Below are 288,358 nucleotides of genomic sequence, written 5' to 3'. Positions count from 1 at the left end.
GGTTCCCCATTCCCCCTCCTCTCTCCCCCCCCCCCCCCCCATTGAGGGTTCCCCATTCCCCCTCCTCTCTCCCCCCCCCCCATTGAGGGTTCCCCATTCCCCCTCCTCTCTCCCCCACCCCCCCCATTGAGGGTTCCCCATTCCCCTCCTCTCTCCCCCCCCCCATTGAGGGTTCCCCATTCCCCTCCTCTCTCTCCTCCCCCCCCCCCATTGAGGGTTCCCCATTCCCCCTCCTCTCTCTCCTCCCCCCCCCCATTGAGGGTTCCCCATTCCCCCTCCTCTCTTCCCCCCCCCCCCCCATTGAGGGTTCCCCATTCCCCCTCCTCTCTCCCCCACCCCCCCCATTGAGGGTTCCCCATTCCCCCTCCTCTCTCTCCCCCCCCCCCCCCATTGAGGGTTCCCCATTCCCCCTCCTCTCTCCCCCCCCCCCATTGAGGGTTCCCCATTCCCCCTCCTCTCTCCCCCCCCCCCCCCCATTGAGGGTTCCCCATTCCCCCTCCTCTCTCTCCTCTCCCCCCCCATTGAGGGTTCCCCATTCCCCCTCCTCTCTCTCCCCCCCCCCCCCATTGAGGGTTCTCCATTCCCCCTCCTCTCTCCCCCCCCCCCCCCCCCCCCCCATTGAGGGTTCCCCATTCCCCCTCCTCTCTCCCCCCCCCCCCCCATTGAGGGTTCCCCATTCCCCCTCCTCTCTCCCCCCCCCCCCCATTGAGGGTTCCCCATTCCCCCTCCTCTCTCTCCCCCCCCCCATTGAGGGTTCCCCATTCCCCCTCCTCTCTCCCCCCCCCCCCCCCATTGAGGGTTCCCCATTCCCCTCCTCTCTCCCCCCCCCCCCCCCCCATTGAGGGTTCCCCATTCCCCTCCTCTCTCCCTCCCCCCCCCCCATTGAGGGTTCCCCATTCCCCCTCCTCTCTCTCCTCCCCCCCCCCATTGAGGGTTCCCCATTCCCCCTCCTCTCTTTCCCCCCCCCCATTGAGGGTTCCCCATTCCCCCTCCTCTCTCTCCCCCACCCCCCCATTGAGGGTTCCCCATTCCCCCTCCTCTCTCTCCCCCCCCCCCCTCCCCATTGAGGGTTCCCCATTCCCCCTCCTCTCTCTCCCCCCCCCCCATTGAGGGTTCCCCATTCCCCCTCCTCTCCCCCCCCCCCCATTGAGGGTTCCCCATTCCCCCTCCTCTCCCCCCCCCCCCCCCCATTGAGGGTTCCCCATTCCCCCTCCTCTCCCCCCCCCCCCCCATTGAGGGTTCCCCATTCCACCTCCTCTCCCCCCCCCCCCCCATTGAGGGTTCCCCATTCCCCCTCCTCTCTCCCCCCCCCCCCCCCCCATTGAGGGTTCCCCATTCCCCCTCCTCTCTCCCCCCCCCATTGAGGGTTCCCCATTCCCCCTCCTCTCTCCCCCCCCCATTGAGGGTTCCCCATTCCCCCTCCTCTCTCTCCCCCCCCCCCATTGAGGGTTCCCCATTCCCCCTCCTCTCTCCCCCCCCCCCCCCCCATTGAGGGTTCCCCATTCCCCCTCCTCTCTCCCCCCCCCCCATTGAGGGTTCCCCATTCCCCCTCCTCTCTCTCCTCCCCCCCCCCAATGAGGGTTCCCCATTCCCCCTCCTCTCTTTCCCCCCCCCCATTGAGGGTTCCCCATTCCCCCTCCTCTCTCCCCCCATTGAGGGTTCCCCATTCCCCCTCCTCTCCCCCCCCCCCCCCCCCATTGAGGGTTCCCCATTCCCCCTCCTCTCTCTCCCCCCCATTGAGGGTTCCCCATTCCCCCTCCTCTCTCCCCCCCCCCCCCCCCCCCCATTGAGGGTTCCCCATTCCCCCTCCTCTCTCCCCCCCCCCCCATTGAGGGTTCCCCATTCCCCCTCCTCTCTCCCCCCCCCCATTGAGGGTTCCCCATTCCCCCTCCTCTCTCCCCCCCCCCATTGAGGGTTCCCCATTCCCCCTCCTCTCTTCCCCCCCCCCCATTGAGGGTTCCCCATTCCCCCTCCTCTCTCTCCTCCCCCCCCCCCATTGAGGGTTCCCCATTCCCCCTCCTCTCTCTCCTCCCCCCCCCATTGAGGGTTCCCCATTCCCCCTCCTCTCTCTCCTCCCCCCCCCATTGAGGGTTCCCCATTCCCCCTCCTCTCTTTCCCCCCCCCCATTGAGTGTTCCCCATTCCCCCTCCTCTCTTTCCCCCACCCCCCCCATTGAGGGTTCCCCATTCCCCCTCCTCTCTTTCCCCACCCCCCCCATTGAGGGTTCCCCATTCCCCCTCCTCTCCCCCCCCCCCCCATTGAGGGTTCCCCATTCCCCCTCCTCTCTCTCCCCCCCATTGAGGGTTCCCCATTCCCCCTCCTCTCTCCCCCCCCCCCCCCATTGAGGGTTCCCCATTCCCCCTCCTCTCTCCCCCCCCCCCCCATTGAGGGTTCCCCATTCCCCCTCCTCTCTCCCCCCCCCCCCCCCATTGAGGGTTCCCCATTCCCCCTCCTCTCTCCCCCCCCCCCCCCATTGAGGGTTCCCCATTCCCCCTCCTCTCTCCCCCCCCCCCCCCCCCCATTGAGGGTTCCCCATTCCCCCTCCTCTCCCCCCCCCCCCCCCATTGAGGGTTCCCCATTCCCCCTCCTCTCCCCCCCCCCCCCCCATTGAGGGTTCCCCATTCCCCCTCCTCTCTCTCCCCCCCCACCCCCCCATTGAGGGTTCCCCATTCCCCCTCCTCTCTCTCCCCCCCCACCCCCCCCATTGAGGGTTCCCCATTCCCCCTCCTCTCTCCCCCCCCCCCCATTGAGGGTTCCCCATTCCCCCTCCTCTCTCTCCCCCCCCCCCCATTGAGGGTTCCCCATTCCCCCTCCTCTCTCTCCTCCCCCCCCCCCATTGAGGGTTCCCCATTCCCCCTCCTCTCTCTCCCCCCCCCCCCCCATTGAGGGTTCCCCATTCCCCCTCCTCTCTCCCCCCATTGAGGGTTCCCCATTCCCCCTCCTCTCTCTCCTCCCCCCCCCCATTGAGGGTTCCCCATTCCCCCTCCTCTCTCCCCCCCCCCCATTGAGGGTTCCCCATTCCCCCTCCTCTCTCCCCCCCCCCCCATTGAGGGTTCCCCATTCCCCCTCCTCTCTCTCCTCCCCCCCCCCATTGAGGGTTCCCCATTCCCCTCCTCTCTTTCCCCCCCCCCATTGAGGGTTCCCCATTCCCCCTCCTCTCTCCCCCCACCCCCCCCATTGAGGGTTCCCCATTCCCCCTCCTCTCTCCCCCCCCCCCCCCCCCCATTGAGGGTTCTCCATTCCCCCTCCTCTCTCTCCCCCCCCCCCCCCATTGAGGGTTCCCCATTCCCCCTCCTCTCTCCCCCCCCCCCCCCCCCCATTGAGGGTTCCCCATTCCCCCTCCTCTCTCCCCCCCCCCCCCCCCATTGAGGGTTCCCCATTCCCCCTCCTCTCTCCCCCCCCCCATTGAGGGTTCCCCATTCCCCCTCCTCTCTCCCCCCCCCCCCCCATTGAGGGTTCCCCATTCCCCCTCCTCTCTCCCCCCCACCCATTGAGGGTTCCCCATTCCCCCTCCTCTCTCTCCTCCCCCCCCCCCCATTGAGGGTTCCCCATTCCCCCTCCTCTCTTTCCCCCCCCCCCATTGAGGGTTCCCCATTCCCCCTCCTCTCTCCCCCCACCCCCCCCATTGAGGGTTCCCCATTCCCCCTCCTCTCTCTCTCCCCCCCCCCCATTGAGGGTTCCCCATTCCCCCTCCTCTCTCTCTCCCCCCCCCCCATTGAGGGTTCCCCATTCCCCCTCCTCTCTCCCCCCCCCCCATTGAGGGTTCCCCATTCCCCCTCCTCTCTCCCCCCCCCCCCCCATTGAGGGTTCCCCATTCCCCCTCCTCTCTCCCCCCCCCCCCATTGAGGGTTCCCCATTCCCCCTCCTCTCTCCCCCCCCCCCCCCATTGAGGGTTCCCCATTCCCCCTCCTCTCTCTCCTCCCCCCCCCCATTGAGGGTTCCCCATTCCCCCTCCTCTCTCTCCCCCCCCCCCCCATTGAGGGTTCTCCATTCCCCCTCCTCTCTCCCCCCCCCCCCCCCCCCCCCATTGAGGGTTCCCCATTCCCCCTCCTCTCTCCCCCCCCCCCCCCCCATTGAGGGTTCCCCATTCCCCCTCCTCTCTCTCCCCCCCCCCCATTGAGGGTTCCCCATTCCCCCTCCTCTCTCCCCCCCCCCCCCCCCATTGAGGGTTCCCCATTCCCCCTCCTCTCTCCCCCCCCCCATTGAGGGTTCCCCATTCCCCCTCCTCTCTCCCCCCCCCCCCCCATTGAGGGTTCCCCATTCCCCCTCCTCTCTCCCCCCCCCCCCCCCATTGAGGGTTCCCCATTCCCCCTCCTCTCTCTCCTCCCCCCCCCCCATTGAGGGTTCCCCATTCCCCCTCCTCTCTTTCCCCCCCCCCCATTGAGGGTTCCCCATTCCCCCTCCTCTCTCCCCCCACCCCCCCCATTGAGGGTTCCCCATTCCCCCTCCTCTCCGCCCCCCCCCCCCATTGAGGGTTCCCCATTCCCCCTCCTCTCCCCCCCCCCCCCCCCATTGAGGGTTCCCCATTCCCCCTCCTCTCTCCCCCCCCCCCCATTGAGGGTTCCCCATTCCCCCTCCTCTCCCCCCCCCCCCCCCCCCCCATTGAGGGTTCCCCATTCCCCCTCCTCTTCCCCCCCCCCCCCCCATTGAGGGTTCCCCATTCCCCCTCCTCTCTCCCCCCCCCCCCCCCCCCATTGAGGGTTCCCCATTCCCCCTCCTCTCTCCCCCCCCCCCCCCCATTGAGGGTTCCCCATTCCCCCTCCTCCCTCCCCCCCCCATTGAGGGTTCCCCATTCCCCCTCCTCTCTCCCCCCCCCATTGAGGGTTCCCCATTCCCCCTCCTCTCTCCCCCCCCCATTGAGGGTTCCCCATTCCCCCTCCTCTCTCTCCCCCCCCCCCATTGAGGGTTCCCCATTCCCCCTCCTCACTCCCCCCCCCCCCCCCCCCCATTGAGGGTTCCCCATTCCCCCTCCTCTCTCTCCCCCCCCCATTGAGGGTTCCCCATTCCCCCTCCTCTCCCCCCCCCCCCATTGAGGGTTCCCCATTCCCCCTCCTCTCTCCCCCCCCCCCATTGAGTGTTCCCCATTCCCCCTCCTCTCTCCCCCCCCCCCCATTGAGGGTTCCCCATTCCCCCTCCTCTCTCCTCCCCCCCCCCCCCCATTGAGGGTTCCCCATTCCCCCTCCTCTCTCCCCCCCCCCCATTGAGGGTTCCCCATTCCCCCTCCTCTCTCCCCCCCCCCCCCACCCATTGAGGGTTCCCCATTCCCCCTCCTCTCTCCCCCCCCCATTGAGGGTTCCCCATTCCCCCTCCTCTCTCACCCCCCCCATTGAGGGTTCCCCATTCCCCCTCCTCTCTCCCCCCCCCCATTGAGGGTTCCCCATTCCCCCTCCTCTCTCACCCCCCCCATTGAGGGTTCCCCATTCCCCCTCCTCTCTCCCCCCCCCATTGAGGGTTCCCCATTCCCCCTCCTCTCTCCCCCCCCCCCCCCCCCCATTGAGGGTTCCCCATTCCCCCTCCTCTCTCCCCCCCCCCCCCCCCCATTGAGGGTTCCCCATTCCCCCTCCTCTCTCCCCCCCCCCCCCCCCCCATTGAGGGTTCCCCATTCCCCCTCCTCTCTCCCCCCCCCCCCCCCCCCATTGAGGGTTCCCCATTCCCCCTCCTCTCTCCCCCCCCCCCCCCCCCCCCATTGAGGGTTCCCCATTCCCCCTCCTCTCTCCCCCCCCCCCCCCCCATTGAGGGTTCCCCATTCCCCCTCCTCTCTCCCCCCCCCCCCCATTGAGGGTTCCCCATTCCCCCTCCTCTCTCCCCCCCCCCCCCCCATTGAGGGTTCCCCATTCCCCCTCCTCTCTCCCCCCCCCCCCCCCCATTGAGGGTTCCCCATTCCCCCTCCTCTCTCCCCCCCCCCCATTGAGGGTTCCCCATTCCCCCTCCTCTCCCTCTCCCTCCCCCATTGAGGGTTCCCCATCCCCCATCACCACCAATGCGGGTTGCCTTATCCCCAGTGAGGAGAGGGAGGGAGGGACGGGAGCCCACCCCGGGCCCGGTACCTGGGTGCCGCCTCCCCCTCACTGAGCTGCTGCTTGTTAACCGCCGGAAGCGGGGAGTCAGGGAGACCGCCATCACTGGGACACGCCCCTCCTGACGTCACACAGCCCCGCCCACATCACCGCGCTCACGTGGTTCTCCCCTGGAACTGGGCCGGGGCCGGACATCCCTGCTCAGGAAGCAATACCCAGAGTGACCACTGGGGGCGTGCGGGGGTGAACACTGAGGGGGGGGTCAGGCTGAACACTGGGGGGGGTCAGGGTGAACACTGGGGGGGGGGTCAGGGTGAACACTGAGGGGGGGGGTCAGGGTGAACACTGAGGGGGGGGTCAGGGTGAACACTGAGGGGGGGGGGTCAGGGTGAACACTGAGGGGGGGGTCAGGCTGAACACTGGGGGGGGTCAGGGTGAACACTGAGGGGTCATGGAGAACTCTGAGGGGGGGTCAGGGTGAACTCTGGGGGGGGTCAGGGTGTACACTGAGTGGGGGTCATGGTGAACACTGGGGGGGGTCAGGGTGAACACTGAGGGGGTCAGGGTGAACACTGAGGAGGGTCATGGTGAACTCTGAGGGGGGGTCAGGGTGAACACTAAGGGAGGGTCAGAGTGAACACTGAGGGGGGGTTAGGGTGAACACTGAGGGGGGGTCAGGGTGAACACAGGTGGTTAGGGTGAACACTGAGGGGGGTCAGGGTGAACACTGAGGGGGGGTCATGGTGAACACTGGGGGGGGTCAGGGTGAACACTGAGGGGGTCAGGGTGAACACTGAGGAGGGTCATGGTGAACTCTGAGGGGGGTCAGGGTGAACTCTGGGGGGGGTCAGGGTGTACACTGAGTGGGGGTCATGGTGAACTCTGAGGGGGGGTCAGGGTGAACACTAAGGGAGGGTCAGAGTGAACACTGAGGGGGTGTTAGGGTGAACACTGAGGGGGGGTCAGGGTGAACACAGGGTGGTTAGGGTGAACACTGAGGGGGGTCAGGGTGAACACTGAGGGGAGGGGTCATGGTGAACACTGGGGGGGGTCAGGGTGAACACTGAAGGGGGTCAGGGTGAACACTGAGGAGGGTCATGGTGAACTCTGAGGGGGGTCAGGGTGAACACTGAGTGGGGGTCAGGGTGTACTCTGAGGGGGGGTCAGGGTGAACACTGGGGGGGGTTAGAGGGAACACTGAGGGGTCAGGGTGAACACTGAGGAGGGGGTCAGGCTGAACACTGGGGGGGGGTCAGGGTGAACACTGAGGGGTCATGGAGAACTCTGAGGGGGGTCAGGGTGAACTCTGGGGGGGGTCAGGGTGTACACTGAGTGGGGGTCATGGTGAACTCTGAGGGGGGTCAGGGTGAACACTGAGGGGGGTCATGGTGAACACTGGGGGGGGGTTAGAGTGAACACTGAGGGGGGGTCAGGGTGAACACTGGGGGGGGTCAGGGTGAACACTGAGGGGGGTCAGGGTGAACACTGAGGGGGGGGCATGGTGAACACTGGGGGGGTCAGGGTGAACACTGAGGGGGGTCAGGGTGAACACTGAGGAGGGTCATGGTGAACTCTGAGGGGGGTCAGGGTGAACACTGAGTGGGGGTCAGGGTGTACTCTGAGGGGGGGTCAGGGTGAACACTGGGGGGGGTTAGAGGGAACACTGAGGGGTCAGGGTGAACACTGAGGAGGGGGTCAGGCTGAACACTGGGGGGGGTCAGGGTGAACACTGAGGGGTCATGGAGAACTCTGAGGGGGGTCAGGGTGAACACTGAGTGGGGGTCAGGGTGTACTCTGAGGGGGGTCAGGGTGAACACTGAGTGGGGGTCAGGGTGTACTCTGAGGGGGGGTCAGGGTGAACACTGGGGGGGGTTAGAGGGAACACTGAGGAGTCAGGGTGAACACTGAGGAGGGGGTCAGGCTGAACACTGGGGGGGGTCAGGGTGAACACTGAGGGGTCATGGAGAACTCTGAGGGGGGGTCAGGGTGAACTCTGGGGGGGGTCAGGGTGTACACTGAGTGGGGGTCATGGTGAACTCTGAGGGGGGGTCAGGGTGAACACTAAGGGAGGGTCAGAGTGAACACTGAGGGGGGGTTAGGGTGAACACTGAGGGGGGGTCAGGGTGAACACAGGGTGGTTAGGGTGAACACTGAGGGGGGTCAGGGTGAACATTGAGGGGTCAGAGTGATCACTGTGGGTCAGATGAACACTGAGGGTGGGTCAGGGTGAACACTGAGGGGGGGGTCAGGGTGAACACTGAGGAGGGGTTAGGGTGAACACTGATGGGGGGTCAGGGGGGTGAACACTGAGGGGGGGTCAGGGTGAACACGGGGTGGTTAGGGTGAACACTGAGGGGGGGGTCAGGGTGAACATTGAGGGGTCAGAGTGATCACTGTGGGGTCAGAGTGAACACTGAGGGGTCAGAGTGAACACTGAGAGGGGGGGGTCAGGGTGAACACTGAGGGGGTGTCAGAGTGAACACTGTGGGGGGGTCAGGGTGAACACTGAGGGGTCAGAGTGAAACTGAGGGGGGGTCAGAGTGAACACTGAGGGGGGGTCAGGGTGAACACTGAGGGGTCAGAGTGAATACTGAGGGGTGGTCAGGGTGAACACTGAGGGAGGGTCAGAGTGAACAATGAGGGGGGTCAAAGTGAACACTGCGGGGGGGTTAGGGTGAACACTGAAGGGTCAGACTGAACACGGGGGTCAGAGTGAACACAGGGGGTTCAGGGTGAACACTGAGGGGAGGTCAGGGTGAACACTGAGGGGGGATTAGGGTGAACACTGAGGGGGGGGTCAGGGTGAACACTGAGGAGGGGTTAGGGTGAACACTGAGGGGGGTCAGGGTGAACACTGATGGGGGGTAGGGTGAACACTGATGGGGGGGTCAGGGTGAACACTGAGGGGGGGTCAGGGTGAACACGGGGTGGTTAGGGTGAACACTGAGGGGGGGGTCAGGGTGAACATTGAGGGGTCAGAGTGATCACTGTGGGGTCAGAGTGAACACTGAGGGGTCAGAGTGAACACTGAGAGGGGGGGGTCAGGGTGAACACTGAGGGGGTGTCAGAGTGAACACTGTGGGGGGGTCAGGGTGAACACTGAGGGGTCAGAGTGAAACTGAGGGGGGGTCAGAGTGAACACTGGGGGGTGTCAGGATGACCACTGAGTGGGGGTCAGGGTGAACACTGAGGGGGTTCAGAGTGAATACTGAGGGGGGTCAGGGTGAACACTGAGGGAGGGTCAGAGTGAACACTGAGGGAGGGTCAGAGTGAACACTGAGGGGGGTCAGGGTGAACACTGAGGGGGGGTCAGAGTGAACACTGAGGGGGGTCAGAATGAATACTGAGGAGGGTCAGGGTGAACACTGAGGGGGGTCAGAGTGAATACTGAGGGGGGTCAGAGTGAACACTGAGGAGGGTCAGGGTGAACACTGAGGGAGGGTCAGAGTGAACACTGAGGGAGGGTCAGAGTGAACACTGAGGAGGGTCAGGGTGAACACTGAGGGAGGGTCAGAGTGAACACTGAGGGAGGGTCAGAGTGAACACTGAGGGGGGGTCAGGGTGAACACTGAGGGGGGGTCAGAGTGAATACTGAGGAGGGTCAGGGTGAACACTGAGGGAGGGTCAGAGTGAACACTGAGGGAGGGTCAGAGTGAACACTGAGGGGGGGGTCAGGGTGAACACTGACGGGGGGTCAGAGTGAACACTGAGGGGGGTCAGAGTGAATACTGAGGAGGGTCAGGGTGAACATTGAGGGAGGTCAGAGTGAACACTGAGGGGGGTCAGAGTGAATACTGAGGGGGGGTCAGGGTGAACACTGTGAGGGGTCAGAGTGAACACTGAGAGGGGTCAGGGTGAACACTGAGGGGGGTCAGAGTGAATACTGAGGGGGGTCAGAGTGAACACTGAGGGGGGGTCAGAGTGAACATTGAGGGGGGTCAGGGTGAACACTGAGGGAGGTTCAGAGTGAACACTGAGGGAGGTTCAGGGTGAACACTATCTGAGGGAGGTTCAGAGTGAACACTGAGGGAGGTTCAGGGTGAACACTATGGGGAGGGTCAGAGTGAACACTGTGGAGGGGGGTCAGAGTGAACACTGAGTGGGGGTCAGGGTGAACACTGTGAGGGGTCAGAGTGAACACTGAGGGGGGTCAGGGTGAACAGTGGGGGGGTCAGGTTGAACACTGGGGGGGTCAGGGTGAACACTGGAGGGGGGTCAGAGTGAACACTGAGGGAGGTTCAGAGTGAACACTGAGGGAGGTTCAGAGTGAACACTATGGGGAGGGTCAGAGTGAACACTGTGGAGGGGGGTCAGAGTGAACACTGAGGGGGGGTCAGGGTGAACACTGTGAGGGGTTAGAGTGAACACTGAGGGGGGTCAGGGTGAACAGTGGGGGGGTCAGGTTGAACACTGGGGGGGTCAGTCAGGGTGAACACTGGAGAGGGGTCAGAGTGAACACTGAGGGGGGTTCAGGGTGGACACTGAGAGGGGTCAGAGTGAACACTGAGGGGAGGTCAGAGTGAACACTGAGGGGGGTCAGAGTGAACACTGGGGGGGGCAGGGTAGACACTGAGGGGGGTGAGAATGAAGACTTGGGGGGTCAGGGTGAACACTGTGGGGGGTCAGACTGAACACTAGGGGGGTCAGGGGTGAACACTGACGGGGGGGTCAGGGTGAACACTCGGGGGGGTCAGAGTGAACACTGTGGGGGGGTCAGGGTGAACACTGGGGGGGGGTTAGGGTGAACACTGGGGAGGTGTCAGGGTGAACACTGAGGGGGGGTCAGGGTGAACACTTGGGGGGGTCAGAGTGAACACTGCGGGGGAGGTCAGAGTGAACACTGAGGGGGGGTCAGGGTGAACACTTGGGGGGGTCAGAGTGAACACTGCGGGGGGGTCAGAGTGAACACTGCGGGGGTCAGGGTGAACACTGATTGGGAGTCCGGGTGAACACATGGCGGCTTAAGAGTGACCACGATGCGGGGAGGGTCCGAGTGACAATTTTTGGGGGTGGGGTAGGCTGGTGAGGGTGACTGGGGGTGACGTTTACCAGTGGGTTTGTCAGAATAAATAGTGATAAGGTCAGGGTGACCACGAGGGGGAAAGAATCAGTGTGACTACTGTGGTGGGGTGGGGTCAGAGAGACTGTGATGGAGAGGGTTCAAAGTGACCAGTGAGAGGGTCAGAGTGACAGGGTGGGGTCAGAGTAATCTCTGTGGGGAGGGGGGGCTCGGGGGTCAGAGTCAATAGCGATGAGGTAAGAGTGAGCAGTGGTAGGGTCAGAGTGACCAGTAAGAGAGAGTAAACACTGGGCATTTGGGGGGGGAGGCGGGGTGTGGGGGGATGTAAGTGTCATTGGTACTGGGATCAGAGACATCAGTGACAAAGTCAGTGACCATTGAGAGGGTCAAAGTGAAGAGTGATAAGGTCAGAGTGACTGATGAGAGGGTCTGAATGACCAGTAGGAGGGTCAGAGTGACCAGTAACAAAGTCAAAGTTACCTTTGAGAAGGTCAGAGTAGGGTTATAGTGACCATTTAGAAGGTCAGTGTTCATTAGAGAGGGGTCAGAATGACCTTTGGGATGGTCTGGGGTGATCAGTGGGTTTCAGGTTACTGGTAAGGCCAGGGTTTTCAGTGACATGGTTTTTCAGGGATTGGTGGTGGGTTCTCAGTAGCCATTTACGGTAAAGAAGAAGGCTGATTGGACCATGAAATCCATGCCGGCTCTCTGTAAGGCACTCAGCTCCATGCTGTAGTCCTGCACATATATATTTCTCGAATGTACCGGTTAGATTAGATTAGATTAGATTAGATTACTTTACAGTGTGGAAACAGGCCTTTCGGCCCAACAAGTCCACACCGACCCGCCGAAGCGTAACCCACCCATACCCCTACATTTATCCCTTACCTAACACTACGGGCAATTTAGTATGGCCAATTCACCTGACCTGCAAATCTTTGGACTGTGGGAGGAAACCGGAGCACCCGGAGGAAACCCATGCAGACACGGGGAGAACATGCAAACTCCACACAGTCAGTCGCCTGAGGCGGGAATTGAACCCGGGTCTCTGGCGCTGCGAGGCAGCAGTGCTAACCACTGTGCCACTGTGCCGCCCACAAGTTGATATTCTTGACTTTACACTATCCTGTCCCATTCTCTCACCAAAACTAGTACAGCATAGTGGAAAGAATTCTTACCACTGTGTCAGAATGTTCTGAATTCAAATCCCATGCCAATGAAGGAAATTTTGTGTTGCTCAAGGTGTTGATCTATGATGAGGAGGTTTGCTCAAATGGGCATAAAGAATTTGACAACGTGTATTAAAGAGGAGCAGGGGAGTTCGCCCAATATCCTGGCCAACCCGTATTACAAGAGGAATTGAATACAAAAGTAATGGGGCTTATGCTTCCGTTATACAGGACACTGGTGAGACCGCATCAGGAGTACTGTGCATAATATTGGTCAGCTTAATTAAGGAAGGGCACCAATGCATTGGACACAATTCAGACAAGCTTGACTCGACTACTACCTGGAACAGAGGAGGAATTTCCTTATGAGGAAAGGTTGAACAGATTCGGCTTGTACCATGGGAGTTGAGAAGAGTCCAAGGTGACTTGAGTAAAATTTGCAGAAATTAAGCTAATTTTTTTCTCACAGAAGGTCATGAGTATTTGAAACTCTCTCCCTGAAAAGATGATAGAAGCAGAGTTTTAAGGATGAGGTGGAGAGATTCTTGTTAAGCAAGATGGTGAAAGGTTATCGGGGTAGGTTATAATGTGGATGAGCTGTGTTCTTATTGAGTGATGGAACGAGCTCAAAAGGGTTGTGCTTTGTATTTGTATGTTTCAGTGAAATTGTTATTCCTGAGACTGGAGCTGCCAGATCTGCAGAAATGACAATGTTCAGATATGTTTCAAACCTGCTTCAACAGCTATACTGTGCTTTCACCACGACCATGTGAAATGTGACCTATTCCATGCTTACACTTGCCTGTTTACCATCTCTGTTTTATAAGCCTGTTCTTGTGAAATATGTTCAGATTGGTGACACAAAAGCAGTCTGCTCTTAATCTCCTTGATTTTTCTCTCTCCCTATGAGATGTTTCGTAAGCAGCGTATGTTTCAAACTGTGAATCAGTCACAGAACATAGAACTTCTAAATACTAAGGAATTGAAAGAATGCATGTGTTATAAATCTAATACTTATTATGTATGTGATTCATTCTTAACTCTGCTTATTAGTGACTCACTGAATCATTTTTATTTGACTATCTATGCTAAATGCACCTGTAAAGATGGCTTTGACCCTCATCTGTAAAGTCCTCCAGCCTGACAATCATCCAAGATCTTTCTCTGTTCTCATTTCTGGCCTCTTCTTTGAAATTCACCATTGACAGATGGGTATTACTGGCTGGGCTAACATTAATTGCCTTGGAGAAGGTGATGGTGAGCTACCTTAACATAGAACATAGAAGAATAGAACATAGAAGAATACAGCGCAGTACAGGCCCTTTGGCCCTCGATGTTGCGCCGATCCAAGCCCACCTAACCTACACTAGCCCACTATCCTCCATATGCCTATCCAATGCCCGTTTAAATGCCCATAAAGAGGGAGAATCCACCACTGCTACTGGCAGGGCATTCCATGAACTCACGACTCGCTGAGTAAAGAATCTACCCCTAACATCTGTCCTATACCTGCCACCCCTTAATTTAAAGTTATGCCCCCTCATAATAGCCGACTCCATACGTGGAAAAAGGTTCTCATGGTCAACCCTATCTAAACCCCTAATCATCTTGTACACCTCTATCAAGTCACCCCGAAACCTTCTTTTCTCCAATGAAAACAGCCCCAAGTGCCTCAGCCTTTCCTCATACGATCTTCCTACCATACCAGGCAACATCCTGGTAAACCTCCTCTGCACCCGTTCCAGTGCCTCCACATCCTTCCTATAGTATGGCGACCAAAACTGCACACAATACTCCAGATGCGGCCGCATCAGAGTCTTATACAACTGCAACATGACCTCAGGACTCCGGAACTCAATTCCTCTACCAATAAAAGCCAGTACGCCATATGCCTTCTTCACCGCACTATTTACCTGGGTGGCAACTTTCAGAGATCTGTGTACATGGACACCAAGATCCCTCTGCTCATCCACACTACCAAGTATCCGACCATTAGCCCAGTACCCCATCTTCTTTTTACTCTTACCAAAGTGAATCACCTCAAACTTAGCTACATTGAACTCCATTTGCCACCTTTCTGCCCAGCTCTGCAGCTTATCTATATCCCTCTGTAACCTGACACATCCTTCCTCACTGTCAACAACTCCTCCGACTTTCGTATCATCCGCAAACTTGCTCACCCAACCTTCTAGCCCCTCCTCCAGGTCATTTATAAAAATGACAAACAGCAATGGTCCCAAAACAGATCCTTGCGGAACACCACTAGTAACTGCACTCCAAGATGAACCTTTACCATCAACTACTACCCTCTATCTTCTTCCAGCCAGCCAATTCCTAATCCAAACCTCCAACTCACCCTCAATGCCATACCTCCGTATTTTTTGCAGTAGCCTACCATGGGGAATCTTATCAAACGCCTTACTAAAATCCATATACACCACATCTACCGCTTTCCCCTCGTCCACCTCCTTAGTCACCTTCTCGAAGAACTCAATAAGGTTTGTGAGGCACGACCTGCCCTTCACAAAATCTTGCTGACTATCCTTGATCACATTATTCCTGTCCAGATGTTCATAAATCCTATCCCTTACAATTCTCTCTAAGACTTTGCCCACAACAGAAGTGAGACTCACCGGCCTATAGTTACTAGGGTTATCCCTACTCCCTTTCTTGAACAAGGGAACCACATTTGCTATCCTCCAGTCTTCTGGCACTATTCCTGTAGACAACGAGGACATAAAAATCAAGGCCAATGGCTCTGCAATCTCTTCCTTTGCTTCCCAGAGAATCCTAGGATAAATGCCATCAGGCCCAGGGGACCTATCTATTTTCACCCTTTCCAGAATTTCCAACACCTCTTCCCTACATACCTCAAAGCCGTCTATTCTAATTAATTGTGACTCAGTATTCACATCGGCAACAATGTCCTGTTCCTCAGTGAATACTGACCTTCTTGAACCATTAGAGTCCTTAAGGTAGCACAATGCCATTAGGAAGAGAGTTCCAGGATTTTGATCTGGGCACGGTGAAGGACATGGTCTCACATCAGAATAAAATGTGATTTGGAGAGAACATGCAGGTGATAATGTGATGATGTATCTACCGCACTTGTTCTCCAAGGTGGTAGGTGTCTTCGATCTGGAAGGGCTGTCAGAGGAGAAATTGGTGAGCTATTGTTATGCATCTTGGAGATGGTACACACTCATGCTACTGTTCATTATGGAGTAAATGTTTGTGCATGTGATGCCAATCAAGCAGGCTGCTTTGTCCTGGATAGTGTCAATCTTCTTGAGTGTTGTTAGAGCTGCGCTCATCCAAGCAAATGGAGATTATTCTATCAGGCTCCTGACTCGGCCATGTAGATGATAAACAGGCTTTGGGAAGTCAGGGGGAGTTACTAGCTGCAGTATTCCTATCCTTTGACCTGGTCTTGTAGCCACAGTATTTATATGGTTGGTCTTGTTCAACAGTAACCCCCAGGACGTTGATACTGGGAATTCAGTGATGGTATGCAATCGAGTGTCAAAGTGCAATGGTTAGATTGTCTCTTATTGGAGATGGTCATTGCCTGGCACTTGTGTGGCATGAATGTTACTTGCCATTTCTCAGGCCAAACTTAGAAATGGTCCAGGCTTGCAGTAAATGTACATGGACTGCTTCAATATCTGAGGAGTAGCAAATGTTGCTGAATATAGTGTAGTAATCAGGGAACGTTACAAAATCTGACCTTATGATGGAGAGATCATTGGTGAAGCAGCTAAAGATGATTGGGCCTGGAGCACACACTGAGGAATGTCTATTTGTATGTCCCAATGGTAAGGTCCTGGGAAGTGTTGCTGGACAAAAAGATCGTGCAGTGCAGGTTCATTGTTCCTTGAAAGTGGAGTTCTTGAAAGGATAGTGAAGGCGGCGTTTGGTATACTTTCCTTTATTGGTCAGTGCATTGAGTACAGTTGTTGGGAGATCAACATTGCGGCTGTACAGAACATTGGTTAGGCCACTTTTGGAATATTGTGTGCAATTCTGGTCTCCCTGCTATAGCAAAAAATGTTGTGAAACTTGAAAGGATTCAGAAAAGATTTACAAGGACGTTGCCAAGATTAGAGGGTTTGAGCTATAGGGAGAGACTGAACAGGCTGGGATAAATTTTGCTGGAGCATCGGAGGCTGAGGGGTGACCGTAGAGATGTTGATAAAAATCATGAGGAGCATGGATACAGTAAATTGACAAGGTTTTTTCCCTTGGGGCGGGGGAGTCCAAATTCATGCAGATGCTGGAATCTGTCCTGAAAACAACAAATGCTGGAGATCACAATGGGTCAGACAGCATCCACAGAGAGAGAGCAAGCTAAGATGACTCTCGATGACACCTTCTAGATGGAAGTGGTCATGGGTTTGGAAGATGCTGTTGAAGGACCCTGGGTGAATTTCTGCGGTGCATCTTGTGGATAGTGCACACTGCTGCTACTGAGCGTTGGTGATGGAGGGAGTGGATGCTTGTGGATGTAATACCAACCAAATGGGCTGCTTTGTCCTGGATGGTATCAAGTTTCTTGAGTGTTATTGGAATGACACTCATCCAGGGAAGTGACATATATCCTATCACTCTCCTGACGTGTGCCTTGTAATTGGTGGACAGGCTTTGGGAAGTCAGGAGGTGAGTTACTTGCTGCAGTATTTCATGAAGAAGGGCCTGTGCCCGAAACGTCGAATCTCCTGTTCCCTGGATGCTGCCTGACCTGCTGTGCTGTTCCAGCAATAAAGTTTCAACTTTGATCTCCAGCATCTGCAGACCTCACTTTCTCCTCGCAGTATTTCATGTCTATGACTGCAAGTTCTAGAGCACAAGTCTTCAGTACTATTTCTGGAATGTTGTCAGGGCCCATAGCCTTTGTAGTATCCACTGTCTCCAACCATGTCTTGATATCTTGTGGAGTGAATTGAATTGGCTGAAGACTGGTATCTGTAAAGCTTGGGACCAATGGAAGAGGCTGAGATGGATCATCCACTCAGCACTTCTGGCTGAAGATTGTGGCAAAAGTTTCTACCTTATGTTTTGCACTGACATCTGCAGCCAGCAGATTGGTAAGGATGAGGTCAAGTATGTTTTCCCCTCTTGTTGGTTCCCTCACCACCTGCCGCAGACCCAGTCCAGCAGCTATGTCCTTTCGGACCCAACCAGCTCGATCAGTAGTACTGCTGCTGAGCCACTCTTGGTGGGAAGCATTGACATTCCCCACCCAGAGTACATTCTGTGCCCTCAGTGCTTTCTCCAAGTGTTGTTCAACATGGAGGAGTACTGATTCATTAGCTGAGGGAGGATGGTACATGGTAATCAGCAGGAGGTTTCCTTGCCCATGTTTAACCTGAAACCATGAGACTTCTTGGGATCTGGAGTCAATGTTGAGACCTTCCAGAGCAACTCTCTCCCAATTTTATACCACTGTGCCACCCCCTCTGCTGGGTCTGTCCTGCTGTTGGGACAGGATATATCCAGGGATAGTGATGGTGGTGTCTGGGACATTGTCTATAAGGTATGATTCCATGAGTATGACTGTGTCAGGCTGTTGCTGACTAGTCTGTGAGATAGTACTCTTAATATTGGCACTAGCCCCCGGATGTAGTGAGAGGGACTATGCAGGGTTGACAAGGCTGTCTCTGCCAGTGTGTTTTCCAGTGCCTAGGTCAATGCCATGTCATTCCACCTGGTTTCATTCCTTTCTTGAGGCTTTGTCGTGATTTTTGTAGCCATTTCAAAGGGCAGTTGAGAGTCAACCAAATTGCTGTGGGTCTGGACTCATATGTAGGTCAGACCAGGGGAGTACTAACTAGGGAATGATGGCAGTTTCCTTTCCTCAAGCGCATCAGAGAACCAGACAGGTTTTTCCAGGGATCAGCATTGGACACATGGCCATCATTAGATGCTTAGTTCGAGATATTGGTTTTTTGTTTCAAAACTTAGGTTCCTAGCACATTATCTGCATCTCTGGATTAACAGTCCAGAGATAACACCATGAAGCTGTCACCTCTGCCATTGCCTGGATGAATGGACTAGTTAGAGTAGATTGAGGGAGAAGTTGTTCCCATGAATAAAAGATAAAAGAATGAGAGGATGTAGATTTAAAGTGATGTGCAAATAAAGCAAGGCAGATTGAGAAAAGCCTTTTTCACCCAAAGTGTAGTTAGGGTCTGGAAAGCACTGCCTGGAAATCTGGTGGAGGCAGGTTTGATGTAAGTATTCAAGAAGACATTGGATGATTATTTGGATAGAAACGGAGTGCAAGTGTATGGGAGAAAGTAAGAGTTTGTCATTGAGTCCCTACACTGTGGAAGCAGGCCACTCAGCCCAACGAGTTCACATTAGCCCTTTGAAGAGCATTCCACCCAGAACCACCTCCTACTGTATCCCTGTAATCCTGCATTCCCCATGGCCAATCCACCTTAACCCACACACCTTTGGACTGTGGGAAGAAACCAGAGGACCCAGAGGAAACCCACACAGACACAGGGAGGATGTGCAAACTCAACACTGACAGTTGCCCAAGGGTGGAATGGAGCTCAGGCCCCTGTCACTGTGAGGCAAAGCAACAGAACCAGGACAAGCCAAATACCCCTCTTCTGCACTGTAAAACATTCTGTGATCTGTGGATGGGGTGCAGCTCCAACATAACTCCAAGAATCTTGACACCACGACAAAGCAGCTCCCTTGATTTGCACCCCATCCACCAATTTCAACATTCATTTCCCCTGTCACCGATGCATATTGGCAGGAGTGTGTATATCCATGAGTTACATTGCAATAACTCCCTAAGCTCTTTCAGTAGCACCATCTACAAAACCCATGAACTCTACCATCCAAAAGGAAAAGTAAGTTCACTATCTACAGCTTCCAGTTCAGTCACACATCATCCTGACTTTGAACAATACTGATATTCCTTCAGTGTCGCTAATTCAAAACTTTGTCACTCCCTCCCAAAGAGTAGTGGCAGAACACATTAACTGCACAAACTACAATGGCTCAAGAAAGTGGCTCACCAACACTTTCTTAAGGTAAATCGGGGATTATCAGTGAACGCTGGCTTTGTCAGGATTTGGAGATGCCGGTGTTGGACTGGGCTGTACAAAGTTAAAAATCACACAACACCAGGTTATAGTCAAATAGGTTTAATTGGAAGCACTAGCTTTTGGAGCGTCGCTCCTTCATCAGGTGATACTGGAGGACACAATTCTAAGGCACAGAATCTACAGCAAAAATTTACAGTGTGATGTAACTGAACATATTGTTCATATTGTCCAACATATTGTCTAGCTAACACCCATTGTTACAGCTAAACTGAGAATGCAACTTTTTAAAAAAAAAGGTTTTGTGATTTACACATGAAAGAAGTGAAACTATCATGGTATTCGAACAGATGAAAGACTCAACAGACAATCAAGGTATTTTTCAATGTATAATTTCAGTTACATCACACTGTAAATGTTTTGCTATAAATTCTGTGCCTTAGAATTGAGCCCTCCACTACCACCTGATGAAGGAGCGTCGCTCCGAAAGCTAGTGTGCTTCCAATTAAACTTGTTGGACTATAACCTGGTGTTGTGTGATTTTTGGCTTTGTCAGCAATGACTTTATCCTGTCATGAGCAAATAAAAGAAAAATAGTAACCAGTGATTGTGGCGTGTGTACTGGTGGGTTTTGTCTGTTTCCTCATCAGTGTCCTGTGAAGAATGAAAAATTCGGTGAGTTTTATTGTTGTTCGAATGTGATAGACTTCGTATCTGCAGTTTATGGCCTCATCTCCTTCTCTCACTTTTATTACCCAAGGGTTTATTCCACACAGACGGCAAGTTGTGACGCATTTATGAGCTCTACTTTAGATGTAAGCCAGCCAGAGAATACGGTTTCTGACAGTATTGAGGAATAGCAAGTAAATATACAGTGCTTTCTGGAGTAATCTAACTGAGAGCTTTATGGGTTAATTACAAATAGACTTCCATTTTGTTTGAGAAGTTTTCAATTTAAACTCCCTCTTACTCTCCAAGTTGCTCAGTGAGTATTTCCTGAAGGAATCTTCAAGTGACATTCCTCTGGTGTCTTTGCAGGTATTCCACGTTTGCTACAAACAGAAGGATGTGTCCTGTCTCAGCACCCCCTGCCCCCACTGATCAATGCTGGCTCCTGTTATTACAGTGCTGTGATTTTAAAATTCTCATCTTTGTGTTGAAGAGCCCCCGACAGCTGATCCATTCCCACCCCTGTTGCACCTTTAGGCCAAGGTTGTTTGGATGTCTGCAGTGCTCCAATATTTGTTTCTGGGGAGCTCCCTACTTCCTTTCCTTCATCATTGCTGACCACGTCTTTACCCTTTGTGCCTGTCCTTTTGAATTTGGTGCCCACACATTTGGTGCACAACTTTCATTGTGATTTGGAGATGCCGGCATTGGACTGGGGTGCACAAAGTTAAAAATCACACAACACCAGGTTATTGTCCAACAGGTTTATTTAGAAGCACTAGCCTTTGGAGTGCTGCTCCTTCATCAGGTGGTTGTGGAGTATCAGAACATAGGACACAGAATTTATAGCAAAAATTTACAGTGTGATGTAACTGAAATTATATATTGAAGAAGACCTGGATTGTTTGTTAAGTCTCTCATCTTTTAGAATGACCATGTTGGTTTCAGTTCTTTCATAAGTTAATTCCAGAATTTCTTCCAGAATTCCAGAAGTTACATTCTCAAGTGAACTTTCTCAATAGGTGCCATGTTGGCCCAGATTCTGCATTGAAGCTGTGAGATGCCCTGTATGAGGCTGTCTGTGCCTGCGAACAAGGATCTGTTTGAACAAACTGCCTGGCTTTCAGGACAACACCATACGTGGGCGGCACGGTGGCACAGTGGTTATCTCTGCTGCCTCACAGCGCCAGAGACCCGGGTTCAATTCCTGCCTCAGGCGACTGACTGTGTGGAGTTTGCACGTTCTCCCCGTGTCTGCGTGGGTTTCCTCCGGGTACTCCGGTTTCCTCCCACAGTCCAAAGATGTGCAGGTCAGGTGAATTGGCCATGCTATATTGCCCATAGTGTTAGGTATGGGGTAAATGTAGGGGTATGGGTGGGTTGCGCTTCGGCGGGTCGGGTGTGGACTTGTTGGGCCGAAGGGCCTGTTTCCACACTGTAATGTAATCTAATGTAATCTAATCTAATGTAATCTGCAAGACATGTCAAAGTGTTGAAACGGATACCACCGTTACATGTGGGGACACCTCCCACCATGTACGTGGCAGGTACTCATGTGACTCAGCCAACGTTGTCTATCTCATACGCTGCAGGCAAGGATGCCCTGAGGCATGGTACATTGGTGAAACGGAGCGGAGGCTACGGCAACAGATGAATGGGCACCGCACAACAATCAACAGACAGGAGTGTTCCCTCCCAGTCGAAGAACACTTCAGCAGTCCGGGACATTTGACCTTGGACCTTCAGGTGACCATCCTCCAAGGCGGATTTTCGGGTAGGCATCAACGAAAAGTGGCCGAGCAGAGGCTGATAGCCAAATTTGGTACCTATGGGGAGGGCCTCAACTGGGACCTTGGGTCCATGTCACACTACAAGTGACCCCATTGCACTATTCACATACACAGGCACTCCTCTATATATATATACACACACACACACTTTCAGACAGACACACACACACAAACACTCCTACAAATCCATACACTCACACAGACCCTTTCTCACACACAAACTCTCTCTTATACGCTCACACATACACTCCCACACTCCCTCAAGCACCCTCTCACAGACTTATATCCCTTTACACTCACATACACACTTTCTCACAGACACTCATACCCCCTCACACACACCCACCCACATGCATATACACATACATAAGTTTGTGGGGTGAATTTGTATTTCCAGAATTACATTTTATTTTGCTCTAAAACTGCATGAATCCATGTAAGATTCTGTCATCCCTGTTTTAGATTCGAATCAGTCTCTGAACATTGGGGCACAGACAGTCTCACACAGGGCACCTCATGCCTTCAATGTGTTATCTGGGCCATCATGGCACCTATTGTCATTTGAGAATGTAACTTTAAGAAAGTTCTGGGATTTACATATGAGAGAACTGAAACCAACACGATCATTGTAAAAGATGAGAGACTTAACAAACAATGCAGCTCTTTTTCAATGTATAATTTCAGTTACATCACACTGTAAACTTTTGCTATGAATTCTGTGTCCTATGATCTTATTCTCCACAACCACCTGATGAAGGAGCAGCACCCTGAAAGCCAGTGCTTCCAAATAAACCTGTTGGACTGTAAGCTGGTGTTGTGGGATTTTTAACTTTTATCGTACACTCCTTAAAACTCACTGACCCAGATTTTGGTCACCAGTCCTAGCATCTCTTTCTGTGGTTCATTTGATATCTCAACTGTGAAGCAGCTTGGGACATTTTACAATGTTAAAGGCTCTATATGAATGCAAAGTCTTCTTGTCAAATACTCTCTTCCTGACAGTACAATGGGTCTATCTCAGTAACTGAACAAGGCAGCTTACTACCACGATGGCTGGACAACAGATATTGGCAATATCAGCAACACCCAGTTTCCCAAAATCAGTTTAGATAAAATAAAAAGGGAAAGAGAGTTATTGGGTAACAGAGAGGGAGTGGATGTGTTGAATATCTGGCAAAATGATGCATAAAAACAACTATTATATTGTTCTAAATGCAATGTAGAATGAATTCAAAGAAAGAAATAGCAGGGAATATGGTTGAAAAGAAATGGGGGTGCTCTGCACATAAATTATCTGTAAATATGTGACAGAAATTAACACAGTGATGAAACTGATGGACCTGGTTGAGAATCTCAGAATTGTTGTTGTCACAAACTGTATTTTGCTACTTAACAAAAATATCACTGTTCAGCCCAGTAATACCATATTATTTCAGTTTGTGTTTTGTTCTATTATACCCTTAGTCATGTTGCTCCATGTTGTCCTTCCTGTGACCTGATAGTCAAATTGCATCAGTTGTTATGTTTGGAATATATGTAAAGGAGAAAGTATCTATTTAACTCTTCATAGTATGGATCACACACTATGTGATCACATATTGTCTTAGTCAATCCAAACATTTACCAGGTATCTTCAGGAACCATTTATATTAGTCAACTCCATTGCATCCCCTTAGAACTTACCACTCTGTGAGGAAATGGCTTTCTCTGTTCCACATTTTTCCCCTTCTTCAATGGTCTGAAGGTTTTATAACATTTTGAAGCATCCAGCTCCAAACATTCTGAAAGCTTTCACTTTCACACACTCTATGTCTGAATTGAACAATCTTAGCTCACATTATTCAACTTTCATCACAATCATAACACTTGTATTGGGAACTACTGCTCTGTAATATCAATCTTTAATGCACTGCACACAGCACTCACAGCGATCAATGATGTACATAGTACTCCAATAATGTCTAATACTGCACACAGTTCTCTAACAGTATCCAACAGACAATAGACAATAGGTGCAGGAGTAGGCCCTTCGGCCCTTCATTGTGATCATGACTGATCATCCACAATCAGTATCCTGTTCCTGCCTTATCCCCATAACCCTTGATTCCACTATCTTTAAGAGCTCTATTCATCTCTTTCTTGAAAGTGTCCAGAGACTTGGCCTCCACTGCCTTCTGGGGCAGAGCATTCCATATATCGACCCCTCTCTGGGTGAAGAACGAAGCACTCTGACAGTGTCCAATAAAGCACACTGTATTCTGATCAATGCTGCAGATCACAATGAGGACATAAGATTGACAAAAATCAGAATGGATGTTGACATTTGGTCCCTCGAGCTTGTTTCACCATTCATTCTACATGTGGCCTATTTGCTACCCCAATTCCACTTTACTGCACTCAACCCCTACTCCCTCATAATCAGGACTCTATCAAACTCAGTTTCAATCAAATCTCAATGTCAGAGCACTCATTGCTTTCTGCCAAACAGATTTCCAATGATTCATAACCCTCTGATTGATAAAATGTCTCTTCATCTCAATTTGAAATTACCATCCCCTCATTCGAAGACTGTGACCCTGTGTTTTCGATTCCCCAATCACAAGAACCATTTTCTCAACATCTACTTGTCAAACTCCATAAAAGGTGACACTTTTCAATGAGGTCACCTCTCATTCTTCTGAAGTCCAGTGAGTACAGGCCTAGTCTTTTCAATCTTTCCTCTCATCCTGGAATCTACTGTGGTAAGCATTTCTTTCTCTCTATTAATGGTATGTCCTTGTTTAATTAAGGAAACCAAAGTTGGACACAGTTATAATCTGTTGTAAGACTCCTTTAGTCTTTGATTTCTCCCTTTGGAATAAAGATTAGCATATGAATCATTTTCAATCTTGGTCAGTATTTTGATAATGGCCAAAACTGTTGACAATTGTTCAAATTACTGCACATACTATTCCAACCGGGTGCTAACTATCATCTAAAGGACTTGAAGATGTGAGGCACAAAATATATCTGCACTTGCAGAGACACAGATTAATATGGATAGTCAGCATGGATTTGATAAGAAAAGGTAACCTTTGATAAATTTGAATGGGCTTTTTGAGATAGTGCCCAGGTGTGTTAATGAGGGTCCAGATTAGAGTGGTGCTGGAAAAGCACAGCAGGTCAGGCAGCATCCGTGTTAACAAGGGTGTTACAATTGGTTGGTCTCCATGGATTTTGACAAGCCTTTTGATGAGATCATTCATGGAAGACTGGCCAAGAAAGTGAGAGCAACTGGGATCCAGGATAAACTGGCACTTTAGGTCTACAAATGGCTGAGGGGCAGCAGCAGGGAGTGATGGTGGAGGGAAGTCTCGGTGACTGGAAGTCTGTTTGCACTGGGGTTCCTCAGAACTCAATGCTGGGGCTCTTGCTATTTGTGGTGAGTTGAACTTAAATATAGAGGTATGATTGAGAAGTTTGCAAATGTCTTGAAAATTGGTAAGGAGGTTACAAAATGAGGAGGATAGCTCAAAACCGCAGGAGGATCACAAAGGAATGGTCAGTTGGTTAGAGAAGCAAATGGAATGTGTGAGGCAATGCTCTTCGGGAGGGCTAATAACATCAGGGATTACACAATCAATGATAGGATCCTGGAAAGTATTGAAGGTCAGAGGGACCTTGGTATGCATATCCACAGATTCCTGAGGTAACAGGGGAGATGGATAAGATGGTTAAGAAGGCATATGGCATACTGGCATTTATCAATCAATGCATCAAATACAAGAGCAGGCAGGTAATACTTGAACCATACAAAATGGTGGTTAGGCTATAACTAGATTATTGTGTATTGGTCTTCTTATTACAGGAAGGATGTGATTGCACGAAAGAGGGTGCAGAGATGATTTACCAGGATGCTATCTCGGCTGGAGGGTCTAAGCTATGAGGAAAAGCTTGAAAAGGTGCATTTGTGGGGAATCCTGTCTGATGTGTACAAGATTTTGAGGGGCATAGACAGGGTGATAGGAAAGCATTTTTTTACATTAGCAGTGAGGTCAATAACGAACAGGCATGGATGTAGGGTAAGAGATAGAAGCCTGAGAGGAGAGTTGAGGAAAAATCTTTCACTCAGGCATGATGGGATCCTGATACTCACTGCATGAAAGGCTGTTTGAATCCAGATTTGTTCAATATATCATTGTCTGACACTGTAATCTTTTGCTATAAATTCTGTATCTTATGATCTTATACTCTACAACCACCTGATGAAGGAGCAGTGCTCTGAAAGCTAGTGCTTCCAAATAAACCTGTTGGACTATAACCTGGTGTTGTATGATATTTACACTTTGTACACACCAGTCCAACATCGGCACCTCCACATCATGTTTAGATCTTCACTTGCCTTGGCATGGCCCATGAACTAGAAAAGGGAATTAATGTAGTCATGTCTTTGTTGACACCTGCAGACACAATGGGCCAAGTGATCTCCTTCTGTGCTGTACCTATGAACTATGAGACTCCAATAAGGAGCCAATGATCAACTCAAGGAACAGAAGGAATGTGCTCAGACATATGCTGAAAGATGGTGGTACATCTCAGATGAAACAAGTCCATGGAGGAATTTACGATCAGTGTGAGGGCATTTACTATGTTTCTCTGAGGATCCCATCAGTTGCCTTTGAAATTACAACAGACTTCACAGAGAAGTCTATTAAACTTCTGGACTGATATCACAGCCATTAAGCTTCTAAATTATTTAAAAAATAGACCCTGCAAAACTCAGCTCCGCAGCGTTGAAGGTACACTGAGTAAGTAGTTTGCAGCAGTCAGTCTCTACCTCTGGTTCCGAACCCAATATGGAGAAAGTGAGGTCTGCAGATGCTGGAAATCAGAGATGGAAATGTGTTGCTGGAAAAGCGCAGCAGGTCAGGCAGCATCCAGGGAACAGGAGAATCGATGTTTCGGGCATTAGCCCTTCTTCAGGAATGAGGAAAGTTGGTCCAGCAGGCTAAGATAAAAGATAGGGAGGAGGGGCTTGGGGGAGGGGTGTCGGAAATGTGATAGGTGGAAAGAGGTCAAGGTGAGGGTGATAGGTCAGACTGGGGTGGGGGCGGAGAGGTCGGGAAGAAGATTGCAGGTTAGGGAGGCGGTGCTGAATTTGATGGATTTGACTGAGACAGGCTGGGGGGAGGGGAAATGAGGAAACTGGTGAAATCCGAGTTCATCCCTTGTGGTTGGAGGGTTCCTAGCCAGAAGATGAGGCGTTCTTCCTCCAACCGTCGTTTCGCTGTGGTCTGACGATGGAGGAGTCCAAAGACCTGCATATCCTTGGTGGAGTGGGAGGGGGAATTGAAATGTTGAGCTACAGGGTGGTTGGGTTGGTTGGTCCGGGTGTCCCAGAGGTGTTCCCTGAAACGCTCCGCAAGTAGGCGGCCCGTCTCCCCAATATAGAGGAGGCCACATCGGGTGCAAAGGATGCAATAGATGATTTGTGTGGAGGTACAGGTGAATCTGTGGCGGATATGGAAGTTTCCTTTGGGGCCTTGGAGGGAGGTGAGGGGGGAGGTGTGGGCGCAAGTCTTGCACCTCCTGCGGTTGCAGGGGAAGGTGCCGGGAGTGGAGGTTGGGTTGGTGGGGGGTGTGGGTCTGACGAGGGAGTCACGGAGGGAGTGGTCTTTACGGAATGCTGATAGGGGAGGGGAGGGAAATATATCCTTGGTGGTGGGGTCCGTTTGGAGGTGGCGGAAATGGCGGCGGATGATGCGCTGTACATGGAGGTTAGTGGGGTGGTAGGTGAGGACCAGTGGGGTTCTGTCCTGGTGGCGGTTGGAGGGGCGGGGTTCAAGGGCGGAGGATCGGGAAGTGGAAGAGATGCGGTGGAGGGCATCGTCGACCACGTCGGGGTGGAAATTGCGGTCCTTGAAGAAGGAGGCCATCTGGGATGTGCGTTTTTGGAACTGGTCCTCCTGGGAGCAGATGCCACGGAGTCGAAGGAATTGGGAGAATGTGATGGCGTTTTTACAGGGGGCAGAATTGGAGGAGGTGTAGTCCAGGTAGCTGTGGGAGTCGGTCGGTTTGTAGGAGATGTCCGTGTTGATTCGGTCGCCTGAGATAGAAATAGAAAGGTCGAGGAAGGGGAGGGAGGAATCTGAGACTGTCCAGGTGAATTTGAGGTCGGGGTGGAAGGTGTTGGTGAAGTGGATGAACTGTTCAACCTCCTCGTGGGAGCACGAGGCGGCGCCGATACAGTCATCGATGTAGCGGAGGAAAAGGTGGGGGTTGGGGCCAGTGTAGTTGCGGAAGATGGATTGTTCCACATATCCTACGAAGAGGCAGGCATAGCTGGGGCCCATGCAGGTGCCCATGGCTACTCCTTTGGTTTGGAGGAAGTGGGAGGATTGGAAAGAGAAGTTGTTCAGGGTGAGGACCAGTTCAGTCAGTCGAAGGAGGGTGTCTGTGGAAGGGTACTGGTCGGTACGGCGGGAAAGAAAGAAGCGGAGGGCTTTGAGTCCTTCGTGATGGGGGATGGAGGTGTACAGGGACTGGATGTCCATGGTGAAAATAAGGCGTTGGGGACCGGGGAAGCGAAAATCATGGAGCAGGTGGAGGGCATGGGTGGTGTCCCGAACGTAGGTGGGGAGTTCTTGGACTAAGGGGGACAGGACGGTGTCAAGGTATGCGGAGATGAGTTCGGTGGGGCAGGAGCAGGCGGAGACAATGGGTCGGCCGGGGCAGTCAGGTTTGTGGATTTTGGGCAGGAGGTAGAAGCGGGCGGTGCGGGGTTGTGGGACTATGAGGTTGGAGGCGGTGGATGGGAGATCCCCTGAAGTGATGAGGTTATGGACTGTCTGGGAGATGATGGTTTGGTGGTGGGGGGTGGGGTCATGGTCAAGGGGGCAGTAGGAGGAGGTGTCCGCGAGCTGGCGTTTGGCCTCAGCGGTGTAGAGGTCGGTGCGCCAAACTACTACCACACCTCCCTTGTCTGCTGGTTTGATAGTGAGGTTGGGGTTGCAACGGAGGGAGTGGAGGGCTGCGCGTTCCGAGGGTGAGAGGTTGGAGTGGGTGAGAGGGGTGGGGGAGTTCAGGTGGCGGTTAATATCGCGGCGGCAGTTGGCTATGCAGAGGTCGAGGGCAGGTAGGAGGCCAGCACGGGGTGTCCAGGTGGATGGGGTGTGTTGGAGGTGGGAGAAGGGGTCGTCAGAGGGTGGGCGGGAGTCTTGGTTAAAGAAGTAGGCGCGGAGGCGAAGGCGGCGGAAGAATTGTTCGATGTCACGCCGCGTGTTGAATTCATCAATCCGGGAGCGTAGGGGAATGAAGGTGAGGCCTCCGAACCCAATATGTCAATTGTCTGAAATCTGTTGCTCTTCCAATGTAAAGAGTTGACCATGACCCTATGATGCAAACTGCCAATTGCAAGATCGAGGACCTCTGACCTTCACATTTGAGGATGCAAGGGGCATTTCCCTCACAGTTTTAAATGAAGAGGTAGTAAGGGGAGACGAACTTAGTAAATTACAATCCTCTTGGAAGTAGTGCTGAGCAAACCGATGAAGCTGGGAGCTGACAAGCCACCAGATGCTGGTGGAGTTTCTCCTGGGATCTTAAAAAAAAGTGGCGAAAGACATAGGAGTTGTATTGATGTTAATTTTCCAGAATTCCACAGTAATCCGATCCGTAGATTGCGAATATAAACTTGTCCATTCAAGAAGAAAAAGCAAGTCATCTGCCAAATAGAATATAATTTGGGAAAATGTGAAGTGGTTCACTTTGGCTGGAATTACAAAAAAGCAGAATATTGCTTAAAATAGGAGGACAACTGCAGAATTCCAAGGTGTAGACAGATAAAAGTGTTTTAGTGCATGAGTCACTAAAAGTCAATATGCAAATATGGCAAGTAATTAAGAAAGTTATTCTTTATAATGAGGTCAAGTGAACATAAAAATGAGGATAAAACCAGATCGCTGTGGATGCTGGAAATTTGAAACAAAAACAGAAAGTGCTGGAGAAACTTTCTCGTCTCTGCCAGGCCTGCGCAGAGAAACAGAGTTAATGTTTCAACTCCAATATTACTCATGAAGAAGAATCATACTGAACTAGAAACATTAACTCTGTTTCTCTCTCAGCAGATGCTGCCAGACCTGATGAGTTTCTCCAGCACTTTCTGATTTTATTACATTAAAGTAGGGATGTTGTGTTTCAGTTACATAGGGCCTTGGTGAGTCTATGAGGAGAAAGTGAGGTCTGCAGATGCTGGCGATCAGAGCTCAAAATGTGTTGGTGGAAAAGCTCAGCAGGTCAGGCAGCATCCAAGGAACAGGAGAATCGACGTTTCGGGCATAAGAAAGGCATATGCCCGAAACGTCGATTCTCCTGCTCCTTGGATGCTGCCTGACCTGCTGCGCTTTTCCAGCAACACATTTTCAGCCTTGGTGAGTCTATATCTGGTGTACCGTGGACAGTTTCAGCCTCTTTATTTAAAGACGGATGGAAATGTACAGGAGGTGGTTCAGAGAAGATTTACTGAACTGAGATCTGGAATGAACAGATTGTCTTCTGGGGAAATGTTTGACAAATTGGACTCATTTCCACTTGTGTTTAGAAGAGAGAAGGGTGACTCATTTCAAGAGTGTAAAATCCTGAATGATCTTGACAAACTCTTCATGGAACTGATGTTTCCTCTTGTGGGTCATTCTGGAACTAGGGGCACTTTTTAAAAATTTGAGGCCTTCCTTTATAAGACGTGATCATGAGAATTTTCTCTGCTGTCAGTGTTATGTGAATTTGTATCAGAAAAAGCTGCTCTATAAATGGAACACAGTTTGTTTCTTTCATTAGTTAGATCTTAATAAAGAGCACAAGAATGATGGACAAGCAAGGATGGGAGCGAACAGGCTTTTCCAGGTCTGGTGCTCTCGGTGGAAAGTTTCCTTCTTGAGTCCAGCAGAAGTTATTTTAAAACATTGCTCAGGCAAACATCATTCTTTTGATAACTGAATTCAATAGGGATTGTTTGAGAATACCTCTCGATTGCCATTTATCCAGTCTATTCATAAACCACTCAATCCCCGATATCCTTATTGTTGTGACCAGCTGTATCATGTCTCTACAATGTTGGTTGTAAAGTAGACCCACCTATTAAATTCCTGACGAATTTAACTGATTCCAGATTCCTGATGAAGGGCTGTTTCCTGAAACGTGGATTCTCCTGCTCCTCGGATGCTGCCTGACCTGCTTTTCCAGCACCACACTCTTGACTCGGATCTCCAGCATCTGCAGTCCTCACTTTCTCCCACCTGTTAAGAGGCCCATTCCAACAAATTTAAACAAAAAAAACTGGCATTATGTCACATTTTTCACAACTACCAGACATTACAAAGCCCTTAATGGCCTCATGAACACTTTTGAAGTGTAGTCATGATTGTAATGTAGGAAAAGCAGCATTCAATTTGAACACAAGAAGCTCCCACAAAAGGCGGTGTGATTAAACAAAAACAGTTAATTTGTTCTTGTGATATTGTTTGGATGGCTTTTAGGGACTGGAGTGGCCCACCTTCTCTTTCTCGAAGCAGTGGGATCCTTTACACCTGAACAGAGGAACCTTGGTTCAAACTGTCACCTAAAATGCTGTCGCACTCCCTGAAGACGGCATGGCAGTGTAAGTCCAGATTATTGTGCTCAGCCTCCTGACACGGACTTGAGTGAAGTCAGAGTGCGACCAAGTGGGCCACAGCTGATGGTTCAACCACACAACAACATGCAGTTTTAGAGATTTTCTAATGTAGGAAAGTATCTGAACGAACATGCTTCACAATAATGTAATCAGAACATAATTAATGTTGAGTCACATAAGGAAACATGAGGACAAGTTACCAAGACAGTTAATCAAAAGGGTGGATTTTAAGAAGCATCTTGAAGGAGGAGAAAGGCTCAGGGACTGAATTCCAGGACTTATGGCCCGGGGAGGCTGAAACCACTGCTGGGGGAGTGAGGAAATTGCAGCAGATGGAGGAGCACAGAGTTATCAGAGGATTTCTAGATTTAGATTTTTATTGTCATGCGTGTCAATTACAAAAGTACAGGAGTACAGTGGAAAAACATATAATGTCGCCACACAAGGTGTCATCATAGGTACAAGTATCTAGGTACAGAATCATAAAATTCCTGATGAAGGGCTTTTGCCCGAAACACCGATTCTCCTGCTCCTCGGATGCTGCCTGACCTGCTGTGCTGTTCCAGCGCCACTGTTTTTGACTCTGGCTCTCCAGTATCTGCAGTCCTCACTTTCTCACAAAATTGTAAGAACAAGATAGAAAGAAGGAACCAAGTTAAAAGTTAAACATTACAGTATTAAGTAGAAAAATAAAGAAATAAAGCTCAAAGTTAAACATTACAGTCTTTTGAACGAGCTTAGCCACATTGGAAGTGTACTTTCTACAGGGGCTTAATCTCCTCTTCTTTCCCAGCGGTGCCCACTCCGGGTCGACCACACTGCTGCTGAAGCAACCGCCACTCCCGTCAATCCACCTGGAATATTGATTCGGGCTGACCGCATCGCCGCAGCTAACTGATGCTGACTGCAGAGGGCGCTCTGCCAGTGAAGGCCACTACCATCAGCACCGCCTCGAGTCTTGCGCTGGACCATCCGATGTGGAGGATGCCTCGTTTCGGAGTCATCACCTGCCCTGGGCCCACAACCACTGCCTCCGCGCGAGCTCCCTCCACGCCGGGCTCACTCTCTCTGTGCCGGGCTCACTCTCTCTGTGCCGGGCTCACTCTCTCTGTGCCGGGCTCACTCTCTCTGTGCCGGGCTCCCTCTCTCTGTGCCGGGCTCACTCTCTCTGTGCCGGGCTCCCTCTCTCTGTGCCGGGCTCATTCCCTCTGTGCCGGGCTCACTCTCTCTGTGCCGGGCTCCCTCTGTCTGTGCCGGGCTCACTCTCTCTGTGCCGGGCTCCCTCTGTCTGTGCCGGGCTCACTCTCTCTGTGCCGGGCTCACTCTCTCTGTGCCGGGCTCACTCTCTCTGTGCCGGGCTCCCTCTCTCTGTGCCGGGCTCACTCTCTCTGTGCCGGGCTCCCTCTCTCTGTGCCGGGCTCATTCCCTCTGTGCCGGGCTCACTCTCTCTGTGCCGGGCTCCCTCTGTCTGTGCCGGGCTCACTCTCTCTGTGCCGGGCTCCCTCTGTCTGTGCCGGGCTCACTCTCTCTGTGCCAGGCTCACTCCCTCTGTGTCGGGCTCACTCTCTCTCTGTGCCGGGCTCAGTCCCTCTGTGTCGGGCTCACTCTCTCTCTGTGCCAGGCTCACTCTCTCTCTGTGCCGGGCTCAGTCCCTCTGTGTCGGGCTCACTCTCTCTCTGTGCCGGGCTCACTCCCTCTGTGTCGGGCTCACTCTCTCTCTGTGCCAGGCTCACTCCCTCTGTGCCGGGCTCACTCTCTCTGTGCCAGGCTCACTCCCTCTGTGTCGGGCTCACTCTCTCTCTGTGCCGGGCTCAGTCCCTCTGTGTCGGGCTCACTCTCTCTCTGCCGGGCTCCCTCTCTCTGTGCCGGGCTCACTCCCTCTGTGTCGGGCTCAATCTCTCCGTGTCGGGCTTACTCTCCCTGTGTCGGGCTCACTCCCTCTGTGTCGGGCTTACTCTCCCTGTGTCGGGCTCATTCCCTCTGTGTCGGGCTCACTCCCTCTGTGTCGGGCTTACTCTCCCTGTGTCGGGCTCACTCTCTCTGTGCTGGGCTCACTCTGTCTGTGCCGGGTTCACACTCTCTCTGTGCCGGGCTCACTCCCTCTGTGCCGGGCTCACTCCCTCTGTGCCGGGCTCCCTCTCTCTCTTTGCCGGGCTCCCTCTCTCTGTGCCAGGCTCACTCTCTCTCTGTGCCGGCCTCCCTCTCTCTGTGCCGGGCTCACTCTCTCCATGCCCGGCTCCCTCTTTTTGTGCCGGACTCACTCTCTCTGTGCCGGGCTCACTCTCTCCGTGCCAGGCTCCCTCTCTCTGTGCCAGGCTCACTCACTCTCTGTGCCAGCCTCCCTCTCTCTGTGCCGGGCTCACTCTCTCTCCGTGCTAGGTTCACTCTCTCTCTGTGCTGGGCACACTCTCTCCCTGTCGGGCTCACTCTCTCTGTGCCGGGCTCCCTCTCTCTGTGCCGGGCTCCCTCTCTCTGTGCCGGGCTCATTCCCTCTGTGCCGGGCTCACTCTCTCTGTGCCTGGCTCCCTTTGTCTCTGTGCCGGGCTCATTCCGTCTGTGCCGGGCTCACTCTCTCTGTGCCGGGCTCCCTCTCTCTGTGCCGGACTCCCTCTCTCTCTGTGCTGGGCTCACTCCCTCTGTGCCGGGCTCCCTCTCTCTCTGTGCCGAGCTCACTTTCTCTGTGCTGGGCTCACTCCCTCTGTGCCGGGCTCACTCCCTCTGTGCCGGGCTCCCTCTCTCTGTGCCAGGCTCCCTCTCTCTGTACCGGGCTCACTCTCTCAATGCCGGGCTCTCTCTCTCTGTGCCGGGCTCACTCCCTCTGTGCCGGGCTCCCTCTCTCTGTGCCGGCCTCCCTCTCTCTCTGTGCCGGGCTCACTCTCTCTGTGCTGGGCTCACTCTCTCTGTGCCGGGCTCACTCTCTCCGTGCCCGGCTCCCTCTTTTTGTGCCGGACTCACTCTCTCTGTGCCGGGCTCACTCTCTCTGTGCCCGGCTCCCTCTCTTTGTGCCGGGCTCACTCTCTCTGTGCCGGGCTCATTCCTTCTGTGCCGGGCTCACTCTCTCTGTGCCGGGCTCACTCTCTCTGTGCCGGGCTCACTCCCTCTGTGCCGGGCTCACTCCCTCTGTGTCGGGCTCCCTCCCTCTGTGCCGGGCACACTCCCTCTGTGCCGGGCTCCCTCCCTCTGTGCCGGGCTCCCTCTCTCCGTACCGGGCTCCCTCTCTCTGTGCCGGGCACACTCCCTCTGTGCCGGGCTCACTCCCTCTGTGCTGGGCTCCCTCCCTCTGTGTTGGGCTCGCTCCCTCTGTGCCGGGCTCATTCCCTCTGTGCCGGGCTCCCTCCCTCTGTGCCGGGCTCCCTCTCTCCGTACCGGGCTCCCTCTCTCTGTGCCGGGCACACTCCCTCTGTGTCGGGCTCCCTCCCTCTGTGCCGGGCTCACTCCCTCTGTGCCGGGCACACTCCCTCTGTGCCGGGCTCACTCCCTCTGTGCTGGGCTCCCTCCCTCTGTGTTGGGCTCACTCCCTCTGTGCTGGGCTCCCTCCCTCTGTGTTGGGCTCATTCCCTCTGTGCCGGGCTCCCTCCCTCTGTGCCGGGCTCCCTCTCTCCGTACCGGGCTCCCTCTCTCTGTGCCGGGCTCATTCCCTCTGTGCCGGGCACACTCCCTCTGTGCCGGGCTCATTCCCTCTGTGCCGGGCTCATTCCCTCTGTGCCGGGCTCACTCTCTCTGTGCCGGGCTCCCTCCCTCTGTGCCGGGCTCACTCCCTCTGTGCCGGGCTCCCTCTCTCTCCATGCCGGGCTCCCTCTCTCCGTACCGGGCTCCCTCTCTCTGTGCCGGCCTCCCTCTCTCTGTGTCGGGCTCACACCCTCTGTGCTGGGCTCATTCCCTCAGTGCTGGGCTCATTCCCTCTGTGCCGGGCTCACTCTCTCTGTGCCCGGCTCCCTCTCTTTGTGCCGGGCTCCCTCTCTCTGTGCCGGGCTCACTCTCTCCGTGCCCGGCTCCCTCTCTCTGTGCCGGGCTCCCTCTCTCTGTGCCCGGCTCCCTCTCTTTGTGCCGGGCTCCCTCTCTTTGTGCCGGGCTCCCTCTCTCTGTGCCGGGCTCACTCTCTCCGTGCCCGGCTCCCTCCCTTTGTGCCGGGCTCCCTCTCTCTGTGCCGGGCTCACTCTCTCCGTGTCAGGCTCATTCCCTCTGTGCCGGGCTCACTCTCTCTTCATGCTGGGCTCACACTCTCCAAGGTGTAGACAGATAAAAGTGTTTTCGTGCATGAGTCACTAAAAGTCAATATGCAAATATGGCAAGTAATTAAGAAAGTTATTCTTTATAATGAGGTCAAGTGAACATAAAAATGAGGATAAAACCAGATCGCTGTGGATGCTGGAAATTTGAAACAAAAACAGAAAGTGCTGGAGAAACTTTCTCGTCTCTGCCAGGCCTGCGCAGAGAAACAGAGTTAATGTTTCAACTCCAATATTACTCATGAAGAAGAATCAGACTGAACTAGAAACATTTACTCTGTTTCTCTCTCAGCAGATGCTGCCAGACCTGATGAGTTTCTCCAGCACTTTCTGATTTTATTACATTAAAGTAGGGATGTTGTGTTTCAGTTACATAGGGCCTTGGTGAGTCTATGAGGAGAAAGTGAGGTCTGCAGATGCTGGCGATCAGAGCTCAAAATGTGTTGGTGCAAAAGCTCAGCAGGTCAGACAGCATCCAAGGAACAGGAGAATCGACGTTTCGGGCATAAGAAAGGCTTATGCCCGAAACGTCGATTCTCCTGTTCCTTGGATGCTGCCTGACCTGCTGCGCTTTTCCAGCAACACATTTTCAGCCTTGGTGAGTCTATATCTGGTGTACCGTGGACAGTTTCAGCCTCTTTATTTAAAGAAGGATGTGCCGGGCTCATTCCCTCTGTGCCGGGCTCACTCCCTCTGTGCCGGGCTCATTCCCTCTGTGCCGGGCTCACTCTCTCCGTGCCGGGCTCCCTCTCTCCGTGCCGGGCTCCCTCCCACTGTGTCGGGCTCCCTCCCTCTATGCCTGGCTCCCTCTCTCTCTGTGTGCCGGGCTCACTCTCTCCGTACCGGGCTCCCTCTCTCTGTGCCGGCCTCCATCTCTCTCTGTGCCGGGCTCCCTCTCTCTGTGCCGGGCTCATTCCCTCTGTGTCGGGCTCACTCCCTCTGTGCCGGGCTCATTCCCTCTGTGCCGGGCTCACTCTCTCTGTGCCGGGCTCCCTCTCTCTGTGCCGGACTCCCTCTCTGTGCCGGGCTCACTCCCTCTGTGCCGGGCTCCCTCTCTGTGCCGGGCTCACTCTCTCTCTGTGCCGGGCTCCCTCTCTCTGTGCCGGGCTCATTCCCTCTGTGTCGGGCTCACTCCCTCTGTGCCGGGCTCACTCCCTCTGTGCCGGGCTCATTCCCTCTGTGCCGGGCTCACTCTCTCTGTGCCGGGCTCCCTCTCTCTGTGCCGGACTCCCTCTCTCTCTGTGCCGGGCTCACTCTCTCTCTGTGCCGGGCTCCCTCTCTCTGTGCCGGGCTCATTCCCTCTGTGCCGGGCTCACTCCCTCTGTGCCGGGCTCACTCCCTCTGTGCCGGGCTCCCTCTCTCTCTTTGCCGGGCTCCCTCTCTCTGTGCCAGACTCACTCTCTCTCTGTGCCGGCCTCCCTCTCTCTCTGTGCCGGGCTCACTCCCTCTGTGTCGGGCTCCCTCCCTCTGTGCCGGGCTCCCTCTCTCTCCATGCCGGGCTCCCTCTCTCCGTACCGGGCTCCCTCTCTCTGTGCCGGGTTCATTCCCTCTGTGCCGGGCTCACTCCCTCTGTGCCGGGCTCATTCCCTCTGTGCCGGGATCCCTCTCCCTCTGTGCCGGGCTCACTCTCTCTGTGCCGGGCTCCCTCTCTCTGTGCCGGGGTCACACTCTCTCTGTGCCGGGCTCACTCTCTCCCTTTCGGTCTCACTCCCTCCGTGCCGGGCTCACTGTCTCCGTGCCAGGCTCCCTCTCTCTCTGTGCCGGGCTCCCTCTCTCTCTGTGCCGGGCTTCCTCTCTCTGTGACGGGCTCATTCCGTCTGTGCCGGGCTCACTCTCTCTGTGTTGGGCTCCCTCTCTGTGTGCCGGGCTCACTCTCTCTGTGCCGGGCTCACTCTCTCTGTGCCGGGCTCACTCTCTCTGTGCCGGGCTCACTCTCTCCGTGCCGGGCTCACTCTCTCAGTGCCGGGCTCACACTCTCTGTGCTGGGCTCACTCTCTGTCCGTGCTGGGCTCCCTCTCTCTCTGTGCCGGGCTCCCTCTCTCTGTGCCGGGCTCACTCTCTCTGTGCCGGGCTCCCTCTCTCTGTGCCGGACTCCCTCTCCGTGCCGGGCTCATTCCCTCTGTGCCGGGCTCACTCTCTCTGTGCCGGGCTCCCTCTCTCTGTGCCGGACTCCCTCTCTGTGCCGGGCTCACTCCCTCTGTGCCGGGCTCCCTCTCTGTGCCGGGCTCACTCTCTCTCTGTGCCAAGCTCACTCTCTCTGTGCCGGGCTCACTCCCTCTGTGCCGGGCTCACTCTCTCTGTGCAGGGCTCACTCTCTCTGTACTAGGCTCACTCTCTCCGTGCCGGGCTCCCTCTCTCTCTGTGCCGGGCTTACTCCCTCTGTGCCGGGCTCCCTCTCTGTGCCGGGCTCACTCTCTCTCTGTGCCGAGCTCACTCTCTCTGTGCCGGGCTCACTCCCTCTGTGCCGGACTCACTCTCTCTGTACTAGGCTCACTCTCTCTGTGCCGTGCTCCCTCTCTCTCTGTACCGGGCTCACTCTCTCAATGCCGGGCTCTCTCTCTCTGTGTGCCAGGCTCACTCTCTCAATGCCGGGCTCTCTCTCTCTGTGTGCCAGGCTCAATCTCTCCGTGCCGGGCTCACTCTCTCTCTGTGCCGGCCTCCCTCTCTCTGTGCCGGGCTCATTCCCTCTGTGCCGAGCTCCCTCTCTCTGTGCCGGGCTCATTCCCTCTGTGCCGGGCTCACTCTCTCTGTGCCGGGCTCCCTCTCTCTCTGTGCCGGGTTCATTCCCTCTGTGCCGGGTTCATTCCCTCTGTGCCGTGCTCACTCTCTCTGTGCCGGGCTCCCTCTCTCTGTGCCGGACTCCCTCTCTCTGTGCCGGGCTCACTCCCTCTGTGCCGGGCTCCCTTTCTGTGCCGGGCTCACTCTCTCTCTGTGCCGGGCTCACCCTCTCTGTGCCGGGCTCACTCCCTCTGTGCCGGGCTCACTCCCTCTGTGCCGGGCTCCCTCGCTCTCTGTGCCAGGCTCACTCTCTCTCTGTGCCAGCCTCCCTCTCTCTCTGTGCCGGGCTCACTCTCTCTCTGTGCCGGGCTCCCTCACTCCGTACCGGGCTCCCTCTCTCTGTGCCGGGCTCACTCCCTCTGTGCCGGGCTCATTCCCTCTGTACCGGGCTCACTCTCTCTGTGCCAGGCTCCCTCTCTCTGTGCTGGACTCCCACTCTCTCTGTGCCGGGCTCCCTCTCTCTGTGCCGGGCTCACTCTCTCTCTGTGCCGGGCTCACTCTCTCCCTGTCGGGCTCACTCCCTCCGTGCCGGGCTCACTGTCTCCGTGCCAGGCTCCCTCTCTCTCTGTGCCGGGCTCCCTCTCTCTCTGTGCCGGGCTTCCTCTCTCTGTGGCGGGCTCACTCTCTCTATGCCGGGCTCACTCTCTCTGTGCCGGGCTCACTCTCTCTGTGCCAGGCTCCCTCTCTGTGTGCCGGGCTCACTCTCTGTGTGCCGGGCTCACTCTCTCTGTGCCGGGCTCACTCTCTCTGTGCTGGGCTCCCTCTCTCTCTGTGCCAGGCTCACTCTCTCTCCGTGCCGGGCTCACTCTCTCTGTGCCGGGCTCACGCTCTCTGTGCCGGGCTCCCTCTCTGTGTGCCGGGCTCACTCTGTGTGTCGGGCTCACTCCCTCTGTGCCGGGCTCACTCTCTCTGTGCCGGGCTCACTCCCTCTGTGCCGGGCTCCCTCTCTCTCTTTGCCGGGCTCCCTCTCTCTGTGCCAGGCTCACTCTCTGTCTGTGCCGGCCTCCCTCTCGCTCTGTGCCGGGCTCACTCTCTCTGTGCCGGGCTCACTCCCTCTGTGCCGGGCTCCCTCTCTCTCTTTGCCGGGCTCCCTCTCTCTGTGCCAGGCTCACTCTCTCTCTGTGCCGGCCTCCCTCTCGCTCTGTGCCGGGCTCACTCCCTCTGTGTGGGGCTCCCTCCCTCTGTGCCAGGCTCATTCCCTCTGTACCGGGCTCACTCTCTCTGTGCCAGGCTCCCTCTCTCTGTGCCGGGCTCCCTCTCTCTGTGCCAGGCTCCCTCTCTCTGTGCCGGACTCCCTCTCTCTCTGTGCCGGGCTCCCTCTCTCTGTGCCGGGCTCACTCTCTCTCTGTGTCGGGCTCACTGTCTCCGTGCCAGGCTCCCTCTCTCTCTGTGCCGGGCTTCCTCTCTCTGTGCCGGGCTCACTCCCTCTGTGCTGGGCTCACTCTCTCTGTGCCGGGCTCCCTCTCTGTGTGCCGGGCTCACTCTCTCTGTGGCGGGCTCACTCTCTCTGTGCCGGGCTTCCTCTCTCTGTGCCAGGCTCACTCTCTGTGTGCCGGGCTCACTCTCTGTGTGCCGGGCTCACTCTCTCTGTGCCGGGCTCCCTCTCTCTCTGTGCCAGGCTCACTCTCTCTCTGTGCCGGGTTCACTCTCTCTCTGTGCCGGGTTCACTCTCTCTCTGTGCCGGGCTTCCTCTCTCTGTGCCGGGCTCATTCTCTGTGTGCCGGGCTCACTCTCTGTGTGCCGGGCTCACTCTCTCTGTGCCGGGCTCACTCTCTCTCTGTGCCGGGCTCACTCTCTCTCCGTGCCGGGTTCACTCTCTCTCTGTGCCGGGCTCCCTCTCTGGGCTCATTCCCTCAGTGCCGGGCTCACTCTCTCTGTGCCGGGCTCCCTCTCTCTCTGTGCTAGGCTCATTCCCTCTGTGCCGGGCTCACTCCCTCTGTGCCGGGCTCCCTCTCTCTCTGTGCCGGGCTCCCTCTCTCTCTGGGCCGGGCTCACTCCCTCTGTGCCGGGCTCACTCTCTCTGTGCAGGGCTCACTCTCTCTGTGCCGGGCTCTCTCTCTCTCTGTGCCAGGCTCAATCTTTCTCTGTGCCGGCCTCATTCTCTCTCTGTGGCGGGCTCACTCTCTCTCTGTGCCGGGCTCTCTCTCTCTCTGTGCCCGGCTCACTCTCTCTGTGCCGGGCTCACTCTCTCCGTGCCCGGCTCCCTCTTTTTGTGCCGGGCTCACTCTCTCCGTGCCCGGCTCCCTCTTTTTGTGCCGGACTCACTCCCTCTGTGCCGGGCTCACTCCCTCTGTGCCGGGCTCCCTCTCACTCTGTGTCGGGCTCACTCTCTCTGTGCCGGGCTCACTCTCTCTGTGCCATCTCACTCCCTCTGTGCTGGGCTCCCTCTCGCTGTGCCGGGCTCATTCCCTCTGTGCCGGGCTCACTCTCTCTGTGCCGTCTCACTCCCTCTGTGCCGGGCTCCCTCTCGCTGTGCTGGGCTCACTCCCTCTGTGCCAGGCTCCCTCTCTCTCTGTGCCGGGCTCCCTCTCTCTCTGTGCCGGGCTTCCTCTCTCTGTGCCGGGCTCACTCCCTCTGTGCCGGGCTCACTCTCTCTGTGCCAGGCTCACTCTCTGTGTGCCGGGCTCACTCTCTCTGTTGCGGGCTCACTCTCTCTGTGCCGGGCTTCCTCTCTCTGTGCCGGGCTCACTCTCTCTGTGCCGGGCTCCCTCTCTGTGTGCCGGGCTCACTCACTGTGTGCCGGGCTCACTCTCTCTGTGCCGGGCTCCCTCTCTCTCTGTGCCAGGCTCACTCTCTCTCCGTGCCGGGTTCACTCTCTCTCTGTGCCGGGCTCCCTCTCTCTCTGTGCCGGGCTCACTCTCTCTCCGTGCCGGGTTCACTCTCTCTCTGTGCCGGGCACACTCTCTCTCTGTGCCGGGCTCACTCTCTCTCTGTGCCGAGCTCACTCTCCGGGCTCATTCCCTCTGTGCCGGGCTCACTCTCTCTGTGCCGGGCTCCCTCTCTCTCTGTGCTGGGCTCATTCCCTCTGTGCCGGGCTCACTCTCTCTGTGCCGGGGCTCCCTCTCTCTCTCTGTGCCGGGCTCCCTCTCTCTCTGTGCGGGCTCACTCCCTCTGTGCCGGGCTCCCTCTCTCTCTGGGCCGGGCTCACTCTCTCTCTGTGCCGAGCTCACTCTCTCTGTGCCGGGCTCCCTCTCTCTCTGTGCCGGGCTCCCTCTCTCTCTGTGCCGGGCTCCCTCTCTCTCTGTGCCGGGCTCCCTCTCTCTCTGTGCTGAGCTCCCTCTCTCTCTGTGCCGGGCTCCCTCTCTCTCTGTGCCGGGCTCCCTCTCTCTCTGTGCCGGGCTCACTCTCTCTCTGTGCCGGGCTCCCTCTCTCTCTGTGCCGGGCTCCCTCTCTCTCTGTGCCGGGCTCCCTCTCTCTCTGTGCCGGGCTCCCTCTCTCCCTGTGCCCGGCTCACTCTCTCTGTGCCGGGCTCCCTCTCTCTCTGTGCCGGGCTCCCTCTCTCTCTGTGCCGGGCTCCCTCTCTCTCTGTGCCGGGCTCCCTCTCTCCCTGTGCCCGGCTCACTCTCTCTGTGCCGGGCTCACTCTCTCTGTGCCGGGCTCCCTCTCTCTCTGTGCCGGGCTCCCTCTCTCTCTGTGCCGGGCTCACTCTCTCTCTGTGCCGGCCTCATTCTCCCTCTGTGCCGGGCTCCCTCTCTCTCTGGGCCGGGCTCACTCTCTCTCTGTGCCGAGCTCACTCTCTCTGTGCCGGGCTCCCTCTCTCTCTGTGCCGGGCTCCCTCTCTCTCTGTGCCGGGCTCCCTCTCTCTCTGTGCCGGGCTCCCTCTCTCTCTGTGCTGAGCTCACTCTCTCTGTGCCGGGCTCCCTCTCTCTCTGTGCCGGGCTCCCTCTCTCTCTGTGCCGGGCTCACTCTCTCTGTGCCGGGCTCCCTCTCTCTCTGTGCCGGGCTCCCTCTCTCTCTGTGCCGGGCTCCCTCTCTCTCTGTGCCGGGCTCCCTCTCTCCCTGTGCCCGGCTCACTCTCTCTGTGCCGGGCTCTCTCTCTCTCTGTGCCCGGATCACTCTCTCTGTGCCGGGCTCCCTCTCTCTCTGTGCCGGGCTCCCTCTCTCTCTGTGCCGGGCTCCCTCTCTCTCTGTGCCGGGCTCCCTCTCTCCCTGTGCCCGGCTCACTCTCTCTGTGCCGGGCTCCCTCTCTCTCTGTGCCGGGCTCCCTCTCTCTCTGGGCCGGGCTCACTCTCTCTCTGTGCCGAGCTCACTCTCTCTGTGCCGGGCTCCCTCTCTCTCTGTGCCGGGCTCCCTCTCTCTCTGTGCCGGGCTCCCTCTCTCTCTGTGCCGGGCTCCCTCTCTCTCTGTGCTGAGCTCTCTCTCTCTCTGTGCCGGGCTCCCTCTCTCTCTGTGCCGGGCTCCCTCTCTCTCTGTGCCGGGCTCACTCTCTCTGTGCCGGGCTCCCTCTCTCTCTGTGCCGGGCTCCCTCTCTCTCTGTGCCGGGCTCCCTCTCTCTCTGTGCCGGGCTCCCTCTCTCCCTGTGCCCGGCTCACTCTCTCTGTGCCGGGCTCCCTCTCTCTCTGTGCCGGGCTCCCTCTCTCTCTGTGCCGGGCTCCCTCTCTCTCTGTGCCGGGCTCCCTCTCTCCCTGTGCCCGGCTCACTCTCTCTGTGCCGGGCTCACTCTCTCTGTGCCGGGCTCCCTCTCTCTCTGTGCCGGGCTCCCTCTCTCTCTGTGCCGGGCTCACTCTCTCTCTGTGCCGGCCTCATTCTCCCTCTGTGCCGGGCTCCCTCTCTCTCTGGGCCGGGCTCACTCTCTCTCTGTGCCGAGCTCACTCTCTCTGTGCCGGGCTCCCTCTCTCTCTGTGCCGGGCTCCCTCTCTCTCTGTGCCGGGCTCCCTCTCTCTCTGTGCTGAGCTCACTCTCTCTGTGCCGGGCTCCCTCTCTCTCTGTGCCGGGCTCCCTCTCTCTCTGTGCCGGGCTCACTCTCTCTGTGCCGGGCTCCCTCTCTCTCTGTGCCGGGCTCCCTCTCTCTCTGTGCCGGGCTCCCTCTCTCTCTGTGCCGGGCTCCCTCTCTCCCTGTGCCCGGCTCACTCTCTCTGTGCCGGGCTCTCTCTCTCTCTGTGCCCGGCTCACTCTCTCTGTGCCGGGCTCCCTCTCTCTCTGTGCCGGGCTCCCTCTCTCTCTGTGCCGGGCTCCCTCTCTCTCTGTGCCGGGCTCCCTCTCTCCCTGTGCCCGGCTCACTCTCTCTGTGCCGGGCTCCCTCTCTCTCTGTGCCGGGCTCCCTCTCTCTCTGTGCCGGGCTCACTCTCTCTCTGTGCCGGGCTCACTCTCTCCCTGTGCCCGGCTCACTCTCTCTGTGCCGGGCTCTCTCTCTCTCTGTGCCCGGCTCACTCTCTCTGTGCCGGGCTCCCTCTCTCTCTGTGCCGGGCTCCCTCTCTCCCTGTGCCCGGCTCACTCTCTCTGTGCCGGGCTCCCTCTCTCTCTGTGCCGGGCTCCCTCTCTCTCTGTGCCGGGCTCACTCTCTCTCTGTGCCGGGCTCCCTCTCTCTGTGCCGGGCTCACTCTCTCTCTGTGCCGGGCTCTCTCTCTCTCTGTGCCCGGCTCACTCTCTCTGTGCCGGGCTCACTCTCTCCGTGCCCGGCTCCCTCTTTTTGTGCCGGACTCACTCTCTCTGTGCCGGGCTCACTCTCTCCGTGTCAGGCTCATTCCCTCTGTGCCAGGCTCACTCTCTCCATGCCGGACTCCCTCTCTCTTCATGCTGGGCTCACTCTCTCTGTGCCGGGCTCATTCCCTCTGTGCCGGGCTCACTCTCTCTGTGCCATCTCACTCCCTCTGTGCCGGGCTCCCTCTCGCTGTGCCGGGCTCATTCCCTCTGTGCCGGGCTCACTCTCTCTGTGCCGGGCTCACTCTCTCTGTGCCGGGCTCACACCCTCTGTGTCGGGCTCACTCTCTCTGTGCCGGGCTCACTCCCTCTGTGTCGGGCTCACTCTCTCTGTGCCGGGCTCACTCTCTCTGTGCCGGGCTCACTCTCTCTGTGCCGGGCTCCCTCTCTCTGTGCCAGGCTCAATCTCTCCGTGCCGGGTTCACTCTCTCTCTGTGCCGGCCTCATTCTCTCTCTGTGGCGGGCTCACTCTCTCCGTGCCCGGCTCCCTCTTTTTGTGCCGGGCTCACTCTCTCCGTGTCAGGCTCATTCCCTCTGTGCCGGGCTCACTCTCTCCATGCCGGACTCCCTCTCTCTTCATGCTGGGCTCACTCTCTGTGTGCCGGGCTCATTCCCTCTGTGCCGGGCTCACTCCCTCTGTGCCGGGCTCCCTCTCACTCTGTGTCGGGCTCACTCTCTCTGTGCCATCTCACTCCCTCTGTGCCGGGCTCCCTCTCGCTGTGCCGGGCTCATTCCCTCTGTGCCGTGCTCACTCTCTCTGTGCCAGGCTCACTCTCTCTGTGCCGGGCTCACTCCCTCTGTGTCGGGCTCACTCCCTCTGTGCCGGGCTCACTCTCTCTGTGCCGTCTCACTCCCTCTGTGTCGGGCTCACTCTCTCTGTGCCGGGCTCACTCTCTCTGTGCTGGGCTCCCTCCCTCTGTGTCGGGCTCACTCCCTCTGTGCCGGGCTCCCTCTCTCCGTACCGGGCTCCCTCTCTCCGTACCGGGCTCCCTCTCTCTGTGCCGGGCTCACTCTCTCTCTGCCGGGCTCACTCCCTCTGTGCCGGGCTCATTCCCTCTGTGCCGGGCTCACTCTCTCTGTGCCGGGCTCACTCTCTCTCTGCCGGGCTCACTCCCTCTGTGCCGGGCTCATTCCCTCTGTGTCGGGCTCACTCTCTCTGTGCCGGGCTCACTCTCTCTGTGCCGGGCTCACTCTCTCCGTGCCGGGCTCCCTCTCTCCGTGCCGGGCGTCCTCCCTCTGTGCCGGGCTCACTCCCTCTGTGTCGGGCTCCCTCCCTCTGTGCTGGGCTCATTCCCTCTGTGCCGGGCTCACTCTCTCTGTGCCGGACTCCCTCTCTCTCTGTGCCGGGCTCACTCTCTCTGTGCCGGGCTCCCTCTCTCTCTTTGCCGGGCTCCCTCTCTCTCTGTGCGGGGCTCACTCCCTCTGTGTCGGGCTCCCTCCCTCTGTGCCGTGCTCCCTCTCTCTCCATGCCGGGCTCCCTTTCTCCGTACCGGGCTCCCTCTCTCTGTGCCAGACTCCCTCTCTCTCTGTGCCGGGATCCCTCTCCCTCTGTGCCGGGATCCCTCTCCCTCTGTGCCATGCTCCCTCTCTCTGTGCCGGGATCCCTCTGCCTCTGTGCCGGGCTCACTTTCTCTGTGCCGGGCTCCCTCTCCCTCTGTGCCGGGCTAACTCTCTCTGTGCCGGGCTCCCTCTCCCTCTGTGCCGGGCTCACTCTCTCTCTGTGCCGGGCTCACTCTCTCCCTGTCGGGCTCAATCCCTCCGTGCCGGGCTCACTGTCTCCGTGCCAGGCTCCCTCTCTCTCTGTGCCGGGCTCCCTCTCTCTCTGTGCCGGGCTCAGTCTCTCTGTGCCGCGCTCCCTCTCTCTCTGTGCCGGTCTCACTCTCTCTGTACCGGGCTCACTCTCTCAATGCCGAGCTCTCTCTCTCTCTGTGCCAGGCTCAATCACTCCGTGCCGGGCTCACTCTCTCTGTGCCGGCCCCATTCTCTCTCTGTGCCGGGCTCACTCCCTCTGTGTCGGGCTCACTCTCTCTGTGTCGGGCTCCCTCCCTCTGTGTCGGGCTCACTCCCTCTGTGCCGGGCTCACTCCCTCTGTGTCGGGCTCACTCTCTCTGTGCCGGGCTCACTCTCTCTGTGCCGTCTCACTCCCTCTGTGTCGGGCTCACTCTCTCTGTGCCGGGCTCACTCTCTCTGTGTCGGGCTCACTCCCTCTGTGCCGGGCTCACTCCCTCTATGCCGGGCTCCCTCTCTCCGTACCGGGCTCCCTGTCTCCGTACCGGGCTCCCTCTCTCTGTGCCGGGCTCACTCTCTCTCTGCCGGGCTCACTCCCTCTGTGCCGGGCTCACTCTCTCCGTGCCGGGCTCCCTCTCTCCGTGCCGGGCGTCCTCCCTCTGTGCCGGGCTCACTCCCTCTGTGTCGGGCTCCCTCCCTCTGTGCTGGGCTCATTCCCTCTGTGCCGGGCTCACTCTCTCTGTGCCGGGCTCCCTCTCTCTGTGCCGGACTCCCTCTCTCTCTGTGCCGGGCTCACTCTCTCTGTGCCGGGCTCCCTCTCTCTCTTTGCCGGGCTCCCTCTCTCTCTGTGCCGGGCTCACTCCCTCTGTGTCGGGCTCCCTCCCTCTGTGCCGTGCTCCCTCTCTCTCCATGCCGGGCTCCCTCTCTCTGTGCCGGACTCCCTCTCTCTCTGTGCCGGGATCCCTCTCCCTCTGTGCCGGGCTCACTCTCTCTGTGCCGGGCTCCCTCTCCCTCTGTGCCGGGCTCACTCTCTCTGTGCCGGGCTCCCTCTCTCTCTGTGCCGGGCTCACTCTCTCCCTGTCGGGCTCAATCCCTCCGTGCCGGGCTCACTGTCTCCGTGCCAGGCTCCCTCTCTCTCTGTGCCGGTCTCCCTCTCTCTCTGTGCCGGGTTCCTCTCTCTGTGCCGGGCTCACTCTCTCTGTGCCGCGCTCCCTCTCTCTATGTGCCGGTCTCACTCTCTCTGTACCGGGCTCACTCTCTCAATGCCGAGCTCTCTCTCTCTCTGTGCCAGGCTCAATCACTCCGTGCCGGGCTCCCTCTCTCTGTGCCGGCCCCATTCTCTCTCTGTGCCGGGCTCACTCTCTCTCTGTGCCGGGCTCACTCTCTCTGTGCCCGGCTCCCTCTCTTTGTGCCGGGCTCCCTCTCTCTGTGCCGGGCTCACTCTCTCCGTGTCAGGCTCATTCCCACTGTGCCGGGCTCACTCTCTCCGTGCCGGGCTCACTCTCTCCGTGCCGGGCTCACTCCCTCCGTGCCGGGCTCACTCCCTCTCTGCCGGGCTCACTCTCTCTGTGCCGGGCTCACTCTCTCTCTGTGCCGGGCTCACTCTCTCTCTGTGCCTGGCTCACTCTCTCTGTGCTGGGCTCACTCTCTCTTTGTGCCGGGCTCACTCTCTCTCTGTGCTGGGCTCACTCTCTCTCTGTGCCGGGCTCACTCTCTCTGTGCCGGGCTCCCTCCCTCTGTGCCGGGCTCACTCCCTCTGTGCCGGGCTCACTCTCTCCGTGCCGGGCTCACTCTCTCCGTGCCGGGCTCACTCCCTCTGTGCCGGGCTCACTCTCTCCGTGCCGGGCTCACTCCCTCTGTGCCGGGCTCACTCTCTCTGTGCCGGGCTCAGTCCCTCTGTGCCGGGCTCACTCTCTCTGTGCCGGGCTCACTCTCTCCGTGCCGGGCTCACTCTCTCTGTGCCGGGCTCACTCTCTCTGTGCCGGGCTCACTCTCTCTGTGCCGGGCTCACTCCCTCTGTGCCGGGCTCACTCTCTCTCTGTGCCGGGCTCTCTCTCTCTGTGCCGGGCTCACTCTCTCTCTGTGCCGGGCTCACTCTCTCTGTGCCGGGCTCACTCTCTCTCTGTGCCGGGCTCTCTCTCTCTGTGCCGGGCTCACTCCCTCTGTGCCGGGCTCACTCTCTCTGTGCCGGGCTCACTCTCTCCGTGCCGGGCTCACTCCCTCTGTGCCGGGCTCACTCTCTCTGTGCCGGGCTGACTCAGTCTGTGCCGGGCTCACTCCCTCCGTGCCGGGCTCACTCCCTCTGTGCCGGGCTCACTCCCTCTGTGCCGGGCTCACTGTCTGCATTGTGCTCGCTCTCCCCAAGGAGCTGTCTTCTGCTGTCACTGCATCATGTCCTCAGGAGGCCAGGCTTGCTCCCGCTCTGCCGAGGATACCGAAAGGCGCCGCCGTCAGCTGCTGCCGAAGCAGCCAAAAGGTACAGCCAGATCCACGCCTCAGGTGTTGCAGTCTCCCGGAACCTCCATTCTTACCCGAGGCCTGAACCAGGGACTGAGCCGGCGGTGGGAACTCCTTCACTGAGGCTGGTGGGCACTCGAACCCATCTCCACTATCACTGCCTCCAGTCCACGCTGCTGCGTCTACCCATCACTGCCATGCCGTCACCGGCACCGAGCTCTTCACCAAGTGGTAAGTGAAATAAAATAAAAGATAAAAAAAGAGAGAACAGAAAGAGAAAATTAAAGGGGTGCAAAGAAAAGCAGACAGAGTGGCAGACTCCAGGCTCAGAAACCCGATTCCACCTTCATCTTCCCGGCAGCAGATTGGAGAGGTGAGGGAGAGGGAGCCCGTGGAGCACTCTGAGCAATCAGGTCCTTTCCTCAGAATGAGAACAATTTTGGAGAATTTTAAATTTGTGACATAACTTTCCCATCTCACTCACAGCTGAAACAAATGGCAGTTCAGCAAATCTAAGATGATGCTTATTCATTGTGAGAACCGTATTAAAAACAGAATATTAACCAAGACATAGAAGAGATACATTCCTAACATTGACAGTAGTTCCTGTCACTTTCTGTTAAAATAGGGATTAAAAGTTCCAAAATATGGACTTCAGTGTCTTTGTATATAAAATTACATATATATGTATCCTGTCTGTCTCCAAGTGTTGGTAATTATAATTCTTAAACTATTGATCACAAAATTTGAGTAGCCTCAAATTGACGTATTTATCCTAGTGTGTAATTATAGGACTAAATCCACATTCATATGGCTTATATTTTCATTACTTTCAGTGGAGTTTGGAGATTTGGACTGATCCAATAATACAGGGGCAACTTTATACATTTCTTCTGCCATTTCAGCTCTTTAACCTCAGTCACCACTGTGCCAAAATTAAATTGACCACCATAAATATACATTATGTACAGTTTGTGATTGACTGTAATGTAGCATTTTCTGCACCAGACTTGTAAGCCACTCTTAGACTTTTCAATTTTGTGCACTGTAAAGTCAGCTTGACAAAAGAAAACTTGTGTGGTAACCAAGACCTGGTGAGCCAAATACTCCACCTTCTTTATATGTTGAAGGAAAGACTGGAAATTGTCGAGCCCTTTCTCAAAACCTGGGCCAGCTCTCTCAGCACTGACAAGGAGGTCAAACACTGGACCAGCTGTGCTCGCTCAGTTTTCTCCAGACTCCAGCAGCAAGTGTTTGACAACAAAGATCTCCTTCCCAAGTCCTGCTTTCACAGCACTCAAAAAGAAAGTTCTTCAAAGACACTCTCATTCAAGTAAAGCATTCTACAACTCCCAGCTTCTTCTCACCTGAGTGGTACCTCAGGAGGTTCCGCAGGGTCGGAGTCAGAAAGGGGCAGCAGTTGGAGAGAAAATGACTGATAAATGAAGAAAGGCTTATATTTATATCATACTTTTCACATCCTCAAGATGGTCTCAATGCATTTTATACTCAATGGAGTAAAGTTTATATATTTTTAGAATTTGCTCAGCTTGTCCTTAGAATATTTTGCATTATTTTATACAATTTTCTTTTATGCAACTTCGGTCAGGACTAAAATATTTTTGACTGGAGGTTGGGGAGCGACCTTAAAGGGGATAGATAAGATGAATCGCTAAGGTCTTTTCCATAAGTCCATAAGATATCGGAGCATAAATTAGGCCATTCAGCCCATCAGGTCTGCTCCACCATGCAATCATAGCTGATACATTTCTCAACCCCATTCTCCTGCATTCTCCCTGTAACCCTTGATCTCGTTGATATTCAAGAACCTATCTATCTTCATCTTAAACATCTTCAATCCTGCTGTGGCAATGAATTCCATAGATTCCCCACTCTCTGGCTGTTCTAAAAGGTCTTCCCTTTATTCTAAGGCTGTGCCCTCGGGTTCTAGTCTGTCCTACCAATGGAAACATCTTCCCATCATCCTTTCTGTCCAGTCCATTCAGTATTCTGTATGTTTTAAATAGGTCTCACTCATCCTTCTAAACTCCATTGAATACAAACCCAGAGTCCTCAAATGTTCCTCATACGTTAAGCTTTTCATTCCTCAGACCATTCTCGTGAACTTCCTCTGAACACGCTCCAGAGTCAAAAGCTCTTTGCTTTTGCTCGAAACGTAGATTCTCCTGCTCCTCAGATGCTGCCTGACCGGCTGTGCTTTTCCAGTGCCACACTTTTTGACTCTGATATCCAGCATCTGCAGTCCTCACTTTCTCCTCCATGGCCAGTACATCCTTCCTGAAATATGGGGCCCAAAACTGGGCACAATATCCAAGTGTGGCCTGACCAGAGCGTTTTAGAACCTCAGAAGTACATCCCTGCTTTTACATTCAAGTCCTCTCAAAATAAATTCCATCATTGCACTTGCCTTCCTAAATACTGACTCAACCTGCAAGTTTACCTTGAGAGAATCCTGGACTAGAACTCTCAAGTCTCTTTGCATTTTTCCCCAGGTTGGGCAAGTTCAATAGTAGGGAGCATAATTTTAAGGTGAGAGGGAAAAGTTTTATAAAGGGCATGAAGGGCAATGTTTCTACACAGTGAGTGGTTTGTGTGTGGAATGAACTGCCAGAGGAAGAGGTGAATACAGGTACAGTTACAACGTTTAACAGACATTTGGATAAGTTCATGAATAGGAAAGGTTTGGAGGGATATTGGCCAAATGCATGCAAGTGGGACTAGTTTAGTCTGGGAACATGGTTGTCGTGGACGAGTTGGACCGAAGGGTCTGTTTCTATGATGCATGACTCTATGAGTACTCTTGAAACATCATCATTATTGTAATGTAGAAAACACAGCAGCCAATCTGCACACAGCAAGTTAACTCAAACAATGACAACATTTCTCCTTATCTCAGTTCTAATGAGTCATCCCTTCACGTTGAAGCTGTGCCCTCATGTCCTCGTCTGATCATCCAGCTCAGTACCCTTTTCTTGCTTTCACCCCACATCCCTCGATCCATTCATCCCTTAGATCCATTAAAATGACATCTGACTCCTTCTTGAAAACATTCAAGGTTTTGGTCTCAACCGAATTCCACAGGTTCAATACTCACCGAGTGAAGACAATCTTAAATGGCCCATCCCATATCCTTAGACAGTGATCCCAGCTCTCCCAACTCCATCATTGGGAACATCCTTTATGTATTTACACCATTACCCACGTATCTGTTAGAATATTATATATCTCTAAGAGATCCCCCTCACTCTTCTAAGGTCTCGTATCTCGATAGACATCAGTCTTGCCTTCCCAGGAATCAGACTGGTCATTCTTTATTGCACTCTCTGTGATCAAAGGCATATGTTTTATTCATCAACATTCCAAAATGTGTTGAGAAATACACACATTCATGCTCAGCTTTGGAGAAAGTTTCCCACCCAACAGGAGTATCCAGCACAGAAATCTGCCCAGCAACAGGGTAATGAGATCAATGGGCGGGCCTGAAGTGGAGTGGGCGGAGATTGAAGCGGAGCGGGCGGGGTCAGGACTGGGAGGGGGTGGAGCTATGATGCGAGCGGGCGGGGTCGGAAGTGGAAGGGGTGGCTCAGGAGCGTAGTGGGCGGGACAGAACGTGGAGAGAGCGGGATCGTGGTGGGATGGCTTCATGCAGAGTGGGCGGGGTCTGATGTGGAGGGGGCGGGGTCCGATGTGGAGGGGGCGGGGTCCGGATCAAACTGCGTTCAAGAAACAAAAGGAGCGGGAGCTGCAGTGGAGTGGGCGTGGCCATGCGTACGATGGGCGGGATCTGAATGGGGTGGGGCGGGTCTGGACACGAGTAGGCGGTGCCCTGTGTAATGGGCGGAGCCAGGAGTGGAGTGGGCGGATGGGTGCGACGGTGGCCTGAGTGGGCGTGGTTTATCATTCTCGCGGGATTATGCAGATGAGCAGCGCCATGGCTCCCAGGGCGATGGGATAGCGAGCGGGAGGAGGAGAAGGCCAAGGCCCTCAGACAGGCAGAAGATGGCGGATGCCAAGCAGAAGCGGAACGAGCAGCTGAAGCGCTGGCTTGGCTCAGAGACCGAGCTCGAGCCGCCCGTCCTCAAGAAGAAGAAAACTAAGGTCAAGTTCGACGATGGCGCCGTGTTCCTGGCCGCCTGCTCGAGCGGCGACACAGACGAAGTGAAGAAGCTTTTGGACCGCGGCTCGGACATTAACTACGCCAATGTGGATGGACTGACCGCCCTGCACCAGGTGAGAGCACGGGCCCGGCGGCAGCTGGCTCAACCAGCACTGAGAGCAGGCCCGGTGAACCAGGCCGCGGGCTTTCACCACCGCCCCATCACCTGGAGATGCCATCCCGGGACCCGAGAGTGGCCGCATCCCCCGCCCCCACCGCCTTGGACGGCTCCTCTTCCCGCCCCCCACCCCCCACCCCCCACCCCCAGCACGTTACACAACTCCCACCACCCCCACGATGATATACAGCTCACCCTACCCTGTTACACCCACCGCCCCCTTCACCCTGTTACACCCCCCGCCCCCTTCACCCTGTTACACCCCCCACCCCCTTCACCCTGTTACACCACCCCCCCACACCCCTTCACCCTGTTACACCCACCCCCCTTCACCCTGTTACACCCACCCCCCCACCCCCCCACCCCCCTTCACCCTGTTACACCCACCCCCCCTTCACCCTGTTACACCCACCCCCCCTTCACCCTGTTACACCCACCCCCCCTTCACCCTGTTACACCCACCCCCCCTTCACCCTGTTACACCCACCCCCCCTTCACCCTGTTACACCCACCCCCCCTTCACCCTGTTACACCCACCCCCCCTTCACCCTGTTACACCCACCCCCCCTTCACCCTGTTACACCCACCCCCCCTTCACCCTGTTACACCCACCCCCCCTTCACCCTGTTACACCCACCCCCCCTTCACCCTGTTACACCCACCCCCCCTTCACCCTGTTACACCCACCCCCCCTTCACCCTGTTACACCCACCCCCCCTTCACCCTGTTACACCCACCCCCCCTTCACCCTGTTACACCCACCCCCCCTTCACCCTGTTACACCCCCGCCCCCTTCACCCTGTTACACCCCCGCCCCCTTCACCCTGTTACACCCCCGCCCCCTTCACCCTGTTACACCCCCCGCCCCCTTCACCCTGTTACACCCCCCGCCCCCTTCACCCTGTTACACCCCCCGCCCCCTTCACCCTGTTACACCCCCCGCCCCCTTCACCCTGTTACACCCACCCCCCCCACCCTCTTCACCCTGTTACACCCCCCACCCCCTTCACCCTGTTACACCCGCCCCCCCACCCTCTTCACCCTGTTACACCCGCCCCCCTTCACCCTGTTACACCCACCCCCCCGCCCCCCTTCACCCTGTTACACCCACCCCCCCGCCCCCCTTCACCCTGTTACACCCACCCCCCCGCCCCCCTTCACCCTGTTACACCCACCCCCCCGCCCCCCTTCACCCTGTTACACCCACCCCCCCGCCCCCCTTCACCCTGTTACACCCACCCCCCCGCCCCCCTTCACCCTGTTACACCCACCCCCCCGCCCCCCTTCACCCTGTTACACCCACCCCCCCGCCCCCCTTCACCCTGTTACACCCCCCCCCCGCCCCCCTTCACCCTGTTACACCCCCCCCACGATGATATACAGCTCACCCTACCCTGTTACACCTCCCACCCCCTTCACCCTGTTACACCCCCCACCCCCCTTCACCCTGTTACACCCCCCACCCCCCTTCACCCTGTTACACCCCCCACCCCCCTTCACCCTGTTACACCCCCCACCCCCCTTCACCCTGTTACACCCCCCACCCCCCTTCACCCTGTTACACCCCCCACCCCCCTTCACCCTGTTACACCCCCCACCCCCCTTCACCCTGTTACACCCCCCACCCCCCTTCACCCTGTTACACCCCCCACCCCCCTTCACCCTGTTACACCCCCCACCCCCCTTCACCCTGTTACACCCCCCACCCCCCTTCACCCTGTTACACCCCCCACCCCCCTTCACCCTGTTACACCCCCCACCCCCCTTCACCCTGTTACACCCCCCACCCCCCTTCACCCTGTTACACCCCCCACCCCCCTTCACCCTGTTACACCCCCCACCCCCCTTCACCCTGTTACACCCACCCCCCACACCCCTCTTCACCCTGTTACACCCACCCCCCCACCCCTCTTCACCCTGTTACACCCACCCCCCCACCCCTCTTCACCCTGTTACACCCACCCCCCCACCCCTCTTCACCCTGTTACACCCACCCCCCCACCCCTCTTCACCCTGTTACACCCACCCCCCCACCCCCCTTCACCCTGTTACACCCACCCCCCCACCCCTCTTCACCCTGTTACACCCACCCCCCCACCCCTCTTCACCCTGTTACACCCACCCCACCACCCCTCTTCACCCTGTTACACCCACCCCACCACCCCTCTTCACCCTGTTACACCCACCCCACCACCCCTCTTCACCCTGTTACACCCACCCCACCACCCCCTCTTCACCCTGTTACACCCACCCCACCACCCCTCTTCACCCTGTTACACCCACCCCACCCCCCCTCTTCACCCTGTTACACCCACCCCCCCCCCCCTCTTCACCCTGTTACACCCACCCCCCCACCCCCCGTTACACCCACCCCCCCACCCCCCGTTACACCCACCCCCCTACCCCCCGTTACACCCACCCCCCTTCACCCTGTTACCCCACCCCCCTTCACCCTGTCCATTCTGCTGCTCCCAAAAATCTCCCCCACTCAAACACATTCAGTGGCCCTTGCCTCCCACCCCCTCTCCCCATCACACTTTGTCCCCACCACACTGTCCCCACACAAGTTGCCATCCTGCTTACCCTCCCATACTCCCCCTGCCCAATATCACCCATCACACCTCCCTCACTTGTATATGCTATCTGCCGATGTTATGCTTCTCTACTCTACTTTCACACGACCTGATATCCCCACCCTGTCCCCTTCTGGCCTCCCTTGTGTCATCCTCTTCCACCCCCTACACTCAGCACCCTCAATACCCCTTCCTCAAGCCCTACTGCACCTCAGCTCACCACTTCCATCACCTCACTACCACTTGTCTGATTCCTAATTTTCTCTTCCCTATCACCCAACTTACTTTGACCTTCTCACCATTACCTTTCTAACTGCCTCATCTCTTTACCCTCATCCATTCTTTAACTTTTCCACACAATTCCCAGACTGACTGACCCCTCCCAAAATTCCTGCTTCATGCTCACGCTGTTTCTTTTGTTCTCACCACTTGACAACTCTTTGCTTATTTTCATTCCATCTCTTCTCAGGTGGAGATTTACTGTTGTTTAGTCACTAATGGTGTGAAGTGTGGAGATGTTTAATTTGCTTTGATTGAATGATAGGATTTGGGGTGACAGTTCAGCTATGCCAGAAACAAAGCTAAATTCTTGCTGGTCACTTGACCAATGACTGGGCAGGAATGCTGTCTCTGATGACAAGATGCTATTGTTTGCCTGAGGCTGAGACTGAGGAATATGTATTGCCACTCTACACTGAGGGTGAGGGAGTTTGCAGCATTGCTGTAGACTGCCATTATGGGGATTTGGGCTTGGGTTGAGTCTCCTAAAGTACCCCTTTCTACTTTCCTGAGCTTCACAGCTGCTGTGGAAATAGGTTTTCAAAGCTGTTGCACTGAATTTGGGGTGTAAACAGAGTCTGAAAGCTGAGTTCCCAAGCTGAGTGAGAGCTCTGTTGACCACAACTCAAACCGCTTTGTTGCACCACAAGTGTAGGTTTATGAACTTTTGCACCCTTTGGTAGTTTGAATTGCTTAAGAAGTTCAGTGGTTTTCTTCCTGTATTGTGAAGGCTGTTGGAGCCCATCGATGAAGGATATTGCGTTCAGTTGTTTCACAAGTAGATTTCCACAGTTATGTTACTGTTTCTTCCATTGACAAAAGTGCAATGATTGAGTATCTTCCATCTTCTCCACATGAAATTGCACTTTCTTCATTTGCAGTGAGATTGTGTAAGGGACGTTGAGCAGTCTTCTGTGTTTCTAATGCATGCTGTCATTTCAATTTTAGATTTGTGATAAAGGCTGTCTAAGATGTTAGGTTTGCTCTTGAACAGAATTTTAATGTTACATTTCTCAGTGATACTAAAACAAGCTGAACAAATGCGAAATCCTTTACCTTGGCAGGAATTGATTGCTTAACAGCTTTCACTGAAGTATTGCAACTATGCAAAATGCAGCAATAAAGTTTTTAGCTTGTCATAACCCTGAGATCAACCCACACGTTGGAATCTTTAAATGTCTGACTGTTTTCAGATTTGTGCATATTTACCATTTGATGGCAGTTGTCATTGTGATCCCTGTGCTCAGAATTGCAGCAAGTATTGATTTTTGTGATTACACTTCAGGTATTCAGGACTTGTGTAAAGATTTGTAGCTTGGGTGCTGGTTGTCGTGGTTGTGCATATGTTCGTTGAGCTGCGAAATTGATTTGCAGACACTTTGTCCCCTGTCTGAGTGACATCTTCAGTGCTGTGAAGCTTCACAGGAGGCTCCAAAGCACTGAAAATGTCACCGAGACGGGGGACAAAATGTCTGAAAATCAACTTCCCAGCTCAGCAAATATACCCACAACCATGACACTTCAGGTAAATTGACATTGGTCATCTTACTGTTTATTGAGCAAGCATTGCCATGGCTAACCATTGTTAAAATTAATAATTTAATACAATGTTAAGGTTTGCTTCATTGATATTGACATGTTTATGCAACATAGGGTATATATACTCTTGGACTATAACCTGGTTCACTTTCTAAGTTTGCTCGCTGAGCTGGAAGGTTTATTTTCAGATGTTTCATCACCATAGTAGGCAACATCAATGAGGAGAAAGAACTGCAGATGCTGGAGATTAGAGTCGAGGGTGTGGTGCTGGAAAAGCACAGTAGGTTAAGTAACATCAAGGAGAATTGACGTTTTGGGCAAAAGCCCTTCATCATTGAGCCTCTGGTGAAGCACTGGTGTTATGTCCTTCATTCTGTTTGTCTCTTTTCTTATTTCTTAAGGTGGGTGATATCATTTCTGGTTCTTTTTCTCAGAGGATGGTAGATGGGGTCCAAATTGATGTGTTTATTGATGGCGTTCTGGTTAGAATGCCAGGCCTTTTGGAATTTCCGTGCGTGTCTCTGTTTAGCTTGAACTCAGATGGCCACGTTACCTTACATCAAAAACATCTCTGAAATGATTTCCAGATTACTCACTCCTTGGCATCATGGTAGCCCACAAATCTACCAACCCACTTAAACAGTGGCTGATGAGCCTAAAGGACCCTATTACAAACAGCCAGCAAAATGAATATCGTTTACAAAATACTTTGCAAGAACTGTAACAAACACGACATCGGACAGACAGGCAGAAAGCTAGCCACCAGCAAACATGAACACCAACTAGCTACAAAAAGACATGACCCACTATCACTAGTATCCTTACATGCAAATGAAGGGCACCATTTCAACTGGGGCAACGCAATCACCGGACAAACTAAAGAGACGTGCACAGGAATTCCTAGAGGCCTGGTATCACAACAATATCCATCAATACACACGTTGATTTGGACTCCATTTACCATCCTCTGAGAAAAAGAACCGGAAATGATATCACCCACCTTAAGAAACCAAGACACACAAACCTTCCTGAAAACTGCTATAACCTGGTGTCATATGACTTCTGACCTTATCTACCCCAGTCCAACACTGGCGCCTCCACATGAAGAATATATGGGAGCTGCAAAATCACATTGTCTGTACATCATTCTGCAGTACCTGACATTATAAGAAGGCAGATGTAGAATGAAAGTTTGTGTCACAAGACACTAGATAGAAATGTAGTCAAAAATATGTTAAATGTTTCCTTATAAAGGTAAATGAAGCTTATAGTACATGGCAGTGTGATTCATAGTATTCACTGCATGGTGCCGGTTTGATGATATCAGATGGGCGGATACATTCCACCCTGCCATGCTTTGCAGTGTGCATTCCTGAGATGACAGACAATGGAAACCATGGTTTAGGATGGATACATTCTTTAGCTGCTAGGTTTGAAATGACCTCTGTTTGAGGATGTACATTTTGTTGAAAAGTGGGAATGATATATACATGAGACGTCTGATTTACTTGTACATTATAATGTTAGTTTACTGCAAACTAGTAAGTTGAAGTCTTTTCAAATATAAGTTTTGTGACCAGATCTGTTGAATTGTTGTTTTGACTGACTATTAGCAGCAAGAAGACAGTTGAAATATAAGGCAACTTCTATATTTCACCCTGATGTGAGCTTTCTGGAAGAATGCAGTGAATCGAGTTTTGATCATCTATGTAATAAGGATGTTTTATTCAAGAGGTTTTTCCCTTGCAAATTAGGGAAATTATTTTTCTGACTCTACGAGGGTACCTTTTTAAATGGACAGAATTTCAGCACTTGGAAACATAGAAATATCCCAATGTTAATCATTGTCATGATTCTTTCCATGGATGACAGGGCTGAAGTGAAATATTAGTGCTGGCTGACAGTTGGCAAATGGCTTACAAGCCCAGCTGAGCTTTGAGGACAACAGGTGGGCAGACTGTTGGTCCGAATAATCACCCTGACTTTTAAGGCTTTCTTGCCTTCTCTCTGGCTGTTTTTGGTGAAAAGGTCATTATGCAGTTTTTTTGTGATGAATAAACATTTTGGTTGCAGCTGCACATCTGCTTCCCGTGAACTTGAGTCAATGATGCAGATCCTTGTGAAGGTTTTTAGATTCTTTGAAATTTGTGTTTTGACCCATGTGTGAATGGAAGCAATGGAATTGTTGAGTTTCTCACCTTTTGGGCAGTATATGAGCCAGGTATTCTGACACTATCTCCTGTCCATTTCAGCTGATGTGATACTGTAAATGGCTTTTCTACTTGGCATACCTGCATCTCTTGTTTGCTTTTTTGTCCTTTGATCTAAAATGTTGCTGGTATTAGTGGGTTGTCTAGTTTCAGAGAATGACTGACCGATAGGAGGAACTTACAGTTGGGTCTGAAATCCAGTTTCTTCAACTCTACTCAGGAACATATGAAATGGGCAGAAATTTTACCCTGGAGCGACGGAGGCTGAGGAGTGACCTTATACAGGCTTACAAAATCATCAGGGGCATGGATAGGGTAAATACACAAGGTCTTTTGCCAGGGTAGGGGATTCCAGAACGAGAGGGCATAGGTTTAAGGCAAGAGGGGAAAAATTTAGAAAGGATCTAAGGGGCAACATTTTCATGCAGAGGGTGGTACCTGTATGGACTGAGCTGCCAGAGGAAGTGGCTGAAGCTGGTACAATTAGAGCATTTAAAAGGCATCTGGATGGGTATGTGAATAGGAATGGCTTAGAGGGATATGGGCCAAGTGCTGGCAAATGGGGCGCGATGAGGTTAGTATGTATGGTTGGCATGGAAGAGTTGAACTGAAGCGTCTGTGTCTGCACTGTACATCTGACTCTAGATCATACATTTCTTTGAGGCTTCTCTACCATTCAATGCATTGTGGCTGGTCTGTTTGTGTTTTGAATTTCATTCTCCGTTCTGTCATCAAAAACCTTAGATTGTTGTTAGGCAAAGGAATCAATCTCTGAATATGTTTAATGACCTGACTTCTGAGGCGGAGTTCCAAAGTTGCACAATCATCAGAGAGAAAAAGTTTCTCTCGAACTGTCCGAAATAAATTGACTCTTAATTTTAAACATAGTTCCCTAGTTGTAGTCTGACCCATAAGGGAAAACATCATTTTCATGTCCATCTTATCAAGGCTATTTGGGATCTTAAACAGTCAAATCAAATCACCCCTCACTCTTTTGAACTCTGCTGGGAACAAGAAGTCTGTCCAACTTACTGTCATAGAACATAGTCATCACTGGGCTAGCTTAATCCATGTTTTTTTTACTGATTTCAGGTTTCGCAATTTGACAACATTAGCCCGGAGTTCTGATTTTATTATCCCAGTGACGTAGCGCTATCTACTCAATTTTCCCAGTGAGCACCTGTGGTTGTGTCACCCCTTATTGTCACAACTGTTCATTCCAGTTAATCTTCTCCAAACCATCTCCAGTGAAGTATGCAGTAGGTAATGTTGTGAAAACTAAGTGAGCAGCCTGAAGAGTTGTATAATCCTAAAATCATTGTCATAATTTTAGAATTAGAAAGCTGCGAAATGAGGGACATTTGCCAATCATTTTCAGCTTTGTGAGCTGTCCTCTCATTTGTACCAATTAGTATTTAATCCTTAAGGAGATATTTGATAACTGGAAAATAGGGTGAAATTCAACAAACTTAACACAAGCAAAAAGCTTTGTCATATTTGTTAGCTGCATTTGCCTGTAATGTGAAGTAGTTGTGCAGCTGCATTGGTTGACAGTAATTTCTTAGTTGAAAATGTGTTGCTGGAAAAGCGCAGCAGGTCAGGCAGCATCCAAGGAGCAGGAGAATCGGCGTTTCGGGCATGAGCCCTTCTTCAGGAATGCTGCTGCGCTTTTCCAGCAACACATTTTCAGCTCTGATCTCCAGCATCTGCAGTCCTCACTTTCCCCTCAGTAATTTCTTAGTAAAAAGAAGTGCACTTAATTTGTCGTCGTGAATGATTCTCACTTGCATTTGAGCTCTGCTTTTGCCTATTGTGTACATTAATCTATGACTGTAGGGTAGTGCAGCAGATATCAGAAGTTTAAATGGTTAGATTTGATTTCAGAATGCTGCATATGTCAATTTAAAGATGGTTTTATCTTGGGCAGAAATAATTTATTTCTGGAAATGCAGTTTCAGAATATGCAATCATAGTTTTTTAAATTCATTCGTGGGATCAGGGCATCACTGTTGGCTGGCACTTATTGCCCATTCCCAATGCCCAGAGGGTGGCTTAAGAGTCAACGACTGTACATGGCTGCAGATCTGGAGTACATTTAGGCCAGGCTGCGTAAAGGTTGTGAAATGCTTTCCCTGAAGGACATTGTCAAAAGCCTATTCAGTTTGCAATCAACAGTGGTTACCTAGTCACCATTGGGCTAACTTAATCCAGATTTTTTTCATTGAATTACGATTTCACCATTTGACAAGGTGGGCTTTGAGCCCATGTTCAAGTACATAAACCCGGAGGTCTGATTTATTCACCCAGTGACATTGCACTATTTATTCAGTTTTCCCAGTGAGCACCTGTGGTTATCTCCCCTTAATAATGAATTGTAATTGATCCTTACTATGTTCAATAGTATGGTAAGTTAAATAGTTATACAAACATAGCTCAAAGATACAAACCACTTTGACACAGTTGAAGTGGTCAGCATTGTTCATATCCCAAAGACACATTTTAAAAAGTTTGACATACTACTCGACTGATAATTGCCAACCAGAATGAGCGCTAGCCTGGTAAGCCATATGTCGCACACTGTCTTTCACCTTTTGTCCCATTCCCAGCTTAAGTTTCAAAACTGAGATATGGATAAATGGCAAAACCTACTGCATTGTATTTGAGAAATTCTGTCCCATGGAGTTAAGATAAAGGTCAGTGTTAGTCTGATTAGGAGGTGGCTAATTTTCAAAATTGTGCTCCTTCAGATTTATTTGAATGTCTGTAAGTACTCTAAGATTAATTAACTGCTTGGCTGTAATGTCTTTGGTACCACATGCTGTTAGCCTTGCACCCGAGGCTGTGCAAGTAGTGTAAACAAGAAAACTTGTATTTATACATACTGTCCGCCCTCCAATGTCATAAAGCACAGCATACTAAATTAGTCACATTTGAAATTCGGTCATGTCTGTTGACAAATATAACAGCCAATGTCAGTTTGCACAAAGCAAGATCCCAAAACTGATGGTCGGCAAAATCAGTTGATTTTATTTTAATTTTATAGTACTAGATACAGTAGTAGTACTTGGCTAATTAATATTTGTTGGATGTACAAAAGTATACTAAACTGAAAGTTAGCAGTTCAGCAGAACTTGGCAAAAAACAGACTTGTGCAAGGTTAAACTCTTATTCCAAATTGGGTTTCACTTCTGCTTACCTTGTCAGAAGGGCTTAAAAGTTATTTGAAACCCAACTTAGATTCTATCTCTGGAAGCATGCTACTTAGCTACAGTTAAAAGCAGTTCATATGTTTCTAAACATGGAAAATTGCTTTTGGTGGATGGGGGTAGCTGCAAAACATTGGACTGCAGGCAATATTGAAGAAGCATTTGCTCTCAGAAGTTAATGCTTGGAACCCTTCTCAAGCAAATTTGAACAACTTTGATTCTAATTTTTCTATTGTGCAAGATGTTACCACATACTTTCCTAAAATGTGAAGAGAGTATCCTGAGTTCATGGGAGAAGTTGTCAGCTGTGGTTCACAAAATAGTATGATCACATCTGGGTAGAAGTTTTGAGTTAACTTTCCACTTAAGGTTTGAAGCACAGGAATCCAGACTGACAGTCCAGCCCAGTACTGAAGGAGAATTGCACTGTCAATGATGCCATATTTCAAATAAGGCTTGAAACTGAATCTCATCTGACCCATCGGGTCGATGCAGAAGGTGCATACTACTATTTGAAGGAAACAAGTGCATTTTCCCCTTGTGTTGTGGACCAATATTTTATCCTTCATGATACTCATGAAAAAATAGATAATCTGGCTGTTATCAGATCATTTTGTGATTATTTTGCTGTATGTAAATTAGCTGCCAGTTTCCTACATTATTATGGTTACTGCACTTAAGTATTTCTATAGCTTCTAAGTGCTTTTAGAAGGCCTAAGGCAAGAAATATGATTTTTTAAAAAATTTGAGCATTTCTGGAGTGAATTTCTGTTTTGTTTTCCACCAAACATAATGAGAACAAGTTTGGAAAGACGACTGTATGACTAAAAACTTGGCCATTCAGCCCATCAGACCTTTGCCAGTCTCCTTGGATGACTTGATTTTGTTTGTGGATTTGTTTGGTAATGTGTGCTTCATGTTTTAAGGGTGTTCAGATAATACAAAAGAGGTAATAACCATTATGCACAGAGCACTTCTGGTTGTCACATATGCATCTTCATTCAATGGTTATCATTGAGTGTTTGCAACCCAATAGCAAACAAATGTTCATGTAAGTCTGCAAAATTCTGCACAACAGCAAGCAAGCAAAAGGTAGTTTGGTCTGATGTGTGCGCACTCTTCAGTAGTTGTTTCCGAAGTAGAGTACAATAGGCTTGAAATCTGGGATGGGACACTCTGATCTACTGGGGAGAGAGGCCATACAGGTTTCAGGTGCCATACATGAACTGAGGTTGTATTTTTGTATTTGTTGAACTTTCTTTAATTGAAATGCTGTGTTTGTTCTTTGAATTTTAATTGAATTGTGGTTGTGCAGCATTCAGAACTTGGTGAAAAATCCTAATAACTTCATATTAAGGGATCTGTGCAATGCAGTAAATTGCTTCTAAATCTTTGCAGTTGCCAATGAGAAGGAACCAACACTGCTGGTGTCAAGCGATGTCCCACCCTCCAACGCTTCTCCGGTCCATTGAAGACATTGTTGTTGCTTCCTTTTCCTTAGTAATTGGAAAAAAATTATCAATTTTGTTTCTAATTTCCACCCTGCTGTCATGGCAACCGGGAAGGTGGTTTGAAGTGTGTCTACTTCAATGCCAACGCATCTGGAATAAGGTGAGTGAACTTGCAGCATGGGTTGGTACCTGGAACTTCGATGTTGTGGCCATTTCAGAGACACGGATAGAGCAGGGTTAGGAATGGTTGTTGCAGGTTCTGAGGTTTAGGTATTTCAATAAGAACAAAGAAGATGATAAAAGAGGGAGAGGTGTGGCACTGTTAGTCAAGGACAGTATTACAGTGGCAGAAAGGATGTTTGAAGACTCATCTACTAAGGTAGTGTGGGCTGAGCTTAGAAGCAGGAAAGAAGAGGTCACCCTGTTGGGAGTTTTGTGTAGGCCTCTGAATAGTAATATAGAGGGAAAGAGGGCAAAGAAGATTCTGTATGGAAACAAGAATGACGAGGTAGTTGTTATGGGGGACTTTAACTTTCCAAATATTGATTGGAAATACGATAGTTTGAGTACTTTAGATGGGTCAGTTTTTGTCCAATGTGTGCAGGATGGTTTCCAGACAAAGTATGTAGACAGGCCAACAAGGGGTGAGGCCACACTGGATTTGGTAATGCATAATGAACCTGGCCAGGTCTTAGATTTGGAGGGAGGTGAGAACTTTGGTGATAGTGACCACAATTTGGTTATGTTGAGCTTAGCGGTGAAAAGAGGAAGGTATATACCACAGGGCAAGAGTTACAGCTGAGGGAAAGGCAATTACGATGCAATTAGCCAAGATTTAGGATACATAGGATATGGCAGAAAACTGCAGGGAATGGGCACAATTGAAATGTGGAGCTTATTCAAGGAACAGCTACTGTGTGTCCTTGATAAGTATGTATCTGTCAGGCAGGGAGGATGTGGTCGAGCAAGGGAGCCATGGTTTACTAAGGAAGTTGAATCTCTTGTTAAGAGGAAGAAGAAGGCTTATGTTAGGATGAGACGTGAAGGCTCAGAGCACTTGAGAGTTCTAAGTTAGCCAAGGAAGACCTAAAGAGAGCTAAGAAGAGTCAGGCAGGGATGTGAGAAGTTGTTTGCAGGTAGGATCAAGGAAATCCCTAAAGTTTTCTATAGGTTATTAATCAGGAATAAAGAAATTACTAGACTGAGATTAGGGCCAATCAAGGACAGTAGTGGGAAGTTGTGCATGGAGTCCAAGGAGATAGCGGAAGTGTTAAATGAATATTTTTCATTGCTGTTCACACTAGAAAAAGTGAAGGAGGTCAAGGAGAATACTGAGATACAGGCTACTAGACGAGATGAGATTAAGGTTCACAAGGGGGAGGTGTTAGCAATTATGGAAAGTGTGAAAATCGATAAATTCCCTGCACTGGGTGGGATTTATCCTAGGGTTTTCTGGGAAGCTAGGGAAGAGATTGCAGAGCCTTTGGCTTTGATCTTTGTCGATATTGTCTACAGGAATAGTGCCAAAAGACTGGAGGAGAGCAAATGTCTCCTTGTTCAAGAAGGGGAGTAGAGACAAGCCTGGTAATTAAAGACCAGTGGGCATTAGTTGGGTTGTGGGTAATGTTAGATGAGGTTATAAGAGGATTTATAATCGAGAGGCATAAGCTGATTAGCGATAGTCAACACTGTTTGTTTGTGAAGGGTAGGTTGTGCCTCTCAAAGCTGATTGAGTTCTTAGAGATGGTGACCAAATAGGTCGATGAGGGTAAAGTGATTGTATAATAGATTTCAGTAAGGAGTTTGATAAGATTCCCCATAGTAGGCTATTGCACAAAACCCGGAGACATGGGATTGAGGGTGATTTAGTGGTTTAGATCTGAAATTGGCTGGCAGAAAGAAGAGAGGGTGGTTGATGGAAAATGTTCATCATGGAAGTTCATTTACCAGTGGTGAACCACAAAGATCTGTTTTGGATCCACTGCTGTTTGTCATTTATATAAATGACCTGGATGAAGGCGTAGAAGGATCGGTGAGTAAATTTGTGGATGACACCAAGGTCAGTGGAGTTGTGGACAGTTCCAAAGGATGTTGCAGGTTACAGAGGGGCATAAGCTCTAGAGCTGGGCTGAGGGGTGGCAATTGGAGTTTGATGTGGAAAAATGGGAGGTGATTCACTTCGGAAGGTGCAACAGGCATAAAGAGTACTGAGCTAATGTCAAGATTCTTGGCAGTGTACATGAGCAGAGGGATCTTGGTGTCCATATACAGATCCCTGAAAGTTGCCAACCAGATTGATATGGTCTTAAGGCACTTGGTGTGTTCGCTTTTAGTGGTTGAGGGATCGAGTTTCGGAGCCATGAGGTCATGCTGCAGCTGTACAAAACTCTGGTACGACTGCACTTGGAGTATTGCGTGTAGTTCTCGTCACTGCATTGTAGGAAGAATGTTGAAGCTTTGGAAAGGGTTCAGAGGAGATTTACTAGGATATTGCCTAGTATGGAAGAAAGGTTTTATGAGCAAAGGTTGAGGAACATCAGTGAAAAATGTTGAGGTGACTTAACTGAGACATATAAAATAATCAGAGGGTTTGATCATTGGATAATGAGAGCCCTTTTCCTCATGGTGATGGTGAGCAGAGGGGACACAGCTTTACATTGAGGGGTGAGAGATATAGGACAGATGTCATCGGTAGTTTCTTTACTCAGAATAGTAGGGGGCGTGGACTGCCCTGCCTGCAACAGTAGTAGACTCACCACTGTTAAGGACATTTAAATAGTCAGTCGATAAACATATGGATGAAAATGGAATAGTTTAGGTTAGATGGGCTTCAAATTGGTTCCTCAGGTTGGCGCAACGTCGAGGGCTGAAGGGCCTGTACTGTGCTGTAATATTGTATGTTCACCTGGTCCTTATCTGACACCTTCCTTCCTTTCCTAACATCAGTGTTTTCATTCTGGGGATATTGATATGCATTACAAACCCTGTCAATCTCCTTAATTACCTGCCTACATCCTCACACTATTACATGTCAGGACTTTATTCCAATCTCCCAGTTTCTTTGTTGCATCTGTTCTGATATGACATTTGACATGGGGTGCTCAGAATTATCCACCTTTTTCTTCAAAAGAGGATTCTGCCTCCATGTTTGACAGGGCCATTTGCTGTGTCTGCCCCATTGCCTTTTTTTCTGCCCTCAACCCTTCTCATCCTTCCCACAACACCTGAAAGATCCTCATTGTCCTCCCTTTACACCCATCAGCATTTGCATCTCAGACATAAGCTGCCATTTCCACTGTGTCTAGCGGGATACTCCCACCAGTTATGAATTCCCCTCCGTTAGCATTTTGTAGTTGTCTTTCACTCCAGCACATCCTTGCCCACTCCTGTTCCATTCCCATCACCATGACAACTTCCCATACAATCACAGCAGTTACAACACTTGCCTGCTGACCATATCCTTCCTCAGCTTCTGAGGCTGCAGATGGTGATTTAGCTGCACTTCCCTCCATCTGATCTGTTGCCTTTGCTGCTATTACATTGGGGAAACTAAATACAGGCTGGGCAACCATTTTGTGAAACATTGATGTTTGATCTGTAAAAATTACCTTGACTTCCAGTTGCCTGTCTCTTTAACACACCACCGTATTCCCTGACCAACATTTCTGTGTCACGCCTGCTGCAGTGCTCCAGTGAGGCTGTATGAGCTGGAAGGACAGCATCTAATTTTCCTTTTTGGAGACCCTGCAGCCTTCAGGACTCAATGTCAAATCAATACTTTTGGAATCTGATCCCTTGCTCCATGTCCTTTACCAGTTCCAAATCCCAGGTCCTGTCATGACATGGGTTTCTTTCAGCCCATTTTCATCCACTCCTCCTCTCCATTATTAACTTCTCGACTTCCCTGGCTTCCTACCCACCATCTACCTCACTTTTGTTTCATGCTCTCTTTGGGCTCTGTCTCCACTTACCCACTCAATCCTTTGCCTCCCACCCTATCGTTTGCATATATAACCATCTTTTCCTTGCCACTATCTATCAATTCTGAAGTGTTATGAAATGCCAGCTTTGCTTTTTCTCTGCAGATGCTGCCACATCTGCAGAGTTTTTTTGACACTTTTTTATGGGATGTGCGGCATGCTGACAAGACCAATATTCACAGCCCAAGCCTAATTGTCCTTGAACTCAATGGTTTGTTGGGCCATTTAAGAGGCCAATTAAAAGTTACAAATAGGCCAGATTGGTAACTATGGTAAAAAGGAGATCAGTGAGCTGGATAGGTTTTTAATACCAATCAAAGGTAGTTTCAGTAATGGCATCCATGGCATCTATCGATTCAAGATTTAATAATGAAGTCTGACAAGCTGCTGTGTCGGAATTAAACTCCAGTACCCAGCGCAATAGCTTGGGCTTCTGGATTAATAATCCAGTAATGTTAGTGCAGTGCCACCATATCTCCAATTGCAAAAAACAAATATTATTTTGGGTGACTCAAAAACAGAAATTGGTGGAAAAGTTCAGCAGGTCTGGCAGTTTCTTAGCTGCCGTCAGCTCTGAGGGAGGTCACTGGACCCAAAACATTAACTCTGATTTTTCTCCACAAATGCTGTCAGACCTGCTGAGCTTTTCCAGCAATTTCTGTTTTACTTTCTGATTTCAGCATCCACAGTTTTGTTTTTATTAGTTGTTTTGGATGATTTAGTTATCCATGAACAGAAAATAAGATGGAACATCTGTTCATGGTGATAAGTTAGTTTTCCAAAATTACACATTTGAGCATTTAAGTTTTGGTCCAGAATTTTATCTGGAAGAAAATGTACCTTTCAGTTTCAACATGGAATGTGTATTTGGGTTTGTTAATTAATGATTTGTTGATTATTTGATGAATAGAGCTTGGTCTGTGTAAAAAAAAAAAAAAATAAATACAATGTCATGAACTTGCCTTTTTCAGGACACAAAAAACTGCATTCTTAATACCCATGAATCTGCATGATTACGTTTGTTATTGACTTGGTATTTTTTTAAAATGAGCAATCAACTCATCCACAAATAAAGCTGTATCTTTGCTTTACTCTTCTGCTTGTCGGATTTAGTGTAGTTCACATTTTTAACATTATCTTTTAGAAATGGAGAAATAATTATCATTAAAAGCACCACAGTTTTCTTTAGTGAAATAATCAATAAAAAAGATGTATACATGGTCACATACTGTTGAGAACATCTTTAGATTGAGTTTAATTTCCATTAAATGCCAGTTCTGTTTGACCAAGCAGTTGGTATACTTTTATCATGTACATCTTTTTGGGTCTCAGGTCAAAATTGAAATGCATTTTATTAAGACATAGGTCAAATAGACATTCTTCACTGTTTTAACCTTCATCTTAATCCCTTGAGGTTTTCACCTAGCTACGTATTGTTAACTATCTTGATGTGAAAATTCCCAGTCAATTTAATGCTTATTTGTATAAATAAATTTTAGTAGAAAGACATGTTTGAGTGGATATTTCAGCAGATAACACCATTTGCACATCTGCGCTCATAGAAAGTAAACTATGCACTGAGTCATGCAAATCTTTCACATCAAAGAAAATCTGTGTTGTTGAGTGAAGGAGCACAAGCCATGAATGCTTTAAATGAAAACCAGCAATTCAAACTTGGCTGTCCGCCCTTGAATTAGCATGTCCAGGTGCCTTAATATTCTTGCAACTTTGCATTGTCTAAATGACTATTGCTCTGTCTTTTCTCTTGTGCAGTTATTTGATTTGCGTGAGCTGGTCACTTCTTTCAACTCCTGCCTCAGCAGAAATTGAGCTGAAAGAAATGTTAGTAACTAGCTGATTTCTAAAAGGACTGACGACAGTTTGCAAACTTCATGAAGAGCAGCTTGTTTTGAAATACTGTGTTCAGGATCCAGGGTGTCAAATGTGGGATTTTCTGCAAAGTCCATGTTGCAAGTCTGTCATTGGAGTCACTTTTGGATTAATTGGAAATCAGTGGTCTTTCTCAACAAACAAACTATAAAATTGACTGACTTTTCCTACTTAAATTGGCTCTGCTGTTGGATGTGGTGTTGGAAAAGTGCAGCAGGATAGGCAGCATCTGAGGAGCAGAAGAATCAATTTTTCGGGCATAACCCCTTCATGAGGAACTTATGAAGTCCAGATGAAGGACTTATGCCCGAAACGTTGATTCTCCTGCTCCCCTGATGTTGCCTAACTTAGTTTTCCAGCACCGCACTTGCGACTCTGATTTTCAGCATCTGCAGTCCTCATTTTCCACTATGCTGTTGAATGGCCACAGGCAAGTCTGTTTGGTGTTTACTATTATGCTTGAGAACTCAGTTACAAGTTGCCACTGTTTAATTTGAGGTTGAGGAGAACTTTGATTCTGAACTGTCACGAGATGTTGGTACAACCGTATCTAGCGCCCTTCTGGTAGCTGACACAGTAACCCACCAAAAAAGGGCTTTGTTTTGTGACATGGTGCCTTCATTTGCAGGCTCTACTCCATCAACATTCAAAGTTAGCCAAAGCAAATACAAAAACAGCTCAGTGCTAATTATCTGAAGCTTGGTCCTCTTGATAGAGGAGAGTGTTGTGATTTAGATTTTAAGTAGGGTGGAATGGAAACACACATCAGAATTAAATTGGGAGCTGTGATGCCTGTAGTCTTATCTTAGTGAGCAGAAGCGTAAGGCTTTCAGCCTCCGTTCTGTAGCACTTTCATCTCTGTTGAAAGGTCACTGGTTCAGTCCTTATACCAGTTACTTGAGCACATGATCAAAGCTAACACTTCAGTACAGCATTGAGTGAGTGCTCCATTGTCCGAAATTCCATCCTGCAGACCATTCAGGAAAGGATAGTTCCCTTGTGCTTCATTTGGTGTGAAAATCAAAACATGGTTTAAAGAGTGAGACGGATTGAGCTACCTTGGCTTATAAACGGTCATTAACGTAGGCTGGTTGCTTCACCCCATTGCCATCAGTTTGGATTTGCTGCATGCCCACCTTATATAGATGGTACCTGAAACGACAAGTGAAAATTCACTGTTAGCTGTTGCATTTCCCGACATAACAGCAGTGTGTATTTATTGGCTGTGAAGTTTTTAGGATGCCCTGAGAGGAAGAATATTTTCATTGAAATTCATGTTAATTTTCCTAAAATCTAAAATGTTTGTGTATTTGGGTGTGGACTTCTCTATACTGTAAGATATAGGAGTAGAATTAAGTCTGTCACGTCTGCTCTGTCATTCAATCATGGTGATGTGTTTCTCAATCCCATTCTCCTACTGTCTCCCTCGACTCATCACAAACTCATTTTTCTCTATCTTAAAGAAACTCTGATGTGGAGGTGCTAGTGATGGACTTGGTGGACCAAGTTAAAAAATCTTACAACTCCCAAAGTTATAGTCCAAAAGTTTATTTGGAAGTGTACTCTTTCGGAGCGCTGCTATAAATTCTGTGTCTTATGATCCTGCTCCACAGCTATCTGATGAAGGAACAGCACTGCGTAAGCTAGTACTTCCAAATGAACCTGTTGGACTATAACCTGGGTTGTGAGACTTTTAACTTTAAAGAAACTCAAAAACTTGGCCTCCACAGTCTTCTGTGCCAGTGAGTTACACAGTTTGACCACCCCTTGCCTGAAGAAATTCCTCTTCATCTCAGTTCGAAAGACTTATCTCTTCACTCTGAGGCTGTGTCCTCTGGTCCTAGTCTCTCCTCCTGGAGAGTGGAAACATCTTCTCCATGTCCATTGTCTCAAGGCCTCTTAGCATTCTGTAAGTTTCACTCTGATTCCCCTGCATACCTTTAACATCAAATAGATGCAAGCAAATGGCACGCCCTTGGTTCCTGGGATAATTCTTGTGAATTTCCTGTGGACCCCCTCCAGGGCCAGAACCACCTCCTTTAGTTACAGGGTCCAAAGCTGCTTACAATATTTCAAATGCGATCTCACCAGAGCCTTATACAGCCTCAACAGTACGTCCCTGATGTTGTGATCCAGTCCCCTCAAACTTCTGCTTGACCATTATGATTCATTCAAGCTGAAGTGTTGAAGCAGCGTCATCATTTGTCAGATTGATGCAGAGGAGATTCAAGGCTGAAGATTAAAACTCTTACATTAATTTGCTTACGCCTCACATTGCTGTTAGGAGATTTATTGTTCTTAATGTGCATCAATATAATGGTGGGCCATGGCAACCATTGTGTTCAAACAGTACATACAAGCAGGTGAGAAATACAGATCTAAATTGCACTAAGTTGCCTCGGTTTCATGGAGTAGATTACCTGTGGTGGAGACATGACACAAGATTGGATGCTTCCCTCAAGATACCAGAGTCGTCATTAGGATTTAAATAAGAAACATCATCAGGGTAGCTGCATTGGGTCTGTACCAACAGTGGCGGTCACTGGACCGCAGACGAACTGGTTCAAATCCCTACTTGGCTCATGGTGAAATTTGAATTCACCAGAACACTTAGATACCATGAATGAAAGAAAAAAATCTTCATGTTCAATTTTTCTGTTTGTGCTTTGTCTGCCTGTCTCAGTTGTGAATTGTTATTTCAGCCTTTATCCTGTAGCTTTGCAATGCCATTGCCACCATGAAATTGTGGTTTTGGACTGTTAGGCTGCATACTAAACAGAGTTTCTGGCACAGATTTGCCCAGTAGCTCTTATTAACTTGTATGTTTAAGTTTTACATCAAATAATAAAGTACAGCATGGACAAATTTACTAGTTCTCAGGAAATAAGCATTTGCATTTAAATTTTAAAATTTGCTGCACCATATGCCCTTGTCCTCTTTACAAATGTTAATTTATCAGATTTTTGTATCAAATTGGTAGCAAGTTTGTGCTGATAGTCATTTCTTGCATGTGATTTACAAGTTCAGTTTGTTTTGAAAGCATGACTGCACCAGGAACCTGAGCCTGTATTCTAACGTGGACCAAGCCTTGCACAACCATCACTTCTCTGGTCACTGACCTGCACTTGCCCCAATTAAGTAATGCCTTGACTTTAAAATATTATTGTTTTCAGAGCCCTCCATGGCCTTGTTGGCCCTTATCACTGTCATGTGCTTTAGCCCTGTAACCTTCAGATCTCTCTCCCTCTCTCTCTCGTCTTTAATTGCTGTATTGAGTTGGATATATTGGTGACTGTGCCTTCAACTGTCCAGTTATAAACTCTGGAATTCTATCTTGAAACCCTTTTGCCTTTCTTTCACTTGAAGTCACTTAAAATCTCCTTTTGACAAATCTTGTTTATTTTCTCTCGTAACTTGTAGCTTGGTATCAAACTTTGTTCGTGTGAAGTTCCTTTGTACACCAGTTTGTCTAAATATAAGTTGCTGCGCATTCTTATCAGATAAGGTGATTTATTGATAAGATTGGTGCAGTTTGTCAATTTTTGAAGGCCAATCTCGAAGAAGCTGAAGAAATAGCTGAAAGAAGTAGTATGTGGGGAAATCAGTAAAGCATCAAAAGATATGCATATAAAAGGGAAGGGAGAGGAATGGAGTTCCCTCGAACAAAGTTCATTTTGACTGATAAAGATCAGGGAGGGGGTGAGAGTTAGTTATGGGGAGAGGATTTGTAAATGCTGCAGCTACTTTCAAAGATTTAGTGCAAATAAATATGGATGATGCATATGTGATCTGCAAATGCTGTAGTATCCAGCTTTGAAACTCATGAACAAGTAAACTTTGCTAAATTACTGTTCTTCTAACCACACCAACTTGCCTTTTACTATTTAAAGATTTGACTTTATTAAAATTTCAGAAATTCAGCAGAGGAAGATTCATCAAATTTTGCAGAGCATAATGTTACAGATATTGGAATATAGAACTGTGAACTAAACATCCAACACTTGTAGATTGTGTTGAAAGATATGTGGATGTTTGTTCCTCTGATGAGGACTTCAGTTGATGTTATGATATGCTTTAAAGGCTCTTTGTCTTTGTGTATCACATGAAAACACGGACCATACTTTAACAGTTGATAGAACTGCGCTGAGATGCAAAAGTTAGCAAATTCAGTTCAGTTTGCAGATTATAGCAGATTAACTATTATAACTGCTTGTATTTGTTTCAATTGCTGAATTCGCCACATATGGTTACTATACCAGGTGATATTTAGTAAAATCATGTAACTGCAAAATTTTAGAACTTGTGTGCTGTGAAATTTGTTGAATTTTGCCTCCCAAGATTTCCAGACTACTGTCAGTTTCATTATAAACTTCATTTTTTTTTTAGATTAGTTACAGTGTGGAAACAGACCCTTCGGCCCAACAAGTCCACACCAACCCGCCAAAGCGCAAACCACCCAGACCCATTCCCCTCCATTTACCCCTTCACCTTTTATGGTAAATGGTATCTTTATTTCAAAGCATTATAGAAAAACAACTTGGTTTAACAACTGATAAGTTGCTTGTGTAAAGCCTTATATGGGTGGTTTATTTCGAATCTGTTTACGTCATGTATGCCTACAATTAAACTTGGTCACCCTTCCAAGAACGGTAGCTTTATGACTGGGAGCTGGCAAATTATTATTCAATTTTTGCCGACATAACCGAGCAAAAGAGAGCTCCCATGGGAGAAGATGTGAGGTTTAGCATTCTGTCCAGCTGCATTGGTGGGAGTTCACAGAATTTAACATGGCTAGTTGAGGCATGGCAATTGTCTTATGAGGGGGTTTAGTTTGATTTAGAAGAATGAAACTTGATTATCTTGAAGGTCTGAAGGGGACATATCAAGGAGGAGGGTCATTGTCAAACTCAGCTCTGAATTCATATTTTTGAGCAAAGGAGTGAAGACTTTGGGTTGCAGAAAGAGGGGGACTGTAGCCACGTTCTCATCAACCATGATCTTATAGAAAAGCAAGCATTTGTATATATGATTGAGGAACAGAAGTAGGTTGTTTGGTGCCTCTGGTAGTCAATAACATCATGGCTGATCTGTTTGTGTTCTGATTTCCACATTCTCATCTACCCCAGATGTTTGTTTTTCCCCGGTCCATGAATAATCTATTTACCTCTAACTTTTAAGTATTAAGGGACCTCATCTTCACTATCTTCTGAGGAAGAGATTTCATGCATCCCTTGGAGAAGGATTTCCCCCTCATGCCCATCCTCAAAGGGCAACCCCTAATTTTAATGCAGTGGTGTATAACTCTAGACTTGCCCATAAGAGGATGCATTCATTTTGTGGCCACTTTGTCCAGATAGTTCAGGATCTGACCAGCTTCATTCAGGGTTACCTCTCACTATTTTAAATTCGACTGGAAATAAGCCCAACTGATTCTTATATGACAACTTTGTGATTCCTCTGAACTGCCTCCTGTGTATTTACATCCTTCCTTAGATAAAGAGACCAAAACTCTCTGCAGTATTTGAGATTTAGTCTCTTGAATGGCCTGAATAACTGTCACAGCCTTGATGGACCAAATGGTGTGCACCACTTAACACTTGTGTTCAGAACTGGCCCAGTTCTGATTCATCTTTTATGTCAAGCATGTTGGCGTCAGGCACTTCAGTAATGTAGCCTGTGTGCATCTAAAACTTCTTATAACACTGCTATAGAGTCGGCCATCTCATTCCCTGCCTCTCTGCTCCATCGTTGGCTGCTGTGCTTTTGGCTACCTTAGCACCACAATTGAAAACTAAGTTCATAACTGTTCATACATTCACTTAGCAGGTATCCTCAGGTATTTTGGGATGGAGAATTTCCAAGATTCGCAACTGAGTTTTTAAAAAAAAGTCCTAATCTTAGTATTTAATCATAAGCCCCTTCTCCTGACACTCTGTTCTCAACTCCCGGATTCTTCAACTAGGGAAACAAACTCTCAGCATCCAGTTTCAGTCCCCATTAGAATGTGTTATGTTTCAATGAGACTACCTCTCCTACTTTTAAACTCTAAAAGAATAGAGGCCCAGTTCACTCATTCCACCAATTATAGGGCAAGTTCCTCATTCCACAAACAATAAATTTTCACTGTAATGCCTCCAATGCAAATAAACCCTTCCTTAAAGATGAAGACAAAACATGCGTACAGTTGTCAGGCTCTGGTCATATTAAAATCCTTTGCAGCCTTTGAACTCTTATCAGCCTCCATTGTTATCTGGGTGTTTCCCCAGCAAATGTAGATGCTCTATCTCTTTGTCTAAGTCATCGATATAGGTTTTTAAATAACTACTGCCTGAGCATTGATCCTTGTGGCACTCAGTTAGTCATAACCGACTGATTTATCCCTTTTCTTTGTTACCTGTCTATCAGCCAATTCAATCCATGGTCATAAACAACCTGAACTTCATGTGCCCTGACTTGTGTATTCATCTTATGCATGGCACCTTGTTCAAAGCCTTCCGGAAATTCAAGTATACTAATCTGCTTGGTCCCCCTTATCTTTATTATTTATTCCTCAGAAAGTGGAATAAATTTATCAAACAGAATTTATGTTGCATAAATCATGTAGAATGTCTAATCGAACTAAAATTTAAGTACATTGTTAACATTTCCTTAATGGATTTTAACATTTTGCTAGTGACTGTCAGGTTAGCTGTAGTTTGTTCTTTTTCTCTTTGTATGGTTGTGATACATTTGCTAACTTGCAATCTGTTGGGATTGTCCCAAAACCTTTTTGCTGATCCTGAGGATAATTCTGGTAAATTAGCTCTGAGCTGGCCTTGATGAAAAGGAAAAATTGAGAAGTTGTCATGGAAATGTAGTAACTGTAGTACTCAAAAGCGTGGCAATTAATCTTTCTACACACAACGATCCAGCAAAAAGAGAATTATGATGAGCAGATAATCTGATCACAGGATAAACATTCTCCAGATCACCAAGGAGAAATAGCCAGCTCTTTTTGGAGAAATTAAGTTTGACATCTACCTGTGAGAGTAGACATGACCTTGATTTAACAATCGTTTGAGAGACTAAACATCACTGCCGTGTTCTGAGATCTGTGCTAGAGTGTTGTCATCGTTTTGTTGAAAAGCCTCTGGATGGGACGAGAACCTACAATGTTTTCAGTTCCAGTAACCCATTTTAAGCTCTGTAAATTTCTGGTTTCTTGGTGCTGGCAGAAACGGGAGGTTGCTGTACTGCTTACAAACATAGCTTTTCACTGTACTTAGGTACACGTGACAATAAATCTAATCAAATCAAAAAGACTCATCACGTTACTGGAGTAGTTTTGGGTGCATAAGCGATCAAAGAAGTCCTGTCTCAAACTTAATCCATTCTAAAAGTACTGTGGGTGTACCGACACACTCTGTAGAACGTCAAGTACACGGCTCACCACCACCATTCTAAGCGCAGTTAGATATGGGAAATAGTGCTTATAGTATCAAGGACACCCAACATCCTTGAATAAAAAAGTTAGGAAATCCTGTTATTGCTGTGCTATAATAATTAGACTGTGAATTTGCCTCTGCATAGAAAATAAATTAAGACGTACATCATAGAACATGATTTAAAGTGGTATACAAATAGTTTGAACTCACTACTGTGTTCACTACTCTGGAAAGGGCATGCATTATTTATAGTATCATAAAACCCAGATGTATTTGCTTCCATCTCAACTTGCAGAATCAATTCCTTTTTTTTTCCCCACTCTTGCATCCCATTTAGATTGCTCCAATCCAAATATCAAATGCGGTTTGCCTTGTCTAAAATGTAAAATGCCTGTAACCAGTGGAGTACCATAAGGATCAGTGCTGGGTCCGCTACTTGTCATCATTTATGTAAATGATTTGGATGTGAGCCCAAGAGGTATAGTTAATAAGTTTGCTGATGACACCAAAATTGGAGGTGTAGTGGACAGTGAAGAGGTTACATCGGATTACAACAAGATCTTGATCAGATGGGCCGATGGGCCAATGGGCCGAGAAATGGCAGATGGAGTTTAATTCAGATAAATGCGAGGTGCTGCATTTTGGGAAAGCAAATCTTAGTAGGACTTGTACACTTAATGGCCTAACACTTGGGCCACTTTTGGAATATTGTGTGCAATTCTGGTCTCCTTGCTATCAGAAAGATGTTGTGAAACTTGAAAGGGTTCAGAAAAGATTTACAAGGATGTTGCCAGGGTTGGAGGATTTGAGCTACAGGGAGAGGTTGAACAGGCTGGGGCTGTTTTCCCTGGAGCGTCTGAGGCTGAGGGGTGACCTTATCGAGATTTATAAAATCATGAGGTGCATGGATAGGATAAACAGTCAAGGTCTTTTCTCTGGGGTGGGGGAGTCCAGAATTAGAGGGCATAAGTTTAGGGTGAGGGGGGAAAGATATGAGACCTAAGGGGCAATGTTTTCACGCAGAGGGTCGTACGTGTATGGAATGAGCTGCCAGAGGAAGTGGTGGAAGCTGGTACAATTGCAACATTTAAAAGGCATCTGGATAGGTATATGAATAGGAAGAGTTTGGAGGGATATGGACTGGGTGCTGGCAGGTGGGACTAGATTGGGTTGGGATATCTGGTCGGCATGGATAAATTGGAGTGAAGGGTCTGTTTCTGTGCTGTACATCTCTGACTCTATAAATGGAAAAGCCTGTTCAACAACTTGTTCATTGTTGGATAGGAGAGAATTTTTAGGACAGCATCATGAGCCGTTTGGGGCACTTCATGCATATTTTTAGTATGTTATGAAAGATTTTTAGTCAGATAAGCTGTACAAACTGCTGTGGGTAAGATGAACAGCAGTTTCACTCAATGATTTCTCCACATACTGCATCTGCAGAAATAATGTCTTGCAGATTTTACTTTGTGACTGGACCATGACTTTTGTTGTTCACAGTATAAAAGATTAATGCTGGAAAAGGGAAGCAATAACTCGAGGCACTGTAGGAGAGCAGACGAGACATACATTACATCAACACAATGTGGTTCAAGTGCTGAGTGAACACAGTTGCAAATGCTAATGGAAACAAACACAACAGTGCCCCTCCGGTAATTTTATCCAAGTCCTTTGAGTCACCAGCAGTGTAAGCTGCTGATCCCACTGTACGATGATGCGTGGCTTCATGCAATGGTAGTGAAACTCATTTGCATTCCTTGGCAGTGTTACCAATATGAGAACATGAGAGATAAAAACAAATAAGTACTTTTCATTTAGAATGCAACATTTCAGTAGCAACTCTGACCATGACACACAACTCACTGTTTAAAAATATGCCGCAAGTCCATACATAGCGCAAACATAACATGTCAAATTGAAAAGTGAAACATTGTCACGCTTCTGTAGTTTGCAATATCTGAGAAATTTTCACTTGTGCAAAACGGTTTAAGTTTTTTTACAGGGACCTGCCATAATTGAAGCAGAGGAGCAAATTGCTGGAGATGCTGAAATCAGTACTGAAAACAACAAATGGTGGAGGTCACAGTGGGTCAGACAGTATCCATGGGGTGGGGGGGTTTGGCGGAGAGAGAGGGAGAGCAAGCTAACGTTTTGCGTCTCGATGAATTCAAGTCTAACTATTTACTATTAGACATACAGGGATGGCAATGTCACACGGATGTAAGGAAAACTTACAAATCTGTGGTGACCAGTCATGCCCGTAAACGTTCCATGTTTTCCATATTTGCGTAATGAATGACTCTCTTTAATGTGGCAATTATTAATGTATTGGTGCACATAGTAGAATTTAGCAAATCATAGTATTCCCAGCAGTGAAGAAGCAGCCCATTCTGCCCGTGAAGTCCACACTGACGCCCTGAAGAGCATCCCACCCAGACCCATCCCCTACCCAATCCGTGTAACCCTGCATTTCCCAACGCTAATTTATCTAGCCTCCACGTTGCCGGACAATATGGACAAATTAGCCTGGCCAGTCCACCTAATCTGCACAAGTTTGGATTGTGGGAGGAAACCGGAACACTGAGAAAACTTAGACAAACAGGGTGAGAATGTGCAAACTCCACAGAATGTGAACTTGAACCTGGGTCTCTGGCATTGTGAGGTAGCAGTGCCTACAGCTGAGCCACCATGCAACTGTAGGCACAATGAACTTTTACCAGTTAATCTGTTTCTGGGAAATGTCCAATAGTGCTGACAGATCTGTCAGTCATGTCATGGGATTGTTTAATATAACTCTGAGCCACCAGACAAAGCGCTGAACAGAGGACGGCATTTTCCAAAATTGTGTTGCCATAGAGGCTTAAATGGAGTTTAAACCCACAGTCTTCTAATTTGGAATTAAAATATTGCCTCCTGAAACAATCTGGTAACCTATAGGTTGATTCATGGCTGAGCTTCATGTACAGGGTAATGAAAGCAGCAGTGTAGAAGAAGCAGGGAAAGTTTGCGTCTGAACTTGATTAAAATCAGTGACCTGTACGTAAGGGTGTAACGAGAGGCAAATTTTACGTTAAGAAAATTTATGAAGAAATTTATGGCAAGTGTTCCATCATATTAGTTGTCATTGTTTACCAATTTTACTGTTATATTGCCCAGTACCATGTAAGATATAAAAAGCAGAGTTGAAAACTGTGACACGAAACGCACAGCATGTCAGGCAGCATCAGAGAAGCAGCAGTCAATATTCCAGTAATAAGCCCTTCAGCAGATTGTGCTTAGTTCATGTCCTGTGAGGGAGGGATGCAGTTCGTCTTGCAGTCCAAAGATGTGCAGGTGAGTTGGATTGGCCATGCTAAATTGTCCATAGTGTCCAGGAATGTGTAGGTTAGGTGCATTAGCCATGAGAAATGGAGGGTTACAAGGATTGGGTAGAGGGTGGAGTTTGTGTGGGATGCTCTTTGGAGAGTCTGTGTGGACGTGTTGGGCTGAATGGCCTGTTTCTATATAGTTAAAGATCACAACACCAGGTTATAGTCCAACAGGTTGATTTGGAGGCACTAGCTTTCACAGCGCTGTTTCTTCATCAGGTGGTTGTGAAACAGGACCCTAAGACACAACTTATAGCAAAAGATTACCATGTCATGCAGCTGAAATGATAAACTTAGATTTTAGCTGCATGACACTCTAATCTTTTGCTGTGAATTCTACATCTTATGGTCCTGCTTCACAAGCACCTGATGAAGCAGTGCTTCAAAAGCTAGTGCCTCCAAATAAACCTGTTGGACTACAACCTGGTGTTATATGACTTTTAACTATGTCCACCCCAGTCTAACACTGGCTCCTCCAAATCATGATATCTACTTAGGTATTTCTTTGTGATTGGCTCTGAGATGGTATTGGGAAGCAGTGAAACTTGTTTTGATGTTTGTCTTAGAGTGTAACGCTATCTATATGTGAAATACTTTCTGCCTGTTTGTTTTTGTGTAATGTTGTTGGTTTCTATTTGTAAAGACCACCTGCAGACTAAGCCAGGTTTCATTCTGGCACTTGACATTTTCAATGTTACCACCAACTAGGATCACAACGCAAGCCGTTTTCAGTCACCTAGAAGGTGGGGAACAGACAAAGAAAAGGAGGCAAACAGCCAAAATGAGCAATTACAGATATTGCGCAGATTTTCATCAAATTTCAAACCGAGAAAAGAAATTGCTGCAAATGAGTCTGGTAACTCTGTATTGTGTCCTAGCTTGAACTTTGTGCTTGAATACTTGATGAACTGTGCAACTTATGAATGTGCTCATGAACTGAAGGTGTTTCAAATGGGCCCATTACTAGATATCTCTGTTACGAGGGCACTCAGCTATGTGTATGTGGTATCCAGCTATTTACTCAAAGCCAGTGTTGTCAGTGCGTTGAGTTATCTTTACATCCTCTGACAGTATAGGAGCTGGAGCTTTTTCTTGTTTGACTGGCAGATCACACCTTGTAAGACAGGGGACCTCACTAGCCTATAAGGTCCTTAGTCTGTAATAATGTATACTGAAATGCTAGTTGTTTAATGAGATCTTCCATAGAATAACTTGTTACCAGGTGGTTACTCCGGCAACAAATTGCATTGGCTGACCAGCTAAGTCTTAGTGGTGGACTGCATATCTTTCTAGCCACCTCCCTGTGACATGCCTGTGTCTATTTCAAAACTGTCTCTGTTGTGCTCAGCAAAGATGCCTTCTGTCAGAATGCTTCTCCTTTCATAACTCCTTCCTTCCTTCCACCTGGTTTTGAGTTCAAGATGTTTGTTCATCTCAACTGTCTATAAATTTAACTAAAATAATTCTTATGTAGCGCTGTAAAAATACATTTTATTGAGGTTTTTCATTTTGCACTCTGGGTAATTCACAGAGTATTAACTTGAGGGAGAATCTGTTTTTTAAAGGATTTCTCCTTGATATTGTGAATTGTTCTGTTGAGTGCATGATCAAAAACTGGTTCTGTGAGACAAAATTGCTCAACGTAAACAAAGTGTAGTGCAAGACAAAGAAAGACCTTAAGTTACAACATGATCGAAGCACCTTAATACTTCAGGTTGTGTTATGGGATATCTGCTGGGTGTGTGAAAGCAGCATATTGAGATTGCTCATAGACTGTCAGACCTTTACAGCACAGGAGAAGACCATTTGGCCCATCTTGTCGACATCTGTCATCATGGAATTAACGCCATTCATTCCATTTTCCAGCACTTGGCCCATAGCCCTGGAGGTTATGGCAAAATGAGTAAACTGCTAAATGCTGTTTAAATGTTACAAGAGTTTCCAACTCACTCATCCATTCAGGAAAGAGTACCACACACCACCCTCTGCTTGAAAGATTTTTTTCTCAATTCACTTAGCCGTCGACCTCCACCATAACTTTGTGCTCCCTGGTTACTGACCTGTTTATTGTTGGAAAATATGCTTTCCTAGCCACTTGATCTGTGCCTTCATAATACTATGTAGGTCTATATGCTATAACTTATGTTTTGTTAATGTGAATTTATCATAACACTGGATGAACTGGGGACACTGGTTCTAAAGCATAAACTTATAAAATGTGTATTGGTTCGAACGTGCTTCTGGCCCCACTAATTTAAATAGTGCTGCTGTTACACGATTTGCTTATAACACAGGGTTGCACAAAAAAGGAGCTATCTCGTTATAGCAGAACCGACTACAATTTTATCAGGTCTCCCCATAACTTGCACTACTCTGAGGAAAAGAAGCCAGCTATCCTAATCGAGACTGATTTCCAGCATCTGCAGTCCTCACTTTTGCCTATCCAATCTTCTATCTTAGCTTGAACCCTTCAACCTAGGCAGCATCCTAATAAGTCTGCCCTGCACTCAATAGAGTGCAATCACATCCTTTCTGTAATATGATGACCTGGTCTGCATACCACACTTGAGCTGTGGCCTAATTAGTGTTTCGTACAATGCCATCATAATTTCCTTCCTCTCGCATTCTATACCTCCAGTTAATGAAGGCAAGTATCTCTGTCACCTTAACCACCTGCACCTATGCCTTCAGAGATCATTGAACATACTGTGTGCCTCTGTTCAGTACTTTCCAGAGTCCTGCCATTGATAGTCCAATACCTCACCTTGTTATCCCTTCCCAAATTCTTAATACCCTTCTTTTCCTGGGATGTTGCCACTTCTCAACCTATATAACCAGTACTTGATACTGTCCTGCAGCTGACAGCTACCCTTTTCACTGAGCTACCCTACCAGATTTTGTTTTATTTGTGGTGTTCTTGATCATTAATACCTTTTCGACCCAAGGTCAAATTATGAATGTTCACCACAAGCTGTTAGGGGCCCAGCATTGAGCCCTGCATAACAGATTTAGAGAAGTGCACACATCCCTCTACCATGACCCTCTGCTTCCTTACTCTCAGCCAATTTGGATTCAACATATTACTTTACCTTCGATCCCATAGGCATTTACTTTTTATTTTGACCAGTTTGCTATGAATAACATTTTGAACATCTTTTTGTATGTTTTAACATTTTGGCTTTGAAAAATTCCATGCCTTCAACATTCCTGGTTATCTCAAAATTTGATTATTTCTTAGACATGACCTTAGTGTAACAAATCCAAAGCTGAGTATCCCTGATTAATCCAGTTTTAACCCAAGTGCTGCTATATTCTATCCCTTAAAATTCATGCTATTACCTTCATCACCACTGAGGCTAGACTGACTGGCCTGTAATTTCCTGCATTATGCCACTTCCCTTTACTTAATCCTCAGGTGACATGAGCACTCTGTCAGTCCTCTGGCACTTCATCTGTGGCCAGAAAGGAAAACACTGCCTCCATCCTACTCATTAGCCTACACTCTGCAGGAAAACAAATGTAACAGCAGTGGATCAACGAGAGAAGATCTTCCTCTGAATAATAGGGACTCCATTGGCTCATAAAAACTATTTTGCAGCGTGCTCAAAGTTTGAGAAATCTGCTTTGAGAATAGAAAGTAAGTGAATAGTAACTTCCTGCTTTTGGGACCTTTAAATAACTGGGCAGGGCAAGTAATCAGAGAAGCAGTTTGTTGCAAACTACAACTTCAGAACACTTCGAATAATATGTTCTTTTAATAAGCTTACATTAATTTGTATAGTAAGTTCACCTTTGGGAGAAGAACTCAGTGGAATAACTTTTAATGCAATACTTTCATCATGTCTGCTGATTTTTGTATTGAGGCATTCGGATTCGATTGAAAATTTTGTGTCTCAAACTTTATCAGTGTTGCATTGAAACAGTAATATCATGTGCAGTATTGATTTCTTAAAATCATGTTTGTTTCATTTTCTTAAAAATTTGGGGCATAAACTTTATAAACAGATGGTTTGAAAAGGGATACTGTGTTTTGATGCTAAGTCTCTGATGGACAATAACTTCGCGTTTTTGAGATGAAGCCTGGTTGTGTTAAGGATTCTTAAGTGTAATTTCCTGTGCATGCCTTGGTGCAAATGGTGGCTGCTAAAGCTGCTATTAAAGCATTGATATTTCTTGGTGCTTTTTTATTTGAAAATCTGTTACAGGAATCCTGTCTTGGTTTTAGTGGTAATCTTCTGTTTAATCAAATAGTGCCAGTGCCAAACTGACGTTAGCATAAAGAACACTTTCAGTAAGAGAAATAGAAATACAGGAGATTTTCAAAGCTGTACGGAAATGGCACTTCCACTAAAGGACTTGTTCTTTTCTGAAAAGAAAGAAAACCTGCAAAGTATTTCTGGACACATTGGTGCACAAAGTCAACAGCTTTGAGATTCATTTTGGGTACGTGTAGGTGGTTTGCACAGACTCTTCCCAGCATATTCTCATTACAAAGCTGCAATAATGAATTGCATCCTAATTTCTTAATTTTACAAGGCTGTATGGGATCAAAATAGCTTGAAGCTTTAATTACTTGAGACAGCTGAGTGTTGTGGTTAAAGATCTGTAGTTCATGCTTCAAATCCCCAGCTACTGACAGGGAGTTGCCTCCATGATTTGACTATGCTTATCATTCTACTTTGCAGCACAGTGGATTGGAAACCGAGTTCATGTGTGAATGTAGATACTTAACTGTGCTGTTTTAATTTGTCAAATAACTGCTGAGTTCTATAGCTGCTGAGAGCTGATTATCAGCCTTATTGAGGGCTGGTCATAAAGCGTGCAAATCAGTGATGTTAAGTTGTTAAAATACTTTGCTTATTCATGCGTGGGATGAGGGGATCGCTGTCTCGGCCAGCATTTATTGCCCAACTCTAATTGTCCTGAAGGACGTTGGCAAACCTGATTTTTTTTTTTTGACAATTGAGAATAGATTTCCAGTCGTCATTAGACTCTGAATTCCACATTTTGAGTTCAAATTTCACCATTGGCCAACGTAGGTCCCCAACACATTGCCTAGGTCTGAGTAAGTAGTCCAGTGATAATACCACTAGGTCATTGCCTCCCTATTTAAACAAAGCACCTGGAAATGTTCATGTAATCAGATCCAACATGGTTTTGTCAAAGGGAAAGCATGTTTAATTAATTCACTTGGAAGAAGTAACACGTACTGTTGATAAAAGGGAACCAGTGGATGCATTGTACTTGTATTTCAAGAATGCATTTGATAAGGTGATACATCAACAGTTGTTGCAAAAAATAAAGCCTTGTCTTTGGGGATAGCATATTAGCATGGATCGACCATTCGTGACCAGGAAGCAGAGAATAGGAGTAAATGGATCTTTTTGATCCCAAAAAGAAAGAGAGATTGGTTCAGTGAGTGGGCAAAGATCTGGCAAATGAAGTACAATGTGGGGACATGTGAATTTGCCCATTTTGGCAGAAAGAATGGAAAAAAAATGTAAATAGTGAGGGGATCCAGAGATAACTGGGTGACTGTATGAATTGCAAAAGGTTAGTGTGCAGGTACAGCAAGTAATCAGGGAAGCTGGTAAATGTTATGGTTTATTGTGAGGCAAGTCGAATGCAAAAGTAGGGAGGTTATACTTTTCATATACAGGGCTTTGGTGAGAGCACTTTGTGTATTTTGTGAAGTACAGGTCACTGTACTTCACAGAAGGATGTTAATATGTTAGCACTTGGGAGAAGTTTTATTGGACTAATACCTGGAATGAGCAGATTATCTCATGAAGAAAGGCTCCACAGCCTAGGCCTGTATCCTCTGGAGTTTAGAAGAGTCAGAGGTGACTCCCGTGAAAAATTCTCAGGAACTTGACTGAACATGGAAGGGATGTTTGCTCTTGTGAGAATTAAGAACTAGGGGTCGTAGTTTAAACATAAGGGGCAGCCCTTTTAAAATATATGAAACATTTTTTCTCGGGGTTGACTGTCTTTAGAATTCTTCTAAAGGTAGTGGATGCTGAATCTTTAAATGTTTTGAAGGCAGAGATAGATTCTTGATTATCAAAGGGATAAAATGTTGGGGAGATGCAGTGAAGTAGAATTGAAATTAGTATCGCATTAGCCATTATCTTGAATGACAAATAGGCTTGAAGGGCTGATTAGCCTACTCTCCCTTTTTCATGTGTTGTGACGTGACATGTTGTCACATCTTAATATTGTGCTGGAAATCAAGCCCGATGTTTGGAGGTGTTGCAAAAGTTTTTAAAAAAAAGTTAATGTAAAACACCCAATTCACCTGTCTTTTCAGATCCAGAAAACAGTTTTTAAAATTCAGAAATCCCATTTGTTTGAAGTAAATGGGTATATTGGTTGGGATATCTGGTCGGCATGGACGGGTTGGACCGAAGGGTCTGTTTCCATGCTGAACATCTCTATGACTCTTGACTATAATGTGCTGTTTGTAGCTGTTTGTTGAACTTGCACCTCCCTATGAAACATGGGAAAAGAAATAGTATTGAGAAGAGGGAGAGAAAGCTCGGAAGATGTTTCATTAGTCCTTGCACACAGGACTTGCTTTTTGTTGTTGTCTTCAGGAACATTTGCTTGCAGGAGGCACAGAACAACTGGATCATAACATGAAATCTCTGGCAAAAAAACAAGTTTCTGGACAAACTCGGCTGATCTGGGAGAACTCTGAAGAAGGTTTTTTGGATTTGAATACTTATTCTGCTTTCTCTCCTGAGATGCTGCCACACCTACTGATTTTTCTCCAGCAATTTCTGTTTTTAGATATCCAGCACCTGAAGTACTTTGTTGTCTGAAATCTTGGGTCCAATGGTCAAGATTCATAGTTGCGAACATCCGTTGAGGGAAAGAAAACAGGCTTTCTACAGGCCTCACCTACATTGAATTCAGAGAAAGACGATGCTTTCTGTTGCACAGGTCTGAAGGCATCTTGGCTGTCGTCTTCATGCCCACAGCTGTCAGTGTTTGGGGGCTGGCAACAGGCCTTTGTCATGAACACCTGGGGCCAGTAGGCTATTTGTGGGCTGATTTACACTTAGTAAATCTCTGTACCCACCCAATTCCAGGCCACCTGCAGTAATTGACCCGCAACTGCTGCAACAAACAATGCTGTTTACAGCACTTAAAATATGTTCTGATTAGAAAAATATTTTAAAGTTGCAGCAATCTCTTCTACAATCCTTGCTTTGTAAAACAGTCCTCTTCTCATTTCAGTCCACAATCAAAGAAGCAGAAAAATAAAATGATACAGCCTAACAGTGCACTTTTGTTTGCTTGTTGTCCAGCTGGAAGCAGTAGTCCCTTTGAATGCCATTCTTTGTAACAACATTTGATGGGGCTATCAAGAATTTTAATCATGACCCAGTCTAAATCATTGTTTTGTTCCTGTTGCAACCATTTTGTTTGTGCATAGCTTCCTATGAACACTACATAAACAAGGCAACACCATTGGAATGCGGCATTCATAGAATCATAGAGATGTACAGCGTGGAAACAGACCCTTCGGTCCAGCCTGTCCATGCCAAACAGATATCCCAAACCAATCTAGTCCCACCTGCCAGCACCCGGGCCATATCCCTCCAAACTCTTCCTATTCATATACTCATCCAAATGCCTCTTAAATGTTGCAATTGTACCAGCCTCCACCACTTCCTCTGGCAGCTCATTCCATACACGTACGACCTTCTGCGTGAAAACGTTGCCCCTTGGGTCTCTTTCATATCTTTCCCCTGTCAAACTAAACCTATGCCCTCTAGGTCTGGACTCCCTGACCCCAGGGTAAACCTCGATAAGGTCACCCCTCAGCCTCGGGCGCTCCAGGGAAAACAGCCCCAGCCTGTTCAGCCTCTCCCTGTCGCTAAAATCCTCCAACCCTGGCAACATCCTTGTAAATCTTTTCTGAACCCTTTCAAGTTTTTCACAACATCTTTCCGATATGAAGGAGACCAGAATTGCTCACAATATTCCAAGAGTGATCTAACCAATGTCCTGTACAGCCGCAACATGACCTCCCAACTCCTGTACTCAATACTCTGACCAATAAAGGAAAGCTTACAAAATGCCTTCTTCACTATCCTATCTACCTGTGACTCCACTTTCAAGGAGCTGTGAACCTGCACTCCAAGGTCTCTTTGTTCAGCAACACTCCCTAGGACTTTAGCATTATATGTAGGCCATGATCGTGGTGAATGATGGCGAATGCTTCAAGGGCTGAATGGGATAAGACTGTTATTTTGTGGTTCTATTATGTCATCAAATTTAGTGTTAACATTTAAATCTTCCTTTTTTGTGTTACTGATAAACAAGCTGCTTGCTTTTGGCAGCTGCGCAGTTAGGTGCCTAATTAGGATGGTCACCTGGTCAGAAGCAGCTGACTTGGGTCATTCAATAGGTTACTTTGATATGTGGATACAATCTGGGGAAGAGATGAAAGGCATCACTTTGCACATTTAATATTGGAATGCTGAGCAGTACCAGAGGACTTTTTGAAAATTTGAATATTGTACTTGCGTCTGATTGCATCCTAACTTTGGTGACGAGATAAATAGTGGAATGTTAGCTCTGAAAATTCAGGAGACTTTGGCAGGTGGAAGCACTGTCTAGTTCTAATGGGGAATTTAGTGAATGGAGGAAAAGATCCTGTTCCACACTTGGACACATGGGTGGGGTTCCCTGTGACCAAGAACAAAAGGTAAGGTAGAGGGGTAGCAAAGCAGTTAAACTATCTCAGTTTAGGGAAAGTGTTGATTTGAAATGTAAGCAGCCTATGGATGGAAATTTGAAGATAACAAATGATGACTCTCATTCAGTGAAGTCTACAGAGTGCAAAATATTGGAAGGGAGGTGAGGGAAGAAATAGATGGGTCATTCTGATATCAAGTGGACAGAAAAGGTCATGTAAAGTAGGGGAAATGCTATGTTTGTGTCTGAGGGCTCCTGTCAAACCCTTAATGAAAAAATATTAACATTGGGAAGTCTAGCAATTTATTCTTAACATGGAGCATGAGCCAGAGTAGAAGATAAGTCAATTAGGGGAACATACAACAGCGATGTGATATCTCAACTTCTACAAAGGCAGGAAAAGATTTAAGTGTGATTTAAAAATTAGGTTAATAGATTGGAGCTGAATGTAGAATAAAGACAAAATAGGCACCAATCTTAAATAATGGTATAAAAGGATGGGAATCATTAAAAATGACGTTCAGCATTGTGCTGGAATCTGGTGTTAGCAAAGAATAAATTAAACACTAGAGGGACTATGTAGATGACTAAAGGGAAAGGAGAGCCAATGGTTGTTATTTATGTGGACTTCCAGAAGGCTTTTGATAAAGAGCCACACTGGAAATTGCTCAGTAAGGTAAGGGCTTGTGGTGTTAGAAGCCAGGTACTAGCATGGATAGAAAATTGGATGTTTGGCAGAAGATGGAGAGTTGGACTAAAAACGTCCTTCTCAGAATGGATGCCAGTGACTGGTGGTGTTCGAGTGTTGGGGCCACGACTTTAACTTGAACAATCTAGATGAAGGAACTGAGGACATTCCAACTACCTTTTCAGATAATACAAAGGTAGGTGAAGGAGCAGGTAGTATTGAGGAGGCAGGGAGGCTGCAGAAAGGTGAGGAGAGTGGGCAAAGAAGAGGCAGATCAAATGCATCATGGCAAATGTGAGGTCGTGCACTTGGGAAGGAAGAATAGAGGCATGGACTCTTCAAGTAGGGAGAAAATTTAGTCTGAAGTGCAAAGGGACTTGGGAGTCCAAGTCCAAGTTTGCTCGTTGAGCTGAAAGGCTTGTTTTCAGATGTTTTGTCACCATACTAGGTAACACCATCAGAGTCTCCAGTGTTATGTCCCACTTTGTTTAGGTTTTGTTGGTGATGTCATTTCCTGTGCTGATGTCATTTCCTATGTTGCCATTTCCTGTTCTTTTTCTCAGAGGGTGATGGATGGGGTCCAAGTCGATGTGCTTGTTGATAGAGATCCAGTTGCAAAGCCATGCTTCTAGGAATTCTTGTGCATGTCTCTGTTTGGCTTGTGGTTGTGTCGTCCTGTTTTCCCCCTCAGTCGAAGCAAAACGTCCAAGGTACTTGTTTTACCTCCTTCATCTTTACTCTGGGCCCGAGAGGGGGAGGGAACAATTGCCCATGTGCACAGGGATGAGTTCTTGGTCTTCTCTGTAATAGCAGTTTCTTAATGAATTGTATAGTCATTTTACAGGGAGGAGCATCCAGCTCAGGTAACACCTACATATTGATTGGGTGACCGTTACAATCAGCGATTGTCAGTAGTAAAGATTAAGCCATCTGCTGTTACACAATAAATAACTGGCTTCACTTAATACTTTTTAAGTTGACCTTGCATATTGAATGTTTCTGATATTGTTAAATGGCTCTACATAATGAATACTTTTCCACCTTGTTAACCCATTACCCATGCTGCCTGCACCCCATTATTAACTGTAAGTTCTTGTCTGATCTGAGTCCTGTTCAGGTAAACCTCTTGATCTTCAAAACTTAACTCTTTCCCTACCTGTTCATACCCAAACACACAGTCATTAGGATGGATGTCCTGAACACATGAATAGAAAGGGGCATATAAAACACCAGCGCTTAAATAGAGACTCACTGATGACATTACCTGGTATGGTGACAAAATGTCTGAAAAGGAACCTTCCAGCTCAGTGAGCAAACTTGTTTACAGAATCTCAACCTGAGCCACAAATCTCCTCAAAACGTGCTAAATTCTAGTCCAGGTTTCTCTTGAATTAAACTTGCAGGTTGAGTCTGTAATTAAGGCAAATGCAATGATGTCATTCATCTCGAGGACTAGAATATAAAAGCAGGGATGTATTTGAGGCTTTACGGGGCTCTGGTCAGACCATATTTAATGTATTGTGATCAATTTTGGGCCCCATATCTCAGGAAAGGTGTATTTTCCTTGGAGTGGGTTCAGAGCAGGTTTACGAGAATGATCCCAGAAATGAAAGCCTTAGCATATACAACGAATGTTTGAGGACTCTGGGACTATACTCGATGGAGTTGAGAAGGTTGATGGACCCAAGTGAAACTTTCAGAAGACCTAATTGCCTGGACAGTGGATGTTGGGAAAATGTTTTTCATTGTTCGGAGAGACTAGGACTTGAGGGCACAGCATTAGACTAAAGGGAAGATCTTTTAGAACGAGGATATGGAGAAACCTCTTCAGCCAGAGCATGGTGAATCTGTGGAATTCATTGCCACAAAATGCTGTAGAAGCCGGGTCATTGAATATATTTAAAACTGAGATAGATGAGTTCTTGATTGCCAAGGGGATCAAAGGTTACAGGGAGAATCAGGTTGAAAAACCTATTAGCCATGTTTGAAAGGCGGAGCAGACTCAATTGGCTGAATGGGCCTAATTTCTGCTGTTGTCTGGAACCCAAAAACCCAATTAACAGTTTAAAAAAAGTGATAAACATTGTGCCCTCAGACAAAGGAATGCAATATAAAAGAATATGCAGAAGTTTGGCCAAAAGCCAAAAAAAGGCAGAGGGAAGCTACGAAGTTACATTTTCAAGGATCATATTACAAAATAGTAAATATTTCACATGCCTATTAAGAAAGGAAGACTATGATGGGAATTGAAGCATGAAGGTGATATCACAGTTAATAGATGGCAGAAATACTTTTTATTTGCCAGCATGAGAGAACAGACAGACTTGACATTATATCATGAGTCATAAGTGCATTTAAAATAAAATATTTAAGAAACTTAAAAACCTGAGTTTGAGACCTCTGGTCTTGATTACTTTCAAATGCGGATTCAGTCTGGGAAGAGATGAGAAGCATTGTGCATTTTGAATAATTAATTGGAAAGATGAGCAGTGCCAGAGCACTGTTTTGTAACAATTTGATTTTTATATTTAAGATGGAAGAAATTTAACTTAAAAATTGAATCCTTATTTACAAAGAGAGTAGAAGCTTCTCTAGAATTGAGAAATATCATGAATTGCAAAAAGGAAGATCTTGCTTCACAAGCAGTACTGAAAATTTTGAGGAAGCAACGTGAATGGGCAATGCTAATTGTATGTAATTTATCTGAATTTTGAAATGATTTTGAGGTGTTCTACAATAGATGAATGAATAAGGTCATAGAATATGGAATCAGGGATAAATGATTTAGTTGGATTGCGAGCTGGCTTCGAGATAAAGCAGCATGGGAGTCAAGGATAGTTATTCAGTGGAAGATGATGTGAAGTTTTCACTTTTGTTCACAATTTACACTTTTGATTTTGAATCAAAATTTCAATTTCTAAATTTCTGGATGACAAACTGGATCATCTTTAATATTGAGATTATAGAGAGCATAATCTCAATGAGTTGCACTTTTTGAACAGTTGAGGAATTTCTTCTGAGGGTCATTAATCTGTATAACTAGTTGAGGCTGAGTCATTAATATATTTGAGGCTGAGGTAGATTTCTAATCTGTATGGGGAATGAGGATTAAGGAGAATGAGCAGGAAATTTGTATTGAAGGTTATCAGATCAACCATTATCTCTGCATGGTGGAATGGGTCTGAATGGCTTGCTTCTGGACATGAATAAACTGTCACAAAGAGCAGGTTAGGTCTCTTTCTGTTGACTTGTAAGATGCAAATCTAGCTGGAGTTGTGGACAAACACGAGTTTAAAATAATATAGTTGGACCACAGGCTAACATTACTGAGGGAAGAAAAAAAGAGACTAACTCCATTTCAGTTCTAGAATGCTGAAACTGGCAAATATTAAAGTGATGCTGTGAAATGAAATTCAGCTAGATTGTACAAGGGTACAGCATGCAGTTCTGGCCACCATCCTCAAAAAAACACAGAGAAAATTTACAAGGGTGATTGTAAAAATGAGTGTATGCATCAGGTAAGGATTGACAAACTTCTGCGTTTTTCCAGCAACACATTTTCAGCTCTGACCTCCAGCATCTGCAGTCCTCACTTTCTCCTCAACTTCTCTAAGGCCAAAACCTTTTTAAAATTATGAAAAATTTTGATAGAATGCATACAGAGTAAAATAAAACTAAATCTTTTCAATGTAATACAGAGAATCATAGAATCCCTTCAATGTGGAAAGAGGCCATTCAGTCTATTGGATCTGCACCAACGCTCTCAAGTATTTCTCCCAGACTCAGCCCATACCCCATTCCTGTAATCCCTCATTTGCCATGACTAATCCATGTAACCTGTCCATCTCTGCACGCTACATGGCAATTTAACACAGCCAATCCACGTGACCTGCATTTCTTTGGACTAAAGGAGAACAACCTGGCAGAAACTCAGGCAGTCACTGTAAGAGTGCAAACTCCATACAGTCACCCAAGGCTGGAATCGAACATGGGTCCCTGGTGCTGAGGCAGCAGTGCTAACCACTGAGCTACCGTGTCAGTCGGAAATATATTTCAGAAAAAATTCGGACTTTTTAAACCAAAGATCGGTGTGAATGTGGACCGTGCTGTTGAATGGCATGGCTAAAAGATTATGAAAAGATGCATTTTAGGGCAAGTAAGAAAAGCACATTTGGGAGAAAGGAATAGAATGTTATGGTTTTGATCCGGAAACATGAAAGATGAAACAAATTAAGCCAAACAGCTAGCTCAGGCTGGGTACGGTGAATACCTATTTCTGTTCTGTATATCCTCTGAACTTAACCAGAGTAGGAAGCTCCAAACATCCCAGTTTTAATGATTAGGGAATCCAGAAGATCAATTTTTTAAAAATGGATGGAAATATTTGCAGATATTTTGATCTATAAGTACTTTTGATAATCTATCAAGGTTTTGTGTTGAGGTCACAGTAACATAGATGCTAGTTTTCTAACAATTTGATTCGCTACACATGATGTCAAGAAATTGACATTCAAGTTACTGAATATTGCAAAATCCCTGATAAGCTCCACTTGGGTGGCCATTTTCTCGTCAAAAGGAAAAAGGTAGCTTACAGAAGGTGGAGGAAGCTAGGGTCAAGCTCAGCTCGAGAGGCAGGTGAGTAAGGAGCTCAAAAATGGTCTGAGGAGAGCAAGCAGGGGGCACGAGAAAGGCTTGGCAGAACGGATTGGGGAGAACACAAAGGCGTTTTACACTTATGTGAGGAATAAGAGAATGGTCAAAGAAAGAGTAAGGCCGATCAGGGATAACATAGGGAATTTGTGTGTGGAGTCTGAGGAGGTAGGGGAAGTCCAAAATGAGTTTTTTACTTCTCTCTTTACGAAAGAAACAAACTTTGTCGTGAATGAAACCTTTGAAGAGCAGGTGTGCATGCTGGAATGTATAGAGATAGAGGAAGCTGATGTGCTGAAAATTTTGTCGAACATTAAGATTGACAAGTTGCCAGACCCGGACCAGATTTGTCCTCTGCTGCTTTGGGAAATGAGAAATGCAATTGCTTTGTCACTTACGAAGATCTTTGCATCCTTACTCTCCACTGGAGTCGTACCTGAGGACTGGAGAGAGGCAAATGTAATTCCTCTCTTCAAGAAAGGAAATTACAATTACAGACCAGTAAGTCACACGTCTGTCATCTGCAAGGTGTTAGAAAGGATTTTGAGGGGTAGGATTTATGACCATCTGGAAGAGCATGGCTTGATTAAATGCAGTTAGCACGGCTTTGTGAGGGGCAGGTCATGCCTCACCAACCTTATCGGGTTGTTTGAGGATGTGACTAGAAACGTTGATGAGGGTCGAGCAGTTGATGTGGTGTATATGGACTTCAGCAAGGCATTTGATAAGGTTCCCCATGGTAGGCTCATTCAGAAGGTCAGGAGGGATGGAATACAGGAGAACTTAGCTGTCTGGATACAGAATTGGCTGGGTAAAAACAATGACTGCAGATTGTACAAATTGTACTCTGGGTGAGTTACTGTAATGTCTATCACGAAGAGTAGCTCAGTAGCACTATTATTGACTGAGCTGGCTGAGGCCTAAAGGATATAGCTGACTGACTAAGTCTGTGGCCAGTGATAGGGAAGAAAATACACTTGACCCTTTCCTCACCAAGTCTGCCTGTTGCAGATGCTTCTGTCCATGAAAGTGTCAACAGCAGTGACCACCGCACAGTCTTTTTCGTGGTGAAGTGCCATTTTCACAATGAGGATAACTCTCTATTGTGGTAAAAACAATGACTGCAGATGCTGGAAACCAGATTCTGGATCAGTAGTGCTGGAAGAGCACAGCAATTCAGGCAGCATCCGACGAGCAGCAAAATCGACGTTTCGGGCAAAAGTTCTTCAGGAATAAAGGCAGAGAGCCTGAAGCGTGGAGAGAAAGTAGCACAGAGTACAATAGGTGAGTGGGGGAGGAGATGAAGGTGATAGGTCAGGGAGGAGAGGGTGGAGTGGATAGGTGGAAAAGGAGCTAGGCAGGTCGGACAAGTCCGGACAAGTCATGGGGACAGTGCGGAACTAGAAGTTTGAAACTCGGATGAGGTGGGGGAAGGGGAAATAAGGAAACTGTTGAAGTCCACATTGATGCCCTGGGGTTGAAGTGTTCCGAGGCGGAAGATGAGGCGTTCTTCCTCCAGGCGTCTGGTGGTGAGGGAGCGGCGGTGAAGGAGGCCCAGGACCTCCATGTCCTCGGCGGAGGGGGAGTTGAAATGTTGGGCCACGGGGCGGTGTGGTTGGTTGGTGCGAATATCTCGGAGATGTTCCCTAAAGCGCTCTGCTAGGAGGCGCCCAGTCTCCCCAATGTAGAGGAGACCGCATCGGGAGCAACGGATACAATAAATGATATTAGTGGATGTGCAGGTAAAACTTTGGATGTGGAAGGCTCCTTTAGGGCCTTGGAAAGAGGTGAGGGAGGAGGTGTGGGCACAGGTTTTACAGTTCCTGCGGTGGCAGGGGAAAGTGCCAGGATCTGAGGGTGGGTCGTAGGAGGGTGTGGACCTGACCAGGTAGTCACGGAGGGAACGGTCTTTGCGGAAGGCGGAAAGGGGTGTGGAGGGAAATATATCCCTGGTGGTGGGGTCTGTTTGGAGGTGGCGGAAATGTCGGCGGATGATTTGGTTTATGCGGAGGTTTGTAGGGTGGAAGGTGAGCACCAGGGGCGTTCTGTCCTTGTTATGGTTGGAGGGGTGGGGTCTGAGGGCGGAGATGCGGGATGTGGACGAGATGCGTTGGAGGGCATCTTTTTTTTAAATATTTTTATTAGAAATTTAACATTTTTACAAGTTTACAAAAATAAACAAAACTCTCAAATATAAACATTGATATACAATTAGCTCAAATATACAATAGCCAAAATTTAACAAAACAAAAACAAAACAAAAAAAAACCGAAAAGAAAAAAAAACAAACAAAACTCAACTATCTACTAATCTAACCTATAACTCACCAGAGTGTATATTTAAGTCTTACATGCTCGGGATGTGTTAGCATCAGATATAATAAAACCCGTCTTCGTGCGGGATTCCTCCCCCGAGGGGCCGCGGACCAGCCAGGTTTGTAATCTCAATTAAATAAAAGCCCTTGTTAGGATAGCCGAAATATCTGTATTTATGTAATTCAAAAAGGGCTGCCATATTTTATAAAATAATTCGGTCTATCGGTGCACCATGTTTGTAAGGAAGTCAAGGGGAATACATTCCATAATTAGTCTGTGCCAATTTGAAAGTCCAGGGGGGCCCTCAGCCGCCCAGTTCACCAAAATATTTTGCCTTGCACAGAAAGAAAGAATAGAAAATAGTCTCTTCCCGTACGTGTCCAGGGAGGGAAAGTTCGAAAAGCCCAAGAGGAGAGATACAGGGTCCACTTTAATTTCCGTTCCTAAAATTTCTGTCAGGGTACTTGCTACTTTAGTCCAATATCTACGGATCTTATGACCGGTCCATAGGCAATGTACAAGAGTGCCCACCTCTATTTTGCATTTAGGACACATTGGAGATGCTCCTGCCTTAAATTTTGCCAATCGAACCGGTGCTATATGGGCCCTATGAAGTATCTTCAGCTGGATAGCCTGGGTTCTGTTACAAATAATAATTCTCCTAGCATTTTCCCAAACATCATTCCACGTTTCTGTGGAGATTTCTAGTCCCAGATCCTGATCCCATGTTTTAAGCAGATTATCCATATCTCCCGATACTTCATCATGTAGTAAATGATAAATAGTACTGACGGAAGATACCCCCACTGGTCGTAGGACACTACATTCTCTATCGGATTTATAAAGACTATCTAATAACGTAGTCGTCTTCTGTATATAATCTCGAATTTGGAAGTATCGAATGAGGTCTCCATTGGGTAATCCGAATTTCTGACGCAGCTGTTCGAAAGACATCAGGGCCCCATCTTTAAATAGATCCCCTAGACATGAGATACCCCTGGATCTCCAGAGTTTAAAAGTGGCATCTGTAAACCCCGGTTGGAATCCCCATGCTCCCACTATCGGTGCATAGGGGGATGTTTTATGTGAATTGCCCGCATTTTGTCGCATTATATTCCAAGCCTTGATTGTATTTAGTGTTATAGGGTTTTTACAGTGATCTGTAATGATTTTCCTCTTGTCTGAGAATAAAAGGTTAATAAGTGGGTATTTTACTTGAGAAGCCTCGATGTCCAACCAGATTGATTGTGGATCAGACAAGACCCAATCAGCTATGTAACTTAATAGGGAACTTAACTGATATTTCCTAAAGTCTGGGAAGTCCAATCCACCCCTTGCCTGTGGAAGCTGTAGCTTCTTCAGCTTAATGAGGGGCCGTCTATGATTCCAGATAAAGGAACTCAGCCAGCCATATAATTTACATAAAGCCGTCCTCGGCAGCATCACCGGAAGCATTCTCATAGGAGACGGGGCAGGACATTCATTTTGATTAATGCTATTCTACCCAACCAGGAAATTGGTAGGTCTCCCCATCGTTGGAGGTCCTGCCTTATCCTTTCCAATAAATACACAAAATTAGCCTTATACAACTGATCAAATACTGGAGTAATAAAAATGCCTAAATATAAGAAACCCTCCAGGGACCAGGGAAAAAGGGAACCGTCCACTAAGTGGGGTATCATAGCAAGGCCACCCATTGGCATAGCCTCCAATTTTGAAAAATTAATTTTATAGCCTGAGAATGCACTAAATGTATTAATAACTTGGATTAAGCGAGGTATGGACATCAAAGGGTTACTGAGGAATAGAAGAACATCATCTGCATAAAGGGTAATTTTATGTTTACCTGTACCAATCCTTGGGGCCACTATATTAGGATCAGCTCGTATAGCTTCTACTAGTGGTTCAATTATTAGCGTGAATAACAATGGCGAGAGGGGACATCCCTGACGGCAGCCCCTACCCACACTGAAGCTATCCAAACCTAATCCATTGGTAACCACAACTGCTTTGGGATCACTATACAATGTTGAGACCCATTTGGTAAACACCTGTCCAACGCCAAACCTCTCCAATGTGTAAAACAAATATGACCATTCGACCCTATCAAATGCCTTTTCCGTGTCTAATGAAACCACTACTCCTGGTATCTTTCCCTGATGACAAGCTTGAATCATATTCAGAGCCCTTCTAACATTATTGGATGATCTACGGCCCTTAATAAACCCCGTCTGATCCTCCTTTATAATATGTGGCAGTATCCTTTCTAGTCTTCGTGCTAACGTTTTAGAGAGGATTTTAAAATCTACATTTAGCAAGGATATTGGTCTGTCTGATGTACAATCTTCTGGGTCCTTTCCTTTTTTAAGGATAAGAGAGATATTTGCCTCTTTCAGCGAAGGCGGGAGACAGCCCTGACTATATGCATAGTTATTCATGTCCATAAGTGGACCAGCCAGTATTTCTGTAAATTCTTTATAGAATTCAGCTTGAAAACCATCTGGGCCCGGCGCCTTACCATTTTGAAGGTGCCTAATTGCATCAACTATTTCTTGGGGTGTAAGAGGAGCATTTAGGACCGATACTTGTTCCGGAGTTAGGTCTGGAAAAGTCAAATTTTTAAAAAATGACTGCATCCTCTTCGTCCTATCTTCACAATCCTGTGATTTATATAACTCAGAATAAAATTCTCTAAAGATCGCATTAATCTTTTTGTGATCATGAGTCAAAATACCCGTACTTTCCTTGATAGACGTAATAGTCTGAGGGGCCTTTTTTTTCTTTGCAAGAAATGCTAAGTATCTACCCGGTTTGTCGCCATATTCATATAACCTTTGCTTTGCAAATAATATTTCCCTCTTAGTCGTTTGAGTAAGCGTAGTGTTTAGAGCTGACCTAAGAGCTGTAATCCTTTGCAATTTAATAATAGAAGGTCTATCAGTGTATGCTGTTTCAGCCGCTTTTAAGCGGGCTTCAAGCAGACGCTGTTGTTCTCCCTTTAATTTCTTCTGGGTCGCTGAGTAGGAGATGATCAAGCCTCGCGTGTAAGCTTTGATGGTCTCCCACATCATTGACGGGTTGCTAGCTGTACCTGAATTAATTTCTAAAAAAGCTTTAAATTCTTGAGAGAAGTACTTTACAAATTTACTATCTTCCATTAGGAAGGGGTCCATACGCCAATGCCGAGGGGATGTCCCATTGTTCCTCGCCTTAGTTTCCATATATACAGCAGCGTGGTCAGAAATTGCTATATTACCTATTTTACAGGATGATATGGAATTTAAAAAAATTGAGGGGGCAAAAAACATATCAATTCTGGTATGACATTTATGTGGATTAGAGTAGAAAGAAAAATCTCTACCCTGTGGGTGAAGACATCTCCATACATCTACTAATCCTAATTCTTTGTTCAGATCCATCAATTGTCTAGATCTGGGAGATACTCCTGCAGTACTCTTGGGAATCCTATCTATTTCCGGATCCATAATACAATTAAAGTCTCCCCCAATAATTATATGACGGGCATCAAAAGCCATCAATTTTGAAAAGGCTTCAGTGATAAATTTAAAGGGGTGTGCCGGGGGGCAGTACAAATTTAAAATCCCATAGTCCTCTCCATTTATGAGGGCTTTAATCAAGATATATCGTCCAGATTCGTCTTTTATCTGCTTTAGGATTTTGAAAGGGAAATTCTTCCGAACAAGAATAACAACTCCCCTGCTTTTTGAGCTAAAAGAAGATAAAAAGGCCTGATCAAATCCGCCCTGTCGTAATTTCAAGTGTTCTTTATCTGACAGGTGTGTCTCCTGTAGGAGAGCTATATTAACTCTTTCCTTCTTAAGATTTGATAATATTTTCTTCCTTTTGACTGGCGAATTACTCCCCTTGACATTCCAGGTGCACCACTTAACCGACTGATCAACCATAATCCTCTGGGTCAATCCGAGACCCCTCGGGAGGGGGAACCCTATCCAGAACATCCCGAGCGTAGAACATGTAAAATTTACAAAAATAAAGCCTCTTTAATACACAGTAAAAAAACTAAGTAAACTACAGTAAAAAATACAGTAAAAAACTATTTCTAAATAAAAAAAATATAAAACGTATCTAAGTGGAGACTTTCCCCCTTGTTCCCAGGGGGCGTCACTTCCTCTCCAAAAGTCCCTCATATCCTCTCCCAACCAATGCCCCACCCTTGACCCAGGAACTCCTCAATAAAATGAGGAGAATTCAAATATAATACAAAGCTAGAGTTAACAGTGAGCACCCTGCCCCCACCCATACCAACACCTGGGTATATTTGGTAATGTTAATACCATATATAAACATATAACTATAAAATTACCACCTCAACAAATAATAATTAAATATGATAATACAAAATAACGAGGGGAAAACAACCCCGCTCCTAGAGATAGAGGTAAAATTGAATAAGGTAACCACCTCCCCCCACCAACATTAACCAATCCCCCCATACACACATATACATACATCCCTCATATATACATAAAATAATAACAGAAAACAACCCCGGGGGGGGGGGAATCAAATCCCTCTCCCCACCCCCCATGATAATATTAAACAGTAAGGTAAGAGAAAAAAAAAGGGGGGGATATAAACCAAAGCGGGGGGTAAAGGCAGACCAACATCCATTATGTCTTACAGTTTATCTAAGAGAGTCCAAGAATTCCTTAGCCTTTTCTGGTGATCCAAAGTTATATACGGAACCCTCATGGTTAAAGCGTAACATCGCTGGGTGGGGTAAGGAGTACTGAATATTTAAGTCCCTTAAACGCTTCTTCACCTCGTCGAATGCCTTCCTCTTTCGAACCAGAGCCGGGGAAAAGTCCTGAAATAGCATGATCTTGGATCCTTTGTAGATCATAGCTTGGGGGTCTTTTCCGAGATTTCTAGAGGCTTCTAGGAGTATCTGCCTCTCCTTGTAGCTCTGCAGCCGGAACAGGAATGGGCGCGGGCGCTGGTTCGAGCCGGGCCCGCGTATTGCTACCCGGTAGGCCCATTCCACCCTTACCTGGCCTGATCCAGCTTGCAGATTTAAAAGCTGTGGCAGCCACTGCTCCAGGAACGCTGTAAGCTGGCCTTCCTCTTCCCGTTCGGGAAGGCCCAGCAAACGAATATTTTTTCAGCGACCTCGATTATCAAGGTCGTCAATGATTTTCCAAGGTCTGGACTCGCTGCTCGAGAGTCCGGACCTGATCCACGGCCGAATGAGCGGTATTTTCGGAGGTCGCAGCCTTTAGCTCCGCCCCTCCGACTCGGCGTTCAATTTCTTGAATCTCTCGGTCGTGCTTCTGCAGCGCGGCCGAGAGCGACTCCCAACGATTTCTGGATTCTACAATAAAGGCATCGATCTTCGAGTCAAGCTTGGAAATCATTTCTGCAAGGCTTGTTACTGTTGGTAAGTCCCCCGGGGCGGCTGTGGATGCCTCTGCTGCAGCTGGAGAGGGTGGGGGAGGGGTTCCTGCTTGCTGAGAGCTGCGGGCTCCCTTCCCTTTAGTCATTTTAACTTAGGATTAAATTGTTTAAATGTAATATTACACAACTAATTAAATTACACAACTATTATAAATGATTTGGTGAGCTTGGTAGGGGGTGGGTGACCCACTGTATCCAAGTCTTGGGAGGAGCACTATAGACTCAGTCTTGCTGGGTCGCTGCCATCTTGGATTCCCCCCGGAGGGCATCTTTAACCACGTGGGAAGGGAAATTGTGGTCTCTAAAGAAGGCCATCTGGTGATCCAGAACACAGAATTGGCTGGCCAACAGAAGACAGTGTGGGGTAGTAGAAGGAAAATATTCTGCCTGGAAGTCTGTGGTGAGTGGTGTTCCACAGGGCTCTGTCCTTGGGCCTCTACTGTTGGTAATTTTTATTAATGATTTGGATGAGGAGATTGAAGGATGGGTCAGCAAGTTTTCAGACGACACAAAGGTTGGAGGTGTCGTTGACAGTATAGAGGGCTGTCTGCAGCGGGACATTGACAGGATGCAGAGATGGGCTTAGAGGTGGCAGATGGAGTTCAACCTGCATTAATGCGAGATGATGCATTTTGGAAGGTTGAATATGAAAGCTGAGTACAGGGTTAAGGATAGGATTCTCGGCAGTGTGGAGGAACAGAGGGATCTTAGTGTGCAGGTACATCCCTTAAAATGGCCACCGAAGTGGACAGGGTTGTTAAGAAAGCATAAGGTGTTTTGGCTTTCATTAACAGGGGGATTGAGTTTGAGTCGTGAGATCTTGTTGCAGCTCTATAAAACTTTGGTTAGACTACACTTGGAATACTGCATCCAGTTCTGGTCGCCCGATTATAGGAAAGTTGTGGATGCTTTGGAGAGGGTTCAGAGGAGGTTTACCAGGATGCTGCCTGGACTGGAGGGCTTATCTTATGGAAAAAGGTTGACTGAGCTTGGACTTTTTTCGTTGGAGAAAAGAAGAGGGGACCTAATTGAGGTATACAAAATAATGAGAGGCCTAGATAGAGTCGATAGCCAGAGACTATTTCCCAGGGCAGAAACGACTCACACGAGGGGTCATAGTTTTCAGCTGGTTGGAGGAAAGTATAGAGGGGATATCAGACGCAGGTTCTTTACACAGAGAGTTGAGAGAGCATGGAATGCGTTGCCAGCAGCAGTTGTGGAAGCAAGGTCATTGGGGACATTTAAGAGACTCCTGGACATGCATATAGTCACAGAAATTTGAGGGTGCATACATGAGGATCAGTGGTCGGCACAACATCGTGGGCTGAAGGGCCTGTTCTTGCTATACTGTTCTACGTTCTAAGTTCTGTCTATAGTACTGCGAACTTCAACTCTAACTTTGGTGTGGCACGGTGGCTCAGGAAAGCACCGCTAACTCTCGGCGCCAGAGACCTGGGTTCAATTTATCCTGACCTCTGGCAACTTGGTGTCAAGGTTGCACGTTCTCCCCATGTCTGCGTGAATGGAGGTTAGGTGGCTTAGTCATGCTAACTTGCCCGTAGTGTCCATGGATGTGCTAGCTAGGTGGGTTAGCCATGGGAAATGCAGGATTACAGGGATTGGACGGGGGAGAGGTGTGGGTCTGGGTGAGATGCTGTTTGGAGAGTTGGTGTGGATGTGATGCGTTTAATGGACTATTTCCACCCTAGGGTTTCTGTGCTGCTTCTACTGTTAGCCATACGCATGACAAGCTGCTGCTTCTGCCTACAACACTAACATTTAGCACTCAACATGGAAAATTATTGAATTATATGCTGCCTACAAAGAGTAGGAATGCAATTTGGCCATACTACCCCATCAATCTAATTTTAATCACAAGCAAAGTGATGGAAGGTGTCAGTTAGTGTATTATCAGTTAGCGTATTATCAAGTGGTTACTCAACAATGACCTGGCTTCCAGTGCTCGTCTCTAGTTATCTCAGACCACTCTCTTCCTGATTTCATTCCAGCCTATGCCAAGGAGTTGAATTCCAGAGGTGAAATTAGATTGATTTCGATATCAAGGCAATATTTGACGAAATGTGGCATCCAGGATCTGTGGCAAAATTGGGTTGATCAACTTGGCATGTTGCTCAAAATGTATGAGAGCAGACCTGGGGTAGGTTGTGTGAAAATGTGTTCAAGTCGGACTTTATGGTGACTGTTGGCATTTACCACAAGGGGCATTTAGTGACCGGAAATAGACTGCAAAGTCATCTCCTTTGGCGTTGATCTCTGCCACCCATTCTATTCATGCAAATTGTAAAGACTCTACAGTCTAGACCAGCTGCTATTTACCTGGACATGTGCTTTCCATATGTATATTTGTTCTTGGCCCACTCCAGTATTTGAATAAAAGAATCACTTTTAATTTCAATGTTTCTTAATCAATATGCAAAAGCACAGCTTTTGACTGCAAGGATCTCTGCCAGTTTGTGTACAAACCAGTCCATTTGAAATATTCATGCTGTCGGTAGTATAGGTATCGATTTGACATTTCTGAACTCCGCTGTTGGGACAGAGTACTTTGAATTTTGTGTGTAGGTGAGGTTTTGGGTAATGTAGCAAGTTTAACCTAATTTAAAAATTGCGAAAGAAGCAGTTTGACTTATTGGACTTCATTTTATAGCATTTTAGCATCCAGTGGTATATCTTAACATTAGAGACCCTTTTTCATAGTCATGCATAATTCTCAAGTTTTAACTACTGTTGGCTCCAACTTTTTGAAATGTGTTATATACATGTGAAACCTGCATATGCTGAGGTGCTACACAGGAGTATAATTAGACAAAAACTGACTCAAGGAGTAGACTTAAAACTGTTAATCCAAAGCTTAGTTATGGGAATGGATTTTAAAATTCTGTAGCATTGAATTATTTGGTATATTAGTTAACAATATCAAATAATACTTGTTAGAATTTAGACCAAGTTACTGGCGAATCTTAGACCAAGCATAACTAAGATCTTAAGTGGCACAGCATATTCAATCTTGCAAACCTTCTGAATGTCAATGAAAGACAAAAGAATTGACAATTCTGTTACTTCCATTTAGAACTTAACCACACGAGATCACCTGTACACCATTGTGCCTTTAAGTTGCCCTTTTTTCTGTGTGCAACATGCCAAGTCCCTTTACAATTAATGTGCAACCAAACATGCATGCCTCTGTCTCTCTGTGCCCTGCATTTCTCCTCAGTGCAGCATGTCCCCAGTTATTACAGAGCTGCACACTTCTCGTCTTGAGCCCCACAATTCATACTGGAGAAACAGCTGAGTAATGTGTCGGCACTGAGGCTTTGAGCTAATTTTTCTGAATTTTGGACTGTGCACAACCCTTGAATTAGATCGTGATGAATAACAAAAGTGCTTTTGGGGAAGCCTAAAAACGGTATTGGTCTCTCTATGACAGCTGACTCTTTGCATAATTAGGAACTTCGAATATTGTAGAGTCATCAAGAATCAGTGATGTTAAACCATTAAACAATTTTGCTTACAATGTGTTTCTCGACGAACTGTTGAAGATTTTCAGTTTGCGGTAGTGTTACTATTTTGTTACCAACAAGCTTAACTTCTGGCTATTATGGTTCCTTTTTTTTGTGATGGCAAAATTAGTTAAATCAAGCTGACATTTTTGCTAATTTTGAATCTGGATCATCTTGAGACCAAATCTTCCTGTCAGAGGAACAAATTCCATGAAGAATCAAGAATTTCCTTCAAATCTTTTCCTTTGTCTTCTGTTTTCCATTTCTTCTTCTTTCTTCACCCTATTCGCCCCCCCCCCCACCCAAAGAAAAACAGCATGATAGTTTTCCCACTTTAAAATACTTCAGGGAATTGAGTTTTTCTGTGATGATTTGACTTGTCCTCGGTACGATGTTGATATAGAGAAACAAGAATATTCCCAATCCCAGTCAGACCTTTGTTAATAGGGGACCTATCAATACATGGAAGTATTGAGGAGAAAAGAGATGAAGCCCCCTCTCTGTCTTATCGCAGCACCGTTGTTCGGGGTGACTATTCCAGGCAGCAGAGGCCTGCAGGTCACAGCCTCTGTATGTGGATAATGCCTGACCCAGTGTCAGTGCACAGACGTTAGTATCTGTGACCGTTTGAACTGGCCTTGAGCAGAGGTAATTCAGGGCAAGGTCGAGGTCATGTCCTTTGGCACTGGGCTGACCAACCCTTTATCCTCTTCATGGTCAGGACAGATTATCTGAAGGTGCTGGAAATGCAGTTTGGAGAGGCTGGGATGTGGGCAAAAACTTGACCATATTGCCATCAGGAGGGAGAAACTGGGTTTATGGGAACACCGATCCCATTCCATTGTGGGTAAAGGTCAATACATTAGGTGTGACGTACTGTTGTTACTGCATGTGGTGCACGCCTGGTCCATTCCCTGAACTGCCCCTTAGCAGTCATTCAAGTGGTCTTCCATTTCATTTGGAGGTCAAAGCTGAACCATTTCTGTAAGGCCACCATAAGCAGAGGTAGGGGAAGATGTACCCAATGTTGTCATCCTCCTCTACCTTTGGATGCAGTTGCGTGAAGCCACGAGTGGTCCTTCGACCACAAACACCAAGTGCCACTACATAGAACAGTCCAGCACAGTACAGGTTCTTTAGCCCTCGATCTTGTGCTGACCTTTGAATTCTACTCTAAGACCATGATTTGGAGATGCCGGTATTGAACTGGGATGTACAAATTTAAAAATCACAACACCAGGTTATAGTCCAGGTTTAATTGGAAGCTAACTAGCTTTCAGAGCGTCGCTCCTTCATCAGGTGGTAGTGGAGGGCTCAATCCTAACACACAGAATTTAAAGCAAAAATTTACAGTGTAATGTAACTGAAATTATACATTGAAAAATTGATTGTCTGTTAAGCCTTTCATCGGTTAGAATACAGTGATAGTTTCGCTTCTTTCATGTGTAAATCACAATCTTTTTAAAAAAGTTGCATTCTCAGGTTAGCTGTTAACAATGGTGATAGACAATATGTTGAAGGTAGGAGAAAGTGAGGACTGCAGATGCTGGAGATCAGAGCTGAAAAATGTGTTGCTGGAAAAGCGCAGCAGGTCAGGCAGCATCAAAGGAGCAGGAGAATTGACGTTTTGGGCATAAGCCCTTCAGGAACGAGGAAGGTGTGCCAAGTAGGCTAAGATAAAAGGTAGGGAGGAGGGACTTGGGGGAGGGGCGTTGGGAATGCGATAGGTGGAAGGAGGTTAAAGTGAGGGTGGGGGCGGCGAGTTGGGGAAGAAGATTGCAGGTCAAGAAGGCAGTGCCAAGTCCGAGGGTTGGGACTGAGATAAGGTGGGGGGTGGGGGAAATGAGGAAGCTGGAGAAATCTGCATTCATTTCTTGTGGTTGGAGGGTTCCGAGGCGGAAGATGAGGCGCTCTTCCTCCAGGCGTTGTGTTGCCATGGTCTGGTGATGGAGGAGGCCAAGGACCTTCATGTCCTTGGCGGAGTGGGAGGGGGAGTTGAAGTGTTGAGCCACGGGGCGGTTGAGTTGGTTTGTGCGGGTGTCCCAGAGATGTTCTCTGAAACGTTCTGCAAGTAGGCGGCCTGTCTCCCCAATGTATAGGAGGCCACATCGGGTGCAGCGGATGCAGTAAATGATGTGTGTGGAGGTGCAGGTGAATTTGTGACGGATATGGAAGGATCCCTTGGGTCCTTGGAGGGAACTGAAGGGAGGTGTGGGCGCAAGTTTTGCATTTCTTGCTGTTGCAGGGGAAGGTGCTGGGAGTGGAGGTTGGGTTGGTGGGGGGGTGTGGACCTGACGAGGGAGTCGCGGAGGGAATGGTCTTTCCGGAACGCTGATAGGGGTGGGGAGGGAAATATATCCTTGGTGGTGGGATCTGTTTGGACGATGTTAGCCCCCTGTGTTCTCTGTCTATGCCATGATTAGATTAGAGTCAATCTAAAAAGTGAGATAACGGAGTTTTACATGAATGTATGCAGTTTTTGAGCAAAGTACAATGTAACCCTGCAAGTACAAATTCACCCCACAAAATGTGTGCGTGCATGTGGTTCTTTATCTGTCTGAGTCTCTCTCTGTCTGGGTGGGGGTTGAGAGTGAGAAAGTGTGTGTGTGTAGTGAGTGCAGAGTGTCTTAAGTCTGTGTGGGGGAGTGTGTGTCTGTAAGGGTGTGTGGGGGTGTCTGTGTGCACGTCTGTTTGTGTGTCCGTGTGTATAGGAGTATGTGTGTGTGTGTAGTGCAATGGTGGTCACCTGTAATGTGACTTGAACCCAAGGTCCCGGTTGAGGCCCTCCCTATGTGTACCGAACTTAGCTATCAGCCTCTGCTCGGCCACTTTTCACTGCTGCCTGTCCCGAAGTCCGCCTTGGAGGATGGTCACCCGAAGGTCCGAGTCTGAATATCCTGAACCACTGAAGTGTTCCCCAACTGCGAGGGAACCCTCCTGTCTGTTGATTGTTGTGCGGTGCCTATTCATCCGTTGTTGTAGCCTTTGCTCGGTTTCCCCAATGTACCATGCCTCCGGGCATCCTTGCCTGCAAAGTATAAGATAGACAATGTTGGCTGAGTCACATGAGTACCTGCCACATACATGGTGGGAAGTGTCCCCAGATGTAATGGTGGTATCTGTGTCCACACTTTGACACGTCTTGCAGCGCCTACCGTGACAGAGTTGTATGGAGTTGTCCTGAGAGCTGGGCAGCTTGCTGCAAACAACGATCTGTTTGAGGTTTGGCGGTTGTTTAAAGGCAGTAGTGGAGGTGTGGGGAAGGTCTTGATGAGGTGCTCCTCCTCATTGATAATATGTTTCACCTCACGAAGAACATGGCGTAATCTTTCATAAATACTGAACAACGAAGGGTACCCTGTTGGTTGCAGCACGCTTCTGTCTCCTGAGGCGGTCATTACAGTTCCTTGCTGTGGCACGTCGGAACTGGCGGTCGATGAGTTGGGCATTGTACCCTGTTCTTGAGGGTGTCCGAGTACTTCCAGGTGTCCGTCACGTTCCTCCTCATCTGAGCAGATCCGGTGTATGTGTAGGGCTTGTCCATAGGGGATGGCTGTTTTACTATGTTTTGGGTGGAAGCTGGAGAAGTGTAGCATTGTGAAGTTGTTTGTGGGTTTGCGGTAGAGTGTGGTGCTGAGGTGTCCATCCTTGATGGAGATGCATGTGTCCAAGAATGAGACAGATAGTCGAGAGTAGTCCATGGTGAGTTTGGTGGGACGAAACTTGGTGATGTCACTGTGTAGTTTTATCAGTGACTCCTCGCCATGGGTCTAGAGGAGGAAAATGTCGTCAATGTACCTGGTGTATAATGTTGGTTGGAGATCCTGTATAGAGAAGAAGTCTTGTTCGAACCTGTGCATAAAAATGTTGGCATATTGGGATGCAAATTTGGTCCCCATGGCTGTTCCATGTGTCTGGATGAAGAACTGGTTGTCAAAGGTGAAGATGTGATCGAGGATAAAACGGATGAGTTGTCGGATGGTGTTTGGAGATTGGCAGTTGTTGGTGTTGAGTACTGAGGCTGTTGCCGAGATGCCATCATTGTGGGGGATGCTGGTGTAGAGTGCTGAAACGACCATTGTGACGAGGAATGTTCCCGGTTCGACTGATCTGTGGGTGTTGAGTTTCTGTAAGAAATCCATTGTGTCACGACAGGAGCTGGAGATCCCCTATACAATAGGTTTCAAGATGCCTTCCACATAGCCAGAGAGATTCTAACATAGGGTCCCATTGCCCGACACGATGGGACGTCCCGGTGTGTTGGCTTTGTGTACCTTTGGAAGGCAGTAGCAGTCGCCTACACGAGAAGTACGTGGGGGATGAGGGCACGTAGGGAGCTCTGAAGGACTGGATCCAAAGTTCTGATCTGTGTTTATTTCATGGATGTGTTCCTGGTTGTTCAGTTGTCGGTACACTTTCTTGCAGTAATCTGTTCTATTCTGAATGACAATGGCTCCTCCTTTATCTGCTGGTTTGATGACAATGTTGTGATTGGTTTTGAGAGCCTGGATGCCATTGCGTTGTGAACGGGTGATGTTTTGCTCTACATTGTGGGTACGGCTGATGAATCTGGCATTTATATATTGACGGTTTGAACATACATGTCAAGTCCAGGGCAGCGGCCCTCCGGTGGGGTCAAAGTTGACATCATCTTTGTACTTGCAGGGTTACATTGTACTTGGCTCAAAAACTGCATAAATTTATGTAAAACTCAGTTATCTCATTTTTAGATTAGAATCAATCTAAACATCATGGCATAGACAGAACACAGGGGGCTAACGCCTTCAACATATTGTCTATCTATCACCATTGTTAACAGCTAACCCAATAATGCAACTTTTTAAAAAAAGGTTTTGTGATCTACACGTGAAAGAAGTGAAACTATCACGGTATTCTAACCGATGAAAGGCTTAACAGACAATCAATTTATCAATGTATAATTTCAGTTACATTACACTAAATTTTTGCTTTAAATTCTGTTAGGATTGAGCTCTGCATTACCACCTGATGAAGGAGCAATGCTCCGAAAGCTAGTGTGCTTCTAATTAAACCTGTTGGACTATAACCTGGTGTTGTGATTTTTTAACTCTAAGATCAGACTAACTTACGTACCCTTCATTGTACTATCTTCCATGTGCCTATCCAAGAATTGCTTAAATGTCCCTAATGTGTCTGATTCTACTACCACTGCTGGCAATGCATTCCATGTAACGACCACTCTATGGAAAGAACCTATCTCTGACATCTTCCCAAACTTGCCACCAATCACATTTAAAATTATGCCTGCTCCGGATAAACATTGCCACCCTGGGAAAAAGTGTTTGGCCATCCACTCTATCTATGCCTCTCATCATCTTGTACACCTCTATCAAGTCACCTCTCAACCTCCTTCACTCCAATGAGCAAAGCCTCAACCTTTCTTCACAAGACATGCCCTCTAGTCCAGGCAGCATCCTGGGAGATCTCCTCTGCACCCTCTAAATGTTCCTCCACCTTCCTATAGTGAGGAGACAAAAACTGAACACAAACGTCTAAGTGTAGTTGAACCAGGACTCTATAGAGCTCCAGCATAACCTTACGATTCTTAAACTCAATCTCCTGACTATTGAAAGGCAACACACCATATGTCACCTTGACAACCCTATCCACTTGGGTGGCAACTTTGAGGGATCTATGGATATGGACCCCAAGATCCCTTTGTTCCTCCACACTGTCAAGAATCCTACCTTTTAAGCTTGGATTCAAATTCTAACTTGCAAAGTGACTAGCTTTGCATTTCTTTCCAGATTGAATTCCATCTGCCACTTCTCAGCCCAGGTCTGCATCATGTCAATGTCCTGTTGCAACCTACAAAAGATCACCACACTATCTACCACTCCACCGATCTTTGTGTAATTGGTAAACTTAGTAACCTACTCTCCTACTTCCTCATCCAAGTCATTTTAAAAAATCACAAAGAGCAGAGCTTCCAGAATAGATCCCTGTGGAACACCACTGGTCACCAAGCTCGATACTGAATACTTTCTATCTACCACCACCCTTTGTCTTCTATGGGCCAGCCAATTTTGTATTCAAACCACCAGGTTACCCTGTATCCCATGCCACCTCACTTACTGAATGAGCCGACTTTGGGAAATTTATCAAATGTCTTACTAAAATCCATGTATACCACACTCATTGCTCTGTTCTTCAATGAAAATGTAAATCACATATATAATTTCAGTTACATGACACTAAATTTTTGCTATAACTTCTGTTAGGATTGAGCCTTCCAATACCACCTGATGAAGGAGCGATGTTCCGAAAGCTAGTGTGCTTCCAATTAAACCTGTTGCACTATAACCTGGTGTTGTGATTTTTAACTTTGTACACCCCAGTCCAGCACCAGCATCTCCAAATCATGGCATTGAATGTCAGTATTCAAATGAATATATTGTTGCTCTTATCATTTGTCAGCTGACCTCTGATTACATTTTCAGAGTGAGCAAACGATTGAACAAACAAATAGAATTATCATTCTTTCACATTTAAATATAAACAATCAATTTAATTTCTCACTGAAAAGTGTGAGCTTCAAGTATTTGCCAACAATTATGTTAGATTTAAAATCGTGATGGAAAAGGATAGACCAGATCTAAAAGTTGAAGTTCTAAATTGGAGGAAGGCCAATTTTGATGATCTTAGGCAAGAACTTTCAAAAGCTGATTGGGGGCAGATGTTCGCAGGTAAAGGGACGGCTGGAAAATGGGGAGCCTTCAGCAATGAGATGGCCAGAGAAGGTGTATTCCTGTTCGGGTGAAAGGAAAGACTGGTAGGTATAGGGAATATTGGATGACAAAAGAAATTGAGGGTCTGATTCAGAAAAAGAAGGAAGCATATGTCAGATATAGACCGGATAGATCGAGTGAATCCTTAGAGTATAAAGGCAGTAGGAGTATACTGAAGAGGGAAATCAGGAGGGCAAAAAGGGGACATGAGAGTGCTTTGGCAAACAGGGTTAAGGAGAATCCAAAGGGATTTTACAAATACGTTAAGGACAAAATGGTAAATAAGGAGAGCATAGGGCCTCTCAAAGATCAGCAAGGTGGCCTTTGTGTAGAACTGCAAGAGATGGGGGAGATATTAAACTAGTATTTGCATCCGTGATTGCTGTGGAAGAGTACGTGGAAGAGATAGAATGTGGGGAAATAGATGGTGACATCTTGAAAAATGTCCACGTTAGAGGAGGAAGTGCTGAATGTCTTGAAATGCGTCAAAGTGGATAAATCTCCAGGACCTGATCAGAAGTAACCCCTAGAACTCTATGGGAAGCTAGGGAAGTGATTGCTGGGCCTCTTGCTGAAATATTTGTATCATTGATAGTCACAGGTGAGGTGCAGGAAGACTGAAGATTGGCTAATGTGCCACTTTTTAAGAAAGGTGCTAAGGATAAGCCAGGGAAATATAGACCAGTGAGCCTGACGTTGATGGGCAGGTTGTTGGAGGGAATCCTGAGGGACAGGATATACATGTATATGGAAAGGCAAGGACTGATTAGGGAGAGTCAACATGGCTTTGTGTGTGGGAAATCATATTTCATAAACTTGATTGGGTTATTTTTAAGTAACTAAGAGGATTGATGAGAGCAGATAGTGGACGTGATCTGTATGGTCTTCAGGAAGGCTTTTGATAAGGTTCCCCATGAGAGACTGGTTAGCAAGGTTAGATCTCATGGAATACAAGAAAAACTCGCCGTTTGGATACAGAACTGACTCAAAGATAGAAGACAGAGGGTGGTGGTGGAGGAGGGTTGTTTTTTAGATTGTGACTAGTGGATTGCCACAAAGATCGGTGCTGGGTCCACTACTTGTCGTCATTTGTATTAAATGATTTGGATGTGAGCATAAGAGGAATAGTTAGTAAGTTTGGAGGTGTAGTGGACAGCGAAGGTGGTTACCTCAGAGTACAACGAAGTCTTGATCAGATGGGCCAGTGGGCTGAAAAGTGGCAGATGAAGTTTAATTTAGATAAATGTGAAGTGCTGCATTTTGGGAAAGCAAATCTTAGCAGGACCTATACACTTAATAGTAAGGTCCTAGAGAGTGTTGCTGAACAAAGAGGCCTTGTAGTGCAGGTTCATAGCTCCTTGAAAGTGGAGATGCAGGTGGATAAGATGGTGAAGAAGTCGTTTGGTATGCTTTTTTTTTTGGTCAGAGTATTGAGTACAGGAGTTGGCAGGTTTTGTTGCAGCTGTACAGGACATTGGTTAGGCCACTTTTGGAATACTGCATGCAAATCTGGTCCCTCCGTACTGGAAGGATGTTGTGAAACTAGAAACGATTCAGAAAGATTTACAAGGATGTTGCCAGGGTTAGAGGTTTTGAGCTTTGGAGAGAGGCTGAATAGGCTGGGGCTGTTTTCCCTGGAGTGTCGGAGGCGTAAGATGGACCTTTATAGAGGTTTACAACATCATCGGGGGCATGGATATGGTAAATAGATAAGGCCCTTTCCCTGTTGGGGGTAGTCTAGAACTAGAGGGCATATGTTTAGGGTCAGAGGGGAAAGATACAAAGAAGACTTGCATTTTCACGCAGAGGGTGGTGCGTGTGTGGAAAGAGCTGCCAGAGGATGTGGTGGAGGCTGGTACAATTGCAACATTTAAGAGGCATTTGGATGGGTATATGAATAGGAAGGGTTTGGAGGGATGTGGGACTAGATTGGGTTGGGATATCTGGTCGGCATGGACGGGTTGGACCGAAGGGTCTGTTTCCGTGCTGTACATCTCTATGACTCTATCTCTCCTTCACAACTTCAGCTGCTTATTACAGGAATGGGTTGATCACTGAAGAATTTTGTGATTTTCGTTTGAGAAACTGCAGCTCCTTTTCAAGTACTGCTCATGTTTAGAAAATAAACAGTCCCTGTACCTTTTTATAGTAACTCCAGTGAGTGGCTTTTGCAATTCTCATTCATCTCCTCAGTGGCTGGACAGATGGATTTTGTGGTTATGAGATACTTGCCTTTACTGGTCAAAAACACAATAAATACAAGATCGAGGTGGTTGTGATGCTGCTACATGTGACATTAATTACACCAAAGCAGTTGGAGTTGTTACACCGTAGGAATGATGTGATTGCATGAGTGTGCGCGCGCACAGGTATTCACTTGGATGTTGCCTGGGCTGGAACATGTTGAATAATGGCCTTGCAGTAGTTGAGATGTACTATGTTTTAAGGGGCATTGACAGGGTGGATAGGGAGATCCTTTTGCCCTTTAATAGAGAGGTCAAAAACTGTTCAAATGAAAAGCAGGAATTTAGAGATGGTGAGAAGAAACATTTGTTGGTCAGAATTGATGGTATCTGCAATTTAGTGCTTGAAAGAATGTTTTCAATATTAAAGTAGTATTTTGAATGAGCACTTAAAACAGCACAGCAAACAGGGCTATAAGTCAAGTGCATCCACTCAACATCCTCAGGGTTATCTTTTGACCAGAAGCGGAGCTAGCCATACAAATGTTTTGCTTCTCAAACAGGTGGGGAATGCTATGCTGAAGAGCTTACTGCTTGACTCTGCAAAACCTGTCCACAGGAGAAAGGGAGGACTGCAGATGCTGGAGATCAGTTAAAAAGTGTGGTCCTTGAAAAGCAGAGCAGGTCAGGCAGCATCTGAGCAGTAGGAGAATTGACGTTTCAAGCGTAAGCTTTTCATCAGGAACCTATCCATCATCTATAAGGCACAGGTTACTTGCCTGGATGAGTGTAGCTCCAACAAGACTCCAAGCTTGGCACCATGTAGGATAAAACAGTGTGATGGGCACCACATCTACAACTATTCACACTCTTTCAATTCTCAGGAGCAGGATACTACAGGATCCACTGCAGAAATTCATTCAGACCCTTCCGATAGTACTCTCCAAACCCATGGTGCCAACCATCTGGATAGGCAAGGGCATAGATAGGTAGAAACCAGCTAGTTTCCCTCCACACCATACACTATCCTGACTTTGAAATGTGCACTGTTCCTTCAGCATAGTTCAGTTAACATGTGTGAACTCCCTCTGACCAACATTGTTGGTTCCCTGCACAACTGAGATTGCAGTGATGCAGGTGCTTTCAAATAAACCTGTTGGACTATAACCTGGTGTTGAGTGATTTTTAACTTTGTTCACCCCAGTCCAACCTGGGCTCTTCCACATGGTGATTCAAGATGGGAGCTCACCATTATCTTCACTAAGACAGTTAGGGATGGGTAATGTTGGCCCATTGTTTTCATGAGTGAAATGCCACTGTGGAATACTTGGAACTAATTTGCACTGAACTAGTTCGTCCTTCACAAGTTAGGCCTTGGCAGGTTTCCATTTCAGAGCTGAACTCTTATGCTAATATTCTGTGTGGCCTGCTTAATGACTCCAGCCACATGGTAATTTGTGAGAATGAATTCTGCAAATAAAACTTGAAAATTGAGAGAAACAGCTGTGTTATGTAATGCTTATTAGTTTCTGGAATGTCTAAGTCGACATGTTAATTTGAATTTGTGACCACATCAGTGCAATAGAAAAAAAATTGAAAGACAATTATCAGTAAAGTGTGAATTAGTGGAATGTTCATATTCTGAGTTTGACTGCAATCTGGATACACAGTCTATGGCTGTCACCATCTTTAGACTTGTCTTATCAAGATGGCATATTCATGAACCATAAGCTTTTAACTCGAACAATCTTAAGTGAATTTGACTTTAGCAATCTCACAAATGTAAATATTTCAGCTAGGTTCTGTAGGGGCGTTCTTGTCAGAATAAAAAAAGCGTTATTTGCTAAGTCTAAATCCTGTGCACTGTTAAATGATTGAGTGACAAAAATAAAATGTTTTTCGAAATATAGACTAAATGTGATAAATTTTTGTACATCTCTCCAGAACATTCCAGCTGCTTATTTGGTACTCAGCCGGTATGAAGGTAAAATAGCTGAACACGTGATCATTTTCCAGCATCAGTTTTTGATTCCTCATCCTTATACCTATTAAGATGGTTTTCAAGGATCATTTTAAAATTAATAGAATTTGTTGAATATTTCTATAAAGCACATTGGGGTCTTTATGTTAGAGGCACTATGTGAAGTCTGGTGTAAACTCACATTTGCTGCAGTCTTGTATTGATGAAGCTGAGCTGCTGAGGAATATCAATTAATTGTTCCTTGTTCTTCAAGGTTGTTTTGAGTGCTTTAATGTTTGTACTCTCATCTTGACCTTAATCATTGAGCTTGGAGTTTTTGATGGCGCCTCCTATATGTCCAGTAATTGACCACCATCACTCGGTGTGCATATGCAAGGATGTACATACAAACATAGCAATGAGCAGCAGGAGGGCACCATTCAATCTCTTGAGCCTGTTCCTGATCTTAAAATGTTGTTAGGTTTGGTTGTGGTGACTACAATCCTGTCTACTCCCAAGATCTTAAGATTCTTTAGTGGCAAGGGAGTCAATTTAAGCCTTAAAAATATTCGGGGAAGACTTCAGAAAAGTTTGAATGCTAAAGTACTCCTGTCCCCCACGTTTCCAACTGTGGGTAGATGCTTCAGGCTTGCACATTGCAAAGATATCACTGCCTATACACTGGGCACACACTTACACTGAACAATTTCACTCTTGGGCTAAATTGTGTTAGTAAGTTTAGTTTCTGAAGACCAAATTAACTCCAAAGGGGAGTACCATTGTCTTCATGAGTTTTTTTGTCTTTTTCAGTGGAGATTCAAGCTAGGGTCCCATATTAACTGCAAATGTAGTGTTTGGGACAAAAATTGTGCAGATTCAGAGTGATCGCACCTGCAGATGAGTTTTAGAATTTGCACTTTAATCAAATATTAGAAAGTAATGTCTTTATGAAATATTTTTGGCAGTGTGGTGAGATGGGAGTTTGGTCAGATTTTTATGAAGATAATGTAAAATTTACATTCAGTTGACAACTATGAAGGTATGATCAAGGGGTAGTACAATGGCACAGTATGAAGTGCTGAATCTTGTCATGAGCAGAAAAACATGGAATGCTTTATGGAACGTGTTTTTTTTGTTTGAAGGTCCTTTTTGGTCTTTCGTGCCTTGTCTAAAATAATTGTCTAAAACAAAGTCCATCTGGTGAATTAACAGCCAATGGGAATGCATATTCTTTTAAATGCCAGGTATTATTATGCTGTTAAATTGTACATCTAGGCTTGTCTGGGATTTCTCTTCCATATTTGGCAATGTGGTACCATAATGAGTTGGGAAAGAAGCTAAGCTTGAGCGAAATCTTCACCCTTTTATTGGCCTCCTGTAACAGTACAGTAGCTCACTTAATGAAGTCTGCTTTAAGCTCTGTACCCATGTTCTGGTGCTGAAAGAATTTCACTCCTTTTTTTGAAGCCCTTCAAAGGCTGTTAAAGGAAGTAATTTTCATGTATTTAACCTTTCATAATGATTAAGTGTGCAAGTCTTTGATAGGAATGTATCTCTCAGTTTGCAAACCAACTTTCAAGGTTATTGGTTGATGCAGTTTTATTTTGGTAATTACCTATAACTTGCATTTAATAATTCCAACACCATTGTAGTTTTTTTTAACAGCAACATTTGAATGTTGATCAATAGCCTTGATGAATGCAACAGCTTTTTAATTTGTAATGGCTATCTGTCTCCTTCCAGGTGTGAGGGAGCAGGGTGTTTTGGCACTTGTTGAAAAATAGTAATGCAAAAGATGTGGCTTGTGAAAAGAACTTGCTGACTAAACTTCAAAGAAGCACGTTTATTCTGTTTTGATCCCATTAGGGACCAGTAAGTCAGGAAGAGATTTGAGAGATTAGCTGTAGCATGTTTTTAAATAAAAACAAATGTTCTTGTGTGTGAAGAGATATTAAACTAATTTCACATTTAACTTAAGAATTATGCAAGTTCTACTTTTCTGTCGTCCACTATGCACTCCCCCCTCCCCCAAATGAGAAATGAAAAAACATTCTTGTCTTCCAAGATCTTGAAAGTGAAGAGACTTTTCTGAAGATCAATCCCAAAAAATGCCATTATCCTTCAGAACGAAAGCTAATATACTTCGGACAATTCAATGAGATGCAAGATTTATCGGGATCCCTCCATTTCTTTTACTGAAGTGGCCCTCTAATTTTCTGAAGACCTTGTGACTGTGGACTCATAAGTTTCTTGTAAACCATTTTGGACTAATGAAGAGAAATTTCTTCACCAAGAGAGTAGTGAGCCTGTGGAATTTGCGACGACAAAACAGTTTGGGCCAAAATATTATAGGATATCCAAGATATGGATACGATACTTGGGAGAAAGTGAGGACTGCAGATGCTGGAGATCAGAGCTGAAAAATGTGTTGCTGGAAAAGTGCAGCAGGTCAGGCAGCAACAAAGGAGCAGGAGAATTGACGTTTTGGGCATGAGCCCTTCAGGAATGAGGAGGGTGTGCCAAGCAGGCTAAGATTAAAAGTAGGGGGGAGGGGCGTTGGGAATGCGATAGGTAGGTGGTGGTTAAGGTGACGGTGATGGGCAGGAGTTGGGGTGGGGGCGGAGAGGCCGGGAAGAAGATTGCAGGTCAAGAAGACGGTGCTGAGTCTGAGGGTAGGGACTGAGGTAAGGTGGGGGCAGGGGAAATGAGAAAGTTGGAGAAATCTGCATTCATTCCTTGTGGTTGGAGGGTTCCTAGGCGGAAGATGAGGCGCTCTTCCTCCAGGCATCGTGTTGCCATGGTCTGGCGATGGAGGAGTCCAAGCACCTGCATGTCCTTGGCGGAGTGGGAGGGGGAGTTCAGCCACGGAGCAGTTGGGTTGGTTGGTGTGGGTGTCCCAGAGATGTTCTCTGAAACGTTCTGCAAGTAGGCGGCCTATCTCCCCAATGTATAGGAGGCCACACCGGGTGCAGCAGATGCGGTAAATGATGTGTGTGGAGGTGCAGGTGAATTTGTGATTGATATGGAAGGATCCCTTGGAGGGAAGTGAGGGGGGAGGTGTGGGCACAAGTTTTGCGTTTCTTGCGGTTGCAGGGGAAGGTGCTGGGAGTGGAGGTTGGGTAGGTGGGTGGGGTGGACCTGACGAGGGAGTCGCGGAGGGAGTGGTCTTTCTGGAACGCTGATAGGAGAGGAGAGGGAAATATATCCTTGGTGGTGGGGTCTGTTTGGAGGTAGCGGAAATGACGACGGATGATACGATGTATCAGGAGGTTGGTGGGGTGGTAGGTGAGGACCAGTGGGGTTCTGTCCTGGTGGCGATTGGAGGGGCGGGGTTCAAGGGCGGAGGAGCAGGAAGTGGACGAGATGCAGTGGAGTGCATCGTCGACCACGTCTGAGGGGATATTGTGGCCTTTGAAGGAGGCCGCCACCTGAGTTGTTCGGTATTGGAATTGGTCCTCCTGGGAGCAGATGCAGCGGAGGTGAAGGAATTGAGAATATGGGGTGGCGTTTTTACAGGAGGCAGGGTGGGAGGAGTTGTAATCTAGGTAGCTGTGGGAGTCAGTCGGTTTATAGTAAATGTCCATGTTGAGTTGGTCATCCAAGATAGAAATGGAGAGGTCTAGGAAGGGGAGGGAGGAGTCTGAGACGGTCCAGGTAAGTTTGAGGTCTGGGTGGAAGGTGTTGGTAAAGTGGATGAACTGTTCACCTCCTTGTGGGAGCACGAGGTAGCGCTGATACAGTCATCGATGTAGCGGAGGAAAAGGTGTGGGGTGGTGCCAGTGTAGCTGCGGAATACTTGGGGTTAAAGGGATCAAAGGATAAGGCATAACGTGGTACAAGGCTTTTGAGCTGGATGCCCTGCCATGATCAGAATAAATGTCAGAGCAAGCTTGTTGGGCCAAATACTACTACCTATTTTCAGTTTTGATGGGTGCCTTCTCTTTAAACAGACTATCCTTTGAATCCTCCCACTTCCTCCAGACCAAAGGGGTAGCCATGGGCACACGTATGGGCCCCAGCTATGCCTGTCTCTTTGTTGGCTACGTAGAGCAGTTGATCTTCCGTAATTACACCGGCACCACTCCCCACCTCTTCCTCCGCTACATTGATGACTGCATTGGCGCCACCTTGTGCTCCCGCGAGGAGGTTGAGCAATTCATCAACTTCACCTACACATTCCACCCTGACCTTAAATTTATCTGGACCATCTCTGACATCTCCCTCCCCTTCCTGGACCTCTCCATCTCCATCAGTGACGACCGACTTGACACTGACATTTTTTACAAACCCACCGACTCCCACAGCTACCTGGATTACACCTCTTCCCACCCTACCGTATTCCTAATTCCTCTGCCATATCTGCTCCCAGGAGGACCAGTTCCATCACACAACACACCAGATGGCCTCCTCCTTTAGAGACCACAATTTCCCTTCCCACGTGGTTAAAGATGCCCTCCAACGCATCTTGTCCACATCCTGCACCTCCGCCCTCAGACCCCACCCCTCCAACCGCAACAAGGACAGAATGCCCCTGGTGCTCACCTTCCACCCTACCAACCTTCGCATAAGCCAAATCATCCGCCGACCTTTCCGCCACCTCCAAACAGACCCCACCACCAGGGATATATTTCCCTCCCCACCCCTTTCCGCCTTCCGCAAAGACCGTTGTCTCCATGACTACCTGGTCAGGTCCACGCCTCCCTACAACCCATCCTCCCATCCTGGCATCTTCCTCTGCCACCGCAGGAACTGTAAAACCTGTGCCCACACCACCTCCCTCACCTCTATCCAAGGCCCTAAAGGAGCCTTCCACATCCACCAAAGTTTTATCTGCACATCCACTAATATCATTCATTGTATCTGTTGCTCCCGATGCGGTCTCCTCTACATTGGGGAGACTGGACGCCTCCAAGCAGAGCGCTTTAGGGAACATCTCCGAGACACCCGCACCAATCAACCACACCGCCCTGTGGCCCAACATTTCAACTCCCTCTCCCACTCTGCCGAGGACATGGAGGTCCTGGGCCTCCTTCACCGTCGCTTCCTCACCACCAGACGCCTGGAGGAAGAACGCCTCATCTTCTGCCTCAGAACACTTCAACCCCAGGGCATCAATGTGGACTTCAACTGTTTCTCATTTCCCTTTCCTCCACCTCATCCTAGTTCCAAACGTCCAGCTCAGCACTGTCCCCATGACTTGTCCGGACTTGTCCTACCTGCCTATCTCCTTTTCCACCTATCCACTCCACTCTCTCCTCCCTGACCTATCACCTTCATCCCCTCCCCCACTCACCTATTGTACTCTGTGCTACTTTCTCCCCACCCCCACCCTCCTCTTGCTTATCTCTCCACGCTTCAGGCTCTCTGCCTTAATCCTGATGGAGGGCTTTTGCCCGAAACGTCGATTTTGCTGTTCCTTGCGTGCTGTCTGAACTGCTGTGCTCTTCTAGCACCACTAATCCAGAATCTGGTTTCCAGCATCTGCAGTCATTGTTTTTACCTCTTAGCTTTTCCCAATTGTCTCCTACAACTTTTTTAGGGGTCTTTTTGCACTAACTGTTTTCTGCCATGAGATTGAGTGGACTGCTGTAGCCGAAAACCAGGAAAAGCTTTTCCCAAATTGAATTGCTTGCTTCTGTTAGCAATCAATGCACATAGGTAAGGACATATGACAAGTGTTTGGTGCGAAAGATTGTACATAAACCAAATGTGTGAAGAGAGGAAAATTTTTTATAATTGTTTTACCTGCAGTCTTTTTTAAAAAAAAATTATCACCTCCTTTGTACCAGGTTTCATAGCTCCAATTAGGAGATGACAGCTTGGATTTTAAAGCATCATAAATTGTTATGAATGCAGTCAAGTCATCTCACAGCAGAGAGGCAATTCTGATCTTGTAGTGTTCTCTTCCTCATGACTACCAAGGATGAACCTCTGGAGGAGATATAGAAGAATTTCAGTGGTTTAAATTTTAGGGAAAATGTGTTTCCTTAAGCATGTTAACTAGCTGTTAAGGCTGAGAGTTAAGAATTAGCTAGGATAATTGTAGGCATAATTTTGACAAGTCAAATTTATGTTGTCTGAAATTGATAGAAGAATGTAAAGGTGGAAAAAGAAGTTTAGAGAGTTGAAAAGTGTGGTTTCAAGGCAAAGAATAGACTGCTACTGATAGTGCCGAAGGTGGGCACACCAGAGGTTGAAAGAACCAAGAATATTGATGGGATTCAAGGCTGAAGAGAGTGTGAGGCAAAGAGTGGATGGTGGTGAGCAGAAAATTGCCTTTGTTCTTCTATTTTATCTGCAGTCCTTGAAAATTTGAGGTTTATCAGTAAATTTACATCAGAGCGATTTGGGTGTGCATTTAAATTGACAATGTTTGGAGCTGTGGGCTGTGGTGGTGCAGCGTTAGTCTCCCTGCCACTGAAACAGGCAGCTGGTCCAGAAGAGGGCAATAAAATTTCCAAATAGTATGTTTAGAAAATATCTATTAATTAAAATTATGCAAACATGCAGGTACAGCGCACAGTTAAAAAGGCTACTGGCATGTGTAAGAAACAAACAAATTGCTGAAAATGTTTCAGGTCTGGCAGCACCTATGGAGACCAAGAAGAATTAACATTTCAGGTTCAGTGATCTTTCATTGTAGGCAAGAACAGTTCAACAGCAGAACAACTGAGTTTATACTTCCAGTTTTGTGTAATCTTTTCAGGGTCTAATCAACACATCTTGATATTTCAAATAAAATTCTTTTTAAACTGAGGTATCCTGTTTCTTAACAGTTTCAAACTATCTCCTTTCTAGACAAACTGTCTCAAAGCTCTAAAGTCTACCAGGACTTCTGTGAACTGAAACCAAAAGTCTTTCTAAGATGTGTGTTTTCCCCGAAGACAAGTAAAATTCAGGATCTTTCATTATTTACTGTGTTCACTTCTAACCACACTCCCAAGGCACCCCGATTTCCATTAAAATGTATATACATCTTGCACACCGAACATCACCATTCATATTTGCTTTGTTTGGATAAAGTAGATGTTGGATAAGTTTGAGATTGTCTTTTACACTTGGGTGTTATGCAGTTAATTATTACCAAAGACAGTTGAGGTTTGATGTTATCCCAAATGCAATCAGCAAGCAGCAAAATGAGATTTTCAGTCGTTTCATTAACTTAGTGGGGATTCCGGGTATAATGTGGTTTGATTTCCATGCGCTACATCAATGGTTGTAATGCATTTTAACTGAGTGAGAACAGCGTGCAATAGAACTGAAGGACACCTCAACCAGTGAATAAAATCTAAGCTGAGCAGTCCTCCCACAACTAGTCATGAATGGTGCTGGACAATTAAGCTAATTCCCATCCTCAATGATGGGAGAGCCCAGCACACCAGTGTAAAAGACAAGTCTGAAGCATTTACAATTACCTTCAGCCAAAAGTATCAAGTGGATGATCCATCTCAGCCTCCGCCAGAAGTCCCTAGCATTACAGATACTGAGCCTTCTATCAATTCAATCACTCTACATGTTAAGAAATGGCTGGAAACATTGATAATGCAAAGAGTCCTGACAACGTTCTAGCAACAGCAAAGAAGCTTTATGCTCCAAAATGTGTCATGTCTTGCGTGAGACTGTTCCAGTACAGCTGCAATGCTGGCATTTTCCCAACAATATGGAAAATTGCCCAGATTTGTCTTATACGCAAAATGGACAAATCTAATTCTACCATTATTGCACAGTCCACCTTTCATCAGAAAAGTGATGAAGGGGCATCATCAACAGTGCAAAGAAGAAGCAGCACTTACTTTTACTTCAGTTTGGGTTCCGCCAGGTCCACTGATTTTACTTCAGTTTTAGTTCAGATGTGAGATCCATAGGTAAGGATGACAGCCCTTGAAACACTGGTTGCATTTGACCATTTCATCAAGGACCTCGAGCAAAACTGTATTCAGTGGGAATTGGGGGCAAAACAGTGTTGGTTGGCATCATACCTGGCCCTTAAGATCGTGGTTATTAGAGATAAGTCCTCTCAGTGCCAGGACTTCTTTCCAGGGATTCCCCACCCTTGCCCAAATCATCTTCAGTTGTTTCACCCCTCTAAGAACTTTGCACAGTAAACATCCCTACTTCTATGTTCAGCGCCTTTTGAACTTGTCAGCTGCTGAAATACTCAATCTCCACATTCCCTAAGACATGGATGATATCCAGGTTGGGGTTGACAAATGGCAAGTAACAGTTACCAGTGAAGGGCAATCTTCAGAAGGGGCAGCCTAGCCATCAACCCATGACATTCAGGAGTTTTATCACTGAATCCCTTGCGATCAATATTCCAGAGTGACTATTGACCAGAAACTGAATTGGACTCACCATAAAAATAAAAGATCATGCCAGAGGCTTGGAATACTGTGGAGAAAGTGAGGACTGCAAATGCTGGAGATCAGAGTCGAGAGTGTGGTGCTGGACAAGCACAGCCAGTGAGACAGTATCTGAGGAGCGGCCTTTCCAGATGAAGGGCTTATGTCCGAAATGTTGATTCGCTTGCTCTTCAGAGCCTGCCTGACCAAATGTGTTTTTCCAGCACCACACTCTAGACTCTTATCTCCAGCATCTGCAGTCCTCATTTTCTCCACAGTATTCCGAGCCTCTGGCCTGATCTTTTAGTTTTATGTTGGGTCCAATTTAGTTTCTGGTCAATGGTCACTGACCAGGCACATGTCACCAGAATGATGGAAAACTCCCCACTTGCCTAGATGAGTACAGCTCCCAAGGACTCAAAACTCTTGAGCCGTCCATGGCAAAGCCTTTTTGGCATTACTTTAACAAATATTCACTTGCTCCACCACCTGGCCCTCAGCAGCAGTGTGTACATCTACAAGTTGCACTACGAATCCATGACCACTTCCATCGATAAGGAGAATGGCAGCAGATGCGTGGGAGCACTACTGTCATACACTCCTCATCATGACTTGGAAATATAATGCCACTCCTTAAGTGTTACCAGGGACAAGTTTAGGGACTCTCTCCCTAACAGCGTGTGGGTCTGCCTATACTCCGTGGCGTGTTGCAATTCACAAAGGCAACTTGCGTGCGTGCACCCTCCCCTGACTTGGGATTTATTTTGAATGGTGATGGATGGGAAAGGGGGAAGTGCAGCAGTGCAGAAGGCATGTGGTATGTTGCTTTTCATTGTGTAGAGATTGGAACAGAAGCAGCAATGTCTTGCTGCAATTAAACTGGTCCTTGGTAAGACCACACCTGGAATATAGTGTATAGTTTTGGTTTCCTGACCTGAGGAAGGATGTTCTGGCAATGGTGAGAGTACAGTGAAAGTTTACCAGTCTGATTCCTGGGGCGGCAGGACTGACATGAAGGGAAACTGGATCTGTTAGCACTATATTCACTGAAGTTTAGAAGAGTAGAGGGATTTCACAGAAACTTAGAACACTAATGGTTTGACAGGGTAAATGTAGGAAGGATATTCTGGATATGGGGTAGATATTTTGGGATTACAATGAGAAATTTCTTCACTTGGTAGTAAGAATGTGGAAGAGCACAGCAGTTCAGGCAGCATCCAAGGAGCTTCGAAATCGACGTTTCAGGCAAAAGCCCTTCAGGAAAATCCAGAGTCTGGTTTCCAGCATCTGCAGTCATTGTTTTTACCTCAGTAAGAATGTGGAAACCAAGTATGTACTGTCGGGTGATCATATTGAATGGTGAAGCATATGAGGGCCAAAGGGCTTGATGACCTGTTCCTACATCTATTTTCTATGTTTAAATATTTTACTGATAGAATCACTACAGTGTGGCAACAGGCCTTTGGCCCAACAAGTCCACACTAATCCTCTGAAGAGTAACCCACCCAGACCCATACCCCTACCCAATTACTCTACATTTACCCCTGACTAATGCACCGAACCTATACATCCCTGAACACTATGGGTAATTTAACATGGCCAATTCACCTAATCTGCAAATCTTTGGATTGTGGGAGGAAACCAGAGCACCGAAGTAAACCCATGCTGACCTGAGGCTAGAATCGAACTCTGGTCCCTAGCTCTGTGAGGCAGCAGTTCAAACTACTGAGCCACCGTGCTGTCTTGAAAATCTAGTCTGTAAATTATGCTCAGTAAAATTTTATTCTTGCCCAAAAACCTGAACTACATGAGCAGACATGTCCTCTACTTGTAAAGACTGTAAACACTTATGGTGTATTGTAAACAGTGAACCCTCCTTTCTTTTTGATTCCCCAGCATTGCTAGCTGCTTTGCCCCATGTCCCAAACAACTGTGTAATGCTGAATCGAGCTTTTTTGCAGTCTTGATGCCATGTCTATCATCTGTAGCGTCAACTCACTTCTTCCCTATCTTGGTTGCTGAAAGCCCCATACGTGCCTTTGTACCACTAAACTCCCCATGTACCTGGATAAGTGCAGCTGCAATATCACTGAAGAGCCTTGACATCATCCAGGTCAAAGCAGCCCACTTAATTGGCGGCGAATCCACAGGTATTCGCGCCTACCCTCGATGTCTGTAATGCATTTTTGGCTTTGACTTTTCTTAAATTTGAGCTCACCCAAAATAAGTACTGCAATTTGCACTGACCTCCATTCATGGTGATTTGTGCTCCCTGATCTGCAATGGCTCCTGTTTAAGCACTGCTTTGAGTTTAATCCTTTACATCCTATCTTCAAGTTATTTCCATGGTCTCATCCATTTGAATCCTTAATCTCCCCAGCCTTTGTAAAGTTTTGAAGTCGAGATCATGGCTGAGTGAGCACCCCTGATTTTATTCACTAATGTTGCCAGCAGTGCCTTGAACGTTTTGGGTCCCAAGGCTCTGCTGTAGAAGCCTAGTAGCATGCGTTGGCCATTCAATTTCTGGAGTCTACTGCATGATCTGGGTCACGGCTGATCATTTACCTTGATACCCTATTCCTTGATATTATTAGTAACTGAATATCTATCCATCTTTGTGCATATTGAATTTAGTGACTGAATTTCAGTGGCCTTCACAGAGAATTGCTGGCATTCACTAACCTCTGAAGACTTTCCTCCTCGTCTCTGCCCTAAATGGCCTGTGTTTCATTGTGAGACTCAGCAAGAGGGAACTCAGGGAAAGACGTATTGATGTCTTGAAAACAGTCCATGTCACAGAAGAGGGGGCAGTGGAGGTCTTAAAAACCATAAAGGTGGATAAATGCCTGGGACCTGACAGTGATCCCAGGACATTGTGGGATGGTATATTGTGGGGCCTGTAGCTGAGAGATTTGTCATTTATAGTCATGGCTGGGATGCTGGATGACTGGCTGATATTGTGCCTTAATTTTAGAAAGGCTGCAAGGAGAAGCTGGGGACTACAGACTGGTGATTCTGACATCAGTGATGGGTAAGTTGTTGGAGAGGATTCTGAGACAAAGGACTTGAATGCATTTGGAGAGGCAGGGACTGATTAGGGATTGTCAGCATGGTTTTGTGCATGGAAAGTCATATCTCACTAATTTGAATTTTTTGAGGATGGAACCAAAACAATGAGGGCAGAGCAATTGATGTCTGCATGGACTTTAGTAAAGCCTGAGATAAGGTTCTGAATAGTAGAATGATTAGTAAAGTTAGATCACATGGGATTCAGAGAGCTTGCCCATAGCTACAAAATTGGCTTGACAGGAGCAGATGGTGATGGAGGATTGTTGTCAGGTTGGAGGCCTGTGACCTGTGGTGTTCTGCAGGGAGCAGTGCTGGGTCCACTGTTGTTTGTCATTTGTATAAACGATTTGGATGAGAATTTAGGAGGCATTGTTAGTAAGTTTGTGGGTGACACTAAAGTTAGTGGTATAGTTGATTAGTGAAGAAGCTTATCTAAGATTACAAAGAGATCTCGATCAATTGAGCCATTGGCTTGAGGGGCAGATGGACTTTAACTTGAAGAAAAGCAAACAAGGGCAGGACTTAGAGTTAAAAATCTCTCAACACCAGGTTATAGTCCAACAGGTTTATTTGAAAGTACAACCTTTCGGAGCACTGCTTCGTCAGGTAGCTAGCTAGTGATTTTTAACTTTGTTCACTGAAGTCCAACATCAATACCTTCACATCAGGACTTAAACAGTTAATGGTGGGGCCTGAGGTAGTGTTAAGGTATATGGTTCTTTGAGAGTTGCATCTGTGGTAGACAGGGTGTTTAAGACATTTAGTATGTTGACCTTCGTTGCTCAGATCATCTAGTATAGGAGTTGAGATGTCATGTTGAGGTTTTACCGGACATTGGTGAGGGCACTTCTGGAGCACTCTGCCTGCTATAGGAAGGATACTATTAGATTGGAGAATCTTTTCTGAATATTTAGTGGGATGTTATTGGGACTGGAAAGTTTGAGTTACAGGGAGAGGCTGGGTAGGCTAGGACTTCTTTCACTGCATCATGAGGTTGAGGGGTTACCTTTGTAGAAGTTAATAAAATCATGATGGATTGGGATAAGGTGAGTAGCAAAGGTTTTTGCTCTAGGATGGTAGAGTCCAAAACTAGGAGATGACAGGAAAAAGATTTAGCATGGATGTGAGGGGCCACTTTAGTTCACACAGGGTGGGTTCATATGTGGAATGAACTGTCAGAAGTAGTGGAAGAGGCAGATACACATAGAACACTTAAAAGACATTTAGACAGTCAAATGAATGCAAAAGGTTAAGAGGGCTGTTGGCCAAAAGCAGGCAAGTGGGAATAGTTTAGCTTGGGAAACCTATTGGCGTAGACGAGTTGGATTGAAGGGCCTGTTTTCATGCTGTTTGATTCTACGTGTTTTAGAAATTTACAAGTTTCTGAGGTTGTCTCTTGTTTCTAAGCTCCAGAGAATACAGGCCTAGTCTCTATTGTACCTTACAGAACAGCTCCACCATTCCAAGAATGAGTCTGGTGAATCTATGCTATCCACTTTGGATGGCAAGTACGATGTCGTTGGAAAGGGGATGAGAATTCCATAGAAAACTCCAGGTTTGGTCTTGCTAATTTTCCCCACAATTGAAGCACAATTTGATCCTCTGCTCACATCCTTTCCTGACAAAGGCCAACAGCATTTGCTTTCTGAATTGCTTCCTGAACCTGCATGCTGGCTTTCGCTGACTTCGGAACAAGGTCATGTGGGTTCTTTGGATATCAAGACATTCTAATCTTTCTGGGGATTAAGAAATGCTTTACAACTTAATTGCTGCTACCCATGTGGAGAACCTAATACTTGGCTGCATTATATTTGATGTGCAAAGTGTCATCCTACCCCAACCTGTTACCTCCCATTCACAACTCATTCCCACCAAGATTTGCATCATTTGCAAATTTAGCTATATTACAGTTGGCCTCCATGTTCACTCATTGAAGTACTTTATAAATGGCTGGGGCTCAAGTACTGATTCTTGTGTGGTATCCCACTGGGCAAAACCTACTTATCATTCACACTACTGTTGTTCAGTTTTGTACTCTTAATAGACCATTGTATCCTAATTCTTTCAGGGAGACTTCATGTTGTCTTCTGTGAAGACAAGTATAATACTTAGGATTTGGAGATGCCAGTGTTGGGCTGGGGTGTACAAAGTTAAAAAGAGCACACCAGATTATCATCCAACAGGTTTATTTGGAAACACTAGCTTTTGGAACGCTGCTCCATCAGGTGGTTGTGGGGTATAAGATCATGACACAGGGAATTTATAGCAAAGGTTTACAGTGTGATGTAACTGAAATTTATATGTTCAAAAGACCTGGATTGTTTAAGTCTCTCATCTTTTAGAATGACCATGTTGGTTTCAGTTCTTATATATGGGCGACACGGTGGCACAGTGGTAAGCACTGCTGCCTCACAGCGCCGGTGACCCGGGTTCAATTCCCGCCTCAGGCGACTGACTGTGTGGAGTTTGCACATTCTCCCCGTGTCTGTGTGGGTTTCCTCCGGGTACTCCGGTTTCCTCCCGCAGTCCAAAGATGTGCAGGTTAGGTGAATTGGCCATGCTAAATTGCCCGTAGTGTTAGGTAAGGGGTAAATGTAGGGGTATGGGTGGGTTGCGCTTCGGCGGGTCGGTGTGGACTTGTTGGGCCGAAGGGCCTGTTTCCAGACTGTAATGTAATGTAATCTAATAAATTGCAGAACTTGTTTAAAAGTTACATTGTCAAGTGAACTTTAACAATTGGTGTCATGTCAATCCAGAGAATGCTTTTAATGTGCGAGGTGCCCTGTGTGAGACTGTACCACAATGATCAGACAGATTCTAATCAAAAAAATGGATTTACAATTTCTTATATTGATTCATGCAGTTTTTGACAAATAAAATTTAATTCTGCAAATACAAATTCACCCCATAAACTTGTATATGTGTGCATGTGGGTGTGTGTTGGGGGGGGAAGTTGTGTCTGTGCATGTGTAAAGGAGTTCTGCCTGCCTGCCTGTGTGTCTGCCTGCCTGCCTGTGTGTCTGCCTGCCTGCCTGTGTGTCTGCCTGCCTACCTGTCTGCCTATAATACAATGGGGTCACCTGTAGTGTGACATGAACCCAGGGTACTAAACTTCCATGGGTACTAAACTTGGCTGTCAGCCTCTGCTTGGCTACTTTGTGTTGTTGCCTGTCCCGAAATCCGCCTTGGAGGATGGTCACCTGGATGTCCAAGTTTGACCTCGGACCTTCGGGTGATGGTCATCCAAGGCGGACTTCGGGACAGGCAACAACACAAAGTAGCCAAGCAGAGGCTGATAGCCAAGTTCAGTACCCAAAGAATGGCCTCGACCGGAACCTTGGGGTCATGTCGCACTACAGGTGACCCCATTGCAGCCCTCGCCCTCGCCCTTTCATATGCTCAAACACACTATCACTCACATGCACACTCTGACGTATGCCCCTTTACATTCACTCGCATGCATACACGCATTAACAGACACTCAACTCCTGCTCCCCCATCAACACACACACATGCACACATACACAAGTTTTTGGGGTGAATTTGTAATTGCAGAATTTCATTGTCTTTTTTGCTCAAAAACGGCATTAATCCATGTAAGATTCAGTAAATCTGTTTTATAGATTAGAATCAGTCTGATCATTGTGGCACAGACAGTCTCTCTCAGGGCACCTCATACCTTCAATGCATTATCTAGGCTGACATGACACCAATTGATAAAGTTCACTTGAGCATGCAACTTTTAATAAAAATTCTGTGATTTAGTTATGAAAGAACTGAAACCAATGTGTTCGTTCTAAAAGGTGAGAGACTTGACAAACAATCCAGGTCTTTTTCAATATGTAATTTCAGTTACATCACACTGGAAGCCTTTGCTATAAATTCTGTCTGATGAAGGAGCAGCGCTCCAAAAACTAGTGCTTCCAAATAAACCTGTCGGAATTTAACCTGGCGTTGTGATTTTTAACTACCGTACTTCTCTACCATTCCTCTTTTCTGCTATAAAATCTCCTGTTTCTGTCTTAATGGACGCGATTGCCCCTCTTGCATACCTGTAAATGCTTTTACCGTCCCTTTTATTTTTTTCTGTTTTATATTATTCTATTCTCCCGCTTCGTTTCCTGATCGTTCATGGCTGAATTGTAAAATTTTCCCAATCTTCAAGCTTGCAGCAATTTTGGAAACCTGATATGCCCCCTCCTTTGATCTTGATCATTTTAACCCTGGTGGTCTTGTTTCTCCTGTTGGGGAGACTTGTTTGAAAGGAATGTTTTGATTTTTGCAAACCAAGTACTTATTATTTAAAACACCAGCAAATGCTAATCTACTGCTTCGTTGCACAATATACCACAGGCAATTTCCTCCTCCTATATTCATAATTGCCTTACTTAATATTTAAGACCTTTCTTTCAAATTGACCAACATTTTTCAAACTTGTAAAATTTTATCATACTATGGTCGCTAACTTTAAGTAGGAATTTTGTTCTTACTTAGTTTACATCAAGGTTATTTGTTTGTCCTTATTGCATTATACTGTATAGTGCACAATCTTATCCAAAATGCTTGGGACCAGCTGGTTTTCAGAATTCAGAATTTTTTGAATTTCAGAAGTGACAGTTTGACAGTGAAATTTTAAAAAAGTCTTAGTGAGGAGCCGACTCTTCAGTAAGACTGAGTAATATGGACCCTGAGACAGAATTGAGGCCTGCCTGTGCTGCCACCACACCCACACCCACCATCTGAATGACACACACCGACTGGGTGTGGAGTTAGGTTAACTGCAAGCCAAACAAGCTTGTTAATGAGAAAAAAAACTTCAAAAAACCTGTGCTTTCAGAGCTTTTCTCATTTCAGATAAAGGGTTGTCGACCTGTACTAGATGTAAAATAGTTTGTGCCCTCCAAAGCATTGGTGCTCATTAGATTTACTCAATCTAATAGTACATTGAAATCACTTAACAATTACTGCGTTCCTTTAACTACATGCACCTCTTATTTCCTGATTCTCTCTCTACCTTTGTTCCTGCTGTTGAGGTGCTCCTTTCAGTCATCCTCTTTGACCAACAATTTGCTCCCAAGATCATCTGTTGTAAGTTGATATTTTCTCAGGCCCGATGGAAGCAGCTTGAGCTGTTTTGTGACATTAAATAGGCCATGTAAATGCAATTTGTTTTGGTCAGTGTGATTTGCTTGACTTGAGCTGAAAGCTGTTTTGAGGAGAGAGAGGTTGAGCCAGTAGTCTCTGGAGCTTTGAAGAACAAGCCACCGTGAGCTCACCCTTTCGTCTTGACAGAATCGATGTTTGAAGGTTGTTTCCCTGGCTGGGCAGTTGAGAATGCAACACTCTCTGAATAAGGAGTCAGCCATATTTAGCTGAATGAGGAGAAATTTCACTCCGAGCATTGCCTTTGCAGTGTTCCACCACAGAGGGCTGTATATTCAAGGTTGTTATTGACCTATGTTTTTGATGTCCAGGGCTTAAGATAATATGGGATGGAAAGTATAGGAGTTTAGGCATTCTCATATGGCCCCACTTCTCTGGATCTCTCATTTGCTGATAGAGATTTTGTACCCCTAAAGACATTAAATAAAGCACAGGTGGGTAGGGGCAACTGTATTCTGTGTGGAGCTGGAAAAATCCACATTTGTGTGATTTAGTTCTGGAGAGTCTTGAAATTGAAAGGGAGTGAAAATATGGGGAATCAGGCATGGGAACCCTGAAATCTTGTTTACACTTTTTTTAATGTAGAGATTCCAAGACCAATCCAAGTCCTTACTAGGATCGGCTAATTTTACCCCAAAATACTTTTTAATTTTTTTGATGGCTGAATTTCTTGTAACAAAGATTGCAATCAACTTGATATTTTACACTTTGGCGATTGCTGCTTGGAACGTGCCCAATTAATCCCCTTTGACGCTGGAGGGATTAGACTTGCTCCATCTGTGGATGAACACTTGTGCAACTTGCTAGACCAGCAGCTTAAAACCCATGAACCAAACTTTGCATGTTCCTCTTGTCAATTGCAGGAATAAAAGGATCATTTTAATCTCCAGTCCTTGGTGTTGAGACAGTAGTGAAATACACAGACTGCACAATGCACAAATGAAATATGCAGCTGTTATGTAGCTCAGAATTTAGAGGCAAGATGTTACAATGATGACTTACACTTCAAAAGTACTTAAGTGTTTTGGAATATCTGGTTCTTGTTAAAGGCATTATCTAAGTATTCTATTGAACGGTCCCTATTTAAACCTCTTGGCAATTCCTTCTCTGTTATATTGAACTTGAATCCGAGAAAGTGGGTTCTTTGTAAACTTTACTCAAATTGTAAAATTGATGTTAAGTCTCAAACCTGAATAATAGAGGGGCAGAAAGTAATGAGCCAATTCTTAGTGAAGGCACAAACAAATTGAGTCATGTTAGATTATGAAATTGATTGAAAATATATTGTTCTGAATAAGACCATGTTCTGAGGTGTGCAAAGTAACAATAGTGATTTACCCTTGGTTTTGGATTAGATTAGGTTACTTAGTGTGGAAACAGGCCCTTCGGCCCAACAAGTCCAAGCCGAGCCGCCGAAGTGCAACAATCTCGGTCTTTTTTTTATCTCTCCACCCTTTGGGCACTCTGCCTGTATTCCTGATGAAGGGCTTTTGCCCGAAACGTCGATTTTACTGCTCCTTGGATACTGCCTGAACTGCTGTCCTTTTCCAGTACCACTCTAATCCAGAATCTGGTTTCCAGCATCTGCAGTCATTGTTTTTTACCTAATCTGCTCCTGCGGCCAGGAATAAAGAAAATCGAACCATAATTATCATTTGTTTTAAGCTTATGAATTGTCAAAGCAGAGGAGCAATGAATACGCCTATATGTAGCCAGAACTTGATTGTTCAGCACAGTTGCATTTTTTTGTGCTGTCTGTTGTAGTTTTCTCAATCGTGGCTGCTTGTACATATGTAGTGAATTATGTGTATTTTTGTTGACTTTGTCCAATGATTATCTGGATTGCAAAGTGGAAAGTATCATTCACCACCACAACTGCTAAACAATGTTTATCACCAACACTAGAGAATCTAACCATTAGCATTGCTGCATCCCTCATGGTCAATCACCTTGGTTGAGGGCTGTGGATGCATTAATGAGAAATTGCAGTGGACCAGCTCTAGAAATCTTTTGATGAGAGGAGCAGGTCAGAGGCTGGAATTTTTGTGGTGAATCACTTGGCTTCTGACTCCTCAAAGCCAGTTGACTATCTACAAGGCACATATCAGGAGTTCATTAGAGAAGTTTCTCCTTTTCTAGATGGACACAGTACATAAACACTCTGGGAATTGCCCATCTAGGACAAAGTAGCCTGCATGATTGCATCCCATTTACCACTCCCACTATAACGTTGTGGCAACAGTGTGTACCAAATGCAAGATGCACTGTAGCAACTTGCTGAATCATTGGTCACCTTCAAAATCTCTACCACCTTGAAGGACCAGATCAGCAGCTGCGTGAAAATACCACCACCACCAAGTTGCCCGCCCCAAGTTACTTACCATCCTGACTGGAACTATGTCGCTGATCGTCTGTTGTCCCCAGGTCAAAATCCTCAAATTCCTTCCTAAAAGCAGTCTGGGTACCACATGAAGTGCAGTGGTTCAAGAAGGCAGATCACCACCAGTGCTTGATGGGCAGTTAAATCTGACTTTGCCTGTCATGTGTATTTCCCACTAAAGAATTTTCATAAGTCGTGATACAAACTGAAAATGCTGGACATGCACAGCAGATCAGATAGCACCTCTGGAGAGAGTTCATGTTTGAGGTCAATTTCTCTTGCTTTAAATGGAGGGAAGTATTCGTTTGTTCCATATCTATGCAGTTTGAGTCTAATTTTAAGATTATTCCATTCAATGAATTCCACTACCAGAAGATTTATTTATTTTTCTGTCTGTATTGAAACTATCACTTTAAACACTTGTATCAAATCATCATTTAAGTTTTTAAATGCAAAAATGTAAGCCAAGGCATTGCTATCCGACCTTCTGATTTAACATTTGAGTTCTTGTATCGTTCTGATCAGTTTGCTGTAATTTCAAAGACCGTATATCCTTTTGTATCCTTTAAAATAGGAAGCCAGTTTTAATGACACACTCACTCACTCACTCCAGAGTTAGCATCAAATGAGATGTACAGCACGGAGACAGGCGCTTCACCCTAACTTGTCCAAACCGACCAGATATTCTAACTTAATCGAGTCCCATTTGCCAGCGCTTGGCCCATGTCCCCCTCAACTCTTCCTTTTCATTTTGAATAGTTGACTACTCCCTCAGCAAAGTACCAACACTTGAAATCAAGGAGGCCATCAAAACTTTAAAACAACAAGGCCTGCTGGACTCAATGGAATACCAGCCGAGGTCTACAAAATTGGAAGTAACCTGCTTTATTACCAATTGCATCAACTTCTCATCAAAATCTGGATAAATGAAGACATATCAGCAGACATGAGAGACTCAGCAATCATTACCATCTACAAAAGGAAAGGGGAGCTATCGTGGAATTTCTGTGTTAGCAACAGCAGGAAAGATCCTCACCCACATCATGAATCACAGGCTTTAACTGAGAAGATCCTCCTGTAGATACACGCTTGCTTCAGATCATCATGTGGCATAATCAACATGGTCTTCACTATGCGTCATCTAAAGAAAAATGTGGACAACTTCAACTTTTGTACATGGCATTCATCAACCTCAAAGACTTTGAGTCTCAAGGGAGCTCCTATGGGATGTCCTGTCCACTTACGGGTGCTCTGAAAAGTACATTTGAATCCTGAGACAACTCCACGATAGCATGCTCGCCCCAGTCATGGTCAGCAACAGTAACTGTGAGCCTTTTCAAGTCAGATTAGGAGTAAAACAGGGATGCGTGATTGCCCCAACTTTATTCACCATCTTTATTATGACAATCATCCACATCTCGGACGACCTATTCTAGGAATAGAAATTGTCTCTTGAACAGATGGCAGACATTTAAACCTTGCCCGTCTCAAGTCCAAAACAAGACATCGATGAGTTCCCTCTGAGTACACATCGAGTTGCAATCACCAGATGACAACAGTGTTGCAGTTCTCTCAGAAAACAACCTACAACAGATTCTGACTACCTTGAACTGTGCAAACACGAAACTTGGACTTGCCATCAATTCCAAGACGGCTCCGGTCATCTACCAACTGTCAGCAACTGAGACAAATTGGATAGAACCATCAATTCAGCATGGCAAAACAAATCTGGAAAATGTGGACCATTTTCCATATCTCAGAAGTCACCTCTCCAATGGGAGAAAGTGGGAACTGCAGATGCTGGAGATCAGAGTAAAAAGTAATGTGACCTCTCCTCCAATGTAGAACTTAATGACGAGATCCAACATCTTAAATGCACTGAAACAGCTTTTGGACGTCTTCAAACTCGGGTCTTTCATGATCGTGGTATCCGGACAGACACCAAAATGTCAGTGTACAAAGCAGTGGTGATCACAATGTTCCTGTATGCAACAGAAACTTGGGCAACAAACCAACGACATCTGAAGTAACTTGAAAAGTTCCATCAACGTTGCGTTTGAAACATCTTGAATATCAGTTGGGAAGATAGAAGAACAATGTCACATGCTGAATGAAGCAAAAACCTACACCATCAAGAACCAACTAAGATGGAGAAGACCTGTTCAGATGAAAGTCGAACATCTGAAACAAATCTTCCACTCCTAGCTGAAAGAAGGCAAACTTAAAAGAGGCAGACAACAGAAGAGATTCAAAGCCAACATGAAGATATGTAACATCGACGTCAACAATTGGAAAACCGGTACCAAGGACAGAAAACTCTGGCAAACCATCAGCAGAGAAAGGACAGCAACTTTAAAAGCCGACAAGTGTGCAGGATGAGAAGAAAAGACAAGAAAATGGAAAGCGAGGCAGCAACAACCAAAGCCTGATCTACCAACTGGAACTACTTGTCCTGTAGGTAGAAGAACTTTCAAGGCCAAGATTGGACACTCAAGCCACTTGAAAACCCACAAATAGATCAACGGAATGAAGATCATCATCCTTGACCACGAGGGATAGCCATAATGACGACAACAGCCATTCATATGCCCATTAGATGCTTTTTAAAATATTCTAATTATACAAGCCTCCACCACTTGGTGACTCATTACATACACTCACCATCCTCTGAGTGAAAATATTGCCCCTTAGGTCTCTCTCAAATCCTTGCCTTCTTAACTTAAACCTAAGACCTCTAGTTTTGGAGTTCCCCACTCTGGGGGAACAACTTTGTGCACCACTTTTGCCCCTCATGATTTTATAAACCTCTATAAGGTCACCCCTCAGCCTCCGACGCTCCAGGGAAAACAGCCCCAGCCTATTCAACCTCTCCCTATAGCTCAAACCTTCCAACCTTGGCAACATCCTTGTAAATCTTTTCTGAACCCTTTGAAGTTGCACAACATCCTTCCGATAGCAGGGAGACCAGAACGGAATGCAGTATTCCAGAAGTGGCCTAACCAATGTTCTGTACAGCCGCAGTATGACTCTCAACTCATTTACTCAAGCTCTGACCAATAAAGGCAAGCATACCAAACGCTTTCACTATCCTGTCTACCTGTGACTACACTTTCAAGGAACAATGAACTTGCACTCCAAGGTATCTCTGTTCAGCAACACTCGTCAAGACCTTACCATGAAGTGTATAATGCCTTTCCAAAATGCAGCGAGAAAGTATATAAGGCATGAGGAGAAAGGGAAAGATTTAAGTTTTTTGGGTTGTGTGACAAAGGCTCAGCTAGCATGACTGACCACATAAGAACTTGCAGTAAACAATGAGGTGCTGGAGGCAGGGGTAGTGGGTTAACAAGGTGGAAAGCATCCGTTATGTCATGCCAGGTCATAAGGTTAAGAACATCCATTGTATAGTGCCAGCTTGTTTAATCTTTATTGTCAATGCTCACTGATAGTAATGGTCACCCAATCAATTTAAATGTTGCCTTATTTGGATGCTGCTCCCTGTAAGTGACTATGTAATTCATTAAGAATCTGCTGTTTGAGAGAAGACCAAGGACTCGTGTCTCTGTGCACATGGGCCATCATTCTTTCTCTCTCCAGGGCCCAGAATAAAGGTGGAGGTAAAATCATACTGAGTGTTTGCTTCGACTGATTGGGGATAGGGAAACAGGGCGACAGCAGCACCTCTCATTTAGCTCAGTTAAACTCTATCTGCCACTCCTTTATTCATTAGCCCATCTGATGAAGATCCTTCTGTACTTTGAGGTTACTTTCGCTGTTCACAAAACCTCCAATTTGGTGTCATCTATAAACCTAGTAGCTATGCCTCCTATGTTCATATCCAAATCATTTACATGATAAGTAGTGGACCCAGTACTATTCCTTGTGGCATACTGTTGGACACAGGCCTCCAATCTGAAAAGCAACCCTTCACCACCACCACCCTCTGTCTTCTACTTTCAAGCCAGTTCTGTATCCAAATGGCTAGTTTTCCCTGTATTCCAGGTGATTAACCTTGCTAACCAGTCTACCGTGAGGAACCTTGTCAAAGATCTTATTGAAGTCCATACAGATCACGCCCACTGCTCTATCCTCATCAATCCTCTGCTACTTCAAAAAAACTCAGTCAAGTTCATGAGACTTGATATCCTGTGTGTGTAGTGCAGTGCCGACTATCCCTAATCAGTCCTTGCCTTTCCAAATACGTGGTAAACCTTGTCCCACAAGATTCCGTCCAACTGAATTAGGGTCTGGACAGGGTCTCAATGATGGTGATTAAAATTTGAGGTGCTTAAGAGGCAGTTAGTGGTGCGCAAATATCTTGGTGGATCATGGGGTTGGCGATTGAAGATAGGGAAGGACAAGGCAGCGGAGAGTTTGAAAAACCAAGATAAAGTAATGGCTTGATTTTAATATATTCATCAGAGCAAGCCTCATTCCATGAAAATGTTTCATAAAATGGATTTGACACACACAACACAAGTACCCTTTAAAAAAAATACACCACAGATATTCCTGTTGAGGTAACTATAGCAAACAGGATGAACCTTCAACAGATCTCAATAGTAACACAGTGATACAGCATTAACCTTTAGATTTTTAGCTGCAAAACAGCTTTGACTTTTTTTGCATACTTAGCTCCTCTGAATAATTGCAAATGTTATAGCCACTGATATTTTGTTGTGGAATGGAGTAATTTGAATTCTTTAATTTAGACCATCAGATGCAGGAACAGAATGAGGCCATTTAGCCCATCAAGTCTCTCCACCTTTCAGTTGTGGCTGATATTTCAGAGTTCTGTTTCCTTCTCTTAGTTCAGTTGAAGTCGGACAGCTTTTTTGATTCTAAAAAGAACAGTGCAACTTTTAGATCATCAGCAAAACAAATTCTCCCATGTAAGATATAACTTGATAACCTGAAGAATAAAGCTCATTTTATTCCTTTCCAAAAATGTGCCAGATCTACTTCATACAACTGGCAGTTTTTACTTTGTTTTCCCATGCTGCTCACTCTGGCTTCTGTGAAAGGTTGAGCCGAGTGCCAACGTCAATTCAGAACTGGATCAAGACTACTAAAGTGAGGGTTGAAAGACTGCTGAAACTTGGTTTGTCTCCAGGCAGTAGTCATCAGACTTGCCACTGGTTTGGCCTGAAACTGCATCAAATCCCATTGGTGCAAGGCTGGTATCCAATGCGCACTGTCTTTTATCCTAAATATCTGTTCATAGAATGCATTCTTAAAACAGCTTAATTCTAAGTGAAGTTTTTGTGATACTTGAGAGTTGAACACAAAAAAACAAAGCTGTGATGCTGGCAGATTGGAGTAAAGCTACTTTTGAATATTAAAAGCATTCGTTTCCTATGGAAACAAGTTCTCATTCTGTTCATGGCATGATGTCATGTATCACCAACCAAATACACTGCAGCAACTTTCTTTCCTTTGACAGCATTTTCGAAACCTGGGTATACCATCACCCACAACTTCCCCTTCAAGCCATACTGTACTGACTTGGAACTGCCTTGCTGTTCCCTTGCTGTCGTTTGAGGGAATTTGAAAATAAAGATCAGATTTTTAAAATGAAGATGTTGCTTGATTGAAAGCCAATATAGTTCAGCAAGCACAGGAGTGATCATGGAACAGGGACTTGCTGCAAGTTTTGATGCTGGCAGCAGCTGTTTACGTGACTGCAAGAATTTGATTTTTGAATTTTGACAGGCTGTTCTCTGTGATTTAGCCCAGATATATGATGGAAATTTGACAATGTTGCACAACTGTAGACATAGGGTCATGAGAATGAGGAGTGTACAGGAGATGGGTGGCACGATGGCTCAGTGGTTAGCACTGCTGCCTCACAGCGCCAGGGATCCGGGTCAATTCCAGCCTCTGACAATTGTCTATGTGGAGTTTGCACATTCTCCCTGTGAAGGAGCAACACTCTGAAAGCTTGTGATTTGAAATAAACCTGTTGGACCTTGTGTGGTGTGACTTCTGACTTTGTGCAACCCGGTCTAACACTGGCATCTCTGCATCTTTTTCACTTGGTTACTTCACTCCATAGCTTAGTTATGTTGTCTGGAAAAAAAAACTCTTTTGCTCTTTGAGTATAAGAAATCTCTTCCTGTTTTTTATCACAAGTGCAAAGAACAATGTGTAATGTAAACTTGAATTTGTTTCATAATTTCACTTTAATTAGTGAGGCAGGTCATTGATCATTTGTACAATTGCATTTGTCAGCTTTGGGAGGTGTAGTGCCCAAGAGCCTGCAGGTCTGTTTTGTTTGCATGCATTTTAATGAGGGTTTATAACAGAGACATGAAGAGCTGGGGAGCTTTGTTGTTTTTTTTAAGGAAGTACTTGACTGTCTACAGCAGTCTAGTGACACAAAATGTTATGGTACTTCAGCTTTCCTGTCCAAACCACCCTTCCAGGCAGTGCATTCTAGATCTCCACCACACTGAATGAAAAACTTTCCTCAAATTCACTCTAAACCACCTGCCTTTCATAAAAATGCGCCCTCTTGATATTGACTGTTCAACCAAGGGAAACTATCCCCTTTGTGCACCCTGTCCATGCCACTCAATGTAATGCGCTAGTATCAAGTCCCTTCTCCACTCCAAAGAAAACAACCTGAACTTATCCAGCCTCTTCCCTGCAACACAACGTTACATCCCAAGCAATTATCTGGGTGAATCTCCTCTTACACCACTTCCACTGCAGTCCCACTCCAGTATTATGGCAACCAGAGCCCCACACACTGACAGCTGTGGCGCAACCACAGCTCTGCATGACACCCTCTCTTTCCATAATCCATGTCACCATTGATAAAGGCAAGTGTCCTGAATTCCGTCTCAACTGCTCCACCAAGCAAACCTATTTTTAGGAATCTGTGAGCAAGCTCCTCAAGGGAGCACTGATCATCTGAGCTTCCCAACTTCTTGCCATTCATTGAGTACCCCCTTGTCATTTTCCTTCTTCCAAAAAGCATTGCTTCACGTTTATCAGAGATAACTTGTGTGCCACTGATCTGCCCATCTGATCAATCTGTTTATATCCTCCTGTAGCCTAAGAATTGCCTCCTCTGTTAACCACCCAGTCAATCAACGTGTCATCTGCAAATGTTATCATTTTTCCCACGTTCTCATCTACATTATGTATGAATATCACAAATGAGAAGGGACTCAACACTGATCCTTGCTGTGCACTGAGCTCTAGTTATACAAACAGCCTTTTACCTCCACCTTCTGTCTCCTATCACCAAGCATAACCACTGAGTACTTCTAAGATGCTGTTGTGAAAAGGTGTGCTTGAGTTTTTTTTTAATCCTACTATTTGTAGCAAATATTGAATGAAAATATTTTTCATTTCTTTCTTTATAGGCATGTATAGATGATAATCTGGATATGGTGAAATTCCTAGTGGAACATTCTGCAAATATTAATCAGCCAGACAATGAAGGTTGGATACCATTACATGCTGCTGCTTCCTGTGGATATGCAGACATAGCAGAGTAAGTGGACAACTTCTCTATATAGGTTTGTTTTATTATTTTGCTTTCCTTGTCATTCTTCTATGCTACTTCAGGCACCAAAGACTTGGAAGTCTTCTCCTGGATTTAAACAACTATGTAACTGACTTTCAAGGGCTCTGGGTCTCAGATTGGGATCATGATGCCCTCATAGTTGGGAACAACAAAACTAGTTTTGTGATTTCCTATGAAATACCCAAGTTGCTCTCAATCTGCAACAAAAATAAATTCCTGCAAAACCTGCGGGTCCGGCAGAATCTTGGAGAAAAAGCCTAGTTTCGCATTTCAAGTCAAGTGACTGTTGATCAGAAATGTTAATAGTATTCATGCTGAATAGGGTGGGTGAGTGGGCAGAATTGAAAATGAGGGAGACATGAAAGGGCTACGTAAAGAAGGAAATTACATGGGTAGCAGGCCACAAGAAGGGAAAAGCTGAATAAATGATAAGAGCTAGCAATGAGAAAATGGGTTAACTATGCTGAGTGTGGCCTGCATAATGTGATAATGGACCTAGGAATACTTAGGAATCTATGACTATGCTAAAAGCACCCTATATCATAAGAGCCATTCCTGTTTAAGAAGGGAAGGAGGCAGAAGGCATGAAAATACAGGCCAGGTAGTCTGACCACGGTCGTAAATAAGATTTTGGAATCCATTATTTAGGATGATTTTGTGGAGTACTTGGAAGTTCATGGTAAAATGGGGCAAAATTAGCATGGCTTTGTCAAGTAGATGTTCTGCCCACAAATTTGTTCAAAATCTTTGAGGAAGTAACAATCTCTGGAGATGTCAGTGTTGGGACTGCAGCTATTCACATCATACATTAACGATCTGGACAAAAGAACTGAGGGTTAAGTTTGCAGATGACACAATGATAGTTGGAGGGGCAAGTTGTGTTGAGGAAGCAGGGAGGCTTCCCAAGAACTTGGAACGAGCTAGGAGAATAGCCAACGACCTGGCAGATGGAATGCAGTTTGGCAAAGTGTGATGTTACGCACTTTGGTAGGAAGATTTCCTGATGAAGGGCTTTTGCCCGAAACGACGATTTCGAAGCTCCTTGGATGCTGCCTGAACTGCTGTGCTCTTTGAGCACGACTAATCCAGATTGGAGGTGCAGCCTATTTTCAGAACAGGGAAAGGCTTTGGAAATCTCAAGTACAAAGGGAATTGTGCATCGTGTTCAGGATTCTCAAGGCTAACGTGCAGTTTCAGTTGGCAGTTCGGGCAAATACCATGTTAGCATTCATTTCAAGACGGCTAGAATATAAGTGCAGAGATGTATTGCTGAGGCTGTATAAGGTTGTGTCAGATGGCATTTGGAATATTGAGAGGACTTCTGGGCCCTGTATCTAAGGATACAGGACCCTGGGTCTGAACTCAATGGAGTTGAGAAGGATGAGGGAGGATTCTGATTAAAACTTGCAGAATACCGAGAAGCCTGGATAGAGTGGATGTGGGAAAGATGCTTCCCTTAGTAAGAGAGACAGGGACCTTATGGCACAGCCTGAGTGTGAAAGGGTGAACTTTCAGAACTGAATTAAGGAGAAATTTCTTGAGGCAGAGGGTGATGAATCTGTGGAGACCAAATCAATGCAAGAGGGTTGATGGGTACAGCCGATGAACACAGGGCGTGGATAAGTACATGGGGCTGGGTTATTTCTTGCCATTACAGAAACAGGATGGAGGGAGGGTCAGGACTTGCACCTTAATGTGCCAGGGTGCAGGTGCTTTAGGTGGGACAGAGGTGGTAGAAAGCAGGAAGTGGGAGTTGCATTTTTGATTAAGGTGAGTATCGCAGTAGTTAGATGAAATAACTGAAGAATCATCCAGTGAGGCTTTGTGGGTAGAGCTAAGGAATAAGATGAGGTTGGTGACATATTTGGGGTTGTACTATAGGCCCCCAAATAGTCAACGGGAATTAGAGGAACAACTATGCAGGGAGATTGGGAGACGTGCAGTAGCAATAGGGTTGTCATAGAGGATTTTAATTTTCCTAACGTAGACAGGGGTTATCATCGCGTGAAGGACTGGAATGGGATGGAATTTAAGAGCATTCCGGAAAGTTTCCTCAGGCATTATATAGCATCCTTTTAGGGAAGGGGCAAATTTTGACCTACTCTTTGGAAATAAGGCATGTCAGGTTACGAAGCAGTTGGGGACCAGTGACCATAATTCTATTAATTTTAAAATAGTTATGCAGAGGGACAAAACTGGTCCGCAGGTTCAAGTTCTAAATTGGGGCAAGCTGAATTTTGATGGAATTGGACAGGAGCGTGCAGCGGCTAGTTGGAGTATTTTGTTTGCAGCCAAAGGAAAGTGGGAGGCCTTTGAAAAGTGAGATAGCTCGAGTTTAAGGTTTGTGTGTTCCTATGAGAGTGAAAGGCAAGGTTGACAGGAGTCGAGAATCCTGGATGTTGAGATATTGAGGCTTTGACCAGAAAAAAGGAGGAGATATGGCTCAGGTACAGGCAGCTGCGAATAAGGGAATCCCTGGGGGTATATAAGTGATACAAGAGTTTATTGAAAAGGAAATCAGGAGTGTGCAAAGAGGAAACGGGATAACCTTGGCTGAGAAAATTAAGGTGAATCCAAAAAGTTCCTTTAATTGTATCAAAGGAAAAACAATAACTCGAGAGAGAATGGAACCCCTCAAGGACCAAAGTGGACATGAGTAGAACTGCAGGTGATGTTTACTGTGGAGAAATAAATGAAGACTTGGGAACTTGGTGAAGTTGGTGGTGATATCTTGGCGACAGTCCATGTGTCAGTGGGGGTGGTGTTTGATGTATTAGAATGTATGAGGTGGATAAATCTGGTCCTGACCAGATATATCCAAGAGGATAGAGAAGAAATTGTGGGGGCCATAGCTAATATGTTTGCATCGCTGTAGCCATGGATGAGGCCCTGGAAGACTGGAGGGTAATGAATGTTGTGCTCTTATTTGAGAAGGGCTGCAAAAAAAAACCTTTGGAATTTCCTCCCTACCAGTATTGTGGGTCAATCCACAGCAAGACTGTAGCAATTCAAGAAGGCAGTTCAACACTACCTTCTCAAGGACAAATAGGAGGTTATCAATGCTGGCCAGCCAGCGATGCCCAAAGCCCCACAAGTGAATTTAAAAAAAAAAATGTCGACCAGTCGGCCTTAATCTGTGGTAGGTAAGTTACTTGAAAAAATTGAGGTAAGATATACATTTGGAAAGACTGTTTGATAAGGAGTAGTCAGCATGGCTTTGAGTGTGGGCGATCGCACCTCACAAGTTTGTTAGAGTTCTTTGAAGTGACCTGGAAGGTTGATGAGGGCAGGATAGTCCATGTAGCCTGTGTGGATTTCAATAAGGCCTTTGATAAACTTAGAACACGGCTCAGTACAGGCCCTTCAGCTCTTGATGTTGTAATCCACTCTAAATTCAAATTAACCTACATACTCCTCATTTTACTATTATCCATGTGCCTATCCAAGAGTCGCTTAAATGTCCCTAATGTATCTGACTCTCCTACCACAGCTGGCAGTGCATTCCATGCACCCACCACTCTGTAAAGAACTGACTTCTGACATCCTCCCTAAACCTTCCTCCAGTCATCTTAAAATTATGCCCCCTTGTGATAGCCATTTATGCCCTAGGAAAAATTCTGACTATTCATTCTATCTGTGCCTCTCATGTTGTACACCTCTAACAAGTCACCTCTCACCCTTCATTCCAATGAGAAAAACCTCAGCTCCTTCAACCTTTCTTCATAAGACATGCTATCCAGTCCAGGCAGCATCCTGATAAATCTCCTCTGCAGTCTCTCTAAAGCTTGCACATAAAGCTTTCCTATAATGAGGCGACCAAGCCTGAACACAATATTCCAAGTGTGGTCTGGCGAGGGTTCTTTAGAACTGTAGCAATAATGTGTTGTTGCCTGACTAATAATCGAGACTGACATAATGCTCTGTGGTTGAATCGCCAGCAATAGATTGTGGTAATGGGATTTTTAAAGAAATTCAGAATTAAAAGTTGAATAATAGAAGTTTGGTGTTGTGAAAATGCATCAGGTTCACTGATTTCCTTTTGAGAAAAGTCTACTTTTTTGGGAATGAATTGTAGATTCTCACTAATTTGGCTGAATCACGAACTGCTGTCTGAATGGCCTAGCAAGCCACTCACAACTTTTAAACAGTGTTGAAGGAGTTAAACAAGATGGGCCACCCGAGTCAGAAGTGAGGACTGCAATGCTGGAGATCAGAGTCAAGATTAGAGTGGTGCTAGAAAAGCACAGCAGGCCAGGCAGCATCCGAGGAGCAGGAAAATCGAGGTTTCGGGCAAAAGCCCTTCATCAGGAATAGAGGCAGGGAGCCTTCAGGGTAAAGAGATAATTATCTCTCCACCTGGAGACTCCCTGCCTTCATTCCTGAAGAAGTGCTTATGCCTGAAACGTCGATTCTCCTGCTCCTTGGATGCTGCCTGACCTGCGCATTTCCAGCTACACAGTTTTTGGTTCTGATCTCCAGCATCTGCAGTCCTCACTTGCTCCCTGTGTCATGTCTTCCCAGGAACATAGACATAAGAGGTGGTGGCATAGTGGTATACAGCCAGTTGGTAAGTTAAGGGTTGTCCTGGGAATGCGCAACAGTGGCTCCAAATCCCACAAAGTCTTACGACATCACATCCAGCATGGGTAAGGAAATGTTTTGATTGTCACCACTCTCCCCAGCCGATGAATCCATATTCCTTTGTGTTGATCACCACTTGGAGGAAACCTGGGTGCAAAGACCATGAATTTAGTCTGCTTGGTGGGCATACATGTCCATCAACTAAAATGGCTCAGCAGCACCAAGACTGATTGGACAGCTTGCCTTCTGAATGATAGTTGCTGGTTAACACCTGTGGCAAGGAACTGGAGGGAAAATTGTACTTGGTTTCACCATCTTCAATCTGCTGCTAATGCACCTGAACATGAATGTGGTGCAACTGACCATTCCTCCGTTCTTGTGGAGGTCAAGTCCTGTCTTCACACTGTGAATATCTTTCTTTGTGTTGAGGGGTGCTATCTGTGTTAAATGGGGTAGATTTTGAACAGACTCCCTTTTCCTACAGCATTGTACCTATGATGGGAGCGTTTTTTGCTTTGATTCATGACCAGAATATCCTCCTCGAAAAATAGCAATTCTCATCTTCTGTGCTGGAGACTATGCCTGTTTGCCACCCTGTCTAAGATGGCTTTGTGCTTCGTAATGATTGACAAGCTCAATGGTAGACTTTCCCATTCCCTTGTCCGTTTTTTTGCTACATAACGTAGCTTTCCCCTTGTTATGTTAATTTCTTGAATCAAGTGCTTTTGGATTTCTGTTTTGTGACGAGGACTTGAACATCCTTTCGCAGAGAGATCTTGATGTCGTTTGAAAGCTTACCTGTGATGTTGTGACTTGACCCCACTCTGGTCAATGCTGCTTGAGTTTTGGTCATGATTTGGAGATGCCGGTGTTGGACTGGGGTGGGCAAAGTTAAAAATGACACAACACCAGGTTACAGTCCAACAGGTTTAATTGGAAGCACTAGCTTTTGGAGCGCCGCTGCTTCATCAGGTGGTTAACTGAGTTTAGGTGGTTCACTCTGATAACTCCATAATATTGGCTTAAAACAGGCACCTTGCCATTGGACTTCCTGTTGTAGTGAGAATGGCTAACAATTTTGCTGGAATTAACATTTTGGGGAATCTGAATTTGACTCATGGTGATTTCACTGTATTTATGAAACAGATGTTCTTGAATGTCTTACCAACCACAGAGTGTTAGATCACTTTAAATGTGCTTTGAGGTTCCTCTGTTTCTGTGGCCTCTCCCCATCCCTTCAGCTTAGGAAATTGAACAAGAAGTATTGCTTGAGTTTAAGTTCAGTCTCCGTTATGGTAAAATCTAAAAAAACAACTTTTAGAATTAAATTCACGGAGTCATAAAGCTGTTGCATCACTGATATTCAGCCTTGAATTGAAGGTAATTATTTTTGTCCTCCGATTTGTTTCTAAATATAAAATCAGAATTAAGTTAAAACCTTATTGGCATTATTAACATATATTTGTGAGTATTTAATGGAAATGTCATACTGTTTCTTTTAAACATGATTTTGCAGGTATTTAATTAGTCATGGAGCAAACGTAGCTGCAGTCAACAGTGAAGGAGAAACTCCATTAGATATAGCTGAAGAAGAAGCCATGGAAGAACTCTTGCAGGAAGAAATTAGTAGGCAAGGTAAGAGATGAGCCATGGGAAAAAGCATCTCTTAAAGTACTGTGTAGCTACTGCCAACTTCTTGTCTGCGATCACTGGAAAAATGTCTGTTTTGAGCTGATTTCAATATCATTGGAATTCTTTGATCCTGCAGTCTTAAATTGTAATTGTGACTGGAAAATGCATTCATAAAACCTTTCTCTTTGAGGTTCTTTACAGAGAATCCAAATCCCTTTCATTTCCAGAACAAAACACCAGCTGGAAACCAGAAAATGCTCCAAGTATTCAGTGGGTTTAGCAGAATCTGTAGTCTGCAAAGTAGAGTTACTATTTTGGTTTGATGACCTTTTGTCAGAAGGTTCTGTTAAAAGATCACCGCCTTGAAACATTAATTTTGTTTTTCTCCATAAATGCTATATCTGCGAAAATCTACTTAATATATTCTTCATTTTCTGTTTTTAACACCTTGCTTTCTTGCAGCTTTTTAAGATTGCACTTATTGGTATCTTGTTCCGTTCAGTCACACTGAACTGGAGTCAACATTGTGTCTAAAATCATAGTTGTGAAGTTTAGTCCAAGCCTGATTCTAAACTGCACAATAAATTAATAGATGCTTAGTAACAAATTATAATGCAAAACAGCTTTATTTTACGTTTAGACTTTCAGCTTTGTTTTAACCTGCACTCTTGATAAACCAGCGAAAGTTATATACCTCAAGTACTGAGCATTTACTGTATTAGCTAAATCTCCGTCATGTCAGAGTAGTTAGCTGAGGACTCTGCCTATGAGTTTTATTTAAGGCAAAGTTGTTAGTGATTTGTGATTTATACTATAGCTGTAATATGTGTGTGAACCCCCTGCATTATGTTCCTGTAACTTAGTATGTGTTTTTACATTGATTTGTGAACCTTTTGAGCAACCAACGCACTCTTCATCCCACAGGTGCCATTTAAGACAAGCCTGTTGTTTTTTGCTGTTTGTAAATTCTATTGGTAAATTCACAGCAACTTGTTCGCTCTTTAGGAAGGCCATCGGTTTTAGAAAATGCACATGATTTTATCTCCAGGTTCAACTAATGCCAGATAGATGCTACTTATTGAAGGATCAACCAACTACTTCATATTTTAACCTGACTCAGGCAGGCAAAGGTAATATTAGGAAGAATTTTCATGAGGTGCATTTCAATTAACACGCTCTCATTTGCCTTGAAATTAGGACATGCAACAGACCATTTGATCTGTCTTCACATATCTTAAGATAAGAGCAGACATTTCTTTGAGGGCTGTTGATCACAGAAGCCTGATGAGACTGGGCCTTTAAGTATATTGAAGGCTGAAGTGGACTTTTTTTTGATCCGTCAAACAAGCATGTGAAACAAAAGCGTCATCAGATCAGCCATGATCTCTCAATGGCGGAGCAGACTGGATGGGCTGAGTGGCCTACTTACCCTATGTCTGTGATATGAAAGTCCACCATTTTTGTTGGTTCTCCCCACAAACAGTAGCCCTGATCAAATGTGCCTTTGAGCTATCCATCTACCTATTGAGTATTGACTTGCTCTGTACTTCACTCTTAACTCTTCATATGGGCATTCGAATTAGGAATAGGAGTAAGCAGTGAGCCACTTGATAAGATCAGGGTTGATCTGAATTCCACATTCTCTCCAATTCTACATAATTTTTTGAGTTCCTTGTTTGTCCAAAATCTATCCAATTCAAGTCTTAAAAATATTCAGGAGAAAGTGAGGACTGCAGATGCTGGAGACCAGAGTTGAAAAGTGTGGTGCTGGAAAAGCGCAGCAGGCCAGGCAGCATCCGAGGAGCAGGAGAATCGACATTTCGGGCATAAGCCCTTCGGGAATTCCTGAAGGGCTTATGCCCGAAATGTCGATTCTCCTGCTCCTCGGATGCTGCCTGGCCTGTTGCGCTTTTCCAGCACCACACTTTTCAACTCTTAAAAATATTCAACCTACCTCCACTACTAATGACATTGACAGAAAACAAATTTTCCTTAACTGCATCTTAAATGGGCCGCCACTTCTTGCAAACACTGTCCCAGTATTCTGATCTGTCCCACAACAGGATATGTTACCCTGTAAATCATGAGCAAGATTTTGTGTACAAGGGGTGGTGCTGGCTTAGCCCTGGCATCACTTGACAATTTATCTAGAGAACAACTTTTCTTTCCAATCCTCCCACTTTCTCCAAACAAAAGGAGTAGCCATGGGCACCCGCATGGGCCCCAGCTATGCCTGCCTCTTCGTAGGGTATGTGGAACAATCCATCTTCCACAACTACACTGGCCCCACCCCCCATCTTTTCCTTCGCTACATTGATGACTGTATCGGCGCTACCTCGTGCTCCCTCGGAGGTTGAACAGTTCATCCACTACACTAACACCTTCCACCCCAACCTCAAATTCACCTGGACAGTCTCTGACTCCTCCCTCCCCTTCCTAGACCTTTCTGTTTCTATCTCAGGCGACCGAATCAACACGGACATCTACTACAAACATACCGACTCCCACAGCTACCTGGACTACACCTCCTCCCATCCTGCCCCCTGTAAAAACACCATCCCATTCTCCCAATTCCTTCGTCTCCGCCGCATCTGCTCCCAGGAGGACCAGTTCAAATACGTACAACACAGATGGCCTCCTTCTTCAAGGACCGCAATTTCCCCCCCGACGTGGTCGACGGTGCTCTCCACCGCATCTCCTCCACTTCCCGCTCCTCCGCCCTTGAGCCCCGCCCCTCCAACCGCCACCAGGACAGAACCCCACTGGTCCTCACCTACCACCCCACCAATCTCCATGTACAGCGCATCATCCGCCGTCACTTCCGCCACCTCCGAACAGACCCCAGCACCAAGGATATATTTCCCTCCCCTCCCCTATCAGCTTTCCGTAGAGACCACTCCCTCCGTGACTCCCTTCTCAGATCCACACCCCCCCACCGACCCAACCTCCACTCCCGGCACCTTCCCTTGCAACCGCAGGAGGTGCAACACTTGCGCCCACACCTCCCCCCTCACTTCTCTCCAAGGCCCCAAAGGAAACTTCCATATCCGCCACAGATTCACCTGCACCTCCACCCACATCATCTACTGCATCCGCTGCAGCCGGTGTGGCCTCCTCTATATTGGGGAGACAGGCCGCCTACTTGCGGAGCGATTCAGAGAGCACCTCTGGGCCACCCGGACGAACCAACCCAACCAACCTGTAACACAGCATTTCAACTCCCCCTCCCACTCCACCGAGGATATGCAGGTCATTGGACTGATCCACCGCCAAACCACAACAACCCGACGGTCGGAGGAGGAGCGTCTTATCTTCCGACTGGGAACCCTCCAACCGCAGGGGATGAACTTGGACTTCACCAGTTTCTTCATCCCCCCTCCCCCCACCTTGTCTCAGCCGGATCCCTCCAGCCCGGCACCGCCTTCCTGACCTGCAGTCGTCGTCTTGACCTCTCTGCCTCCATCCTACTCCGACCTATCACCCTCACCTTGACCTCTTTCCACCTATCACATTTCCAACGCCCCTCCTCCAAGTCCCTCCTCCCTACCTTTTATCTTCTCCTGCTGAACACTCTGCTCATTCCTGAAGAAGGGCCTGTGCCCGAAACGTCGAATCTCCTGTTCCCTGGATGCTGCCTGACCTGCTGTGCTGTTCCAGCAATAAAGTTTCAAAATTTATCTAGAGAGCCATGTCATGATCTGGGCAAAAAAAATCCCAAAGAAATGCAGATGCTAGAAATCAGAAACAGAAAATGCTGCAAATGTCAGCAGGTCTGTCTGCATCTGTGCAGACAAAGCAGAGTTAACATTTCAAATCCAGTGTCCCTTCCTCTGACCTCTGAACTGGAGGCTGGTTTTGAATTCACTTAGGAAAAAAAAAAGTCTGGAATTGAGTCTTAATAGTGATCATTGTGGATTGTTGATGAAGAAAAGGGCACCGGCATAGTAGTAATGTCACTGGACTAGCAATCCAGAGCACATGTTAACATTCTGGGCCATGGGTTCAGATCCCACCATGGCAGCTGGTGAAATTTAAAATTCAATAAAAATGTGGCATTAAAAGCTAGCCTAATGGCAATCATTAGGTAACCATTGTCAGTTATTCATTTAAAAAAAAAGGACCTGGTTCATTCATGTCATTTAGGGAAGGAAATCTGATGTTCTTATCCAGTCTGACATTCATGTGATTCCAGACCCACAACTCTTAACTTGGCATCAGCAGTAAATGCTGGCCGAGCCAGTCATGATTGCATCATTAATTTAATTAACTTTTTAAAAAAGAAATAACCTGTCACGTGGAACCTTCATCAGATTTATCTGGACTTTGAAGTCCATCACATCCACATGGTCTGCTCTATGTTGATTGTTGGTCCTTGATTTCAGTGAATTACTGAAATGTGATTTCCCTTTCACAAAAACATGTTCACTCTGCTGGATTGCCTTGAGATTTTATATGGACCTGCTTCTCTTGTTTTTAGCAACAGGTTCAAACATTTTCTGTCTCATCCATGTTAACCTGAATGATCTGTTATTTCCTGTTTTCTCTCCCTCCTGTTTGTTTTTTTTTGTCCAGTTGGATGGGACTCCTCCCAAATCTTTGGTAAAATTAGAAGCAGTGCAATACTATCTCAGCAGTGCCTTCTAAGACCTGAAGCTGAAGTCCATTCGGGCCTGGAGACTTGTTAGCTTTCAGTCCTAATAATTTTTGGTCTGCTTCCCTGATGATTGTAATCATTTGAGTCCCTCTCTCCCTTTCACCCTAATAAACTGGCAAAAGTTATAAACCTCAAAAGCCACAATCTTACATGATGCCCGAGTACTTTTGCTGTCAAGAAAGTGTAATGCTGATGCAGTCTACCTCATGCAATACATTTCCACTATTAAGAATGTTTTCATATTTATTCTCTTGCGGGATGTTGATGTCTCGAAGCTTCTGTTGGTTAGGGTTTTCTATGGTCATGCATACCTTTGATTATTCAGAACATTGCATCAACCAACACACTCTTGGTCCCATATATGCTGTATAATAAAAAGCTTGCTATCTTTCGTTTAAAACTATCACCTTGTTGCACAACTCAACAAATCACTGGTCCCTATGTGGTTCAAGTGAAGATCATTCCAATGATGCAGCTTCCAGTTTGCTCAGTAATGGTACCAGTGCACTATTATTTGAAACCCTTTTTTCCGCAACAGTACTTAAGCCAAACTTTTAACACTAAAATAGCAAATTTGCACCATCTGCATCAGAATACTTTTTGTAGTGTGTCCAGTTGGAAGTAACACTAGTATTTCATGTCCTCATTTGTTTCCCAATACCAAATAACTTTTGGTGCATTGACAAGTAATTGTAGTTGTGCTATAGTAGTTCGTTAAAGATTCATTGTCTTGATTTGTTTATCTGTTAAGACTTTAGCCACTTTAGGTGATGTCTTTATTGTCTTTTTGGACTTCCATTCCAAAGTCTGTCTACTTATTCACATCTTGCAGCTTTCCCATCCTTGAGAGTATAATTGTTACTTTCCCCTGAGCCATTGGCTTGTGACAGAGTATATGTGCTCCTTGTGTCACATAGTGATGGTATTCTTCTCATGTATTTGATTCTGTTGATGAATGGTTTTGGGAAGCTATTTTGTGCTTAGTAATATTAACAAAGATGTTAACCAGCCAACTGTGAAGCGTGTAATTTGGTAGATGAGGTGTGTTAGCATGAAGCTATCTTCTCTTAACTGTTGCATCACAGCCAGTCCAGTAGGTCATTTTCCAGTATGCATCTTGTCTTGAGCAGCAGTTCTCAGGATTGGGGGAAAAATGTTTAATAGTATCTTACACAATTTAGACTGAAAGGTGATTTTCACAATGGAAACTAATTTGAAGTACAGTAAAGACAAATAGTCAAGCAAAATGTTTGAAAGACCAGTTCACCTTGATGGTGAGGAAGTCAAGAGCAATTCTTTATTGTTATTTCACTAAGAACTTGATTGAACTGAGATACTTTTGTTCCGGTGAGCCAGGGAAACTAGCAGCAGGAGATAGGTTTACCTATTAATCTAAAGGTCAGCATTCCTAGACTGAAGTGTCCGTCGAATTTTTGAAATGGTGCTGGAACCTTGACCTGTTTCGGGTGTGCAGATGATATCACTTAAGTCAAGCAGACATTATATTAAATTATTAGCAACTCTTTATCAATCAGTATATTATTTAATGAACAGCCATATGTGGATTAATGTGGGTGCTTTTTGGAGGGACAGAGCACAGTGATCTTCCTTGTTGGGGTAACTCGATGCTGCATGCTTTGAGGGAATTGATGAGGCAGGTGGATGCCACAAAGCAGAACCAGTTCAGGTTTCATTCACAGTGCCTATAATTCTGCTGAAAGGACTTGTCTATTTTAAAGGTTTATCACCATAAATTGAAATAGGCCCTTGAAAAGAAGTTGCAAGAAAAAGTTTGTCATGGACAAATATTTTGTATGACCATTTGGAAAACACCAATCACAGTCCACGTGATCTGTTCTTGCCGTAGTGTTTGGGTGGTGAAGAGCTTCTTTGTGTAATTTATACTTTCATCCTTTCAATCCATGTGGTGAAGTCGAACTCCTGTTTAAAGTCAACATTGCCAGGTACAAAACTCTGGACAGTCAATCACAAGAATTTGAGCTCTGTGTCACTTACAGCCCAGAATTTCCAATGCTGGGATCACCTGTTTTGTTGTTGTCAAGCCCCTGCAATCCTATTGTGGTGTTTGTGCGAAATTGAGAAAATTCTGAATTCTTTCTTGGGACTTCATTGGCTTCCTTCATGCAAGTCTTGATGTTTGGTTCATTTCAAGTTGAATAGACTATTGAATACGTACATTTCTCTTTGTTCAACACTACCCAGTTACATCTTTTCGTTCTGTGCTTTTTCATTTGAATATAAATTGCAGTTTATTAGTATCTGCACAAAATGATGGAAGTGTAACATTTTTTTGTCTAACTTTGTGAAGAATTCCATACAAATAATATTCAATGTGGTTCACTGATCTTTTAGGGAAGGAAACTGCCATCCTTATCTGGTCAGTTAATTGCCCGATGGCGGTTAGGGTTGGGCCATAAATGCTGTCTAGCTAGTGATGCCCACATGCTGAAAATGTGTTGCTGGAAAGGCGCGGCAGGTCAGGCAGCATCCAAGGAGCAGGAGAATCGACGTTTCAGGCATGAGCCCTCCTTCAGGATGCCCACATCTCATGAATGAATTAAAATTAAGAATATTCAAAGGTTTTGAAATGTGGGTAACCTGTGCAAGAAAGAGTTCACTGTCATAGTTTTGTTGAGTACATGGGTAAGCGAGTGTCATAGTAGGCCAGACAGACTAGACCGACAGGTTGCCTTCTCTGAAATGCATTGGTGTGTCATGTTTAAGTTTTTAGGAGAACTGAGGAGCTTTCTTTGTCATTTGTGGGTGCCATCTCTCACTGAGCAATATTAATTGATTTCCTTTCTTTTCACAACTTGCCACTTAAGTTTATTTCATGACCCCACATGAAATGAAAGCTAACTAGTTTACTGTGCCCATTCTGTTGCTTCTCATGCTTTGTCTATTGAGTTATTTTCAGTCAAATAGACCATTTATACCCATAAACATGACATCTTCAATGATTTGGGGGCTTAATCAATGTGTTTGAGGTAAGAATGCAAAACAAAGTGGCGATTATTGAAATGAGGAAGCAGGAAATGGGCAACGGATAAAATGGGAGTGGGTACCATTGGGGGTGTCAGCCTCATCACAGCCTGAGTTTTGATGATTACACTGATAGGTGTAGTCGCTGCTCTGATGCAGGCTTATATTTAACCAGTTGTGGTTTTACTAGCCTCAAACTTCCTTTCCATCTCAACGAGTTTTTCATTTGTATTTTGCAATTGAAGAATGAGAGGTTTGCTGAAAGGTGAACCTTTTCAGAATGCGCCAGCCACGAGTAAAGATGAAACAAGGGTTCCACATGTGCAACATGCTGCACTGAAAGGCATGTTAGTCACATCTTACAACTTGGATTGATTTTATAGTTGGGTAATTAAAGCTAATATCGGAGACATTCTTGGTCATCACAGCTACTAATGATCTCACCTTTAATCTCTTTAGGTTATTGGGAAAATGTTACAGTCTATAGTCCAGGATATATTAACAGCTTTTCGAAGTACGTCATATGATGAAGCAGAATCGGCATGGCTTCATGAAGTGGAAATCATTGACAAATTTATAAAGAATTCTTAACAGTCATGGAGGTCTACAGCATAGAAAAAGCCTCTGGAATCTGCTGCAGTGGAAAACAATAACCCTCTGGGTGAAAATTTCCTCTCATTCCGTTTGAAACTTAACTTAAATATATGCCTGCTGAGCACTGATCTCCCCACTAAAGAGCAAGAGTTTCTTCCTGTCTACCCTGTCTGTGCCCTTCATAATTTAAGACACGTTTATCATCTTCCCTGCCTTGGCCTCCTCTGCTCTGTAGAAAACAGCCCCAGTCGACCAATCTCTCTTCATAACTAAAAATCTCTAGCCTAGGCAACATCCTGATAAATCTCCTCTGCACTTGATCCAGTTCAGTCATATCCCTCCCAGAATGTTGATTCCAGAATCGCACGCACTGCTCCAGCTGCAACCAAGCCAATACTTTTCCAGCGTTCCATACCTACTCTTAAACTTTATACCTTGACAAATAAAGGCAAATATTCCAAATGCCGCCTCAAATCCTGTCCTGATAGCATAGGCACTGGTGGATAAGCAAACAGAGGTTCCTCTGATATTTTTATGCTGCTTATGGTCTTACTATTCATGATATATTCTCTGGCCTTGTTTGTCCTGCCCAAGTACTTCTCCTCAAACTTATCTGAATGGAATTCCATTCGCCATTGATCAGCCCATCTGACTAGCCTGTCTATAACCACCTGTAATTTAAGGCTATCTTGCTCATACTTAAAAATCACACATCAGGTTGTAGTCCAACAAGTTTCTTTGGAAGTACAAGCTTTCAGCACACTGCTCTTTTGTCAGGTGGCTATTGGAGAAGGATCATAGGATACAGAATTTATAGCAAAAGATTATTAGTGTCATATTTTGATGCAATATATTGAACAAATGGAGATTGCTATTAAGTCTTTCATGGTTTAGAATGGGCTGCAGGTTTCAGTTCATTAACATGTAAATCCCAGAACTACTTTCAAGTCTAATTTCTGAGTTAACTTAAGGTTTTATAAAAAAAAGATGACATCTCCGTTCAGACAGTGCATTAAAGGTGGGAGGTTCGAGACTGTATCCCAATCTTGAGTTAGACTGGTTGTTTCCAAAGTAGGAATTTATAAAATGTTATATGGATTGACTGCCTGCATTGACTTCCTGCAGATTGCTTTCGCTCAAAAAGCGCACAATGTATCTGTAAATACAATTCTGCAAATGCAAATTCACCCCATAGACTGACTTGTGTGCACACGCGCACACGTGATGGAGTGAGTGTGTGTGCGCGTATGTGTGCTTGATAGTGTGTGCGTGCGTGTGATGGGTATATGCCTTAAGCGGTGGGGTATGTATGTGTGTGTGTCGATGTAGTGTAGTGGGGTCACCTGTCTTAACTTTGTCCTTCCCAGTCCAACGCTGGCACCCCCAAATCATTCCTCATACCTAACACCGTGCCAATTTTCATACCATTTGCCAACTTAATGATCAACCATCCTGCATTTAGAGTGTAACTTGTTGGTATATACCACAAACAGCAAGGCCCCCCAACATTGATCCCTGTGGAGTCCCATTAGAGACTGGCTTCTTGTCATGAAAGCAACCTCAACCAATTCTGGATGTAATTAGCTAAATTTCATTAGATCCTATGGGCTGTCAGCTTTATTTCTGTCTCCGATGGGAGACTTTATCAAAAACCTTGCAGAAGTGCAAGAGGACTTCTTAAAAAGCATTGCTCTCATCTACACATGTGGCAACCTGTTCAAAAAATTCAGTGAAGTTATCAATCAACCCCTTCCTCTCCAAGTACAAATTAATTCTGTCCCTGAGAATTGTTTCTAATAGTTGACCCACCACTGAGATAAGACTGGTCTGTAATTTCCTGATTTAACCCTTGCTCCCATCTTGAATAATAGCACCACTTTGGCTGGTCACTAGACCTCCAATACCTCTCCTTGGCCAGAGAGATGTTGAAAGTTATTACACACCCCACACTAACACCAATCCACACACTGTCTCACAGGCGTATACTCCATCCCACTCATGCCCACACTCTATCAAGTACACGTGCGCACACATTCTCACTCCCTCACATGCATGCACCCGTAAGTCTATGGGCGTGAATTTGCATTTTAGAGTTGTTTTTGCAAGTATATCCTGTGTTGCTTTGGTCAATATCCTGATCCATGTCTCATCCACCCCTTGAGATTTAGGTACCATTCAGAACCTTCTCAGAGTCTGTTAATTTGTTTGAATATGTCACAATCCATCTCCCTGATTTGCATACCCACATCATCCCTCTCACTAGTGAACACCACTGCTGAGTACTCATTTAGAACTGTACCTACATAAATTATGGCTGTGGTCTTTTCTATTCTCCTAATTTCCTTTTTAAGTTTCAATTTCTCACTGTGTACCTCTTTAGGGCTTCTGTTTGAGCCTTTGGTATCTCTCATCCAATCTTGTATATGATTTGATATCCAACCTTCACAGGATTGAGAGATCATACTTGCTGGGAAAATGTTGCTTTTTGCTCCTTGAATATGTGTCACTGCTCTGAAACAGGTTTACTCCCATTTCACTCTGGCCAAATCATACCTGAACTTATTAAAATTGGCCTTTCCCAAGTTTAGAACCTGAATTTCAGACCATTACTATCCTATTTCATAATCATCTTGAATCCAACAGTTATGATCGCCTGCAAAATGCTGCCCCACTGATAATCCAACCACTTGTCTGGCTACACTACCTAATATTAAGTCTGGGAATGCTCCCTGTTATTGGACTATTCATGACTGACTTAAAAAGCTCTCTTGGACGTGCATCTAGAATCCTGCACCCCCTCATTCTTTCACACAGTATGACTTTCTGAACTAATGTTGGGGAAGTTGAAATTCCCTGCTGTTACTACCTAATACTTTTGCTGCCCTCTGACATTTGCCTAACTGCCTGCTCTTCTACTTCTCTCGAATGTTTTGCGGGCTTATAGTAGACTCCAGCAATGTGATTGCTCCTTTTTGGTTTTTAAGTTGTACCCAAATGGCTTCATTTTAAGGATTCTTCAAAGATATCTATGAAGAAATCTGGGCACCACTCCTTAAGAATGATGTATTGGTCTTGGAGGGAGTACAACTTCCGTTTACAAGAATGCTACCTGGACTTCAGGGATTAGTTTGAGGAGAGATTGCAGAAATTTGGCCTGTTTTGTCTAGAACTTAAAGTTCAGGATGATCTCATCAAAGTGTTGAAGATATTAACAAGAAAAGACACAGTGAATAAATTATTTCCATTGGTGGTTGATTCTAGAATTGGACATAGCCTGAGAATTAGGGCCACATAGTTTGGGAGAGATGTTAGCTACACACAAAGGGTGATTCAGAGGTTTGGAACTTTCTTCTGAAGAAGGGGTAACTCTGCTTTCTCTCCATAAATGCTTCCAGACCTGCTGAGATTTTCCAGCAATTTGTTGTTTTTGATTTCCAGGATCTGTTCTTGTGGTTTTTAAATTTAGTTTACTAAGGGTTATGGGCAGGTTAAACAAGTGAGTAAAATCCTTCTTGGTGGGTGGAGGGTCATGTGGGGAAATGTGAAGTTGTCCACTTGGGCAGGAAGAATAAAGGACATGAATTGTATTTAAACAGAGAGAGACTTCAGAAAGCTGTAGAGCAGAAGGATTTGGGAGTCCTTCTCCATGAATCATGAAAATCTTGCAACCAAATGTAGCGGGAAAGGAAATGCAATTTTAGTCTTTGTTCCAAAATGAATGGAGTATGAAAATAAGGAGTTCTTGCTTAAACTCACTCTTCAGACCATTGTTGATATACTTGGAACCGTTTTAGTCCCTTTATCTAAGGGAAGGTATATTGGCAATGGAGGCTGTCCAGTGAAGACTCACCTGACTGATCCCATGTATGGAAGGAGTGTCTTATGAGGAGAACTTGAGTAGGTTGGACATGAGCTCATTGGAATTTCGAAGAATGAACGATGAGCTTATTGAAACATACAAGATTCTTGGGGGACTTGACAGGATGCATATAGCGAGGTTATTTTTTCTTGTGGGAATGTCTATGACCAGAGGGAGTATTCTCAGAATTGGGGGTTACACTTTTAAGGCGAGACATAAGAAATTGTTTTCTGAACATTGTGAATCTGTGGAATGTGTTGCTGCAGGGGGCTGTCAGGCTGGGTTGTTAGGTATATTAAACACTGACATCGATTTTTAATCACTAAGGGAATGAAGGTTGTGGGGAAAGGACAGGAAAGTGGATGATTATTTGGTCGGTTCATGTGGTAAGGACGAGTGCCTCGGAGTCAGAATGTCATGGGTTCTGCAGCTTTATTTCATTCTATTTAATCTAGTCGGATTCATAAGCTCAGTGCCAAGGCACTGCTGTGTTTTGTTGGGTGATGTTATTAAACCAAGGCTCTCAAACTGCTTCGTCTGAGTTGAAGCAGTCTTGCAAAGCACTTTTTAAAAGAAAGTAGTGAGCCTTCTGCCTGAGCCAGTCTTGCTTAATTCATTTGAGGTTTCTGAAGAAATTTAACCTTCATTTATCCTGTCACTTGTGGAATCTGCGGGGCAAAAAGACTACAAATGTGAAACTCTCTTTGGTAGATTTGACAGTGTTGGAGTATTTGTTTTGAGATGTGATCAGGCTGCAAGTTCTGACTTGACTTGCAGGCCCTGGGTTTGAATGGGTTTTCATTTCAATTTGACTTGAGGTTTAAAGCCAATTAGGATTCAACAACTTTTAACTTTGATGTTAAATAGTGAGCAACCGATTTCTGTGCAAGCTTAGCAGCAAGCAACATTGCCCCCTGCAGGCAAATTTTCCACCTGTCTCAGCTCTTGGTTGTGAAATAAAAATGTAATGTGTGGCATCAAGCATCAGAGTGGAATGTCGTTTCACAACTCTGTACAACAAACATCGTGCCACAATCTGTTTCGGTAATTAAAGGAAAATCTCTTGAGGTCAAAAATATTCCAGATTGAATACCTTTCACAGAATTATTTTTCTCAATCTTCTCTGACTTGACAAGCATTATAAGTTTATTGTTCAGCCAGTCTTATGGATTCGGACCATCAATGACCAATTGGATAAAACATTGCTAAATTTTTGTATTATTGGTCTATTTTCAAAGTGTTTGCTTGTTGGATCAGTGATGAGCAGATGGGCAGTCTGGCTGAGACTTTTTTTTAGTGTAGCTTGCTTCTATCTCTGTTTTCTTTAATGTAATTTTACTCGCCTTAGTTTATTAAGCTATTGAACTTGGCCCACCTCATTTTTGGTCTTGGCATCATACCTAGAGGAGGACACTGGAGGTCAGGTATATGATTTTAATGTGGAAAGGTGAGAGGTGATTTGGAAGGAGCAACAGGAATAAAGAGGAATGGACTCATGGTAAGATTTTTTGCAGTGCAGATGAGCAGAGGGATCTTGGTGTCCATGTACATAGAACCCTGAAAGTTGCCACCCAGGGTTTAGATTAGATTACTTACAGTGTGGAAACAGGCCCTTCGGCCCAACAAGTCCACACCGCCCCGCCGAAGCGCAACCCACCCATACCCCTACATTTACCCCTTACCTAACACTACGGGCAATTTAGCATGGCCAATTCACCTGACCTGCACATCTTTGGACTGTGGGAGGAAACCGGAGCACCCGGAGGAAACCCACGCAGACACGGGGAGAACGTGCAAACTCCACACAGTCAGTCGCCTGAGGCGGGAATTGAACCCGGGTCTCTGATGCTGTGAGGCAATAGTGCTAACCACTGTGCCACTTGTTTGGGTTGTTAAGCAGGCATACAGTGTGTTGGCTTTTATTGGTGGTGTTTTTTCTTGAAATTCTTATCCATGTGATGCAATTGCAATACGCCAACTTCTGTGAACAGCTAAAATTTTATTGAGCAAGTATGGTACAAGCTGTGGAGAAACTCTTAATGCTTGCCAAGTGTGTCACGAGGCCTCCCTGAACAAAGGAAATAGTCCTTCCTTTATACAGTACAAGAGTTTCACCTTACAGTCAGTAACACCCACAAGACGACCCTCCAGTCACTCCCCCACAGTCACATGCCAGTCTAGACACAATGCAGTGACCACATCATTTCCAGAAACCATATAAGATAAATCATCCCTTAATCTGATCAAATCTGTTGTCAGTCTTTTGTTTTAAACTACAGGAAGTAGTCAAAATTCCAACTGTAATGTTCTTATTGATTTCTGAATAGGGGATGCCAATGTGAATAGTAGGAGATGACATTGTAAATTGGCTTCTGAATACTTCGGAAATGGCCATGCAAATTGCTCTGAATGGCAAGGGATGGGAATGTAAATTCTTTACATTCTACCTGTAGAACTGAGACATCCCATCCGACCCCCAGATTTCTTGCACGTCAGCAGAGTAAATTAACTTGTTAATATATCAATAGAGAGATTGAGTTTCGGAGCCACAAGGTCATGCTGCAGCTGGACAAAACTCTGGTGCAGCCGCACTTGGAGTATTGCATACAATTCTGGTCGGCGCATTATAGGAAGGATGTGGAAGCTTTGGAAGGGGTTCAGAGGACATTTACCAGGATGTTGCCTGGTATGAAGAGAAGGCCTTGTAAGGAAAGGCTGAGGGACTTATGGCTGTTTTCATTAGAGAGAAGGAGGTTGAGAGGTGACTTAATTGAGACATATCAGATAATCAGAGGGTTAGATCGGCTCTCATTGTCCAGCCTTTTTCCTCGGATGGTGATGGCCAGCACGAGGGGGCATAGCTTTAAATTAAGGGGTGATTGATATAGGACAGATGTCAGAGGTAGTTTCTTTACTCAGTAGTAGTGGTGTGGAACGCACTGCCTGCAACAGTTGAAGACTTGCCAACTTGAAGGGCATTTAAATGGTCATTGGCTAAACATATGGATGAAAATGGAATAGTGTAGGTAAGATAAGCTTCAGATTGGTTCCACAGGTCGGTGCAATATTGAGGGCTGAAGGGACTGCACTGTGTTGTAATTTTCTATGTATCTTGGAGAAGGCGAAATTGGATTTTGGCCTTTACCTGTTTGCAGCTTCTAGCTGATGTAAACTGTTTTATTTCCATCGCTGACATAGACTCCCTCTTGCACTTTGCCTGGAATATACAGTTGAGCACAGTTCTTTGCTCTCAAATTTAAAGGGAAATGAGGATGTCCCCCTCTTTGCGGCTGTATTTGTAATAAACTGGAAGAGCAAACAACCCTACCTTTAAGTTGGCCATGAACTTGTGACTTGTCAGAATGGTTTCTCTAATGATTTTTGTGGAAGACATTGATTTGTTTAAGTGCACGACCCCTTTAAATTTTTTTGTGCTACTGTGGATGAGCCATAAAACTTTAAAGGGGTCAAAATGAGAGTGGTCTGTGCAGGAATTTTCAGGACGTGTAGTTTTAAGAGAATGTTGCTGTTAACCCTCTTCACTTTGACTGTTCATTTTGTCTTGTCCAATCTTGGATTTAATTTTGTGAAAGGAAACTTGCATACTGGGTTCATGTTAGTAAATTAAAGTGCATGTTAAATAGACAAGTGGCTATTGTAGAGTTTGTTGTTGCTAGGATGTAGGTGAGGTTGGGGAAACCATATACTATTTATTTCTGAGCCGCTACAAAATATGGTGGTCAGCTTCTACCTTAACTTGTTGCTGTTATGTCGTTGTGCTTGCAGTAGAGAGATTTTCTCATGTGGAATTGCATAGTGTCTGCAGCTCAAACAAGTCATTCAGCCAAACCAGTCTGTTTTCCTGCTCCATAAGAGTCATCTCCTCCCTTACTCATCTTAGCCTATCATCTACCATGTATTCCTTTCTTTTGTGTTTATCAAGCTTCGTATGCAAAGTACTAAAATATAAATTGATTAGTGCTGTTTGTTGCAATTGCTTTGTAGCCAGTGCACAACCAGACTCCAGGTAAAGGGGTTGCTGCTAATTGCCCTCTTGGATTTATTACTGACCCTGAGCTTTGGGTATCTCCACAAGTGGAAATATCCTCTTTGCAGGAGAAGTCTGTAGTCTTAAAGATTATGATCTGGTATACACAGAAAAGATGTTTTTATTTGCATGGGAAAACTAAAGCCACTAACATTAAATATGAGAACATTTTCACTACGGAATTCAAAAAGGAATGTTGCTGTGGAATGTGGGACTTGCTATCACATTGCGTATTTGAGATGAATATAGCCTAGATCCATAAAAGGTAAAGCTCATTAACTGGTGGGGGGGAAAGAATAGACGGGTGTGTTAAAGTTAAATGGGTGGAAGGCTGTTGTGGAGGAAAACTCAATGGCACACACCAAATAGCCTTCTGTTGTAATTACTGTGGGTTTATAACTGTTTGGTGTGGGTATGTTACTGCAGTTGTCTGCATACCAAAAATCAGGGAGGCTGGGGAGAAGGTAGCAAAGAGTGCAATAGGTGAATGGGGATAGGGATGGAGGCGATAGGTCAGACGGGAGGGTGGAGCGGATAATTGGGAAGGGAGATGAACAGGTCGAGGACAGTGCTGAGCTGGAAGGTTGTAACTGGGGTAAGGTGGGGTGGGGGGGGAATGAGGAAACTGATGAAATCCACATTGATGCACTGGGGTTGAAGTGCTCTATTCCAATACAGTTACAACTCTGGCATCTACCCAACAATGCGAAAAGTTGGGAGAAAGTGAGGACTGCAGATGCTGGAGATCAGAGTCGAGAGTGTGTTCTTGGAAAAGCACAGCAGATCAGGCAGCATCTGAGGAGCAGAAGAATTGACATTTTGCGCATAAGCCCTTCATCAGGAATAAGGCTTGTGAGCCGTTGATGCTGATCGATAAATAGGGGGGAGGCGGTTGAGCGTGCGTTAGGTCGATGAAGGTGGGAAAGAAGATGATAGGTCAGAGAGGAGGGTATATCTTTTATATTAAAAGCAGGACAAATGCAGCCTAGTGAAATGATGGAAAGTGTTACCAACAGAGCTATCGAGCAGCAGTTGATCATCAGTGACCTGATACTGACGCCCAGTTTGGGTTCCATCAGGGCCACTGAGCTCCTGACTTCATTACAGCCTCGATTCAAACATGGACTAAAGAGCTGGATTCTAGAGGAGATGTAGGAATGACAGCCCTTGACGTCAAGGCCACATTTTACTTGAGTGAGGCATCAGGGCCAACAAAGTTGAATCAATGGGAATTATGGTGCAATCTTTGAGCTGGTTGGAGTTATACCTGGTGTATAGGGAGGTGGCTGTGGTTATTGGAGTTCAGTCGTCTCCACTCCAGGACATCTCTGTCGGAGTTCTTCAGGGTAGTGTCCTAAGCCCAACCAATCTCCAGCTGCTTCATCAATGACCTTCCCTCCATCATAAGGTCACGTCGGGATGTTCACAGATGACTGCACAATGTTCATAATTTGTGATGACTTGGATGCAAAATCAGTCAATGTTCTCATGCAGTAAGATTAGATTCTAGGCTTGGGCTGACAATTGGTAAGTTACATCACAAAGCACGTACTAAGCAATGACATCTTTGGTAAGAGACCATCTTACCGCTGCTCTTTCACATTCAGTGGTGTTACCATCCTTGAATTCCCCCATTACCACCATCCTGGGGGTTATCATTGATCAGAAACTTAATTGGGCTCACCACATACGTTGGATGCATCAGCAGGTGAGAGGCTAGGAATATGGTAGTAAATAAGTCACCTCCTGACCCACTAGAGCCTGTCCACAAGTCAGAAGCTTAACACCATCCAGACCAACGCAGACTGCTTATTCGCACTTGTGTTCACTCTCTTCCCCGCTGACTCTCAGTTGCAGCAGTGTGTTCCTATCTCCAAGATGCACTGCAGAACTTGACTCAAAATCCTTACACCTTCCAAAATGACGACTGCTCTCATTCAGAAGAACAAAGGCATCAAATGTGGGTATGCCTCCACCTTCAAGTTCCTCTCCAAGCCACTCACCATCCTGACTTGGGAATATATCGCTGTTGCTGGGTCAAAATTCTAGACTTGGCACATTAACAACATTGCGAGATTGCCTACAGCACAGCTCACCACCACCTTCTCAAGGGCCATTAGAGGCAGGTAGGAAATGCTGGCCAACTAGCAAGGCACATGCTCCACGAGTGAATAAAAAAAAAATCAAACTTGTGCAGGGTTTTAAATTCTTAATTTCAATCAGGTTGGTGAACTATTGTAAAATACTTGCAAGTTTGTGTTCTGACAAAAATATCTGGTGGTTAACACCATCCAGACCAACGCAGACTGCTTACTGTTAACAGTCTTACCTTTGATTGGGGTTGAGAATTCCAGCTACAGTAGAAACCAGCACACCCAATGTCGGCTGATTGCAAAGCACTGTTTGGCGAGTCTTTCTGATATTAACATTTGTAACAGGGTCACCAGCAATGACTGATTAGAGCACTCCGTAGATGTATAATAAAATAAAAATAACTGCACTGAAAGAAAGTACGTGACCGAATGTTGGGGCAGATACAGGAACATTGTAAAGCAGAGGGAGAGAGAGGAAAGGTGGTTCAGTGGGTAATTCTGAGTGGCTGTGGCCATGACTTCTGAAGAGTAGCAACCAGTCATGGTGTGAAGGAAATGAGGAAATCCAAGTGGTCGTTGGTGCAATTATGCAGATTTCTCAGCGTCTTGGAGCTGTTGGAGGTCAGAGATAAGGGGCAATGCCAGGAAGCTTTTGAACCGTAGAATAAGAACTTAAGTTACAAGTGTTGATGGACAGGTGGACGGTTCAGATTAACGAGCACCAGAATAATGACTGAAGAGGACTTGTTGTGACATGGGGCAGCAATATCAGATGAATTCAAGTTTAGAGGCTGGAAAATGGTGGGTGAATAAGAGCCGCAACATAAAACCATGTGTAAGGATGTCAGCACAGTTTGCACAGAGGCAAGTGCAGAAACTGGTGAAATGGAGGAGTTGAAGTGACTTGATGCATGTCTTGGTCCTACTTAGAGATCCATGATCCCGTAGCCAGTTTATGGTCCTCAATTAAAGTTACTGAAACACAGAATCTTCCTATCTGTGCTGTTACGGTGTGTACCTGTTTCCTTGGCTTTGAAATGTTCTGACCTTGTGAAAGGCACTCAATAGTTGCAATTTAGTTCCTTTCTTTTTTCCATCATGGACTTAAGGAAATTTAAACATAGATAAGATGGAAATAATCTTGTCACAATTGCACATTGAGCATCAAAAGCTTGTAATCAATCAAAAGTGCTTCAGTTTTCCTTGACCAAGGGTTCATCTTATAGTCAATAATGAAGTCTGTTCTGTTGAGCAACAGCCCTAAATAGATTTCTACTCCAATGATAACCATGTTGTCATCCATATTTTAGATGTCCATGTTATCCAGGAGCTGTTTGCTCTATTTCGTATTCACTGTGTCAACATACATTATTGTCATATATGTTCTCTGACTCTTAAATACGCAAAGCTTTTTTAAAAATGTAATGATGCATAGCATTGGATAGCAGGTATGTGGTTAATCTGCTTTGCTAACTTTTTTGAACTGGATTTGTTTGTTTTAGGAGTGGATATAGAAGCTGCCCGGAAAGAAGAAGAACGAATAATGCTTCGCGATGCCAGGCAATGGTTAAATAGCGGGCAAATAAGTGATAACCGGCATCCCAAATCTGGGGGAACAGCTCTTCATGTAGCTGCAGCTAAAGGCTACTCAGAAGTTTTGAAGTAAGTATCTAAAACTGCTTCATATGTAGTATTTGCAAGTAAATTGTCATGAACAAGTTGCTTCCTTTTTATCTGTTGCATGATGTGCTTGGATAACTTGGGTTTCAAAACAGTAGTTATTGTACTAAAAATGGCTGGCTGTGTTTTTATATATTTCATGCCCCATAGATATTTGATGGATATAGGGCATTTCATGATGTAAACAGGCACATGCTTTTTAATTGCTTTCGTGAGCAGTATTAAAGACTGAAGGCAATTAAGTTGTTCTGAAGTGATCATAAATGATCACAAATACTGAGCTGGAATCTCTAAATTGAGAGTTAGAAAATGCACCCGTGTAGAGTTAGTGACTAAAGTGAGCCGAGCCACAAGTTGTATCATGTTCACGTCATGATGTTTTGTTGGCACCTATGTTTGGGTTTAGCAGAAGGCAAATAAGTAATACAATAAAGCTGAAACAAAATGCATTTTTCTTGGGTTAATTGACAGTTGCCTCAATTTAATCTTGTAAAATGTCCACTTAAGTTCCAAAATGCTACTGCAATTCACTCAGATGACATTTCTTTGAGGGGCTTCTTTTGTTTTAGTCTTGACTTTTTAAAATTGGTACTTCCTTTAAAATCCATAGGCTCCTAATCCAGGCAGGTTATGATGTAAATATCAAAGACTATGATGGCTGGACCCCACTTCATGCTGCAGCACACTGGGGTAAAGAGGAAACCTGCCGAATCCTGGTGGAAAGCTTCTGCGATATGGAGATGATCAACAAAGTGGTTTGTTGCCTATTGAATTTTCTTTTTAGATTGGTAATCAGTGTCTTTATGTTTCAAGTCGCAAGAATGAAGAGAAGCGGACCTTTAAAAGATTGCATGATCAGACTATTTTGTTTGACGTAACAATTTCTTTCATTCACTTGAGATGTAGGCATCGCTGGCTGGCCGGCCAGCATGTGAGAGGAGAATCATTGATTTGAAAGGGACCTGAGGGGCAGCCTTTTTAGAATAAAGTTGCTTCATATGTGGAGTGAACTGCTGAAGGAAGTGATATTGTTGAATTTTGCCAGGTAGTCAGTACAAGGTCACTTCAGAGGCTGGGTTAAAGAAGCCAACTAACAATTGTGCCATTTTGGGCAGACCGTCTGTAGCTGAATAATTGCCTTCCATGTATTTAAGTTTAGCTTTTAAATAGCAATGCAAGAATCATGATTGATATTTGGACTATTAGAAAACATCAGGGTGCAGCGGGCCATTGACAGGATGCAGAGATGGGCTGAGAGGTGGCAGATGGAGTTCAACCTGGATAAATGTGAGGTGATGCATTTTGGAAGGTAGAATTTGAAAGCTGAGTACAGGATTAAGGATAGGATTCTTGGCAGTGTGGAGGAACAGCAGGATCTTGGTGTGCAGGTACATAGATCCCTTAAAATGGCCACCCAAGTAGATAGGGTTGTTAAGAAAGCATATGGTGTTTTGGCTTTCATTAACAGGGGGATTGAGTTTGAGTCGTGAGATCTTGTTGCAGCTCTATAAAACTTCGGTCACTGAATAAAAACTTGCATTTCTTTGTTCATGAATTCAGACTGTTTCAGAATACTTGACAGTACTTTTGTAGTGTTGTTATTGCAACTTGGGCAATATAGCTACTAATTTGCACTCTCAAAACTCATGAATGATATATAATATAAAGCAGGCCCTTCAGCCCATCGTGCCTGTGTCGATCATGATGACATTCTAAACTAATCTCATCTGTCTACACGTGGTCTATAACCTCTCTATTCCCTGTCTGCTCATGTCAGTCCTTTGCCAAAGCCTCCACATCCATCCTGTAGTGTGGAGACGAGCACTGCACCCAATGCTCCAAATGTAGTTGAACTGAAATTTTATGCAGTTGCAACATAACTTGTCAACTTTCATACTCAGACCAATGAATGCAAGCACATTGTATGCTCTCTTTACCACCTTACCCACTTCTGTTGCCACTTTCTGGACTTGCATTGCAAGGTCCTCTGTACCTCAAGGCTGCTGATAGTTTTGCCATTTGCTGTATAATTTCCTCTTGCATTTGACCTTCATCACCTCACTTGCCATTTCTCCACCAAACTTTCCAACTGATCTATATCTTGCTGTATACTTTGATAACTTTTCTTATTATCCTCAACTCCACCAATTTTCGTGCTTTCTGCAAACTTATTAACTGACCAACCACATTTGTCAGTCATGGCATTAAAATAAATTAGAATCATCAGATGTCTCAGCACTAATCCACTGGTCACAGACCTCTAGTCCAGAAAGCTTCCCTTGCTCAACTATACTCTGTTAACAGATTTCTCTTAAAGATTCCAGCAGTCTCCTTCCCCTGCCTGGGATTGATCCCATCAGGGTCTGGGCACTTGACTACCTTCATACTTTCTTGAAGACACCCAACACCTTGGAACATCGGAACAGAAGTAGGCCTGTCAGCACCATGAGCCTATTTTGCCATTCAGTGAGTTCATGGCTGACCTAACTTCATATGTCCTGGGCCCGTATCCCTTGATACCCCTTGCTTGGTAAAAAATTGTCCATTTCCCATTTAAATTTAGCAAGTGAATTAGCATTGACTGCTGTTTGAGGAGAGTTAAAAGCCTCCACTGCTCTTTGTGGAAGTGCTTTCTAATATCTCTCCTGAATGGCCTGATCCTAATTCTTAGATTCTGGAATCTTAAACTAGTGGAAATAGTTTACTTTTATCTAACCTGTCTTTCACTGTTAATAACCTCAATTAGATCACCCTTTAACCTTGTAAGTTCTGAACAATCAAGGCATAAATTGTTTCATCTTGCCTGAAAGTTAACCCCGAAGTGCTGGCATCATCCTTATAAACCTAAGTTGTACTGTCTCCAAGGGCAAGACCTCCATTCTAAGATGTGGTGCCCAGATCTGCTTGCTCTTTAGGTGGTGTCTAACTCGTGCTTTTGTATAACAGCAGCATGGCATCTGCATTCTTATACTTGAGCCGTGTGGATATTAAATTAAGGAGCATGAAAGACTGAAAGCAAGAATAACAATTCATTTCACCAAACCAGTCTGACATTTGTGTTCCGCGTGTATATGTTATATAAATCTCATGTTGCAGTGAAACTGCAGTTAAGTTGACTCTTAAGATTGGAGCAATGAAAATTCTGTGTTTGTTCTTGCTCAGTTTTGCAGTAACATTACATTTGAGTATAACTAAGGTTGGAGACCTGCTTCTGATTTGAAATGGGTGCAAATGCTATGAGTATAAATGTGCCTTTGATGTACTTGACCTGATTATGACAAAATAGGCTGCAATTGAAATCACTGACTTAAAAGTTGGCAATGTTCTCTATTGGCCTATAAGTGATATGTGGGAAGATAGTCTCTTTGTATGGCTGGAGGTCAGTCAATGACGAAGGGCTGCATGGAAAACAATGAGAGTAAGGTTGTAGCTTTACTGCCGCTTTGTTCTACAGCACATTCAAACTAGCAAAATGCTTTGTCGAACTGAAAACAATGGTGTCAGTCTCCCATTGTATTGGAAATTTTTATTGATGCAGTTTTGTATGTCGAGAAAGCAATGTGATCAAAGATGGAAGGTTTCAGAGAGGTGTTGTTGAGATGGAGGTGAGCTCTTGCTGTGCATGTGGAGAAAGTGAGGACTGCAGATACTGGAGATCAGAGCTTAAAAATGTGTTGCTGGAAAAGCGCAGGTCAGGCAGCATCAGAGGAACAGGAGAATCGACATTTTGGGCATAAGCCCTTCAGGAATATGGAGGGTGTGCCAAGCAGGCTAAGACAAAAGATCGGGAGGAGGGACTTGGGGGAGGGTTTTTGGGAATACGATAGGTGGAAGGAGGTTAAGGTGAGGATGATAGGCCGGAGAGGGGGTGGGGACGGAGAGGTCGGGAAGAAGATTGCAGGTCAAGAAGGCGGTGCTGAGTCTGAGGGTTGGAACTGAGAAAAGGTGGGGGGAGGGGAAATGAGAAAGCTGGAGAAATCTGCATTCATCCCTTGTGGTTGGAGGGTTCCTAGGCGGAAGATGAGGTGCTCTTCTTCAAGGCGTCGTGTTGCCATGGTCTGGCAATGGAGGAGGCCAAGGACCTGCATGTCCTTATTGGAGTGGGAGGGGGAGTTAGTGTTCAGCCACGGGGCGGTTGGGTTGGTTTGTGCGGGTGTCCCAAAGGTGTTCTCTGAAACGTTCTGCAAGTAGGTGACCTGTCTCCCCAATTTATAGGAGGCTGCAGCGGATGCAGTAAATGATGTGTGTGGAGGTGCAGGTGAATTTGTGACGGATATGGAAGGATCCCTTGGGGCCTTGGAGGGAAGTGAGGGGGGAGGTGTGGGTGTAAGTTTTGCATTTCTTGCGGTTGCAGGGGAAGGTGCTGGGAGTGGAGGTTGGGTTGGTGGGGGGTGTGAATCTGACGAGGGAGTCGCGGAGGGAGTGGTCTTTAAGGCACGCTGATAGGGGTGGGGAGGGAAACATATCCTTGGTGGTGGGGTCTGTTTGGAGGTGGCGGAAATGACGACGGATGATACGATGTATCTGGAGGTTGGTGGGATGGTAGGTGAGGACCAGTGGGATTCTGTCAGGTGGCGATTGGAGAGGCGGGGTTCAAGGGCGGAGGAGATGCGGTGGAGAGCATCGTCAACCACTTCTGAGGGGAAATTGTGGTCTTTGAAGAAGGAGGCCATCTGGGTTGTTCGGTATTGGAATTGGTCCTCCTGGGAGCAGAAGCAGCGATGGAGTTGGGAATATGGAGCCATACATTGTTCAACAATAGGGTAGCATATTGATGAAGAATAGAAGCAGGCTAGAGAGAGTCTGATGGCTCGAGAGCGAACAATTTGTGAATAGTTTTAGTAAATAAGAGCCTATCTAATCAAGGTCTTTCCACCCAGTTAGATGAAAGATGAGAGATGGATGCGGAAGGATGTTGGAGTGAAGTGTGTTGAAGGGTGCAGGCCATTTGAGAAGGATGAGGAGGGGTAGTTGGCCTTCATTACTGTTGCAAATGTTGTCATTTGTGATTTTGCTAAGAGCTGCTCCAATATTTTGCAGAGCTGGAAAAGTGACAGATTCAATTATTTAATTGTTGATAATACTGGCATGAATTTTGGGAGATCACCTAAGTGTTAGATGCGATTTGGGAAGAGACTTTAGTATGCAAAGATCCATTAAAGCTTTTCATATGAGATGGGTAATGCCAGCAGATTTTAAAGGGAGAGCAGTACTTGAGAGTGAACAACATTAGCTCGCATGGTGTTTCATCACTCGTCCTGGTAATTCCTGAGAGACTGATGAGGAAAGTTTGATGTGTTGCCATGACTTCCAAAATTCTATGTAGCCCATTTCGTATTTTATTAATAGTATCTTTTGTTTCCGATTTGGCATGTGAGTTAGTAGAAAGATTTTTCTTTTCCTGTAGACCTCTTCTGAGACGTGTGAATTTTGTCCGTAGGGGCAGACAGCTTTTGATGTAGCCGATGAAGACATTCTTGGGTACTTGGAAGAGCTGCAAAAAAGGCAGAATCTGGTAAGTTTTTGTAAACTATTTCAAATGGTCACTGCCTTATTGTCCTTGGTAGACAATCAACATAAATAGCCTGTTTCCACACTGTAGGGATTCTATGATTCTTGCTACTCTACTGCCTCTGTATAAAGAGAAGGCCCACTGAAGAAATTAACTTCAGTAATGTTTTATCAGGATTATGGCATCCATGTATTTTTATAAAGCTCTCAACTGAGTTAAATGGGTGGGGAGAAGTCCTCATGTCATAACATCAAGACTGGCTTGTGATTATCAGTCTCTTTATTCTCATGGAACTTGATGCAGTTAATATTTAAACCAGCATTTAGGATCTTGAAGGAATTTCATGAAGTTGGAAAGCACATTGCCAAATTACAAGGCAAAAGCAAGTTGACATTGTGTTATGCAGAAGTGAATTAGGCGCAAATAGGTAATGCGTTCAGGCAGATGCTTCTTGCATAGACTTTAAAATTCATATGGGGGCATCTCTGTCAATGCAACTTTTTAATAAACTTGCAATTGCTGCTGTACTCTGAATGTGAATACATAGTCTACCTTTGGTGCAAACTTTTATCACTGCTACCAGTCATTTGGTCAGACTGCATCAAGTGCTTCATCATCTTAGCATTCTTGTTGGCTTGATGTACCCTTAATCTCTGGTTAATCATGAGGAATGCATGGTTTTTTTCCACTTTGAGAAAATTGTCGACCTATGCTTCCTTATTTTGTTGGCTAGCATAGCTAATTGATTGCTCCATCTCAAGAATTTTATGTTCCAACCTAATCTGCTGCTGCTGTCCTCTTTTACTATTTAGTAGACTTTACAATACATGAGAATGAAAATAGGCTTTGCTCACTTCAGTTCTTAATTCTTGCCACTGTTTGAGAGGATCACACTGTTATCTAACCCATGTCGTTTGTTCGTAAGTCAGAGCAGAAGCATGTTATTTGCTACATAAGTTAGGGAACAGATGCGCACTGCTGGTCAATTGAGTTCCAAAAGCATCAGTAAGGGATTTTATCTATTGAGTCCCAGTCTAGATTCCCTCTAATTTTTCCTGCTGGTTCTTAGCAGTAACTTCCAAAACAGCAAGTTATACCAGTCGGCTTATTAGTGTGCGCAGACCATCTTAGTAGCTGGCACAGTGGGACTGTGGGTTGCAAGAACACAGAGGTACTTTGGTCCTTGAAAGCTGGTCCGCCGTTCAGTATGATCACAGTATGATTGAGTTGTCGTCTCAAATCCACATTTCTGCCTCTACCCCCATAATTCCTGACTTCCTTGTCTATTAAAAATCTCTATCCCAGCCTCTAGTACCTTCAGAGGAAAAGATTTTTACATAGACGTTACTTTGAGTGAGAAATTCACTGTTCTTAAACTATGTCCCCTACTTTTGGTCTCTTCTTTTAATCCAAGCATTGTCCAGGCATACACCCTGTGCAATCACTTGAGGATTTGTTTCAATAAAACGACATCTCATTTTGTTACTTAAGTGGATACAGACCCAACCTGTACATTTCTTCAGAAGAATCAGCCCAGTGACCCTGTTAAATTGTACACTTGCAGCAGTGAATTTTTGTCGGGCTCTGTTTAAATTGTGCGACAAGCACTCAAGATGGGTTGGTAACAAAAGCCCTTCACTCTCTGCTCATTCCTAAATTACCGAATATATTAATTTGCTATTACAGTACATTGAATCTATTTAAAGACCTTGGCAGTGGGTAGCTTCAAACTGTCCTCTCCAACAGTCTCTTTCACCTTTTGATCATATAAGTACTTCGAGTGTCATTCCAAATTCTGTCTTAACCTAGTTAGTTTACTTGCATGAATGGAAAAGCAGTTATTCTAAGTTATAGTTTAGTGGTCTAGTACTGTCCCAAAATATTAGATTTTGACTATTTTTCTCTCTTTTCCCCCCCCGCCGAAAGCTTTTCCGGGAGAAACAAGCAAATAAATCCCCTTTGATAGAGTCAACTGCGACAATGGAGAACAACCAAGAATTAAAACCCATCAAAAGGTAATTAAAGTAAATTCAAGATGTATGAGTAATGATTTATTTCCAAAATGATGGAACTCCTAAAACTTTATCTCATTGTGGATATCATTATAATATTCAAATTGGTAATTGGTACATGGGAATTTGGATGTTTTCTCAACTTTACTGAAATAATCCTGACAGTAAAGAAACTCTGCTGAATGAACAAAAGGTCCCAGTGCACATAGAGTCTCTTGAGCAGGAGAAAGTGGATGATGAAGAAGAGGGCAAGAAAGATGATTCAAGTTGTTCCAGTGAAGAAGAGGAAGAGGAAGACTCCGAGTCAGAAGCAGAAACAGGTAACTTTCAAGAAACCTTCAAGTAGTTACAAATAAATTCAGTCAGGAGCAGAACAATGGGATCATCTGAAAGTCACTAACCACACTTAAAAAAACAAAAGTTGTCCCATATGTCCTTTTTAAATCATCCTCCTCTCATTTTTGAAAAAAAAGCCCTCCAGTTTTGAACACCACCGCCTTCAGGAAAATGTTTGCTATTCACCTTATCTATACCCCTCATGATTTATAAACCTCTATAAGGTCACCCCTCGCCTTAACCAACCTATTTTTATCACTCAAATCCTCAATCCCTGGCAACATCTTGGTAAATCTCTTTTGAACCCTCTCTAGTTTAATAATGTTCTTCCTATAGCAGGCTGACTAAACTGCACACTATACTCCAGAAGAGGCCTCGCCAACCTCCTGTAAAACCTCAGCATGACTTCCCAAATCCAATGCTATTCTTCTTGCAATGTAAATCTAAAGTGGAACATTGATTTTTAGGTTTTTTTTGGACTAAACATTTCCAGGAATACAGCATACGAAGGTCATTGCAAGTTTCCAACAAATTAATTGCTGTGTTTATCTTTTGTTTAAAAGTTACTCCTGTTTCTTCAGTTATTGCTCCATTTAAGAAGTTAAATTTTCTTACAGAAAAAAACAAACCTATAGTACATGTAAATAACGTAAACCGGATCAACAGCGGAGGTATCCATTCTGCAGCAGTCGCTCCAACAAGTGTACCCTCAAATCAAGTTGCACCAGCATCACCAGTGAAAAAAGTAAGAAATAATCTATTTAAGCTTGAATCATTCAATATCTCTGGCTACTAACTCTGGCATCAGTGAAGGGGGCACTCAGCCAAAGGGTTTGAATTTCTGTTTTATCTTGTAATTCAAAAACCATCAACAGGTGGGTTTAATTATGAGCTGTGTTCCTTTCAGGTGGAGCAAATGCAACCTTTCATCTTTGGATAAGATAAATGCTGTCTGATGTTCGGCCCTAAATAGCTTCGTGTGAAATATATCTGCTATTGAGTTGTATAAGAATGTGAATTTTATTTAGATTGTTTGGTCTTCATATCCTCTCTCTAGTTAGGGAGATTAACCAATTAATAGACAAAAAGCAGATCAAGCAAGAAATAAAGAAAACAGGAGGAGTAGGCCCTTCAGCTGTTTGAGTTTGCCCTGCCATTCATTACAATCATGGCTGATCATTCAACTCTAAGCCTGTTCCTGCTTTCCTCCAGTATACTTGGATCCCTTTAACCTAAGGTCTGTATCCAGCTCCTTCTTGAAATTATACCATGTTTTGACCTCAACCGCTTTGTGCAGTACCAAATTCTACAGGCTCACCGCTCTCTGGGTGAGATTTCTCATCTCAGTCCTAAATCACAAGGGGCATGGATACAGTGAGTAGGCAAGATCTTTTCCCTGGGGTGAGGGAGTCCAGAACTAGAGGGCATGGATTTAAAGTTTGGGGGAGGTGGGGGGGCTGGAGAGTGTGAGAAGATTTTAAAAGGACCTAAGGGGCGACTTTCTCCATCTAGGGTTGGTGTGTATATACAACAAGCTGCCAGCGGAAATGGTGGAGGCCAGTACCATTACAACATTTAAAAGGCATCTGGATTTGTGTATGAATAGGAAGGGTTCAGGGGGATATGGGCCAAATGTTGACAAATGGGACTAGGTCGGATTGGGATATCTGGTTGGTGGGACAAGTTAGACCAAAGGGTCTGTTTCTGAGAGTCTGACTCTAAATGGTCTACCTTGTACCTTTTAGACTGTGACACTGTGCTTCTGGATTCCCTTCCTTTCATTGGGAACATTGTTCTTGCATTTATCCTGACTAGTCCTGTTAGAATTTTCTAGGTTTCAATGAGATCTCCCCCCATTCTTCTAAACTCCAATAAATTGTCGTTCTAACCGATCCAGTCTCTTCACTTGTCAGTCCTGCCATTCCATGAATTAATCCAGTAAACCTTGGCTCCACTCCCTCAATAGCAAGAACATCCTTCTTCAGATAAGGAGACTAAAACTGCCAGCAATATTCAAGGTATGATCTCACCAAGGGCCTGTACAATGAATCACTATGAAGCCAACATATCATTTGCCACCTTCATTGACAGTTGCACCTACATTGCCTTCTTTTAGTGGCTGTTGTACAAGCACACCCAGGTCTTATTGCACCTTCCCCTTTCCCATTTTATCACCATTCAGATCTTCTGTCTCCTTGATTTTGCTACCAGAGTGGGTAATCTCATAGTTATCCGCATTTTATTCCATCTGCCATGCTCTCAGCCACCCACTCAACTTATCCAAATCACACTGAAGCACCTCACTATCCCCTTCGCAGTTTACCCTCCAACCAAGCTTTGTCTCATCCAAATTTGGAGATGTTACATTTAGTTCTCTCACCCAAACCATAAATGCATTTTAGGCGAAAGTGAGGACTGCAGATGCTGGAGATCAGAGTCAAGAGTGTGGTGCTGGAAAAGCACAGCAGGTCAGGCAGCATCCAAGGAGCAGGAGAATCAGGATTGCTGATGAAGGGCTTTTGCCCAAAACGTTGATTTTTTTTCCTGTTCTTCGGATGTTGCCTGACCTGTGCTTTTCCAGCACCACAATCTCGACACAAATTGCCAATAGCTGTGTTCCTAGCATTGATCCCTGTGGCAAACAGTAAAGTTTCTATAATATTTCCAGACCACAGGGCTACCGTCTTGAGAGAGACAGACGGCAGGTGAGAGGAAAGGTTAAGAAGGGAAGTCCTTCAATGACAACCCCAGCTGGTGCAGGAATTGAACCCATGCTGTTGGTATCAATTTCGATCGGAAACTGGCTGTGATGTCAACTGAGCTAACTGGTCCCTGGAGTTCCTCACTCGTCACTGCTTGCTATTTGGAAAAGACCATTTTATTCCTACTTTTTGTTTCCTGTCTGCCAATCAGTTTTGAAACCGTGTCAATGCACTAACTCAAATCTACATGCTTTAATTTTGCACACTGTCTTTTTCGTGGGGCATTATTGAAAGCTGCTTTAAAGTCCAAATTAACTGTATCCAGCAGCTCCCCCTAATCAACAGACTCTGTAAATATGCTTGGTATGTCAAAGTATAAACACTAGCAATGAGAATGTAAAATGAAGAATTTATTCAGTGGATATCACTGAGTACCCCTATGAAAACTTGGCACAATATTGTTCTGGAATAATACAGCAATACTTCGGAATATGTAATTACAACTATATTACAGATGGGAGGTGATAACCTTGTGCTATTATCGCCTAGACTGTTAATTCAGAAACATTAGTAATGTTTGAGTGTCCCAGGTTCAAATCCTGTCATGGCAGTTGGTAGAATATGATTTCAATAAAAGTTTAGAACTAGAGTTTAATAGTCACCATGAAACCATTCTGAATGTCAGAAAAACCAACCTGATTCACTCATGTCCTTTAGGGAAGGAAACTGCTATCCTTACCTGGTTTTGACTGCATACGATGGCAGAGCCACAGCAATGTGGTTGACCCTGAATTGCCCTCTGGGCATTTACAGATGGGTAATAAATGCTGGTACAGCCGGAGATGCCCATGAATGAGGAAAGAAAAGCACCAAAAACTCCAGTAGTTTAGGTCAGAGAAGAGACAGAACTTTCCAAGTCAAGTGTTTTAATATCGTTTCTCCCACAGTTTGCCTGAATTAGTAACCATTTGTGTTGATTGCTAATTTTGCGACTGGGGTGAATCCCAAAGTATTCTCTGTGGAAGTGTTTAAGTATGTAACAGGTACTGTATGTTGATTCAATTGGATTGAAGCTTAACTGAAGTCAGTCCTCCTATGTAGAATTTGACAAGGTGAAGACTAATACATTGGACAAATAGGCAGAAAGTTAGCCACCAGGATACACAATTGCCAACTAGCCACCAAAAGACATGACCCAATATCACTAGTATCCTTACATGCGTACGAGGAAGGACACCACTCTTACTGGGACAAGCTAAGCAGAGAAATGCACAGGAATTCCTAGAGGCCTGGCAATCGAACTGGAACTCCATCAATACATACATTGATTTGGACCCTATCTACCATCCATTAAGAAAAAGAACCGAAAATGATATCACCCACCTTAAGAAAGCAAGACACATGAATAGCAGGACATAAACCAGAGTTTCACTGGAGGCTCACTGATGATGTTACCTGGTATAGTGATGAAATGTCTGAAAATAAACCTTCCAGCTCAGCAAGCAAACCAACAACCTGGACATTTCACCAATGTTCCCTTTAAGGTCCTTTTACTTTGCATTGCCATTTTGTGTGATTGAAAAAATCCTTGAAGGTTGGCATTAGAGTTCTTTGAGGATATAATAAGCAACGTGAATCAAAGAAAATCTATGGATGTATTTAATGCTACGTAGTTCCTATTGAAGATCTCATTGTGTTGGAGTGATTATTTTCGTATAGTTTGAAGATTGGTGAACTGATACGTGCAAGTAGTTCTTTTATAACATGGTTGCGTTCAAGTGCCGTCCCACGTTATAGAAAAATCACATTTAGAAACAGCACTGAGTGTTCGTGACATATTAAAGTTACAGCCTACACACATTTTAAAAGTTTGTGCTTTAGAGACCGTGTCCACAATTCGTCAATCATGTTAGTGAATTTGCTTTAACGAAACTAGCCTGATACCAGAATGCCCTGTATTAGTTCCTGGTTGCCGAACTAATGACATGCTGCAGGGATCAGTCTGATCTGTACAAGCTTTGGGATTTGCTGCATTGAGGCCTAATGCTGTAGTGATATAAGAGCTTAGTTGGGGACAAAGTTGTGAAAATGGTAGAGCCTGCAAAGAGATTGAGAAAAGTTAAGTGAGATAAAATTTGATAGGAAGAATAGTCGAGCAGCATATTAGTCAAATGGGGGTGCAGGATGCTACTATGAAGATGACCTGCGAGTGGGATGGAATATTAAAGTAGATTAGACTTGCCACATCTGTATCAGGCTCGAGTAAGACCACAAGTCGAGTATTGTGCTCAGTTTGGAACTCATCGCTTCAGGAGGAGTTGGAAATAGCTTAGTAAAGGCAGATAAGACTGGCATCAACAGGTCCAAGTCTTGCCTGTGTGACCTTTCCTTACAAGACAATCTAGGAGAAAGTGAGGCCTGCAGATGCTGGAGATCAGAGTCGTGAGTGTGATGCAGAAAAGCACAAGAGGTCAGGCAGCATCCGAGGAGTAGGAGTATCAGTGTTTTGGACATAAGCCTTTATCAGCAATGAGGCCTTATGTCTGAGGCTCCGATTCTCCTGTCCACAGGATGCTGTCTGACCTGCTGTGCTTTTTGAGCACCACACTCTTGACTTGGGAGACTATCTCTCTGATCCAGGTCTTAGACTAATCAACCTTCGCTGAACTGAATCATCCTTACACGACTTTTTAAAGTCCCTGCAGTGGTTGATTGTGATTCTAGATTCTTGTTACTTTTCAATACAAACAAGTAGTTGTACTGGTGCAACTAGTCTACCAGTTAGATTCATACAAAATAGTTTTAGGTGTGTGCATTTACTTGGAAAATGCAGTTGGATATTGTGTTCCAATCTGGCAGTAAATCTGAGACAAAAGCTTTCGAGTCTGTTGTTTCTCTCGCTGTGTAGAAGCATTAAAAACTGCAATTTAAATTTTGAAGAATTGGGTACTCTGAGCTTCAATGACAGTAAAAGTTATTTGCTCAGCACATGGAACTCTTTGTTTCCAAGCTCCATTACTGTTGCACAGAGATGCATGTAGCACTGAGGTCGGTGTGTATTTCTGACAAAAGTATATTAACTCTATTTTGATCAGCAGGTCCTTTGCTCACTAGCTGTAACGTGTCAGCAGCATCCAATTACATACCTAAAGTAATAGATTTACTATTTGCTGAATGTGCAGCTGTTGAACTTAGGATCTGAAAGTTTAAACTACCTGCTGTAGACTTGAATAGAACCTAGCAACAATTAAAAGCACAAAAATAAATAATTTCGCTTTGATTTATTCAAGGCTTGTCTGTATACTTTTGATACTGCAAGATGTTGAACATCGTGTCTTTTGGGTTCTCCCCGATAGTCACTGATTTCGTTCACGCTGGTAGCATGCGACTGATGGCACACTTGCAAGTTTACCAATGCAGTTTTCTCACTGTACTTTTTGTTTTAATTGGCTTCAGTATGAATCCATTACTCCACTAATGCCTGTGGCGGAGCCATTAGATCCGACATCTTGGCGTCAGGGGTTGCGCAAAACTGGCATTGTTCTTGTGCCTCAAAAGGGTGACAAAGTTATGGTGAGCTGCCTTTTGTGTGCGCAGAGGTTTGTGTTTTGTGTTAAGTTACCTGTTTACCAGAAGTATCTGGTTTCACGGTGCATGTTGTGATGACACTCATGTTCACGTGTTTTTAAACAAATAGTTCTGACACTTGAACTTTTGAATAAAAATACAGAATTTGTGTGGTTTGTTTGCACATAGTTTCTCACATCTGTTTTGTTGTTTTGTTTTAATATGCCCTCTAAAGTGCATGAACAACAATTAGACAAATATAGTGAGTAAGTCATGGCATTCTAGTTTAACAGTAGTGTTTTTTCTCACCTCTATTCCCATCTCAACTCCCTCCCAATTCTGGGGACCAAAGGCATTATGCACAGGCAAAAGCACTTTGTGGTGTTACATATTGACAATTGTTATGTTGTTTGTTTGTTCTTATGTTTAAAAAGATATGACTTGAAAGTCTTTGCAGTTTTTCAGGTTGAGAGAAGGTTGGATTTCCTTTATTATATTTGAGAACCTCATCTCGTTGGTTTCCACTGTTTGTAAATTATTGCATTAGCTATTTAGAAATTAATTCCCCACAAATGAATGCACAAATAAAATTCAGTTGGAGTGAGTGAATGCTTTCTAGTTCCTTGTCAATACAATGAGATCTTGGTCTCAAGGTATAAACTAGTCCAATGTTTCATTAAAATCAAAATCATGTCCAACAGCATTTCCAGCAATAGTGGTTTGGTTTGTAATTGTTTTTGTTTAAATAGCTGGGTACACAAATAAAGAAAAACCTTGTAGATTATTAATGCTAACTGCATATTTCTGCATTCTGGCGATTTCAGCACGAGGAATTCTATATTTTCACTATTGTAGCAAACGTCAGAATATTGCTCTAACTACATGTTAAAGTTGTTTATTGGCGTCAGTGGGTTGTTTGTTTTAGTATCATAATTCAGTAAAATAAGGCCAAGTTAACTTGAAGGGAATTGACCTTTTCCTATGTCCGCTTTTTGAATGGTGTGTTGGAAGAAAATCGAGGAGAATCTCTTAGCGCATGAAATAATGGTATTTCAACACCCATGAAATCAAGTTTTACCTTTGTGTTAAATTATGTGAAGTTCAGGAAGGCTTTGTTTCTAAAGTAGGATAGTCATGGATTTCCAATTACTTGGCTGTATTTTGCAACAAGCATTGTTTGACTGGTTTGGAAAGATTTAGTCGTGATCAGGTTTTAAATTACTTGCAGGCAAGTTTGAATTATTTGAATTTTAATTTCTCAATGTGGGGACAAAGCAGTGTTCCAGTGAAGAAGAATATCAATCATGCCAAGGTTCATAACTTTAAGATGTTTAGTTATGTTAGCTCAGGTTTACTGTCGAAGTGAGGTGTGAAAAGAATGAATGGCTGTTTTGTCAATCCTTGGCCTTTTAAATGTGGTCTGTCCTTGTACAGGGGTTTGATAAAAACAAATAGTATAATTTTAATTCTTGTTCTGCAGTTAGCCACTCCATTCATCAAATCTTCGAAAGAGGAAGAAAAAAAGAGGAAAGATGAGGAAGAGAAGAAAGATGCATCCCCAGCAAGTTGGAGGTCTGGACTTCGCAAGACTGGAAGCTATGGTGCATTGGCTGAAATTAGCACTTCCAAAGAGGCACAGAAAGAGAGAGATGTTACAGGTGTGATGCGATCAGCCTCCAGTCCCCGACTCTCCTCTACTCTGGATAATAAAGAGAAGGTAATTGTTCACTGCGCCCATGTCCCAGAAAGTTTACAGCACAGATGGGGGGCATTTATCTCATCATGTGGCCGCTGGCTCTTTGAACAAGAATTTCATTTAATTTAATTCTTGTGCCTCTTTAAGTAATCCTGCACATGAAATTTCAGTGTCTGTTTCGAAAACATTGATTAAGTCTGTTTATACCATACTTTAAAGCAATGCACTCTACATCAACTAATTGCAGCATTTAAAAAGGCTGCTTTCTTATTGCTTTTGTTTCTTTAACCAGTGAGTTTAAATCTTTGCCTCTTGTTCTTGATCTTTTTATGAGAGGGCAGTTTCTTCCTATCCATTCTGTCCAGACCTCTCCTAATTATGAACACTTGAATCAAATGTCCTATCAGCCTGTTTTAATCAAAAGAAAATAGCCCGTACCTCTCCAGTTTACATCCATAACAGAGGTTTCTCATCCCTGAAATAATTTTTGTAAGTCTGTCCACCTTCTTCAATGCCTTTACAGGTCATTCTGCTATAACGGGACAGTTGTGTTGTTCTGTAATCTTGTGTTATAGAAAATCACACCGTAGATGATTGTTAATAGAAAATCACTTAGCCCATTGAGTAGAAAGTTTGCATTATATGAACAAGGTCCACAATTCATCAATCGCGTTATAGTCTATTCACGCTGACAATGTATGTTATAGCAAAACAACCGCAAGTCAGTCCCTAAGTGTAGCACCCAAAATTAGATAGAGTAACTAAGGCTGGACTTGTGTGTTGTACAAGTGTTGCAACCTGTGCACCTGATAAAGCCTAATATACTGTGTGCTTTGACTGCACCTAAACCTCCCTTGTTACCTTTAATGATTTCTGCACTTGGGTACCTGGATTCCTTTGCTCCTCTACCAATTTTGGAGCTGTGCCCTTTGTTTTAAATTGCTTCTCCATCTTCTATCAAAATTAATGCCTTCACAGTCTGCTGTATTAAACTTTGATTTGGGGACCATGGTATGAATCCTGCTATGACAGACAGTGGAATTTGAGTTCAGTAAGAATCTGGAATTAAGAGTCTAATGCTGATCATGAAACAACTTGTCAGTTATTGGCAAAACTCATCTGGTTCACTTCTGTCCTTCGGGGAAGGAAGTTGCGATCCATACCTGGTCTGGCTGACATGGGGCTCCAGATCACAGCAATGTTGCTGACTCTTTATTGTCATTTGGGCAATTAAGGACGGCAATAAATGTTGCCTAGCCAGTGACACCTCGTCTTGTGAATGAATAAAAAAAAATTCATTTGTTACCTGTCTGCCATTCCACCAGCTTATCTATTCCTTTTGAAATTCTTCGCTATCCTCCTCACAGTTTATATTGCCTCCAAGTTGTCTACCATCTGCAAATTTTGAAGTTGTGTGCTGTATATATAGGTTCATTAATATATAATCAGAAAAAAAACAGTGCTCACTCCTGGAGTACTCCAGATAAAAAAAAAACTTCCATTAATCACTTCGTTTCCTGTCACTGAGCCAGTGTTCCACAAAGTGTAATCAAGCAGGGGCGTGAATTCATGTTGATTGTCTGTTGGATTTGCCAGTTTCACTATTCAGAAGAGTTCCCAGTCTCTCATAAATTGGTCTAAGCAAACTGTGTCCCAGACAGTACCATCTCCAAATTGGCGACTCAACAGAAATGACATGGTTGTAGGCAATCGAGACAGTGTTGTCTTGGGAAAATTCTCATGGCATTATGCCAGACAGTAACTGTCCAAGGCTGCTCTGAGAGTATGTTTCAAACCTGTGCAATCTACCACCTAGAAAGGTGATGACAGCACATACATGGGAGCATCACAATTTGCTAACTTCCATGCAAGTCTTTGTCTCCTGACATGAAACTGTCAATGTTCCTTCACTGTTATAGAGTCATAGAAATGTGCAGCATGGAAACAGACCCTTAGGTCCAACCCGTCCATGCCAACCAGCTATCCCAACCCTATCTAGTCCCACCTGCCAGCACCTGGCCTATATCCCTTCAAGCCCCTCCTATTCATTTACCCATCCAGATGCTTTTAAAATGTTGCAATTGTACCAGCCTCCTCCTCCTCTTCCTCCGGCAGCTTATTCCACACACGTACCATCCTATGCGTGAAAAAGTTGCCCCTTGGGTCTCTTTTATATCTTTCCCCTCTCACCTAAACCTATGCCCTCGAGTTCTGAATTCTTCCACCCCAGGGAAAAGACTTTGTCTATTGATCCTATCTATGCCCCTCATGATTTTGTAAACTTCTATGAGGTCACCCCTCAGCCTCTGACACTCCAGGGAAAACAGCCCTAACCTGTTCAACCTGTCCCTATAGCTCAAATCCTCCAATCCTGGCAACATCCTTGTAACTCTTTTCTGAACCTTTTAAAGTTTCACACCATCTTTCCGATTGCTGTGTCAAAATCCTGAAGAGCGTTGAGAGTGTATCTACTCCCAAAGGGCTGTAGTGATTTAGCAATAGTGGTTTGGTTTGTAATTGTGAAGGGTGTGAATAGTCTAATAATTTGCACCAAAGATAGATATCCTATCTCTAAGCCACTTGTAGTCGAATTGAAAGAATAAATTTGGTAAAAGCAAAATGTACATGACAAATGTAAAAGAATGCTGGGAATATTTGGGTTGAGCAACATCTCGTGGTGAAGCCAAGAGCTTGACGAGCATGAAAACCTTTCCAGTAGTTTGTTTGTAGAATTGTTCATACCCTTTTTCTCCGTGCCAACAGGACAAAGATCAGAAAGGGGCAAAGCTTGCTTATGTTGTACCTACCATCCCATCCAGAAGATTGGCCAGTACATCTGATATTGATGAGAGAGAAATTAGGTAAAATCCTCCTGATGAACATTGTATTACTTCAGTATGTCGTTCCTCCCCCTTTTTGTGTACTCAGCTGAGTTGGTTGCTTCACAGAGATTCTGCAAGTACCTTAGTACGTAGTGGTTCTTACACACGGCGACGCTGGGAAGAAGATCTGAAGAGGAAAGAAATCAACCATGCATCCACCAGTGAGGGGTCAGCTTCGCAAAATGCTGCTGTCACCAGTGTCGTGCCTGGTTATCAAAGGAGGTAAGTGGAAGTTCTACAGATAATTTGTAGTTGTTGATTATGAAAACAAGCTAGAGGACAGCAAAGATCACAAAGCCAGCCTGTTTGTCACTGATTTTTGACTGTTTTATTGTCCCTAAGCATTGAAGTAGGCCCATATGCATTAATGGCGAGTAAATATGGCCTTGTGTTCTGCTTGAGAAGTAGGTACTGAATGAGAACAAAAATCCAGCGCACCAGTTTTCGTCCTTGTATATTCAATATTGCATTTATACCAATGTGTTTGAGAACGATGGATGTGTTGAGATTGATGGCCTTGGGGCCCTACTTTTAGCACCCTGATTGCCGCATGGTTGTTTGTTATGACTGCAGACTGGCAATGTATGGGCAATCAGACATTCTTTTGCCCTGTTGACAGGCAAGGTACTGAGCACAGGTAGTGTGTGCAAGATCAGTATTTATGCGCTGTTTCTGGGTGCAGTTTCCTTTGACTCATTTTTCCCCGTAATCCTAGCACTACCCCAACAAAGAAAAGGCAGAGAAGGAGAGACCCACATTTTATCTTTGGTGTCGGCTTCAAAGGTATCTCTCTGTTTAGTGCTGCATTTTGCATTATGCACAGAAATAATGGGTCCTTGATGATTAGTTCTTCCAATTTTCTGCAATTTTCCTGGTGCTATCTAGAAAATTAGACACTAAGATGTATAGAAGCCTGTCTCCAAAAGACAAGGAGGCGATAGCAATTCTCAAATACAAATGAGAGATTTGTTCTTGAACTTGCCTGTAATTTGATATTCATCTTTAAAAGACGAGTGCTACAGTTTACGGGTGACAAATCTGTTACTTTTGGTCGACTGTTGTGTTCATAGTATCAAAAAAGGAGCAATGATCTTCACCAACAGACCATTTTGATAACCATATTTATACACCCGGGCTTCTGAAAGAATGACTGTCATGAGACATTAGTGTTGCTAAGTGATTTGGCCCTTTAGCACATTCTGGGAGATGGACCACCATGTTGGTACCATGGACCATCCATTTTGGTTGGAGTAACAGCAAAATAGGCTATTATTTAAACGGTGAAAAATTGCAACATGCTGCTGTACAGGGGCACCTGAGTTTCTTTGTACCTGAATCTCAAAATGTTGGTTTGCACGTGCCGCAGGTAATTAAGAAGGCTAGAGGGATGGAAGTTAAAAATATTGAGGTTATTGCTACCAATGTTCAGGATGCTGTTGAGGCCACATTTGGAGTACTGTGTACAGTTTTTTTCTTCTTGATAAAGGATGTACTGGCACTGGAGGGAGTGCAGAGATGGTTCACTATGTTGATTCTGAAATTGAGAGGGTTGGCTTATGAGAGATTGAGTAGACTGGGACTATACTCATTGGAATCTACAAGAATGAGGGACAGTTGTATTGAAACCAAATTATCAATCAAATAGATAAGATAGAACAGGAAGGCTGTCCCCACTGGTGGGTGAAGCTAGAACTAGAGGGCATGGCCTCAAAATAAGGTGAAACAGATTTAAGACTGAGTTGACGAGCCTCTTCACCCAAAGGATTGTGAATCTGTGGAATTGCCTGCCCAGTGAAGCAGTTGAGGCTACCTTATTGTTTTTAAGGCAAAGATAGACTTTTGCACAATAAAGGATTTGAGGATTATGTTGGTGGGCGGTGAGTAATGCCGAGTCCACGAAAAGATCAGCCATGATCTTACTGAATGGTGGAGCAGGCTCGAGGGGTTCGATGGCCAACTCCTCATTCCTTTATCCTTGCATTCTTGATGGAGTAATTGGACTGACTAAGGTATCACTATTGATACTGTGTACATGTACGACAAACAGACCTCTGAACACATAAATCATTGAATAAAAGTGCACGTGCATGAAATTAACTGCATGATAGAAGGCAAATGAGTGTGAAGTATGTTTTTTGGACAGGAGGATGGTTTATAGTGGAGCTAACCAGGGTTCGTGTCAGAACCCTGCTCTTGCCGCTGGACACTACTGATCTAGGTCTTAGTGTACTGACTACTATTGCAAATTTGTGGATGGTTGGAAACTGAAATATTGTGAATCAAGAGACTGTAGATTATAATGGGTGGACAAAGTCGCAGATCATATTTAAAACAGAAAAATATGAAATTATTCATATTTGTAGGAAAAATGCAGCAAGATACAAACTAAGGGCATATCTTTTAAAGGTGTTTAATGTGCCTAATCACTGAAGTTTCTGGACTAGTTGAGAGGTTAATAATGCATGGAGTGTCCAGAGCAATGTCAGTGGTTGCAAAGAGTACAAAAGCAAGAACATTTTGTTAAATTCTCAATAGGATTATTGCATAGGATTAGTTCTGAGCACCACACTTGAGGACATAAAGGTGCAGAAAAGAACTGTTGAAAGGGCTCAAGATGTGAGTAATTTAAGGTATCTTGAAAGATTGGTGCATCTGACTTTTTTTTCCTGGAGAGGAAAATGTGATAAAGGTTTTCAAAACCATGATAGATCTGAAGAGAGCAGATAAGGAAAAACTTCAAGAATTGAGGATGAGAAAACAGATTTCTCGTAACTGGGCAAAGAAGCAATGATGACTTGAGGAAAGCCTTCTCAGACAGAGGGACAATTCTGAGAGGAAAGGGAGTGGCATGAGGTGACCACCTTCAGGCAACCAGCACCGACTGGGTGTGCTAAATGGCCTTCCTCTGCACTATAACCATTCTCTGATTCTACAATTGCAAAGTATTTTTGTCCAAAGCAATTATTGTCTTTTGCTGTCCAGTCACATCAAATGTTACAAATAGTTTTGTAGCTTGTCATTCATTTAACATCATTGCTTGCATTTTTAAGACGTTTTGGTTTGCATGTGGCATGTATTCCTGTTGCTTTTATAACTTTTTTTTCTAATTGTTTTGATGTGCTCTCTTGCTTGGTATGCATGCAGTAATTCGTACCTGCTAGCAATAGGCAGAAGTAACAGTGCCAGAGATCTCCCAACCAGCTCTTCCTCAGCCATCAGCTTGGATCCTACTAATACCAAGCCTAGGCCACCATCTTCAACTCAGTACTCATCTTACAACATCTACAAAAGGTATAACGTTGAGCTATTTGAAAAGAGCATCTCCTTAGTTTGGCTACAATGCTTTTCTCCTGTGCGCTTCATGTTCACTCTTGGTGCATGTGTGTGTGTGTCCGAATGTTAGTGCACTTTCATTGTTGTTTCGTCATATTATAATATATTCATTTTTTATATAGTATAAAATATAGGCACATTAGTTTGTGGTTAGATAACTTCATCGTTTCTCTATAAGCTTTAATGTTTAAGTCCTGTCTTCAGAAGAAAAGCCTGGAAATAAGTTTTGCCCCCACATGAAAACTGTAAAGCATGGTTAGTGTATCAGGCGTAGATCCTTCTGCTTTATTGGAGGGATTGTTGTCCGTTGGTGACTTGATTTTTTTATCCCCCACTCTTCTAACACTGAACTTTCTGAGGATTAATTTTACATTTGTGTTTTTGGGTCTGTTGTATCTGTTATAAAATTTTGTTTGTGGATGGCCATGATTTGTGTATTGGGGTGGGGGGGGGGGGGGGTGGTTTGATGTTTGCAATTTGTGGGAAAGAGGGAATTTGTTAAACTGACTTGACCTTTTGTACAAGAAGCTGCTGTGAGTCAGATATAACCTTGCCAATAATTTGTTTGGCTTGTTCTGCGTTTCCATTGCAATTTTGCATCTTAGTCATCACAGTGGTAAGTATGCTGACAGAACTGTGTCTTTATCACCTAGGCCCAGGTTATAATTCTAGCACAGCTACTGAATTGTACTCTTGCCAATTATTTTCAAAAGAAAATTGGGTTAATGATTGAAAGGAGTAAATGGGTCTGGTTGTGGGCAAACAACGGGGGACTGGGACCAAGAAAATCACCACTCAAAGAACTGTACAGAAATATTAGGATAAATGGCCTCATTCTGTGCCACATCATTCTTTGATTCTGTGAAAGTCGCTAAGGGCATTTTAGTATGCATGTAGTGGCTTCTGTCCATATGCTGTACATGTTTGATGGAGTTAGCACTGGGCTGGCTTTTAGTATTCCTAGAACATTGAATTCCTGGGAAAGGTGCTTGAAGGAAATCCAGTCAAGATTTTGTCGTAAGTATCCCAAACAAACCTCATTTTTCCATCCATTTAAATTATTGCACAGGATGTAGGGTTCCCTGTCACGAGATAATCAAAGCTCCCAGCCAGATGCTTCGCTTACCATCATATCCTGATGTACAGTGTACCCAGGAACAGGCAAATCTGCCCCAGTGATGCTTCATATGCAGATGTTCCTTGCTACATATTCAAAGTTTCATTGCTGCCTGCTTTTATCACTATTTGCTGCAGGAGCAAACAAAAAAATTTGAACTGTTCTGGAGTGTAAACTTCAAATCTGTTGACAATTATTTAAATTAATGTGTTTTGGTCATCTGCCAACTGCCTGAACCTTCCAAACATTGAATTGTTGGCACTCTTCTGTCCAATTTTCATGTTTGAGTGACCTTTTAAAAACTTTGTCAGATCCTTCCCAAGTATTTTCTGACCTTTTCATAAACCACATGGTTGAAATAGTTATGTTCTGTCCTTATTTTAAAAAAAATTTTGCGTGAAACTTATTTGCCCAAATCCATTTTGATTCTTCATCTTAAAATCACTTCATGGTATGTTTGTCAAATTTCAGCTTCCTTTCCTCCTGAAATCTTTTTCTTTTGTTAAATGAACAATTTGAAGAAGAATTAATATCTACCTGACAACTTTGCTGTTTGAGATATTGGGGTTGGAAAGGTTGTAGGGCTTGCTTTTCCAGTATCATGCAAATTAGTCAGGCAGCAACATCAAGAATATGTTCCAAGGATAACTTATTACCCATAAACCTACCATTGAAAACAAAGCCTCCTATTGAAAATCAAATAGGATACGCTGGTACATTTCCATATGTGGTTTTGTTGAATGTGTTTGACTCTGAAACTTTTCCATAACTACCTCTCCCAGTCCTTATTTCTCACGGACTAACCATTGTTTACACTTGAGGTCAAATTGTTTCCCTTGTGTTATGGAAAGTTGAACTTCAGTAACTGCTCATAGTCTAAAACCTGGATACAGTGAAATTTCTTGCCAAACTTGGAAGACTGAAATCTTCAACAGAATCTACTTGCTGTGTTTAAGTTGTTCTTCCGAAACATGTATGGGCTTGGACAAGTTTTTAATTAAAATTCTCTTGAATCCTGTCTCCGTTTTGAAATGTTCCTGAAGAATAATAAATTACTCCCACTGGGACAGACTGAAACACAATAGTGCAAGCTTTTACATAAAACTTCAGATAGGCACGGTTCTTGGCTCAATTTGTTGTACAGAATTTAATATTCCATACAGCTTGAAATGTGTTTCTATGCCCCTCTGATTAAGTTAACGTGCTTCTAGAATCTTTCAAACATTGTTGATGAGTACAATTGTGCATGAATGTGTATGCATGAGAGCAGCAATATTCTTTAAACCACCCTACCTAACAGGAAGGTGAGAGAATTTTGGAATTGCATGTTGTTTGATTTCAGTTTTTTAATTAAAATTCTCTTGAATCCTGTCTCCATTTTGTGATGGAGACTAAGTGATGTTCCACTTAGTTTTGGCTAGGGTGATTCCTTTTATGTCTATATTTATTTTTTAAAAAGTTAAAACATGGAGTATGGTATGTAGAATTTTCACCTATCATTCTGTTTTATTGGCACATTTAATTGTCAAGAAGAATTTCACTGTTACTTGAAAATAGTTCCCTTGCTTACAATCTATGTTTGACGTTATGACATGCAGCATACCTTTGATGAACCTTTGTCCTCACTTTGCTTTTTCCCTTCAGTAGTTCTTTTGGTAGAAGGAAAGAGGATTTGATCAGTCCTTTTCAAAGTGCCATTTCAACCAACACCATTGCAACCATTACCTCATCAAGCAGCCTGCAGCCTGTTCCCAGGAGCACTGCATCCACGCCATCTGGCAGGTAAAGCAAATTAACTGCAGAGATTTAACAGGATGGTTTTTAGTTTTATTTTTATTCCCCTTTTATGTTGTATGTTTTCTCTCCTTTGTATGTCTTAAGGATGATGAATTTATACATGCAATTGTCATTTGTAAAGAGTCAGTATATTGAAATTTTGGCCATTGGCTGGTGTTATTTTTGCACATTGAAATTGTTGACTCAAATATTACATTCTTGTCTCTGAACCCTAATTCAGTCTTCAAGATTTGAAAATTATTTGAAGGACTGTGAATACCCTCGAGCAAAGCTGATGTTTGTGGACCCTAGATTGGCCTTCAGAAGGTGGTGAAGTTGAACCACTGTAGAGTGTAGACACACCCAAAGTGCTGTTAACAAAGAAATTCAGGGATTTTGACCCAATAATAGGAGCAAAGATTATAGTTCCAAGTCAGGATGATGTGCAATGGGAACTTGCAGGTGCTGGTGCATTTCCCATTTACTGGTTAGCCTTCTAGATTATGGTCATTGTAGGTTTGGAAGATACTGTTAAATAATCCTTAATTGCCAAAGTGCACCTTGGACTTGGGGCGCACTGGGGACCGTGTGACCGTTGAAGATGGTAACTATGGTGTTGAACAAGTCTTGAGTGGAAATAATGAGGATATAATCTAAGGTAATGTCTAGATTTTGGAGTAGTAGTTTCCTCAAGTATAAAACAGGTGAGAAGGGATTCATGCGCTTTATTGATTATCTGTTGGAATAATTTGCATCCTGATGCTAGTAAATTACACATCCTGGTAACTCTCAGGTGTCTTTGTGACTCAATTGATATGAAATGTTTTGTATTATGTGGGTAATTAGATTATACTTGTTTCTCTTCTATTGTAGCATAATTTCTTGAAATTGAAAGTGAATTGTCACCTGATCAGTGACAGCATTATTCCAGTGCCACTCCAATCAGTGCAAGGGCTATACTAGAATTAACTGTTCCTTAAATGTGTGCAAACATCAGATATTTCAGTCCAGGCTAGGAAGCTGAGCATATTTAAACATATTCCTAAAAGTACTGTTTGTCATGTTACAGTAAAATGTTGGACAAAGATCAGTGAACCCACCTGAAGTTGAAGCTGGGTCACCATTTCAGGTGTAGGTCATTTTTTGGCACTGCTGAGAAGTCTGAAGCTGAAAAAAGAATCTTCCTAGTGTTGCTAGGTCTGTTTTTCCAGCAATTATTTGTATTTTGCAAGTTCCGTGCTCCTTTTTTCATTTGCTCCTCTCACCAGTCCAGAAAGGAAGATGATTTAATATGGCAATAACATACCAATCCTCAGCAGACTGTTAATTTGTTTTCTTTTGAAAGAATTAGACTCCTGGATGGTACCAAGATTCTAGTCAGCTAATACCTGAAAGAATTCACAGCTTGTACTTTAGACTACAGAGACAAAATTGGCTTGGAGAAATTAAAACTACTTAGACAAAGGCATTAATTGTTCTTTTTAACTTGTAAAACCAATCCTTAAGTCATACAAAATTTGTTCTTAAAAAAAAATAATTTTGGCTGATTTTTAATTTCATGTTTGTTGTGCTTTGCTTATTTCTTGTTTGTGTTGCTGCTTGATATGCTGTAGTACCTCAAATCGGTTCTCGACGGGGGACAATGCAGAAAGAGACAAAGAAAATGTTCCTTCAACGGTTGCTACAACTGGCACTGTCTCTTCAACAACAGAGGTCAGGGAGAGACGCAGGTGTGTAGTCTTCCTGGTAGTGTTGATGCAGCTTTAGGAACGTGGTTCTTAATTTTATTTTAGAACCTTAAAAATCTTAAGAATTTTCAATCCAGCATGAACTTCAAAGTTAATTTCAAGAGTCCACTGTTGTGTCATAGTTCCTAAATGTGCATTGTCCAGACTTCCACCACTTTTATTCAGTTGAAGTTTTTTTTTGCTTGTTTCTTGGGGAGTGTTATAGTACATGGTGGTTAGACCACTAAATACAGCTGGTGAAAACAAATGGATTGAATAATGTTAGCTAAATGTAATAATCACGTATATAACATGCATCATAGTTGGGGTAACTATGAAGCCAGTGAAGCTCTGATATTAGATTTTAATTTAATTTTTTAGGAAAAGTATATTGAAAGGAAAAGTGCTGCTCAGAGAATACCATAATGTAATAGGTTGAGCTTGTCTATGGAAATAGAATTTGATTTGGTCTTAGGCTCAATAGCAATGGCCAGTGGCACTGTTTCATACTAACTGAGGCAAGTTAGGTGGTGATATCTGACCACTGTATAAATCAATTTTATTTGGCCACATTTGTGAATTCATGCCGGGACAGAATCCTGAATTACCATTGTATTTGTTGAAAGGTCAAGGTAATCTTGAGTCCAGGAAATAGGATCTGCTCTGAGCTTTATATGGTCATTTTTGCTGTTTCAGTTTCTTGTCAATTCCATTTTTGACATGCTCCAAAATAAAATCCTAGAAAGTCAAAGCAACCAAGCTAACTATTTCTTTAGCCCCTTTCTCAAACTCAAATTCACAAAGCACTTTACTGTTATAAGAAAATGTGCCAAACAAGTTGTACATGGCTGAGTACCACACATTACACTGGCATAATTGTCTGGTAATTGGTGATAGGAATAACTCATTAGTTTTTCCTTATTTCATTGTTGTTTTGACAAGCTGTAGGCAACCATTATGATGAAACATCAGAGTTTCTTGATTTTTTTCAGTTTTTTCAGAGGAAGGTATATCTGGGAGTGTAGAAGTACCTGAGGAGAATGTGTAAAGGAGTTGGAGATCCATGTGGAGTAAAAGTGAAAAACAAATTTAAGTAGTTTCCATCCAAGAATATTTGGAAATAACACAGGCATTAGCCATACTTATGAAATGAATTTTATGTCAAAGCTTGTAGGTGTCACATGTTACAGCCTCAGGTAAGGAGGTTAACCCATGTGTGTTAACTACTGTAGCTGTCAATGTGGAAAGAAATTAGTAAATACTTCGTCTTAGAATGACGAGAGATTAATAAAGGACTAGGCGTGTTTGACCAATTTAGTTACCTCTTTTGCAACATTTGCAGTGTTTGACGCAAAGAATACAGTGAATATTGCATGCCTTGTTCTTCAGAAATTATTTAATTTATATTCAAGGCAATGCAAATGCCAAAGTATAGAGGTATCTGAGGGAGAAATGTAAATTTCTCGGAGCAACAGAGGTCGTTGTGTAAAGACCTGAATTTGCGATAATATTGATCTTCATTTTCCAACAGTCAGCAAAACCCAATTCTAGGATTGTTAGTCACATTTAGTGTCGATACAATTTAGAAATGGCTGCACTTGGCATGAACTGACTTTATAAGTGATTTTGGTATTTCTGTGAAAGCTTATGTTAAATGTTGATCAGGGCAACAGTAAATGACTCTTAATATGTATGAAATAATTTGAGAACTCAGTTAATTCTTCATTCTGGTCTGCAATGCAAATACTTTGGCATTTGTATGTTTGCAACAAAGTGCTTTGCATTTGTATTTTTAATTTGTTTGTTCAACTTGGAAAATGGACAGACTGGTTAAGTCATTTCCTCATTTTATGAACCAAGTCAATTTTTTGCCTTAATTTTTGTTTTGGTTCCCCTCTCTGAATCTCAGTCACTTGTTCCGATTGTTTTCTTAATTGCTTTTTTTCCCCCTTTTTTTCTTACCCTCTGTTTCCCCTTCTTTTTTGTTCTCTCTCCATTTTGAAAATCCAGACTACAACTTAATACTAACCAGTAATTTACTGTTTTACATTTTCACCAAAACTTAATTTTGTCCCATCAGACTGTTGGTTCCTTTCGAGATGCGGTGAGCTGGATACATGCATGTTTTTATGGCTATTAATTTTGGTTTGTGATTTTAAAGAGTTGGACTTTTAGAATGTAACCAAAAATTTAGAACTACTTCATTATCCAAAAGTTCTGATATGAAGGGAAAACAATTGGCATGCTTCCTTTTCTTTCCTTTAACTTTTCTTGTATGACTGTTGAACATTGCAATACATTTGTGATTTGATTTGATGCTGAGGACCACCATAAGGTTGACACATTCTAAGTTATCACACTTTTTAACAGAATTAGTATTAAATATGTGAATTGAGCACTTGCAGTTTGAAGTGGAATCTGAGTGTATGCTCCATGTTAATTTCTCATCAAACATCTCGAATTGTGGGTTGGTTTTGAAAACCCAGGGTAGAAACATTGTGCCAATAATTAGTGCTGCAATTAGCAAGGTCATAGCTTTTCTGTAGACCTCCATCTTGCCACAGTATTCTCATTTCAAATTGTTTAACATTTCAAAAATCTTAGTCATCTTTGGCTTGAATTTGCTCAATGACTAAGTATTCCCAGCTGTCTGGGATAAAGAATTCCAATGATCCTCCGTGTACAGAAAGTTTTTCTCCTACCTTCTATTACTGATTTCTTTTGACCCTTGGATATCCAGCCAAGGTTCCTCCTGACGTTCTTACAGTTTCCCTTGTTGTAGTTGATGTGTTGCACCATATGGTCCCTTGAAGATTTTTGTGTATGCTCTTATCTTTAAAGGGACTGCTTATGTCTGGCCAATTTGTATCCTGTATCATGGCTTCTGGCCAATCTAAAAGTAATGTTTCAGTGACACCACGTTAATGCTTTATAATTCTAATCTATATGAACTCATAGTATTCACATTTTCTTTAGGTCCACTCATCCCAGACCACTGAGCCTTTGCAATTTCATCAAGGCTGGTAAAACTCTCTCTAGGGAGAGAGGCCAAGCCTGTAACCAGCTATTTGTAGCTAAGATCTTTGACAATGCAGTAAGACGTCCTCCATCTGGACATTGCAATCCCTTTATTGTAAAAGATAATATAATGATTTGTTTTCCTGGTGGTTTGCTGTACCGACCCATTCCCTTTGTGATTTGTGTGCAAGGAGACTCCAGTCTTGCTGAAGGCCAACATTTCCAAGTCTTATTGTTTTAATGGAAAGACTGGAACAGCACATAATAAAATTCTTGCAGTTTTTAAAATAATTTCTAACTATTTAAATGTTCAAGGAAGGGTAATGTTTGTCCAGGACTGTTGTGTGTCTCAATGTTGAATCATTGAAACAACGAAGGATGTTGCACATCTCACAAAAACATATATTGCAGAAAATTAATGAGCATGCCTTAAGTTGAATGCTGGTGTGTCATTTAAGCCATGTCACAGCTTGAATTACTGATATTAGGTGAAATTGAAGGCAGCATCTGGATAGTAGTGTAGCAACCATAAACTAAATATCTTCACTCTAGCTCCAAGTTGTAATTCTGAATACGTGTTTAAGATTGTGTTGTTGGAAAATTGAACACTGGAAGTGACTGGGGAGTTTAAAGCCATTATTTTGAGAGCAACCTGCTCAGGAGATCCACTTTTATGGTAATAATAAAATACATATCTTAATGCTTCAAATTAAGAGGCAGTTGTCAGCCTTAATGTGGGTGTGCGATTTTGGTTATATAAAAATGTGTTAACTTTTCAGATAGGATTTATTGTTTCAGACCTTTTGAATATTGCACTCGAGTTGTTAAACTGGTTTCACATGGTTTAGACTTGTGATATTATCCAGCTTGGATCATGAAAAAAAAAGATGTATTGTATACTACCATTCACGTGGTCAATGTTTAAAGGTGCTTTACAGAATTAATGAAATACCGAGCTAGTTTGAAGAGAACTGACAAGGTGTTCTTATGTGGTTCACATCATGGGTTTTAAGAGCCGTAAGGTGATTAATGTTCCATGTTTGGAACTTTCAAATTGCTAAAAACAATAATCAAAGGAGTAGAATGAAAGAAGATGAAATAAAGGAAGTAAGATTTGGAATATTGGAGAAAGTTTGATTGTATGTTCATGGAGCTGCTAGGTGATTTTGAGGCAGGATGAAGAAGATTAGATTAGATTAGATTAGATTACATTACAGTGTGGAAACAGGCCCTTCTGTCCAACAAGTCCACACCGACCCGCCGAAGCGCAACCCACCCATACCCCTACATTTACCCCTTAGCTAACACTACGGGCAATTTAGCATGGCCAGTTCACCTGACCTGCACATCTTTGGATTGTGGGAGGAAACCGGAGCACCCGGAGGAAACCCACGCAGACACGGGGAGAATGTGCAAACTCCACACAGTCAGTCGCCTGAGGCGGGAATTGAACCCGGGTCTCCGGCACTGTGAGGCAGCAGTGCTAACCACTGTGCCACCGTGCCGCCCAAGGTTGTGGAAGAATCTGTAAATGAGAATGATTGTTGGCTTAAACGTTTAAGACATGGACAATGTTTGGAAGTTATCTTGGGGATAACGTTGAGGAGCAGCAATAGGCCATATGGCCCCTTCAAGCTTTCTCTGCCTTTCAGTAAGACAGGAGCAATAGCATGAGGTTGAGATGAGTTTGTAAAAATGTGGAAAATAGGAGCACTCTGGAGAAATAAGTATGGTTATGAAGCCATAGATGAGTTGTACAGGCAAGGCTGCAGAACTTGAAGCAGATGATTTTGATTGGCTGCATTGAAATTTATCTCTAGACTACGTATTTCAACCTCTGAACAGCAGGGGAGGAGGACTGAGTGAGGAACTTCAATTTTTAGTCGGAACCCAGGAAATGACATCAGTTCTGTTTTAACTGTACCTTTTAAATTGGGTAGGAAATGGGGCAACACATGTTCACATACTTGAAGGTTTGGGTTAACGTTTGTTGGAAGCTCCAAACCAACAGACAACATCACTGAAAGGCTGCTTTGAAAGATTTAGAGGGACCACAGTTGAACCTTGTGTCACATGTGAAATCAGTCACCTGGAACCAGATAAAGTCATCCAGGAAATAGTTTATGATCATTTAACCAAGGTATCACAGAAGGCAGATGGTGGAGTGGCACTGAACAAGAATGGTGAATTTTAATCCTTCAGTGAAATTCTACTGTGTGCCAAAACATGGTTGAACAGTGTAGCAAAGAGCACAGGAAAGTGAGACTTGGGCCGCGTCTTTGCATGAAATTTAAATATTAACTTTCTGTACAGAATTTCAACCTTTTTTTTTGGAAGCACAGTGAAATTTACTTAGAGGCTCATCATTTGACGTGCTATATTTTGAAGGATTGTGTAAAATATATATGTGGGTATTCAAAATATATAATTAGAAAGAAATCTGCTTTGTCATTGCTTCTTGGTCTTATTTTGTGAAATATTTCCAGCATGTTTCAGGTCCAGTTACCCTCCTTCAGAACAGTTCTGAAGATGGTTACTGAACCCGAAATGTTAACTCTACGTCCTCTGCACAGATGCTGCCAGACCTGCTGCATTTTCCCTGCAATTGCTGTTTCTCTTTCTGATTTTCAGCATGTGCAGTTCTTTGGGTTTTTTTTTAAGTGTTCACCACAATTGTTCCAGGATGATGAGATAGGGGAGCTAGGCCTGTATTGTGTAGAATTTTGAAGAATGGATTTGCTCTGAATGAGATAGATAGAGGAAAGGTGTTACCCTGTTTGTAGCGTCAGAATAAAGGAAAACTACTTCAGAATAAGAGGATGTGATTTATTGTTTACTCAGAAGGTTGTGGTGTCTTAGGAATTCTCTTCACCATAGGTCTGTGGAAGCATAATCAATGAATCTGTTTGATGTAGAGCTTCATATTTAGAAATGCATCAATGATATAAAGGGGTAGTGTGTGGAAAAAGGCATTGATGTGGATGATCTGCCATGGTGATTTTGGGTGGCAGAACAAATTTAATGGAATGAATGGCCAATTGCAGCTCCTATGTAACTAAATGAAAAGCATAAAAATTGGTGTTTAGAAGAATTGGTCCTGGGGATGAAGGGCTTGTCATATTAAGAGCAGTTGAGGACTCTAGGTCTATACTGAATGGAGTTTAGAAGGATAAGTCTGACCTCGTTAAAGAATACTGAGAGGCCTGGATAGAGTGGTTGTGGAGATGATGTTTCCACTGGGAGGAGAGACGAGAACGAGCACTAGAACCTGAGGGCTCGGCCTCAGTGAAGGGATGACCCTTTAAAACTGGGATGAGGAAGAATTTCTTCAGTCAGGGGGTGTAAACCTATGGAACTCCTTGCGCACAAGGCTGTGGAGGCCAAATCATTGCATTTAAGACAGAAATAAGTAGGTTCTTGATTAGCAAGGGGGTCAAGTGTTACAGGAGAAGGCAGGAAAATGGGGTTGAGAAACATATCAGCCATGATCAAGTGGCAGAGTGGACTAATTCTCTTCCTGTATCTTATGGTTTTATGGCGTCATTGAGGTCAGATCAGATATGGGTCCCTATCTGATTCCATTCTCTGAAAGAGGCAAATTATCTTGAGGTAAAAGAGAGATTTTCATAGGCACAGAAAGCAGCATCTCTTAGTCATTTGTAAATGCTCTTGATAAGGTGGCAGTGGGTAACAGTCTTAGACCATTTGCCCATGGGTAGTGAGGGTACTCACTCAGTGCAGTTAGTAGAAATTCTGACATGTTGGCCTAATGATCCTGGGAGGATAGCATTGGTCCAAGGCAAGAACTTGTGTGCAATAAGAAAAGGTTGCCCTTTTCTATTGCAGGTGGACATTGTGTTGTATTTGTACGGAATGATTGAGTTGGCTTTTATTAGCTCAGAAGTGAAATTTGTCCAGATCTTGAATTTGGAGACAAAGATGCCTTCATAATGTGAGAAGTTGTGAATGGAGCTGAGCACTGTCATCATGAGTGAGTAGAAACCATGTTACTTGTGAATTTGTTGAAGATATGTGGCCTTCGGGCATTGAGGATCTGAGATGATGGGCCCATGTCTCCAGAGTCTGAGCCTCTGGATTACTACTCCAGTGACGTCACTATGCAACCATTTTTGTTCTGATATCTCATCCCACAGCCACCATGTTCACTGTTATCTTTAGTTATGGTTTAGTTAGTATTTTGCAGAAAATGTAGCACAGTTTACTGTCAAATTCATCTTCAGTTCAGAAAACAGTCGCAGAATCAACTCAAATTTGGATTTGATTAATTGTGTGTTTAAAGACAATTTCATCTGATATCAAAATATTTTGAGTCTTTTGCTGATAGGACTGTAGCGTAGCGCAGAATCAAGCATTCCATTTATTACAGAAAATGTTTAGATCGAAAGTATAATCATTTGAGTCAAAATGCTCTTTTTGTGGAGCTGGTTTCTTTTCTATGCAGGCAAAAGGTTAAGGGGCCCCTGTTTTAATTCCATGTCCAAAATTGACTTGGAACATGGATATGGGGTTCTAACATGTACAGCCAGTTTTTGACCGCGTCATCAGCCATGGTAGTGCATGCCAGATATTGCAAGCTTTTCCATTTAATGCTATGTCTGTGTGTGTTTATAAATAAATCCTTTTAGATCCAGTGTAATTGTGTGTTTTCTACTTGCACCTTCTGTTGTTGTTGTGCACATACTCATATCTGTAATACAGATGGCTTTCAAGTTAACCCTTTCTTCCAGAATTAACAGTTGACTTGAGCTTAAGGGGTTAAATATGAATCTGAAGCTTTTAGTTTAGTTGGCATTCAAAACAGGGATATTCACTGTCTGAAAGTGTTTAGATGAATGTAATGTATTAAATAAATGCACAAGATCAGTGTCTAACCTTTGGAGCTATTGCACATCCCACAATAGTTTAAGCAGATATTCAAGTGTTTGATTTTAAAAATTGTAAGCAGTAGTGAAGTTGAAGAGAATATTTATGATTTGAGAATAAACACAAATGTGAACAATCATTTGAGAATCTGCTGACATGCAAGTTAGTAAGTTAATTAAAAATTTCTTCAAACAAATTACAAGACATGTTGTTTCCTGACTCAACTCACTTTTAATTTTAAAGGTCATATTTAACTCCTGTTCGAGATGAAGAATCTGAGTCACAAAGAAAAGCCAGGTCGAGACAAGCAAGGCAATCAAGGAGGTCAACACAGGTAAGGTTTAGTCACCCCCTCCTTTTTCTTGAACCATCCATCTGAAATGTTCATGTTGCTTTTGCAAGTGGCTGTAAGAGCAGGTCAGAGGCTAGGAATTCTACAGTAAGTAATGTAGTCTCTGTAAAACATGGCTCCAGCCCAGTTGAAATAAGGCATCCTGTTTGGAATCCCATCTTCCACCTTTGTTTATTTCCTCCACCACTGATGCCGAGTGACAGCAGTGTACCATCTACAGATTGTACTGTGTCTGGTGATGATCCTGTTGGTAGTAGTTTATCCACATTTTAGCCTGAGAGCTTTGAAACCTTTGTTAACGTTCTTGGCTTTGAGCTGAATGCTCCCAGCCTCCATAGACTGTTCTCATTTTGGTCAATTTCCTCTTCACCCTCTCTAAAGATTTGACATTCTGTTGAAGTGGAGTGGTCAGAAATGACCACATCACTTCAGCTGAGGCCTCAGCAGTATTTTATAACAATAATGTTCCTTTGGTTTAGATACTGTTATGGCATGAGGGATGATTGATGAACTACACTGACTGAATATTGAAAAATACTGTCTTTCAGGGTGTAACACTAACAGACCTACAAGAAGCTGAGAAAACGATTGGGAGGAGTCGCTTAGACCGTCGAACTCGAGAACAGGAAGACAAAGAAAAGGAGGAGAAAGAAAAGCAAGACCGAGAAAAGCAAGAGGACAAAAATCAAGTGGAAATTCATGATGACGATCGACAACGGTTTAGTAAAAACACCGAAGAGGTATTTGGTTTTCATACCCACGCAAGTCCTTCGTTTTTCTTGTAGATCAGTAGTATGGATAGTTTCCTTCAGCTTTTTATCAGGTCCTTGAGGCACACTATTGTGCCGATCTATTTATTGTAACTCAAAAAGTGGTACACTTGTGCAAGTTAAAGACCCCATTGTTAAATGCAGCATCAGTGGCAGAAACTTCTATCTCTGCATGGTTGCGAAGTAATTTGGAAGTGTGTTGCCAAACTGTCAGTTCCAGAAGGAATGCAGAACAATTTTGTTGCTAAGCGTAAACCCTGAGGAATTAGGCATAAGGACCTAGATAAAAAAAAAAATCTGTGGCAAAATGTGGTTGTCCAGGAAACTCTTTAAGAATTGTGTGGCAATTCTACAATGCATTTGTATTGCCTAGTTGGTAGAGTCTCCTGTTGACTTAGCAGTTACAAACGGAATGAAGCAAGTCAGAGTAAGGACTTTCACCTTTTGAGCATGACATTTTCTGCTCCATATTCTGGAGCATTTTGTATTAAAATCAGTAAATTTAAACATATTTAAGTTCAGTAGACTTGCTGTTATTGCTCAGACCTTTGAGTGTAGGAGTTGGGATGTTATGTTGAGATTGTTCAGGATGTTGGTGAGGCCTCTTCTGAAGTAATATGTCCAGTTCTGGTTTCTTCAGAAGGTTATTATTAAGCTGGTGAAGGTTTGGAAGAGATTTACCAGGATGTTGCTGGGAATGGAGGGTTTCAGTTATATGGAAAGGTGAAATAGACTCAGACTTTTATCACTGGAGCACAGGTGATTGAGAGGTGACGTTAGAGGCTTATCAAATATTGAGAGGGTATAGATAGAGTTAATGTGTTTTTTTGAGAATGGGGTAATTCAAGACTTGGAGGCACGTTTTTAAGGTGAAGGGAGAAACATTTTTAAAAAAACAGACGAGGGTAATTTCTTTAACATGGTGGTTCTTGTGTAAAATGAACTTCCTGAGGACATGGTGGATGCAGGCACAGTTACAACATTTAAAAGACATTTAGGTAAGTACACGGATAGGAAAGTTTTGGCGGGATCTGAGCCAGGAGCAAGCAGGTGGGACGAGTTTAGTTTGTGACTATGGTCTGCGTTGACTGGTTGGACTGTTTGTGCTATATGATTCTAACTTCTGTGCAGATGGAAAGGCTTTCAGTTCGAGGAGACTGCAAGTAATAAAGTCAGGAACAGCGATCTGAAAGCTTGTACTTCCAAGTAAACCTGTTGGATTATAACCTGGTGTTGTGATTTTTAACTTTGTACACCCCAGTTCAACACTGACACCTCCATTATAAAAAGGGAGAACTGAAGAGGACCTCGGCTGCTCAGAGAATGAGGCGAGAAAGCTACAGTTGGTTCTGATAGAATGCAGTAGATTTGTTCTCATGCAATCCTGTGTTACAGGAAAATTGTGTAATTGCAGCACCATTTAAACTAATGATGTGGAATTGCAGTATAACCAATACCTGCTTTAAAAGTTTGCGCTTTAGCAACAGTCCCCACTTCATGAATGGTGATACAGCAAATTTGTTTAACAAAACACGTGTTGTAGCAGAATGACCTGTAATTGGAAACCAGAAAATGGCAGAGGAATTGAATAAATACTTTGCATCAGTCTTCACAGGAGAAGGTACAAGAGCATTCTAAAATAAACTAAATAATCAAGGCACTAAAAGGGTGAAGGTAGAAGACCACTAGATTTCCTGGACTTGATAGGTTGCACCCTATGATTTTAAAAGAAGTAGCTGTAGAGAATTGAAGCCTGTGTACAGTCAGGGTTCAGTGAAGGGTCTCTTGCAGTTTTTGTTGCGCAGTAATAATCTAGATGTGAATGTTGGAGATATGGTCACTAACTTTATGGATCTCACAATAATGAGGAGGAAAACCTTGGACTTCAGGCCATTTACAGACGGGCTGGTCAGATGGGCAGAACTGAGGCAAATATAATTTACTTGTGAAAAGTGTGATTTTTTTTTTGCGAGAACTAACAAGACAAGGAAATACCTGATGAGTGCAGACTTAGAGAACCAGGTGGACTTTACTGCTCATATTCACTGATCATTGAAGACAACAGGTCGATCTTGGTTTAAAAAGACAAATGGAGTCCTTGGCTTTATTAGCCAAGGCATTGAAAACAAGAGCAGGGACATTATGATGGACCTGTGTACATGTTTGTTAGATCACCAGAGTACAGTGTTCAGTTCTGGTCACCGCACAATTGTTGAGAGGATGTCTGTCCTATAATGTGGATTCCAGATCTGTGCGCAGTGCGTCAGCTGTGGCCTAGCTAGTGTTTTATGCAGCTCTTCTGTGCTGAGCTTGTTGGGGGCAGGGCAGCCTGAAGAAAGTATCAAAGAGCATTCTGAAAGCTTCAGTAATGCCCCCCAAGACATGAGAGAATCTTGTGCGTGATCACTTTATATGCAGCTCTCATTAGCTCAGATGTCACCTCTAGTGAACCATACAGTATACATCAGTGTAGCAAGCCCAGAATTGACTCTTCAGTACTAATATACGGGATCCTTCCAAACCGCACTATGGTTATCCCTACAACTCCAAAAACTGCAGCAGTTCATGAAGCCAGTTCGCCACTGTGTTCTTCAGGGCAGTTAGGAATCAATGCTGGCCTACCCAAAGCTACATTCAGTGGAAAAAATAAAAAGATTAAAATGTGTCCAAAATGCATCATTTTTTTTTCCTTGGAAGTTTTTCCTGATTGGGCATCTTTGAACACATTACATTTGAAGCTTAATTTGTTGGATTCTTGGTTATGCATGGTCGTCTTTGATTAGAACTGACATAGGTATTCCAGAAAGTACCTGCTGAAGACGAATACTGGAGCCAAGCTTTACACATTGCTTAAGCTTTTCTTCAGAAAGACATGTAAGCAAGCTCAGTGTGCGTGAGCCTTGTCCCAACCTGGCCCACAGCCTCCAGTTGGAAAAACTGCTGTCTTGTTGAAAGAATGTGGCAAAATAAAAATGAATGGACAGTGCTGAAGAGTTTGCCTGCTGAGCAATCAGCAGTCCTTTGTTCATTTCTTCTTGGCCAACTGTATATTCTCTGAATGACTGTCTTTAAGATAGGACCCTAAAGTCCGTAAAGGTCATTGATACTGATGTTTACCATTGCGCTGTTCCATCCATTGCCAGCGCGAGTGCTAAGCCAAAATTGTGAACTAGCCATATGTTTTCACATTTGGACAGTATGTTTAGCAATAACCCGTCAAGGCTTTTGAGTCTCATTCAGCTACTTTGCCTTGATACTCTGAGAGACCTTGAGTGTCTTTAGAATCTCCATGTGCAATACAATATGTGAACAAAACGCTTATTGATGAACTTGCACTTGCTTTGGTTTTTTTAAATAATACCATGTAAACCATTTGTCCCAAAATTAAGAATGAAGGAAGAGATTAATGATCGCTCTGAATGGAATATCAGTTTGTGCATCTGATTACACCCAGTGAATGGGGACTCCACCAGTTGTTTAAGATGTATGGGTCCCCAATTGCTTATACATAGATTTAATTGCACATGAAGTCTTTGGCAGCTTGACTGAACTGTTCTACGTGGTCATCTTTCCTCCTTCCACCCTCCCAACACTATTGAAGATGCTGAATGAAAGAGACTGCTTAGTGTCGAGGCTGGTTTTCATTATTGAAATGCCCCCATCCGATCAATCTTCAGGCCCTGTTAGGGAATGGCTAATTCATTTTAATTACCACTTAGTGATTTAATGCAGCAGTTTCAGACTCCATTGCGTGTAAGTTTAGGACATCGCAAGTAACTTGCCTATTTTAAAAAAAAACTTGCAATCATCTTCTCTGTTTGGGAGAAATATTTCCCTGCAAACTGTGCTAGGTATCTGCTACACCTGGAAGGTCCAGGCAATTTCCTAATGAAAGCGCCTCAAGGGTGAATAAATAATCAATAATTTGTTGAAAACCAATCACCTTTCAAAGATAAACGAGAAACGTTTTCCATGTATGCATTGTAAATTTCTTCAGTGCAAGTTTCAACATTCTCAGTCCCGTTGTAAAATTTCCCAATTTTTTTTTCAAAGCCTTATCAACGTACTAGGTCAAGTACCACGGCAACTTCGACTGCCACCGTCTCTGCCTTCAATAGTTCACATGTGGCATCCCAACTAAATCGACCCAACAGCCTTATCGGCATTACATCTGCTTACTCTGCATACAACCGAAGTTCTGGAGAAGCGGATAAAGGTAAAGTTGTGATGTTAGTTCACACCTAAAGCATACTCACTAAGTTTGTTTCTGTGGCGGTGTACTTGCTCCACTTGTGTCCTTCAAAATCAAAAGATTTTGTTTAATTTGTTTTTAAAATGTGTTCACAGGTATTTGATATGCACATTTCATATTGCACTATGCACATACAGAATCCACTATATTTGTACATCTTGGCAAGTTGGGGAAAAAAGAATTGCATGTTACAGGGAGTGTGATCAAATCCAATACTTTGGCAACCAATGCACTAAGTGGATAGAGTGAACTTTAGTAAAAGCTGGTTGACAGTTGATTGTTACCACTGGACAAACTGCTACTCGAGTGGATAATTCGATATTGCATTTTTAAAAAGTTTGCACTAAACTATCCACTGATGTTAGCTGCTTTACACTTGGCATTGATGTTGCAAAATGCTTCATCTCTCATTTGTCTGGATTAAATTTGATTTGCCATTTCTCCTCCCAAGTCTCCAGTCTATTAATATCCTGCTGTATTCTCTGGCAATCCTCCTCACTATCTGCAAATCCCTCAATCTGTGTCGTCCCCAAATTTACTAATCCGGCCACCTGCAGTCTCCTCCAAATCATTTGTATATGTTCCAAATGTCCTGTGCTGATCCCTGTTGAAAACCACTGGTCACAGATCTCCATTTAGAAAAATACTGCTGCTCTGTCTTCTATGTCTAAGCCAGTTTGGTGTCCAGCTCACTGCGGATCCCACATGACTTCACATTTTGTATCAACCTGTCATGAGAAACCTTGTGAAATGCCTTGTTAAAGTCCATAAAACATACACTGTCCTGCCCTCATCAATCATTTTTGTCACTAATTAAGTTCGTATGACATGACCTTCCATGCACAAAGCCATGCAGCCTTTCACTGATAAGTCTTTTTTCCCCAAATATTAGTAAATCTTGTCCTGTTGAGTGATGGGCAAAAACCTAGATATTCTGAGTGTCATGTGGGAAAATGTGAAGTTAATGCTGTATGTTGTTTGTGGTTGAAGTGGGGGGGGGTCATTGTTTTAAGACCGAGGTAAATAGATTTTTGGTGTGCAGACAATGGAGGGTTATTGTGGTAGATGGATTATGAAATTTGAAATGCAAACCCATCATGATCTTAATAAATGGCAGAGCAATCTTGAGGGGCTGAATGCTGTATTTCCATCTTACGTCTGTATGTTGAGGCTCTCACAACATGGCAACCAGCTCATTCAAGGAGCAATCTTGTGACTTTTTGCTGTACTGCATCTAATACAAATATATCCTTCACAAATACGGAAATCAAAGCTGAATAGAATTCTGTGTTTGGTCTTAACATAATCCTGTACCATTGTAGCTACTACCATACTTGATTCTGCAAATCAGTCTCCTTGAATGAAAGGCCAGTGTCCTAATTGCTCTGTATACTTGCATGCAAACTTCATGCATTTCATCTGTACACCCAAACCCCTCTGAATATCAAACTGGGCATTCATCTCTTTCACTGAGAAATGGCGTTATCTGCATGTGTGGTAACTGAAAACAGCATTTCCAAAGAGAGTTAAATATACTTTGTCAAGATGTGTTTCTAAGCGACCTATTTATTTTTCTTCTTTTTAATTGGTTTCCACTCTAAATAAAGACAAACAATCAAACGTTTGCTTGTGTCAGGGAAATGAATTGTGCCAATTTTGCCCAGAGATAGTTCAAATGTGGATCACTCGACAACTCACCCATTGTGCATCTGTTTCACTGGGCCTCATTTAGTGTTCCAGATATTCAACTCGCTCAACACGGACCATATTTTACATTTGAGTCTTTCCGCATCAGTGTGATTCAGTTCAGGAGTTTGTGAACCCCGTTGGTGTAACTAAATATTCACTATTTCCAAACCTCCTTCCAATTAATTTGCAAAAGTAAGCAGGTTTAATACAGAGACCTGAAATAGTGATGGCTATATTGTAAATTTTCTGTCAATAGTAGGCTAGCTAAACATTTGGTTCTGAAGAAGGGTCACTAGACCCGAAATGTTAATTCTGCTTTCTCTCCACCGCGTTTAGATTAGAGAGGTGCTGGAAAAGCACAGCAGGTCAGGCAGCATCTGAGGAGCAGGAAAATCGACATTTCGGGCAAAAGCCCATCATGAGTCATTTGCAGTCCTGACTTTGGCCGTTATCTCCTCAGATGCTGTCTGACCTGTTGAGATTTTCCAGCAACATCTGATTTTTGTTTTTGATTTACAGTATTTTTTTTTTGGTTTCTCTAGTTGTTTTTGGCAGATGGACATTTGTTCATGTATAAAGTAACATGTAAAATACCTCGTGTTTAATTTCCATGCTATATCTGTAGAAGAATGTGCGTAATAGTTGTGTTGCTTTAGCAAATTTGCTGGTAATGTGATTTGCTTTTTTGTCAAAGGGGAAAAAAACATTTTATTTTAATTTGACTAGAAATGGACAAAAGGGACGATGAGAGAGATGGAGAAGAGAAATTAGATGACAAGTCACAAAATAAACCATCGATAAGAGAGCGTAGGCGGCCTAGGGAAAAGCGGAGATCGACAGGTGTTTCTTACTGGACACAGGATGTAAGTATAACTTCACCATTTTTTAAAAAAACAAAGCCCTTTTGGTTCTTTGAGGATAGTACCTCATTTAACAGTTGGGTATTGATCCCTTTGTTGAAGCACGATTCTGCTATGTACAATTTGTTTAATCTCCGCAAAGGACCCGTCAGAAACAATTTGGATTCAGTGTTTCTCCAGGGGCTAAACACTAATTTGCTGCATAACCTAAGTTCATTCTGTACTTGGCATGATTTTCTTAATTCTTGTGCAGAAACAGCAAACATCCAACAGCAAAAGCTAGGTTTCTGCACAAATTCTTCAGTGGCTGGTACAGCTGGGAAGAGACTAGTGTATGTAGAAATCTGCAAAAACTCTGACAGTGAGACTAGTAAGGATGTACACTCCTTTACCCATGTCAAGTTGTTTTAGAAATGCTGTGCAAAGCAATGGAAGCAATTGACATTCAGCAAGAGCAATAAGGGGAAGGTGGTTTCTGCACTAAATCCTACCTGTCCAGTGTCATTGCTCTGTCTGGTTGTTCCTGCTCCATTACTCTAATATTTTGCATCTTTCAACAGAAACACTGTCCCAGAAATCCCAGTTTTTCAGGGAGTAATTTATTATGCATTATTTCATTGAAGTTAGCAGTTCTGTAGCCAGGAATTAATTTTGTCTCTCCAATGTCTGGCACTGTCTGGAATGCACAAGTCAGGAGTGTAATGGAATATTCTCCACTTGCCTGGATGATTGCAGCTCTGTTATTCATGAAGTTTGCGACCATCCAGGACTACGTTGACCAATTGGCTGGAACCATAACCCCCAACTCATGCACTTAATTCATGCACTTGCTTCCTTTGTGCAGCAGTAGGTACCATCATAAAATGAAGTGCAGAAACTTATCAAAGCTCCGTGAACAGCCTCCTTCCAAGCCTATGACCATTACCACCTAAAAATGCAACAGTAACAGAGGCATGGAAACATTAGCACCTACAAGTTCCTTTCTAAGTCATTTTGGAAACTTCCTAGTGGCATGATGGGTGTCTGTGCATCCCAAAGACACTAGTTGCTCAAGACAACTGACCACCAGCTTCTCCAGGACAATTATTTATTGGCAATAAATGCTTGCCAACCAGTAACACATGTCAAAAGCAGATGGAAAAAGAATTGTGCCCTTGGTGATTTCAATCTCTGGAATTTCCTTCACAAACCACACACTTGCTTGACCTCCTTCCTTTGTGTAATGAATCTTATCTGAGCCAGACTTTCTTAAGCTTAGTATCGGTTTCCACTTTGCCTTTGGAAGTACCCTGGCTGGAATCTTTTTCTTCTTTAAAGGCACTCTATGCGTATACATTTTTAGTACATAAAACCTTGCTGAAATTTTTCAGTTGTATTCATGGTGTTTGTTTATAGCTTGCAATTCTCTACCGAAGGGCTGCTTCATTTCTCCCTGAAACATGACGTATTGAAGGTATCAACTGAAAGTTCTGTACACAGTGTCGAGCCTGAGGTTTCTTTTTTGTTTCGGAGATCAGAGGGGGTTGTATTTCAAACTGTGTTGAACATGGAGTGGTGTGATCAAACCAGACAGAAGCAAGCCATCACCACCTGATGAACTTCGAAGTGAAACTTATTGTACATGATACTATGGGAAGAGTTTCTCCCCTGAAACTAGGTTGCTGCATTCACTGAAGAGCATTGCACATATGTCTTTGGAGTTCTGTATCTTTCAATATTGCTACCATTTTCTAAATTTTAAACCTTGAGTTACTGAAGTTCAGTTATCTTAGCTGTTTATTGCATGGGGGCAGGCTGACTATGGGATTTCAGCAGCTGATCTGATTGTATGAATAGCAGTCTTTGACTACCTATGACCAATTCCATGAAGAAAGTCAACAAGTGTAAAAGTATTTTGAATTTACTTTACCCTAACAGCTGTAACTGTTGTTTATAGAGTGATGAAAATGAACAGGAACAGCAGTCTGACACAGAAGATGGATCAAACAAAAAATGTCAGGTAATTACTTGCCCTAAGTTCACTCTACCTTGAAATGTTTCTGCTGGAATGGTGGCAAACATTTATGCTCAAAAACTGAAGCTGTTGTGAGCTTGCGTGTGCTTGAATATCAGGGTCAGCTTTATTTGAGCCAGAATTGGTTGAAATACTTCAAGACTAATTACTTATCAACTGAAAGCATTTTATGCTTGTTGTAATACTTGTGGCATTTGCTGTGTTCTGTTTATGAACAAGTTGATCTTCCAAATAATATTTGAACTAGATTTACGGCAATGGGTTCTTGTCCACATAATAATACATCGGCCTTAAACATGCACATATTTGGACATTGTTTGGTGCCACTTGGTAAAAGGACCTCCTGAGATATTGTTGGATTGCAATATATTTGGGAGGAGTGTTGTGTTTTCTGGAGAATTACATGATGAATTTTAAGACACTTCATATTACAAAAAAAAATGTTTTCATTGGATTAAGCCAATGGAGGGGGTCCTGATCAAAGAAAAATGACCTGTTCATTTCATGAAAAACTTGTGGTTAAGATGAATAATAGTGTGTTGCTTTTAGAAAAGAGCAAAGGTTGATTGGACCAAGTCTCAGGTGTGAATCACACTCAATTATCTTTACTTTTATATTATTTTAGAACCATAAAACCTTAACACAAGGAGTCCAGTGCTGCCTCAGAAATGAACTTAAGAATTTCACTTTTCCTTTCCTCGTGTATTGAAAAAAGTAACATGTATGATTCCATAAGTGTTTATGGAAAGGCATTCAGTATCTAAGTTATGTTCTCATTGTCTTTATTTTGCTGAATTTTTCCAGTCAGGAACAACTCACTCACCAGTGGAACCCATTTTTCTCCTCTTTTACTTGGTCCAAACCTGTTATATTTTTGAACACTTGGATTGCATGTCTTCACTATTTGTATCCATGAAAAGAGCTCTTCGCCCCTGGTGCCTCATTAACTTCTCCAGTACACTCTTCCTGCTGTTGTTATTGTTCCTAAAGTAAGATATCCCCAAAACTGGACATAGCGATCTAACTTCAACCTGTCCCAATTATATAGGTGTGTTCTGTATCTCTAAACCCCAAGGTCCCTTTTCTATTTAGGCATTTGTCGACTTGTACACTCAATATTTCTTGTCAAAAATATTTACACATCTGCACCTTTAGTCTTTCTGCTGCAATCCTTTTCCTTAAAATATTTTTTTAGGAGGTGTAGACTTTGCTGACTTGGTCAGATATTAAGATAGAAATCTTCATGGAGAAAGTGAGGATTGCAAATGCTGGAGATCAGAGCTGAAAATGTGTTGCTGGAAAAGCGCAGCAGGTCAGGCAGCATCCAAGGAGCAGGAGAATCGACGTTTTGGGCATGAGCCCTTCTTCAGGATTCCTGAAGAAGGGTTCATGCCCAAAACGTCGATTCTCCTGTTCCTTGGATGCTGCCTGACCTGCGATTTTCCAGAAACATACTCAAATCTGATCTCCATCATCTGCAGTCCTAACTTTCTCCTAAAATATCTCCATTTACCTTATGATGGAAGGAAGATCATTGAAGCTTCTGAAGATGGTTGCCTTGAAATACTCTTGCAGCAATGCTCCAGGATTGCAATAAGTGGAATCTCAATGATGGCAGATCTTTCTTTTTGTTTGCAGTTCCATTTATGTGGATTTTATTTGACACGACTGAATCAAATTTAGAATCTTAAACAAAAATAAGTTTGTCATCATTTTTGGTTGAATTTAAAATCTCCTTCCATCAATATGGCAGACTAAACCTCCATTTGTCACATTGTGAGCCGTATGCTATGTTTTAAACAACCTGTTGTATCAGCAGCCTTTTAAAAGCGGCTGCCCTTTGTAAATTGCCAACGCCTCCTGATTTGCTCAGCAAAAGTGTACTACTTTGCTGAAGAAAGGACAACTGATTAGGTTAATTGAGAAACACTTTGAACCAATGGTGGATCTGCAATAACTAATGCTTAAGAATAAATAATGAGCACTTTACCAGCAAAGGAAATATATTTTTTATATAAATTGGTTAAAAAATATGTATGCCATTTGATTTTGTTTTGCTGTAAAGAGATCCTCTGTTAGATATGGAAACTCTTTAATAACAGAATGATTACTGCTCTGTAGTTGCATCAGAAGTTTCACGGTATTTGTTTTGTAGGGTATCGTTTGTGAGAAGTGTTTTATGTTTTTCGGACTTTTCAGAGAAAAGCAGGGTGTGCAGCTATTAGACCAATATTGCATTTATACAGTATCTTTAATCACCTCAGAATTTCCAAAACTACTTCACAGCTAATGAGGCATTTGTGAAGCGTAGCCATTGTTGTAATGGCTTAGTTCACTCATCTGTAATTGTTATGTTTGATTCTTTAGTTTTGTTTGCACAGTCTTAGAATTTGATTTAAATTTCCAAATTGTTGTTTGATTTTGGTCACTTCATAACTTCTTCGACAAAGCTAGAGAGCTAATGTGAAAAGCAATTTCTCAGACTTCAGTAGATGGAAAGCTTTGTCTGCTGGGCAGTGACTGAGTATAATTTGAAAGGGAACGGGCGTCCTAATTTGAAAAGGACATGGATGTGTGTCTATACATAGTATATCTGTATTAGTTGACCTAGATGGACACAACATCAGCCTCCTGTGCTGTGGTTTCTGTTCTGCATTCTTTGGTAGTCTTGAAATGTTAAATTTAGATCCATTGGGACAACAACTGTTTTAATCACTATTGTTCGTGGCAAATGCTCAAGATTCTAAATCGAAAATCGAAGGGGAAGGTTTCAGTGATGGGATTGGAAACAAATCTGTGACACAATTGAAAGGGTCCAGTTCCAAATCCTTCAAGCCACAGTGAATCTCTGAATGAACCCAGTTGACCGTTGCAGTCAGAGTGAGCTTAGGTGCACCACGAACCATGCAGCATTCAATAGACAGGTCTGATGGAATGTGGGACATCAGAAGAGCATGTAAAGCTTTGCAATGATGAATTTGAAAGTTAGAGTTGAAAAGGAACAAGCTTGTAAGTAATCATTGCTGCAAAAAGGTTAAATTACAAAAGTGGCTTCAGTTATTTCATGACTTTTTTTAACTGAAAGTAGCTCATTGCATAATATTTGACCTTTGCCAATTGGGTTTAGAGTTAGTAGCTTCCATGTGTAAATTAATCATCTTGTATTTGGATGAAATGTCAAATTATATCTGAATTCTTCATGCAAACTTCATTCTAGTGTTTCAGACTTAACATTCTAGTAACAGAAGGAACATCTGTTCTTGATTAAAACATTGATTGTTACATGAAAATGCTTAAAAGGAACACTGTGCTCTTATATGAATAATCTGAATTAATGTTAGTGCAAGGAAGTGCTGACGATTATTGCTATCACTGGGAGAATACTTTGTTTAACGTGTGGCTTTAACTGGCACCCACATAGTGGTAATTGTAAATTGAAAACTTTATTACTGTTGGCCTTTGTATCGTTTTTCTTCCATCTTCATACTTCTGAAAATTGGGTTCTGAATTGCTTGTTGCTTCATAATTGGACACAGCTGCATTGATCTATTTAAAATTAGTAAGATTAATATCCTGACACAGGAATGTTTCATCAAGGGCACGAAATCGATCTTTAACTCTTGGCTTTAGCTTCATATATTTGGGATTTATTGCCCAGTTAATGCCTGGAAATCTCATAAGAAAATCCTGTATCAATCTGTTTCATCATCCTGTGACACAACTGGAACATGAAACGAGATCTTCTGGCACAGAGGAAGGACCACTACTGCTGCCACAGGACCCCTTGGCTTGGGAGTTGGCTTACCATTTTTGTTTGTGGGATGTGGGCATTGCTGACTGGGTTAGCATTTTTTGCACATAGTTAATGGCCCAGAGAAGGTCATGGTGAGCTGCCTCCTTGAACCACTGAAGTCCTTGGGGTCTAAGGAAGCCCACAGTGCTGTTCAGAAGAGAGTTCCAAGATTCTGACCCAGGCACAGTGAAGGAACAACAATGTATTTCCAAAAAGGAAGTTGAGTGAATCGGAGAGTTGTAGTGTAGGTTGTGGTATTCCCATGCACCTACTGCCTTTGCCCTCAGTGGTAGAGGTTCCATGTTTGGAAGATATTGTGAAGGTTGAAATTGTTAGCATCTACAACAAAAAACTTGCCATCCGAAATCTCTCTCTGCTGATTGCATTGCCCCTTTCGTGCCTCCTTCATTCAACAAATTGAAAGCGAATCACAATAGTGAAACAAGCATTCAATGTGCAAATAGCAACCTCGAAAGATAGAAAATAGGCACGGCCCATTTGGCCCTTTGAGCCTGTTCTGCCATTGGATATTTTCATGGCTGATCATTCACCTCAGTGCCCTGTCCACATTTATTCCCATATCCTTTGATCCCTTTTAGCCTTACGAACTGTGTTCATCTCCTCAAACATTCAATGTTTTGGCCTCAATTTATTTTTGTGACAGAGAAATTATGATGAGGATGAATTGACAAAGTCAGAATAAGGTTTCAGAAGTAAACAAAGTTGTATCTCAGTAACTCCATGTGGACTGATAATGCAATTGCCATTGAGACCACTGAGATCGATTATACAGTGGTGTTAATTTAGACATGGTTTCTTCAAGGTGAACAGAATAAATGGCCAGTTTGTTGAATAGATTGAAGTTTATGGGCTTGTTGTGACTTAAGTCTTTATGAGCTGATGTAGAAGAATAGGATCAGGTCATGGACTACCTCATCATCGTTGCAGAGATTTATGCTGGTGTTGTTGAATTGAAAGTAAAAGTTGATTTAAAAGTGCTAACTGTATTTCCTGGAAGTTCTGGTACATACATTCATCGGCATCTGGCCTAAACCCCAAAAGTCGTACCTCCTTCAATGTTAAGAGCTGTCTTGAAGTGGGATTTTCATCTGCTTCTATCGGGTATATTCCTTTTTTTAATTTCTAATCTTTGGTATGATGGAATGTTATGTATACCAGCAATAGATATACTCAAAAAAATGCTCTAAATCTACAGTTAAATGAACTGAATACTAAACGTGGATGTTTGAATTGTTTTGTTCTCTGAATTTCCGAAGTGAACTCCATAATTACTGGCCTATGCGTGTTGAAATGTTGCTTGTCTAATCTCAGCTCATCTCAGTGCTGTGGTATCCTTGTGATCTCCAAATCCATGAACTACGAGCGTATAAACATTTTCGGGTTCAAGTTTTCTCAGGCCTTTGCTCGTAAAATGGTGTCCTTGTGAATTGGATAAAAATGGAAATACTGGTCATTCATGAAATAATTTCCCAGGATCAGTGAGAAGAAAGGAATTGGTGTTTGAAGCTTTGCGTTCTTGGTTATAGAATTAAAATCAGAATTAGTTTTATTGTCACCTACTTGCGAATACAGTGAAAAGTTTACAAATTGTCATAGGTACAGAGTATAAAGGTACCTAGGTACAGATTCTCAAGTACAAATTCTTAGGAGGAGAAAATAAATAGAAATGTCAAAAAGTAACAAGTCCAGCATTGCATATCATAAGAATAAATGAGAAAAATGAAGAAATAAAGTTGAGAGTAACAGTCCTTCCAAACCAGTCCATGCTGGTGCCAAGCTTCTAGTCCACAACAAGCCTCGGCTGCAGATTGTCATTTTTCATGTTGAGGTTATAATGGTTCTACTGTGTACTTTTGGTTTAGTTTTGCTGGTGAGTTAGGATAATGATCTAACGAGTGACAAAACCATCTCGCAAGCAACAATTTCATTTCAGATAATCAACATGGTTTTATCAAGGGCAGATCATGTCTCACAAACCTTATTGTGTTTTTTGAGAAAATGACCAAGCATGATGTTGAGGGTAGGACAGTTGATGTGGGTTACATGGGCTTCAGTAAAGCCTTTGTTAAGGTTCTACGTGGTAGGCTGTTGGAGAAAATGCAGAGGTATGGGATTGATAGTGATTTAGTAGTTTGGATTAGAAACTGGCTTTCTGAAAAAAGGCAGCGAGTGGTGGTTGATGGAAAATATTCAGTCCGGTTACTAATGGTGTGCCACAAGGATCTGTTTTGGGACCACTGCTGTTTGTCATTTTTATAAACGACTTAGATGCAAACATAAGTGGATGGGTTAGTAAGTTTGCAGATAACACTAAAGTCGGTGGAGTAGTGGACAGATTGGGAGAATGTTGCAGGGGGATCTTGGATAAACTGCAGAATAGGGCTGAGAGGTGGCAAATGGAGTTCAATGCAGATGAATGTGAGGTGATGCACTTTGGGAAGAATAACAGGAAGACAGAGTACTGGGTCACTGGAAAGATTCTTGGTAGTGTGGATGTGCAGAGGGTTCTTGGAGTCCATATACATAGATCCCTGAAAGTTGCCACCCAGCTTGATAGTGCTATTAAAAAGGCATACAGTGTGTTAGGTTCTATTGGTAGAGGGATGGAGTTCTAGAGCCATTGATGTCAAATTGCAACTATATAAAACGCTAGTGCGGCCACACTTGGAATATTGTGTACAGTTCTGGTCGCCCCATTACAGGAAGTATGTGGAGGCATTGGAAAAGGTGCAGAGAAGATTGACCAGGATGTTGCCTGGTCTGGAGCGAAGGTCTTATGAGGAAAGGCTGAGAGACTTGGGGGTCTGTTCTCATTAGAAAGAAGGAGGCTCAGAGGGGATTTGATAGAGACATACAAGATAATCAGAGGTTTAGATAGGTCAGACAGTGAAAGTCTTTTTCCCAGGATGATGACGTCAGCTTGTACGAGGGGGCATAACTGCAAGTTGAGGGGTGATAGATTTAAGACAAATGTCAGAGGCAGGTTCTTTACACAGAGTGGTAAGGGTGTGGAATGCCCTATCTGCCAGTGTAGTTAACTCAGCCGCATTAGGAGCATTTAAACAATCCTTCGATAAGTACATGGATGATGGAATAGTGTAGGGGGACGAGCTTCGATTAGTTCACGGGTCGGCAGAATGAAAGAAAAGTCACCTGACTCGTCATGCTGACTACTGTGTATAATGCACAGATGTACTTGCATTCTTAGTGCTGTGTACGATTTGAACCACTGTCCCAGACTGGGGATATTGGGCTGTAGTACAGAGAAGTTGCGAGAGACTGAAACCTGCTTTAAGAAAACTGTGCAAAAAATGTCATGCTATTTCAGAACAAATTGAATGGAGTTTTTTCATGTGATCTATTTGGATTTCCCAAAGGCGTTTGATGAAGTCCTACAACAGGATCTTGATCAGATGGGCCAATGGGCTGAGAAGTGGCGGATGGAGTTTAATTCAGATAAATGTGAGGTGCTGCATTTTAGGAAAGCAAATCTCAGCAGGACTTATACACTTAATGGTAAGATCCTGGGGAGTGTTGCTGAGCAAAAAGACCTTGGAGTGTAACTTCATAGTTCCTTCAAAATAGAATCGCAGGTAGATAGGATAGTGAAGAAGGCGTTTGCTCTGCTTTCCTTTATTGGTCAGAGTATTGAGTACAGGAGTTGGGAGGTCACGTTGCAGCTCTACAGGACATTGGTTAGGTCACTCTTGGAATATTGCGTGCAATTCTGGTCTCCTTGCTATTGGACAGATGTTGTGAAACTTGAAAGGGTTCAGAAAGGATTTACGAGGATGTTGCCAGGGTTGGAGGATTTGAGCTATAGGGAGAGGCTGAACAGGCTGGGGCTGTTGCCCTGGAGCGTCAGAGGCTGAGGGGTGACCTTATAGAGGTTTATAAAGTCATCAGAGGCATGGATAGGGTAAATAGACAAAGTCTTTTCCCTGGGGTCAGGGAGTCCAGAACTAGAGGGCATAGTTTAGGGTGAGAGGGGAAAGATATAAAGTAGACCCAAGGGGCAACTTTTTCTCACAGAGGGTGGTACGTGTATGGAATGAGCTGCCAGAAGAAGTGGTGGGGGCTGGTACAATTGCAACAAAAGGTATCTGGATGGGTATATGAATATGAAGGGTTTGGAGGGATATGAGCCAGGTGCTGGCAGGTTGGACTAGATTGGGTTGGGATATCTGGTCGGCATGGTTGAATTGGACCGAAGGGTCTGTTTCCATGCTATACATCTCTATGACCCTTTGACAAGGCTACTAAATAAGCTAGAAGCCCATAGTGTTAGGGGCAAGATACTGGCATGGATAATTGGCTGACCTGCAGAAGACAGTCGGCAATAAGGGGGTCTTTTCACAATGGCACTGGTGACTAATGGATTTCTGCAGTGGTCTGTGTTAGGATGGTTTTTTAAGTTCATTAATGATCTAGACCTCTGAACTGGGGGCATTGTTAGTAAGATCGCCGATGACCGTGAAAGAGCAGAGATGCTGCAGAAGGACTCGGACAGGATAAAGAAATAGCTTAGACTCCCTACAGTGTGGAAACAGGCCCTTGGCCCGACTTGTCTACACTGACCCTCCGATGAGTCACCCACCCAGACCCATTCCCCCTAACTAATGCACCTAACTCTACGGGCAATTTAGCATGGCCAATTCACCTAACCTGCACAACTTTGGACTGTGGGAGGAAACCGGAGCACCTGGAGGAAACTCGTGCAGACACAAGAATGGGAATAGGTGGAAAACAAAATGAGAATGAGCGTTTATGCTATTTGGTAAGGTGAATAGAGACGTAGACTATTCCCTAAAAAGGGAAAGACTTCAGAAATCCCATGGGAATAGCGTCACCTGAGATGAGGAATTTCTTTAGCCAGACGGTGATGAATCTGTGGAAGTCTTTGCTGCAGAGTCTATGGAGGCCAAGTCATTGAATGTGTTTTTTTAGACAGAGGTTCTCGACTTGTAAAGGGATCAAGGGTTATGGGAGAAGGCATGAAATTCGAATTGAAAAATGATCAAATAGTGAAGTAGACTTGATGGCCTAAACCTGCTCTTAGATCATATGGTCTTAGAGAAATATTCAGTTACTCCAACATTTTTGGAATGGGTAAATGGAACTTTGCTCATAGGATTATAATTGCTGCGAACTTGAACCAGTAGCATGAAATCAAGTGTAGAAGAAAGTGAAAATTTAGATTAAGTTTTTACGTGGGTATTAAATAAGCCAAAAATCAAATCAAATGGGTGGTATCCAGATAAAATTGTGGAGGGAGGCAGATATTGGGGCAAGTGTTGTGGGAAAACGAGATATTTGATATTTTGGTGATCGGAGTTTTTGAGATGAACTGATGGATAATGGATTGTTTTTTTGTCTCCATACTTGTGTAACATTTGTTTATAGAGATTCATAATTATCTTTAGGATCTGCATTTTACCATGTGTAACCAATTTCATGGAGTGGGGTATTGCTGTCAGGGACTTTGTACTTGCTGGGCTGATTTTTTTTTGTGCTTGTCCAATTAAAAGTAGTAAATTGTGTATTAAAATACACAGTTATGGTTTGTTTTGAACGGACTCTCAAACTCTTGGCATTCAACTGTACCTGTGTTTTTGCTTTTGCCGCTGTTTACCTATTATTTCCTTATCTATGGTATTTAACTCTGTGATCTGCCTGAATTGCTTACAAGACATAGCTTTTCACTGTGCCCTCGTATACGTGACAATAAATTCAATTCAATTCATCGTTGTTTGTGGAATGGAGTTTGTTTAAAAGGAACATACCAATGATAGTTAGCATTTCAGTTATGGAACTATTTTTGACCATCATAACAGTTGAGTTTTTTGAATAAAAAAGTGTCACGTTACGTTGAGGTCATCTGAAATTTGTTTTAAATGCCAGATCATAATAAATTTAGGTGTGTTATTAACTCCATGACCTTTCCTTTTTAGGACAAAGACTTTTTGCTGAATTTGTGCTTCATGGTTTAATAGATCTTTATTGTGAAATATTAGAACATATGCTAAACTTTGAACTTCCTGTTTTTTTTCAGAATGACAGATTTTCAAGGTATGATTTCGTTCATTTTTATAGTCTCTATATCATTCCTAGACAATGTGCACTGGGTTTTAAACATAACTATACAGCATTTGTGATAGTATAGGTTGGTTGATTGGAAATTGGAGGAATATTTTGTTTTATTGAGGTTTTGAGAATAATTGGGGAAGTAGGGCGGCATGGTGGCTCAGTGGTGAGCACTGCAGCCTCACAGCACCAGGGTCCCAGGTTTGGTACCAACCTCGGGCAACTGTGCAAACTCCACACAGACATTCTCCCCGTGTCTGCGTGAGTTTCCTCTGGGTGTTTTGGTTTCCTCCCATAATCCAAAGATATGCAGGTCAGGTGAATTGGCCATGCTAAATTGCCCATGGTGTTAGGTGCATTAGTCAGAGGGAAATGGGTCTGGGTGGGTTACTCTTTGGAGGGATCAGTGTGGACTGGTTGGGCCGAAGGGCCTGTTGCCACGCTAATCAATTTTTTAAAAAAAAAGTCCAATTACGAAAGTTTCTAGCTTTGGGTAGAAGATGAATTTATCTGTATTACAAGTGTTTTGTTGGGAAGATTACCAGAATTAATAAGAAACCGCAGACTCTCTTGATGTTACATTAGAATTGCAGTAAACATGCCCATGACATCACATTAAAGCAAATTTACAATGTCTACTTGTTTTACAGGTTTGACACAGGGCCTTCTACTACACATAATGAGGGTCCTGAACAGTTAGCTAATCGAACAGGTTTCTCTACTTATAGGGGAAGCAAGCAAGCATCTCTCAGGACAGAAAAGGAAGACACGCTGGATTATAAAAAGGTGACGACTGAAGTGGGGTCCTCTTTGAATGTGTGCTTTGTAAATGCAATTTAATATTTTGAATTAATCCCCTCTCCCTGACTTCCTTGCATTGATGCACAAAGCAGTCTCTTGAGTTGTGGGCTCATGCCCTACTCCAAGACATGTTCGCGCTGGTAGTGCTGCACTGCGATGCTGAGGGAGTGCTGTGCTATCAGCCATGGATCCTGTTTGCCTGCTTTTGATGACTGGAAGGTTGCTTGTCATAATACCGAGGAATTTAGGAGAGCTGACCTGATGTCCTGGAGATGGTATAATTCCTCAACCATCATCAGAGCACCTTATCTGATCACTTACCATGTTATTTGACCTGGCTGTTGCAAACGGCCGCTTCTGTGTTTAACTTGCATGCATGATTACGTTTCAAACAGACAATAAATTGGCTTGAAGCACTTTGATGTTCCTGGGTTGAGAATAGCATTATATAAATGCTAATTCATTTTTGGCTCGTTGTTAAAAGTTTCATGAAGTATAACTTATTGAAGAGGGCAATTCTACATTTGGTGAATGGTCATATTTAACTTGTGGTATTTTAAAAGTGGAATTCTGTGCATTACAATTGTTGGAAATTTGTGTTTTCACAGCTTTATGAGCAGTTCTTGGCAGAAAATGAGAAACTGAAGGCGAGTCTACATGACACCAACTTGGAACTGAATGAGTTGAAAGTGCAATTAGAGAAAACCACACAGGCAAGTCCAACTGTTAAATCTTGTACAATAATGGAAAATAGAAACGAAACTCCACTATTTGGGATCAAGTAATGAAGTACGCTCTGTTGAATACAAATTGGTTTACATGCAAGCAGTTTGATTACTTTTGCCGCAAGACATAATATGGCTTTGGGTTCACCAGGATAACCTGACTTAGACACAATACCAATACTGTTTTTCAGAGGCAAGAAAGGATAGCTGATCGGTCGCTGCTAGAGATGGAGAAAAGGGTGAGCATTCATTTATAATGCTGTTTTCGTGTGATTCAGAATGATGTAATTAAAGTTTTGAATGATTATGACTTTTAGATTAATTTGGGGTGACCACACTATCAGTTTGGGTCATTTTAAGTAAAGGGGAAAATTCCAATATTTTAGTCCATTGAGAAAATACGCTGTTTCTTCAAACACTGAACAAATTCAAAATGTGATCTTTTAGCTATGCTATTTGTGTTAGTGGGTAAGTTGAGAACGGGATCCTACTTTGAATGGAGATGTTGTAAAAATTGCATCAGAATTGTAACCTTCTGTAAAACAGCCGTAGCAACTGTTAAAAGATATAAGCTGACCTGTTTTAATCCATAAACATTTAAATCTATTAGCAATGTAGGTCACTGAAGTACTGTTTGCATTTCCAGGTGCCATGTGCTAAGTTGTAAGCACATCCTCTGGATTGACAGGCCTAGGTCAATGCACAGGCTGTTTCAAACCCATGGCAGTCAATAATTGATTTATCAAACTAGACTCTGCCAGGTGACTGTCACCAGAGCTGCACAGACTCTTCCACTGACGTGGGAAAATGCTTGTTCTCAAACAATGTTAGGAAACCCTTGGAAGATAAGTTATCTTTCTAAGGCAGTGGATGAAGTCTTAGAGCAAAATGTGTTTTATCTAGACCTTGGGCTTTTCCTTTTCAATATAGTTTTGTGTGACAGTTTTTCATTATTTAACAGGAAAGAAGAGCTCTGGAAAGGAAAATTGCAGAAATGGAAGAGGAGCTTAAGGTAAATGTTTAGCCACCATCTATTTTAAACAGATTAAATTAAGTTAGATTCCCTACAGTATGGAACAGGTCCTTTGGTCCAACAAGTCTACGCCGACCCTCCAAAGAGTAACACACCCAGACCCATTCCCCTACCCTATATTAACCCCTGATGAATGCACCTAACACTGGGCAATTTAGCATGGCCAATTCACCTGACCTGTACATCTTTGGATTGTGGGAGAAAGCTGGAGCACCCGGAGGAAACCCACGCAGACGTGGGGAGAATGTGCAAACTCCACAAACAGTCACTCAAGGCTGGAATCAAACCCGGGTCCCTGGCGCTGTGAGGTAGCAGTGCTAACCACTGAGTCACCGTGCTGCCCCTAAGATATTTATATTGAATATAACAAAAATTCATTTATGCATAGAGTATCTTTTAAAAGGTGTCATAAGTTGCCTGTTGTGAAAGTAAAATGAGATTTTTATGATAACTTGTGATATATTAATATGGAAGTAGCAAGAAAAATGTTTAGATAACCAAATGAAATTGATATATTGAGAATACTGGTTATCATGGCAGCCTGACATGGGAAAAGCAGTAAAAGTGAACTTATTAAAATGTAATTTGTTCATTATGTTTTTCACTTGTATCAATTAAACTTTTTGGTTTGGTATTAAAGTGGGCACATGTCTCCAAGGAGGTTTTTTAAAATGTGTGACTTCATGACCTTGAACAAACCAGAGGCCCACATTTTCCCCTTGATTCTGTTGCACATCTGGCACAACTGTTTCCATGCAATGAAATGAATACATTTGTGAAGTTCAGTTCAAATGGATAAATTGGAGAAGGGATTCCACTGTTACTTCAGGTGAGAGGGAAGAGGAGGTTATATTAAAAAAAAAAGGGGTGTTGTATTATGGATCAGGAATCAATTACAATCTAAGGAGGGATGACATCTTTTAAAGCTCCTCAAACAAAGCTAGAGGGACTGACCTAATAACCAAAAAGGGCAGTCACATTGTTGGGAGTATAATGAAAAACAGAGCAAACATGAAGACAAATTTCAGACAAGTGTAAAAGTGACAGGTAGTGATAGGGGATTTTAACTTGCCAGCATCAACTGGGGTATTCATACTGTGAAAGGTTTAGAAGGAACTGAACTCTTAAAATGCACCCGTAGAGCTTTATAATCCAGTAAGTAGAAGGCCCTACAAGAGAGGAGTGATTCTGGATTTGATTTTAGGTGATGAAGCCAGGCAAGTGGTTAACATCAGTGTGGGAGCATATTGTTGACAGCAGTCATAACTCTGATGTTCAAGTTCGTTATGGAGAGGACAAGGATTGGTCTGAAGTTCGAAACTGGTGGAAGGTTGATTTTTAGTGAAATGAAGCATGATTTGGCCAGAGTAAACTGGGAGAAGGTGCTTTTCTGTAAATCTCTCTCTGAGCAGTGGGATGCATTCCAGAGGGAAATCCGAAGAGTACAAAGGCCAATGTATTCCCATAAAGGGCAGGACCATCAAATCTTGTGAACCATCCTATGATGCCAAGAGATGTATATGCTTGGATAAAGAGAAAAAAGGGTGGTTATGGCAGGTACCAAGGGACGAAATTAGATGCCCTGGAGGAGTACAGAATGTGCAAGTGGAAAGTTGAAAAGAATGATGGCAAATAAGGAAAATCCCAAGTTAGTTTAAAAATACATTAAAGGTAAAATGATAACGAGAGAAAGAGTAGGGCCTGTTAAGGACCAGTGGCATGTGAGCATGGAACCAGCAGATGTAAATAGGATTCTAAATGCATATTTTGTGTCAGTGTCCACGAGTGAGAGGGATGATGTGACTATAAATCATGGAAAAGGACTATTATAATTAAAGAAACTAGCAAAGAAAGATGGGAGGTTCTAAGTGGTCTCGATTAATCTCCAAGACCAGATAATTATATCCCAAATTCTTGAGTGAGGCAAGAGAGAAAATAGCAGGGGCACTGGCAATCATTTTCAGTTCCTCTCTGGCCACAGGAGAGTTAGAGGACTGGAGGGCAGCTGATGTGGTACCATTATTCAAGATGGGAACAAGTGAAAAACCAGACAACTCCAGGCCAATCAAACTCAGCAGTGGAGAAACTATATTGGAAGCAATTCTGAGGAATGCAGTTAATCTCCACTTGGAGAGGCAGAGATTAATCAAACCCAGTTAGCACATGGTTTGTGAAGAGGAAGTCCTGTGTGCCCAACTTCATTGAGTTTTTCAAAGAGGTGGCCAGACGTATAGATCAGGGCAATGATTTTTATGTGATCTACTTGGACTTATGCAAGGCTTTTAATCAGATCTGTCATGGCAGACTAATAGCTGAGTTAAGAGCCTATGGGATCCAACAGAATTTGGCAAATTGGATCCAGAATTGACTGAGTGGTAGGAAGTAGAGGGTGATGTTCAAGAGGTGTTTTGGTGACCAGAAGCGTGAGCCCAGTGGGATTTCATATGGATCGATGTTGTTTGTGGTTTATATAAATGCGTTAGACTTAAGTACAGGAAGATTAATCAGTAAGTTCAAGAGTGATACAGAATTTGGTGGTGTGGCAAATAGTGCGGAGAATCTCCTTAGATTACAGGAGGATATAGGGACAAATTACTGCAGATGTTGAAACTGTACTGAAACCACAAATGCTGGAGATTGCAGTGGGTCAAACAGCATCCATGGAGAGAGAGAGCAAGCTAACATTTCAACTCTCAGTAACTCTTCATCTGAGGAAGAGTCATTTAGACTGAACATTAGCTTGCACTTTCTCCATGGATTCTGCCTGACCTGCTGCGACCTCCAGCATTTATGGTTTTCAGTACAAGAGGATGTAGACTAGCTGGTCAGATGGGCTGATCACTGGTGATTCATAGAATCCTTAGAGTGCAGAAAGAGGTTATTTGACCCATTGAATTAACACCAACGTCCTAAAAGCATTCCATCTAGATCCAGGCCCCAACTATCCCCATAACCCTGCATTTCCCAGAGCTAACCCACTTAGCCTGCACATCCCTGAACGTGGGACCATTTTTATTATGGCCAATACAACTAACCTCATCTTTGGACTGTGGTAGGAAGCGAGAGCACCGAGCAGGAATCCATGCAGATACAGGGAGAACGTTCAAACTCCATACCAAAGCCTGGAATCAAACCTGGATTCCTGGTGCTGTGAGGCAGCAGTGCATATGACTGAGCCACTGTTGCTCAGATCATTCAATCTAGATAAGTTTGAGGTGATGCACATGGGCAGAAGAAACAAGGGAAAGGGAATGCATGGTATACGGTAAGACCCTGATCAGAGGGAGCTTAATGTACGCACCCACTGATTCCTCAAGGTAGTGGGACAGTTAGACCAAGTAATGAAGAAGACATGAAATATTTGGCTTTATTAGCTGAAGTGTAGCGATCGAGGGGTCAGGTTATGCTGGCACTGTATGAAAAGTCAGGTCATTGCTGGAGTATTGTGTGCAGTTCTAGAATGAGTAGAGTGGCAAATGTATGCGACCGCACCACCTGTAGGTTCTCTTCCAAACCACTCGCCATCCTGTTTTGGAACAATATTGCTGTGCATAGGATCAACATTCCTTCTGTAATAGCACTGTTGTTGAACATGCTATATGGACTGTGGTGGTTCAAGAAGGCAGCTCACCACCACCACCACAGACTATCAAGGATGAGCAATGCTGCCCTTGGCAGCGATGTCTGTCATGTGAACCAATAAAATGTCATGTCTCTGGATTGTATTTCCTTGTCCTTCAAAATCCTGAAAATCCATGGTGCATTTCAGAGCTACTAGCTTATATTGTGTGGTTAAGGTCATTCTTGCCTCATTGCCCAGTATAAGGTTCTAGCTTAATGAGGTTGGGGCGAAAATGGGTCATGAGATTTAAAGATCACTGTCTTATTTATGTAGAGGTCGGAAATATTTGTAGTCATTGATCCACCAGAGACTGATTTACTTACTTCACGCTGATTAATGGAGCAAGTATTTTTTTGCTCCTTGCTATGTGCATTTTCTATTCTGGATTTTTTTTCGTTCACAGGATATGAGCATCACTGGCTAGGTCAGCATTGATTGCCCAGAGGGCAGTTCAGAGTGAACCACAATGCTGTGGGTCTGGATACTTTTCCTAAAGCGTAAAAGTGTACCAGATGGATTTTTCTGACAATCAACGTGGATTCATGGTCATTATTAGACTCTTAATTCCAGGTTCTTTTATTGAATTCAAATTCCACTGTCTGCCTTGGTGGTTTTGAACCTGGGTCCCCAGAGCATTATCAGAGTCTCTGGATTAACAGTCCAGCGATAGTGTCATGAGGCCACTGCCTCCCCCGTTTTTCCAGTGTGCTGGTCATTATGGCACAGAAGAAGAGCAGTTGGGTGCCTGGCAGCTCTCCACAAAGCAATCCAGAGAGTTCCACTTCCCACTGTATGCCATAGCCCTGCTAATATCTATCCTATCCAAAATATTGAAATCTCTGCTTTCATCGTTCTTGCAGGCAGCAAATTCCAGCTGCCTTATGTTTCCTTTGTATCTCTTGCTCATAGCCTTCTATTTGTATCCCCATGCTCTTAAAATGTTAGCTAATAGGGACAGCTTTTCTTTGATCCACTTCATCTGCATCTATGTTGTAGATAGGTCAACATCCATCTATCTCATCAATCTTGAGTACAAATGTCCTCTTAATTTGCTTTGCTCCAGGGAAACTATCCTTTTTTTGGTGCCTAAAATTCCCTAACCCTGGAACCATTCTAGTTCATCTTCTCTGTGTCCTCTCAATGTCCTTCATGTCCTTCCTGAACTGTCACAACCACACTGATCATTATGCTGTGAATGTGGCTTAATCAGAGCTGTTTTTAAAAGGCTCAATGTCACTTTCCTAGTGTGCCTCTTATTTACGAAGGCCATGATCCAATTTACTTTGCTAAGTATTCCCTCAATAAATCCAACTGCCCCCACTGATGTTCTGGACTCTTATATTATGAAAGAATAAACAAGTAATCTAAATAAATTTGTAGTCATCCTCTTGGATTGCCTTTTATATTGCCTTTCCTGATCTCTCTTGCCAATCTTGTTGTGTGCTCCTATTTAAAGTTCCATCGCCACTAGTCTGCCATTCTGTTAGCACATCTTTATCCTATTGCATTCAGTTGATATCATCGTCAGTACAGGTGTTTGCCTGCAAATTCAATATTGTGAGCAAATTTTGAACTTTATTCCTCAGGCTACCCTTAATTCTGGATTTGATATTTTGCTTTTTTTGGAGGCTACACATTTCTAGCAGAAGACTCACAACCTAAAGCTGTTTACATGTAGGATCAAAGCCATTTTCAGGCCATACTTAGAGCGACCAAGTTGCGCTCTGCTTTCTGTGGTTTTTCTTTGCATATTCAGGCAGGAATGATGCCCTTGAGACTGCTTGCCACAGCCCTATTTAATGGTTCGCTGGTGAAAACAAGAGATTGCTTTGCTTTGCTTTTCTTCCTCCTTCCATTCAACAAAAAAGTCCAGTTTGACTTTTCCTTTTATTAGAACTGCTTTTGTCAAGACTGTTGGGTTCTTCCTGGTGTCGATATGATCCGGACAGAAGTTAACTATTCAAGCAGTTGAACTAGCTCTGCTACTTGGTATTGCCTCTTCAGTAGCTGTTTGATATGTGTTTTTCTGTCTTTAATATCTAAATAAATAAATATTTTGCAATTATGTCTACAGTTCTGGATTCCCTGTTAAAGAATAGTTGCAGCACGTTTTACCAGTTCCAAGCTCTAGAATTTCACTCATGGCAGTCTTTTACTCATTGCTGTATTATTCAGTTTTTCACATTTGTGATTTTACGTAGGCATAGAGATGTACAGCACAGAAACAGACCCTCCAGTCCAACCTGTCCATGCCAACCAGAAATCCTAACCCAATCTAGTCCCATTTTCTAGCACTTGGCCCATATCCCTCCAAACCTTTCCGATTCATTTTCCCATCCAGATACCTTTTGAACTGCACCATGAAGACATATAGGTGCTTGATTCAGGAGGAAGTACTTGTTTCAGGAGATCATTCATCTCAAGTGGTACAGTTTTATCTGATGTTTTGACAATTGAGAGATTTATTCTTTGTGGAATGGAATCCAAGAAGATGACTAAAGATTTATTTGGATTACTTGTTTATGATGTCACAAGCATTTCAAGATCAGTGCAGTGATGTGTCATATTGTTCTAGAGTTTAAATTTGTCTTCAATTTTTATTTCCAGTTGTTTCAGTACGGCAGGTAGTGGGCACCATTGCTTAGAGCTTCAATGGATCAATCATCCCAATGTCCAGAGATAATCTAAGAGATGAAAGGCTTGTTCTGTGAATGGAGATTGAGCAGATTACTCAGTACAGTTTTGAAGAAGAAGAAGAAAATCTAGTTGAGGTACATAAGATGCTAAAAAGGATTGGTGAAGTTGGAGAGTGCATGTTTGCCCTTGAGGAAATATAGAACAAGAGGTTGTACTTTTACGCTAAGGAGTGGGCAGTTCAAAACAGCGATCAGCATAAGTAACTGCTCACTGAGGGGCATTCATCTGTGGAGCAGCCGGAGTCCCCCACACCACCCCATCCACCAGTATCCAGTGAATGCTGGAACATTGAGCAAATCTAAGAGGGAAGAGATTTTTAATTATTAATGGCTTCAAGGATTGTGGAGAGCGGGGAGGAAAGTACAGTTAAGACTAAGATGGGGTCAGCTGTGATCATGTTGAATGTGTGAAGTCCTGGTATTTTACTGTGTGAATTACCTTCTGATCTTTTCAAAACATGTCCATTATTGCTAATATTTGTCTGGCATGTAAGCTTGTTCCTCCAGTGGCTCCAACGATCCTAAGTTCATTATTTTCTCCTGCATCTTTGCTGTCTTACTATCCTATATTTTTTCTACCAAACATTGTCAACACAGGACAGTAGTGGGTTTAAGCAGAAGGTCTATAACTGTCAAGGGCTCCTGTCCGAAACGTCGACTCTCCTGTTCCTCCGATGCTGCATAACCTGCTGTGCTTTTCCAGCACCGCACGCTCTCGGCTATAGCTATCAGATGTTGATAGATTGTCTGTAAAAGCGTTAATTCATGTGGTTCCTGGAAACTTGGTTCACTGTGGTCACAAACCGCCCAAATAATGACTCTGGCTCTGCTTATGCATATTCTTATTTTCTAAGTGGTTGTAATGAGTTGCATATCTTGTTCTGATGGTGTAAATCATTTCACTTGCTGTTGGGAATCACCATTGGCACTTGTTCAACTTTCTTACCTGGCTGTTAAAACTGGATGTGCAAAGAAGTGTTGGGATATGCATCAATGGTGTGTTTTGTTTTCTTGTGATCTTACTCAATTCCAGAGAGCACAGAATGTTTGTTTGGATTGATGTTGAACAATTTCCTAAAATGCCTCATGGGATTAAACAGTGATCCGGTCAGCTGCAATCTCATTGAATGACAGAGCAAATTTGATGGGCTGAATAGCTGCCTCCTGTTCCTATGTCTTATGAGGCTATTGTTAAGTAAAATGTAACTTTTGAGCTGTAAGGAAATTATTTGGACAGATAACCAAAAATAGTTTAAAGGTGGTTTAAAAAGGAGTGTAGGATGGCAAAAAGTTTAGGGAGAGTGTTCTATAATTTCAACCCTTGGAACCTGAACGCATGGTCAGTGGTGGCATGGTGAAGTTGGAATTGCTTGAGAAGCCGATTCTGAGAAGTGCGGAAGTCTGGTTGATGTAGGGCTGCAAGAAGTTACAGAGAAAGGGGAAGCAAGGCCATTGGTGGATTTGAAATTATTTAAAGGATGTTTAAATTCAAAGGATTGATTTCAGACCACAATTACTCCCTGAAACTGTGTGTGTATATTCTTGTGTTTACACGTAGTGATGATTTGGGTTGCCTTTTGTTTTCGCAGGCTTTTCTCTCATTCTCTTGTATTTTCCACCTTCGGCTCCAACTGCTGAACAGTAACCTCTTATGCTGCACGTGTGGTTTGATGCCTTCTCATAATTGCATCCTAAAAGAATTGGTCCTGTGTCTTGGCACGCAGACAACATTTTGTCACTTGCATTAAAGTGACCTTGTCTGAACTGAAATTTCCAAAACTAGAAATGCATGGAGACATTGTGCTATGTGTATGGGAATTTATGTTGTATTAAAACTTACCATGAGTAATTGTTTGAAAATTTTAAATCTTCAAAGTTGAGCTGCCTGATGCTGTCCAGTACCCTCAGGGGAATACCCCATCCCACCCCTTGCAGGTCTCTATCTTTGTGTCAAGTGAAAATAGGCACTGATTATTATTTTATTAACGTTTTTCTTCTTTATGCCTGCTTTTCATTCTGCTTTCCAATTCTGTTTCTTCTCCTTGTGTTTTGATCCCCTGCAGAACCTGCGTCAAGTAAAAGAGTTTCAGACTCTGAGGCAGTTAAATGAGCGGCTGTTGGCTGAGAATAGGGCTCTGACCAGAGTGGTTACCAAGCTTTCTGAGTCTTGTAGGCTGTTCCAAGCTGCGGACTCGTAGCTCCTTCCCTTTTCTTCATTACTGCTTCCCTTCGCAGCCAGGCAGGTGTTAAACTTCAGTTAACTTTCTAGTCCCACTTGTTTGCAATCGTTCTGAGCAAGGACTGCTTCTGTTGGCTGCAGTGCTTCATCTAAATCTGTAGAATGCAAATGCCTTGCTGCTTTTGGGCAACTCTGTGACGTGTATATATTTGTGCTGCTGCTTATCTGGTTTGCCTTGTATCCCACTGTTTCCTTTTTCAGTTTCTTAAGACCTGCACTATTTGACTTAAGTATGTGGTTGAACGTTGTGTACAATCTCCATAGTACATGAAACTGCTGGGGTTGTGATGAACGAGAATCAAATTGTGACTTATGTGACTGTATTCACCTTTAGGTTAACACGAAAGTAACAGTTTGTCTGTGCTCTTGGTCCAGTGCATTCCTAGTTTGGTGGGGATCTCTTATGCTTGAAGTGAAGATAAAGCTTCACATAAAGTGATATCTCTTGTCAAATTTGAAGAGGAAGTCCAACTGAGCAGAACTTTTTTTTCATAAAGCACCTTTCAAGATCTCAGGGCATCTGTAAGTGCTGAGGTGCTTCTGAAATTTAGTTCCTGCGATGATGTAGAAAATGCAGCAGCCGGTTTTCATGCAGCAACATCTGAGGAGCAGAAAGGGGCAACGTTTTATTTCCTTTTTGGTGATGGTTGCGGAATAAATAGCAAAAGTCCTTGAATTCTCCAGTCATCTTTGAAATAGTACCATAAGATAAGAGGGAGGTGCAGGCCTCTGCACTCAGTCTCAATGGAAAGATGGCACATCTCACCGTATATTATTCCCTCAAGACTGCACTGAACTAACACATTAGGTTATGAGTCCAAATCCCCAGATTGGCTCTTGAGTGGGAGCTTCTGATTGTGATTTGAATGCTAAGCTATAGCTGACATCCGGAAATGTACTCTGTACCTAGGCCATTTTATAGGTGTGACAAGATGGATAGCTGTTTAGTAAGATTTGAGCTATATTTCCTGTCACTGTGAAGTAAGATGCTTTAAAGTTGTGTCCATATACTTGCACATGGTCAAATATTAAATTCATAGGTTTAGTATTTTGAAAGAGGTCACGTTTGGAAATGAATGAGGGTTGATGTCATCAAGATGGTGGTGGAGTACGATTTCTGTGCCAGGGCTCACCTGCTCCAACCACTTTTTTCTTTTCCTCTTTACACTTCCCTGTACTGCCATCGGCGATGGCGAGGAAACCCAGTGTGGACTCGAGTGGCCCCAGTTTGGACCTTATGGCAGCAGAGAGTGGAACCCTACTTATTATTCCAGGGTGAGCACAGGACATGGAATCTGAGTTAGTGGAGGCAATATCATGGTGGAAAATGGCACCTGAGGATCAGCACCTTGGAGATTGGTTGGGTCCTGCAGTGGCAATGCAGTGGTAGAGGGGCTTGTGGTGATGTTGGCAAGGTGGGCCCAGTGACGAGACACGATTCTGATGTTAGTGGGTCTGGCATAGGCGGTGGCCATGCAGCTTTGAAGGAGAATCGCCAACGGCAAAAGCTAGTGCCTGAAGAATGACGACTTCACCATTGGTTGGGCCTTGTGTCGACTGCTGCAAGGTGGTGGTGGAGGAGGAATCGTAATGCAAGCATCGTCAATGATGAGCTGGCTCAAGACTATTGGACTCTTTTAGCGATATCTTTGTATTTTTTTCTTATTCTTAAAACTATTCAAAATGGCACCGGATTGTGGCGACAGTGGAAAGATTTTTCACTATTGTTTTGCTCACTGTTAAATTCATGTGACAGTAAAATCATTTATTCATTACGTAGTTTGTGCTGAAGATTGTGGAGTGATGGATGTAAAATTTCTGAAGTATCTGCATACATGAATAGTTTGAGCATGTTGGGTGTTAGGTGTATGGCATCACCTGTATCTGCATAGCAATGTGATTTATAAAAGGGCGGTTTTTAAAATTAGCCCTTTTGCATACATTTAAATATATGAAATTACGACAACAGACTAGGCTGCCCAACCATAGTTAGCTTTTGTCCACCACAAAGGCATTCATATTAGTTCCATTTGTCTGCATATTCCCTTATCTCTCTCCTGTGGACATCTTTGTATCTGTTGGCATGTAATCTCTGCTCTGATTATAAACTCTTGCAATCACTATCCTTGAGAGTTGCATTTTTCCAATATCTTGAAAGCTGTAGCAGTGTAATTCCAGTTTCCTTGACTCTAAATCCCACGTAATTGTTTTTACAATATACAGTCAATAATCTTTTGAAAGGTAAATATTGTTGTTTGTAATGACCGTCAGCTTTGCTTGCTGATTTAAAACCCAGTAATAAGTTGGAAAATTGGGATTTCTTTTCACATTTGTGCCTGAAGTAATTGCAGGTGATGGACTTAACAGGATCATGTCTGTAAATTTTGATTTTAAAGTTGAGAAAATATTTGTCTAGTTGAACATAGGGTTGTAACAATTTACGTGACATTAAAAGTTTGCTTATTTACTCAGCTTTATGCTCAATGGTAGGGAGCGCTTAGTTGGTATAATGTGATGTTATCAGTTGTAACCCAGCTGCAACTGAAACCATCAAATCCTGGTTGGTGCCCAGCTCAGGATGGTGTAGATGAGTGGACCACCTTTCAGATAAGTTACTGAAACTCTTGATATTTATTCTGAGACTTTTGGTACAGTCACACGAAAAGTTTAAACAAATTACTTGCATTGTTGTGTTAGACAGTATCCCTTATTTTTTCCTTATGCATGTTATTTTTAAACCATTATTTCCATTTTCCTGAACAGTCACTGATTAAGAGTGCCATATGCACAGGATGTGCTATATGAGACAATGCTGCCAACCGCCATGTTGACAGTCCCTAACTGTGTCAATTGTTGAATATGTGTTACAAAACAGATTTAGTGCACTCCTTTGGCTGCACCCCTCTGACACATGAAATGCCACTGGGCCATTGCATTTGAGATCTAACTAATTCCCAAAGGAGAAATTCCACTTGGAGGTGTTTAAGAGAGGAAACAACAACCTTGCATTTATCTTTCACCTGTCCTGGCCAAGGAAAACAGGGCATCATAGAGTTGGAATGGTGCAGTGGGAGACCTTAGTACCCATCATGTCTGCACCCAGCTCTTTGTGAGCATTTTAAGCTTGTGCCAATCTCTTGACTTTTCTTGATAACCCTGCATATTGTTTTCATTGAAATAATCATACAATGCCATCTCAAATTTTTGAACTGAATTGCCTCCAACACGCTTCCAGTGAGAGACCCAAATCACTTGCTATGTGATAAGTTTTTTTCTCATTTTTCATTTGCTGCTTTTGCAAAACAGTTAAACTGTGCTGACTGGTTGGTTCTCCTTTTTATAAATAGCAGTTTCTCCCTAATTGTCTGCGCTACTTATGGATTTGGAAAATGTCTCTCTCGTTCGTGAGTTTGGAGAAGATTTGTACCTCAGGCTGAGGATCTGGATGTAAATTTGCTCTCTGAGCTGGAATGTTCCAACAGGAACTCTATCAACAAATACACCAATGTGGATCCCGTCTATCAATCTCAGAGAGAGAGAGAACAGGAAATGATGACAGCAGCACAGGAAATGACATCACCCCCATGGGAACCTAAATGCATAAATTAGAAAGCAGGCTGTCACACCAGTGATTCACCGGAGGCTCAATCATGTTACCTGGTATGGTGATGAAATGTCTGAAAATGCACTTTCCAGCTCGGCGAGCAAATTTACATCCATATGTTTCTAGTCTTCAGTTGACCATTTTCTGTTCAAGGAAAGCAGTTCCGCCTTCTCCAGTTTTTGCTCATAACTGAGGTTATCCTGAAACCATCTTGACAACCTCTTCTGTATTCTCTCCAATATATTCACCTTGTTCCTCTAAATGTTGATGCACAGAACTGCACTCAATACTTGAGTGAAGGGCTAACCAGTGTTCAGAGTAAGTTCACAGTACCCTTCCTGTTCTTTATGCCTCTATTACTGATGTGTCAATTAATGAAGCCTTAAAGAATCAGTGCTTGGCAATAGGTGAAGGCCTTCTGACCCTTCCAGCTTCATATGGTTGGTAAGATGATGCTGTCTGGTTGTGATCTCAAACCTTCTCTCAAATAACTCTTTACACCCTTGGCTATGAAAAATCGTTCTAACACAGCCTTAAATTCAGTAACCCAAACTTTCTGGTTCTGGGTAGAGAATTCAACAGAAAAACCAAAAGTTACTTTTGTTTTCTTAGTGTTCTGAGCGAGACCTGTTATTTTAAAACTATAACCCCTAATTTCTCAACTCCTCCACGAAAGGAAGCAACTTCCAAGTAACGACACTATTAAGTTTCCTGAGGATCTTGTATATTTCATTAATTTCTCTTCTTGTGAATTTCAGTGGTTATAAGCTTAACCCATTCAGCTTTTCTAGATAAAATAATCCCTTTGCCCCTTCTGAGTGAAGTTTCTTAGAACCTGTTCTCTCATTACTGTATTTTTTCTCAAGTGGGATCAAAACTGTACACAGTCTCACGAAAGTCCTACACAGCTGCAGTATATCATCTTTATCTTTATATTCCATTTCCCACGCTATGACGCCCCAACCTATCAGTTGCTATCCTAGCCATTCACTGTACCTACATAGTATATGTTCGTGATTTGTGTACCTGGGTGTCCAGATCCCCTGTACTGTGAAGTTCAGTCATCTCTCTCTGTTTAATAGTACACAGTTGTTCAATTGTTCCTGCCAATGTGAACAATCACCCACAAACTTCACTCAATCAACAAATGTTTTGTCCACTCACTACTACTATCTGTATCCCTGTGTAACCCAATGTCTCCTATTGACAAGTTGCTTTCTTCTGTACCTTGGCGTCATAAACCAATTTTGCTGTCATACATTTGGTTCCTTCATCCAAGTCATTGACTGAATTGAATTGAGTAGGACCTACTTCACCAAGGGTTGAGAATTTATGGGATTCCCGACCCAGTGAATTGGTTGAGATTTCCTCAGTAAATGCTTTCGAAGCTAAGATTTTTTTGAACAGTAAAGGAATTAAGGATTATGGTGAGAGGGCAGGTAAGTGAAACTGAGTCCATGAAAAGATCAGCCATAATCTTATTGAATGGTGGAGCAGGCTCAAAGGGCCAGACCACCTACTCCTCAGAGTTCTTATGATAGATTTCACATTCATTTTTAAGTTGAGCAGTGAGGGTTTGAAATTTATATTTTAAATCTAAATAAAGGTAATTATAAAGGGTATGAATGCAGTCCAAGTAAACTGGGAAACAGTGTGAGAGATGTAGCGAAGGAGATACTTAAAGATTTATCAGAATGAACAAGAGCTATTTCTTAAGAAGAATTCATCATCTGTGGCTACATGTAGTTTAGGGTTGTATTAAGTTGAAAGGAGCACTAAAAGTCTTGCAAAGATTTAGTGGTAAATCAGACGGGAATGCTTTTAAGAACAAAAGAATTATGGTAGAGAAATAAGAATGAAGGAAAGCTAGAAATGCAAGAACAGATATGAAAAGAATGATCTGTATTTAAAAAGAAAAAGTAAGTATTAGTCTTTGAGAGAGAGAGAGAGCGAGAGAGAGTCTGGGGAAATAAAGATAGAGGGACAATTAATCGATTTAAAGTCCGTCAGGTTCACCCGTGTTGAAAGAAGTCATTGCAGAGCCAGGCGGTGTACTGGTTTTTATTTGCCTAAATTACTAAGTCTGGAAGGGTCACAATGGATTGGAAAAAGAGCGAATGTAAAACATTTGTACGAGAAAGGAAGTTGGCAAAGCAGGAAGATATAGGCCAAATAGCCTAGCATCTATCACAAGGAAATGCCGAGAGTCCATTATTAAGGAAATTGCAGGATACTTCGAAAATCATATAATCAGGCAGAGTCAACATGACTTTGTAAAAGGAAATCCTGTCCAAGTAATTGATTTAGCAATGAAGGACAAAATTCCATTTGCCGCATTAATGACCTGGGCATCATGTGATGTTGTTACCTAGAGGCTCCTTTACTCAGGAATTTGTTTGCCTATTCATAGCTGTAGAATAGCCAGCTCCCTGCTTAGCATCAGAATTCAAGAAATTACCCCAAATACATGCTATTAGCTCTCTTCTTCAGTGTACAATTTGCCAAATAGAAAGTTGCTGATGATTATTGCCAAATGTTTTTTAGACATCACTGTTATTTCTTCCTTTGTGATGTTCTATCATGTAACCACTGTTAAGGGGCTGCTGAAGTTGTCTCACAAGTGACCTTTTCTATCCAAATGGATTCTATATCTCGAGTTCAAGTTATCTTTCAGCACTGTACTAATATTATCCTCAGAGCTACCCCATCGTGAGTTATGTTTGCAGTGCAATTGTGATTTTTGTATAGGCAGCGCTGCAGCCAACTTGTGTAGAACAAGCTCCCAGGAACTGTCATGTAATAGTGATTTTTCTTGTGTTTAAAGAATAATATTGGCCAAGACATTAGGAAACCTTTTCCTGTTGTCCTTCGAATATACCCAGAGGATTTGTACATCCATCTGAAAGGCAGAAGGCTTTTCCATTTAGCCAATTATCTCACCCACCAGATTGTTTTAATATACGCTGTCTATTTAAGGTGCTTGAATATGGCTTCAAGAAATAACAAAGATTGAAAGCTGCAAGACTGCAGTAATCCTTTGCAAGTGCACATATGTAGTTGTAATGCTCTGCTGTTAAAAATTGTTCATGTTCCCATGTTACAGATTCTCTAGAAGTTCTGTTTAGAACCTTTGCTATCAACATTGTGTGCAGAGTGAAGGTTTGCTTTTAACAGTGGCTTAATATAATCTTTATTTCCACTACAGATGCTACCAGATTTGAAAGCAGACAACCAGAGGCTGAAAGATGAAAATGGGGCCTTGATCAGAGTCATCAGCAAACTTTCCAAGTAAACAGGATTCTGCTTGCTGTTGATGCCATTTCGTGAAAACTGATCCACTCTGAATTCAATCACACACATTTCAGCAAAGTGATCAAAAAGAGATGGAAGTGACCAACCAGGCTCCCACCTTGAAGAGCATCATCTTGTATGAACCTGTTCAATGTCTTTACATATGGATATATATATATATATATATATATATATATATATAAAAAAAAGATGTTTGTGTGTGTGTATGTATATATATATATAACCATTTTAACAGATGCTAAAACTGCTGAAGTGGATGACTGAAAATCTTGTTTACAGTTTTGAGGAAAGTGTTTAAAGGCAGAAGCGCCTTGATATTAAACCAATAAGCCTTACTTGTATATAAAACACTTGCATCAACAAACTGCTTTCATTGTGCAATGAAGACAGTTAAGAATACAACTAAATGTTACTGTGCCACAGAATTATTTTCCTTTCTCACATGCTTAAAAAATGTTTAATATGTGCTTAACCACCTATGTGCCAGTTCAATTTGGGACAGCATTCACAACCATCCCGTTTTGGAAAAGATTCAACTAAGGCCAAGCAAGGAGGTAACTGCGAATTCTAATTTGTCCCCCCCCCAATGATGATCAGTACGGTTGGTGAAACATTTGCTTTCACTGTTTGTGCAATATGCATTTCTTGATAAGATGCTTTAACAAATCCGTTGAAGTAGATTTATTTTACAAAATGTTTTCTTGACTTAAGTCTGTCACAATTTTTAAGCCTGTAGTGCAAGATCTTAAAGAATCTGTAACCTTCACATTCATTTTAGCAGGTTCTGTGTATGTATATTTTATGTTCATACGATATATATATATATACACAATTACTGTTTTAAGTTTCAATGCACCATGTAGGCATGATGGTTACACAGATTATTCAAAGATGTCTTTTAAATGAGGTTTTATGGCTTAAAAAGTACAAATATACATGAAATGATCTTTTTTGGAAAAGCGCGGTGTCTTGAATGGTAAGCGGTTCAATTAATTTGGGATTAGTGTTCACAGATGTAAAAATGTGCATCCAAGGTTAATGAGAGGTTTCTCACTATATTGCATCTGTGAGTCACGTCTTGGCCATTTTATTCCCTGCCAAAGTAATATCATTCAAATGGCTGTTTGTTCGGGGAAGCTATATTAATGGTCTTCACATGGGGCAGATGGGAAGGTTTGCGGCAAGTTGGGAAAGCATGTTCATGTTGTCCCCAGAGATTGAAATGCACTTCTTATATTGTGGTGGTTTTTTAAAAGAACAATTGCAGTGAACACACTTACCATTAGACCCATATTGTGCATCACCCCTAGTTTATTTTGAATATATATTTAAATGTCAATACAACTTCTTACGGCACACAACGTATGTCAAATAAAACCACTGAAGAGTTCCAACGTGCAGAGTCATTGTACATTAAGCTTGCAGTAGCTGTTGTATTATCCTTAAATATATTGTATTAAATGTGAATTTATACCTCTTCATACATAAACATGATTCTTGTGTTACATTGCTTATTGTAGTCTTCTAGTAATTGGGGCGCAATGCCTCTTTGGGGCATGACATTTTCTGTTCATTGGTTTTCTGCAGGTGTGAATTCATACTCTTACTACTAATCTCAGGAGATTGATTTTATAAAGGTACCAAGAAAACTAGATTTTCACATTCAAATGGTATTTGGACTAAGTGATTGTTGGGTCGATATTGCTGGTGATGTGTGACATCTTACTGTGGTTTAACATTGACAGAGACAGTGACGACAAAGTTTGAGCATTAGTTCACCACAGTGCTCTGAGTGTTTGACTGACTGGCAAGCAGATTATGGAATGTGTTGAGTGCATGTGCAAAATTACCGTAGATGTTTCTAATATTTTAGTGTTTTATATTTAGGTTATTTATTCTTTATATTGGATTCCATGATGTAGCCGGTGTGCTGTTTCAGTTTTATTGGTAGTATTGAGCAGACAGTGCATCTGCAGAAACTGATTACAAAAGCTTCCAATTATTTTCTGAAAATTGTATTTTGACATATACAAATAAAAATTAAAACATTGACTTAGTCCCATATTTATTTGTCCACAAGCTGAATATTAAAATGCACAGTGTACTTTCAATTTTGACATTATTCCCACATCCTTCAGTGTTCAAGAATGTATCTTGATTGTGAAGCAGGCCTGCCAGCAAAAGTTGTCTCAGGTAAGATTTTGTGAATGCGAATATCAGGTGATGTAGAAAACGTCAATGATTCTGCTTTTCTCTTAGAATGTCTGATCCAAAGGGAGTTGAAGCAGCAAATCTTTGGATTTATGACTTTTTCGTAAATCTGAAGAATCTAAGAAATGGGCTGAGCAGTAGACCCAAGTTCCTTCAAATTATTTTCTCTGTTGCGTGGATCTCGAAGGTTCGTGGGTGGCAGCAGCTTTTGAAACTGGAAGGTCGTGCTCAGAATTTGCATCGGTAATACGGATTTGGGGGGCTGTGCCGAATCCTGGGCAGTATAGAAGGAATGTATGAGTGGATCATCGGCACCTTCAAGCTGCTTTGACTATTCAATATGATCGTGGTTGATCTTCTGCCTCACTCTTCTCCTGCCTGTTACCCATTCTTTAAATCTATCTCACCTTTCAATGTACTAAACATGTTAAATTTGTTAATTGCTAAGGTTCATAATCTTATGGGAGATGGGATTTCTTCTTGTCTTGGTCCTAAATAATCGACTGAGTGTTGCTCCTACTTTCAAAATTCCCCAACCAAGAGCATGTGTCTGTCTTTTTCAGAGCCTTGTGTTTGTGAGATAATCTCTTGTACTTGTAAAGTCTGGGGAGTGAAGGCCCAATTTGCTCTGATAGTAGGATAAAGACTGTAGATGTGGGAAATGCTTGGCAGGTTGAGCAGCATCTATGTAAAGAAGCTCAAAGATTCAGGTCAATGATGTTTCCTCTTGCTGGTTCTGACAGCCATTCAATTTAACATCGAGTTAGTAATTTACCAAAGAGGCTGCGTCACTAAAAGACCTCCCCACATCTTGATGTTCATTCATTCAAGTGAATCAAACTAAAGTAAGAAACCAGTTAGTTCTAAAGTGTTCAGGGATACACTGAGGTTGTCAAAGGTTGTACAGAAACGTAAGCTTCAACTTTCTCTGTTAAGAATGTAACAGGATTGAAAGCGGGCCATTTGGCTTTTTGTCGTTGCTTGACCATTGAACGAAGTTGTGGCCAACTCTGCCTTAACCCTCATGCATATCTTTCAGTCGTCAAAGAAACTGTTGATTGTTGAATGGTTTAAATAATCTAGTATCCACAACTCTGTTAAGGTACACAATTTCAAATATTTGCAGTCCTGTGAAGAAATGTCTGCTCATGTAAGGCCTAAATGACTGTGTCTTTATCCTGAGACTGACAATGTTTGAAATTCTGTGGCCAGAGGTAAAAATGTTCTCTCCCTATACCTGATTGTGCCCCTCAATTGTTTTTGTTGTATCATGTCTCATTCATCTAAACACACAGTATATGGCATGTCTATGTTATCTTTCCTGAAAGAATGGTCACCTCTTGCATCTTTCTCTTTCCCTGTTTTGCCTTCTCTGTTCTCTCTTGTTGCCCCCTTCCATTTCCTCTCCTCATGCTGCCTCACGATCCTGTCTGACCTCCTTCCACCATGCTCAACTTTCCTTCTATGGGCTGTAAAAATATGCAGTCAAGATTGGAGTCAAGAAGGATTGAATTAAGATATAGACAAGTTGTAATGTCATTGAACTTGAGAATAGATTCATGGGCTGATTGGTCTATTCACCAATGTGAAATGTCTGAACTTGACACTTGATTTTCTTTTCTCATGAAGCGCTAAGTGGACACTGCCAGATTTTTCCCGTCATTTCTTGGCTCCAAGTGGATCTGGAGCACATCTGCAACATAAACCCTAAATCCTGGCCTCCATCTCTTGGACCACTGCTCAGTTACTCCCTGTTTGAATCCAGACAATCTTTGCAACTTAGAAATTTTGATTGAGATCAATAAATTGTAAATGTTAAGCTCCAGGTCAATAACAGTTTGTGTCATCTTTAGCAATTATTTAAACAAAAAGACAGGGATTATTGTTGAGACAGTGATACTGCAGAAGGACTTCAGGTTGGGAGAGTGGACAAAGATGTAGCAGATGGATTATAGTGTGGGGAAGTGAGAGCAGTTGGGCAGAAAGACTAGAGGCGTAGACTATTTTGCAAAAGCAGATAGGCATCAGAAATCTGAAGCACTTGAGCATCGTGGCTCAGGATTCTAATGAGGTTACCATGCAGGCTCAGTTGGCAATTAGGAAGGCAAATGTAAGAGGCTGTATAAGCCTCTGATCAGACCGCACTTGGTATATTATGATCAGTTTTGGGCCCCATATCTAAGGAAGAATGTTCTAGCCTTGGAGGGCATCCAGAGGATGCTTATGAGACTGATCCTGGGAGTGAAGGGCATGACATAGTGAAGAGAAGTTGAGGATTCTTGGTCTGTACTCAATAGAGTTTTGAAGGATAACAGAAATCTTACTGAAACTTAGTGAATACTGAGAGGCCTAGATAGCGTGAATGTGGAGAAGATATTTCCAGCAGGTGAGGCTGTGGACCTGAGGGCACAGCCTGAGGTTAGGGGAGTCAGTGGGAGGTGGATCTGTGGAACTCATTGCAGTACAAGACTGGAGACCAGGTCATTGTATTTAAGACAGAGGGGTTCTTGATTGGTAAGGGGATTGAATCAAGTGTTACAGGGAGAGGGCAGGAGAAGTGGGGTTGAGAAAGGGATCGAATGGCAGAGCAGACACAGTGGGCTAAATTGCCTAATTCTGCTATATCTTACGGTCTTATGGTTCTTGCATTGAGCCTAAATGTAACAACCTGAGATGCAATATTAAAACTAAAAAGAAATTGGATTTTTTGTGTATTTCTATTAAACTTCAGTTTATAAATAGGAGAAGATTACAGTAGGTTGGAAGAACATCCTTTCTGGTTCTTTGATGCTAGCAATTGGACCACCAAAACTCAACTGCCAAATCTGTTTTGTTTTCACCCCAAGATTAATTAAAATTAACATTCAAGTCTATCTTCCATTCTGTTCTGAAATTTCTACAGAACTGCATATCAGCATGTCACCCAAATGAAACTTCCTAAATTTATCCAGCAGCTTTTCTTTAGTTACTTTAAATGGCAACAATAAAAATGATGATCACGTTGCATCCACAAAAATCAAGGCTAAAACCATTTTACATATTTTTTTTTCCCCAGTTTTCTTAGCTGTTCGGTTTGATTTTAGGAGAAGTTATCCATCGTGGTGTGGTGTGACAGAGAACTGTGGCAGACCATTATTGAAATTAATATCACAAATCCCATACAAGCAAGTGTCAGGGAAGTGGACAAGGTAAGTGTGTGCCATTTAGCATTGAATTTGCATAGGAAATATTGACAAACTTTCAGTTGAGCATGTGTCCCACAAACTAGTTTGAGTTACAGATTTAATGCAGTTCAGTAATTGTGCTATTTCCCATGGGCAGGAATGTTGTACCATAGAACAAACAAAACCTGGGTGTGTTCCACAAGTGAATTAAATCTGTTTGAGAGTAATAATATTTAATTGTTTGTTGGAAGAGATTTGCGAAGTGCATTACTGAGTCAAGATCACCATCATCACATGACTTTTGACCTTGGAAGGGCAACATCTTTAAGATATCTTCCCTACTGCACTCTGCTGGCATTTAATTCTTTGGCTGCATTCTAAATTGCATTTTACAGCCTGAACTTGCTGTGTATCTGTTATGAAAGGGTAGCGGAAGAAGTGAAGCAAATTAGGAATCAATAAGTAGATTTTAGTGTGAAGACAGAGATTGTTACTGACTTACTAACTGAGTCCTTTGGATTTGCATTTAGCAAGAGAAATGGTGCTGGAATTCCAATCCCGATGGGGAAACGTAGATGGAAGTAACAAATAAATCCTCAAATAAAGAATGGTCAAACATTCCAGTTTTTAAGATGACATATATCATAATCTATGTAAATTAATCAGATATTCATAGGCCCATAAAAATCTTACTGTTTATACATTACACTTGGAATAGCAAGATGCAAAAAGATTACGTCTCAAGCTTGCAAGGAATCATATTCCCTGCACAAATATAGCACCAGATGTCATCTCTCAGTTTTCCCCGAACAACCTTTTGAATATTCCATCTCTCGCCTTTCCTGCTGAATGGATTTAGTCACAGGGCAGTAATAGCTCAACTTGAAGATCCCTGAACGTGACAGTTACCTGAAAAGCATACTAGTGCACAATGCCGTTAGCTAGGCACAGAGATTCCCTTACCTCACTCTATTAATAAACAACATTAAAAGGGCTGGCGAACTGGCTCTGCCAACACTGAAGCATAGTTGTCATTGTCTAATTGAGTTTCTGTTCTTGTCTTCAATTTAGGTTCCTTTTAACATAGCTGTTTGTAAATGGGCCTTCCCTCCTCTTCCTCTCCTCTTTGTGGCTCTCCTTTGGTCTAAGGTAGCCATGTGGTTTTGGGTCTTCACTTCCTGTTAGTGCTACTTCCAGATCAACGGTTGCCAGCCTCATGTGCATTATTCAAGAGCATTACAGTTCATAACTTTGTGTACTGTTAAAAGTCCTTTGCGAACAATCATGAAAACAATTATTAATTCCCTAAGTTGACTAACTTGCTTTAGTTTATTTGGTTAAATAGCAGATGATGGAATTGCAGTTGCTGAGGTAAATGTTACAAGGCTTATCAACAGCATTGAGGGCCATGGAATAAAAGGGACAGTAGGAGTATGGAAGCAAAGTTGACTGTGACAAAAAGAAAATTAGTTGGTGAGCAATTCATTTTCAGATTGGATGATAGAATGAGTGGAGTTAGAACAAAGAAGTGTACAGCCCAGGAACAGGCCCTTTGCCCCACCATGCCTTTCTAAACCACAGAGGAACTTTGATTATCCAAACGAGATGGGCGGGCACTATTTCGTTAAGATAGTTGATTACTTGGATAATCGATTTTAGCTTAAACAGGGAAGCCATATTGATCTAACGTTGTGCTCTACCAGAGAGTTTGTTTAAACCTATAGTTTGTCTGCCATTTAAACAAACTAATCTTCGCGGTCTGCAAATTACAGGTTAAAATGAGAAGAGCTGAAACCTTAGCATAAAATCCCAGCATTAAACAAAATCCTGAACAGCTACTACGACAGCAAGACCATTTCCAGGGTCAGTTTCTGGAAACTCGGTCTCACGATAGAAGGATGTAAGCCCCGCCTCACCCGTGCCTTTGCTCTTGTCTTTTTTTTAATGAATGGCCCGGTAAAGAGTCAGGAATACTGTAAAACCCTTACTTTTACAAAGGGCCGTGTAACAATCCTTACCGTAAAAATATCCAGTTGCTGTTGCTTGAGTTTCTTTATTAATTGCCAGTGTTTTCACATAGAGTCATAAAGATGTACAGCATGGAAACAGACCCTTCGGTCCAACCCGTCCATGCTGACCAGATATCCCGACCCAGTCTCTAGTCCCACCTGCCAGCACCCAGCCTACATCCCTCCAAACCCTTCCTATTCATATACCCATCCAAATGCCTCTTAAATGTTGCAACTGTACCAGCCTCCACCACTTCCTCTGGCAGCTCATTCCACACACGCACCACCCTCTGCGTGAAAAAGTTGCCCCTTAGGTCTCTCATATCTTTCCCCGCTCATCCTAAACCTATGCCCTCTAGTTCTGGACTCCCCCATCACAGGGAAAAGACTTTGTCTATTTATCCTGTCCATGCCCCTCATAATTTTGTAAACCACTATAAGGCCACCCCGAGCCTCCAACGCTCCAGGGAAAACAGCCCCAGCCTGTTCAGCCTCTCCCAAAACTCAAATCCTCCAACCCTGGCAACATCCTTGTAAATCTTTTCTGAACCCTTTCAAGTTTCGCAACATGTTTCCAATAGGAAGGAGACCAGAATTGCATGCAATGTTCCAACAGTGGCCTAACCAATGCCCTGTACAGCCGCAACATGACCTCCCAACTCCTGTACTCAATACCCTGACCAATAAAAAGCATACCAAACGCCGCCTTCACTATCCTATCGACCTGAGACTCCACTTTCAAGGAGCTATGAACCTGCACTCCAAGGTCTCTTTGTTCAGCAGCACTCCCTAGGACCTTACCATTAAGTGTACAAGTTCTGCTAAGATTTGCTTTCCCAAAATGCAGTACCTCGCATTTATCTGAATTAAACTCGATCTGCCAGTTCTCAGCCCATTGGCCCATCTTCAGTATGGATAAATAGAATACACTTACCTCTTTGAAATGTTTTTATGGAACCTTGAAATCATCTTCAGATAATCTAATATTCAGATAATAGTGATTCCTCTGTAAAAATCTTTTGCCTAAAAGAGGTCCATATCCCTCCCTCTCCTGTGTATTCATATATCTGGCAAGATGCCGTTTAAATATTGCTACTGTATCTACCACTTCCACCTCTAGCAGTGCATTCCAGGCAGTTGCATTTCATCATCTTTAAATGTACCCCCTTTTTAATCATCCTATGTTCCTAGTTTCCCTACCACTGATGTAAGACTCACCAGCCTATAATTTCCCAAATTATTTGTTGCCATTAAACAAAGGAACAGCTTTGGCTATTCCCCAGTCCTCTAGAACCCCTCCTGTGACTCAAGAGAATACAAAGATTTCACACAGGCCTCAGCAATTTCCTCACCTGCCTCCCTCAGCATTTGGAATAGATCCCATCAGGTCCTGGGGACTTGTCTTCCTAAATAGCTGCCAAGCTCCCAACACTACTAGCTTTTCTACTTCGACATGCCCGAAAATATTAACCAAGCCTTCACCTGACTCACCATCCAGCATATCCTTTTTCTTTGAACACTGATGCAAAGTTTTCATGAAGGACCTCACTGGTTTTCTCTAAATTCCCTCCTTTGTCCTTGAGTGGACCTGCCTTTTCCCTAGTTATCCTCTTGCTTCTTATATATGTATAAAGTGCTCTGGGCGTTTCTTTAACCAGTTTGCCAAAGATGTTTTATGACCCTTTTTGCCCTCCCAATTGCTTGTTTGAGTTCTTCAAGGGCCTGCCTGTCTTCAGTTTCCCAAACCTTGTACTTTTTTCTTTTTGACTAAGTTCTCACTTTCTCCCGTTTTTCCATATTTTTGGTTATCCATTTTCCCGTAAAGATATTTTCATGATTTTTAACATGAATGTGGGGAAACATTTTCAAAATTTACAGCTCAGACATGGCAATATTATGAACCGGGAGGATAGTGACAATCGTGGCGGACACACTCAGTCTGGTGGAAAGGGTAGACACGGTGAAATTTCATGTAGAGGAATGTGAAACGATTTTTTAGTTAAGTATGAGGAGAGCAAATCAAATGTCCTATTCCGATAGGATTCCAAGAGCAGATGGAGAGAATACCTAGAATGCATAAGCAAGGATGTTATGGTGAGCATTTTATAAAATGTCTCATTTTGTCTCAGTGGGAGTATTGTGCATAATTCTGGGCACCACATTTTCAGAAGGATGTGAAGGTATTGGTCAGGGAGCAGAAAAATTGTTTGAGTGTGATGGTCTCTGGATTTTATTTTTGTGGACAGATTCGATAAAGGCATTTGCATCCTTAGAGAAGAGAAAATTCAGAGGCAATTTGATGGAAGTTACCAAAATTTGAGGGGTTTGGACAGACTCAGTAGGGACAAACTGGTCCCATTGTTGGAAGGGCTGGAAATCAGAGCATACTGATTTAAGACGATTAGTGCAAGGAACAATGGTAACAGGAAAATTATTTGTGCAGCGAGTGTTAGGGCTGAATGTTCTCTCCTATGTTACGTAAACATTCTGTGGCTCTGTATTTCTGTAGACCAATGTTTGTTTAAATATTGACTTGTTTTTAAACTAAGTGAAAGGAATTGTACTGGCTCACGTGTTTGAATAAATCTTGTTTTTTGTCTTTGCCATGTAAATGTGACAGTATGGAGTTGAGAGTTTGGAATGTACTGCTATAGGTGTCTATAAAACCTTGCATTGAAAAACTTCACACTGGTTTTGAAAGCAAAGACTGATCACCTGAGCTAATTGAACCTTCAAATCTGTGGTTAGCTAAGCTGGATGTTTTATGTGTACTTGGGAATGTTGAAACATACCAGTTTCACTCATGGAAGTACAGCAAGGATAGATCTGCTTTTCTCTGGGTTAAAGGATATTTGAGCATTGAGTGCCCATTCCCACTTGGCACGGAGTCAGCTGTAAGTTTAGATCCAGCTTCAAGTCTTTTTTTTCTTACCTCCCTGTTGATGTCCATAGGAAATTAAGGGAGATTTTTGGACTGTATTTGAATTCTGGTATCTGTACTAAATTTTAATGGAAATGTTATTGTTTTACACTAAAGCCAGCAGGTGGTGCTGGCTGCTGCTAACTTTCGTGCACTCCAGCTACCTTTCGTACTGTGTTCTCTCAGCTGAGTTTACATTGTTGGCTAACTTAAACTAATCAACTGGCTGCATTCATATTGACCATTTTGTGTGCACATGGTTTTTATTCTCTTCACATTGCATGTTTTTTTTCCAAATTTAAATAAACACTTGCCATCCAAATTTTTATTTTAAAAAAACCTATTTGTGAAAAGCAATATTTTAAATGTTTTATTAGCTATTGTCCTTTTCCAGTAAACTATAAATGTTAGTGCAACAAAAAGCTTTTTAACAATACTTACAATCTGGACCCTGTGCGTGCGTGTGTGTGACTGACTAGATTTCACATGTGAAAATATGCAACTCTAGAACAAAAGTTGCTGCTTCCATGGGACAAGAAGAACATTGTTAGAGTTATACAGCATGAAAGCAGACTTGTCAGGCCAACTCGCCTGTGCCAACCAGATATCATAAACTGATCGAGTCTCATTTGTCAACATTTGTTCTGTATCCTTCTAAGCCCTTCCTTTTCCATCCAGATGCCTTTTTAATATTGCAGTTGTACCCAAGAGCAAGGCAGCAGTTAATCATTAAACCAGTATGGGGACAGGGCAAGATTTCAAACTATAGAAGAGCAGGTTCAATAACAGTAAAAACTGAAGTTTATTCTACTCTATTAATGTTCCACCCAGTGGTGAAGGGCAGCAGAAAACATCTTTTTTTCTGAACCAATTATCAATACATCTCAAGTGTCAATACAATTCCTGCGAAATAAAAAGCAAGCTTCTTGCTGGGCTGTGCCCCTGCCATGTTCACTGATATGGAGTTGGGGTTGACAAACCTCATTCAAACAACATGCTTCCAGCCAAGATATTAAAAGCTGTTTCATTTCTGAAGAGCAGGTAAATTGGACTAGGAACATAGCATCTGTAAGAAACAGAGTTAATCAGCACCATGTGGTTTTATTTCTGATCTACTGGTCTGGGCTGGGTTTGAACTTGGGTCTTTGGTGATAAAGCTGCCTTTTTTTTTTGTCGTCAGGCTTCTGTATAAACCCAAAGTCATGTTCAACAGTTTCCAGCCAAGGTACAGTGGATGTTTGTAGGTGGAGATTTTATTTACCTTGGGGAGTGTACATCTGCCAAATCCATGAAATTGTGCGCTATGTAGTGTCAGAAGATGCCTGTTAGTCCGTTGTGCCTTTCCTAGCTTTTTTGGTCCCCAGCTCTTTTCTCATCATTGTGAATATTCCCTTAAAGTAATTATACTGATGTCTTATGAATTTGTTGAATTATTTTCTTTCACACTCAGGCAGTACATTCCAGATTGCAACTTGCTATGTAAAAGACTTTTTTGTCAATAACCTGTTGGTTCCTGATATGTCCACAGCTAGAATTATTTCTTCGTTATGTGCTTACCAAAACCATTTGTGGTTTGAACACAATTGAAATCCTCTTAATCTTTATTTTAGTTTGTAAAAAAAGTCTCACAATGCCAAGTTATAGTTCAACACGTTTATTTGAAAGTATAAGCTTTCAGAGGGCTGTTCCTTCATGTAGCTAGTCGGGCAGGATCGTAGGACAAGGAATCAATAATAAAAGATCAAGGTGTCATACAACTGATGTGATGTATTGAACAAACCCAGATTTATCTTTAATCACTTAGAATGGGGATGCAGTTTTGATTGATTATTGTGGGAAAAAGAATTTCTTTCAAGTCACATCCCCAAGATAACGTAAGGTTTTCAGTACATTTAATCTCAGCTCAGGCAATACATTGAAAGTCAGAGATTAGAGTCTGTATCCCAACCTAGAGTCAGACTGGTTCTGTTTCCAAGGTAGGAATTTATGAAATATCACACTGACTGAACGCCTCCAGAGTGCATGCTTTTTGAACAAAATAGAATGTATCTGCAAATGCAAGTTTATTTTAAGAAGATCAAACCCACCTTCTCCAAATTCTTCGCTTCACAAAAGTCCTCATCCCTGACACCACTCTGATCTCGAAGGTCATGATATCCTTCCAAAACTCTATTCAGTAGTGGACACAGCAATCTTCTACCTGAGGCTGAGTTGGTATATTTTTCAAGTTTCAAAAACATAACTTTTTGTTTTTGTATATCTTCCTTTCCTTGTAAAGCCAAGGGCCAATGTTCCACTTCTGAACTATGCTGAACATGCCTTGCCACATGCAGAGGTATATACACCCTCTGGGGTTTCATTTCCTGTACATTGTTGTAACATCTGTTATTTTTGCATTGTAATACCCTTTTTAGCCAATTCCAGACAGCCTGGTTGCAGTTTGACATGGATTCTTCATGTGTGTAGAGGTCCTGCTGGCTTTCAATAAGTTGGCAATTGTGTAACTGAGCATAAGTATTGCTAAGTGCTGATGTTGGTCCTGCTAATTTTCTGCTAAGGCATTAAGTTATCTGCAGCTGATTTTGCAGGGACCACAGTCCCACTATCTTGCTGTCAAGCTTCCATGGATAGGTCATAGTGTATGGTTTTGTTGCATTTTTGTCTGCAACCAAAGACTTCCTTGTTCTAGACCTGTTTCCCTTGGATCTGCTTTGACTCCAACACACTGGAATACTGCTAGTGCATTGGAACTATACCTTACATTGAATAATCAGTTGGAATAGTGTGTCTATGTGCTGCAAAGTCTCTGTAAGACTTTACAATCATCAGAAGTGGGAAAAGGCCAATCCAGCACAAAACAAAACTTAGGTTTTAACCTAGTATTTAAATCAATTTAGCTCCTTTTATAATTGCACTTTCTTCAAACATGGTTTCATGTTTTTGTCATAAGTAGTCTGTGAGTCATGATCTAGTATTCCAAAGAGGCAAGTTTGGAGTTGCTGAGACTAAACCTTTCTTTCCTCTCCATAAGCACTCAGTCTCCACCACCTAAAAGGACAAGGGCAGCAAATACACTGAAATAGTATCATTTGCATGTTTCCTTCCAAGCTACAGATAATTCTGACTTGGAGCAATATTGTGGTCCCAAGAAGGTAGCTTCCCACCAGCACCACCTCCAATGCAATCAGTGGCCTAGCCTGGGAGGGTCTCATGTCATGAATGAATGAAAAAGGATGCCTTAGTCTTCCAGACTGCAAGCTCAAAGCCTCTGCTGCTCACCTTCTACAAATGACTTTGGAAAAGACAAGGTCCCACGTCTTTACGGGAAAAGTAAATCAAATATATTTATTGTTTATAAAACACTTGTGGTTCTCTATTTTATTCTTCATGAAATGTGTGTCTTTGTTTTGTCTTGAATGATGTTGAGCTTCTGTATTGGAGCTGTGTTCGTCTTGGTACATGAATTTATTATTATCATGTACTGAGTTACAGTGCAAAGCATTGTGTGCTACCCAGACAAATCGTACCTTACGTAACTACATCAGGGTAATAGAACAGAATGCAGTAAGTGTTACAGTCAAAGAAAAGGTGCAGAGAAAGACTCTAATATGAGAGGTCTGTTCATAAATCTGATAACTATGGGAAGAAGCTGTTTTTAAATCTGGTGTATGAATTCAAATTCTTTTGCCCAATGGAATAGAGTATAACCAGGATGTTGGGGGGGGGGGGGGGGGGGGGGTGGAGGTGGTGAGTCTTTGATTATGTTGGCTTCTTTCCCAAGGCATCAGGATGTGTAGACAGAAGGCTGGTTTTCATGATGGACTGGGTTGCATTCACAACTCTCTCATTTCTTGTCTTGGGCAGAGGAGTTGACATTCCAAGCTGTGATGCATCCACACGGGATGCTTTCTATGGTGCATCTATCAAAATTGTAAAGAGTCATTGTGCTCTTAACTTTGTTGACTGCAGCATCGATGTGGATGGACCAGGGCAGATTGTTCATTATATTCACCCTCAGGAACTTGAAGCTCTCGACCATCTCTACCTCACCCCATTGATACAGACAGGGGCGTGTCCTCCACTCCGCTTCCCGAAGTTAATGAGCAGCTCTTTCGTTTTGCTGACAATGAGGGAGAGATTGTTGTTACGTCATGTTACTAAACTGTCTGTCTCTTTCCTATACTCTCATTGTTTGAGATCTAACCCACTACGGTGGTGATATCAAATTTGTAAGTGGAGTTGGGGCTGAATTTGACCCCACAGTTGTGAATGTGCAGGGGATTATCTGTGCAGCCTTGCAGGGCACTGGTGTTCAGAATTATGGTGGAAGAGGTATTGTTGCCTATCCTGACTGATTGCGGTCTGTGGGTCAGGAAGTCGAGGATTCAGTGGCAGAGGGGTAGCAGAGTCGTAGGTCTTGGAGTTTGGAGATTAATTTTGTTGGGATGATGGTGTTGAAGACAGAGCTGAAGTCAATAAGTAGGCATCTAATGTAGGTGTCCTTGTTATCCAGAATGTTCCGGGGATGAATATAGGGCCAGAGAGATGGCATCTTCTGTAGACAAATTGTAGTAGATCAAGGCAGTCTGGGAGGCTGGAGCTGATGTGAGCATTACTCACCCCTGAAAACACTTCACAACGCTCAATGTAAGAGACACCGGGCAGTAGTCTTTAAAGCCTGATTTTCCTTTGGCACCAGAATGATAGTGGACATCTTGAAGCAGATTGGGACCTCTCATCGTAAGTAGGTTGAAGATATCTGTGCATACTCCCTCCAGTTAGTCTGCCCAGGCCCTGACTGCACGGCCAGGGATTCTATCTGGGCCGGTTACTTTCCATGGGTTCACACTCCAGGCTGACCTGATGTCTAGCAGTGGGTACAGATGCAACGGAGGCTGTTGGGGAGGGGAACATCATTTCAGTGACTGTGAAATGCATTGAGTTTATTGGGGAGGGCTGCATTGTCAGTGATTCCACTCAAGTTTGCTTTGGAGCACATTATATCATTCATGACTTGCCAAAGCTGATGTGTGGTAAGTCTGGGTCTGTAGTTTGATCTGGTATTGTCTCTTGGTGCTTATTGCTGATTATGAAACTACACCTGAATGTTGTCCAGGTCTTGATGCATGTAGACAGGGATTGCTTTAGTACCTGAGGAACTGTAGTAAATGGAACTGAACGCTAAACGTCTCCACTTCTGTCAGTTATGTTCAAGGTAAGGTTGTCTTTGGAGCAGCTACCATGATGACTTCTGGAACAAAAGCAGAAAATGCTTGAGAAATTGAACAGTCTGGCAGCACCTCTGGAGAGAAAAACAGTTAACGGAATTGAAGAAGGGTCACTGGACTTGAAACATTAACCTCACAGATGCTGCCAGACCTGCTGACTTTCTCCAGCACCTTTGATTTTGGTTTCAAATCTCCGGCATCTGCAATATTTTGTCTTGCTATGATGAGCTTTTGCATTGATGACCTGGGAATGAGATTGACAAACAACCACCTCCTGTTGTTCTAGGTATGACTCCAACCAATTGAGAATTTTCCAACTGATTTGCTGTTGCCGTGAGTTTCATTGGTGCTTCTTCACACCACAGCAGTCAAATGCTGTGAAACTGTCAAGGGTGCTTGCCTCCAGAAATCAGTTCTTTGTTCCATTTTTCTATCAAAGCTGTATTGAGGTCTGGAGCTGTCGTCCTGGCAAAACTCAGTGAGCTTGATAAATTTGTCATGTAATTTTGGAAAAAGTCAAATGTGCTTTGTGACCCGACTGGGATTATAATGTGTGAGCATTTTTCAGGAATTGCTTGTGAAATCTCAAATTTGAGCACTTAGAGACATTGATCAAGAATGACCCTTCCTGCTCAGGTCAGTTATTGAAGAAACAGCATTATTGAGCATCCCAGTTCTTTCATTTTCAGCCAAGACAGCTGCAATGTTTTCCTTTGTCAAGGTTGTGTATTTATATTGTTAATCGTGTCTGAAGATGGAAGTTTATGTTCACAGATCTTAATCCTCATCATGATGTTTGGTCACTCTTGTGTCAACATGGCTCCTTGTAGTTGTTCGCACTCACCAATATGTCTCACTCTGGAGTGAGTTTTTCCTCCACTCTACATCATGATATTAATGCGTTGGACCATTTATTGTAGTTTGAAAAATGATTTAATCTTAGTTGACAATAATATTACTTAGTTCTCCTTCACTTTCTTGGCATCTTATCCTCCTCTAATGAGTTGTATTCAAGCACCACGACGTTGACTGCAGTTCCCTGACTGATCTTGTTCCTGTCAGCCTCTCTATCTTATGTGTAGCCGCCTCTGTTTTATCTCTCTGTGCTGCACTTTCCATCATCATGCTCTGTTTTCAGAACCTTTCCCTGAAGCCACTTTTCCTGTTCCTCTTGCAAAAGTTCCCTCTGTCACAAATTATTTCACCATGCCTTGGGTCATAATTCTTGGTCATTCTTGGTCATTCTTGGACATGCTGTTGAAAGCACTTTACAGAAGGCAGTATTCTGATGGAAGACCTTGGTATTAGTTTGCTTCTGTATGACAGATTTCAAGATTATTTTCTTCACAGTTCACCAAGCAGTTAATCTGAAACCTGAGAATATTGTGTCGTTGAGTATGTTTTGTATTTGTTCATGGGATATGGCTATTTATTGCTCATCTGTCGTTGCCCATAGAGCAGAGAAGAGTCAACCACATTGAAAACTCTTCGATGTCAACAAATGAAAGCTTTCTCCTGGATTTTCAGCAGTATTCTCAGTCAATGATATTCTGCTTGTTTGAATGGCTGCAGTCCAATTATTTGCGCACATTGTGGGATCACACTGAAGCATCACCAATTAGGGGCCATGCTTTCAGCTGTCAGGATGCCAATCTATGGAATTTCATTTCCTGATCTACTTTATTTCTGTTTCTAATGGCACTACTTAAAACCTGCCTGTTTGACCAATACTTTCAGCTGGACAGCAATATTCCTTAGATCATATCTCAAACTGGGGATGATTCATATATGAAAGTGAATACATTTGGAGGCAAAAGGAGAACACACAAATACACAGGAGGCTGAACTTGTGGGGCTTGTATATGCTCAAAGTATTTACATGATACTGTTTGAGAAAAAGGTGAGCCCTATCAAGACCAAACTGTGCTTATATACCTTTGAAAGAAAGCCAAGGTTCCAAGACTTCAGGATTGTCAACAAACCAACCTCATCACTGAGTCACACAAAATATTTGAATAGGTGATCAAAGAGGCAGGATTGAAGGAGAGTTGTAATATAATGAATAGGTTTAGGGAGGGATTTCAAAACTTGTAATATAGGCAGCTGAATAGATGGCCACCATTGGTGTAGAAGAGGCCTGACTAATAGAGGCAGAGAAATCTGGAGGGTTTAAAAGCTGGACATAGTTATGGGCGTGGGTGGTGGGGGCAACAGCAGGACATAACAAAGAAGAAAACAGAAAATATGAGAGAAATTGAGGTCTAGCAGCATCTGTGGAGAGAGAAATAATATTAACGTTTCGAGTCTGAAATATCTTGTTCAGATGATCTGAAGAAGAGTCTAATCAAATTTGAAATTTTCTGTCTCCACAGATGCTGACCAACTGAGTTTTTCATCAGCGTTTTCTGTTCTTGCTTTCAGATATCCAGCATCTGTTGAAGTTTGCTTTTACTTGGAAAAGAGGATCCCGTTTTGAAAAAGAACTTTTAAATATTAGTTATCTATTTGAAATGGACAGCTATCATTCAGGTGTCATTCAGCTCCTTGCAATGGCAATTAAGTGCAAGTCATCCACATCCCATCTGAAAATTAATGAGATGAAATTCATGCCTAAGAGATGAGCCAACTATTGATCATAGTGGCAGCATTTAAGGAGAGTCCTAATCGAGGAGACGGAGGTTGAAGGAGAATCCCAGAAGTTGAAGGGATCCATGTAGCTAAGGTGTTGCATTTTCAATCATGTCGGAAGTGACCCACAAAACAAGTTGCATTTGTTTCAACACATTTGAATCAATTTTGATTTTATTCCTGCCTGCCATCTTGGCAGCGTGGAACTAGTCACAGATTGAGAAGTATATATTTGCAAGTAAGTATATATCTTGATATGTATGGGTCATTGTGTTTGTTTGTTTTTATTGTTGTCACATGTACCAAGGTATAGTGAAGTGGTGTTTTGTGTGCTAATTGTGCATCAGGGTAGCACAACAGAGTGCAGAATACAGTGTTACAGCTGGAGAGAAGGTGCAGTGAGAGCGAGATCAGAATTAACAACCACAGAGTTGTTCAAAAGTCTGACAGGGAAAAAGCTGTTCTTTCTTCAGCCCAATGGCAGAGTGTATAACCAGGGTAGGAGGGGCCTTCCATTATGTTGGTTGCCTTCCTGAGGCAGTGGGAAGTGTAGACTGAGTCAGTGAATGGAAGGCTGGATTCTGTGATGGCCTAGAAGTTAAATAATTACCATCAACTCTCCCTGTCTGAAAAATAACCTTTCTTCCCTTCTACCCCAGCCCCCCCTCTCAATGAAGTGCAGAACCTTAAATCAGAGAATGATTCAAATGGCCTCCATCACTTTGAAGGTGAAGATGAATGGGTATGTTTCACACCATCATGACCTGGAATTATATTTCCAAACTTTTATTGTCACTGAGTCAAAACTCTGAACTTAATCCTTAACTACCCTGTGGGCATCCCTACGCCACATGGACTGCACCACCACCAGGACCTCAACAAGGGCAATTAGGAATGGACAATAGATGTGTCCTTGATAGTGTTACCCATGTTCCCATGAATAAATAATTATAAAACGAAGAGACATTGCCAAACCTATGACAGCAGCTGTTGTTAACTGTTAAATAGAAATTGGAATAAGATGATCAAAAGCTGCCTGTTCCTTATTAATTCATGTCAACTGCTGGGGCATCTATGTCTGAATATTGTTGCCTGTATCAAGTCAAGATAAAAATTCTGGATAACCAATACTTTTGTTTGCTGCGATTTTGTAGGTACGAATTTGTTGGTAGCAAAATTTCACAGAATTGGCATTGGGAACTTCTTGACAATGTTCAGTATCAAAAAGGTAAACTAAAATAAAGCTGAACTAAAAACACAGCATTGTGTTTCTGACACTTGCTAACTATTTCAACGAGCCACTACACAGAGTAAGAAAAATCACCTATACAGTGTATTCAAAAAGAACAGGGACCCAACGAGAACAGTCCTCCAATTTCTCGGCAACAAACCCAAACAAGCAGACAAAACACATCCTGAAACCCTAGCCACTCTCCCCTACATCCCCTCTCAGAAAAATATTTGCCAGACTACTCAGACCTCTTGGCATCATAATAGCCCACAAACTCACCAACCTACTAAAACAGCAGCTAATGAACTTGAAAGACCCTATACAGACAATAGGCAAAACTGATGTCATTACAAAATATCTTGCAAGAACTGTAACAAACACGACATATGAATGCATTTCTCTTTGCTCCCCAGCAATATGGAAGATTTCCCAGGTTTCACCTGTCTGCAGAAACATGACAAATCTCTGTGCCAATTACAATTCACATCAGCCTATACTGTGCCATCAGCAAAGTATGGAAAGGGAATCACCCACTATCAAGATTCTGACTGTTAGTATTGACCAGAAACTCAACTGGGCTTGCTCTTGTAGCCACTGTTTATATAACAAGTCAAATGCTAGGAATTCTCCATCAAGTAGTTCATCGAAAGCCTGGGCACAAATCAGGAGTGTGATGGAATACTCCCCACTTGCCTGGATGGGTACAGCCCTAACAACACTCAAGCTTGACATCATCCAGGGACAAAGCAGCCCACTTCATTGCCATCACATCCACTCCCTCCACCACTAACACTCAGCAGCAGTAGATACTTGCTATAAGTTGTATATAATACAGAAAAACTTTCCAAACCCGTGACTGCTGGCAGCAGATCCATGGGAACGCCACATTCTGTACGTTCCCTTCCAAGCTACTCACCATCTTGATGTGGAAATAGATTACCATTCCTTCAGTGTTGCTGTGTCACAATCCTGGAATTTCTTTGCTAATGGTGTTATTGTTCATTATGTGTAAATGATATAGAAGAGAATGGTGGGGATGATAACTAAACTTTCTATTGCCATGAAGATTGACCAGTGGTGGTTAATGAGGAAAGTCTTGGGTTACAGAAGCATTTCGACTGAATATTCAAATGGACAGATCAGTGGCAGATTGATTTTTACCCTGATCAGTGTGAAGTGATGCACTTTGAAAGAAGGACCAAGGGCAAGAGAGTATTCAATGAATGGCAGAGATACCAGGAAGCTCAGATCTTGAGCTGTGAATCCTGAAGGTGGCAGTTCAGGATACTAGGGCAGCAAAGCTGTACGGGAGACTTCCCATTATCAGTTGTGACAGAGATTCTAAGAGCAGGAAGGTTATGTTGGAGCTGTACAGGATTTTGGTCAGGCCACAGCTGGAGTACTGTTTGCAGACCTGGTCACTGCACTGCGGAAAGGATGTGTTTGTAATGGAGGGTGTGCAGAGGAGATTGACCAGGCTGCTGTCTGGAACGGTTTAGCAATAAAGGGAGGCTGGCTCGGCTCAAATTGTTCTCTTTTCAGGCAGAGCAGACCGAGGATTGAGGTGTATGGGACTGAGGAGTATGGACATTAAGTGGAAAGCAGCTGTTCCCCCTCAGTTAAAGAGTCACTAACTAGGATGGACATAATTTGTGACAGGTAGATGGTTTAAAGAGGATTTAAGGAAAAACAATTTCCACCTGAGGGTGGTGGAAGTCTCGAGCACTCTGCCTGGGAGGGGAGTTGAGATGGGAGACATTATAACCTTTAAAATGTACTTGAATAAGAACTTAATGTATTACCCTTCAATGACATAGACAAGTGGTGGAGTGTAGGACTAGTATAGATTTGATGATTTTTGTCAGTGTCGACTTGATGTACTGGACAGCCTTTTCTGGACTATAAAGTTCGAGAATACTGTGTTGGTCAACTTGTTGGATATCTCCGAATACTGAGAAATTTCAGTATCTCTCCAAACTGTTGGTTTCTGTCTGTGGCAAACTCCAGTGTGAATACTCTTTGGAATCGAACTGAAAAAAAAGTCTGATAGTTTTCATCAATGAAGGATGATACAGAACATCAACATTCCAGCACTTCATAGAACATAGAAAAGTACAGCACAGAACAGGCCCTTTGGCCTACGCTGTTGTGCTGAGATTTTCTTCTAATGTAAAATATAACAACTTAACCTCCACACCCCTCAACTCATTGCTATCCATGTGCAGTCCTGCAGTCGCTTAAATGTCCCTAATGACTCTGCTTTCACCACCACCGCTGGCAACACATTCCATGCATTCACAACTCTCTGCGTAAAGAACCAACCTCCGATGTCTCCTTTATACCTTCCTCCTAATATTTTCAAACAATAACTTCTTGTACCAGTCAATCCTGCCCTGGAGAAAAGTCTCAGGCTTTTGACTCTATCTATTCCTCTCATTACCTTATACACCTCGATCAGGTCTCCTGTCTTCCTCCTTCTCTCCAGAGAGAAAAGTCCGAGCTTATTCAACCTTTCTTTATAAGGCAAGCCCTCCAGTCCAGGCAGCATCCTGGTAAACCTTCTTTGCACCCTCTCCAAAGCCTCTGTATCTTTCCTATAGTAGGGTGACCAGAACTGGACACAATATTCCACATGTGGTCTCACCAGGGACTTGTAGAGCTGCAGCAAAACCTTGCGGCTCTTAAACTTGACCCTGCTCTTAATGAAAGCCAAAACACTATATGCTTTGTTAACAACCCTATCCACTTGGTGGCAACTTTGAGGGATCTATGTACTTGCACACCAAGATCCTTCTGTTCCTCCACACTGCCAAGAATCCTGTCTTTAATCCTATATTCAGCATTCGAGTTCGACCTTCCAAAATGCACCACTTCGCATTTATCCAGGTTGAACTCCATCGGCCATTTCTCAGCCCAGCTCTGCATCCTGTCGACGTTGCGCTGCAGCATGCAGTAGCCCTCGATACTATCGACAGCACCTCCAACCTTTGTGTCATCTGCAAATTTACTAACCCACCCCTCAACCTCCTCATCCAAGTCATTTATAAAAACTAAAGAGCAGAGGCCCAAGAACAGAGCCCTGCGGGACCCCACTCAACACTGACCTCCAGGCAGAATACTTCCCATCTACAGCCACACTCTGCCTCCTGTCAGCCAGCTAATTCTGAATCCAAGAACATGTGCCCAAACAATTTTATTCAGGATTCAGTATTCTTATGCAATGGAAGTGTATCCTTTAGCTGATGTACGAAAACCAAGGATAAGTCATGAGATGCTTGTGTGTTCTGGCCTAAGCCATCGAACCCCTTGTCATGTTTGAATGCACATCATTCCTGTGGGAATGGTCCTGACAGTGATAGATTGGTACTACTTAAACAAAACATGCGCTAGATGTTGGCATTGCTGACAAGACCAGCTTTTGTTACTTGTCCCTAACTGACCTTGAACTGAGTGACCTGCCTGGATTGTTGAACAGGATAGTTCAGAGTCATCCACATTGCTGTGGTATGGAGTTGTATTTAGGTTGGACAGGGTGAGGAGGACAGATTTCCTTCCCCAAAGGGCATTAATGAACCAGACAGGTTATTACGGCTATTCATAATGGTCTCATGGTTGCAATGAAATTAGCTTTTAATTCCAGACATTTCTTGAATTCAAGTTTAGCCATTTACCATAGTGGGATTTGCACTTGTGTCCCCAGAACATTCATTGGGTCTCTGGATTACTAGTTTAGTGACATACTGAGCACTAGGCTACCACCCCCTGCTGTTAGTTTTACTCAATTATACCAGAAATTCTTGAGGATTTCTCATTTCAAAGAACTAGGTACCTAATGGTAGATACTAACTTTCACCGTATGGTAGATGCTGGATGATCCAAAGGGAATTTTGTTTCTCATTTCTATGGGAGGATTCCAGGAGCTACTTCCTGCCAATGTTTGTCTACTTTGTGAATGGGCTGAATTATCTGATTTTTGCTTTCCATGCTTGGTGTTCCCAATATTGTTAAATACCTATTGTCAATAAGCAGTTTGATGGTAACTTGCTGAGATGGTATGCCAGTGTGTTAATTGCCATCCACAGCCTGGAAGATTCAGGTCAAGCAAAGACAACTTCCCTAGAGTGACCTACTCCATCAACAGGAGCAAGCAATGAAGATGTTTGCTACAACCACACTCTTCTATTCTCTCCTTTTTTCCTCTCTCTTGATTAGATTCCCGACAGCATGGAAACAGGCCCTTCAGCCCAACAAGTCCATACCGACCCTCCGAAGAGTAACCCACCCAGACCCATTGCCCTACATTTACCCCTGACCAATGCACCTAACACGAAGGGCAATTTAGCATGGCCGATTCACCTAACCTGCACATCTTTGGATTGTGGGAGGAAACCGGAGCAAACCCACGCAAACACAGGGAAAATGTGCAAACTTCACACAGACAGCTACTTGAGGCTGGAATCGAACTTGGGTCGCTGGCGCTGAGGCAGCAGTGCTAACCACTGAGCCACCGTGTCGCCTCGCTATCCTCCTCACTCGCGCATACATCAGTTATTTACTGTTAATCTCCGGTTAAAGATTGAACAACCGAGAATATTGTCATCTGGAGCTGTCTCATGTTAGAGACAATGAAGAGAAGGGAGTTTTGGAATCTGTTATAGGAGGGAAGTGATGGTGCTGCAGAGGTGGCATGGCTATGCTGCAGATTTTTGCCACAAGCTGTAGAAAGAATTTTGAGGCACTGATGATCGAGAGCTCCACGATGAGGATCGTGGATATTTTGAGCATACAGCTTTGGGACGGAGAGTGGGTGAAACTGCACGGCATCTGAGGACTGTGGAACATCCCACCAGGTTTAGTGGCTGTAGCAACATTTGGGAAGAGCTTAAATGAATCTTTGCATTAAAGGGAAAACCAGGATATGGGAACAAGGCAGAAATGGGATGTTTGGTTTCTGTTTGTGTAGAAAATGATTGCCAACACCCATATGGCCTGTTTACCTTCATAGTTTTGTGTCGTAAATTTAGATTGAAGTGGCTACATTTTCTGATTTGTCACATCTGCTTCACCAGTGAATATTGGGCATATCCACTTTGTCAATACAAACACAAACAGGAAGGGCCATTCCCCTCCTCAAACTTTGTTCTGCCATTCATTAATATCGCAGGTTCATAACTCCATCCACCTGGGTTTTGATTCATATCCCTTAATTGCCTAGACCAGCAAAAATATGCCTTGGATTTTTAATCGTTAATTTCATCAACAGCCCATGCTTGTGGAAGAATGTTTCTCACTTTGTCAAGCTGTGTTTTTGAGCTTCTATGTGGCCTGTGCCTGAGTTTCAGTTTCCGTCTCATTATCCAAGGTAACCCTACCGATGGAGTTTTTTTTTCCCCCGTCTACCCTATCAATTCCTCATGATTTTCTCAATAAAATCAGCTTTTTCTTGTCATTCCCTGGAAGATCTATTTAGTTATGCAATCTTTCCTCAGATGTACTTTAACAGATCCCTCACCTCTTTGTATATGTGGTGATTGACCTTAGACCCTCTGTACCAGTCACTTGATGCTTCAAAGCTCATTGACCCAGAAGAGAGGAGAGTTAATATTCATACTAAGTTCAGAAAATCCCTCATGCAATCTCCCATTTTCAGAACTGGTTAGCCCATCTCTGGTGACCGTAGCAATTGATATGTTCAAGTAAGTTCCTCCCTACGAGGTAGAGCACAGATGGATTCCAACATGCTTTGGGTCCTACGTGCTCTGGGTCCTCACTAAAGTTCTTGGGCAATTCAGTTAATGTGCACCTCAATCCTTATTGTAGTAATGGTCATTTATTGGTAATTTTAAGGTACTTTAATTGAAATCTACTTTGTTCAATATCCCATCTACCACTTCTGCTTCATTTGGTTACCAGTTGTAACTCTGTGGTTAGATTTTTCCATCTTGTAATCTAATTGCTTAGTCTGTAATGGATATCACACGGTAATTCAGCCTTCAAGCTTCAGCTTTATTTCTGGCATAAAGTGCTGTTATTATCCATGAGGTAAATTTTGAAAATGAATAGTGCCAAGGCAAGCGAGCTAGACAGACTCAAATGACAAAGGGCCTTTCAGTGACTGGATAGACAACGCTTAGTGGGCTGAGTGGCCTACTTCTGTTCTTGTATATTGTCAAGGCCACAGCTACAGGCAAAGTTGTAAATAATTTACTTTGTCAGATGATTTGTGTACCTGCTTCTCTCATCTGGAATCTTCTGCTTGAAGTTGCTGTTTGTTGATTCAGTGATTTACTTTTGGAAGGAATTTGATAAATATTTGGAAAACCAATAGACCTGTTCAAGAATTGTCGTCTTGAGTGACAAATGTGACCACACTCTCCCTGTCGGCTGGGTGACTGCACCAGGAGTCCGCAACATCTGACACAGCACTTGTTCTTTGTTAAATTTAGTCGATTGTGTTACTGGAAAAGCACAGCAGGTCAGGCAGCATCTGAGGAGCAGGAAAATCGATGTTTCGGGCAGGAGCCCTTCATCAGCGATGAGGCCTGGTTCTCATCCCTGATGAAGGGCTCCGGCCCGAAACATCGATTCCCCTGCTCCTCGGATGCTGCCTGACCTGCTGTGCTTTTCCAGCAACACATGCTCAACTCTGATCTCCAGCATCTGCAGACCTCACTGTCTCCTTTGTTTAAATTTAACCCATTCACAAAAGGGACTCACACTGGAGAGGAAGAGAGCAAGTTCGCACAACTGAATATTGGCAACTCAATTTCCAATGGAACATGCAAGTGTGTGGAAGTGCCATAGACTATTTCATATTGACCCATGTTCTTCCTGTTGTTTAAAAGTTTGTCATGTCATTCTCTCTCCCTACAGGATTGTTGAAGTTTGCTGATGTACTGAAATGTTTGCTAAGCCTTTGCAAAATTTTTAAAAGGTTTTGCTGCCTTTTGTGACCAATTATCTTTGGTTGTCTGTATCCCTTGGAAATTTTAACCAAAGGTCCAATTATTCAATGGGTGGCATGGTGGCCCAGTGGTTAGCACTGCTGTCTCACAGCGCCAGAGACCCGGGTTCAATTCCCACCTCGGGTGACTCTCTGTGTGGAGTTTGCACATTCTCCCCGTGTCTGCGTGGGTTTCCTCTGGGTTCTCCGGTTTCCTCCCACAATCCAAAAAATGTGCAGGTTAGGTGAATTGGCCATGCTAAATTGCCCGTAGTGTTAGGTAAAGGGGTAAATGTAGGGGAATGGGTCTGAATGGGTTGCTCTTAGGAGGGTCGGTGTGGACTTGTTGGGCCGAAGGGCTTGTTTTCACACTAAGTTATCTAAATCTATCTAAAAATCTTATCCCATTTCTTTCCCACCCCACCTCTCATTTTAGAACACACAAATGACTTGATTCCCTAAAAAGAGATGAGGTATGAATTATTCCGCTAAAGGTTGAACGTGGGAAGGTGTTGCACATTGTGACAGCATTGCAGTAATTGCTGTTGTGAACATCATCATGGCAGGGGGTTACCAGGAGGTTAGAGGGAACAGTTGCTGGCAATCTCCTGCCCAAGACTGTCCAAACTAGAGAAGAAACATTCATGAAGGTACCACCTATTTTTGAGCATCTCCAATGGGCCAAAGGCCCCACACAAACTGTGGAAGGACTGTGCCAAAACCGGAGGTTATCAATTACTTGCCTCTACCAACCCCGTAGCCCCAATTAAACAGATACGTGGATGGGATAAGTATGGAGGGAGATGGACTAAATGTAGGAAAATGGGGTGAGTTTAATTGTGAAAACTGGGTGGCGTGGACAGGTTGGACTGAAGGACCTGTTTCCATGCTGTAGACCTCTGTGACACGATTGTGTATGGAGTCACCTTAGGATTCAGTGACTCTGGATTGGAAGAATGTCTCCCTTGATCCTGTGCACTGTATTTAGAAGCTGGTGATGATCACACTCACTCCAAGCCTTTCTACACAAGACTAGGATGAGACTGAAAAATCTATCCAAGTCCATTTGTCCAGCCATTGTAAGTTGAAAATTTACATCATATAGATAAATTTAGAACGGCCAAGTCTCTCACTTTTAGCCTCGTAATGGTGGGATGTAATTGACTGGCTTATTCAGGGGCACTTCCAGTTCTACCCTGATGTGGAGTTGAAGTCTTGCGAAGGTCCAAATCTGCTAATACTTAGATTCCCCACAGTATGGAAACAGGCTCTTCGGCCCAACAAGTCCACACTGACCCTCCAAAGAGCAACCCACCCAAACCTTCACCCCCAACCAATGCATCTAACACTACGCGCAATTTAGCAAGGCTTCCAGGGACACCTGAGTAACTGTGAATGAGGGGCAGGCAATCTGATGAAGGGCTTTTGCTCGAATCGTCGATTTCGAAGCTCCTTGGATGCTGCCTGAACTGCTGTGCTCTTCTAGCACCACTAATCCAGAATCAGGGGTCAAATGTTGACAGAATACCTTCCGTAATGGATATTAGTGAACCAGTTTAGTTTTTACCATCAATATCGGTCACTCTTACTGAGAACATAATGTCCGGATTAAATTAAAAGTAGGGTTCAAATCCTTGAGCTGCTCTGGGAGAATTTAAATAACTTTGCTCAAATTTGCTTATTAGCTAACATGGCCCCCTCCTCAGTTGTAAGTAAGGCTTGTTCTGACTTGGTTTCTGTCAAAAACAAAAGCAAATTCAGTGGGATACAGAGAAGCTTCCTGTTTCATCCTGCTTTCAGGGATTCAAACTGGAATGGTTTGGGAAATTGCAACATTAAAATGAAAAGTGAGCAGTTCTGTAAATATTTTGTGTTGATCCGAGTATCTGTAACATGAGTCACTTGGTTTGGAGCCGCAGACTAAGCAGCCGAGATTTCATTTAACTTTGTTCCGATTCTTCACCAAATATGTTACTTAAATGGCACAGGATCTGCCTTGCCCGTTCCAAACCACATCGTGGAAGGCTATAACCTTCCTCATATTCAGGTTTTAACATGTAAAGCTTCACCCTTGAAATGCACAGAGGGGGTTGCTCTGTTTCTGAATTACAACAAGTTAGTGAGACTCAGTTTCAAGAAAGGAATCTGGGTTTGATCATCATGTAATCTTTCATCTCAAACGATTGTACCCAGTGAATGTGTTGTGTTTCTGTAGACATCTTGGAAAGTTAGAATTAACATTGTCACCCTGGGAACCTTGTGGATTACGTGTGATTGAGGGCAGTGGTCTGGATCACAAGTATTATATTCAAACTGTGCCTGTTTTGAAGAGGCCTGATGAAGGAGTGGCGCTCCGAAAACTAGTGCCTCCAAATAAACCTGTTGGACTTCAACCTGGGGCTGTGGGATTTTTAACTTTGTTTTAAAGAGTTGCAACATTGACATGAAACAAAACTATTCTTTTGAGAAACTGTTACAAAAGTCTGAAGTGCGTTGAAGGGAACCCATCAACAATGAGATTAAAGGTCTATTATGAATGAAGAAATCTCTTTCATTTTTACAAAGCCATTCAAGAATGCAGGGATATCTAAAGCATATTACAACAAATGAGATACTTTCAGGTGTAGTTATTATAGGAAATGCAACAACAACATGATCAAAAAGCAGAAATTGCTGGAACTCTGGAGAGAAAGCAGAATTTATGTTTCAGATCTAGTGACCCTTCCTCAGAACTGTTGGTAACTGGGAAAAGATGAGAGCAATTTGCGATATTGGAACTAAATCTCAATTCCACTCCGGTGCTTCAGCCAGTGATCTTAAACCTCTGTTTATCACCCCTCCTGGAAACTGTTCCTCTTTATTTTCTCGCTCAAAGCCTGTTCTGTTTTTTAGCCCCTCCAGTAAATCTGCACTTAATGTCCCTGCACCAAGGAGAACAGGGAGAGCGTCTCCTGTGTCTCTCTGCTTTTCACATTGGCAAAGTCCTCCCTGCTGTCCCCATTATCCAGATTATCAGAGGGATGTGATCGCACTGGAGAGGGGACAGGGGGAGATTTACCAGGAAGTAGCCCTGGGCTGGAGAGTCTCAGTGATGGAGAGAGATTGGATAGACTGGGGCTGTTTCCCTTGGAGCAGAGGAGATTTGAGGGGGAACAGGATTGAGATGGATAAGGTGATGACAGGCAGAGACAGGGGTAGACAGGAAGAAACGTTTCCTCTTAGTGAAGGGATTAGTGACCAGGGGCATGCATTTATGGTCAGGGGCAGGAGATTTAGAGGAGATATGAAGAAAGAACATGTTCACCTAGAGGGTTGTGGGCATTGGAAGTCCCTGCCTGTGAGGGTGGGAGAGGTGGAAACCATCACCACATTGAAGAAATATTTACATGTGTGCTTGTGGTGTCAAGTGCTGGAAACTGGGGTTAGAATTGTTAGGTGGTTCTTTCTGACCTCTGTGGGGTTGTGATGCCTGAAGGTCCTTTTTCTGTCCTGTAGATCTCTGTATAAACAGGAAGGATCGATAATGATCAACTGTTCCCACTGATTGGGGGTTCTAGAAACAGAGGACAGAGTCTGAGATTTGGGCCAAGGTATTCAGGAGAGATGTTAGGAAGCACTTGTGCACCCAGGGTGGGAGTTGTTTGGAACTCTGCTACAGAAGGCAGTGGATGCTGCATCTGTTAGTTTTCATTCTGTAATAGCTGATTTTTCATTAAGCTCAAGTCTGAAGGGAAATCGGCCAAAGAAATAATATGGATTTTTTTTTTCCAAAACTGCAGATGCTGGAAACCTGAAAACAAAAACACAAATTGCTGGAGAAACTCAGCAGGCCTGGCAGCATCTGTGGAGAAAGAAACAGTTAATGTTTCAAGTCTGGAATGACTTCTGAACTATTATGAAAAAGGATCACTGAGCTCAAAACATTAGCTCTCTTTTCTCTCTACAGATGCTCATATCTGCTGAGTTTCTCCAGCAATTTGTTTGTGTTTCAGATTTCCAGCAACTGAAGTTTGTTTTTGTTTTGATGTTTACAGACTCTAGAAGTAATTAAAAGCAAAGGGTGATGGGATCTGATCAAATGAAAAGGAAGTTTTATTTCTGTTTATTTGTCTGTTTATCCATCCTAAATTAGGGTGACAGTGAATTTCTGACTGAATTGGATGTTCATAACTGATGGGATAGTTCATTCAACATTGGAAATGGCTTCCTGAAGTTTGGTTAGACATAACAAAGTCGTCTGTGTATATAACTCAGATGCAACATTCTTTGAGGGTTTTGTTGGTCAATGTAACACTTGGGTTTATATCTATATTATTGTATTGGAAGTACATGACAGTCTGTGTGAATATTTCAGTGATTACCCTCCATGGTAATTGAACTGCAAAACTAAAACACAATGATCCACCAAGGCAGGTTTCAATGTGGGATCTGACTTATCTAATAGCACCATCAGCTGGTGCTATGTCTGGTATCACCATCCTAGCAAAGTCCATTTATCTTGTTGCTCATTGATACAATCTATCAACACATCGTTGTAATTTTATACTTTATCTGCACTGCATTGCAAGTCTACTTTTTTTAAAACAAAATTAACCTATTATTTCCAATCAGCCTGTTGAGAGATATAATTATACACCTTTGGAGCAGGTGGGATTGGAACCCAGGGCTCTGTCTAGGGATAGGGACACTATCACTGCACCACATGAACCATAATGCTACCTTTCTTTGTGTCTTTGGCCAATTGGATAATGTGGCTTTCTATCCCATGTTATAACTAATTAATAATGATTAGTTGTCAACACAGGTGTTTGTGAGACACTGAGTTTAAGTGCCTGACAATTCGTCTGCCTGCCCATTGTCCAAATCTGCTAGCCAGACAATTTCTTCATTTACCATACATTCTGAGCTTAATGTTTAGTTAACAGTTAGGAGTAAATTAATGAAATGCCTCCTGGAAGTTCCTGTAACTAATCCACAGACATTCCATTCACACCTGGAGCCACTTCTGCGAATAAATTCCAATGTGTCTGTCAGACCTGACCAACCCTCTACAATGGAGACTCTTTGATCAGTTGAAATGTTGTGGTGTTCACCAAGCCATCCTTAATCTCTTAATTCCCTGTTGAAATATGTTAGTCCACCTCCTCTCGAATTCCATCACTACCCCTCTCTCCTTTTGAAAGTAGTGAAGTCACTACAATTTTGCAACCCAAAGCGTGTTTACTAAGTTAAACTTTGCAGATGTCTGAACTATAATCTTCCAAGGTTCTCACCTTTTCCATGAAAAACATCTGTTGCTGGCATTTATTGCACTTGAATGTTACTAATTCCATTATTGCTGTTAGCTCCTTCTGTTAACTTTATAGTGAGATCCCATTCATGATTTAATATAGTTAAAAGTCACACAACACCAGATTATAGTCCAACAGGTTTATTTGGAGGCACTAGCTTTCGGAGCACTGTTACTTGATGAAGTGCTCTGAAAGCTAGTGCTTCCAAATAAACCTGTTGGACTCTAACCTGGTGTTGTGATTTTTTAACTTTGTCCACCCCAGTACAACACTGGTGTCTCCACATCATGACTTGATATGTTTTGGGTGGTGACGACAAATGGCCTGGAGTAGTTCAGTATTCGGTGTCAGTGTTTGCTAAGGAAGTGGATGATGACAAAATATTGGTCATGGAGCTGAACATTGAGATGAAGGACATTCCTGAAAAGGCTGACTTCGACTTGAGTGGATAGCGTCATCAAAATGTGGAGATAGTGGGAGGTAGTCCCATTATCTTTCAATCTTTTGTAGATTCGGGGTGAGGTGCCAGAAGATTGGAGAGCAGCACATATGGCACCTTTCAGCTGGAGTTACTGGGGAATGTTTGTTAACCTTCCCAGATGGTCAGTTTAACAGCAGTAGATCAGGTTTTAGAAACAATCAACTGAGGGGGAAAAAACAAGTTTGACTTAATGAAACAGATCAGCCATAGATTTATAAAATACAGAACCTGATTTGATATTGTAATTGAAATTTATGGGTAAATAAGACTTGAAGGAAACAGAAGATTTCTATATGGATTTTAGAGCTTTTGACAAAATGCTTAATTTTTTTTTTCCACAGGGTATTTGTGGCACTGGCAAGTCCATTGTTCTGTTGCCTGTCCCTAATTGCCCTGAAGGGTTTGTGGTGTGCTGCCTTTTTGATCCGCTGCCATCCATATGCTGTAGGTTAACCCACAATATCCTGAAGGAGGGAATTCCAGGATTTTGACCGCAACACTGAAGGAACGGTGATATATTTCTAAGTCAGGCTGGTGAGTGGCTTGGAGGGGAATTTACAGGAGGTGGTGTTCCCATGTAGCTGCTGGCCTTGTCCATTAGTTTGGAAAGCTAATGAACAAAATTGGTATCATAGGATGTGTCAGTTGTAATTTTTTTTAAAATATGATGCAGGGCAAAGAAGAACAAGCTGTAGTAAATGGTTGTTTATCAGACTGGAGGATGATGGTTAAAGGTCAATTCCAAGACCACAGGTAGTTTTTAACAGATGACTTGGGTGTTGAAATAGAGTGAAATATCAAAATTTGCAAATAGTATTCTGTTGCTTGAGCTTGTTTATAAAAATCAAAACCTGAAAACGCCGAGTCATAGAGATGAACAGCACGGAAGCAGATCCTTTTGGTCCAACCCATCCATGCCAACCAGATATCCCAACCTAATCTAGTTCCATTTGCCACCACTTGGCCCATATCCCTCTTTCCTATTCATGTCCCCATCCAGATGCCTTTTAAATGATGTAATTGTACCAGCCTCCACCACCACTTCTGGCAGCTCATTCCATACACACACCATCCTCAACGTGATAAAATTGCCCCTAAGGTTCCTTTTCAATCTTTCCCCTCTCACCTTAAACCTCTATAGCTCTCTGGGTAGCGAGTGAAGAATAATTTCTCAATGATTCTTTTCATCATAGTTTTGGTGGCCAAAATTCATTAGAAAGCCATGAACCTAGTTTTGAAACAGTTTAAAGATCACTGCTTTACATATTGACTTCTTTAAATGACAGCTTGATGGCTGTCTTGGTCATTGAGTTGATGAGAGGTAATAATGAGCTGCAGTATTTCCAGTGCCAGCCCAGTGTAGTGGGTTAGCTCTGAGGCATGCAAAATCCCATTTACTAGGTTCAGTTTTTGCTTCAGAGGCAAAAGTGTACCCATGGAAAACGTCATCTGTGATGAACATGAGGAAGGCTGTTAAGCAATGAACTAAATTTGAGCAACCTATCCCCAACTTGAATAATAGAGAACAAAATTGCTTTGCGCAGGGTAGGTTATGTGGGGAACAGATTGTTAATAAAAGTCTTTGATTCTGTGTTGATTAAATTTTTGATACACATTCAAAATTTAATTAAGAATGGTCTTAGAAATAAACATGAGATAAACAAATATTCTGCAGATGATCAGCTTTATACCCATGAGGCTACAGGAATCTTTTCTGATGGTAATTGGCCAGGATTAGTGGGTTATGTCAAATCGGATTCTGGCAGTTCAGTTTCGAGGAAGGGTCACTGGACCTGAAACATGAACACTGATTTCTGTCCACAGATGCTGCCAGACCTGCTGAGCTTTTCCAGCAATTTCTGTTTTTATGTTCTGATTTGGTTTAGTGTTTAATGAAGTGATCTCGCTGAAACATAAACACCCAAAGCTGCATTCTTTAACCACAAAAAATTATTACGATGGGAACAATGATAAATTAGAATAATTGAACTATTTATGATACAAACTCAAAAATGTTAAACATATGGTAAAAGTATAATCTTATCAAATCCCAAAAGGTACTTTTTAAAAGAAATTTGACAAGTAATAAAACAGCTTTTATACAGTACCCAAATCACCTCTCCTAATGCTTCCCCTATCTCGTACTCTCACCAGAGTCCAACAACTTGGTAGGGTTAAGCACTTGGGGCTGTCATGCATTTGAGGTTCTCTGTACTTAGCTTAAATGGCCATGTTTGGGTTTTTATCTCAACACTTCTAGTCTGGAACTAGCATAAACTTATCATTTGAAGATAATCTAATTCACTGTCTATTATTTCTTTCTCAGGAGCACTGCTCTACATAGCCATCCTGTTCCAAGGTTTTCACAGGACTAACTGGATCCAAGTTGAATGTGAAATTAAATTTTAATTGCTAAGCTTCAGGGACAAGCTCATATTATTGGGTTTTAAAACAGTTAATTTTTTTTAAAAACAGTTTTTCGTAGTCTGTAGCTTGTTCTTCTGACAAAGTTGTGTACATATTCATACCTCTCCCTGTCAAATCACATTGCTGTTAAGATAAGATTAGATTAGATTACTTAGTGTGGAAACTGGCCCTTCGGCCCAATAAGTCCACACCGACCCACCCAGACCCATTCCCCGACACCTAACACTACAGGCAATTTAGCATGGCCAATTCACCTAACCTGCACATTTCTAGACTGTGGGAGGAAACTGGAGCACCCAGAGGAAACCCACGCAGACACTGGGAGAATGTGCAAACTCCACACAGACAGTTGCCTGAGGTGGTCTCTGGCACTGTGAGGCAGCAGTGCTAACCACTGTGCCACCGTGCGCCCACTGAAGGTTCAAAGATTTTTTAACCTCATTGTCCAGGTACCTTCTCAAATGAGGTGAAGTGTCTTTCAACTCTATCCTCATTAAATACAGACAGAATATAGATTTTTCATTTATCAAGTTCATTTGAATCATCATCAATCTCTGAGCTATGACTGCGACATTCTTTACTCCAAACCTTTCTCTGGCCTAGTTATATTGTCTAATTCCCCTTTCCTTTTAAGTTCAAATTTTTAAATTTCAAAACCTTTCCTATTCCTATTCCTTTTTCTCGTCTTTCCCATTAATGCTTTCATGTTTCCTGTCCTCTTCCCTTTTTTCTCATCACTTTTCATTGCTCTTTACTTCTCTTTCTATCAATTGAAGTCTTTTTGATTTCTCTAACTTTTTCTTCAAACTCGGTTATCTTAATTTCCAGTTAAATCTCAGATAATTCTAGCAGTGACCCCTCAATTTCAGGTTTGCTCCACCTGATTCTAAATGTTGGATAAATACTTTAAGCACCTTTTGTGGTTTATTGCTGTTTCCAATTTATCTCCACTGTTGTTGCATCTTCTACACACTGAAAACTGTGATACTGAAAACTATTTTGACCAGTACAAATCATAGAATAAAATCTGGTTTATGTACATGATCACCATCTACCTAATTGTTTAAAGAATGCATTTGCAGATAATGTCACATGTGAAGTCTAGACGATGAGGTGTGTTTCCAATGAGTGTGCGTGTGGAGTTGTTTGCAGCTATTGGTGTCAATCAGTGCCTTGTTTAAAAGTGGCACAAATCCCTCTTAACTATATTTAATTCAAATTCTGATGAAGAAACCCCTCTTGTGATCCCTGCTTATGGAACAATTCAGTTTCCAAAATAAACTCTGGCTTCATGGAACTTTGTTTTTTAAGTTAACTTATTAGTTATTCACAAACATATTTACAGAAGACTACAAATTTTATTTAATGGAAGTAAATTACATGAAATAAACAGATATGTAATAAAACAAGCTATCTAAACATTAGAGACAATGAGAATGACCATGAAATGCACAGCAAAACAAGGTCTCATCCCATTTTTCTGACACTTTATTACAAAGTCTCAGGTCTAATGAAATTGCACCGTCTTACTGTTCAAGTTTCTGTTTTACTCATCCTGGTAGCTTTTTTTTTCTGGCCTCTGCAGACAATTTGATGGGTCCTTTCCAAATCTGCTGATTGTAAATTTTTCACAAGTGAGAGCCTAAACTTTTTATTTATTAACTTTTATATTTATTGATTATGCATGCTTTATCATTGTATCTGAGTTTGTGCATTGCGGGTTTTAATTTTAAATCTGTTTTTCTTTATCTCTGGTTCTCTCAGTTTGTGTGTTCCTCCATCTATTACAGTATCTCTCATCTGTCTGGCTTTGTTGATCTGTGTTTTTGTCTCTGTATCTTTGTATGTCTCTAGCTCTGAACTTGTGTACCTGTTTCTGCCTCTGTGTTTAGTATTTATCTATCTTTGGGCATTCCCACTTCTGTGTCAGTGACTCCCTATCTGTGTGTTCTTTCCTTAGGACCTGGGTTCGATTCCAGCCTCTGCAAATTTCAAGACAAACATTTGCCTTCCAGCCCATTTCCTTTGGGTGCTCCGGTTTCTTCCCACAGTCTAAAGTGTTATCCTGAAACATGTCCATATTACAAAGGAGGTGCTGGACTGCTTAAAATTGGATAAATCCCTGGGACCTGATCAGGTGTACCCTAGAACTCTGGGAAGCGAGGGAAGAGATTGCTGGTCCCCTTGCTGAGATAGTTGTATCATCGATAGGCACAAGTGAGGTGCCAGAAGACTGGAGGTTGGCTAATGTGGTACCACTATTTAAGCAAGATGGTAAGAAAAAGCTAGGGAACTACAGATCAGTGAGCCTAACATCAGTGGTGGGCAAGTTGTTGGAGGGAATCCTGTGGGACAGTATTTACAAATATTTAGAAAGGCAAGGATTGATTAAGGACTGTCAACATGGCTTTGTGTATGGGAAATCATGTCTCTCAAACTTGATTGAGTTTTTTGAAGAAGTAATGAAGATGATTGATGAGGGCAGAGCAGTGGATGTGATCTATATGGACTTTAGTAAGACATTTGACAAGTTTCCTCATGAGAGACTGGTTAACAAGGTTAGATCACGTGGAATATAAGGAGAACTAGCCATTTGGATACAGAACTGGCTCACTTGCTTTTCAGACTGGAGGCCTGTAACCCATGGTGTGCAACAAGGAGTGCTGGGTCCACTGCTTTTTATTGTTTATATAAATGATTTGGATGTGAGCATAGGAAGTACAGTTAGTAAGTTTGCACATGACACCAACATTGGAGATGTAGTGGACAGCGAAGAAGGCTACCTCCGATTACAATGGGATCTTGATCAGATGGGCCAATGGGCTGAGAAGTTTAATTTAGATAAATGTGAGGTGCTGCATTTTGGAAATGTAAATCAGAGCAGGACTTGTACACTTAATATTAAGGTGATGGGGAGTGTTGCTGAACAAAGAGATCTTGGAGTGCTGGTTCATAGCTCCTTGAAAGTGGAGTTGCAGGTAGGTAGGATCGTGAAGGAGGAGTTTGGTATGCTTTCCTTTATTGGTCAGAATATTGAGTACAGGAGTTGGGAGGTCATGTTGCGGCTGTACAGGACATTGGTTAGGTCACTGTTGGAATATTGTGTGTATTTCTGGTCGTCTTCCTGTCGGAAGGATGTTGTGAAACTTGAAGGGGTTCAGAAAAGATTTACAAGGATGTTGCCAGGGTTGTAGGATTTGAGCTATAGGGAGAGGCTGAACAGGCTGGGGCTGTTTTCCCTGGAGCGTCGGAGGCTGAGGGGTGACCTTATAGAGGTTTACAAAATTGAGGGGCATGGATAGGGTAAATAGTCAAGCTCTTCTCCCTGGGGTGGGCTAGTCCAGAACTAGAGGGCATAGGTTTAAGGTGAGAGAGGAAAGATTTAAAAGGGACCTAAGGGGCAACTTTTTCTCACAGGGTGGTATGTGTATGGAATGAGCTGCCAGAGGAAGTGGTGGAGGCTGGTACAATTACAACATTGAAAAGCCATCTGTATGGATATATGAGGAGGAAGGGTTTGGAGGGATATGGGCCAAATGCTGGCAATTTGGGACTAGATTAATATGAGATATCTGGTTGGCATGGATGAGTTTTACTGAAGGGTCTGTTTCTGTGCTGTGTATCTCTCTGTGCAAGTTAGGTGGATTGGCCATTAGAAATATATGGATACAAAGATGGGGTGTGAGATGCTTTTCAGAGTGTCAATGTGGACTTGATGGGCTGAATGGTCTGCTTCCACACTTCAGGGAATCTATGATTATATGTCTGTGTTTCCCGCTCTCTGTACCACTAGCTCTGTTTGTGCTGTGTTTATCTGTGTCTTCATGTATCTATGTATGTTTGTGTGTCCCTGTGTGTGTGTCTCTGTCTCACTGTCTATCTGTTTTTGCTTGTGTTTGCTTCTCTGTGTCTGTGTTTGTGTTTGGTTTACCCCTTTGTGTCTGTTTTGGTCCCTGTTACTGCCTGAACCTCGGTTTCTCTGTCTTTGTCTTTATTTCTGCTGTGTCTCTGTTTTCATATCTTTTTCTCTGTGACATTGTGTGTTTCTGGCTTTGTGGGTTTTTCTCTCTCTCTCTCTCTCATTTTGTACATTTCTTTCTCTGTCTTTGCGTTCCTCTCTGTCTCTCCCTCTGTGTTTTTCCCTCTGCCTCCCCCTTTGTGTTTCCCTCTCTCTCTCCCCTCCCCTGCAGGTAGGAGGTGGAAGAACATTGTGAGCAGGAGCAGTTCTCCACCCCCCCCGGTCTCAGTGTCGGGCTGTGCAGGTACAAGGGAGGAGGGACATTACTGCTGCTGCTGCTGCTGTTCCCATGATCTGAGGTACTCTCTGTCTGTGTGAGGGTGTGTGTCTGGGTCTCCGCAGGTACCGGGTGGAGGGAGGGGATAATCCCCCCGGGGTGGGGGTTGGGGGAGGGGGTGGTGCGGCTGCGCTCTGGGATTTGATCGCTCCCGGCGGCAGGTCTTTGCGGGCAGTGGGCCGGGGCCAGAGGGAGGGAACCGGGAGCCCCGGGGGAGAGCAATCACCTGGGCCCCGGGGGAGGGGAGTGGGGGGTGGGGGGGAGAAGGTGTAGGGGGAGGGAGCCGACTGCAGGTACGGAGCTGTCCCGGGGCGGTGGGGGAACGGGGAGAGACTTTGAGCCGAGTTTGGGAAGTTGGCGAAAAGTTGAATGAACTTTCTGAAAAGTTTGACGAAGTTTGTAAAAGTTGCTATCTTTGTTGTGTTCTGTGTTTTTCAGTTTTCCCGGGATTCCTTCTCCCTCCCGGCACCTGAGGATTTATTTCTGAGGGGGTTCTCTCTCTCTCTCTCAAGGATTGAGAAACAAAAGAAGCCGCGGACCAGAGGAGTAGTTGTTGTTGTGGAGAGAGAGAGAGAGTTGTTCTCTCCCGGGGAGGGTTTGCTTGTAATTCTCTCTCTCTCTCTCTCTGTGTGTCTCTGGGGTTTGGCGATGGCGAGCGGCGGTTACCGACCTCCCGGGAATACCACCGACTTCCTGGAGGAATGGAAAGCCAAGCGGGAGAAGATGCGAGCCCGGTTCGCCGCAGCAACCGGCGGTAACTCGGCCGAGAGCGGCCCGAACCGGAACGGTGCCCCGCCGCCCGCCGCTGAGCTCAGCAACAACAACAACAACAGCGGCGGCGGTAGCGCCGGGGACCGGGAGCGAGCGGCCGCCAGGACCGTCCCTCCCATCAACAAGCGGCCGGACGAGGACGGGAGCGGCGCCACCAAAGGCAGCGAGAGCGGAGCCAGGAACCCGGCGGCGGACGAGGTGGAGGCGGAGAATCCGTCAGTCGCTCCCGCCGCTTCCTCGGCGTCACCTCCCGCCAGCAGCAAGATCAAAGAGAAGGGTAAGAGCTCCGGGCCCAGCGCCAGGAAGGGCAAAGGGCAGATCGAGAAGAGGAAGCTGAGGGAGAAGAGGAGGTCCACAGGAGTGGTCAACATCCCGTCCACTGAGGTAGGCAGCTGGCTCTCACCCTCACACCCTCTCATCCCTCCCTGTGTCACCCCCTCGCACCCTCATCCTTCCCCGTGTACTCCCTTCACTCCCTCATCCCTCCCCGTGTACTTCCTTCACTCCCTCATCCCTCCCCGTGTACTCCCTTCACTCTCTCACCCCTCCCCGTGCACACCTTCACCCCCTCACCCCTCCCCGTGTCACCCCCTCGCACCCTCATCCCTCCCCATGTACTCCCTTCGCCCCCTCCCCGTGTCACCCCCTCCCCGTGTCACCCCCTTTACTCCTTCACTGCTCCGAGTACTCGTTCACTCCCTTCCCCTCTGGTGGTACCCCCTTGCTGTCTGGTACTCCCTCAACCCCCTCACTCTCTTCACTCCCCCCTTCCCTGGTCGCCCCTGACTTCCTCCCTTCTGGTACCCTCTCACTGCCCTTCACCCCTCTTCATCCCTCATCCTTTTTTCCACCCTTCATCCCTTTTTCCACCCCTCTCTCATTCCCTCACTCCCTATTCCCACCTCAGAGTGCTCAGCCCCTCACTTCCTTACCCCCGCACCTTCCCACGCTCCCATTCTCCTCATTTTCCCACTCCCTTGTCCTTCTCACGCCCTGGTCATCATTATCCTGAAATTCAAATCCATGTGAGACCTTGCTGTGCATCAGCTGCATCATCATAGACTGCAGAGAGGCCATTTAGTCTGTCATCTGCATATTAGCTCTTTTTAAAAGTTTGTCATCCCCACTCCCTACCCCTTTTGCTGCTAAATTCAAGCAGCTATCCAGTTTCTTTTAGAAAGGTGCTCTTAAACCCGTTAATGTATGAATAAAAATGTATTCCACGTGTTTTCCTCCAGTTCTGTAATAGTATAACAGGAAGGAATGAATATATGCAGCTTAAAACATAGATTAAATTCCACTTGTTCAATTGATCTCGATTTCACTTGGGCTCCCTTAGCCTGTGTCCCTGCATCAAATGTCACATGGGATTGCTGAGCCTTTTATAAGTAAATCGAGCCATGGCGTATAATATAACTATTTGTGGGAGCTTGCTATGTACAAACGGACAACCATACTTCCTATGTTACGGCAATGACTATACTTGAAAGAGGATCTCATTGGATGTTAAATGCTTTGCTGTATCCTGAGGTTCATCTATTGCATGTTTATTCCATAGAGTTTTATATTTTCATGTTCCAAGTTAAGGGTCTGTTTCTCTCGTTTGTTGAATCTGCAATGAGATTTTTGAAAGGCTAAAAGAGACACCTAAGATTAGGTACCACAGTGGAGGATTTGACTTGATCATTTGCAACTGCTGTTGATGTTGAAGTGAATGTGTTTCACCCACTGATGTAACCATCCTCTCTTTTCTATCTGTACAAGTTGTTTTTTTGTTTAATTTGGGGAGGGGTAGGGACTATCCAAGCCATTAAAATGTTTAAATTTCTATGTGTACACAGGCAAGGACTGAAACAGCTGGATAATCCCAACTGGGTTTATCTCAGTCCCCCAGACGGCATTAACTTTTATCCGTTCCACCATATAAACTCCGTCTAAAACAACAAGGAACAAAATCCGTGTTAGACTTTTTATTTTGTTTCAAAGGGAAAATGTGTAACTGACTCAACTGTTGAGAATTTGACATCAAAACTTTTAATATTCTTGATTAACAAAAGTAATTTCTTTGTAACGTGTTTGTTTGTCTGGGTGAGTGGTGGGGGCCAGCGGTGTTAGGGCAGTGAATTTTGTACGTTGCTTACTGTTGTATAATTGGAGTCTTGAGGGATACATGCGTGCACACAAAAATATCGTTGATGGAAATGAATGAAGTGACAGAGTTCCTGTTATACCACCTTGATAGGGCAATACTTTACAAAGCTTGTTTGTCTAATTATAAATGTAGCGGGATACCTCAAAGCGCTCTGGTAGTTTTTCATTCCTGTCTGATGGCACAGCGAGTGGTGGCCCCTCTGAGATCAGCACAGACGTTGCTGAAACATCGGCTGCTATGGATTGGACCACTATGTGGTCTGGTCCTTTACTCAGTGTTGCTTCAAGTTGAAACAGAGAAAACATCGTCAGAATTATCCAGGCCTTGAGGGCCCCCGACCCAATTTACAGCCAAATGGGTTTTCTCTGAGTTGGTATTGCTGCTGCTTCTGCTGTAATGTGAGAAATTGGACAACCAGTTTGTGCACAGTGGGGTCCTTGTGTGACAATAGCTTTGAGGAACTGAGGTTTATAAAATCATGAGGGGCATGGATGAGGTGAACCATAACAGTCTTTTCCCTTGGGTGGGGGAGTTCAAAACTGGGGCATATTTTTAAGATGAGAGGAGAAAGATTTAAAGAGGACATGAGAGGCAAACGTGCTGGAGAAACTCAGTATTTATGGGAATAGAAAGCCACTTAATGCAGCGAGTGGTTGGTTTGTGGAATGAACTACCAGAGCAAGTGTTTGATACCATTACAGTTACAAGATTTAAGTAGCACTTAGATAAGGACACGGATAGGAAATGTTTGGAGGGATATGTGCCAAATGCAGGCAGGTGGGACTAGTTTCACTTGGGAATATAGTCAGCATGACTGAAGGGTCTGTTTCCATGCCTATGACTCGATTCTTTAAAAACCAGCAGCAGGAGGAGGAAATTCAGCTCCAGGACCCTGCTCTGTCATTTAATAAGTATTGGCCTAGAGACCACAGGCAGCTGTCATCCATCCAAGAGGGCAGTTGGGTTTCTAAGAGACAGCCCCTTGAGGAGTAATTTTGTTCAGCAAAGGTACTAAGGGATATACACCAAAGGTGGGTAAATGAGTTCGGCCACAGATCGGCCATGATCCCATTGAATGGTAGAACAGATTAGAGGGGCTGAATGGCCTACTCCTGTTCCTATGTGTCATTTTCCCTTTGTGCTGCACTGGAGCGTAAGCTTGAATTTAATGTAATTGTTAAACCATAGTTGAGAATTGGTGATTTTTCCCAATTTATTTAACTTTAAATTACCATTGGTATGATTCACGTTGTTTCATTCGGATTTATTAAAGCAGTTTGGTTTATTTGGATTAAATAGTAGTTAGATAATGCAATGTTGCATCGTATCTACGTTATAACTCTGATGTTGAGGGTTTTATCATTCTTGCTGATCTCTTTTGTGGAAAACGCTGTAGGATTCGGTCACCATTACGTGTACTTTAGTGCATGGGGAATTATTCTAAGTTGTCATTAATTTATTTTAGACTAAAATGTTTGGTAAATTTTCTCATTCTAAAAATGAGAGAGTGCATTTTAACGATTGACTCCTTGGTTAGAGATTATATCGTTAAAAATCTCACACTACCAGGTTATAGTCCAACAGGTTTATTTGGAAGCACTAGCTTTCGGAGTGCTGCTCCTTCATCAGGTGGTTGTGGAGAATAAGGTTGTGAGACAATCTTATACTCCACAATTATCTGATGAAGGAGCAGCGCTCCGAAAGCTAGTGCTTCCAGTTAAACCTGTTGGATTATAACCTGGTAGTGTGAGATTTTTAACTTTGTCCACCCCAGTCCAACACTGGCATCTCCAAATCAGAGATTATATTCTTTACATCATTTGAATAATAATCATCAGATCTTTATTCAGTTGCCTTTTTACTTTGTGGTCATTTTGTTGCCCCTGTAACTAACTGGTTCCCAAAATAATCTCCCTTTTGTGGTGTTGTAGTTTGGATTAAGAATTGCTGTAGATTGGGTTTGTTCACATTGTTCACCATTTATGTGACTTATGTGAGAGAGTTATACATGGCTGACTATAGGGCATCAATTATATCCTGGAGTTAACACTGTTTAGGAATAAAAAATTATTGCAGTCTTGCCATGTTTGTACCCATTTTGAGAAAAGCAGTGTACAATTGGCAAAAAGGGTGTTGGTGTGCCTTTTGTGATATTGGATTAAAGTCGAGGTTGATAGCACAGGAAAAGACCCCTTCAGTCATTGAGTCTGCACAGCTTAAAAACACCTGACTATTCTCCTCCTATTTCCCTGGCCTTCACCCATCACCTTGTGTGCCTTAGTATTGTAAGTGCACGTCTGATATGTGATGGGGGTTTCAGTGTCTCCCACCTTTTTACAGGCAGTGAGTTCCAGATTCCCATCACGCTCTGGGTGAAAAGAAATTTCCACTCATCCCCTGTAAGCGTTCTGACCCGAACCTTAAATCCATTTCCCCTTGTCATTGATCTCCCCCACGTAATTGATACTTTGCAATAATGCCTCTGCTCCACGGAAAATAACTGCAGTCTATCCAGAACAAAAGCAGATTGCTGGAGACCTTTTGCAGATTTGGCAGCATCTGTGGAGAGATAGCAGAGTTAACGTTTCCAGTCCAGTGAAGGGTCTGAAGAAGAGTCACTGGACTTGGCACATACACCTTTTTTTTTCCTCCGGACTTGACTTAGTGGTATGACCATCAATAGAAGTAGGTAATTTGGCCAGTGGGAAGTCTTGAGGGAAGTTACTTGTCGACACTGAAGTTGTAGTCCATTGCTGAGCGTTCTGATATTGAACAGAGTATTTCAGAAGGAAAGCCCCTCTGGTTTGCCAATGGCAGTTTAGCAGCTCTGATGGTATCAGATTCGGTGCTGGAGTTGGAAGCCTGCAGTATTGCTAACTTACCCTTTGCTGGATGGTTTGTGCTGTGTGCTGCACATGGAGAGAGGTTTCAACAGCACGGTGTGGAATTGCCTGATGAATTGTCTGCTTTTTGAGAGATCCAGCTTTCCTCACTGAACTCACCCTGACCTCGCAGGTTGGACTGAGCAATGTTGGTAATTATTCCTTCAGATACGGAGACAGCAGTTGCCAATTCCTCATTGGTTCTGGTTTTCCTGAGCTGGACATATTGGTGAAAATGGAGTGAGTGGTTCTTGATCAGGGAAGCAATGCAGAGAGAGACTGGTGGAGGCATCAAGGACAATTTATTCGAAAAGGCACTGACGATGGACATGGATGTGACCTGACTCCCATTCAAGACCCTGCCAACTGGAGACTAGAAAAACTGAGTGGTTCCTTCTACAGTGCTGACAAGTCAGGTCAAAGTCACTGCACCCCCTGTCTGAAGAGGCAACATGAACATTGTTTCGGTCAGTTAGTTCCTTCTCTCTGCTATAGGGTGGGCAGCAGTTAGAGTGCAAAAGGTTCATTTAATGATTGTCCCGATAAAGAAGAGACCTGAATTTATTTAGCACCTCTGAGAATCTGTGTCCCAAAATGTTCATAGGACATTTGAAATGCAGTCCCTGTTGAAAAATAGCACAGATAATTACCAATTTACACACAGAAAGCTCCTCTAAACTGTTTAGTGATGCTTGTTTGAGGGATAAAGCCTGACCCTGAGTTTAGATGGTGTCTAGACCTTTACACCCAGCTGCCAGTTTCATGTCAGATGTAAGCGTGTGGACTCCAGGGTGATTGAACAGTTCCGGTCTGGTTGGATCATGTGACTACCAGGATGGAAGAAGCCAGTTTGATGGCTTTTATTTTGTTTCTCAGCTGCTGGTCCTTATCCCCTGGTTCGCAGCATAAATCGACGTGCACAACATTTCCCTCTTAATGTAAACGTTATACTCTTCCCTCCATGTAAAACTGGGAAAGTGAGCCCAGTTTGTATATCTGAGAGTTATAGCTGTTACTAATGGAATTGTCTGCTTGCCCTTAGGCTAGGGTGAGGCAACAGCATAAAATCAAATGAAAGCTAGTTGCACCTTGTCTGACATAATTACATATTGTCATGGTGACGTGTGAGGACCATTAGTCTGTTGATTTTTTTTCAGTCCGTGTTTGGATGCAGTAATGTTTGTTGGCTGCTGTCTAAGTTAATGCAGTGGAGACTGTGCATTGATGTTTCAGAGAATTTAGCATATTAACCAAATGAGGGAGGGAACATGGCTCATTTTTTTTGTTAGTCCAGTACATTTTCTTTGACCAAATGTTTTCTTTGCTTTGGAAAAATGACATTTCACCTCCCAGTAAACTCAAGAGCTGCAGGGTACTTTTACCTTCAGAAGCTTCATTATGCAGTGCTGCTGTGCAACAATAGTGATTGAAGCACGTGGAATGGAATTAAGTTACTGCACTTAAGTGATCACTAATCAATAAATTTACTAAGAAAATTGAGGATCAAAAACCGGAATTGCTGGAAAAGCCAGCTGGTCTGACAGCATCTGTGGAGAGAAATCAGAGTTAACGTTTCAAGTCAAGTGACTCCTCCTCAGAACTGGAACAATGATGAAATTGTCCATTTCAGTGTCAGTCAATTTTAATTACTGACAAACTCTGATACTAAGAACTAATTTTTAGTTTAGAGTGCCATTCCATTGGACATTTCTGAAAAGCTGTTGCAAACGTTTTTCTGTTTCTTTATCTCTCAATCCAACTCTATTCCCTTCTCTTTCATACTCTGAAACTGACTTAACCTTGATATGTTTAAACTGATGATACCTGGTTCAGATTCTGTGCAGCTCAGTAATAACTCTTCAGTCTGATTGAGCGTTGCACAGGGTTCCATCCCAAATAGCAGTGATAAAGTTAGAAATTCCATCCAAGGTCTATAGGCAAGTTTAAATGTAATGAACAGTTGATATTTCGGATTGACTACAAAGTCCTTATCATCAAGTTTATATGTTT

At 44.1% G+C, this 288,358-nt stretch overlaps 3 protein-coding genes across 17 annotated transcripts in view; 2 read left to right on the top strand and 1 right to left on the bottom strand.

The window, feature by feature from the left end:
* depdc4 (DEP domain containing 4) overlaps positions 1 to 6,142 on the bottom strand; it is a 38,242-nt gene extending 32,100 nt beyond the window's left edge. For both annotated transcript variants that reach the window (XM_087996988.1, XM_087996989.1), the window contains exon 1: positions 6,048 to 6,142. In XM_087996988.1, the coding sequence (XP_087853114.1) occupies positions 6,048 to 6,120 (73 nt within the window). In that variant the 5' untranslated portion in view covers positions 6,121 to 6,142. The remainder of the gene's footprint in view (positions 1 to 6,047) is intronic.
* Positions 6,143 to 52,173: 46,031 nt separating this feature from the next.
* ppp1r12a (protein phosphatase 1, regulatory subunit 12A) lies at positions 52,174 to 243,767 on the top strand. Of its 13 annotated transcripts, none has more exons than XM_087996979.1 (29): positions 52,174 to 52,458; positions 142,979 to 143,109; positions 149,240 to 149,358; positions 169,109 to 169,268; positions 169,897 to 170,041; positions 174,727 to 174,801; positions 176,725 to 176,813; positions 176,976 to 177,130; positions 177,764 to 177,891; positions 183,305 to 183,421; positions 184,896 to 185,132; positions 187,875 to 187,972; positions 188,060 to 188,215; positions 191,138 to 191,284; positions 194,088 to 194,225; positions 195,833 to 195,949; positions 198,027 to 198,050; positions 204,092 to 204,182; positions 204,749 to 204,940; positions 209,024 to 209,186; positions 211,638 to 211,774; positions 213,708 to 213,770; positions 223,652 to 223,668; positions 224,412 to 224,469; positions 225,093 to 225,197; positions 225,401 to 225,448; positions 226,171 to 226,221; positions 234,624 to 234,799; positions 241,609 to 243,767. In XM_087996979.1, the coding sequence occupies exons 1-28, from the start codon at positions 52,228 to 52,230 to the stop codon at positions 234,756 to 234,758; spliced, it is 3,327 nt and encodes a 1,108-aa protein (XP_087853105.1). In that variant the 5' UTR covers positions 52,174 to 52,227; the 3' UTR covers positions 234,759 to 234,799; positions 241,609 to 243,767. The 13 variants fall into 13 exon arrangements, with proteins under 13 accessions (XP_087853105.1, XP_087853102.1, XP_087853101.1 ...); XM_087996976.1 differs by having other exon boundaries at positions 52,175 to 52,458; positions 194,091 to 194,225; positions 224,334 to 224,469; XM_087996975.1 differs by having other exon boundaries at positions 52,175 to 52,458; positions 224,334 to 224,469.
* A 36,593-nt stretch (positions 243,768 to 280,360) lies between these two features.
* Positions 280,361 to 288,358, top strand: part of pawr (PRKC, apoptosis, WT1, regulator) — a 168,728-nt gene continuing 160,730 nt past the window's right edge. The window contains exons 1-2 of one of the 2 annotated variants that reach the window (XM_043708775.2): positions 280,361 to 280,565; positions 280,982 to 281,698. In XM_043708775.2, the coding sequence (XP_043564710.2) occupies positions 281,192 to 281,698 (507 nt within the window). In that variant the 5' untranslated portion in view covers positions 280,361 to 280,565; positions 280,982 to 281,191. Of the gene's footprint in view, positions 280,566 to 280,889; positions 281,699 to 288,358 lie in introns of those variants that run through there. The other variant, XM_043708776.2, reaches the window with a different exon arrangement.

This window comes from Chiloscyllium plagiosum, unplaced genomic scaffold, assembly GCF_037043375.1.
Source record: "Chiloscyllium plagiosum isolate Xiang-an unplaced genomic scaffold, Cpla_swu_hap1 HiC_scaffold_19, whole genome shotgun sequence".
NCBI lineage: Eukaryota > Metazoa > Chordata > Chondrichthyes > Orectolobiformes > Hemiscylliidae > Chiloscyllium > Chiloscyllium plagiosum.
This window is presented reverse-complemented; position numbering and strand designations above follow the sequence as displayed.

Bases quoted from the DNA above. Each gene is read 5' to 3' on its own strand.
- ppp1r12a (XM_087996975.1), top strand. From the start codon at position 52,228: ATGGCGGATGCCAAGCAGAAGCGGAACGAGCAGCTGAAGCGCTGGCTT. The intron at 194,226-195,832 runs GTAAAGCAAATT...GATATGCTGTAG, and splicing joins GCATCCACGCCATCTGGCAG to TACCTCAAATCGGTTCTCGA. The intron at 226,222-234,623 runs GTAAATGTTTAG...GATCCCCTGCAG, and splicing joins AAATGGAAGAGGAGCTTAAG to AACCTGCGTCAAGTAAAAGA.